General features: G+C 37.0%; 3 protein-coding genes and 3 pseudogenes across 16 annotated transcripts; 2 read left to right on the forward strand and 4 right to left on the reverse strand.

The window, feature by feature from the left end:
• Positions 1 to 4,432: 4,432 nt before the first annotated feature.
• ZDHHC2 (zDHHC palmitoyltransferase 2) lies at positions 4,433 to 67,957 on the reverse strand (the record flags this gene model as incomplete). 2 transcript variants are annotated; one of them, XM_080710065.1, is made up of 12 exons in its annotated part: positions 4,433 to 4,473; positions 6,360 to 6,472; positions 9,828 to 9,920; positions 11,142 to 11,268; positions 16,051 to 16,183; positions 18,722 to 18,842; positions 24,426 to 24,458; positions 26,006 to 26,075; positions 28,482 to 28,602; positions 34,490 to 34,584; positions 36,780 to 36,871; positions 67,827 to 67,957. In XM_080710065.1, the coding sequence occupies 11 exons, from the start codon at positions 36,799 to 36,801 to the stop codon at positions 4,433 to 4,435; spliced, it is 969 nt and encodes a 322-aa protein (XP_080566191.1). The 2 variants fall into 2 exon arrangements, with proteins under 2 accessions (XP_080566191.1, XP_080566190.1); XM_080710064.1 differs by having other exon boundaries at positions 36,780 to 36,806; positions 67,827 to 67,953.
• On the reverse strand, positions 45,328 to 46,094 carry LOC308272993 (large ribosomal subunit protein uL6-like; annotated as a pseudogene). Its single transcript has one exon. The product of its transcript is annotated as a large ribosomal subunit protein uL6-like (transcript).
• An 11,442-nt stretch (positions 67,958 to 79,399) lies between the features above and the next one.
• Positions 79,400 to 84,972, reverse strand: LOC308273141 (cytochrome P450 2C18-like; annotated as a pseudogene). The gene is made up of 3 exons: positions 84,934 to 84,972; positions 79,902 to 80,928; positions 79,400 to 79,810 (listed from the first exon to the last, which is right to left on the reverse strand). The product of its transcript is annotated as a cytochrome P450 2C18-like (transcript).
• Positions 84,973 to 113,252: 28,280 nt separating this feature from the next.
• Positions 113,253 to 223,083, reverse strand: MICU3 (mitochondrial calcium uptake family member 3; the record flags this gene model as incomplete). Of its 10 annotated transcripts, none has more annotated exons than XM_080710697.1 (14): positions 113,253 to 113,321; positions 115,748 to 115,905; positions 119,080 to 119,188; positions 129,108 to 129,279; positions 131,190 to 131,290; positions 137,544 to 137,639; positions 147,812 to 147,850; positions 152,431 to 152,502; positions 155,100 to 155,182; positions 159,068 to 159,097; positions 162,589 to 162,667; positions 171,394 to 171,425; positions 175,350 to 175,503; positions 222,715 to 223,083. In XM_080710697.1, 14 exons carry the CDS (start codon positions 223,081 to 223,083, stop codon positions 113,253 to 113,255), a joined length of 1,563 nt encoding a protein of 520 aa, XP_080566823.1. The 10 variants fall into 10 exon arrangements, with proteins under 10 accessions (XP_080566823.1, XP_080566821.1, XP_080566825.1 ...); XM_080710695.1 differs by having other exon boundaries at positions 159,068 to 159,115; XM_080710699.1 differs by lacking the exon at positions 159,068 to 159,097.
• Positions 180,824 to 184,564, forward strand: LOC308273642 (ras-related C3 botulinum toxin substrate 1-like; annotated as a pseudogene). The gene is made up of 2 exons: positions 180,824 to 180,866; positions 183,942 to 184,564. The product of its transcript is annotated as a ras-related C3 botulinum toxin substrate 1-like (transcript).
• Positions 223,084 to 243,684: 20,601 nt separating the features above from the next.
• FGF20 (fibroblast growth factor 20) lies at positions 243,685 to 253,037 on the forward strand (the record flags this gene model as incomplete). The annotated part of the gene is made up of 3 exons (XM_080709814.1): positions 243,685 to 243,970; positions 250,427 to 250,530; positions 252,792 to 253,037. The coding sequence occupies 3 exons, from the start codon at positions 243,685 to 243,687 to the stop codon at positions 253,035 to 253,037; spliced, it is 636 nt and encodes a 211-aa protein (XP_080565940.1).
• Positions 253,038 to 288,358: the final 35,321 nt, after the last annotated feature.

Raw genomic sequence — 288,358 nt, forward strand, 5'->3', positions numbered from 1 at the left:
ATGAGTTACAAAATGGACTTGGCTGACATTGGTTCTTCCATAAGTACATTTAATATAAAACTCTATATATTCACCAAAGACGAGTAATTGCAAGGATCTTTTATTCCAGTCTTCTGGTCTCCTGTTTATTTTGTGTTGAACTTTCGTTTACACTAATTACTTGGTTGCATTTAAAAGGTAATCTGCTTTATATTCACAAAATCAGTACCAAAGAGTATACAGCTTATTATTCTAATTGTTAACATTTACAAAACTTAATATTTCATTCAAATAGTTTTTTTTAAAAAATGAGATTTTTTTTTTTTAAGTAGTGCATACAAGGCACAAGAGCTTCTGGGTATATTTTCTGAAGCCAAACATTTTGGCATCAATAAACATCATTTTACTTTATCTTAAACTGAATTTCCAAACAGCATATATTTAGCTTATATTGAACTAAATTTCCAAAAGTATGACATTTTTGTTTATTTGCATAATTTAATCTTAATAGGCATTTGAGTAAAAATAGATCAACTATCAGTTTTGCAGAGAGGATACAGATTCGGAAATGACTGAAGGATTAATACATGGATCCATCAGGAATTCTTAACATACTCAATATTTTCACTATCTTCCAGAGAAGTAACCAAAAGACAGATTTTAGAGAAGCTAAACTGACAAGGTCATAAACTAATTTTCATAATGTTTTTGTAGATTTACTCCTTCCCCAGTTTAAGAATAGAAGGGATAAAAATATGTTTATGATGTAATAGAATGACTTTGTCAGATCACTGTATTAGTTCTGATAAGTTTTCTAGCCACTACTCTATCAATTAGTGAGATAAAAGTTCCAATGTCCATAATTACTTTCCAACAGGCAACAACTGCTAGAATTAAAGCTTGGCAAAAATGGAGGTGGTAATCTTCAACTTCAAGCTACTTCAACTTTGTAATGAATTCAGTTAGTATAGTTCACTCAGCCAGAGGCCAGATTCATATTAGACAAAAAAAGTAAAGAAGTCTGATTTCTTACCCCAAAGGTAACTAATAGGTTTCACAGATGAAGCTTATCAGTATAATGTGACTTGAAATTTTTAAGATCTTAAACAATATTATTTCCCTTTTCTGAATTAAAAAATCAGATTATTATTATTTATTTTATTTATTTGTTTATTTATTTTTTTGCAGGTCTGGGAATGGAACCCAGGGGCATTTGACCTCCAAGCTACACCCCCTGCCCTATTTTTTATTATTTATTTTGAAACCGGGTCTCACTGAGTTGCAGAGGGCCTCACTAAGTAGCTGAGGCTGTCTGCGAACTGCAATCCTCTGGTCTCAGCCTCCTGAATGCTGGGATTACAAGTGTGCGCCACCATACCCGGCAGAAATCAGATTATTAATTGGACTTTTATGTGATAAATAGTGCAAAACCAGATATTAGGTTGAAAACTGGCCCACAAAATTATTCTCAGTTTTTAGCAGAAGATACTTCCCCTTTAATTTATAAATTGTAATTATTTTTAATACTTTGCAGGAATTTGTGTTAATTGTAACTATTTGAATATTGAATGAAAAATGTCGATAATGGCTTAGAGGGAAATAATGAATTAATATACTGCACATTGAGGGCTTGGGCCATAGCTCAGTGGTAGAGGGCTTGCCTAGCATGTTCAAGGCCCTGAGTTTGATCCCAGCATCTCCCTGACAAGCACACAGGCACACACACGCACGCACATTCAAGCACACAACATGAATATATGCCTATGCATCTTGAGCCATAGGCATATAGGAACTACTGTCCAATGATTCTTTTCTGTGGGAAGTCTCTTCCATCCATGTACAGCAAGTACCTTGAAATGAAACAAAACACAAAAAACTATTGTTAACCATAAAAAAACTAGCCAACTTACTTATCATTTGTTGAAATAACGTATATCCTGATTTCTATACACAACTGTTTTCTATGCTAGAAGTCTTAGTAGATGTTTTCTAGATCAAGGTTTCTCAAACCTTAATGTGCGTATACAAGAGAGGATGGTGCTGAAATCTTTAAAATGCAGATTCTAACTCCAGGGTAAGACCCAAGCTTCTCCCTTTCTATAAAGATTCCAGTGACTGGGAGTGGTGGCACATGCTTATAATACCAGTACTTGGGAGGCCGAGACAGGAGGATCGCAGGTTTGCAGCCAGCCTCAGCAATTTAGTGTGACTCCATTAAAAAAAAAAAAAAAAAAAAAATAGCTAGGATATACCTTGGAGGTAGATGCCCCTGGGTTCAATCCCCAGTACTGCAAAATAAAAAATATAAATAAATAAAATAAATATAATTTCAGGGGATGCCAAGAATGCTAGTTTGAGGCCACAGTGTGAGTGGCAGGGTTCCATATTGATCTTTATTTGTCTGAGGCCAGCTGAATTTTAGGAGTGACAAATGAATTGAAAGGGAGATTTAAGAAATGTGAACTTCAGTCAGGCATGGTGTTGCACGCTTGTAATCCCTGCACTTGGGAGGCGGAAGAGACCCTGTTTCCAAAAATAAAAAAATATAAAATAGGTCTGGGAGTGTAGCCCGGAGGTAGAAGGGTTTCCAGGAACCCCAGTACCACCAAAAAAAGAAAAGAAATGTGAACTTCATACACACAAAAACTCAGCACATTTTTATTTGCATTTTATTACAAGGAAAACTGGGTAAGCTAAATTTAATCTACTTTTTAGCACTATGAGATAGGAATATTATAACTATTTGGAAACTATGCTGAACTAAGAAATTTTTTTATCATAAAGACCACAGATGGGATTATAAATTAGTTTAGCCACTATGGACATCAGTGTTGGAGATTCCTCAGAAAACTGGGGTGAATCCACCATATAATTCATCTGTGCCACTCCTGGGTATCTTTCCCAAAGGGCTGAAATCAGAGAACTGCAGTAATATATGCATATCCATGTTCATAGCAGCACAATTCACAGTAGCCAAATTATGGGACCAAAGTAGGTATCCATCAACAGATGAATGGATTAAAAAATTATGGGATATCCACACAATGGAATTCTATTTAGCAATAAAACAAAGTTATGTCATTTTCAGGAAAATGGAAGGATCTGGAGAACATTATGTTAAGTGGGATTATCCAGTCACATAAAGTGAAGGGTAGTATGTTTTCTCTCATATGCAGAAGCTAGGAAATAATTGGGAGGAGGGGCTCCAGATAATAGATGAGAAATCTCAGTGGAGCCAGGGAGGTGGTCTAGGGAAAGGGGAGGCAGAAGAATGAGGATCAATGAAGGAAATGTCCCAAGAGCTTTGTCTACATATGTGAAAATACCGACGTCAGTCTCAGTACCCTGTGTGGGGAAGCAGGGAATGGAGCGGGAGTGGGATGGGGCCTCCCATGTGCTATGTGTATGTATGTCACTATCACTCTGAGCTGCATTATGATGTGAGACTATAATGCACAATAAAGGTGTATTTAAAAAAAGGTCACAGATCATGCTGGGGATGTAGCTGTGGTAGAGCCCTTGCCTAGCATGCAGAAGCCCTGGGTTCAATCCTCAGCACTGCAGCCAAAACAAAAAAAAATCCACAAAACCACAGATCATTTACTAATGTAGTTAAAAAAAGATAAGAATATATTGGTCTTCCCAACATCAAAACACTAGTAAACTGGCAAATTATCAGATGTAGATTTTGTTGTTAATTGCATGGCTATTGACCAAAACGAAAACAAAGCAACAAAGCAAAAAACAAAACACCAGATACCCATGAATGACTTTGACACAAATGATAATCCCTTGCTTATTTTAGACTTACTGCCATTTTGCAAATAGTTGTCTCATCTTTAATGTTCAACTCCCTATATTATATTTATTACAACAGTAAATATAGTTGTTTTGTTTGTTCAGATATATTTGGCTCTATTTCAAAGGGGGCTTTTTTTTTTGTGTGTGTGTGTGTGTGTGTGGTACTGGGGTTCCTGGAAGCCCTTTTTACTTTTTTATGTGGAAACAGGGTCTCTTAAGCCAGAGAGGCTAGCTCCGAACCAGCGCGATCCTGTTTCTGCCTCCCAAGCGGGGATTACAAGTGTGCGCCATCCTGCCCGGCTCAAAGGGGGCTTCTTATAGTAGGATTTTATTTATTTCACTACAGGTTTAGACTAAGTTTTCATTTAATGTTTAGGGTCAATCCATGCCATTTAGTGCATTACAATAAATATAATTTTTTTTACCAACTTATTTCTATAATTTATCAAGTAACATGAACTAGCTAACACTGAAGCTGGGTCCATTAATGCCATCCCACAAGTCAAGTAAGATTGTATTCTAATGTAAGTCATGCGACCATAGTATTTATAGAAACTATTAACCCTAAGAAAACTAAGACATTGTTAATATATAAAACACAATAAAGGAAAAACTTACTTTTATAAAGTGTGCATTTATTTTGATTGAAGAGTTAAGTATCATTCTCCATGGTTAATGCTGGATTGCTCATACCTTAAAGAACATACATTGGCATTTTTTATCGTTTTTTAACAGAGATTTGCTTAGCTATCTATGAAAAATTAGAATACTTGCAAATGTGAATTTTATGTAGTATTTGAGTGTTTGTAAGATGATTTATAGAAACATACACATGTACACTTATACACACAGAAAATACTAACAATGGAGCTATACATCTGAGGAAGAAGTAGAACAAAATAATGAAAGATTTATTGAACCAGCTATTTCTCACACCTAATTTTCTAATTCTCCATCTACCTACCTACCTACCTCATTTTAATCAAATCAATCTTTAAGCTCTTTCTCATCTCATCCTCCTCGTGTATTTTGTTTCTCCTTGACATTATCCTTTAAACTTCAGTGTCTCAATTCACCCATTAAACCAAGAGAAAAATTAATTTAAGTGCTAAACAATACCAACATAAAAATTAAGAAAGGAAAGCACCTCTATGCTAATGTAGATTACAAATGAAATATTAGTCCATTCAGGAAGAAAGGGTGTTTTTCTGACACCCCCCAACTTCATCAAATAGGCATCATCTTTTTTTTTTTTTTTTTTTTTTTGCGGTACTGGGGATGGAACCCAGAGCATTCTACCTCCAAGCTATAGCCCCAGCTCTAATTTTTATTCTTTATTTTGAAACAGGGTCTCACTGAGTTGCAGAGGGCCTCACTAAGTAGCTGAGGCTGGCCACAAACTGTGCTCCTCCTGTCTCAGCCTCCCAAATGCTGGGATTACAAGCGTGCACCACCATGCCCAGTTTGGCATCATCAATTTTTGTCTAGACAATGCTTAGTCCTTCCCATAGACTGGAAAGTGAAACACAAGTCTGAAGGTGAAGGGAGGGCCTCAATCTTTGAGTATTCAGAATACTCAAATTCTGAGGATCTTCAGAGGGCATTTACAGTCTTCAAATATATGACTGTAATTTTAAAAATTTTTATTTTAGAAGGTTATAGCTGATTATATATTAAGTAATGACGAACATTTTTACTCAGAACTATGTTTCCTTCTCAATACCACTAAGTCCCAAAGAGTTTCAAGTAAATAAAAATGCAAAGAACAAAAGTCAGGCAGTATTTGAGTTTGAAATAAAGACTAGAAATGAAGAAAAGATCTGAAGAACTATTAAAATTAATTGGTTTGGAAATGTTCTCACTAATAGGACCTTAGTCATGGAGGTATGGTTTTATACTCAGTTGTTGCAACACCTGCATTATAATCACATTATTTAATCTTTATCCACCCTGAGAAATTGGTAGTATTTTAAAGATAAGGAAACTAAATCTAAAAGAAGTTGGGTAGCTTAATAAATGCCACACGCTAACAGGTACCTAGTTGGGAATTTCAAACAGGTTGGACTTCAAAGCCTTGCTTGTTCTTTGTTAATAACTGATATTGACAGAAATAATCAGAAATTAAAATCAGCAATAATAACAAGAATATATGTGAGGACTAAGGAAATCATAGGCAGCTAAAGTTATGGTAACTATGCAGACACTTAGACATCTTGGAATTGAATAGAAATCTTAGAGTAAAAAATGGGACTACATAACTTAAGACCTTTTTTAGTTGGTAATTTATAACCTCAGTTCACTATGTTTTTACACTTTCTACTTTGAATTTATTTCTATCATTTTTAACTTATAGATAAAGACATTGTTTTTTAAACTGGAGAAAAAACAATATAGAGTCATCTTTTATAAAATATTTTCTACTACTAACAGATATTTATCAAAGTAACACAAAGAGAAGTTCTTTGGTTATAGTTTTAAATTTATAATGAAAGCTTGACTCCCAAATTAAAAAAGAAAGTTCTACACTTCTATTTTTTAAGAATAAAACATATTAAAATAGCCAATAAACACATCCTTACCAGCTTTGCCTTTTCCCGAGTTTGTGCTGCTTTCTGTCCAAGACTGAGAATCAGTAAGAAGGTGGCTCTGGGACTCTCTCAGTGGCTTTGCAGGAAACTGATGGTTTTCAGGACTGATAAATAGGAATCATTACAAGTTAACTCTTGGTAGTACTGCTATTTCTCAAAATATGAAACTCAAACTGCTTGTAATTCAAGTGAAAAGGGATAACAGGGTCTTGTAAGCAATGGGAAGGACATTCAGTAGCTTTTTTTTTTCTTTTTAAGTACTATTGATTGAACTCAGGGACAATCTACCAACCTACCACTGAGCTACATTCATAGCCCTTTTTATTTTTAAGACAGGGTCTCTCTACGTTGTCCAAGCTGGCTTGAAGCTTGTAATAGTCCTGACTTGACTTCCTGAGTAGCTGAGATTATGCATGTGCACCACTGCACCCAGCTTGCCTTAGCTCTTAATTTGAGTAAAATGGGAAACCACTGGATTCTGAGCACAAGAGTAATTTGTATTCTTAAGGGAGAAAAGAGGAGAGTTGGGCAAAAAAATGGACTTGGAAAGATCAGATAGGAAAATTGAAATGATTTATGTAAGAAGTGATGGTCACTTTGACCAGAAGAGCAGCTGTGGAGACAGTAAGAAAGTATTTAGATTATGAATACACTGGAGAAGGCATCTAATAGGAATTACAAATAGAGTAAACTCAAAGTGACTGATAGGAAACTGGAATGACTCTACTGTTTTTGGCTGAAAGTTACTAATACTAATATGGGAGAATAGACAATTGGGCTTAAGGTTGGGTGTGGGTCTAAATGGCTGGGAATCTAATTCAAAGTTCTGCCTTGAACTACTTCAGTTGGAATTGACTTTCATATAGTCATTTGGGTATGTTTAGTAGATAGATATACAACTCTGGCACACAGAGGAGAGCAGGTCTAGCCATAGGAGGTTTGTATAGGTTAAACAAGGTAAAAGGTATAATTTTTTTTAGAAAATGGACTTTAGGAGCCAGGCATAGTACTGCTAAATACATACATACATACATACATACACACATACATACATACATACATACATACATACACACATAGGAGGGGAGGGGGACTTTAGCTGTCAAAATCCAATTTCAGCATTTAAAGAGAAGAGAAGGGAGATCTAGAGACGCTACTTCTTCAGAATCACCTAGCTGGCTAACAGTGCCAGAACTAAGATTTCTTCCAAACTATAGCACCCTTAGTACAAGAGGTGAGGTGCACCTCTCTCTCTTTCTTTCTCTTTCTCTCTCTCTCTCTCTCTCTCTCTCTCTCTCTCTCTCTCTCTCTCTCTCTCTCTTTCTCTCTTTCTCATTCACTCACTCGCTAGGAAATGAACCCTGGGACACTCTACCTCTGAGTTTCACACCAAGCCCTATTTTTATGTTTTTATCTGGAAACAGTGTCTTGCTAAGTTGCTAAGGATGGTTTTGAACCTGTAATCCTCCTGTTTCAGCTTTCCAGGTACTGCAATTACAGGTGTGCACCGCTCTGTCCAGCTTGAGCAACACGACCTTTAAAACTCACAAGTTCTTAAACTAAAAAAACTACTTAACAAGGATAAAAAAGATTACTGCAGGCTACTATTAAATCTTATGAAAGCCTGCAAACATATCCTAAATAATTTATTAAAACTAGGCTTCTCTTCATTGATGTATAAGAAAATCCACTAACATTTAGCTCTTTCGAGCCCAAACTCACAGAGCATGACTCAGTAAGAATGTCTTTGGGAAATGCATCAGGATGGCCTCTTTATTAACTGGTGGAGTCTGGTCTGCACATAGCTCACTCTAAAGATGGAGCAGCAAATGGTTTAAGATGGAGTAGCAAATGGTTTTCTCTCTTGACAACTTAAAATAATTTGGGAATGGCTGCCAGGAACATTGCCTTGAGAAGGGTTTTGGGTTTCCTCCAGGCTCTACAAGAAGAAGCACTATGATCAATAAATTATTTGCTGAAGAAGAGGAGTGTTGGAATAGGTCCTGTGTATGTGACATCTCTAAAATATCACAAAGAATATTAGGGCTAGGCTCTGTTATTGATGTTCCTTTAAAAATTAGTTATGTTCATGCTCAAATCTTTCATAAAGATATAAAATTACAGCAGGGCATGCTAGCACAGGCTTACAAGCCCCAGTACTTGTGAGGCTAAGACAGGAGGATCGCAGGTTCACAGCCAGCTCCAGCAGTTAGGGAGTTTCCCCAATATAAGGAGACCCTGTTTTGAAACTAAAAAAAAAAAAAAATAGGGCTGGAAGTGTAGCTCAGAGATAGAATACCCCTGTGTTCAATCCCTAGTAAAAAACACACACACACACACCACACGCGCGCGCGCACACACACACACACACACACACACACACACTAATTGAAAATTCATATATGGCATTTTAAATTTTTAAAGTCTAATTCTTGATAGATAAACTTAAAGCTGCCACAAAAAAATCCCCAAACAATGAATTTCTAAGACCCCTTTACTTCTCTCTTTACAAAAGTAGAAAAGAAAGAAAGAAGAAAGCAAGCAAGCAAGCAAAAAAGATTGACTCAGATAGTTATTGGCATCTATTTGATCTATAAAGGTCTGATCCAGGGCAACATCTCTGGTCTTTATAAAGTTATCAGAGAAGAAAGACATAGGAGGGTCAAAGAGATATTTTACCCTTTCTGATCATTGGATCAGTGGGAAACTAGTTTTGCTTTACATTTTTTTAAGTGATACATCTTAAAAATAATATATTTCACTCAACTAAAATGTACAGAGAATTAATACCTGTTTACCAGCCCCTAGACTATTAACAGATTTGTGAGTGAGTGTGTGTGTGGGGGGGGTACTGGAGATTGAAACCAGAGGCGTTCTACCTGAGTTATACCCCCAGCCTGATAGCCTGATTTTATTTTTTATGTTGAAACAGGGTCCTGCTAAGTTGCCAAGGCTAGTCTTGAACCTGCAATCCTCCTGTCTCAGTTTCCCAAGTACTGGGACTACAAGCATGTACCACCATTCCTGCTTCTATTAACAGAATTTTATTAATATAATTTAAGCTCCCTATGTATTCCTCCCTAACTATACTTCTCTCCCTCCCCATTCCAAGTGGAAACAATTGTAGTCAATTATCTTATGTCCTTAAAATTTCTTTTCAAAGGAATTTATAGCTGGGCATGGTGGCACACATTGTAATCCCAGTACTTGTGAGCCTGAGACAGGAGGATTACAAGTTCATGGCCAGCCTCATCTACTGACTGAGGCTCTCTGCAACTTAGCAAGACTGTTTCAAAAAATAAAGAATACAAAGTAGGGCTGGGAATGTACCTTGGAGGTAGAATGCCCCTGAGTTCAATCCCCAGGACAAAAAAAAAAGAAAGAAAGAAACATACAACCAAAGGACACAGAAGAATAAAATCACTATTGAAATAAAACAGAAAATTATTGTGGAATTACTTCTTAGCTGCTGAATTCAGTCCTGCAGGAGTAGGTGGTTGTTCAGGATCCTGGTTGACAAGGCAAGTTGGAAAGGAGCAGCCATCACCTAGACTACAGTAAAAATAAAAGTGTACAGGTAAAACATGAAAGGGACAACGGTTACTACTCCTTATTAAAATGCTGCATTTATTATTGTTTATGTTCTTGAAGACTGCTTTTCTAACCAGAGTTAGATGGATCTCAGTGTAATTTTGATTTGCATTTCCCTGATTACTAATGATGTTGACTATTTTTTCATATATTTATTAACCATTTATACTTCTTTTGAGAAGTAACTGTTCAGTTCAAATGGTCACTTTTCATTTGGTTATTTTTTAGTGTTAATTTTTTAAGGTTCTTTATATATCTACATATTAGTTCTCTAACAGAGGAGTAGAAAGAAAAGATTTCCTCTATAGGCTCTCTCTTGATGGTTTCCTTTATTTTAAGTATACTTTTATTGGTGCATTATAATTGCACATCATAATGAGGTTATATGTTGGAGAGTTGCCTATATGTTGGAGAGTTGGTCCTACAAATTAGTATAATCACTGTAGAGATAAGTATGAAGGGTTCTCAAAACACTAGGAATGGAATCACCATATAATCCAGCTACACCACTCCTAGGTACCTTTTTAAAATAACTTAGGCCAAAATACTATAGTGACATATGCATACACAGCACAATTCATAGCAGCCAAATTATGGAACTAATCTGGTGTCCATCAACAGATGAACAGGTAACAAAAGGTGATACATGCAAACAGTGGAATTTATTCAGCCATAAAGAAGAATAAACCTGTATCATTTTCAGGAAAGTGGAAGGAACTAGATAATATTATGCTAATTGAGATCAGCAAATCAAGGGTCAAATGTTTTCTCTCATATGTGGAAGCCAGAGAGAAAATAGGGAACAAAAGTGACTTTAGATAATTGAGGGGAGAGACCAGTAGAATGGTGGAAAGGTTTAGAAGGAGGGACACGGAGAGGGGAGAAAAGAACTGCTGAAGGAATGTCCACACATGACGGTATCACTACCAACCTCACCATAATAGATAGGGAGGGGTGAGTTGTGGGGTGAGATCTGAAGGGAAACACACCAAGACCCGTGTGTGTGTATGTTTATATCACTTTGAATGATGAATAATTACAATCCACCAGTAAAAGTATTTTCAAAAACCCAGAAGTTACTATGCAGAATAAGAGACCTATGAAACAAGAGACTTCCCGAAATTTTCTTTCATTAGTTAACTTTCATTAGTTTAAAACCTGAAAAACTTATCAACCAAGTACCTTGAAAAAATGGGTAGCAACCAGTACTTCTTTTCATCACCAAAAACTTGTCGCATGTTTTTACTGAAACCCAAGCTGAATCCATTCTTATCAGTTCCATGTCGAAACACTGGACTTCTGAATGCCTCTAAAAAGATGGTAAAGCAATCACATGAATAAACATATCTAATATAAGTTTATTAGCGATCCCTAATATTTAGAATTGAGGAAACTTTGAGAATCAATGGCTAATCTCCTGTAAATACATAAGTACTTATCAACAGTTCTGACATACATGTTGTCTATTCTGTTTCAAATATCATAAAATATAACCAGGTCAATTTTACTTTTTAAGAAATCCTTTTACTATTACAGAAGTATATACATATTGTAAAAAATTAGAAAACACAAATAAACAAATAGATTAAAACTGGATCTTTTGGTGGATAGATAAATGGATAGACAGAAGGACAGACAGTTAAAGATACATTCAAGTCTACTTAGGTTTTTAACCAAAATGAGAATATACTTTACATATATCCTGTAGCCTACCTTTCAAGGTCAATAAACTCCATTTTCATTAAAATTTTATCTCATATAATGATGTTTCTTCTAGCTGATCCAAAAAATGTACTTTATAGATAGATTGCCTAAGTTAGGATTCAATCCAGAATCATATATTGCATCTGGTTATGCCCACTTTATATATTGAAGGTAAGGTTCAAAAAGGCTCTGAGATGCCATGCGTGGTGGCGCACGCTTGTAATCCCAGCATTCGGGAGGCTGAGACCGGAGGATCACGGTGGACAGCCTCAGCTACTTACTGAGGCCCTCCGCAACTCAGTGAGACCCTGTCTCAAAAAAAAAGTGTTTTTCTTTCCAATTACAGAACCATATTATCCAGAGGAAGTCCTTTAGTAAATCTCAAAGTATCTAGACATTACAAGCTTCTAGAAAGAATTCATTTACTTTTGATGAATTATAATTTGTCCCTCAAAAATTGAAAATAAGATACCTTTCTTAGAAATTATTTTATATGCCAATATTTTTCTAATATTTTCTGTAATAAGATTTCACCTGAATATTAAAAATTAAGCCGGGCGTGGTGGCGCACGCTTGTAATCCCCTCGCTTGGGAGGCGGAGACAGGAGGATCGCGCACGTTCGAAGCCAGCCGCGCTGGCTTAAGAGACCCTGTTTCCAAAAATAAAAAAATAGGTCTGGGAGTGTAGCCCGGATATAGAAGGGCTTCCAGGAACCCCAGTACCACCAAAAAAAAATTAATCTTCATTTTTTATTAATCAACTATAATTAACCTCCATTGTCTAATATAAAAATAGAATCTCATGGCTTGACATGTTCTTTGTGATTATAGGAATTTATAAATTCTAATTGCTTCCCCAAACTTCTATTCTTAGCCTAGATACTCTATATAGCTCAGTTTTTGCTTACTTTTCAAATGTCATAGTACATTTCTCATTCTTTAGCATATTTGGATGGTTTCTCTCATACTTCTAGGTCTTTATATTTCTATAGGGATTTTTTAAATTGACAAAAAATTCACAGAACATAAAATTATCCTTTTCTTTAAGTGAACAACTCAATGTTACTCAACATATTCACAACTGTGTACAATAATCGCCTCTATTAAGTTCCACAATATTTTAACCATCCTAAAAGGAACTCCATTTTCTGGAGCTGCCAAGTCATGTGATAATTTTTTTGGCCAAGTCTTTGAGGAATATCCAAACTGCTTTTCACAGTGGTTGCACCATTTTATATCCCCACTAAGAGTGCAGGATTCTAATTTCTCTACATCTGCACCAATACTTGTTTCTATTTTTGATTATAACCTTCCTAGTAGCTGTGAAGTGCAACCCCATTAAGGTTTTGCTTTGCACTTTCCTCATGACTTATGATGTTTTTCTGTGCCTGTTGATTATCTGTGTTTTTTAAAGAAATATCTATTTAAATGTCCATTCAAATCCTTTGCCCATTTTTTAAATGGGTTGCTTGACTATTGTCAAATTGTAAGATTTCTTTGTATATCCTGGATATCAGTAATATGACTGTAAATATTATTGTCATTCTCTAGGTTATAATAAGATCCTTTGACTAGTATAAGTTTTAATTATGATAGAGTCTAAATTATCTATTTCTGTTGCTTATGCTTTGGATATTATATCAAAGAATACATTATCATTTTCAAGGCTCTAAAAATTTATCTTTATGTTTCCTTCTAAGTTTTATTATTTAAGCCCTACTGTTTAGGCCACTGAACTATTTTGGGTTTTTTTTTTTTTCCTATATGTGAGATAGGAGTCCAATTTCATTTGTGCCATGTAAATATCAAGTTGTTCCAGCAACTTGATGAAAGTATAATTCTCTTCCACTTGTACAATTTTGACACCCTAGTCAAAAATTAATTGCCACAACACATAAGGATTTATTTCTGGACTCTCATATGTCTTCAGGTCAGTACCATGCTCTTTTGATCACTATAGCTTTGTAGCAAGTTTTGAAATCAGGAATGTGAGTCTTTCAAATTTTATTTTTCTGGTGAATGTGTTTTGGTTATTTGGAGCCTCTTGTACTTTCATATGAATTGAGCTTTTGCATTGACGCAAAAAGACCATTAAAATTTCATTGAGTCTGTAAATAACTTTGGGTAGTACTGCAGTCTTAACAATATTTGCCCTTTTAATCCATGAGCAGGGGAATCACACCATTTATTTACATCCTCTTTATTTTCTCTTTCAGTACAAACTTCTTTCGTTTTTAGTATGCCAGTGTTGCACCTCCTTTGTTAAATTTGTTCCTAGGTCTTTTATTCTTTTAAATGCTTTTAAAAATGCAATAATGTTTCTTTAGAAAGGTTCATTACTGGTATATAAAAAACACAAATGATCTGGCTGGATATTGACTTCATGTAATATTCAGATTTTATTAGTGCCATTTTTATTGTGAACTATTTAGAATTTTCTGTACATTAAATCATGCCATCTGTGAATAGGGATAGTTTTATTTCTTTCTTTTGGGTTTTTTGTTTTTGTTTTTGTTTTGTTTTGTTTTGTTTTGTTTTTGGTGTACTGGAAACCCTTTTATCTCCGGCCTACACTCCCAGACCTATTTTTTTTTTTTTTTAAACAGGGTCTCTTAAGCCAGCGCGGCTGGCTTTGAACCTGTGCGATCCTCCTGTCTCTGCCTCCCAAGAGCAGGGATTACAAATGTGCGCCACCACTCCCGGCTAGCTGTATATTTTTCTTAATGCCCTTTATCAGTTTGAAGAGGTTCCCTTTTATTCTTAGTTTGTTGAGTGAACTTTTTCTTAATCATGAAAGGGTATTGGATTTCATCAAATATTTTTTCTGAGTTAATGGACATTATCATGTGTTTTGTTCTTTATTTTATTAATGTGTTATACTACCATTAATTGATTTTCATGTATTGAGCCAGCACTGTGTTCTAGGATAAGTCCTACTTGCTCATAGTGTATAATCCTTTTTATATGTTGCTGGATTTGATGTACTACTATTTTTGTTAACGATTGTTGCATCTATATTCATAAGGGATATTGGTCTGTATTTCTTCTTGGCTTTGGAGTCAAGGCAATATTGGTTTCAAAAAATGAGTAGAAATATTCCACTCTTTTATTTTTTTTTCAGAGTTTAAGAAGAGTTGATGTTAATTATTCTTGAAATGTCTGATAGAATTCAATAGTGAAGCCATTTTGTGTGGGCTTTTCTTTTTTGTGAGGTTTTTGATTATGGAATACATCTCTTTACCTGTTGTAGAACTGTTCCAATTTTCTATTCCTTCCTAAGTCAGTTTGGTGGCTTGTTTGTTTTTAATAATTTGTCCATTTCATTAGTTTAACTATCTTTTCAATGTAAAATAGTTGAAAGTACTCTTTTGCAATCCTTTCATGTTTGGAGTCTTATTATGAATCATCATTTCTTTTCCTTTTTCTTTCTTTCTTTGTTTTCTTTTCTTTTTTTTCTTCAGTACTGGAGATGGAACCCAGGGGCATTCTACCTCCAAGTTACATCCCAGTCCTATTTTTTATTCTTTATTTTGAAACAGGGTCTCATTGAGTTGCAAAGGGGCTCACTAAGTAGCTGAGAGTGTCTGCAAACGATGATCCTCCTGTCTCGGCCTTCCGAAAGCTGGGATTACAACCGTGCGCCACCACGCCCAGCATCATTTCTTTTTTCTTGCTAGCAAAACCTTGTCAAATTTGTTGACATCTTTATAGAACCAATCATTTGTTTAATTGATTTCCTATACTTTTTGTTCTTCATTTCCATAACCTCCCATATTTATTGTTTCCTTCCTTCAGCTGGCTTTAAGGCTTACTTTGCTTTTCTTTCCCTGATCTCTTAAGGTATAAAGGCATGGACTAAGATAACTTCTTTATTTTACTATGGATATTCGTGGCTATAGATTTCCTTTTAAGCCCTGCTTTTGCTGCATCCCATACCCACAGGGCTTTTGAAAACACTGTTTTCTCTGCCTGAGGAATGGTCAGCCTTTTCATAGCCAGCTTCTTAGGTTAAATATTTTTGTTACAAGAAGCCCTTCCCTGACACTTCATCCCCAATACTTTATTTATTCTTCAACATTCTCTTTGTTTTATTCAAAGAACTTTGTATTTCACAGTTACTTTTTTGTTCCATTTTTAATTTTTGTGCCCTTTTCAAATACCATTTTGTCCTTGGTCACCACTGAATAAGCATAATGTTTTGCACACACGGATAATCAGTAAATATATGAAACAAATGGATTTAGAGCATCTAAGGGACATTCCACAAAAGAAGTGTGGGAAATAAGAATGATTTTTCCACTTCAAAACAGGCTGACAATCATATGGCAACTTTTTCTATCTATGTGTGTATTTAAAGTTCTGTCAACTGCAATGATTGGATACTCACCTAATGTAGATTTATTTTTGCTGACTAGCCAACAATGATAGCCAAACAGAGAAGACAAGCTGACAGAAAACATAGCTGCAGCAAAGAATAAAAACATAATATGGAACTTGGCTTGAGTATCAGGTAGGCCATTCTATAAAGAAAGGAAGAAAATAGAATGTTTTGTCAAAGGGATAATTGTTCCCCTGCTTTTATAAGTAAATTAGTCAGATTTTTTTTATACTTAAAAATGTACTTAAATTTTGATGCAAAGATATATGGCTTCATGTTAAAATGTTAGGAGAAAAATTCTGCATTTCATCATATTAAGTGTTTAATGGGATATGTACATGTGGAAAGGTTAAAATTGCAATTTTTATTTTGCACAATCAAATCACAAAATAATATGATAGCATAGTTTAAACTATAGTAATAGGAAGCGAGATAAAAGAAACTATAAAACGCCTTAAATTTACTACCTAAACATGTTTTGTTAACATACTACAGATTCACAAATGCTTAAATAGTTTTAATATAATGCCAGCAAATTAAGGTTAACTGGCACAATTAGTTACCATTCTCACTGAGGTTTTATATTACTGCAAATAATAGCATTAACTAAAACAAACATCCAACAATACATCCACAACGATGCTTCAAGCTATTTTAAATATGTGCACCACAGAAAAGATTAACATTAGTGTGTAACATCTATCTAAAATAAACAAACTTTACAATACCCATGGGCTGAAAAAGGCCACCTTGAAGCAAAAACAGTTTGGCCCTCACTGTCTATATGTCCAAGGAGATTTGGACTGGCTGTAGAATGGAGTACGTGGGGGTGTGGCTGCCCAGTGCAGTACCAGAGCAGCCAGGGGTGGCCCCGTCCTATATAAGGGCATCCTATTTCAATTCACTGTGGTGCCTGTCTGACTGGCACAGGTCACAAGATCTCACTTGTTTTTGACAGCAGGGTTAATGCAATGAAAACTCTGCTTCTTCTTTTCAACTATATTTATGCTTTGGAATGCAGACCCTCCACAGTAATGCAGTGCACTGAATTAATATTTGCCCAGGTATTCATTAGGATCCTTCTTCAAGGTAGAAACTAGGAGTCTTGGAATGCTAGAAGCATTCACCTCTGAGTTCCTAGTGCTTAGCAATGTAACTGGCACTTGGTAAACATTCAGTAACTCTTTGGCATTACATATGGTTCAAACCTCTAATAAATGATCTAATGATTCATAAATTCTTACTACAATAAAGGATCATTTAGTTGCAATACTAAAGCAGTCCTGACAAGGGATAAACTGCTTTGTGCCATCATTTGATGTTCACAGGAATACCTTCAGGCATTTAAAATACTCTAATTTTGTTTTGTCTTCATTTAAAAAAATATAGTACAAGAAAAAATGAGTTACCTTAAGCCTATTTAATACAAATTCAGTATATTATAGATATAATAGTTTAATAATAATTTTACACATAGAGAAGACATTTCTATTTTTAAATATGGAAAAAATTGCTTATATAGTCAATTCTTGTTATTTGCAGTAGTTATGTTCTGTAAGGCTGCAATGAACACTGAATCTATGAATACTGAACCACTGCTCTTAGAAAAACACAGGGTTAGGTTTCTGCAAGCCAGCTGGTACATAATTTTCTTTTTTTGGTCCTGGGACTTGGACCTTGGGCATTCTATTTCTGAACTAAACTCCTACTCCTTTTTACTTTTTATTTTTAAAATGTTTTTTGTAGAACTGGGGATTGAACTCAGGGGCATTCTACCTCTGAATTATACCTTCGGCCCTATTTTTATTCTTTATTTTCAAACAGGGTCTCACTAAATTTCAAAAGGCCTCATTAAGTAGCTGAAGCTGGCCATGAACCTATGATCCTCCTGTCTCAGCCTCCCAAGTACTGGAATTATAAGCATGTGCCACTACTCCCAGTTTATTTTTTATTTTGAAACAAGGCTTCACTAGGTTGCTGAGAGTTTTGCTAAGCTGCTGAGGCTTACTTCTAACCTGCAATCCTTCTGTCTCAGTCTCCCATCTACTGGGATTACAGGTGTGTGCCGCCATGCCCAGCTTGGGCAGAACAGCTTCGTCAACTGATCAAAATGTGCTTTATGAGGGTTTTTGCTTAAAAATCCTTTATTTAATATAGGCTCATTGATTCATTTATATGGAACTTATGGCCAACAGCACCATAACTCATACCTGCATGAAGCTTATAAAATGTGTTTTCTCCATAAGACACAGCAATCTTGTGTAGAACATTAGACAGAACTTCACCATCATGTCTGAAGACCATTTTAAACAGTAAAACCAACAGAAAGCACAGAAATGCAAAAACAAAACAAACAAACAAAAAAAAAACATGGTGCCAAAAAGACAGTGAGGAGCACATGTGTTTACGTAGGAGGGTGGGAACAGGAAGGCAGGCACTGGCTCCTTTCACCTCAGTGAATGTGAGCTTTCCCATCGGCACCTGTCTGCAAGTGATCATGAAAGCTCTGTGAGGATGGATTTGGAGTGCAAATGAATAAACAGAGTGCGAGTAACAAGGGCTGGTGGTAAATAAATGAACTCTATTCTATAAGGTTGGTGTCTAAAATAATTCACTATCGCAAATCCATTTTATATATACTTTTGTGTACTAAAGAAAAGCCACTAAAGTGATAACTTACTGTCCAAAATTTGATAAAGTACTGTAAATCTGTAGCAGTGATAAAAAGGCAGTACAGCAGAGAATAAGCCAAGAAAAGGAGAAAGAATTTATAATTGGAAAATCCAACACAATTGTTGACCCTGCCAAGAAAACAAAAACAGTCTCGATGAGCTTTACATTTTTGGCATAAGTAAAAATGTGCTCTAACATAGAAGTGTTTGGTTTTCTCTCATTTTGAATTTGTTAGCATTTTTAAGTCATAAGATACCTTCACACATGCAAACATTTAAAAAACCAATTTTCTTAAAAAGGAATTTCTGTTTAAATTTTTCAATGTACAATTTAATATTGTTTTAATTAATCATGATTAATATGGCTACATTTCACATACAATTACAGAAATAATCACATGCCTCAAAGCACAGAGCTTGTGGGAGAAGTCAAATCAGGTAGGTCTGAGGGACTTATCAAATTCTTCCTCTAAGTCAACTTTGGGTTCAATTTCCAACTATTACTAAGTTAGTTAAAATCTTTTAAGTTTTCAAAAATTGAATAAACTATTTTCACTCTTCTTCACATACCATCACTGAAGCATATTAAATGAGAGGTTTAGGAAAAGAAACATCACCAGGGGCCAGAGAGAGAGTTGTAACGCACGTTTGAGACTTAGATAATTATATGGCTCTGACAGAGTAGAATGGTCCATTTGAGTTTCATTTTTCTTACCTGTAAAATATGCACTCCAAGATAGTTTCTGACATTCATGATTTCAAATATGGAAATTTATAAATTCCCATTTCTCACTCTAACATCATTATGTGGTGAGAGGAGTAGAATCCCAACCATCTTATGAATAAATAAATATATAAACTCATTTGATAGTCATTCTTTCTCTTAAAGTTTTTTTTTCTTTTCATAAAGATGGGGCATTACCAAATGATCTCTTATAAATGTGATACAAAATTCTGTGGATGGAAATAGCTGATACCATGACTGGATGAGTCAGTCATTATTAACTGGCATAGTGAACCTTCTGTACAGAACATACACATATTGCTTCCTCTCCTCAAATGCCCTTGCTCCCACTCTAATGTTAGCAAAAGGTCTCTCTGTTAACTGTTAATAAAATGAAACATTTTGCTTTCAAGATTTAAAAAAATGAAAAACTATGTTCACGTGAAAAGTATTCATATTTTCTACCTTAAAAATATAAAGTAAAAGAAACAGCATTAAATTTAAATTTAATTAGGTGTGTGTGTGTGTGTGTGTGTGTGTGTGTGTGTGTGTGTGATACTGGGGATTGAACCCAGAGGCATTCTAACTCCAAGCTACACCCATAGTGCTATTTTATTTTATTTTTTTTAAAAAAGGGCCTAAGTTGCTGAAGATGTCCTCAAACCTGCAATCCTCTCATCTCAGCCTTCCAAATACTGGGATTATAGGAGTGTGTCATTGCACCTGAATACATTTAGTAATATATATGAAAACTATTTATATGTGGGCCGGGCGTGGTGGTGCACACTTGTAATCCCAGCATTTGGGAGGCTGAGACAGGAGGATCACAAGTTCAAGGCCAGGCCTTTAGCAATTTAGTGAGAACCTGCTTCCAAAGAAAATATAAAACAAGGCTGAGTGAGGGTATAGCCTGGAAGTAGAATGTCCCTGGGTTAAATTCTCAATACCTCCCCAAAATTGGGGATGCACGTTGTATGAAAACAGTGGTATTTAAAGCTCTAGGGGTTCCTGTGGGAATGCAAGCCAATTGCTAATATTGCTTTTTATGACAACAGAACGAAATCATAGCAAGAAATTATATTGGGTACAGTTGTATACAACCTAGTCTAATTGTAATCTGTCTCAAAAGGAAACAGGATATCGCTTTTGCTTACTTGTATTAGTTTCAAGAGGAAAGGATGTTGTAGACAGGGTTGAGGGGCTGCAAAGATTTGGACAACCTGGGTGTAAACAGTGACTCGGGTGGACTGGGCGGTTGGGAGGGATAGGGCAGTTTGCTTCTCTTCCTACAAGAGTGTAAGAAGCAGATCTTACGTTAATGATGAAAAGCATTTCTGCAGAAAGAAAATGATTTTCATCATAGATATTTTATTACATCTAATTTAGCACACTTTAACTTCCACCTTTGAGCACGGGCTAATTTGCTAGGAAACACGGAAGAAAGTCAGTAAATAAAGGCCCAGCATTTTAGGGTTTGATGATATAAAGTTTTGTATCTATGTTGCTAGCAGGAAATAATCCCAATATCTAGTTTTGATAATACTTTACTCTCTTTGTAACAGATAGCTGCTTACTGTTATATGGACTCAATTTGAAAAGGAAGTGAACTTAGAGTCTGTCTTCCTCCATCTGGAAAAGGAATTATTTCATAGGAAGACACAAATGTGATCTAGTACATATCCCTCCTATGTTGTTTTAATTCATCGTCAAGAACAGCTGTTGGCTCTGTTTCACAGCAACTGTTTTCTGAGTTTAAGCTGGAAAAAAATAACATAATATACTGGACAGAATGTGGCCTTTCAAAATCCCATGTGGCTATGTGATTTTAAGCCCAGGCCTCAATTTATCTAAGCCTTATTTTCCTCCCCTTTAAAATGGGATAAATCATTTCTACCTTTTTCTGTCATTATTTTAAGAAAGAAGGACTACATGTAGGTGTCTAGAATATAGTAGGCATCAATGAACAAAAGCTGAAATTATTTACTTTCATTTGTGTTACCTAGTCTTTGGCAAGCATATGTCAGTATTATTAATAATTAATTATAATCCTATGCTAAAAATAAAACACATCTTTATCAGAAAGTCCAATAAAGAAAACACTGCAGAAACTGTCTTTTAGTTAAAACAACAAATATGAGACTGATTTCCTAAATTTTAATTTGTGATCCTAACTGGCCAAAGAAGTATGTTAAAATCACTGAAAAACTGAAAGGCACTGTTTAGTTGATATTTTAAATGCTCAAATTGACAGATACTAAAGCTCAAAACCATCTACAAGACATGTACAAAAAGGCTGCCTTACAGTTTGGGAATATCCTAAAAAAGGTTCCTTAATAAATTACATTCACATAATAATTTTAAATAACACATTATATTTAATGTATTGACATAAAAACATTTCCAGGAAATACTAAATGAAGGGGAAAAACATATTTAGTCTATAGTATAGCCATTTATGGTTTTCAAAAATGGGATACACACACCACACACACACACACACACACACACACACACACACACACTATTCTTCCACACTACCACTAACAGGTGCATGCAAGACAGTACCTAGGTCTGCACCAGGAGACTGTTTTTAATAACTAGAGTCTTATACCTATCTCCCTTCACTTTCTAATAGGATCTGTCAGAATTTGAACAACTGTCAAATTATCCTGTAAGTTTCTTATTCAACCAAATGAACTTCAAGTTTAGAAAGACTGGCATAATGGTGAATCATTATTTTCTATTTTTATAACTCTGCAATTGTAGTAAACGCAGAGCAGGCTTTATAGGCATGTACTGGCCTGGGTGCGTTCTGAATGTTTCTACCTTTCCATTCTTATCATCATGGCCCCTTCTTAAATTGAAATTAGAATCAGCTTTATGCCCCTCATTATTTTGCCACTGCTACATATATCTAGACTCCAAAGTAATGCAGAAAGAAGAATGCTTAGTATGAAATACCCCAAAAAGTCCTTAAAGTTTAGTTGAGACAAAGAAAGGCCGAGACTGGTGATGTCTTTCAATGGTAGAGCACTTCCCTAGCATGTGCAAGGCCGGAGGTTAGAGTCAAATCACCGCAGGAGAGAGACCAGCAAGGCTTGTGTGACTGGTGGGGCCCTCACTGCCTGAGGTAAGGGTGGTCCTAGAGGTATCAATGCCCTGGCATTTCTTTCTGTACTTCCCAGCTTGTGAGCTGAGCAAAACATACCCAAGTAGAAGAGATTCCTCAGAGAAGCAAATATGCACAAGTGTCTGGGCCAGGGAGCCGTCAGCACGCACAGGAAACGACAAGTACAGGTGTGGTGAACTCACAGGTGGGTCATGGGGATGTGGGGGCCCTAAAAGCATCTGCTATAAGGGAAAAGGAGACAGGGGGGTACAGGGAGGATTAAGGAAATTTATAATGGGAGGTATTGGTTGTGGGAAGACTTACTAAGAGACAAAGAAGAATGAGCAGCAAAAGAATGAATGCAAATCTAAATGATCACAAAGGGGTTATTTATAAAGATCTTTCTTTAAGAAGAACATTATTCTTATAAGAGTTGAACAGTCTTAACACTTTAAAAGAGGAATCAGGGAAAGACAAGGAAGAGGTACTTCTGGTGAGAAGTCCAGAATGCTGTGAACCCTACGTAGTGTTGTCTCTGAAAGAAGATAAGGTTTACAGAATAAGTCTAACTAATGTCTAAACAAGCTGGCTGCCAGGAGTAGTGGCGCACACTTGTAATCCCAGCGCTTGGGAGGTTGAGACAGGAGGATTGCACAGGTTCAAAGCCAACCTCAGCTACTTAGTGAGGCTCTCAGCAACTTAGTGAGACCCTGTTTCCAAATAAAATAGAAAATAGGTCGGAGGTGAAGCCCGGAGGTAGAGGTCCCTGGGTTCTATCCCCAGGACCACAAAATTAATTAATTAATAAAAAATAAATTCAACCTGGCTGGCAATCTTAGCATGGCTGTCAGAGGTATGTGTACCTTGAGATGAAAACTTATAGAAGGTAGGAAAACAACTCTTCTAATTAGATCTTTCAAACAGTCCTCTATTATTAAACTACTTAATTATATGACTCAGAAGTATTAGAAAACATTAACACATTCTAAGTGGAAAGTCTCTTTAAAACATGTTTGTATATTTGCCATTCTAGTCCTTAATACCAAGTTTTATTTAAAATAAAATGGTAGCCGGGTGTGGTGGCCGCTTGTAATCCCCATGCTTGGAAGGTGGAGACAGGAGGATTGCACAGGTTTGAAGCCAGCCTCGCTGGCTTAAGAGACCCTGTTTCCAAATAAAAGTATAAAATAGGTCTGGGAGTGTAGCCCGGAGGTAGAAGGGTTTCCAGGAACCCCAGTACCACTAAATAAATAAATAAATAAATAAATAAATAAATAAATAAAACTAAAGCTTTAGATTACTTGATTTTTTTTTCTTTTTGTGCTACTGGAGATTGAACCCAAGGGTATTCTACCTCTGAGCTACTCACCCAGGCCTATTTTATTGTGTTTTGAAATAGCGTCTTATTAAATTATCACATGGTGGCCTTGAGCCCATGATCCTCCTGCCTGAGCCCCCCAAGTACTGAGATTACAGGTGTGTGCCACCACACTCAAATGACTTCTTTATTAGAATTATTAGAAACTTCCACTGAAGTATTATTAGAATTATTTTATTTAACTAATGTTTTGTACATTTCTGGAAAATATCTTAGAATCTTTGGTTATGTGTATGCAAAGAAACTCCTCTTTTCTGAGAAAACATGTAAAATTAACTTTTATATTGTTAATTTACTGATTTTAAAATTATTTCATGAAAAATTTCCTTGGCTCTTTTGCTTTTGTTCTCTTGAGATAATTAAACAAATATTAGAAACTAAATCTGAAACTGTTTCCTAGGTCGACTGAAATAACATTTAATTTGTGAAAATATTTAAATAGAGAAATTTATAAAATCACATAAGGGATAGAAACTTGTTTAAGTAGAGAGGTACACTCACCAGGGACAATGATGATCCATCTTCAAAATACATCTACAAAACAAAACACAAAATTCCACAAAATTTTAATTACATTATTTTAAAAAACACTTCATTCAAGATAAAGTAAAATATTGCAAAGCCACTTATCCAAAAGCTACATAATGGCAAAAATTCTCATCTAAAATATCATTGTAGATGATTCTAGTTATAATGCAATAATAGAACTTAGTTTTTGTTAGTTGGTTAGTTGTTTTTGAAACAGGCTTTCACTAAATTGCCCAGATTGACAACAAATATGCAATTCTCCTGCCTCAGACCTCTGAAGAGCTGGGATTACAAGAATGCATTATCCCACTTAATAATAGTACTTTAAATTCAAAATATGCATGCTTTAATCACTTCTTGGCCTTTTGGCTAAGACCAAGTGTAAAATATGCATGCTTTAAGATGCAAATCAACTCATTTAAAAAACAACTCAGGAACCTGGCATGGTGGAGCCAGTTTGTAATCCCAGCATTTGGGAGGCCAAAACCTGAGGATCTTGGTTCAGGGACAGCCTCAGCTCCGTAGTGAGGCCCTTTGTAACTCAGTGAGACCCTGTTTCAAAATAAAGAGTAAAAAATAGGGCTGAGGGTGTAGCTCTGAGATAGAATGCCCCGGGTTCCATTCCCAGTACTGCCAAAAAAATAAATAAATAAAATAAAAATTAAAAAATTAAAAACAACGACCTAATGCTAAAGAAAGTACAAAATGTCAACAAATTTATAGGAAGTCCAGATAAAATTTTCCCTTTAATTACATTTAATTTACATTAATTTTATTTTCCCTTTAATTACATATTATTTATGTAGTATATTAAATATATACTGACTGTCTTGAAGTCAACTGAGTTACTTTTTTGGTGTGTGGTACTGGGGGTGGAACTCAGGGGCTTTTCTAAACTCTGGGCTATATTCCCAGACCTATTTTATACTTTATTTGGAAAGAAGGTCTCACTAAATTGCTGAGAGCCTCACTCAGCAGCTGAGGCTGGCTTAGAACCTGCCATCCTCCTGTCTCAGCCTCCCAAACGCTCAGATTACAAGTGTGCACCACGACACCTGGCTAACTGAGTTTACTTTATAAAGATGGAAGCCAGGCGTGGTGGCCCACACTTGTATGTAATCCCTGTGCTTGGGAGGCTGAGACAGGAGGATCATGCAGGTTCGAAGCCAGCCCCAGCTACTTAGTGAGGTTCTCAGCAACTTAGTGAGACCCTGTTTCCAAATAAAATATAAAATAGGTCTGGAAGTATAGTTCAAAGATAGAAAGTCTCTGGGTTCCATCCCCAGCACCACACACACACAAAAAGATAAAGATGGAAAAACTCACAAAAGTATTTGCTAAACAGAGCTAGCCAAGTCTGAACTGCTGAAAATCATATACTTTATGTCATCATGAACCTGGGGAGAGGGGCCAAGTGGTTGTGGCCCTCAGCCACCCTGGTAATAACACAAGTGATATGCCAATTATATATCATTGTAATAGTCTGATAATTTGGAAAAATAGAAAAGAAATATTAAGTAAAAAGATATTTTTGAAGTAAAATGTTTCCTTACTTATCACAGACGGAGCAGTGATGGCAGCGGTCTGGTTTTATAAGTTGGCATCTGTCACAGTATCGGATTGCTAGGAACAAAAAGCTCCACTAAGTCTTAGATTTAACGTAGAATTGCCTGTACAGTTAGATGGCTCTACCATCTCTACAACTTCAAATTCTAAATAGCATACTGAATTTGATTGGTAAAAAATATTCAACTCTTTAAATATAAACAGAGTGAGGGAGGGAGAATGGGGTGGAGAGATAGAGATAGAGATAGAGATAGAGATAGAGAGAGAGAGAGAGAGAGAGAGAGGAGATATACACATAGAGGTCTCTAGAGCATTTCCCAAGAACATAAGCCCTCTTTGGGAAATTTTTCTAAGAAATCCGGAATCGTCAGTACTTATAGCAAGGCTTACAAAGGGCACAGATATGCCCATTTCTATTAAAGTAGACAGAATAGATTCCTTAATTTAAAGGAATTTATTTCCTGTGCCTAACTGGGTAAGGATATAGCCGCAGAAACACAGTTTAGAAATTAATGAATAAACTCTGTTAGTTGCTTAATTGGGAAAGACCTCACATCTGCGTTAGGTGACATACTGGAGGAAATGCTTCTAATAGAGAATTTTAATTCTTGTGACTCAAGTTCTCACCTCTTATTATACAGCTATCAAAGACAATTATGAATGACTGATTTGGACGTCCTATGTCAATACACAATCATCTTACAGAATGCACTTGATCACGGAGGAACAGTGAAAACAAGCAATAACATTTTTAGTGTTTAGAATTTAAGTGTGTGGAACTTAAATTCAATAATGGTTCTAAAGTGAGTTAAAAACAAATATAAATAAGAATATTAATGAGACATTTTACATTTTTTGGTTCAATATCTTTTTTGTATCTCTGTGGTACTAGGGATTGAACCCAGAGGCATTTTACCTCCAATATACATCCCTGGCCCTATTTACTTATTTATTTATTTATTTATTTATTAAAAATTTTTTTGGAAACAAGGTCTTGCTAGGTTTCTAAGGCTGTCTTTGAAACCTGTAATCCTCTTGTCTCAGCCTCCCAAGTACTGGAAATTATAGGTATGTAGCACCACACCACACTTGTTCTCTATATTTGAAACCAATTAAAGCACATGGCTAAGGGCTAGTTTCTACCCTACAGTCACAAAGATTTCTGGCTAAGTTTTTTTTTTCTTTTTTTCCTTTTTTTTTTTTTTTTTTTTTTTTGCAGGTCTGGTGATGGAACCCAGGGGCATTCGACCTTTGAGCTATACCCCCTGCCCTAATTTTTATTCTTTATTTTGAAACAGGGCCTCACTAAGTAGCTGAGGCTGTCCACAAACTGCGATCTTCTGGTCTCAGCCTCCCGAATGCTGGGATTACAAGCGTGTGCCACCACGCCCGGCTTTTTGGCTAAGTCTTGATGGGCTAGAATCAATATTGTATGTGAATTGGTTTTAAAGACAGTTGCTTAATTAGATGTTAAATTGTCTTAAGAATATGCCCAAGAGATTTTATTTATTTATTTTTTGTGGTGGTAGTGGGGATTGAAGCTAGGACATTCTACCTCAGAACTATATCCCTAGCCCTGTTTTCATTTTTTCTTTTGAAACAGGATCTCACTAAGTTGCATAGGACCTTGCTAAATTGCTACGGCTGGCTTTGAACCTGTGGTCTTCCTGTGTCAGCCTCCCAATACTGGGATTAAAGGCATGTGCCTCCAAACCACCCTGAAAGAGATTTATTAATTTATTTATATATGTAAAAATTAGTTTAAATTTTAATGATGAACAAATGAATTATACCAATAACTAAATTATGCTTTATATAATTTATCATTTTAAAGTGATGAAAACTAGAACTTATTAATTTTATATTCATTATAGATATTGCTCCTTTAAATACAAATATAATAATCTATAATTAAAACTTTAAAATGAATACTACTGCAAAACAAGATTTCAGCAGAAGATCTAATGAAGAAAACAGTTCAAATAATTCTATGTACATATGCAAAATTACCAACAACAATCTCAATAACGGGTATGGGGAGGGGGAGGGGGCAGAGGGGGATACAGAGGGAAACATACGAGGGCTGTGTGCATGTCCGTTTCCATCACTCTGAACTCTATGATGTAGAATTACAATGTACCAATAGAAGTATATTTAATAAACATTTCAGTAGCTCTTACATCTTCACTGAATCACAACTAGTTAGGTAGCCATAACAGAACCAAAGTCAATTCTGATTTGGTTGAGATCTCCGTGCCACAGTCTTACTCCCCATATTACCACTGTGTTTACTGAATTCTACAGGAAAGATTTCATAACTATCCCAGAAATAACACAGTATTTCTAAATAAAACTGCCAGGTGTTTGACAGTTCGGGGCATATAAATGCCTTCTAACACTTATTGGAACACATCATGGGGAATGTGTACTGTGTGTTCCAAAGTACTCAACAGCAATGCTCACCTCCAGACATGGTCCTAGTGTAGATGGGAAGATCTTTGGCTGCTTGCCTCAGAACTTCCTGATGGGCTTCTCCTCTTGGCTCTCTCTCCAACAATTCTTTCTCTGCATAAGAGAGATGGAACTGTGGAATAAATTTACATATTAATCAGTGTTTTCAAAAGAATGATGGCATATTGGTCTACTCCATCATACTCAAAGGTTAATATTAATGGTATATGGTATAATCAGGGAAGTGATAGAGTTTGAAATCTGAACAAGACTGTTAACCTCATGGACCACTACCATGCATCTAAGAAAGGAGTAATAATAATATCTGATAATATATTTCTTCATTTAATAGCATAATAGTGTATAATAATAATTATACTTACTTCCTCAGGTGTTTGCAAAACTCAAAAATAGAATATGTAAAAGTGCTTATAAATGTGTTCTAAATATTAATTATATATTAGATAAAATGACCCAGTTAATAAATATAGCTTAATAGATGAATTTTATTTGGATACCATTAGGAACAAAAGTAAAAGCAAATAATCAAGCAAATTTTCTCACATAAATAATGTTAAACTTAGGGGCAATTATTACATAAATTTTCCTTCAGTACTAAAAAAAAAATCCCAATTATTCATTTTCATTTTTTGTACTGCCAATTTGGCCACACTAACTAAAAAAAAAAATGCTTATTTCAGAAAAATAAAAATTTGGGTCCTATTTGACTGACAGACACATGCACTTGCCCAACATATACATGGCTCTGTGTTACACACACACACACACACACACACACACACACACACACACGTTTTAAAAGTCTGTACTGTATTAACTTCCATAAATATGTTCCAAAAATATGTTCCAAGAGACATGTATAAGGATAATCAGATAATCACAGCATTAGTGGTTGAAATGTAAAAAAACTAAATATCACCCAATGTCCTCTGGAAAGGACAGTAGGTAAAGAAATTGTGATAGAAAATATCCAAATCTGCAATTAGCATTTAACGATTAATGAACTATAGCTGTGTAAAACAAAGGACTGGAATCTCAACCAATTGCTGAAAAGAGCAACAAAGTCATCTTACGGAACACACATGGGATGATTCCTCTCCTACAAAACTAAAAACAGCAAGATAAACAAACTCTGTATCATTACTTAAGGATACATGTATATGTGATAAAAATTAACAAAATGCAGACTAGCTGTTACTTACTGAGGAATATAGGGACATACAACTGGGAAGTATGCAGGAGATAGGGAAAATATAGTGTTTTATATATTGGCTGAGTGATTGGCAGGTGTTTTCATTTTCTTATTTTTTAAATTGTACATTGTATATACTTTCTTATATGTATGAAATATTTCAGAGTTTTTAAAAGGTGATCAAAATATATTAAGGAAAGAAAAATGATTTCATGAAAATTAGGTCATGATATTTGAACCTAAATCTTTACCCTGAGAAAAATAAATATAAAAATCTTTAATTAACCACTGACAATTCTACTGAGGTTATTTTAAAAAGAAAATAAAATCTCCAGCTTTCAAATGGAAATAATTTTTAAGCTACCATAAGATTCCTGTACATAAGACCATTTGTTTAATATTGTCATAAAATTTCAGGTCTAATTTTTTTAAGAAAAAAGTTTTCTCCAGTTATAAAATTTACCTATTATGAATTACTCTAAATAACTATTTCAAATTACACTTCAATCAGTCCTTTTTATTATTTATTTATTTATTTATTTATTTGCAGTACTGGGGGTGGAACCCAGGGACATTGTACCTCTGAGTTACAACCCCAGCCCTATTTTTTTAGTCTTTTTATTTTTGAAATGGTCTCACTGAGTTGCAAAGGGCCTCACTAAATAGTGGAAGCTGTCTGAGAACCTCTCCAGTCTCCGCCTCCCTAATATTGGGATTACAAGCATGCACCACCATACTCAGCAACCAGTCCTTTTTATTTTTATTTAATTTTACTTTTTTTGTATGGTTCTGGGGATGGAACACAGGGTCATTCGACCTCCGAGCTATAACCCCTGCCCTATTTTTTGTTCTTTATTTTGAAACAGGGTCTCACTAAGTTGCAGAGAGCCTCACTAAGTAGTTGAGGTTTCCAGTCTCCACCTCCTAAATGCTGGGATTACGAGTGTGCACCATCAGACAAGGCAACCAGTCCTTTTTAAATGAACACAAATAAATAAATGAAAATCATATTTAGGAAGGCTTAGTGTATCTTTTCTATCAATTACTCTTCATCAGTTTTTTTTGTTTACCCTAAATCTTCAGCTTAAAAAAAAAGGGTTTTTTTTGCACAGTATTCTAATTCCTAGAACATGTAAAGGAGGGTTTGTGTGGCTGTGAGCAGCATTGAGTGTGAAGGCTCAGAGGGGGCTGGACAGGAGAAGCAGCAGATCTAGATATCTTGGAATTCAAGGGAAGGTTGGGAACCACATTCCCAACAGGTGAGAAACTATCTCCCAATTGGATAAGGGTTCATTCCATTACTTTCAGCCACTCTGAAAGAGAACTTTGATGGGAATATGCTTGCTTCTTGGGAAACACAGGGAAAATGTCACATTTCAGATCTGAATAGAACTCAAGATCTGAGTAAGGAAAATTCAAGTTATTTATTGACCTATCATATGCAGTCATCTTGGTTTACCAGAGGATTTACCGGTAAGCTGCCTCAAATTTTATGTTGGGCATCATGTATCTATAGATGACATTAATTTAAAATAAAAACTAAGAGTACTTTTAATGTTTTGAAACAAACAAACACACTGGCAAATAAACATAGGTACTAATTTGTCTTAAAAGAACTGGGTATCAGCCGGGCATGGTGGCACATGCTTGTAATCCCCGCGCTTGGGAGGTTGAGACAGGAGGACCGCACAGGTTTGAAGCCAGTCGCACTGCCTTAAGAGACCCTGTTTCCAAATAATAATAATAATAATAATAATAATAATAATAATAATAAAGTATAAAATAGGTCTGGGAGTGTAGCCCGAAAGTCAAAGGGCTTCCAGGAACTGTGTTCCAAGAACTGTGTATCTTGTTTGAAGTCTTTGGTTTAGCAGGCAAGATGCAAATGATGCTTTGAGATGCCAATAGTCAATAAGGGCAGTATCTATCGACTGCACATGCTGATTCCTGCCTAGAATGCTGTTCCTCACACTCTTCCTGTGGATGGCTCACGTTAACGTCTCCTTCTCAGAGAACTTCTGCGACTCCTTTACTCAGTGAGCACCCGCCAACTCTCTCCCATTCCCTGAGGTCCATGTGTGCTTTCCTTATGTTACCACAACTGAAAATGATTTCATTTGCTCATTTGTGCTTTGCTTCTATCTCTCACAAACATTTAACTCCGCAAGGGCAGAGGGAGTCTCCGCACACAGTAAGCACTGCGTTAAAACTGTGGCTGAAAAGCCAGTCCTGGTAGGTCCAACCCAGATCACTACATGTGAAGGAAAAAGTTACCTTAAACCCTTAGCCCAACTTCCCTTATTGAGACTACCTTTCTCTGTTCCGGGATCCATCCAGGAAACCAAATACTTTTACTTGCCAAATCTCCTACGGTTCCTTTTAGCTGTGGCAGTTTCTCTGTTTTGAGTAGCACTCTTCAGGCATTTTGGAGGGTGCCCATCTATCGTAACGTGTCTTAGGTTTTTCTCATGATTAGACCAGGGTTCTGGGTTAGGGGAGGAGGGACACAGAGTAAAATGCCATTCCCATCACGTCCTACCAGGGCACACAGCACAACATGCCTCATCGCTGCTGATGTCACGCTTCAGCCTCTGGCTGAGGGAGTTTTTGTTAGGTTTCCCCATGGTGGAGTTCCTCATTATTTTCCCTGTCCCATCCCGTATTCCTGAGAGGGTTCACCACGTGCAGCTCACAGTTAAAGCATGGGGAATTTATTCCTCATGTACTTATATAAATTATTTGGAGTTCTGCTGTGTAAGATTTTCTTTCTTCTCCCATTTACTTTTTATTTATGCATTCATTTATTTACATCAGTAATTTGTTTTATACTTTGTGTTATAATCCAAAACTGTTGTTGCTCAAATTATTTCACCATTGGCATTAGAAGTTTCTTCAGCTGGCTCCTATGTTCCTTTGACATATTCTCATCAATTTTTCTTCTGAGTATTCCCTTATCTTCTATCACTATAACCTGCCCCAAGCTCATCTTGAATATTTCCCGCCATAGTCCTATAATTAGTGATTTTCCCAAGGGAGTTATCTTCCTTTTTCTGGTAAATTTTAGAAACCAAGTTCAGGGTTCATACATAGTTTTCAGATTAAAGAAGAGTATGAGTTTTAAAGTATATACAAATTTTAAAAAGAAAACTGAGATCTAATAAGAAAGAAAAATATTCACAGAACCATATTTCTTTGTTTGCTGTTTTTCACTTATGTAAAAATAAATATAACCTCACTAGTATCTAAAATGTACAAATTAAAACATAAAACATTTTTGCCTGTTAAATTTGCAACTAAGTTTTCTTAAAATTACATGTAATGCCAAGCACTATAAATGGTTACGATCCGTTTGGGAAATAATCTGGCAAGTAAGTTAAATTTCCTTGATCTAGGAACATTTCGGAGAATTTATATGAAGGAAATAATCCAAAATATGGGTAAAGCTTTATTACAAATATGTTAATAAAAGCATTATGTATAATATGCAATTTGGAATCAGCCTAAGAACCCAAGATGGGTTGTGACTAAGTAAAAAGCAGAGACTAGAGAAACAAAGGCAATATATAATGGATTCTAGTCTGGACATACCATTAGTTGTGTGCAAATATCTGTGGTTTGGCTTTACTATCCTTTTCCAGGTCAAATATAGTATCTATTGGCCTGTCTGACCACAGCTGAATTTCAAATTGATTACTGGAGGCAACTTACAAGTGATATCTTTTTTTAACATGGCTCATTGACACTAAACTGTTATTACTAATGGTGAAATTTATTTTGATTCAACAAACATGTACAAGACTAAGTAATTTCTTTAGAGTAACCAAGCTAATGTTTTCACTTTTTTCCCAAACATTTCAACAAATATGTACTGGACTGAGTGACAAGATTATAAACATGTGTAAGATACAGACCTTTGCTTCAAGAACATTTAGCCAGACAAAAGATGCAGAAACAGAATGACCTTTTAAAATACAAATGTAATTTAATCGCATCATTCTATTTAACGTCTTCTGGAGCACAAAATGCTGGCTGTCCCTCAGTAATTATTTTTCTCTTCCTCTGTTATGGTTAACATGAGCATCGAGAATAATGACTATACTCCCAGCTTTCCATGTGAGTAGATGTGACCATATAATTACATTTTAAAAGTAGTAGAAATGGCATTAATAAGTTCCAGAGAAAGTACTTAAAGGGGAAGACATTAATTTCTCCTTTTTCCATCTGCTGGCTGGAATACCAGCATGATTGCTGAAACTGGAGCTCCCCTCTGATGCCAAGAAGCGACTTTGTGAACAATGGCCACACATGGCAGAATAATAAGAAAAAGTGTAGGTATATGGAATCTATAGATTCACTATCAGTTTTTTTGAATGTAGATAAAATGAGTTAAGCCATTTGTTGTTATTGTTGTCTCTGGTAGATGACAGCCAATTAATACATCTTTAGTATAATAATTATAATAGTGTTCTACGTACCTTCTAGCTCTATCTACCTACCTACCTACCCATCCATTGTGACATTAAAGTAGACATGAAATGCAATATTCTTATGTCTGACTCTAAAGTGGAAATAGAATGAATCAGGATATATAGCAGATTAATACTGAAAATAAAATAGCCATCTGGTTCAAAGATAATATTTACCAAGTAAAAATTCAAGTATTTATTAATGGACATATTATTTTTTAAATCCAAGAAATTATTACACAGTAAGCTTGCAACATTAACAAAAAGTAGAAATTCATTCTTCAGATATTGCTATGACTGATTTTCATCTTAAGGATAAATTTACTAATATTTTAACTTACTTCTTTTGAAGGATTCATTGGTAATGTAAAGATAGTTTTCCAGTATGACCAGACAAACATTGCAAAAAGTAGATGATAAGCCATCAGGCACACAACTAAAATAAGAGAAACATAATTATCACTGTAATATGCAAATATGTCAAATGATGGTATTCAAAAGAGATCTGCTTGTTCTAAAACAGCCAACTTACCAATTATAATAAATTATAAAAGTTCATTTACATCATACTAGAATAGGCACGACTCACTGAATATAAATCTAAAGTCAAGAGATTTTTAAAAATCCCTAAATGCATTATGAGGTCTACACTCATAAAAAGAGCCTGTCATCTGTAGACAGGCCCATCTACTGGAACACTGGCAAATAGGGACCTTTCCTAAGTTGTAAAAATAAGTCAGTTATGCCTACAACTTTAAAGAGTAAACACAACATTAGACAAATCTTAGCACTGTCAGGCTTTCAGAACTTTGCTTTAGCCAGGTGTGGTGGTACATGGTTGTAATCCCAGCCTTTGGGAGGCTGAGACAGGAGGATCACCAGTTTGCAGCTAGATTCTGCTACTTAGTGAGGCCCTCTGCAACTTAGTGAGACTCTGTTTCAAAATAAAGAATAAAATACAGGGCTAAGGGTGTTGTTCAGAGTTAGAATGCCCCTGGATTCAATCCTCAGTACCACAAGAAAAGAAAAAAAAAAAAAGGAACTTTGCTTTACTGACAGAAACAGCAAAAACAGTCCTTTCTGAGAAGCTGTTTGTCTACTTAGCTCTAATCAATGCTGGTGGCCCTTGTAAGGACAGCATATTTTAAAAGGATAAAGGAACGGACATTTCTCTGTCCATTTGAACAAAGACAGATTTCCTCCAGAGGGAGTTCATGTGCTTTATCTATCACCTGGGACAATTGTTATGAAAAACATTTTGAATAGTTTTTTCAAGATAGTGTGTATAAACGTACTTTATGTGGTGTTTTAAAGTCTTGAAATAGCACATATATTTAAAAACATTAATTTTGTATGTAATAATAATAATAATCCATTCTGAACAATGTAATAATATGCAATTACGTAAGATATAGTTGAATAACATACACTCACAATATAGCATGTTTGGAATTTTTAAAAATTTAAAATAATTTTTAATTTTTCTAAAGAATGATGAGACTCATATTTAAAAAATCACTCAAAATTTAAGTTATCCTTTAAGGCACTTAAATGAGTGTGAGATGACCACAGCTAGTGGTAGTTTTCATGTAGGTGAATGTAGATGACTTGGTTATTAGCTAATATTCTGAGATGGGAGAAAACACTCTTGATATCCTTGTACCTTAGAGCCACAAGGATTCTTGGAACAATTACCGCCATTTCAGGGCACAGCTCTGCTCTGTTTCAGAGCTGAGTGCCCCCCAGGTGTTGCAAGCTTGTGTGTTGAAGGCCTGGTCCCAGGGTAGCCATGTTGAGAGGCGGAGCCTTTGGGAGGTGAGTGCATTGTGAGGGTGACTGGGAGGTGATTGATCTGACCTGATCAACTGGTTAATCCACTGATGAAATCATAGTTTAATGGGATACTGGAAGATGGTAGAAACATTAGGAGGTGAGGCCCAGTTGGAGGAAGCAAGTAACTGGGAGCCCTGAAAAGGTATATTTTTTGTTGTCTTCTCTCTCTCTCTCTCTCTCTCTCTCTCTCTCTCTCTCTCTCTCTCTCTCTCTCTCTCTCTCCTTTTGCTTCCTGGCCTCCATGTTGCTGCTCTTCCCCACACTCCCTCCATGTTTTCTGCCTCACCACAGGCCTGGCACATGGGAGCCAGCTTACCAGGGGCTGGAACCCCTAGAGCTATCAGCCTAAATAAACCTTTCCGCCTTTAAGTTGGTTTTCTCAGGTATTGCCAAGTGTCTGATAGAATTCAGTCTGGAAACTTAAGAGAAATGAAATGTGGAGCTGGGCGCAGTGGGGCACGCTTGTAATCCCAGTGCTTGGGAGGCTGGACAGGAGGAACCAGATTCATGGCCAGCCTCAGCTACTTAGTGAGGCTCTCTGCAACTTAATGAGACCCTGTTTCCAAATAAAGAATAAAAAATCGGGCTGGGGGTGTAGCTCAGAGGTAAAATGCACCTGGATTCAATCCCCAGCACCGCATGCACAAAAAAAATGAGAAATGCAATGTGATTAACTCCATCTTACTTCCATATTCTCAAAGAGTAATTTTTTAAAACCAGCCAAATCTAAATGGATACATTTTTTCCAAACTACATAAAAGATGTTTTATCTATAACAATAGCATAAATATATTTTACCTTGTTCGCCAATGTTTTCCATGGACACTATAGAAACAGAAGAAAAAAAAGATAGGTAATAGGTTATATGAAGCTTATGGCAAACATAAGGTTTGATAGAGACAGAAGGCATTTTCGTAGGTTAAGAACTTGGCTTCCCTTCAAACCGACATTCTTTAAATATTGGTTCAAATTTACTTCGAGGAGAGGAGGCATGCAGTGTTTAGGGGGAGGGTGGAGGAGGGAGACCGGTGCTGCAGTCGGCCACGCACACGCCCATGCTGCGCACCTCAGCCCTGCCTCCCACACAGCAAACAGCTCCTCAGTGTCCCCACTGTGGATCTAAGTCCCATATCCATTGGCTTATTAGTTTCTCTTCCACAACAGGGTTCAGACAAAAGCACTGTTCTTCAGATCATTACATTTCTGGAGCCATTCACTGCTCTTTATAAACTGGCAACAACTATCTGGTTAGCTCTCTAAACACAATAAAATGTTGTGTCCACAGCACGTACTCTTCAAACTCCAACAGTACAAAATCTCAGGTCAGTGGCTCTCACTGCTTGCTGTTGTTTGATGAGGGCTCAGACAGTGCATGGGAAGCCGCTATCTCTTAGGAACTGTTGCAAATATCCCAAGTAGCAGGAATATTAAACAGGGGCCACAGGTGCAAAACTGCATTTAGTAACTTAGACTGTTTTCTTACTTTGTGTATTGTCTATCTGTTCTGCTATCTATGTGGTAGTACTGTGGTTATAATTATGGCCTATCTCAATGGTACCAAGGCGGAGTTTTACTTAATGTGTTTTTCTTCCTGGTCAGCTTTCTAAAGGGATACAGGATTCTTGTCCTTGGGCCTGGGATGCAGTGTCACTGATTTAGCGAGGAATAGTGACACATGCCTGAAATCCCAGTACTTGGGAGGCTGAAACAGGAAGATTACAGGTTCAAGGCCAGCCTCACCAACTTAACAAGACTCTCAGCAACCTAGTGAGACCTTTCAAAAAAAATAAATGAAAAAAAGGCTGAGGGTATAGTTTGGAAGTAAATACCTCTGAGTTCAATCTCCACTACCAAAAGAAAAAAGAAAAAAAGAAAGATGCAAGAAAAAAAAAAAGTCACTGGCTAAGAAAGCACAAGAATCAGAGGATAATGTGAGACTTTTAAGATTACCTGATCCCACCAACCGCCCTCCTGAGCTAACTACTGAATGTCAATGTAGGCATTTCTAGGACCAGCAGGAGCCCACAGCTTTGGAAAGCATCTGTTCCATTGCTAGATTGCTCTAAGAATAAGAAAATTCATCTGTCTAGTGAGCTGCAATGTGTTTCTCTGTGGCTTCTAGCTGTGATATCTAGGCTCCCAATCTGTAGCAATAAAACAGAACCCAAATAATAGAGCTTCAAATATTTAAAGTTCCTGTGTTCCCTTAAACGCTCTCTTTAAGCCCCCAAATATATCATTTCTAGATCTTCTATGAAATTTGACACCAACCCTTTTAGCATGTCTCATCCCTTTGAAATGATTTTCCCTTCACCTGATTACTGCTTTGTATCATGAACCAACAACTAATGCCTCAATATTCTTGGGATGTGGTATAAATTGTTTGTTGGAGTTTGCTTTTGGCACCTTTTAAAGGTTTCCTAGGCGCCCAGCTCCTATGAACATTTCTGACCTCTACAATGGGCCAGGCTGCTGACTTAGCAACAGCTTGTCCTACAAGTCTGGTTGCAAATCAGAGGCTGCTCAGAGTTCACTTTCTCACAGACTCTCTGCAGTGGTTCTTCTGAGGCACCGGAACGCTGCAGGCAAGCTTGTTTTCTGTATCTGAGCCCCCCACCATGACGACGCGTGTTTCCCTAGGCACGGACTCCTGTCTCCATAAGGGCTCCACGCTCACCTGCATGCGTCCTGAGAGATGTGCTTCCGAGCCTTTGGAGCAGCTAATTCAAGGAAACTGAAAAGCGCTTTGACTTCATTTGTGCTTTTATGTATGAATGACCCTAATGACCATTCCCGAGGTTCTAGCACTTTAAGGAAATTATAATTGCCCCTCCATGACTCTAATGTCAGAAACGACATCAGTAGATCAAAATGGCATTCAAGGAAATAAGCAGAGTTAATAAGAGTTGATCATCTTTTTAACCTGGAACACCATTAGTTGAAAATGAATTCCATGGCAACTTTTTAAAGCTATTTTTGCCATTAATAGCTTGTTTTTACCAAAATGTACTTCAAAATCCACAGATGCTTTAATTGGGGGCTGGGGGAGACCTGAAGATTTAGCCTAGAGCGCTTCTAGCTCAGAGCCTCAACCCTATTTTATTTTTTATTTTGAAAGAGGGTTTGGCTAAGATGCTGAGAGTCTCACTAAATTACTTGAGGCTGGCCTTGAACTTGCAATCTTCCTGTTCCGATCTCTCAAGTACTGGGATTACAGGAGTGTACCAACACATCTGTCATTTATTTATTTATTTATTTATTTATTTATTTATTTATTTATTTATTGGCAGTACTGGGGATGGAACCCAGGGGCATTCTACCTCTGAGCTGCACCCCCAGCCCTACTTTTTTTATTCTTTATTTTGAAACAGGGTCTCACTGAGTTGCAAATGGCCTCAATAAGTAGCTGAGGCTGTGCACGAACCGCAATCTTCCTGTCTCTGCCTCCCAAGCGCTGGGATTACAAGCATGTGCCACCACACCTGGCTTATACTTATTATTTTTTATGGAGAATTTTTTATTTATTGGTGCATTATAGTCATACAACTTTTTTTTTTTTTTTTTTTTTTTTTTTGCAGTACTGGGGTATTCTACCGCCAAGCTACATGCCCATGCCTATTTTTTGTTCTTTTCACTTTGAAACAGCGTCTCACTAAGTTTTGGAGGGCCTTACTAAGTATCTGAGGCTGGCAGCAAACCTGCAATCCTGTCTCAGCCTCCCAAGTGTTGGGATTACAAGGGTGGGCCACTAGGCCCTGTCATACATCTTAATGGGGTACAATGCGGTAGAGGGATACAAGCACACAACACTCATTTAGCTTCCCAACTTTCTGCCCCAATCCCCCCACCCTCCCTCCTTCTCATTTTTGGCTAAATGTACATCACACACATTATAACTGCCCCGTCCCCCTCAGTCAGGTCACCTCACCTGCTCAACTGTGGTTTCTCCTTCATCTAGAGTTCCTCCTCTTACCCATTTTCTCCTTAGCTTCTTCATATCAGGAAAAGCATCCAATTTTTTACTTTTTGTGACTGACTAATCTCACTTAGCATAATGTCCTCCAGTTCCATCCATTTCCCTGTAAATGATATAATTGTGTTTTTCTTTACGGCTGAGTAAAATTCCATTATGTACGTATCCCATAGTTTTGTAATCCATTCATCTTTTGATGGATATCTTGGCTGGTTCCATAGTTTGGCAATTATGAATTGTGCAGCTATGAGCATAGATACACATACATTAGTTTAGTAGTTTGGTTTCCTTTCTTGTGGGTAGATACCCAGAAGTGGTATTGCTGGATCATATGGTTGGTTCATTCCCATTCTTCTGAGGATCCTCCATACCACTTTCCAGTGTGGCTACACTAATTTGCAAATCCACCAACAATGTTTTAGAGTTCCCATTTCTCTACATTCTTGACAGTATTTGTTGTTGTTTGTGTTTTGAATGATTGCCATTCTAGTTGGAGTTAGGTGAAATCTCAGGATAGTTTTGATTTGCATCTCTCTGCTAATTATGTCGAGCATTTTTTCATACATTTATTGACCATTTGAATTTCTTCTTTTGTGAAGTTGTCTATTTAGTTTCCTTGTCCTTTTTTTTTTTCTTTTCTTTTCTTTTTTTTTTTTTTGCAGTACTGGGGATGAAACCCAGGGGCATAGGGGCATTCTACCTCCAAACTACAACCCCAGCCCTTTATTTTATTCTTTATTTTGAAACAGTGTTTCTCTGAGTTGCAAAGAGCCTCACTAAGTAGCTGAGGCTGTCCGCGAACCGATATCCTCCTGTCTCAGCCTCCCAAATGCTGGTATTGCAAGTGTGGGCCACCACGCTTGGCCCTTGCCCATTTTTGATTGGGTTATTTGTTTTCTTAGCTATGAGTTTCTTGATTCCTCTGTATACTCTAGGTATTATTCCTCTATCAGAGGAGTAGTTGGCAAAAATTCTCTCCCATTCTGTCAGTTCTCTGTTGAGGTTCTTGATATTTTATTTTGCTGTACCGAAACTCCTCAGTTTAATGCACCCCACTTATTGTTCCTTCTTTTAGTTTTTTGTGCCTTTGGGGTCTTGTTGAGAAAGTTTTTACTTATGCCTATGTGTTGAAGTGTTGGACCTATACCCTCTTCAAGGAGCTGCAAGGTCTCTGGTCTGATTTCTAACTCTGTGATCCATCTTGAATTGACTCTTGTGCGGATTTGTTTCTGAGTCTTCTTTTCTACTTCATTGGCCTATGTGTCTGTTTTTGTGCCAGTGCCATACTGTTTTTATTACTATGGCTTTGTAGTATAGTTTAAAGTAAGTATTGTGAGGCCTCTGCACATTTTTTGTTGCTGAGAACTACTTTGTCTATTTTGGGTTTTTGTTGTTCCAAATGAAATTTAAGGACTGATTTTTCGATGTCTGTAAGTAATGTCCTCGGTAACTTAATGGGTATTGAATTGAATCTCTAGATCACTTTTGGAAGAATAGCCATTTTGATATATTTATACTGCCTGGTACAGGAGAGTTGAACCCAGAGATATTCCACCTCTGAGCTACACCCCCAGCTTCCCAAGTACTAGAATTATAGGCCTATGCCACATGCTTGCTTCTAGTTTTTTGTTTTGTTTTGTAGTACTGAGGATGGAACCCAGGGACATTCTACCTCTGAGCTACACCCCCTGCCCTATTTTTTTATTATTTTGAAACAGGGTCTCACTGAGTTGCAGAGGGCCTCACTAAGTAGCTGAGGCTGTTTCTGAACCAAGATCCTCCTGTCTCAGCCTCCCAAATGCTGGCATTACAAGCATGCGCCACCATGCCCGGCCTGCTTCTAGTTTTATTTAAGAGAAAATTGATCATTAGTCAGTTTTTAATAAAACATATGAGCTTCACTAAGTCAAAATGAATAGCACATAAATTTATTCTACCTTAGATATTATTTTGTTTTCAATTTTAAAATATGCATATGACAAAAATGTTATAACTTTGGACTCTGCTTGGTCATATTAAAATCAAGCCAACATCCGCCCTATTAATGCTTACTAAGAAAAAAATGATTTAAACAAGCAGATGAAACGTTATTAATTTGTATCACATAACGGGGCATATGCACACAGACATATGAGACTGATTAATTCTCAAGGAAGATTTCGCTTTTACTATGTGATCTTGCCACAGGGAAGAAACTCAACTAATAACGGACAAAATCCAAAGCCTTTCTGCATTCCTGGCTAGCATATCTCTCCCAAAGCGAATAAAAAGCCTCTCTAAAGGGGGAAGAAGACAAAATAGCTCACATTCCCTTTACAAGAGGAAAGGAAGGAGACACCAGATTCAACTGGGCTTCAACTTTGAAAACAAATGTTTCTAGCCGGGCATGGTGGCGCACGCTTGTAATCCCTGCGCTTGGGAGGCGGAGACAGGAGGATCGCGCAGGTTCAAAGCCAGCCCCGCTGGCTTAAGAGACCGTGTTTCCAAATAAGAAAATATAAAAACAGGTCTGGGAGTGTAGCTTGGAGGTAGAAGGGTTTCCAGGAACCGCAGTAACACCAAAACAAAACAAAAAACAAAAAAACCCCAGACATTTCTGTAAGTTTGCAGGGGTTCCTCTCCCAGGTTTGGGGTTCTCTTTAGTATTTTATTTTTTCATAGTTCAATTTGTCAAAATGAAAAAGAGGAGCTTCAAAGTACTAAGGAACAAATGCACAGAGAGAGATAGACAAAGTCAATCCCGTCTCTGTGATTTACTAGTTTATACAAATTATTATATTGATTCCATCCTTTAAAAAGTGCAATAATAATAATAGAAAAATTAAAAGAAGCAATAATGCATGAAAGGCATACATTATCTGATAGACATTAAGACCCACAAATACATAAGAAATTAATTGTATGTATAATATTTAATTTTACTAACAGTGATATTTAGAAAAGGAAATTTAAAGTGAAGAAAAATTACAAAGAGAAAAGTTAATATTTGCACAGGTGTTAGAAAGAAATAAAGACAAAATTCCAAACAAAAGACAGAGTTTATAAGTGAAAATACATGACACAGCAAAAAAATTAATTTAAATAGCTATAACCTATAAGCACAATGCCTTTGTGCGTGTGTTGGACGGGTACTGGGGAGCAAACTCAGTGGCATTCTACTTCTTAGCTGCACCCTCCAGGCAGGCCTATTTTATTTATTGGTTCATTGTATTCATTCATCTTAATGGGATAAAAAAAACTTGTATAGACATACATGCACACATCGCCCAGTTAGCCCCTACCCAATCCCTACCCCATTCCCTCCCCATCCCTCCTTCCCATGCTTGGCTTAGTGGTTGACTTCAATATGTTTGTTTAAGTACTCCCTTTCCCATCAGTTGGGTCTCCTTATTTGCTCCTCTATAGGATCTCTTTTCATCCAGAGTTCCTCCTTTGACCCATTTCTCCTTAGATTTCACATATTAGGGAAAACATCCAAATTCTTGGTTTTTGTGACAGACTAATCTCGTTTAGTATAATGTCCTCCAGTTCCATCCGTTTCCCTGAAAAATGATGTAATTAGGCCTATTTATTTTTTACTTTGAAAGAGGGTCTCACTAAATTGAGGGTCATGCTAAGTTGCTAAGGCTGTTCTTCAACTTGTGATCCTGTCTCAGCTTCCCACTTAGTGGAATTACAGGTATGGGTTACCACATCTGAGCTGCAAATTGCCTTTTAAAATCAGGTGTGAGCTGAGCAAGGTCGTGCAAACCTGTAATCTCAGTGCTTGGGAGGCTGAGGCAGGAGGATCTTCAGTTTGAGGGCAGAGATCCTCCTGTCCCAGCAACTTGTTGAGACCCTCAGCAACTTAGTGAGATTCTGTTTCAAATTTTTAAAAATTAAAAGAAGGGGGGAGGGGGAAAGGCATTTTACCTCTGAATTCAATCCCCAGGACCCAGACAAAAACAAAGCACAAACAATAACAAAAAACAGGTGTTGTCATTCTAGAGTCTGGTTTACTATAAACAAAAAAGGTGGTGCTCATCCTACACACAGTAATGAGGAAACAAAACCTCAGTCTTCAGGAGGCGACCAGGCCTAGTGAGCACATCTCCTGGAAGTGAGAAGATCTATTTTGGATGTGACACTAACTTAGTGAATAAAAACAATTTCTATAAAAAGGCCGCTGTAAGTTAGCAAAAAAAAAAAATTACACAACTATTTCTAGAATAATTTGGTTTTTATGTATTTTGGTGGCAAATGCAATTTCTGTGATTGCTTCCTTTTGCTTTATTTGTCTTTAAATTTAAACTATCTCTTTTGGAGGAATAATTTCCCTTTATTGTTTATATACATTAACTTTTTGTTAAACATAATCGGTTTCTATAGGAAAGTTAACGTGTCTGAGCACATTAACTTTTCTATATAAACCAATTATGCAATGTCCAGATTCATTCTGTCATAGACATATCTTAGCCAGATATAAGTACTCTGCTAATGAATGAATCTTAATAACTTTATAACCACACTCTTCTGTGCTGTTTATTTATTGAAACTTTTATTTATTTAACTTATTCATTGAAAACCATCCACTTAACTCTACTATGCCCACACTGTTGAGAATAAAACAGTCGATAAGACTGTATCTCAATGCTGAACATGCTCAGAGTTTATTAAATCACTGCAGTTATAATTTAAAACCAAAAACATGGATGCAATTATTAGAACATTTTTAATTAAGTAATCGAAGCAGTTCAGATTAAAACATTTAAGCAAAAATACAAGTAATAAAAAATATGCTTTATATCTTCTGCCCTCACAAAGCCTGGATCTTGACGTCCCGTCTCCAACTGCCCTTCCTTTTTCTGCTGTTTCACAAGAAAACGGATTTTAACTATCTTCCGGAGTCACTGTCTCTACCTGCGAACTTCCTGTTCCTTAAGCAACCATCATTGTCATTACTTTGTCATCCCCAGGGGCCACGCCGTCACTCCTCTTGAGGTTTCCAACGCCCTTCCCCTCCCTCCTGCTAATTCTTTACGCTCAAGTAAGGCCAACAGAATTAATTATGCTCTTCTGGGGATACTTTGTCAAACTGACACAAGTGGCCACCAGAAACCCCTTGAAGCAAAGCACTTGGTCCTTTCCTTTCCTTTATAAGAAGCTGTTTCATTTTAGTTTATTAGAGATAAAAATGACATTGCTGATATGCCATTTTAATGATAGACCTGAGAAAAATATGCTAATCATAGTAACATTTTCAAGTTTAATTACAACTGTATTTTTCTTCCTAAAAGAAAATTAAGTTTTTAAAACTTATTTTCTTTACAACCTATCTGCTTACATTTTCTTTTTAAAGATTTCTTTCTTTCATTCCTTCCTTCCTTCCTCCCTTCTTTCCTTTTCCTTTTTCTTTTCTTTTCTCTTTTTTCTACAGCCTTTCATTTATTTTTTATTTTTATTTTTTTTCCAATAGAAGTCTTTTATTGCATCATTAAAATATTACACATTGGTCTTACAATCCAGAGTCTTGTTTCTGTGGCTGGATAAATTTTAGATTTCATTCATCGGCCTGCTGAACTGTTCCTTTTTCAGAAACATAAATACCATCCAAAAATTTTCTGATATCCTTGTTTTTTTAATGTTGTGGCTTGCTGAATTAAAGCAGCTGAATTTGAAACAAGTTCAATATCATTTCCTTCAAGGATCAATTCATCTTTCTGTGCTTGAGATACTGAACAAGCAACGCCTGTCCTCATCCGAACCCTACGAATGTATTTTTCACCCAAGAAATTCCGGATTTTAACAAGAGACCCATTCTCCTGAATAACGACGTTGATGGGGAAGTGAGCATACACAGACCTCATCTTGTAACAGAAGCCCAGTGTAACGCCCTAGATCATGTTTTGCACATGACTACAGATAGTGCGGACAGTAGCCAGTTCCTTTCTATTTCCCCAACATTTGTCAACACGGAGCCTTTTCCTTTTCTTTCCAAGCAGACTGAGTTCTACATTGATGTGGTTGAAGTCCCTCCGCAGGGTTCCTCTAGGGCCCTTCACAATAACTGTGCGCCCCTTCAGAGTTATGTCGACATTTTCTGGAATGTCGACAGTCTGGTTGCTAAGAATGGTCTTCATTCTCGCAGTAGTTGCGGCAAAGAGGGCAGCCTTTCATTTATTATCCACTGTGTTCTTTCTTGTCCCTTAATATTGCTAACATCCTTCCCTCCCCAAAGCCCCCTCACTGGCATTTAACTCTAGTCCAATCCCCCCAACATGTGTGACCTTGGTCACAATTCTAAGCTGAGCAGTGCTTTATGAGTTTGCTTTACAAACAGAACTTTGCCTGTCATTATGAAGATTCTTCTGGCTATGAAATGACCTTAACTACCACTTTGATTTATTAACTGATATTGCTTTGATTTATTCTGGAAAAGAAATGACTAACTTAAAAGCCTAGGGCAGAAGTCATTCTAAAAATAAACATATCAGTAAACTCATAAAAAGTAGTTTGTGAAGGACAGTTAAGTAGCTTCAGAACAGAAATTTAAAAAAAAAAAAAAGGGTAAGGATATAGCTTCAATATGCAAAACTTGAACTCCAAACAGAGGGTTTTCCCTTTGGACTCCTGTCTATCATAAAAGCCAGTCCTAATCACACTCTGTCAGGCAGTCTACATTTTTCGTTGGATCCTGTTATAGTTTGGATCTGGAGGTCCCCCAAAAGCTCACGTGTTGAAGCCTGGTCCCCAGCACAACAAGGTTCAGAGGTGGGTCACTGGGGGTGACCTTGAAGACTAGATCTGCCCTGGCCCCTTCCTGTCCATCTGTCCATCATGAGCTGAGCAGCTTTTCTCCACCAAAACCTGCTGCCATGGTGTTTCTGCCTTGGAGCCTGCAAACTACAGGTGGACTGAGCCTCTCTCTGAAACTGAGCCATAATATACTTTCTCTAAGTTGTTCTTGTCAGGCATTTTGGTCATAGTAATGAAAAGCTGACTGATACAGATCCCCACCCAGTTCCTAAAAGAAGTTCATTTTGCAGTAAGAAAACCATAATCTCTCCTAAAATGTAAATTGATAATGATGTCTCCTCGCCGAAAACCTTTCCAGGACTTTGCAGTGCATAGACAATAAAGTCTAGTCTCCTTACCTCAGCCTCAGAGGTCAAGCATGATCTGGCACTCCCCTACCTCTCCTCTAAGATCACGTTTTCCTAGTCACCTTATTTGCCATGCTGAAGCCACACTGAGCTTCTGTTTCTAGAACAGCAAGCTTTGGCGTCTTTAACCCGTCTGGAAAGCTCAACCACGTCCACACCCGGTCACTCTTCAGTTGCAGTTTAAATGTCAGTTTCTCATAAAGGATCTCCTGTCTACTTTGTCCCTGCAATCACTATCCCACACACTCTTTATTTCTTAGCATTTTTCTGATCTAATTATTTATATTTGTTTCTTTTCCACGTTCCTCACTAAGGTTTGCATCCTGGCTGTACCACGTGTTTGATAGTTTTATCAACACCAAGTGTTTTAACCTAAGGTTTTTGTTCAGTGTTCATCTCACAGGGCTGTTTTGAGAATTAAAGTAGGAAAATAAAAGCACCAAGAATAGAATCTGGAACATGTTAGGGTCTGTTAGCTGAGCGTGGAGGATAAATACATCACCAAACAGTGCAAGTTGAAGTGTAGGAGTTCTCCAAACTTTAGTGCTAACAGTTTTATAAACATTCTCGAGAAAGGAATACACAGTGAATTTTTAGCTTGCAGAATTGCTAAAATTTTCTGGAGAGTGAAATGCCAAGTTGTTAGGAACAAATTGCTGGAAGACCCTGTAACGTGTAAATAAGCAGAAAAGTACAGAATTACAATGTGGGCAACTTGGCAGAGAAAAGAAAACCAAGTTCAGTGAATTTCTTTTTTCAGAGCTAGAGATCGAACACCAGGCCCCATGCACACTAGGCAGGTGCTCTACTGCTGAGCCACACCCCAGTCCAGACAGGCATGTTTTAAAACTATAAACCAGGTGTGATGGCACACACCTGTAATCCCAGAACTTGGGAGATTGAGACAGAAGGATTGCAGGTTTGAGGCTAGAAAAAGTAACTTAGCAAAACCATTAGTGAGACCCTGTTTCAAAATATAAAATTAAAGTAGGGCTGGAGGTGTAGATCAGAGGTAGAATGTCTCTGGGTTCAGCCTCCAGTAACAAAAATGAAAAAACAAAATTCCATGTCTTTATCTATCTCTCCCAGAGCTCCTTTCCTCTCAATCTCACCCCAACCTACAGGCCACCACACACGGTCCAGGTTCTGATAAGGGTTGACACAACAAGAATCTCAATATTGGGTGCAGAAAGAGGGCTTGCATAATTTGGGAAGAAGGAGGGCGTCCCTGTTGGTTTGATCCATGCCCCAGCCACTACCCCAGAATTTATATTTAACAAACTGCACTGATCTAAACTATGTGCTATAAATAATCAACCACAGAAACCGGCCCCAAAATTATTGAAGTCGTTTTCCTGAAGAACGACACAGCACAATGTCACAGCAAACACAAACAATAGGTAAACATAAACCAGGACACAGAAAGTCTGGTAAGAACAGTCCAAAAGGTGTGACTTCTGAGCAATTCAGCCTTTGGATCAGCCACAGAAATCTTCTGCATGAAGCTCTCGACACATAGCACCAACAACACAAAACACCTCGCTTCTCCTTACAGGAAGCCTAGGGGAAGCAAAACCCAAACATTACTTTTTTGCATGGGGGTTGCCCTCATTCTGCTGGGCTGGGAGAACAGGTGTCCATCCCACTCCACACCTTCCGTGATGAGACCTGTGCTGCTTTGCCAGGCTGCCATAACCAACTCTCACAGACTGGGTGCCTTAAACCTCAGAAACGTGTCCCAGCACATTTCGGGAGGCTGGAAGACCAAGCTGAGGGCATCGGCGGGTGCTGTGCTCTGCGGCCTTCTCCTGGGCCCGTGGTGGCCGCCTTCTCACTCCCTCTCACATCGCTCTCTCTCTGTACCTCTCAGCATCCACACTTCCTCTCCCCGTCAGGATAGCAGAGCTGAATATGTTAGAGTTTACTCTAATGGCCTCATTTCAATTTAGTTACCCCTTTAAAGACCCCATTTTCCAATACAATCGCATCTTGAGGCTCTACAGTTTAGGATTCTAACTTAAGAACTTAAGAGCACCGTGCGTGTCTGTCACTACTACTATGACGCAACTATAATGTACTGATAAAAGAATAAAAAGAAAATACAAGTGTCCTCTGAACAGGGAGCAGGCTGTGTGGGGTGAGAGGCCGTGTGAGCCAGTGAGGCTGAGCAGTCACCTTGGGAGTGCAACAGAAGGGAAGCCAGCATCTGCTCAGTGCTCACGATGTGCCAGGAACTGGAAGACAATCTTTCCTTTTTTTTTTTTTTCCTTTTCTTATTGTCTGTCCTTCCTTCCTTCCTTAGCTATACCCCCAGCCCTGTTTTTGTCTGTTTTTGAAATAGGGTCTCACTTACTTGTTGAGAACGTCACTAAGTTGCTAAGGTTGGCCTCAAACCTGTGATCCTTCTGTCACAGCCTCCCAAATACTGGGATTACAAGTATGCGCCACCACGCCCAGCTTGATTATACAATTTAAATAAATTATACATTTAAAGAATTTTTGCACTGGGCATGGTGGCACATCCCTCTAATCCCAGTACTTGGGAGGCTGAGATAGGAGGATCGCAGGTTCGAGGCCAGCCTTAGCAATTTAGTGAGGCTCTCAACAATTAAGTGAGACCTTCCTTATTTCAAAAAAGAAAAATAAAATGGGTCTGGAGGTGTAATTCTGAGGACAGTGCCCCTGGGTTCAATCCCCAGTACTTCAAAATAGATAGATAGATGATAGACAGATAGATAGATAGATAGATAGATAGTATAATAATCAGTGGGATAGGTATTATTATCATTTTAAAAGCAGAGAAGTCTCCCAGAAATAAAATAACTTTTCTCTCTCTTCTTCTTCCTCTCTCTCTCCCTCTCCCTCTGCTTCTCATACTGGGGATTGAACCCAGGGGTGTTCTGCCTCTGTGCTACACCACCAGCCCTATTTTATTCTTTATTTTGAAATAGGATCTCATTAAGTTGCTGAGGCTGGCCTTAAACCTGAGATCCTCCTGTCACAGCCTTCCAGTACTGGGATTATAAGTGTGTGCTACCACACCCTGCTGTAAAATAACTTCTAATGTAATGTAAGTCATAATTTATGGGTCTGGGATCTAAATATGGGCCTGTCTGACCCCAAAACTCCTTCAGGGATTCCATGTGGCCTTCCATGAGTTGTGCCACCTGGCATCTCCTGGGCTTCTTTGTCCTGGGCAGGCATTCCCTTCTTTGGCTGCTTCCAATTATTGGCCTGTCTGTGTTTGAGACTTATGCCACTTCCTATCACTTATGATGTGGGACGTTCTGGAAAGCAGGGCACAAAATATCCCTATTTGTCACCCTCCTTCTGCCAAACAATTCAAGACATCTGGAAACAGAAATTTTATAAATATCATATACAAATAAATTAAATATTTTGTCATATTTAAGGCATTTGACTTTCCCGAGCATCTCAAGAGCTGGGGAAGGTATAGGGCTATGTGTTCCTAGACAAGACTGAGATAGGGGCATTGGGAAGTTAGGAGCTAGAACAAGGGGTTCCTGACCTCCAGCCTCAGCACCAGAGAGAAAGAAAGATAATTGGGGGGGGGGATCTATACTGCTAGGTATATTCTGGGTATATATCTTTTGCTTCCAGAAGCTGATAATAAGAAAAGCAGAATATGGATCTATCCTAGATTTTTATCTTTCTTCCTTCCTTTCTTCCTTCCTTCCTTCCTTCCTTCTTTCTTTCTTTCTTTCCTTTTCTCTTTCTTTCTTTCAGCCCTATCTATCTATCTATCTAAACTAGAAATTGAACTCAGCAACATCTGACCTCTGAGCTACACCTTCAGCCCTATTTTATTTTTTATTTTGAAACACAGTGTCACTAAGTTGCCCAGGGTCTCACTAAGTTGCCAATGCTGGCTTCAAATCTGTGATCTTCCTGTCTCAGCTTCCCAAGTACTGGGATTACAAGTGTGAAACACCATACCCAGATTCCTTTTTAATTTTGAAACAGGATCTTGCTAAGTTGCTGACACTGGCCTCAAATCTGAAATCCTCCTGTCTCAGCCTCTTAAGTACTAGGATTACAGGTCTGTACACCATGCTCAGCTAGGATTTTGATTCTTAATTCTTACATTTATGAAAATCTTCCAAGTCTGAAGCATCTCTCCCCGGCCTCCAACATTTCATTTTTAAAACTTCTTTATTATGTTAAGAACACTTGAGATGGACCCTCTTTAGAAATGGACAAGTTCAGAAGACAGTAATGGTAACCATTGCAATGATGTACTGCAGCTCTCTGAGGGCCTTCATCCTACACACCTGAGAAACTTTATACCCGTTGAACATTTCCCCTTTTTCCAGGTCCTGGCCAGCCACCACACATCCCACTCTTTGTTTCTTGGAGTGACTATTTTAGATCCCTCAGAGAAGAGGAGAGATGTGGTATTTGTCTAGCATGACATCCTCCAGGTTCATCCATCCTGATGCATGTGAAAGTTCTAAAAACATCACTTCTTTAGCAATCTGATGGCCAAATTGCTGCTCTACATCCCCAAGTAGGGCTACTCTATGGAAACCGATGGTGTATAATCTAACCTAATTAACTGAAGGCTGAAACATAGCCACTGAATGTCTGTCTTGAAATCATTAGGAATGTATATGTCTTTTAGTTCTGAAAGAATGAAGACTTTGTCTCAGACTATGGCCCTGAAAAAAATCACTGCTACTTTTGCCTTGGTAAAGGGAAAGGCAATTCCTGAATCACTGATTGTATTAAATGGTACAGATAAATAAGAAAATCTCATCTCGGGGCTGGTTCCTCAATCTTAGTGTCCTCATTTTGAGGCTTACTCAGTGGAATCCTATAATCTCTCTGCCTCAAATTAAAATGTTGCGTAGATTTCAGCTCTGAGCCAAGTGTACTTGCTCTGTCTAGGGCCCTGCAGGGGTCTTGCCTTTTCTAAACATGACTGTAACTCAACTCCAAGTTCCTGTAACCACTGAATCTTCTCAGCTCCAGCTTCCCTTCCTTCCCAATTCCAGAGGCCCTTGCTCAGAGCAACCACAGAGGTGATGCCTGACTCCTTTGTTCCATGGACAGTCGACGGTGGACTCTACACCCTTGGCAAAGCTCTACCTGCTTCCCATGCAATGACTGCCTCCTGTCAAAGGAGTGTATATCCTGAAATATTCCCTTCATTACTCAGAACCAATATTTTAGAATTGGAAGGATCTGGACAATTATCTTTCCCAATGTAACTACCCATAATCTCCTTAATGTGTATGTGTATACATGTATTGGTGGTAAGCAAGGTCTTACTTGCATTTTAATTATTTCATCATTTTTAAAAATACATATGATCAGGGCCAGGTACAGTAGCACACACCTAAAATCCCAGGACTTGGAAAGCTGAGAAATGAGTATTGTAGGTTTGAGGCCAACCTTGGCAACTTAGCGAGACTCTTTCGAAATAAAAAATAAAAAATCCTAGGCTGGGGATGTAGATTGATTGATCAATCAAAGAATGTCCCTGGGTTCAATCCATATACATATATGATCAGGTAGAAACAATTTTTGTAGTTTATTTTTTAAATGTCATTAGATCCATTTCTCATTATCTGGTATATTCTGAATTATTACAGAGGACAATATTGAGTGCACATCATTTTTTGTTTTGTTTTTATGACCAAACATTAGCCTTTTGAGTTATTAAGTAGAAAAACCGATGCTACTTCTCTAATTTGAAACTGCCTCCCAGGGTTACGTGTGGAATACTGTATGACCAGAGAATGTGCACAAGAAGCACATTTAAAAATTAAGCCAATATTTCTAGGTACATAAAAATCACTTGGCACTTATATACTGCTTTCCAACTCTCCAGAGAAAGGAGCTATATAAGGCTGTTTTCCAACCTATCTGTTCATGATGCTCATGATGGAACAGAGTTTACAGTGGTGCACTTAGAGGTGAATTAAAAGATTAAAACAACACCATCACCAGCAATAATTACTACCATATGGCACCGAGTGACACTATCTGTTACAACTCGCAGGGGTATCAAGGCGTTTGCGAGCTGGTCCTTCAGTACCGGGTCACTGGGATGCACTACTTTCTTTTGCAACTTCACTATCATATACTCACAAAGTTCTCAATATACACAGTCGGTGGTCCCGGGTGCATTACGTGAAGTGTTTCTCCTTATTTGCAGCAAATTATACCCCCTCTATATACTGCACTTACCTACAGCACTTGCAAAACCTGACAGGAGCTGCTGTAGCAGTGCGTATACTCGGTTGCAGCAAAAGCACATTTCACATAATCCTAATGGCAGCCCACAGATGAAACATTTACATTACAACCTCTCTAAGACACAGTATAACAGTATTATATTGTACAACTACCACCAAATTAAATACTGGGTGTATTCATTAATGTAAGAAGTTATAAAGATTATGTAAGAAATTTAAGAATATAGTCATCGATAATATCTGCATTGAGTCTCTTCCTCTGCTCCATTGAGAACTGCATCTCATGTTTCCTGCTGAGATCTCTCTCCTGATTATAAAAATAGCTCTTTCTGTTTCTAAAACCACTTCACTTGCTCCAGACCTGCAGGTACTATAAAAACCTTGCAAGTCATTTATGAATCATGTCTGGTCCCTGGGCTGCAGATCAGGATCTGTTTTATAAGCAATGCCATGGGCTACCAATTAATCTATATAACTCTCCGCATCTCACCTCTCCAGATCTTCCTTACCCAGCGTGAGTACCATTTGCACTTGCTAACATTTTGTTCTTTAAAAGGAGCAAACTTCTATTGTGGCCTCTCATCTCTAGTTACTCCAAAACTTTCATTGAATTCTTGACTGTGGGCAGTAAGTCAACAGCTCTCAAGTTTTCTGGTCTGGGCATGGCCAGTGGCCACATTTTCTTGAGAGACATACTACCCAGTAATTAAGGCTGCCATCTAAGAAAATGTGTCTATACACAATCCCCTGCCTGCTAGGTGTGGTGGTGCAAGCCTGTAATCCCAGGTAAGGATCAAAGAGAACTGGTTCCAAGAGAACACAGTAACTTAAGGAGATCCTGTTTCAAAATTTAAAAACTAAAATAGAAATAAGTGCTGGGGGTGTGTCTCAGAGGCAGAATGTCCCTGGGTTCAATCCCCAGTACCACACTGCAGAGGTTTTGTTGTTTAATATTTTCAAGAAAGAACGCCCAGAAGTTATCAAGAGACAAAAGAAAAACTTTGTTATGATGTGGATGTCTGGCAAGGCATTTCCACTAGTGAAGTAACTCATTCATGAACCTCTCCATGTTCCCAGTGGCTAAGATCCTAAAGAATGTCTAGGCAAAATGAAAAATTCTTTTTCCTTGACCTTTTCCAGTCAACAGGAAATAGGTTAGACTATGGATGTAAAATCCTGAGACTCTGCAATCTTGAACATTAACTTGCTACATGTATCTGTTTCTGATGGACAGGTTTAAATCAGAGCTAAATGACACTCAGCATACTCTGTTTAAGAAGGCTGGGGCAAGGAAAGGTGGAATTGAAACATGAGCCCTTTATAAAATTCTAATATGGGTAATAATTTCACTATTTATTTATTATTTATTATTTATTTATGGTACTGGGAACTGAACCCAGGACCATTCTACCTCTGAGCTATCCTTCTAGCCCTTTTTAATTTTTTTGTTTTATTTTGTTTTGAGACAGGGTCTTAGTAGGTTGCTGAGAGTCTCATTATGTTGCTAAAGCTGTCCTCAACACTGCTATCCTTCTATCTCAGCCTCCCAAGTACCGGGATTACATGTGTGCACTACTACACCCAGCTGAATTTCAGCACTTAACTTCAGCAGTTTCAATTATTGGAAAACTACTAAAATGGATTGCAGTATATCTAGATAATACTAAGGTTGAGTGTTTCCAGCAAATGCACATCATTTAATTTTTAGTGACAATTTTTATAAGCATATGGGGGCAATGTTTTACACACGCTAGTTTGTTATTATTTGTTATTATAGGTAAATATTATAATTTAATATATTTGATTTTTCAATAATTCAATTTTATTATCTAAATTCCTTTTAAATATAATTTATTTCAAGGTCCAGAAAGACAAAAAGTATTTTGTTATCTTTGAAATCATAAAAATGTTGCAAAGTTGCTTATGAACATCTTGAGCAATCAAGTATGAAAAAGTTAAAACACATAATCCTCATGAAGGACTCTGTTCTTTGATCTTAAGATTTCTACTCTGCTCACAAGGTTCAGATAAAATGGTCCAACTGGCATCCCCTCACTCCCCACCTGAGGCAGCAAACACAACGGATGTCCCTATATGCTGCCTCTGTGTCAGGCACCAGGGCCAGGATGGTGCAGAAACCAGACATGGTTACCACCCACGAGAGAGAGAGACAGACAGACAGACAGACAGACTGACTGACTGATTCTATACATTATCTCTAGATAATAAGAACGTTAAGTTTGCCTAACAAACTCTTAATTCAGATATTATTAATTCAGATATTAATAATTAATTCAGATATACACTAGATGTTTAGGTATTGGTATATGTGATTCTACTTGGTAAACCTTTTACATTCAATGCAACATCATTAGAGTTCAGTCAATAATAAATCCAAAAGAAGAACTGAAATCTCCACATTGTTGAATTCTCAGTCCTCTTTTTACTTGATATGAGTACATTTATCAAACTTGATTTTTTTTGCCTTCTTGACACCATTTCCTCACTAAGCTCCTGGAAGTAATATTTTCTTAGTTTTCTTCTACTTCAGGGTGATCACTTCTCAGATTTTGCTAGTTCCTACTCAATCCCTACACTCTCAATGTTGGGCATCTTTGATCCATTGATCAATTTACATTCTGCCTTTTGAGAGAACAAATCTGCCTAATGTACAGTATTCTTTAGTGTGTGTGTGTGTGTGTGTGTGTGTGTGTGTGTGTGTAAAAGTATGTGGGGGGGCGGTACTGGGGACTGAGCCCCAGGGTTTTCTACCTTTGAGCTCTAGCCCCAGCCCTTTTTAGTTTTTTGTTTTCGAAACAGGGTTTCCCTAGATTGCTGAGTTCCCTACATTGCTGAGGCTGTTCTTGAACCCATGATCCTCCTGTCTCAGCCTCCTAAGTCCTGGGATTACAGCCATGCACCAACACGCCTGGCTTGATGTCCAGTCTTTAAATCCATTTATATTTGGAAGACTCCAAAATCTATTCCCCCATTCCAGAACTCTCTCCCATACGGCAGACTCATACATGCACATCCCTTCTCAGCATCTCTGTCTCTACAGAATATTCATTAAGCCCAAGGCAACGCCCCGGCCCACGGCTCTGCAGCCTCTGAGTCTGCACAGATCCACAGCCTGCCGGGTGTTCAGGCCAACATCTCTGGAGTCACTCTTAACTCTTTTCTTTCATAACTCATCTGTATCTGTCAGGAAAGTCTGTTTGTCACTACTACAAAAAAAAAAAAAATACAGAATCTGATCACCTGTCTCCGTTTCCAAAGCCCCAGCAACATGATGCTCCATCATTCTTACATGAATTAACACAGCAGCCCCAGGACCCACGGCAGCCAGAATGTTTTATTTTTCCAACCTAAGTCGTTGGCAGGTCACCTTTCTACTCAGTTCCCTGTCACAGGTCCTCATTTCACTGCAGGTGAAGCCAAATCTTCACAAGACCCAAGGGCCCCATCATCGAGGCTCTCCTCCCACCTCACTGATCTTGTCCTCCGTCCAGCCAAAATGGTCTCCTCGTTCCTTCTCAAACACTCAGCCTCAGGACTGTGTCCAAACCACGCCCTCTTCTGAGATGTGTTTCTCCTCCATACTGCATAGTAAATCCCTCTGTTCCTTCAGGTCTTCACTTAAAATGTCCGAGGCACCCTCCCACTCCCGATACCTCATGTAAAAGTGAACCCTACCGGGTGCAGTGGTGCAGACTTGTAATCCTGGTACATGAGGGGCTAAGACAAGAGTATCGCAGGTTCGAAGCCAGCCTCAGCAACTTAGCCAGACTCTCAGCAGCCTAGCAAGATCCTGTTTCAGAATAAAAAATTAAAAGTGCTGGGGGTTCAGCACCACAAAATAATAATAATAATAATAATAATAATAATAATAATAAAGTGCCTTCCTCTGGTATTCCCAAGCCCTCCTGCAAGCCCCTGTCTTTGCTCTTTTGCTTTTGTCATGACACAAATTATATAATCTACTTACTTGTTTCTTATTCTCTTTTCCATACCAACTAGAGTGTAAGCTCCAGGACAGGTATTTTTGAATTAATTAATTAAAAAATTATGTATGGTTGAAATGCATTCAATTCCTAGATTAAGTCATTATTTGTTAGAGGGCAAATTTATGAGTGTCTGCAATGAATTGCTAACATCTTTCCCCTCTAATAGAGTTCTCAGTTCCGTATATATTAGTTTTCAATACATACTAGTTCTGGAATAAGTTGTATTTTATTAAAAATATGCTATCAAAAGCTGGGCATGGAGCCAGGTGTAGTGGTGCACGCTTGTAATCCCCACACAGGTTCGAAGACAGACTTGCTGGCTTAAGAGACCATTTCCAAATAAAAATATAAAAAATTGGTGTCTGGGAGTGTAACCCAGAGGTAGAAGGGTTTCCAGAACCCCAGTACCACCAAAAAAAAAAAAAAAAAAAAAAAGCTGGGCATGATGGCACATGTCTATAATCCCAGTACTTGGGAGGCTGAGACAGGAGGATTGTAGGTTTGAGGACAGCCTCAGCAGTGCAGTGAAACTCTCAGCCATCTAGTGAGACCCTGTTTCAAAACAAAATATAAATAAATAAATAAATAAATAAATAAATAAATAAATAGATAGCTCGGGGTGTAGCTCAGAGATAGAATGCCCTCGGTTCAATCCCCAAGTAAAACACACCCACCCCCCCCCCCCACACACACACACTCAGCCTTAATTAAGAGAAATTGGTGTCTGCTTCATCTTTTCATAGTAGCTGACCTCCCTAGGGATGTCCTGTATATTCACTAGTCACAGTTAAGTATATAAATCCCTGGCTGCCTTTCTTCCTAATACATGTCACATGGAGTTGCCCACTTGATAGTAGACGTGATCACATATTAGCCCCTGCAGATGGAGCAGGCTTCTGCCTCGCAGTTTGAGACTTGCAGCTGAAACTGCTTTTCCTGTCTGTGTAAACGGCATCAGGTATCTCTGGTTACCAGTCAGGCTCAGAGGTTCTGGAACAGCTGCCTTTCCACCACTGCACCCCTGATGCGAATCACACATACATTACACACACTTAGGTCACACCTCCCCTCACACTTCTCACATCTGGTGGAAAGCTGCACTCCCGACCCGTGGGCCCCTCTGACATGATCCATGGCTCCCATGAGTGACCAAGGGCAAATCCTGTCTGGGGTTTTATTTTTGGTGCTGAGAATGGAACTCAGGGTGTCATGCAGGCTGCACATGCTCTATCAGAGCTACATCCCCAGCTCCTTACTCTGAGTTTTAAGTTACTTCATTCGGAACATACCCTTCAAATACAACAAAAATCCATTTTTTACATATAGCAATAAACACATAGAAAATTAACTCGATCTGTACACAAGAAAACAGACAACCACAAGAAACCATTTTGGTTTTCTAAACTTCATTTAATAATTTAAAAAAACTTTTTTTTTCTTTTGCGGTAATGGGGATGGAACCCAGGGGCATTCTACCTCTAAGCTACACCCTCAGCCCTATTTTTTATTCCTTATTTTATGTATCATTATTATTATTATTATTTTATTTTATTTTGGTGGTACAGGGGATGGAACCCAGGGGCCTTCTACCTCCAGGCTATACTCCCAGACCTATTTTATATTTTTAATTTGGAAACAGGGTCTCATAAGCCAGCTGAGGCTAGCTTTGAACCTGCGCAATTTTCCTGTCTCAGCCTCTCAAGCGTTTCGGATTACAACCGTGGACTACCACTCCCGGCTTATTCTTATTCTTTATTTTATTTATTTATTTGTGGTACTGGGGTTCCTGGAAACCCTTCTACTACCGGGCTACACTCCCAGATCTATTTTATACTTTTTTACCTGGAGACAGGGTCTCTTAAGCCAGCTGAGTCTGGCTTCGAAGCTGTGCGATCCTCCTGTCTCCGCCTCTCAAGTGCAGGAATTACAAACGTGCGCCACCACGTCCAGCGTTTATTCTTTATTTTTGAAACAAGGCCTCACTAAGCTGCAGAGAGCCTCACTAAGTAGCTGAAACTGGCCGAGAACCCATGATCATCCTCTCTCAGCCTCCAAAGTACCAGGGTTACAAGCGTGCACCACCACACCCAGCTCAAAAACACTTTCAAAGTTATTGTAACTGTATGATCATGGAGATAGTTGACAAACTCAAAACCATTTTCCTTCTTGAATATTCGGTTTTAAAAGACTTAGAGAACAGGGTTTTAGTCTTTTGTTCAGTGTGGCTTTGTTGGTAGACTCCTCTGGACCGCCCTGCCCCTCGGAGGTGGCGATGTTCAGTGAATGCACACAAAGAAGCCACGTTAACCTGTATGGGAGGAGTGCTTAATTGTCCACTTCATGTGGAGAGAAATTTTCAGGACACCGTGGAGAAATGCTGGCAGAGAAACGAAAGCCAGGCATCTGTAAAAGCACTTCAGCTGCATTTTAAATGTAATCAACAACATACCTACACCGAACAACCACTAAGTAAGCCTTTTAGAGTACAGAGAAGTGCTGAGGATAAATGTAGCGTGTACTTTTGCTCAGAAATGTCTCCCAAATAAAAATGGATTTTATAAATACTTCCGGTACTAACTGAATTTAAAAGTCATAGATGAAAAATCAAATTAGGATAGAGGCTACATAAATGTTACAAAAAATATGATGTTATGATTTTGAAAAGAAAATTCTTAAGAAATCAGAGCTGGCCTCTGTACTACTATGATACAGATGCTTCTTAAGAAATCAGGGCATCTATCTTCTCCCCACAGCCCCCCACCCCTACCTCCTGCCCTGATAATATCACTATTTCCACTCTTGGCATAACAGTCAATTGACTGGTGTAACAATAAAAATCTTACAATAAAATTCTCTTAAAAGAATGAGAGCAGCTGGGCTTGGTGACCCACGCTTATAATCCCAGCATTCAAGAGGCAGAGACCAGAGGATCGCGATTCCCGAACAGCCTCAGCTACTGGGGGAGGCCCTTTACTTAGTGAGACCCTGTTTCAAAAAAAAAGAAAAAAAAAGACTAAAAAATAGGGTTGGGGATGTAGCTCGGACGGACAATGCCCCTAGGTTCTATCCCCGGTACCACAAAAAAAAAAAAAAAAAAAAAAAAAAAAAAAACCCGAGAGCACATTTTAACATTTTTTTTTTTTTTTGTAATGGACTATTAAGAACTTCTTTCAATTATGTTAGGTTTTTTATTATTGATCCTTTGCAAGATTTCTAAATGGTAATATGTAATAATAGAATTTCACATAATATTAGGACTTGCCTTTCTAATGATCTTTGGAATACTGCTTTCCCAGCAGACAGTATTAAGAATCTAAGCTTATTCTAATCTGACATTTTCAAGTTGGACAAGAGAGTTATTTCCACAGTCATCACAAAGAGCGTGCGGGAGTCTCAAGGGATCCAGGAAACCACCAATTCCTGCAGAAAAGGAGGCTGGGAAATGTCATACAGCTGTCAAAGTACATGAAATCAGCAGGACAAATTATGAGATGCAAATCATACTGCTATTTTTCTGTGGAGAGAAAATCATAAATTTACCATAAAGATGAACCAAAACCCAACAAGGAGCATCTCACTGAAAACGCCTCATCTCATGTATACTTTGTTGTTTATTTGGCTTTGTCTTCCTGGTACCACTTCTCATCGTGGAAGCCAAAAAAGACTACATACTTTGCTCGCTGAACCCTACTGCCTGGGACGTGGACGCAAGCTGAGCTCAGCCAGCTGGAAGCGATGCTGCACCATCTCTACAGGGCTGTAGGCAGCGCAGGTTCCTCTGAGGGGCCTCTCCTTCCGGGTCAGCTCAGCTCAGCTCAGCTCCACCAAGTTTCTCTTGGCTTCTGACCACTTTCTAAACTGTGTTCTCCAGTCTTCCCACGGGTCCAACAAATTACATTTCTGAGGTTCCCTGTTCAGCTTCACCTATCAAGTCACAGTCTTTGAGCTGAGAGCAGAGTAAAAGTGGCCCAAGGAGCATCAGATCAGAAGTGAGGTAGCTCAGCAGTCCCAGCAGGGACAAAACTGCTGGCCATAGTCTTACTCTGAGATGTGTGTGACAAGATTCACAATATGATCTGAATTTATTACTACTTAACTAAGGGTTCTCCGTCAGTCATTTCACCTTCTTCTTCTTGTTGTGTTTTTTTTTTTTTTTTTGGTGGGGGGGGGTGAGTTACTGGAACCCAGAGGTATTCTACCTCCAAGCTAGATCTCCAATTCTATTTCATTTTATATTTTCAAAAAGGGTCTCACTAAGTTGCTGAGGACCTTGCTAAGATGCTGAGGCTGTCCTCAAACCTGAGATCCTCCTGCCTCCGCCTCTCAAGTACTGGGGTTACAGGCCTGCGCCAGTGAGCCCCGCATACTGCCTGGTGATCCTTTCACACTGGCCTCACACCAATGCACCCACTGCCGCCAGAGTGGCCTTTCATCTTCCCCTTGGGCTCTCCTACCACTTGCCCTTGGAAGCATCACCCTGAACAAGTCCTTCTCCTACTGCCCAAGCTAGCAGAGACTTTCATTTTTGTGTTCTTGCCCACAGACATTTCTTCTTGGCTAATAGGAAAAGATCTCTATTAAGTCCTCTTCTAAACCACCTCTGTGGAGGAAAACACTGGCATATAACAAGGTTCGACAAAGGCTTCTGAGTGAGCCCTCCTTGAGCTTCAGACCCCATTCTAACCTGTGGACACACCTTCTGGAGATAATTATCATGATTTGAGAAATCATCTTTCAGCTTCTCATCACTGGAAACACTCATGCAAGTATTTAATGGCATGCATGTCACTTTCAGGAAGCACTTGAAGGGAAACTTTTTTATGGCAAACCTTACCTTATTTTAAATTGGTCTAACAGCAGGATCCTACTCTCTGATTTATTTACATTATATAATTGGATATTATCAAATCAAAACAGGTGAAATAAGACTAAATAAAAAATATAGCAGGGCATGGTGTTACATGCTTGAAATCCCAGCATTTGGGAGGCTGAGACCAGAGGAGCTCATCCTCAGTACTGGAAAAAAAAATGTTATTTTAATGCTATTATTTTATTATTTTTTTGTGTGGTACTGGAGATGGAATCAGGGGCCTTCTACCTCCAGGTCACACCCCCTACCTATTTCATATTTTATTTGGAAACAGGGTTTCACTAAGTTGCTAAGAGCCTCACTAAGTTGCTGAGAGCCTCACTATGTAACTGAGGCTGGCTTCAAACCTGAGCGATCCTCCTGTCTCAGCCTCCCAAGTACTGAACTACTTAACTTTACTATAGTCAAAAATGTGATAGTATTTTCTACTGCTGGGATCTACAAAGTAATTGCAACAAACACCATATGAGTTGGAAAGTCAGGAATATTTACTCTCTGGCCCAAACTGTACAGCCCTCTAAAACTCTGAAATCATTGTGTAAAGGCTGCTGGTTTACTGTCAGAGCTCCATAGATATATTAAACAACAAGAAGCAGGTTAAAATTAAGATTTGCTAGTTGGGCGTGGTGGCACATGCTTGTAATCCCAGCGAAGACTAGAGGATCGCAGTCCCAGATAGCCTCAGCTACTTAGTGAGACCGTTTCAAAAATAACAACACTAAAAAAAACAAAAACAAAAAAACAGGGCTGGGGTGTAGCTTGGAGGTACAATGCCCCTGGGTTCCATCACAGGTACTGCAAAGAGATAGATAGATAGATAGATAGATAGATAGATAGATAGATAGATAGATAGATGGATGATAGATAGGAAGGGAAGGGAGAGGGAGAGAAAGAGGGGGGAGAGGGAGAGAGAGAGAAGAAGAAGAAGAAGAAGAAGAAGAAGAAGAAGAAGAAGAAGAAGAAGAAGAAGAAGAAGAAGAGGAGGAGGAGGAGGAGGAGGAGGAGGAGGAGGAGGAGGAGGAGGAAGAGGAGGGAGGAGGGAGGAGAAAGAAAAAAATATTATTTGCTAAACAATTGAACTGGGCTAGGAGATTTGGTGAGGGGTTTGGCGGGAAAGGGAGACACCATGACATTTTTGCCACAGTAGTGAGTTGCAGGCAAACCCTCCACTGGGTAACCTGGAGAATGGACGTAGAACTTGCAACAACTCTTGAACATTTGATTGCTTTGTCTATAGTGCAGGAAGGGGTTGGCCTAGATGGCCTCTAGGCTTTTCAATCTTCATGACTGAAATGATTTAAGATCCATAAGCTAACCTAGAACCATCTGATACAACATAATAACAAATGTCTGGTAGCACAGGCCCAAGGTGAGCAAGGAAAGAATATATTTCAGAAACATGGAAACCAAAAAATGGTTGAACAAGGGTGTGCAGAAGTAATTTAGAAATTATAAACTGGGTGTGGTGGCGCACGCTTGTAATCCCAGCATTTGGGAGGCTGAGACAGGAAGATGGGGGTTCGTGGCCAGCCTCAGCTACTTAGGCCCTTTGCAACTCAGTGAGACCCTGTTTCCAAATAAAGAATAAAAAATAGGTTTGGGGGTGTAACTCGGAGGTAGAATGCCCCAGGGTTCCATCCATAATACCGCAAAAAAAAAAAAGAAAAAGAAATTTCAACAAAATAATATGTATAAAATAGCAAAAAAAATTGAAATGTTAGCACTTAAAATTGAAAGCTTTAATTACTTCTTCAACAAGCAAAGTTAACACAAAAAGTGCCCTAGTGCATCTGTAAAACATATAATCCTGATCCGTGAGTCCACTGATTAAGCATGTCTGAGGCTGCGAAGCACCCTCACTCCTTTAATTCTGCATCCTAAAATACCACCTTACAAATTTGACCCTTTGAATTTACCTTATGGAAAATAAGCTAGCTGGTAATTAAAGAAATTAAAGACAGGTAAGACACAAAATAAGGCAACATAGAGAGGGGGGAGGAGGGAGAGGAGAGAGGAAGAACAAGAGGAAGGAAGGACTAAGGGGGAGATAACGTATGAGTAACAGAGCCTCACGCATCCTCAAGGTAGATAAACACCTTCTAAATGATTTCAAGCACCACAGTCCCGCTCCATGTTTCCTTTGACAGATTAGCAAGTGAGCTTACTTGGAATATTTGACTCTCACACACTATATTCTGTATATTTTATAGATACACATCTTCCAAACAGAGATGAGTTATTTTTATAAAATACAAACACTAAGCAAAAATTATGCTAACTGAAAAAGTGCCTAGAGAGCCACATACACACACGTTGTTAAATATAGACACTAACTATAATGAGAATCATTATCTCTAGTTTCCAAGGATACCAGGATAAGCACTACTCCTAAACTGCAGTTCAGCCAGAAAAGGGCATAGAATAATTTATATTCAGGGTCATCCCTGGCTGACAGCAGATGTGGAGCGAGGACCAGGGTAAATCACCCTCTCCCTTCAGTTCGGTCCCTTACCACGCAGCATCCCAGTCCCTGACCTGCAGCCTGGCCAACATTTTATAGGAGAAATGTAAAAAAATATGATTGTGACAAGAAACTTCCAAGAGGAGAAAAAAAGAAAAGAAATCCACAAAGGGCAGGGCAGAATGAGATGTGAGTAATGCTGGGAGTGGGGTGGGCTGGCATTCTCATTTTCTTTGTTTGTAAAAAAGCAGCAAAGGCTGGGTTTCTACATCTGTCACCCTGGTTGCCGTCTTTCCCAGCGCCTACAACAGAACATTCTATCTATGACTACATTCTATAACTGTCAACTTCCCACCCACCGAGGTAAGCAAGGCTGTCGGAGCTCACCCTTCCTCAAATGCTCCATTCTCTAGAGCCAGATTCAACTGTTCTGTCTTCCAGATTCTAGTTCCTTTCATAATGAGTACTTCCTTTTTGTTACCAGGGCAATAAAAATATAACGACTTTCTTACAACCTAACAGATATCGCCTCTGGATCATTGATTTGTTTATTCAAGACCATTATTGATTCTTTTACCGTGGCGGGCATTTCTGCCAGGCCAGGTGCACAGTGGCATGGAGTGATGGGAGACTTCACTTAGGATCCCCAGGAAAAGTGTCAGTAACAGGCCAGGTCACAGAGGCACTGTAAAAAGAAGCATCTCTCTTCCCTTCCCTTCCTCTCTCTCTCTCTCTCTCTCTCTCTCTCTCTCTCTCTCTCTCTAGTATAGGAGACTGAACCTAGGGGCATTCTACCTCTGAGCTATACCCTCAGTCTTTTTTGTTTTTAAAACAAGGTCTCACCAGGTTGCTGAGTCTTGTTACACTGCTGAGGCTGTCCTTGAACCTGCAATTCTCCTGTCTCAGCCTTCCAAAATACTTGGATTACAGGAATGTATCACTATGCCCAGCTGGTATTCTTCCTCTTAAGTAAAATTGTAGATTTCATAGATACTTTGTCTTAAACACACAAAAAGTACATATTAAAATATGGTTCAGCCGGGTGTAGTGACGCACGCTTGTAATCCTCGCACTTGGGAGGCGGAGACAGGAGGATAGTGCAGGTTTGAAGCCAGCCATGCTGGCTTAAGAGGCCCTGTTTCCAAATAAAATAAAATTTTAAAAATATAGTTCATTTAAGCCAGGCATGGTGGCGCACGCTTGTAATCCCCGCCCTTGGGAGGCTGAGACAGGAGGATCACACAGGTTCAAAGCCAGCCTCAGCTACTTAGTGAGGCTCTCAGCAACTTAGTGAGACCTTGTTTCCAAATAAAATATAAAATAGGTCTGGGATTCTACCCCCAGTACCACCACCACACACACACACAAAATATATATATATATATATATATATATATATATATATATATATATATAAATATATATATGGATATGGTTCAGTTATAATAGCAATATGTACATATTAGCAAGGTATATTTAGTTCCTTGCCCATCTCTCATCTAGCACCTGGTACTTGTTAGGGAAGAAAAGCTCTGTGTCTTCCAATGCTTCCTCCTGATGGACATGAGACACTGCCAGGCTAAGCTTCTTAGTTTAAGGTGATAATAGAGGAGACTAAGCTTCCTATTTTGATAATGAAGGCCTTCTAGGACTTTCTTTCTTTGTACCAGATACATTAATTGATACCAATCACTGTTTCTAGGAGGAGAAGAAATAAAATACAACAAAGGTTCTTAATAGTTACACAACATAGAGTGTACATCAATAAGGCAAACTATTTTAATATTAACTATTGATATGAAAATTGCGACTTGTTTCTAGTACACACTCTAAGCTTTCTTCCAATACATGATGCATGATTGAAATATCACATATCTAGATGCACTGTCATGGAGTCGTCGATACAGCCCAGTCTTTCCTTTAAAACAGCCTTTTTCTTTAACTGTAAGATTGTTTCTGGGTGAGAGCTGGGGGGGGGGGTCTCACGCAGTGCTGTGTGCCTCTATCACTGAACTTCATGATGTAAGATTACAATGCACAAATGAAAAAAAGACTGCTTCTAAATCCAGGAAACAAGGTTACGATATCAAATTTTACAACTATTAAAAACTATAGGAAATGGGAAGTTAGTCTCAATTCTCTTCAAAGTTAGAATGAGTAATTATTTTTATCTATTAGTGTGATACTATTTCTCACCATGGCAACAGTTTGAGTTAGGATGATTTCAGACAAAATTCTACGTCTCAATCTTGACACTTTAAATATGCTTACTTTCAAGAACTAAGTAGACCCCTATTTAATCTTTTCTCTGACCCCACCCAAGGTCAGTGCGTGGTAGGGCAAACGCACAGACACTGGTTAGGTAGAACTCCAAATACAAAGGCGTCCACAAGTCACTGGCAGAAGGGTCACCCTCTGTTTAAACTTTTATTTTTTTTCTTTCTGATAACACAGGTCAGCTTTCATAAAATCTCTGCGGGTAGAAGCCAGCTTACATTAAGTCACATAACTGCATTCCCCGCTGGTGCATAATCAACTTTTTAGAAACAATCTCCAGCATAGCATCGATAGCACCCTACCCACCAACTCAGGCGCTTGAACTTGGACTGAGGCCACTTGGGTCTCTTGATGTAAAAACTTGGGACGACTGCCTCCCCTTCCCCTATTATTCCAACTCCAAATCGTGGCTCTGTGTATTGCCTATGTCTTCGAAAATACTTTCTACCAGCTCACAGACACACATCCCCGTCTCTTTTTAACTAGAAAGTGTCCCGAGTAGCAAGCCTCAGAGCCTCAAGGCAGCTCGGCCGCCTCTGAGCGCTGTCACGGGTTTTTAAAAAGTGGATGTCTGCGGACCAGGAGGAGGTCCAGCTCTGCCCCCCGAGGCCGAGGCCAGCATCCGCGCGTGGCCGGGGCGCGGCTGGTCCTGGCCCGGCTCAGCCTCCGGCCTCCCCGTCCCGGGGACACCCCGGCCGCCCAGGGGGTGTGGCGCGGGGGGCCGAGGCCGCGGGGGCGGCGGGTGCCGGCTGCGAGGGGCGGAGGTGACGCCGAGACCGAGTTTGGGGCGAGGCGAGGGCGTGCGCGGGCCTGCGGGACGCGGCCGGGGGTCTGGGGCGAGCCGCGCTCCCGCCCCGGCTGCGCGGTCCTCCCCCGGCCGCGGCGCGCACTCACCGATGCACAGCTGGACGGCGTAGGCGTAGTAGGACCAGCCGAGCAGGAGGCTGATGAACAGCACCGGGACCCAGTACAGCGCCCGCCGGCACCGCCGCCCCGCGCCGCCCGGGCCCGAGGGCGCCATGTTCCAGCCGCAGGCACCTGCCCAGCCCTGCGGCCGCCGCCGCCCGCGGGCCTGGCTGCGGGGCGGGCTGGCGGCGCCCGGGGGCCCCGGCGGGACGGGCCCGGGGCCGGCGGGCTGCGCTGCGGCCACTGCGGCCGCCGTGGCGCTAAGTCCCCATCCCGCGGCCCGAGCGGGCGGCGCGGGCTCCCGGCTCCCAGCCCCGCGGAGGCCGGAGGAGGAGCGCGGGGAGGAGGGCGCGGGAGGAGGAGCGGGAGTAGAAGGTGGAGGAGCGGGAGGAGGAGGAGGAGGAGGAGCAGCGCGGGGAGGAGGAGCGCGGGGAGGAGGGCGCGGGTGGAGGACGCGGGAAGAGGAGCGGGAGGAGGAGCGGGAGTAGAAGGTAGAGGAGCGGGAGGAGGAGGAGGAGGAGGAGGAGGAGGAGGAGGAGGAGGAGGAGGAGCGCGGGGAGGAGGGCGCGGGTGGAGGACGCGGGAGGAGGAGCGGGAGGAGGCTGTGCCCCGCCCCGCCCCGTCCCGCCCGCGCAGTCCCGGCCCCGCCCGGCGGGAGCGCTCCCCGCGCCGCGGCTGGGGCCTCGCGGGGAGGCGGCCCCCCAGGCACCTGCCGCACCGGGCCGCCCACCCCGGAGAAAGCGCCACGGGAACGTCCCTCGGCGCCCCGGCTTCAGCCAGCGGGTGCTGCTGAACTAGAAAAGGGCAGCGAGGTTCGCCGGGTTTCTAGACCTGGGGAGACAATTGTGCTGGGCCACGAGGAAGTCTACTTTACTGTACCGACTTAGGAGGGAGGCAGACGTGGCCACTAAGGGGGAGGGGCTGCAAAGCCTTCTTTGGAGTGGAAGGGGACTGCAGAGGGAACAGAGATAGTTTGGGTCCTGAATCCGGAGATCCCTAGAATAACGCAACTTAATTTGCTCAGAATTTTAACTCTTTGGTTGAATTATTTAGTGATGGTAAGAGTAACCATCACCACTACCTCCTTCAAAGAGCTGGGTGGTTCCTTTGGAACAAAATTTCCCCCTTGCATTTGTCGCTACAATGTTTTAATTTTTCTATTTTGGCATGTTTTATTGGTGCGATTTATTTATACATAATAGTGGAATCCTTTGTTACATATTTTCACAGGCTCATAACATAGTGTTTTCTTTTGTTGTAGCAATTCCAAATTCATCACATAGCCACTGTTATTACTCTCATTATTGTTTGTGTGTGATAATGGGGGATTGAACCCCAGGACAGTCTACCTCTGAGCTACATCCCCAGCCCTATTTTATTTTTTTATTTTGAAACAGGGTCTCACTCAGTAGCTGAGGGCCTCACTAAGTTACTGAGGTTGGCCTCGAACCTCAGATCCTTCTGTCTTAGCCAGCCAAGTACAGGGATTACAGGCATGGCCCATCAAGCAAGGCCCTGCTTCTGTTTTCCAGTTCATCTGATTGTCCATGCACTTGGTTCTACAGGGAAACATTTAAATCATTGTAGTGTCTCTGAATTAGATATATCATTAGTAGATGTAATGGCACAGTTTTACTTAACACTAGTGATATGTATATTTACACCACACAGCAACTCTGTTGAATGAATTACTTCATATTCATGTGTAAAGTACCGATTTATAGGAATTTCGTCAAAGAAATTAAGTTCTCCTATCTCCAGTTATCTTTCTGTGACTGATTAAACAGCAAGCTAATCTCTGCTGAAATAGTCTCCCCCCCCCACACACAGTATCTCTTTTCATTTCCATTTAAAAAATGCATAGAAGATGCCAGTCAAGTTCCCATGTGACTTTGAATCACTGAAATGAGAAGAGTTCCGCCCTGTCCATTGCTTTATTTTGCCGTAGCACTATATATTCTTTTTGGGTATTCTGTATGGTAGATTACTATAAAAGCAGCCCCGGAGTCCTCAACTTTTCACGTGGAAGTCGACCTGGTCTTCCCAATCAGAATGGACTAATGGCTTGGGAGTGTAGCTCCACGGTAGCGCATATGCTTGACACAAAGGTGGTCATGGGTTCAATCCCCAGCACCAAATAAATAAGACTGGCTAGAATTAAAAGACCTTCGCAGGACTGAAATACCTTGACAAAGACAGGATAATCAGTTGATTGAAGGTCAGTGGAGACCAAGGAATACAAATTTAGGGGTCAGATTTCTCACACTGAGTGCCTTGGAGGAAGTGCATACTGTGCCTAGGTACTAGGTGCTACAGTGCCCAGTGCTGCCAGGAAGGAAGCGCATGCTACACAATTTTTGTGTCATTTGGCCTTTTGGAAGAGAACACAGATGTCACATCTTGGATGGAAGCCACATTATTATTATTCAACTAAATATTTAATTGTTCATATTTGTGGACAATTGCAACTTTATGCCACTTTAAGGATACTACGATTATTGAGTTCTCCAAGGGTATTTTTAAGAAATGTCTAGGTCAGGCCAGGCTCGAAGGTGCACTCCTATAATCCCCGAACTTAGGAGGCTGGGACAGGACCATCACAGATTTGAGACCAGTCTCAGCAACTTAGCAAGACTCAGCGACCTAGTGAGACCCTGTTTCAAAATAAAAAATAAAAAAGGGTTTGGGGTGTATCTCAGAGATAGAATACCTCTGGCTTCTATTCCTGGTGCCAAATAGTCTAGCTCAGGAAGAATCATCTGTAAATGCCACAGGATAACAGAACATAGTCTTTAATTAGACAGGAATAAGCATTCAGAGACTAGACTAATGTAAGCTCTTTGTTCAGTCGCAATCTTTAGATATCAGGATTTTATGAGAGTGGAAGGATAATTTTTATTTTTAAGAACAGGAAAACTTTAGCTGGGTGTGGCGGTGCACACTTGGAATCCCAATCTTTGAAAGACCAAGACAGGAGGATACACAGGTTCAGCATCAGCTTCAGCAACTTAATAAGACCCTGTTTCAAAATTAAACAAAAAAATCAGGCTGGGGTTATACCTTGGAGGTAGAGTGCCCCTGAGGTCTATCCCCAGTCACACAACAAAATAAAATAAAACACCCAAGAATTGGGATCTTTTGATCCCCCTGGCTTAAGACAACAGTAAAACAAACTGAAGGCCACAGACAATTATGAAGTCTCTTTACGATAGACTTACTCTTTAAGAGGTATGGAAGTTACAACTCCCAATCTTAACTTAGATATTCAAAATTAGAAGAAAGAGTAGTTTTCTTGTATAATTGTGACCTTGACTGAAAGAAGAATCAGCTGCAGCCGATAAAGGAGAGTGCAGGAGAGGGAAGAGGCATCCAGGCAATAAGGACGTGCCAGGAGGGGCTAGGAAGGGGAGAAAGAGCCCCCACGTGGCCCCCGGGCCCTAAGGACTGAAAGTCCATGCTGACTAGGCCTCTGCTGGATGCTCCATCCACTCAAGAGTTTACCAAAGTCTTTCAAAATTTCAAAACCCCTGTGATGAGATCCTGCTTCCATGAAAAAGAAGAAAACAAACAAGCAACCTTTCATCCTCCTCCTCTCCCTTCAGCCCAGTCTCCCAGATCTTTTAGTTCCTAGACCTCAAATCTACAAGTCTGATTTCCTGGTAAGTATTCTAAATTATCCTTCTACTTCCCAATCCAGATTAGAGCCCTCACTTCCTCCCTGGGAAGTCTGAGTCCAGAGAGTATGCAACCTAGCCCAGGGCACCAGGGCTTCCTCATCTCAGGGAGCACAGACCGCCATTAATACTGCCCCTGCCAACTTCCTCTCATCTCTTCAGCCACGCCCTCCACCTCTATTGACTTATTATGTCACATGCTTGATAATTACTCCTGTCTGTAAGTGGTTTCAGATGGAAACACTGCAGTAGGAACATATCTTTGAAGTTTGCGGTCAATTTTTTATTCTCAGATATATGAGAAATCATGTAGATGTTGCCAGTAGCATATGACACTTGAGATCACTGCCTTCTAGATCTTGCAGGTTGGCAGGAATGCAGACAAGGTGTGGATCTACTATACCCACATCCTTCTAGAGATGTCTGAAAAAATGCGGACAGATTCTTTTTTGATATTTTCTTAAAACTAAGCTTGTTACTCTTTTGGGGGAAAAAAAATCCTTTTAGAAGCTGGTGATCCGTATCATGGGTGACTCTAGTGTTGATTTTCACATTTACAAGTGATCAAGATATTTTCTGTGAGGAAGTATAGCCTGCCCAAAACCACATATGTCGCTGGACACATGTAAAATCAAAGCAATCTGAGAAAGGGGTCTTTATGTCGTGTGAAGATGAAATAATGCCAAGACATATTTTGGCGTCATAGATCAATATGTGAAGTTATCCTGGAATGGAATTGTATGCAAGGAAATATCATTCCAAGATCTAAGAATGTTTTACTGTGCAGCTGATGGGTACAACGTATTTGTAAAATGGTGCAAACTCAAACTGCTGAGCAAGGTCGGCCTTGGGAGCGCTCTAGGATTTCTATGAGCTACTAATGTATCTGCCACTAGATGGCAGTCGTATGCCAAGCACTGGCACAGTCCTGACCTTTTTTTTATTTCAGTTTAAATAACATCAACCATTAACTTAACCAAGGCAATTATAAATTATAACTTAATGATCAATTACATATAATTATAACTAGTTATAATTATGTTATAATTGTATGCTTTTATATTATAATTTAGTGGCTGATGACTAAGGAAAATATCAACCCTATTCAGAAAATTTAGACACACAAAAAATATTTCTGCATAGTTAAGTCACACTGATTCTGCTCCCACTTCTTTACAGTTGGCACTAAAATTAATATCTTTAAAAATAAGTTGTATTTTTATTTAAATAAATACTTTGGCCTACACTGGCATTGTCACTATCAAACATAGAAGGAGCAGAGTCCATGGACCCAACAAGTGAGTGAATACTCCCTCCTCTTGGACGGGGAGCCGCAGCATCGCTTTTTAAGGGGTGATGATGTGATGTGAGGGGTGGCACCAGCTCAACGGGAGGTTATTAACTATGGCCATGGCAGAGCTGAGAGTTCAGTGGCTGGCAGAGTGAGCAAGGCAACAGAGCCCTGCAGAGTGGTGGCGAGTGCCCTATGGTGACGAGGCTGGCAGGGGCATCCTAGCAGACTGTTCCTGGTTGCAGCGCCTTAGCTGTGCACCACCTCCCTTTGTTAGCTCCAGCCTGACTCTCCAGGCTGCCTTTTGATTCTGCAAGGTACCTCTAGAACTGCAAAAACAGTCTTCTATGTAAATCAACTGGACTTGACTTGTGTTTGAAGCTCTGACTGGCACAGAGTTTTGTGATGTTTTTTACCACTTTATTGAGGTTTAACATAAAAATATATAGTTAAGTGCATGCTTAATCAATCATTATCAAACTTGAGTCTGATGATTTTACACACATCCACACCACCTAGGTCAGATGGGGGCACTCCTAGCTGGGCATGGTGGTCAGCATACCTGCAATCCCATTACTTGGGAGGCTGAGACAGGAGGATCACAAGTTCAAGGCCTGCCTCAGCAATTTAGCAAACCCCTCAGCAACTTATCAAGATCCTATTTAAAAATAAAAAAAACAAATCAAAACAGGGCTGGGTGTAGTTGGACATAGATTGCCCCTGGGTTCAATCCCCAGTACAGAAGGGGAGGCACTCCACAGAAGGCTCCCCTGAGGCACAGAGCTTTAATTTCCTTCTACATCCATTTTTTAATTTTTAAAAAAATTTTTGTGACACTAGGGATTGAACCCAGAGGCATTCTACCTCCGAGCTAAACCCCCAGCCCAATTTTATTTCTTATTTGGAAATAGGGTCTCACTAAGTTGCAGAGGGCCTCACTAAGTTGTCAAGGCTGGCTTAAAACCTGCAAACCTCCTGTCTCAGCTTCCCAAGTAGTGGGATTACAAGCATATGCCGCCATGTCCGGGTCTACATCCCATTCTTTTTGTTTTTGCGGGTCTGGGGATGGAACCCAGGGGCATTCGACCTCCAAGCTATACCCTCTGCCCTATTTTTTATTCTTTATTTTGAAACAGGGTCTCACTAAGTTGTGGAGAGCCTCATTAAGTAGCTGAGGCTGTCCAGAAACCGCAATCCTCCAGTCTCAGCCTCCTGAATGCTGATATTACAAGTGTGTGCCACCAGGGCTGGCTCATCTCATTCTTTTAAAGGGTCAGTTTTAGCTCATGGAGACTGAGGCACCACAAAAAATAGAAAAACATGATTTTTGGGACAGAGGAACCTATTTGAGGCCCTTGAACTTATATTGTTTTAGACCTATCACTATCTTATAAGCAGCTACCAGCTATACACGGTGGCTATTAAAATTAAAATTAAAATGTATTAAAATTAAATAAAAGAAAAGATTCTAGGCCTTGTTGGAATAGGCACATTTTACATGGTCAAGAGCCACAGGTGGCTGGTGGTACCAGGTTGGACAGTGCAGGCCTAGCACATCTTCATTGTGGCAGGAAGTTGTGTTGGATAGAACCAACTTGACATTTTATGTGGTCTGAATATTCATAAGACAAGCTTTATACATGTACAGGTAAGAAACAAAAAAAAAATCCCCTATCTAATTATATGTCCAATGTTTTGTAGATTAAAAAATGAAAGGTAATAGAAAGTTAAAGGCAATTTTTGGGCTTATGGTACTAGGAACATTTTTTTTTTCTTTGAAGAGGAGTCAAAAGAGTAAGGAACCAGCTGGATCGTAATAGATAATACTATGGATTCTTGAACTTGAGGGTTGTGTACAAATGATTACCTTCAAATTATATTCAAGGAGAAACTCATCATAATACAGTAACATAGTCAAAATTCTCATACATAAAGCTAGATATTGGATTTGAATTGAAAACAAATATAGTTTGAGAAAGAGCCTTATTCTTAGGTGACTTTAGTCTTGAAGCACAGAATGGTCTCTACATCCAGTGCCATCAGGACCCTGTTTTTGTTTGAACACCTGATAAATACCTGGTTAAATTCAGCTCTATCTCTGTGAAGTTGCAGGCTAGATTCGTCATGCTCAGTTTTCTTTATGGCAGAGGTGGGTGGAAAAAGAATTAATCTGTCTTGCCCAGTGGTCTGTACAAAACCATGTTGGCTCTGGTTCAAGACATTTTTTCTGGGAAAGAAAGAGGAGGAGGAAGAGTAGGAGGAGGCGAAGGAGGAAAGGAGGAGGAGGAGGAGGACCCAAATGATCATTTAAAATGTTAAATTTTAATAGATATTTCCAAGAGTTCACAAAGGCTTAAATGTAACTTAGTGATCATGCTTACAATGCAATTGATAACTATAGAAAGAAAAAAAAAATCTAACCAGAGCTTTTTTTCCTATAGCCTTCAGAAAGAGCAGGCAAAATAAAGAATAAATATTTAATGATGACATTTAACAAAAAATAAAGCATGCTAATTTTGGATTTGTAGTAAAAAAAATTGGTAATTGGGGATTCTTTCATCTGCTAAATTTTATCCAGTGTAAATTATGTCCTATAGCGTAGAGTCCCTGAGTCTATAATTATTTTCAAGTGATACTTAGACACTCCAGAGTCTGATTTTCTTTGGGTTGTCCTGCTGGTTGATAAAGGCCTTCTCTGCTCATATTTCAGGCTTTGGCAACGCTATGAGATGCTAGGTTGGCAGTGGAATATCAATAACGTTTATACTTGGAATATGAGACACCATGGATTTTGGTTTTTCAGATATTCAGTATAGTTGTTCAGGGTTCAGAAAGGATTAGAGATTTCGGGTTTTATGCCTTATACAAAATAATAGGTTGGGTAATACATTTTCATTATTTTAGTCTTTTCCTTATATTCAATCAAATATTCAGGATAACATTTTTAACTTCCAGAAAGCAAAAAAGATTTGGCATAGTCACTTTGTGAATTATTTTAAAAATAGGTTGATTTAATTGTAATGTAGAAATTATACAGTTTGAAAAAAACAAGTTTATTTACATGTGATGTGATAATGAAACTTTTCCAGTGGTAACAGGAGTGACCAATTACTAATTATGAAAATTTATAATTATCCTTTAATAGCATCTTGAAATATAAATATATATACTTGAATGCAAATTTCAGTTCAATGACTGAAATGGAAGTGAAAAGATCAATATTCCACCATTTTGCTAAATATGTTAAGCACTTTAATAAACTCTCTAGCCTGGAAGAAATATCTAGTTTGGATAAACTATTATTATTTTATAAAAAGTTCACTTAAAACTATCATCACTAGACAACAGCTATAGTATTAATATGTTCGCAAAAATGTAAAATTGCTAACCTATTGGGGCTACTTAAATATGACAGGGAACTTTTCAAAAAGTGTCATAGTGTTTTATTTGACAAATAGTTGCTGGTTGGCTGCTGTGTGCTCAGGTACTAGAGATACTAAAATAAATAAATAAATAAATAAATAAATAAATAAATAAACATTTTAAAACATGATCTGTAGCCTTCAGACCAGATTTTAATTTTAATTTTATTTTGGACTAGTGAGGAGACCAGTGTGCAAAGACTTTCAATAATGAAATGAATGCACAGTGTAGTGATGTATCAAGTACCTTGACAGCAAAAGGGAAATGACTCACGGTGCCCAGAAGAGTCAGGGAAGCCTTCAAGAGAAAAGTGGAATTTTGTGCTAAATCTTAAGGGACAAGTAAGTGTGTGCATCATGGAGAAATGAAGAGATGGTTTTCTCGCACAGGAAATTCCTTCACTCCTTGAAGGAAAGTGGGTATATCAGTCAAGATCCAGCCAGGAAAAAAAAAAAAAAGACGTAGGCATTTAAGAGGGGGGAATTTAATAGGAAATTAAACGCAAGGACGTTGGAACAGTTGATAAAGCAGCCAAGATGAGCTGAAACAAACACAAGATTAACAACTGTAGGAAGTTACTACCACCTGTAGGCTGAATGAACATTACTGAGCTCAAGATGATCGAGAATCTGATAGATGCTGGAGGCCATGGAGTCCAGGGAGGTGACTTAGCCACTGCTGGAGAAATCAGATGCTTTCCCTAATATGTGAAAGCTAGGGAGAAATGGTTAACAGGAGGAACTCTAGATACAGAAGGAGAATCTATAGACGAACAAATAAGGCAACCTAACTGAGAGGATGTAAGGGGGGAAGAGGGAAATTCTGTAAAGCATATGATGTACTTAATCATATCAAAGTCAGTCGCTAAGCCAAATATGGGAAGGAGGGATGGGGAGGAAATGGGGTGGGGATTGGGTAAGGGCTAATTGGGTGATATGTACATATATGTCTCCACCATCTTTTATCCCATTAAGATGTATGACTACAATGCACCAACAAAAAATTAAAGAAAAATAAAATAAAATCTAACCAAGCATGGTGGCTCACTCCTGTAATCCCAGGACTTTCAAGGCCAAGGTAGGAAGGTCACAGGTTCTAGGGCAACCTCAGCAATTTTTATCAAGGCCCTCAGCAACTTAACAAAACCCTGTTTCAAAATAAAAAATGTGTGTGGTGTGGTGGCGCACGCTTGTAATCCCTGCGCTTGGGAGGCGGAGACAGGAGGATCACGCTGGTTCGGAGCCAGCCACACTGGCTTAAGGGACCCTGTTTCCAAATAAAAAATATAAAATAGGTCTGGGAGTGTAGCCCGGAGATAGAAGGGCTTCCAGGAACCCCGGTACCGCCAAAAAATAAAAAATTATAAAATAAAATAAAATAAAATAAAATAGGGCTGAGGATGTAGCTCACAGGTAGAACGTCCTTGGGTTCAATCCCCAGTACCAAAACAGAATATAAATAAGTAAATAAGATGCTGTGGCATTTTGAGCAAGACAGTTATTTATTGTGTGGGACCATTCTGAGCACTGAAGCTCATTCAGCATTTTTACACACTGAACCACAGGACCCTTTTTAGCATGTGACAAACAAAACCATCCGCTCACTGCACAGGGGTGGGGGCGAGAGGAGATTTGGGAAGACAGTATCTGCTTTGAGGCAACCACTGCTAGACAAGAATGGGACAGAAGTTCCGCCTTAAATAGACAGAAGTGGGTGGTATTATTTTTACCATAATGTTCCTTCATATAGGATGAAAGTACATGTATGTCAATTATATAAGGGAACATTCCCATTTAGGAAAACATTAAATCCATCTAATGTCAGAGACATTGAAGAGAAGATGAGGTTTTATAATAGTTGCATTACAAGATCATGTTTTATACTAGATACTTAGAATACAACCAAAATATCAGCATGACAGTTTGGTTTCCCATGGACAGTTGCAATGGAAAAACCTTGGTTTGAACAAGGGACTTGCATTGGTAGAGTTCATAGTTCAGCCAAAAAAAATGTCCACATTTACATCTCTTTTTTGGATGAGGATAACTTTATCAGGAGGTTCACTGGTGTGTGTATCATCAAAAATGTCCTGCTGGTTTGTATACTGTTTATACTTACATAAAACCTGATATAAGATATACATATACATATATATATATATATATATATATACACACACACATACATACACACATATATATATACATACATATATATACACACACAGATTCAGAATTTGAATTTACAATGACCTAAATCACAGGCACTCTGTTTGTATCTAAAAGTGAAATTGTCCACAAGTATGAAATCCAGACGTATTTTTATGAATGTTTTGATACCAATATATATTTCTTAAGCATTGCTGATGTCAATTTTTAGTATAAAGGTATAAATTATTTGCAATAGCTTTAGAATTGTCTCAAGAAGCAGCACATCTTCTAGCTATTTGATATAATTGCCACACTGGATATTTCTTCTTGCTCTTCTAGACTCAGTCTCTCCTTGTGTTACGGAGGCTCACCTTTGCCAGTAGATCTCAGAGGACTTCCTTGCACTTTGGATTCTGATTGGTTCAATCAGTGGGAGGCAGGCACAGAATGAGAAGGCCAGGCAGAGACGTAGGGCGTTTCTTCCATCTCCCCCAGCCTGACACTAAAGATCACCATTTCTTGAGGTGCTGCCATGGCCTCTCTTTACCCCTCAGACTTGGGTAGGGATGGGTGTGATCATCTAACTACCTAAGTATTCAACCACGTTTGTTGGTTTCCTTTACGTATTCCTTCTTGATTACCACTTTGTGTTATTTCTTCCCTGCCTTTTTTTTTTTGACACAGCGACTAACAATGTTTTTTATTCAGAACATTCAAAGCCATAAATAACTCTGAATTGTCATATACTGATCATTTTGCTGTTTTACAATGCTAACATATTAGTAACTCAGCATTAGATAAGAAGTGGTACTGTGGTGGCGGATATAAGTGTTATAAGGAATAGCAGATATGCTGGCGCAGTGATGATACTCTCCTTAACAAAGGATCATGAGAGAATGGGAAGACTTGAGAAGAGTTGAGAGAAGGGAGGCGTGCTGGGGGAAAGGTGGAAAATGCCCTGTGGAGAAGTGGCAGGTGAGCTCAGAGCCAGTCTGCTCTTCCACAGACAGAAACAATACAGAGCTAGTGCGATGGTGGCACAGGGCCAAACATAGTGGCCACTGGGGTGGCGTCAATGTCCTTTAGGGCAACCACAGGTTTCAAGTTAAAATTCTGTAAAATGCTGGTCAGGAACAAAAACAGCTCTGTGAGTGGCAGGCCCTCTCCTGCACATATTCACTTTTTTTTTTTTTTTTTACCAAGAAAGGCGTAAAGTAGTCATTTTTCTTAAAATTGCCACTCATACAAAAAATGGCCCGGGTCAAACGTCTCTCGGTTGAGGAATTCTTTGTCATCATGCAGCACAGAAGTCAAGGGTGGTATTATGGTTGTGCCCTTGATAATGAGGTAGTTCCTGAATTTGAGTTCATGGGTCCCTGAATGGGGCAGGTTGTTAGGGATAAGGTTTATGCATCTCTGAAGCCCTGCGGTGGGCTTCAGAACCGCAGCTCTGCAGAGGCCGTGGCCTCTTGCTTGGTTTCCTTTGCTCTTATAGTTGTTTCTCCAGGCCCATAGTTGTTAACACAGCATCTGTGTAGGGCATGCGGCTCCTGTCCTGCATGCAGGGGCTCCAGTGTCTGCCAACCACACGTTCAGTCTCTTCCTAGACTTTGGCTGTGGTCTCCATATGTTTCAGCAGGAGCAGAAGTCCCTATCTCAGTTCCTTCTTGTCTCTGTTCCTACCGCGAACATGTCAGACAAAGTGATTATCAAGTTTTCAATAGTAAAATCAGACTGTTTATTGTGCTTTTCCTGTTCCATTCTGATCAGGAAACAATCAAGTCCTGAGGATTGTTGATATCCAGAGATTCTTGGTCTTCTTTGAGCTTCTCCAAAACATAACTTTATACATAAGAAATATTTTTATTAATTATTATGGCTCCCTGAAAGATAATACATAAGAGCAGAGAAAGCATTGCAAACCCGAATCTATGTGGAGCTAATAAGTGTGAGGTTTTCATTAAACTTTTCCATCAAGTTAAGAAAATTCTGATCTTGATCATCAAAATGTTCCTGGAAAATAATGGAGCAGATTACATTTCAGGAAGCACAGCCCAGGATGAAGGATCACAGGGTGTGCCATTGGTTTTCCTCAGCTCCTCTACCAGGCAACAGGTTTCCTCTTGAACGCGGTCCCTAAGCTCCTCTTCCCCATCCTGGAATTCCGTTGGGTCATGAGGGAGGAGCGCCGGATCGCCTCCCATTTATCTCCATTGCTGAAGAGGATTCCAAGGCCCTTATTAATTTTTTCAGACCAAGGTAAAATGACTCAGAAAGTTCATCTCCTAGGTCAACCAGGGCTTCCTTCATGGAAGGAACCCTGATGGCTTCATGCCCAAATACAGAGTGAACACAGGGCCACAGACTTTTGAGAACTTGGTTGAGGACTTGCTGAGGTCCTTAGCATCAATCTGCAGGATATTCCCAAGAATTAGGAGAGGAATGGGGCCAGGAGGGAAATTCCCCTTCCCAGAGCTCTGTTTCCAGGGGGAAAGGAGAAGCAGACAGGAGAGACCAAGCACCAGGACCCTGAATGGATCTGTGAGCTTGCCCTACAAAGCGTTTATTAACACTCCCTGCTAATTCAATATATGCCTCTTCGATACAGTAGCCAATCAGCTATGTGCGATCTAATCTCTTCTGAGTTGACTTTTTCGGATGAGGGGGGGGGAAACCTGGGAGGGCAGGAGCCTTCCAGTGTCAAGCAGCAGCTGGGTTGAGGCTCTGGGATTCAAAGGAGCTCCTCCGACGCCCCCTGCGGTGGGCTTCAGAACCGCAGCTCCGCAGGAGCCGAGGCCTCTTGCTTGGTTTCCTTTGCTCTTATAGTTGTTTCCCCAGGCCCATAGTTGTTAAAATTGATGTTTCTGTTGGGGGACAAGGCGTGATTCGGGGAAGAGTCCTGTTCCACCATCGTGTTCCTTTCTCTGCCTTTTTTATTACTAACATCCCTAACTTATCTGTAAATATGAGGGTATTCTATTTTTTGCTACAAAGAAAAAAGACCATAATGCCTACTGAATTCTTATTTAGAAATCAGTCGTATCTTTAATTATCTCTTTTAAAGACCCATAACACAATTATATGTAGTAGAACAATACATAACAGCAATATATAAAAGAAAATTTGGAAACAGAGGAAGACGAAAACCTGTGATTTCAAGATTAGCACAACCATTGTTATTTTCTCTTGTTCCCACCTAGTCCTTTGTGTGCATTTTTCAGAGTTGAAATGATGGCGTAAATATAATTTGATGTTCTAATAAATATTTTCTCACATTTTTGATGTTATTTTATAGCATTCAGAGTAATTTTAAATATTTGAACACTACTGTGCTCTGTATCAGTCCTGCAATTCATTAAAATATTCCCCTATTAAGCTGGGCGTGGTGGCACACATTTGTAATCTCAGTACTTGCGAGGCTGAGACAGGAGGATCACAGCTTCACAGCTAGCCTCAGCTACTCAGTAGGCCCTGTTTCAAAATAAACAATAAGCCAGGCGTGGTGGTCTACGCTTGTAATACCCGCACTTGGGAGGCAGAGACAGGAGGATCGCTGCAGGTTCGAAACCAACCTCCCTGGCTTAAGAGACCCTGTTTCCAAATTAAAAAAAAAAAAAAAGTATAAAAATAGGTCTGAGAGTGTAGCCCGGAGGTAGAGGGTTTCCAGGAACTCCAGTACCACCAAAATAAATAAATAAATAAATAAATAAATAAATAATAAACAGTAAAAAATAGGGCTAGGGTGTAGATTGGAGGTAGAATGCTCTTGGGTTCAATTTCCAGTACTGCAAAAAAAAAAAAAAAAAAAGCTCCATGAGTAAGCACTCGTGGAAGTCAGTCCTCCTGCAGGTCATCCCTGGGGTGACAGCAGTCCTCGCGGGCTAGCTGACCGTGACCGCTCCAAGACTCACCCAGCTCAGCTGTCTCTCACTTGGAAATTGTGTGAGATCATAAGTGTTTGTTTTTTTCGGGTTGTTATGCAGCAATAGATAGTATAGTGGCAAAGGAACTATTGTTTTGTAGTATTTGTAACTAGGTTTAAATATGAGACATTTAGTGAAAATCCCAATTCCAATTAATCCAACAAATTGTTGCCACTTAAGGCACATGGAAAGAGCCAGTGAGAACCAGAGAGAGATAAAGAGAGATAAAGAGGGGAGGAAAACAAGGGGGAAATAAGGGAGGGAAAAAGGGAGCAGGGTTTGTTGGCAAGGGAGGTACACAGGGAGCCGGGTGTGGTGGCGCACTCGACTTAGCGAGACCTTGCTTCAAAACTGAAAAATACAAAAGGCTGGGGGCACAGCTCAGTGAGAGCATCCCTGGGTTCAATCCTCAGTACCAAGCAACAAAACAGAGCGACAGACGTGAGAAAGGTGACCACACCCTAGTTTGCTTTAGTTCTAGATTGTGGTGTTGATGTGATAAGAGGCACTTTCAAGAGTGACTTCATTTGGATGATAAATTAGAAGCTCTTAGATAGGCTGGTCCCTTGGCCTCCTCCCAGCCCAGTTGTCTGTCTTAATACTCTTTCCCCCAGGTCCCCTGCCCAGTCTGTTTCAACCCCGGAGCATTTGCTTAGAAACCTAAATTTCCCACCAAAACACAGCTTCTCACGTGCCCTCTTCCAGGACTTAGAAGGTACCCGTTTGCTTTGTAGCATTCTTGCCTCATAGTTCACAATTTATCACAAGAGGTTAAGAGCCTGGTTCAAGACTTAGACAAACCTGGGTCTGAATACTGGTCTTATACTTACCACGATGTAACTTTAGGTGAATTACGTAACTTTGTTAAGTCTCAAAGATAAGCTGGGGACTATAATATTGTCTAACTTACTCATGCAAAGGATTGTTGAAGATATTAATAACAGTATACACATAAAATGCTTAGCATAGTTTCTGGCATATACACACATATTGCATCAAACAGTTTATATATACAGACTTATATATGCACTTAACATTTTATATGCATAATATATACGATGAATATGTTAGTTACTCTCATTATTGTCAGGGGAAAAATTCATTTAAGACTGGAACACCATAGTTGTTCATAAAATGCCCTTTGGATATGTTTTATTAGGAAATTTTGAAATATATGAATAACTGCATTTATTAGCTTTGCAGACATAGTTCAGGAGCTGTGATAGGAGGTTTAAAGGCCAAGGAAAGACTGTATTTGCCTTTCAGGCTTGATTTGCCTTACTTTTCTCATTCATTCATTCATTCATTCATTCATTCATACTTTTATCTACTTATTCTTTCAACAGATATTTATTGGTTAAATGCCAAATGCTAGGTACTGTGTTAAGCCTAGGATTGAAAATGCTGTTCAAAAGAATCATGCTTTATTCCCACTTCTTTTTTTTTTTTTTTTTTTGAAAGGCAGACTGCCACGTGCAGCGCCTCATTTGGATGTGTCTGGAGTCTTGGAAGCTTGACTACCCTATGTTCTCCTACAAATGGACCTTGAGAGCTTGTTTGGAGGTCCTAGCAGGGGAGCGCAGCTACTCGTATACCCTGACCATAGACCGGTCCTCCTCTGTTCGGGGAAGGTCGTCCTCTTCGACAGAGCACGCAGCTTCGGGAGGGACGCACATGGAGCGGTGAGGGAGGAAGGGGACACCCACCTAGCAGCCAGATCAGCCGAATCAACCCTGGAGATCAATGGGGTGACAGATGTCGCAGCCAGATCGCCCTCACATCCTATTCCCACTTCTTAAAAGAAGAAAATCTTACATTTCAAAAAGGATATTGTGTGACAGTATTAAGCAACTGGAGGTCTGAAGTTGAGTTAAAAAATATATATACATATATATATGTATATATATACACATACATATAACACATGTTTCCAATGATCAAATTTTATTTTAAAATATAGCTTTGAGAAATGGAAGTAATTTTATTCTATAAAATGGGATGCATTTTAGTTTTTTGCTTCAGTTTTGTTTTAAAGTAAGTGTGGTAAAATGCAAATTATATGAATGTATAATTTGGAATCCTTGAGATGTCCACAGAAGGAGCTGACAGGAAGGAAGCTTTATCCTCCTCCTTCTTTTTGCCATAAGCATTCTTCATTTCTGTATTTAGAAACAAGGAAACAGAAATAGTCCCAGGCACATGAACTGCATATTTCACATGCACAGTATAAAATACTCAATAAACCTAAGTAGATCCCTGAAAGCCGGCAGACTTCAATAAAAGAAAGTGGTAACAATAATTAAAATATATTCTTCCCCCTCATGGAATAGTATGGCGGCTTACAGGGAGTATGTAATAGGATGGGTTTAAATCACTTGGCAGCATTTATTAAAAAACTGTTAAAAGCATTTACTGAAAAACTGTTAAAAACATTTTCTTTTCACTGTGTCTATTCTACTTCAGTAATGAGCACTACTTTAGATTTTCAATAGTTCATAAATTGTTGCCTTTGCTATAATTTTCAAAGTCAAGTTAACATTGGTTACAAATAAGTTGATTCTCTATGAACAGTATTATTATTTCAGGGGCAACAATAACATTAGGTGTTACTATATGCTAAGCTTACTGCTTTACAGGACTTGCCATTGATCTATCACAACCACCCGTGGACATAACCGCTAGCATTATCTTACACGTGAAAATGCTCGGATGTGTAATGTGAGAGCCTTGCTTAAGGACAGGGTGGGCAGCGAGAGAGACAAGAGTTGCACTTGTTAAGCCCATGCCTAACAACCAGGTTCTTTGCAATGGATGCACTAAATGTAGTTCACCAGGTTTTGCATGTTGTCTAATTTATTCTCTTTAAAATAAGTTATGACTTTGGATTATGCTTTTAGTCCTGCCCATTTATTCATTTGTATCCCAGGATTACTTAACTTTATAATTATAGAAGGCTACACTTGTCTGAATGACACACTCATTCATTAGTGGAAAGGTTGAAACAAAGTCAATTTAAAACAATACCACAGAAACCTAATTGAAAAATATTTCACAAATCACCTTCATGATAAATTGATACTGCGAAATCAAGTACAGAGGACCTCAGACAATTTGCTTTGGAAAAATGCTAATGAACTACATATTCATTTTGAACGAAAATGCCTCTCTGACAATACATTGTCTATGAAGGGCAGGACATGAGAACCATTTTAGTGACTTTGACAGCTGTTTCTCATTCTCCCATGTTTGAAGATGATGATGTATATATTTATTAATGAAAAGTGAGGTGACCAGTCTTCTTCCCAGCACTGGATGAATCAAGAACAAAATTCACATCATTACTGGATATTTTATGCATTTTTTCTTTTTTAATGAGAGAATATGACATTTATATTTGCATATTATATTATAAAGGGTTTTGTGCAACGCTTACACAATTATCAAATTCGGTGTAAGATTTTACAACTTAAACAAACATATTTTATAAAGACACAATTGCTGCAAAGCTCGATGCTTAGGTCCCTTTAAAAATGCAACCTTGAGCCGGGCATGGTGGTGCATGCTTGTAACTCCAGCATTCAGGAGGCTGAGACTGGAGGATCGTGGTTCACGGACAGCCTCAGCTACTTAGTGAGGCCCTCTGTAACACATTGAGACCCAGTTTCAAAATAAAGAATAAAATATAAGGCAGGGGGTGTAGCTCGGAGGTCGACTGCCCCTGGGTTCCATCCCCAGTACCAGGGGAAAAAAATGCAACCCTGTTTACTTGCTCAGATTTATCTCAACTGCTCTATTATTATTATTATTATTATTATTAATTATTTTGGTGGTACTGGGGTTCCTGGAAACCCTTCTACCTCCAGGTTACACTCCCAGACCTATTTTTATATTTTTTTATTTGGAAACAGGGTCTCTTAAGCCAGCACGGCTGGCTTTGAACCTGCGCGATCCTCCTGTCTCTGCCTCCCAAGCGTGGAGATTACAAGCATGCGCCACCATGCCCAGCTTAATTTATTCTTATTATTAATAATATTATTATTTTACTGGTGCATTGTAGTCATATGGATTTTTTTCTTAGCAGCTGTCTTTGGAGATTTTCTTCCTCACTTGTTTCAAGACTAGCAGATCTAGTATGGTTATGTACCCAGAGCCCAAAGTTCAGCCGTAATAATTGAAGGATATTCTCTGTGTGTGTGTTGGGGGTACTTGGGTTTGAACCTAGGTACATTCCACCTCAGAGCTACATCTCTAGTTCTTTTTATTTTTCATTTTGAAGTAGGGTCTTGCTAAGTTGCTGAGGCTAGCCTTGAACCTGTGATCCTCTTGTCTAAGCCTGTCAAGTACTGGAATTACAAGCTGATGCCATCACTCCCAGCTTCCTCTGTTCTTGAAATCACATTTTTAGCTGGGCATGGTGGCGCGGGCCTGTAATCCCAGTACTTGTGAGGCTGAGACAGGACGATCACAGGTTGAAGGACAGCCTAAGCAAGTATTGAGTCTCTCATCAGCCTACCAAGATCTTATTCAGACTAAAAATAAAATCGAGCTGGTGGTGTAGCTCAGAGGTAGAATGCCCTTGGGTTCCATCCCTGGTACCAAGGGAAAAAAAAGTGTTTAAACCTGCCTTTTTCTTAAATAGCTTCTGCCACATGCAAAACAAAGTTATAACATCTTGCTATTATTTATATGTTATAAATTTATATCCTGATGGAGTTTACTTTTGTGAAAATTCTTATTTATTTCCAAATAGTATAAAATATTACTTTTTTCTTCACCTGTTTCTGACCATTCTGTACTCTTCCAAGCTCAGATATACTTGCACACTGGCCCAGATTTCCATATCTCAGGAACAAACTCATTATATTAATTCCAGAGCCCAGTGCAAAATGAAAATACAGGGTCATTTGTTCAAAAAGGCAGGAAAAAGTATGGTATACAGTATTAAAATATGAAGCCTTCCTCATTCTTATGTGGTGTCTCTCAACTTGTCATAACGTTTTGTTTGCTATTTTGTTATTCTAAGTAAAAACTTATTTAAACTATTAGTATGACTTTTACTGTTTAGCATTATATTATGCAATTACAGTTTCAAAGGCAAAAGTATCAGAACATTTCATTCCTATATGGAATCAATGAAATTGCATAATTCCTATTTCCTGGCAGCCAGACTGAGGAAATCTGGGAGAAGGATTAGAATTCCCTTAGCATGGAACAAGCCAAGTGATAGTGCCAGGCACATACAGAGGCTCACAGGTGCCCGGGAACCCTGTCCCATGACACAGGATCACATGCATTTGCTCAGGCCTGACTGCTGTCAGGTGACCTCTCCTGCCAGCGGTCGGGCTGATGTACCAAGCTGGGGAATACCTTGAGGAGGTCAAGTCTGACATGTCTCTTTCCCACAGCCCCAGGCTAAAGGCAAGAATCCCCAAGGGTGTTGCAACCTTCAGCCTACAACGTTCTAAGTATTTGATTAGGGGCAAGGCAAAGGCTCTTCTCTACTGAGTTGTAGTCTCAGTTGGCTACCCACTGATGCTCTGGGACACTGCCAGCCTCAGGCAGGACTTCATGGTCCTCCCGTGACTGTGTGGGGAGTGGGTGCCCACTCTACTCCTTCCCATAGCCTCCTGCAACCACTACCATGGGTGTAGAGCAGCAGCAGTAGCTGGGCAAGGGTGGGTAGGTTGAGTCTAGGCAATGCAGAGGGTGGTTAAGACCTATCCCAAGGGTTGTGAAGTGAGTAAGAGAGAGCCCCTGTGAGCAGAGGATATAGGCCTCCCACAAGCTCCATTGTCCCACCAACTTCACATACAGAACACAATTTATTTTTTTTCTTTTTGTGGTACTGGGGTTGGAACCCAGAGGCTTTTCTACCTCTGGGCTATACTCTCAGACCTATTTTTATACTGTATTTGGAAACAGGGTCTCACTACGTTGCTGAGAGCCTCACTAAGTAGCTGAGGCTGGCTTCCAACCTGTGCGATCCTCCTGTCTCAGCCTCCCAAGCTCTGGGATTACAAGCGTGCGCCACCACACCCGGCTAAAACACAATTTCAAAGATAACATTACTAAGAATTTCTATTTAGGAGGCTGACACAGGAGAATTGCAGGTTTGAGGCCAGTGCAGTTACATGCGAGATACTATTTCAAAATGAAAAAGGTTAGGGGTGTAATTAGTGATAGGGCACTACTGGGTTCGATTCTCACTGGCCGGGGGGGGGGGGGGGCTGAGGCTGAGACAGGAGAATTTAAATTTGCAGGATATATGGTAGGTTCATTCCCATTCTTCTGAGGATCCTCCACAGTTTTCTAAAGTTCTTGCACTAATTTGCAATACCACTAACTCTGTATTAGAGTTCCCATTTCTCCATATACCCTCGCCAGCATTTGGTGGTTTGTGTTTTTTTGTGTGTGTGTGTGCGCGCGCGTGTGTGTTTGTGTGGTAACCAGAGACTTTCTACTTCCAGACTACACTCCTATACCTATTTTATATTTTATTTGGAAACAGGGTCTTACTAAGCTGCTGAGAGCTGAAGTAGCTGAGGCTGGCTTCAAACCTGCACGATCCTCCTGTCTCAGCCTCTGAAATACTGAGATTACAAGCATACATCACCACGCTTGGCTGTTGTGTTTTTCTTTTTTCTTTCTTTCTTTTTTTTTTTTGTGGTACTGGGGTTCCTGGAAGCCCTTCTACCTCCGGGCTACACTCCCAGACCTATTTTTACATTTTTATTTGGAAACAGGGTCTCCTAAGCCAGCGCGCACGGCTGGCTTCGAACCTGCGCGATCCTCCTGTCTCTGCCTCCCAAGCGCGGGGATTACAAGCGTGCGCCACCACGCCCGGTTTGGCTGTTGTGTTTTTACTGATTGCCATTCTAATTGGAGTTTGGTGAAAATCTCAGAATAGCTTTTATTTGCATCTTTCTGATTGTTAATGATGTTGAATATTTTTTCGTACATTTATTGGCCATTTGAATTTTTTTGTGAATTATCTATTAAATTCATTGCCCATTTTTTATTGTTATTATTTTTTTTTGGTGGTGAGTTTCCTGAGTTCTTTGTATATTCTAGATATTAGTTCTCTATCAAAAGAATAGCTATTGAAGATCTTCTCCTATTCTGTTGGCTCACTCTTGAGGTTCTTGATAGTTTCCTTTGCTATACAGAAGCATTAATCCCATGCTTTAATCTTTGTTTTAATTTCTTGAGCCTTTGGGGATGTTGTTGAGAAAGTTTTTACCTGTGCCTATATGTCTGTTTCTTTGGAGAACTCTAACTAAAACATGTATGAATTCTTTCCAAATGAATTTATAATTTTATAGTGACTTGAATAAAAACTGCATTTAGAGGAGTTACTATAAAACAATTCTAAAGTCCACCTGAAAAAAAGTAAGTAAATTAGTTAGACTTTTTTTTTTTTTAAGAAGAGGTGAGGTGTGCCTATTAAAGAGGAAGGTAGAAGTCTTATGGAATATAAAAACCTAAAGCTAGCCGGGTGTGGTGGCGCATGCTTGTAATCCCTGCGCTTGGGAGGCGGAGACAGGAGGATCACACAGGTTCGAAGCCAGCAGCGCTGGCTTAAGAGACCCTTTTTCCAATTAAAAGAATATATAAAATAGGTCTGGGAGTGTAGCCCGGAGGTAGAAGGGCTTCCAGGAACCCCAATACCACCAAAAACAAACAAACAAACAAAAAAAACCTAAAGCTAAATTAAGATGATTTGCTTCAAGAATAACAATACTATTCAAAGGAAGAGAACAGTTTATTTTTCCTGCTCCCCCCTTAGGATAAATAGAGGTTGAGTATCCTATATCTAATAGGCTGAGGACTAGAGTGTACTGGATTTCTGATGTTTTTTAGATCCTGGAATATTTGCATGTGCATGATGACATATCTTAGGATGGGACCCAAGTCTAAACACAAAGTTTATTAAAGCTTCGTATACACCATGTACACATAGCCTAAGGTTTACAGTATTTTTGGTGCACATGAGTTTTGATTGCAATTCGTCACATGAGGCCAGCTGTGGAGTTTTTCATTTGTAGTATCATGGTGGTGCTTCAAAAAGTTTCAGATTTCAGAGTTTTTGCTAGGGATGCTACACCTATTTCAAGAAACAGATTTAAGTATGTAAAAATATTTAAAATATAATTTGCATTATATTATGTGACAAATGGGAAGAATTATTCTGTAAATAGTGCTCGATATATTGGTTAGATAATGTACCAAGCATGATGGTACATGTCTATAATATCAATGACTCAGGAGCCTGAGACAGGAGGATCATAGCCTTAGCAACTTAGCAAGACCCTGTCTTAATATTAAAAAAATTTCCCCAGAGAGTTAGAGATGTAGTTTTGTAGCTGAGCGCCTCCCTGTGCCAAAAAAAAAAAAAAAATTTAAGAAAGGTTTTAGATTTGTGGGGAAAACTAGAGTTAGGTCCTCATTTTATCATGTAACAAAACTAATCCCAGGTGGATTATCTAAATGCAAATAAAACCCATAAAGACAGAATATTAAATTGGTAGAGGTATTTCTAAGCTTAAGAATGGAGAAAATGGCATATAAAATTTTATTCCGCCAGGCGTGCTGGCGCACGCTTGTAATCCCCACGCTTGGGAGGTGGAGACAGGAGGATCACACAGGTTCGAAGCCAGCCTTGCTGGCCTAAGAGACCCTGTTTCTAAATAAAAAAAAATGTAAAAATAGGTCTGGGAGTGTAGCCCAGAGGTAGACGGGTTCTAGCCTGGAGGTAGAAGGGTTTCATCCCCAGTATCACCCCCAAAAATTATAAAATTATATTCCAAATACACACACGTACGTGTGCACACACACAGAGAATAATGGACAGATTAAAAAGTAAATGTCTCAATATATGTGACAAATAACACCAACACACAATCCATAAACTACAAAAATCTAAATGGTAAGCAAACAAAATGTTAGTAGCAAAGAAATTTCTGACTTCTGGCAATGGTCGAACAATTTGATTAGACTAACACTTCTACAGAAAACAATTCTATGGTGCACTCTCTCTCCTTAGCTAGAATATAAAGATTGGGAAATCCAGGGCAGGAAGTGAGAATGGCTCCTCTACTACACCTGTCCTGGTCTGTTCCTGCTGCCATAACAGTACCTTAGAATGGGTAATTTATAAGGGACAGAAATTTACTTTTCACCATTACAGAAGCTGGAAAGTCTAAGATTTGGGAGCTAACAGATTGATCATCTGATGAGGATTTGCTCTCTGTTTCCAAAGTCTTGCCTTCTTGATGTGTCTACAACATGGCTGATGGGGTGTAGTTTCCTCACACTTTTATAAGGGCACTAATCCCATTCATGGCTCAAACATTTCCTAAAGGCCCTACTTTGTAATAGCATCACATTGGCAATTAAGTTCTGCAATACGAATTTGGGGGTTGGGCACAGGGCAATATTCAGTCACAGCAATATCTATAATATGACTCAGAGTATCTGCCCTTGTTGTGGCATGTTTGAGCGCTGCTAGTTTGGAGATCTTACGCCTCAATGGGAGCATGGTCCCATTAGATGACACAATGGTTCTACTGAATTGGAGAAATAGGAGATTCCCATCTGGTTATTTTGGGTTCCTTTTCTATTGAACCAAAATGTAGAAAGGTGGGCTGCTTTTCTAGGTAAAGATAGGCACTCCCTGACCAAGAGGAAACTGGCTTGCTGACATACATTACAGCTAAGGAGGGCTATGTCTGAACCCAGGAGGTTCTCTGGGGGGTGTTTCGTAGTATTCCGTACCCAACAAGGAAGGTTCATTGAAAACTACAAGATGATTGTGGGTTTGGCCCCTTCAGGAATGAAGATTTGAATTACTCTTCCAAGTAAAAAATCCTCAGCTGAGGTTCTGGCTGAAGGTGAAGGAAGAAAATGGGTAGTGAAGGAAATATGCCACAGATAACAAGTAGGATCTTGTGAAGTTACAGAAAAAAAGGACTGTAGTTGTGCTGCATGTTTCCTTTTCGCTTCCCATATGTGTGTGATATGTGCATGTGCTAACATTTTCCTCTTTTCTCAAAAAATTATGTGCGAATTGCTAGAGGGTAACTTTACAATCTTTTTTTTTTTTTGTCAAAAGACTAGTCAGTGGAACTGTGATGGATTCTGAGGGGCAATTAATACAGCTACAGTGATGTATACGATGATAATTGGGTTGTGCATCTGCTCATCTGAGAACACAGTGAGTGTCCTACTAGATAAAACAGGGCCAAGTGCTGTGTGTATACATGTCAATATCACTATGAATTAATTATGATGTGAGACTAAAATGTACCAATACAAGTATAAAAATAGGGCTATTGTTACATGGCATTCAAGGGTGTATAGGCGGTATAAACAGAAGCTTAGCAGTCAAAGGGATAGATCGTGCTATTTATTTATTTACTTCCTTTTAGCTTCAAATTTATCCTTTTGCCTGCTCTGTACTCATGAAGCTGGACTTTGTAAATGTTTCACTATTGCTAGCCAGTCTCTGGAGACACAAGGGAGAGGGATTTTCTTCCTGGTTCTGGTATGGCTCAATCTCTAGGCTCTTTTGGAGTGTACTCAACTCCCACTGTTCATTCCCTGTGTGGTTTCTCTAGTGCTAGATTCTTGCAGACTGAGCTTTCTCCGAGTTCCTCAGATAGCAAGGGCCTGTGCCTCAATCAAAGTCACTATTCCTCACACTTTCCCTTCAGTCTTACAACCCTAGAGCCACCCTTCAAGTCTGCCGGGCTCCTGCAGAGGGCTGCTTCTCCAGGGCCAGGTTCCAGCAGCACCCGGCTACCAGCAATCCCCCGGCACTTGGGAGTTCTGAGGCTGAGGACGCCGAGACTCCGCTTACCATGCGGATGAGTTGGCCCCAGGAGGTAGCTTCAGTGCTCATGGATCAGACTGATCCTGTTGAGGATTGATTTTAGGATGAGTCTAGAGGTATCCTTACTCTAGAGATAGACGATTTATTCTTACTTCTAAGGTAGGCCTTTCATTTAATTTCTGGATTACTCAGTGGAACCTTTACATTTTGGCTGATCTAAACTCCAGTGTGTCCTCCCAGTGCTATGACCTCTAGAAACTGATTTCTGCCATGTCCCTTGGAGTCTTGCCCTGTGTACCTGCAGGTTAGTATTCAAAGCCTTAGGAGTAGTCATCTGGGGGTGCTCTCAGATTTCTGGTGCTTCTTCTCGGTGCAGCTGCCCTTCTCTTGTATCCACTCCCATACATTTTAGCTACCAGAGTTGTCCTTCATGTTGGTTTCACTGCCATCCCATGGAACTTGTTTAGTTTGGGATCTATTTCCTTGTAATACAGTGTAGAATGTGCACCAGTTCAGAAAACCAGAATACATGAGGATATTATTACATGGTTTTCCTTCCCTCAAGCAAGAGTCAAGGTCATGAACTGTTTGTAGTTTATAGTGGAAGAGTAAGTCTAAAGCTAGTTACTCTATCATGATTATAATGAAACCTCTTCATGAGACTTTGATTTCAATAATTATTTTTAGACATCTCATCTAATAAATGTATCTTTTTAATCTCTATATTTTATATAGCCATTTTTGCAATTTTAAAATTTAATTCATATACAGCTCTTCTGTGTTATATATTTAGTTTCAACACCTGCATTCTTGGGGTCTAAATTTATTGTTGCTGTTGATTCTGATGCATATTGCTAGTCTTTTCTGGATTTGGCTGGCCAGCCTTCCTTCCTTCCTTCCTTTTTGTGGTACTGGGGATGGAACCCAGGTGCATTCTATCTCTGAGCTACACCCCCAGCCCAATTTCTTATTATTTCAAAACAGGGTCTCACTGAGTTACAAAGGGCCTCACTAAGTAGCTGAGGCTGTCTGTGAACCACGATTCTCCTGTCTCAGCTTTCCAAATGCTGGGATTACAAGCGTGCACCACCACGCCCAGATGGCAGTCTTTCTTTAAAAGGCTATGCTTAGCTGAGTGTTGTGTCACATACCTATAATCTCAGTACTTGGGAGGCTGAGACAGGAGGATCGTAGGTTTGAGACCAGCCTTAGAAAATTTAGCAAGGCTCTCAGCAACTTAGCAACCCCGTTTCAAAATGAAAAAAAAAAAAAAAAAAAAAAGGGCTGGGGGTAGAGCTCAGAGGTAGAATGACCTTGGACTCAATCCTCAGCACCATATACTCAATACATCAATAAATTAAAGTTATGCTTGATTATCATTTAGGAGTCTTAAGGAATGGTTTCTTATGCTTTGGTCAGTTGTGTGTGAGGGCCTCTGTGTGTATATTCTCATCTCAGCACCCTCCAGGACCCTTTAAAGATTTCAACTCTTCATAAGAAGTCTCATATTTAAGTCCTCTTCCTCAGTGCTGTTTCAAAGTTCAATATGCTGAATTACTGAGCACAGAATAACTGTTAGCATAGAACTCTTGTCTTCAGGACACACCAAACAAAACCTCCTTCAAGCTTGCAAGCTCCCTATTATTCTAGTTTTAACCACTAGTGAGCTCTGTCCCTCTGGTTGGGGATCCTCGCCTGGTGGCTGGTTCCTAGTTAGTTTCAGCAAGTCCAATTCAGGAACAAAGTTACCTGTTCCTACCCTGGCAACTTGGAGCTCAGCTCTTGAATTTTTGTAAATTTACTATTTTTTTTAATTTGGAGGAGGAAAATCATTATTAGAAATGCCTGAGTATGTTTTATTTAGGGGTCTAGCTATTGTGGTGCAGAAATTAGTCTGTACTTTTAAAACCTTATATATCTGGTAGCAAAAACATGTCTCAATTGTATAACTAGTTTAAAAAAAGGCAACAAATGTTTTTATCTGAATGACTAACACTCATACTTAGGTGCTAATATATCACTATGAGAAATTTATTTGTTAGTATAATCTAGTTAGCATTTTCCTGCTTAGTTTATTTCTCAGTCTAAATACTAGCTCAAGGATACTTTCTGTGGACTGAATCTTTGTAAATTTCAGAAAAACATATTTAAGTTGATAAATGAAGGCTGACATTTGGCTATGCTTTAATAGGCTCAACACTTAGCAAATCCTATTCCTTTATTTGTTCATTTTGCAATAAGTCTTGACATCACCTTCTCTTCTTTCTGAAATTTGCTTATTTAGCAGGGCACAATGCAGTTTTGATGTGCAATCTGATTTCAAAAGAATCTTTGAGACAGCTAATCTTCTGTACACTCATTGTAATTAAATAGTATAGCACAAATGGTACATAAGATACTCACTTTCTTGAGAACCTCTTAGCACCAAAAAGCAATGACATAAAAAAGTATAGATTTTCAGAGTGTTTTTTTTTTTTGTAGGATTTTCAGCTTGAACTTTTTAACTCTTGTAGCACCCAAAGCTTGGTAATGCACAGAGTATAGACGGAAACTATCACTCTTACTTTTCATTCTGTCTTAAACTCTCACTTAGTTTACTTTATTTTAGTCCTGGGGATTGAAACTCCGAGCTATACCTTCAGCCCTATTTTATTCCTTTATTTTGAAACAGGGTCTCACTAAATTGCAGAGGGTCTCACCAAGTATCTGAGGCTGGCTGTGAGCCTCCAATCCACCTGTCTCAGCCTCCCAAGTACACCCAAGATAACAAGTGTGTGCCACCATACCTGGCTTCAACTCGTGTTTGAAAATCTGCTTACATTTAAGCTATTAGCTTCATCTACTTGCTCACTTCAAGTGACTTTCTTGAAGATATGCATATAGAAATGCCATAATAAATTGGAATAATAATTGAATTTGGTTGTCTTTTATGGAGAATGTGACTAAAATGTGTTTTTCCAGAGTATGGCTGCCATGTTAGCATTTCTTAAATCTAGTAACTGATTTTCAACACATATTCCTTTTCCAATTTATTTCCCAGCCTTATCATCCAAACTTAAAATATAAGTTGTTCCATAAATTCATCACCAAAACTTACCATTATACTTTACTTTCACTGAAACTCTATCCAGTTATGCCTCAACAAAATACTGTAATTCTGAACTTGGTGACTAAGTCTACCCAACACATGACCTTTAGGTTTATTCCTATATTTATCAGACAGATATCTAAGTTTTTAAAATGTGTTGTTCTTGAGATTAAAGATGGCAGAATAGAGGGATACAGTGCTTTTGGATTGCTCTGAGACTCAGAAATCAACCAATGGGAAGATTGCTTCTTGGCAAGAGAAGAAAAGCGGTTAGAATTCAAGAGAAGACAGTTAAAATATGGTTGAATTGGAAGCAGCACAGAGGGCAGAAGACTGCAAGAGCCCCACGTGTCTCACCTGGTGAGTGGAGAGCCATCTTGATAAGCCCATGTGGGAGCTCGCAGCTGCCACAGAGATCAACCCCAGCAAAAAAAGAAGCTAAGTCTTGTGGAGCCAGTGACTGTAAAGAGCCAAAATGAAAAGCAATTGCACCCTTCTCTCCACTCTCAAATTCTCAAGACTACGACTTCCCAGACCGCCCAAATAAAAACACAGCAAACTCCTGGAGCAGGAGCTGAATCTGGACTGATGAACGACGGGACCTTCTTGCAGGGACCTCATTGGCTACAACCCGCCTCCTCAAGGCCTCTGTGAATCTACACACCAACCAGCCAAATTACCCAGTGAACTCCTGTGGCTGCAGCTGAACTTGTTCCTTCTTGTAGGGATCCAAGTGGTGCTCATCAAGACTGCAAGTTTACAAATCTTCCCAGAGGGGGGTCTGTGTAGCAATAGGGGGTTGTATAACAAAGATTAGCACCACAGGGTCTGTGAGACTACAAATCATCCCTGCAGAGGTGGGAGCAGGGGTTATGGTCAGGTGTAGCAGAAATGTGAATTAGCAAATAGTCTCTAGGTACGCTGAGGCAGGAGGGACTTACAGTCAGCAATTCACCACACACCTGTAGGGTCTCCAGAAATCACAAGACTACCTGCAGTGATGTCTATGAGGGGAAATAACTAAGCCCATTGTACTGCAGGCCTGGAAGGCCATAAACTCACACCTGGCAGTACTTGGGCACCATAAGCAACAAGGCTAGAGCAAACAAGGTCCCACATATTCATAGCTGCCTAGAGCAGCAGTGAGGCCCATAGGGCTGAATAACTGAGCCACCCAAGCCCCAGGCTCAAAACAGTATACTCTCTTTGTGCTAGAGATTGGGCTTTGAAAGCAGGGAGGCCAGGGTCCATCAGGGCTTCACATAATCACTGCTACAGTCTGGAAACACAACACTGTGTCTATACAACAGCAGAGTTTGTACCTGGCAATCATATATGCTAGTGACTAACAGCATTCCACATAATTACAACAGCAGGTCAGGAGGAATGTCTCTTGGCCAACAAAGCTCAGCCTGCTGGGCTACAAGCTTGGTATAGTAGTTTCTGGTCCTACTGAGCTTAGGCCCAGTGGCCACAAGTCTGGAGGTAAGTGTTCTGCAGGATTTCACAGGTTCACAACTAGTAGAGCAGTGGTGTTATCTGTGGGGCATTAAATCCTGACAAGCAGGCTGCAGGCTCTGAACAAAATATCATAGTCTCTGGTCCAGCTGAGTTTGGGCCTGGAGAGCATGGTGGTCTGTAGCCAATCAGAGACTCCTATTTGCCCATACTGACTAAAAACAAGATTTTGTTAAAAAGGTTCTGGGAGACCAGAAAACTATCTCAAAGTGTGATTATATGAGATAGATTTGTTGAGGCAAATATATACCCCCTGCATAGGCTTTGTTATAAAGGGATAACAAAGAGACATAGGACTCTTACACAAATAGAAAGATGATGCCAAGACAACATAAATACAAACATGAGAATTCTGAAAACATGAGAATGAAAACCAATGAGGAAACAATAAATTTCCAAAACTCAACAAGGGAGATCACCAATATAACCTATAGAAAATGTTAGAAGAATTCAGAATTTTGATTTTCAATATGATGAAATAAAATCAGAGAAAGTATACAGGAAACGAAAGAACATATGAATAGAGAAATTTAGGCCCTAAGTAAGAACTAAAGAGAGGGCTTTGAACAAAATGAAGGAGACAGTAAATGAATTAATGACCTCAATAGAAACCACCTCTGAAAGAGTAGACCACATGAAAAATAGAGACTCACTCTTGGAAGACAGCTCATTCAAAACTGCCCATATAGTCAACAATATAGAGAAGACAATACAACAATATGACAAGAATATCGAAGAAATACGGGCTAATAAGAACGACCTAACCTATGGCTAATAGGCAGTAAGGAAGGTCTGGAAACATAAACCAAAAGTATTAGAAATATTTTCAGATAAATAATATCAGGGAATTACCGAAACATAGAGAAAAAGGTTGGACAGTCATATATAGGAGATATTCAGAACACCACGATAAGATTAAAGAAGAATTTCTCCATGTCACTATAATAATACAAGTGGCTAGCATACAGGCCCAAGAAAGAATCTTAATAAATGCACTGAGAACAAAAGAAAAGGTAACTTTAAGGGGCAAAACAATAAGAATCACTCCACAATTCTCAAGCCAAGTCATGAAAGCCAGGAGAGATTGGTATGATGTACTCTCAACCCTAAAAGAAAACAACTTCCAACCAAGGCTGCTATATCCAGCAAAGATATCATTTAAAAACTGATCGAGAAATAAAAACCTTCCAAGATAAAAAGAAGCTAAAAAAAATCCATGATTATCAAGCTGGCACTAGAGAAAATACTCAAAGAAATAAACACAAAGAAGAAGAAAAAAACCCCTCAGAACTAAAGAGGGGTGAATTCTACCAGATGAGCAATTAAGTAAAGTAGAAATAATACTGTATCAAACAGAAATAAAACTCAAAATGACAGAAAACAAAAATCATGTCTCAATAACATTTAATGTCAAAGTTCTCAACTCCCCAATTAGAAGGCATAGACTAGCAATGTGGTTTAGTTTTATTGTTTGTTTGTTTGTTTTTGGTGGTACTGGGGTTCCTGGAAGCCCTTCTACCTCCAGGCTACACTCCCAGACCTATTTTTACATTTTTATTTGGAAACAGGGTCTCCTAAGCCAGCGCGCGCGGCTGGCTTCGAACCTGTGCGATCCTCATGTCTCTGCCTCCCAAGTGCGGGGATTACAAGCGTGCGCCACCACGCCCGGCTTAGTTTTTATTTTTTAATTTTTATTTATTTTTATTTTTTGTGGTACTGCGGATGGAACCCAGGAGCTTTCTACTTCCAGGCTATCTTCCCAGACCTATTTCATATTTCATTTGGAAACAGGGTCTCACTAAGTTGCTGAGAGCCTCACTAGGTAGCCAAGGCTGGCTTTGAACTTGTGCGATTCTTCTGTCTCAGCCTTCCAAGTACTGGGATCACAAGCATGCAATACCACACCCGGCTGGCAATGTGGTTTATTTATTTTTTATTTTTTTAATTTTTATTTTGGTGGTACTGGGGTTTCTGGATACCTCTGGGCTACACTCCCAGACCTATTTTATACTTTTTTTATTTTTGGAAACAGGGTCTCTTAAACCAGCGCGGCTGGCTTCGAACCTGCGTGATCCTCCTGTCTCTGCCTCCCAAGAGTGGGGATTACAGGTGTGCGCCACCATGCCCGGCGGTTTATTTATCTATTTTATTTTATTTTTGGTGGTACTGGTGGTGGAACCCAGAGGCTTTCTACCTCTGGGCTATACTCCCAGACCGTTTTTATATTTTATTTGGAAACAGGGTCTCACTAAGTTGCTGAAAGCCTCACTAAGTAGCTGAGGCTGGCTTCGAACCTGTGTGATCCTTCTGTCTCAGCCTCCCAAGCGTGGGGATTACAAGTGTGCGCCACCACGCCCAACTTGGCAATGTGGTTTAAAGCACATAATCCAACTATATAGTGCTTGCAAATATTGTATAGGCAAAGATATCCATAGGCTAAAAGTGAAAGGATAATAAAATATACACCATGGAACTGAAGACAGAAAACAAGCAGTGCTCATATCTGACAAAGCAGATTTTAAGCTAAAACTTACCAGAAGAGACAAAGTAGGTTACTTCTTACTAGTAAAAGGAACAAACCAACAAGAAGATGTAATGATAGTAAACATTTATGCTCCAAATGTAGGTATACCCACTTATAAAACAAACTTTTGGGAATGTTAGGTCTCAAATAGACCCAAATATAATAATATTGGGAGACTTCCACACACCTCTCACGACACTAGATCAATCTTTCAGGCAAAGATGACTAAAGACTATATTATACTAAGGAACACTATAAACCAAATTGACCTAACTGACATATACACAATATTACATATTATATATGTAATATTGTATGCAACTGACATATACACAATAGATAATATTCCAACCAATAACAGCTGAATACACATTCTTCTCAGTTGCTCATGAAACCTTCTCCAAAATATGCTACACTCTGGGCCACAAAGGGAGTATCAGTAAATTAAGAAACTGTATTATAATTCCCTGCATCTTTTCAGATCATAAATAGAATGAAAGTAAAAATCAAGAACAAAATAAATTACATAAATACATGGAGAGTGAATGATATATTCTTAAATGAGGAGTGAATCAGCAAAGAAATGAGGGGAGAAATAAATTCCTAGAATTACATACAAACAAGACATAACATACTAAAATCTATAGGACACTGATGAAAGTTTTAAGAGGTAAATTTATAGCACTGAGTACCGACATTAGAAAAAAACAGAAAGCCACCAAATAATCTAATGACATACCTCAAAGACCTTGAAAAACAGAAAGAGGCTAATCCCAAAGGCAGGAGATAATTAAAATCAGGACAGAAATCGATGAAATAAAAAATAAGAAACAATACAAAAGATCAACAAAGCAAAAAGCTAATTCTTTGAAAAGATTAGCAAGATATTGATAAACCCTTAGCCAGTCTAACCTAAAGAAAGAAAATCAACCCAAATTATTAAAATCAGAAATGAAAAGGGAGACATCACCACAGACAGTGGGGAAATCCAGAGGATCATCAGAAACAATTTTGAAAATGTATATTCCAATGAACTGGAAAACACAGAAGAAATTGACAGGTTTCTAGAATATACAGCCTACCTAAATTGAACCAAGAGGATATAGAAACCCTAAACTGACCAATAACAAGCAAAGAGATACACGTAAAAATAATAAGCTCTCTATCAAAGAAAAGCCAAGGTCCAGATGGATTCCGAGCTGAATAATATAAAACCTTTACAGAAGAACTAAACCCAATACTTCACAAGTTATTTCATTTCAAAAAAGATAGAATCCTTCCAAACTCCTTATATGAGGCAAATATCAACTAATACCAAAACCAAATAAAGACCCCCCTCAAGAAAAAAATAATTACAAAAATCCTTGATGAACATAGATGCAAAAATTCTAAACAAAATATCAGCTATATGTATTCAAAACCATATCAAGAAAATCATACACCATGGCCAAGTTGATTTCATTCTGGGGAGGCAAGGATGATCCATCATATTCAGATCAATACATGTCATTCACTACATGAGTAGAACTAAGGACAAAAATCACATGATCATCTCAATAGATGCTAAAGAAGCATTTGGGAAAATCTAACACCCATTTCTGTTAAAAAACACTGTAGAAAATTGGGATAGAAGGAACTTACCTCAACACCATTTAGGCAATTATAACAAACCTAAAACTAACATCATACTGAATGGGCAATAACCGTGGGAATTCCCTTTAAAACCAGGAACAAAATAAGAATGCCTAATATCACCACTCTTTTTCAATATGGTACTCAAAACTCTTGCCAGTGCGATAAGGCAAGAGAATAATATCAAAGGAATTCAAATAGGGAAAGAACTGAAATTATTTTTAGTTGCAGATGATGTAATCATATATTTAGAAACTCCCTCCCCCCCCCAAAAAAAAAAAACTCAACCCAAAGACTTTTAGAGATGATTAAAAGATTCAGCAAAGTAGTGGAATCCCTATTAAAATACCAATGTCATTCTTCACAAACCTAGAAAATTCAGTCTTAATTTTATATGGAGAAGCAAAGACCCAGAATAGCCAAAACAATTCTCAACAATAAGAAGCATGGAGGAGGTATCACAATTCTTGACTTCAAATTATACTATAGAGTTATAGTAATAAAAACAGCATATTGACACAAAAACACATAGATCAGCCATGCACGATGGCACATGCTTGTAATGTCAGCATTCGGGAGGCTAAGACAGGAGGATCGTGGATCACGGAAAGCCTCAGCTACTTAGTGAGGCCCTCTGCAGCTTAGTGAGACCCGGTTTCAAAATAAAGAATAAAAAATAGGACCAGGGGTGTAGCTCAGAGACAAAATGCCCCTGGATTCCATCCCCAGTACTGCAAAAACAAACAAACAAACAAACAAACAAACAAACAAACAAAAATGCACATAGGCCAATGGAAGAGATAGAAGACATAGAAAAACTCCACAAACTTATAGCCAATTGATTTTTGACAAAGGTGTAAAACATGTCGGAGAAAAGACAGCCTTTTCAACAAATGGTGTTGGGGAAACTGGTTATCCATTTGTAGAAAATAGAATTATATCCCTTTCTCTAACCCTGCACAAGTCAACTTGTGATGGATCAAAGACCTGGAAATTACACCAGAGACTTTGTAGTTACTTGAAGAGGGCATACGTCCAACATTGAGGCACAGGTAGAAACTTTCTCAATAAGACTCCCAAAGTTGAAGAAACTAAAAGAAGAATTAATAAATAGGATCACATTAAGCTAAAAAGTTTCTACTCATCAAAGGAAACCATCAAGAACCTAAAGAGAACCTGGGCATGGTGGCACATGCTTGTAATCCCAGTACTTGGGAGACTGAGAGAGGAGGATCACAGGTTCTCAGCCTCTCAGCCAGCCTCAACTACTTAGTGAGGCCCTCCACAACTTAGTGAGACAGTGTTTCCAAATAAAGAATAAAAAAATGGGCTGGGGATGTAGCTCAGAGGTAAAATGCTCCTGGTTTCAATCCCCAGTAAAACACACACACACACACACACACACACACACACACACACACAATCTAAAGAGAGAACCTACAGAGTAGGAGAAAATCTTTGCCAGCTTCCAGATTTTTCTCTGATAGATGACTAATATCTAGAATATACAAAATACTGATAACACTAAAAATCCAATAAAGAAGTGGACAATTGAACTAAATAGATACTTCACAAAAGAAGAAAGACACATGTCAAATAGTACATGAAAAAATGTTCAACACCATTAGCAATCAGGGAGATGCAAAGCAAAACTATGCTGAGATTCCAATTAACCCAATCAGAATGATGATCATTAAGAAGTCAAATAACAACAAATGCCGGCAAGGATATGGAGAAATAGGAACTCTTTTATACTGTTGGTGGAATATTGCAAATGGATCTATCATATGATGCAGCTCTACCACTCCTAGGTATCTTTCCAAAGGGACTGAAATCAGAATATTATAGTAATATATGCACATCCATGTTTAGAGCAGTACAATTCACAATAGCCAAATCATGGAAGCAATATAGGTGCCCATCAACAGATGAATGGATTATACAATTATGGGCTATACACACAATGGAATTCTACTCAGCAATAAAAAAGAACAAAATTATGTCATTTGCAGAAAAACTGGAAGAACCTGGAGAACATTAAGTGAGATTAGCCAGTCACAGAAAGTGTAAGGTCTTATGTTTTCTCGCATATGTAAAAACAAGGATATCGGAAGGATTTCATGTACTGGAAGGAACGTTCAGAGGAGTGAGGGAGGTGGCCTAGGAGGGAAAAGGGGGAGAGGGAGAATCAATAAAAGAATCACTTCCATTGGCATTATGTACATATGTGAGAATTCCAATGCCAATCACAGTATTCTGTATGAGGAAGGGGGAATGGGGTGGGAGCTGGGGGAAAACTCATCAAGTGCTGTGTGCGTGTATGCCACTCACTACCACTCTAAACTGCATTATGATGTGAGACTATAATCACCAATAAAAGTAGCAAAAATGTGTCCTTAAAAAAGTAAACATGCTCATGATAAAAAGCACTTAAACAGTTGAGTAACAGCTCATTAAATATGACTAAAACCCCCCACATTCAAAGGTAACATACTTAAGTTTCTTGTGTAACTTTCAAATATATCTAAATATAGAGTTTAAATACTGCATGCTATTTTGCATGCACATCCCCTCCCCTACACACTCCCTCTTGAAACCATACAAGGGCAAGAAAAGAATACAAGGGCAAAAAATTTTAAATCTCAGGAACAGGTGATAATTGACTTATAGACCAATGAGGATTTTTTTTTAAACATACTTTTATTGGTGCATTGTAGTTATACATCATAGCGAGGCTCCTTGTGATGCAGACGTGCACAGCATCTGGTGTGATTCCCTCCAGAACGCACCCCTCCCATGTCAGTGATTGGTGATGGTACCGTCATGTATGGATATAGCACTATCGCCCTCCCTACCTTGCTCCTCCAACTCCCTTTCACTATTACACAGCTCTCTCTCCTCATTTATCTGAAGTCCCTTTTGTTTTCTATTTTGCTCTAAAAGCCAGAATCTTACAGATGATCTCATAATGATTCTGTGTGACAAGCACTCCCTATTTTTCTTCATAAATCTATATTGAGATATAATTTTTATACACCAGTTGCACCCATTCTAAATCCAGTTTGATGTGTTTTGGCAAACCTATACACCTGTGAGACCGTCAACACAACCAAAGTGCAGAAGGTACTCACCCACCCACAAGTTCCCTCCTTCCCCCACCTCCGTCCAGGCATCCACTGACACGTTTCTGTTACTCTAAGTTATTTTCACCTTCTCCAGACCTCAGCCAATGAGGATTTAAATGCCTGTAATAGGAAGACGTCCTGTAAGAGGTAGCTTCCCACTACAGACTTCTTGAAAAGACTAAGAAGTGAAGGATCCAGCTAACTCTCAAAGTTGCACTGAAAACTGGATGGACTGCTTGAAATTCTGTTTAGGCAGAATTTAGGTATTTAGATTTTAGGCTCTGCCTCTCTCTTCTTTTCTCTTCCACACATACTAACAGCAAACTCTTCAAATGTTCAGAAAAGAGGTGTTTTGTGCACAAAGAAAAGAGTAGAGTGGAAGGAAGTGGAATTCTTGATCTCTTTCCCATACTCAGCTCAGAAAAAAATTGTAGCCAATCTTTGCACAACCAACCTGGCAAGAGAAATCTAGTCAGCCAGAGAATAGGCCTCTCAGTACTGAGGATCAAGGTTCCTCATTAGCCAGAACAGCAGAGAATGAAATGAATCAGTCAACAGCTCACTCCATACACACAGATTCCAATGTGTTTTAAAATATAAATGCACAGTAAAGGATTGACAAGTATTTGAGAATTTCTGAGTTATCTACAACACAAACAGAAAAGGTACCCGAGGAAAAGAAAAGAACTTCAAAGAAACAAACTCAATGATCAGAGAGAGAATAAAAGATACTGAAATACATGAATACAGGAGACAATAAAAAAAGAAAAATTGAGAAGAAAAAAACCTTAAATGTTGGCCGGGCGTGGTGGCGCACGCTTGTAATCCCCGCGCTTGGGAGGTAGAGACAGGAGGATCGCGCAGGTTCGAAGCCAGCCGCGCGCGCTGGCTTAGGAGACCCTGTTTCCAAATATGAAAATGTAAAAATAGGTCTGGGAGTGTAGCCCGGAGGTAGAAGGGCTTCCAGGAACCCCAGTACCACCAAAAAAAAAAAAAAAAAAAAACCTTAAATGTTGCAATAAAAAAACAAAGAGAATGGGTGAAAGACAAAGTGAAAACATCTTGAAGAGGTACAGTAATAAATGAAACAAGAGATGAATAGTGGGGAAATAAATAAAAATTACAGGTTGAATACAAGAGGTTGAATACTGAAATAAACAGAAATACCAGAAAAACTAGCCAAAAAAAAAAAACAGGGAAGTTCTCAGAAAATTACTTTATAAAAACATTAAATGTCATTAATTTTTAGATTGAAATGACTATTAAGGCTACAGCAAACAATGAATAAAAGACTTTTACATTGGCACATCAATTTGAAATTTTGGAACAGTACAGAAGAAGAAAATATTCTACTAATTTTCAAAGAAAAACAGATAAAGATTCAGAATGACATCTGATTTCTTGAGAACAACACTGAAAGCTGGTATTCAATAGGGCAATATTTTTAAAATTCTGAGGGAGAAGTTTCTGTCCCTGGACAAACTGTTACCCAAGTATGGAGGTGGAATAAAGGCATACAACTCAAAGAGTTACTATACTACCTTTCTCAGAGAATATAGAGCCGTGTGCTCCACTTCAAGCAGTAAAAAGATCAGAAAGAATGAGCTGGGAGGTGGAAAAGCGGGTCCTGGAGTGACAGCTCTGCACCTGGCCTGGAGGGCAATCAGTCCAGATGGGGCAGTAAGATAAAAAGCTGAAACAGAAATTTCTAAAAATAATATATATTTTTGCAGTATTGGGGATGGAACCCAGGGGGCATTGTACCTGTGAGCTACACCCCCAAGCCCCCCCCCCTTTTTTTGGTCTTTTTGTTTTTGAAACAGGGTCTCACTAAGTTGCAAAGGGCCTTGCTAAGTAGCTGAGGCTGTCCGTGAACCTGCTCCTGTCTCAGCCTCCTGAATGCTGGGATTACAAGTGTGTGCCATCATGTCCAGCTATAAAAAAATTTTGATATTATAGATGTGTTCAAATGTATTATTAATGTAGTTATGTAGGTAAGCCCATTATAAATCAATGACAGGTAAGTGAGGGATACATAATGAATAAGCCAACTGAAAAGGAGAAAATTATTAACTCTAGGGAAAGTAATAAATATAATAATATAGTTAAAGGTATAATAACGAATTTAAGTAAAATTATGCTCTCACTTTGCTGAAAGGAAGGGGAAGAGATACATTATGTCTTTGCTGGAGGGGTGATTGTATGAGAGAGCCAATTTTTTATCTTACATTGTAGGAGGTCAATAGTACTCTAAAATTAGATTAATAGAAAATATTGTCATAAGTATATTATCTTGAATATGAAGGTAGATATCCATAGAAATGGAAAGTTTTCAAATTGATTACCTCTAACAAAGAAGAAGAGGGCACATGGGAAAAGGGATTAAGAAAAAATAACTTTACTGCTTTCACCAAAGAGCTAGAGCTCTTTATTCTTTTAAAAATATACATAAAAAAGATATACATATATAGTGGAGCATGGTGGCACATGCTTGTAATTCCAGTATTTGGAAGCTGAGACAGGAGGATCATAGGTTCCTGGCTAGCCTCAGCTACTTAGTGGGAACCTCTGCAACTTAGTGAGACCCTATTTAAAAAAAAAAAAAAAGAGATAGGGGTGTAGCCCAGAGTTAGAATGCCCCTGGGTTCAATCCTCAGTATCACAAAAATAAAAATCAATTAACCAAACAAAAAATATACAGGTTGGGGATGTAGCTCAGTGGTAGAATGCTTGAGCAGGCCCTGAGTTCAATCTCTAGCACAGCAAAACAAAAAGACAAACCACAAAAAACTTATATAGCTTTAATGAAATTTAAGTACAGTTCTATGCATCAAAGTACGTTTTGAATACAAATACTAGCACAGCCATAGTGAAACTACTTTTTTGTAGTTACATACTATTACATTGAACTATTTGACATATAGACTTATAAATGTATTTGGATAGTATAGTCCCTAAATTTCAAAGTCAACATTTTGAGGTAATTCTATATTGTTCTCCAAAGATGTTGAATCCAAATTTATAGACTCCTTAGCAATTTTTAATAGTACTAAATTGCCTCACATACTCACAGCATATACTACAAAAAACTACTTTTGCAATTTGAAAGACATAACATACTGTCATTTTAATTTATCTTCCACTTGTATAAACCTATTTTTTCCCAAAGCTTTCTACTCAGTTCTCAATTTTAAAAAATCTATCCTCATTCAGGTCTCTTCATCACCTCTTATTTTTTTGTACTGTTTCTTACTAGCACTCGTCCCTCTCTTCCTTTACAATGTTAGAAAAAACTTATTCTTCACAGAAAAATTTTATAAAGATGTGTTTATGTTTTCTGAGCATTTTTATTTATATGAATATAATCACAAATATAAGTACATTTCTATTAAAATGCACACCAACAATCTTGACTGTAATAAAAATAATTAATTAATATTCTATGGTCAAATGTAAACTTTCTGTAAAGCTTTATAGTATTAATAACTATAGTTCTATGATATGGGAATTCTTCTGATATACTTCAAGAGGTTTTATGTCTCTATGATTTACTTACCTACAAAGATACGGATGAGATCAATTTGTTGGCATGTATTACCATAGGAGAGGGTATAAGGTTAATGTAGGTTTGGTAACCCAGATTTCCAAAATTTGGACATGATATTTTCATGAAAACATTAGTCTACAGAAATATAAAAAAGCAAACTACAATCTTAATTCAAGGGCAGGTATATTTATTTTAAGATAACATGATTGTAGGACAGGTTGCTTTTCAATTGTAATTTATAAGAACAATTAATTGAAATTTAAGTTAAATGAATTTATTATGACATGATTCTGAGCACATTAAACCATTTATCACATAGGCTTTCCATAAAAAGTATAATACTAAAATTTTATGTATAGCTCAATCTTTGCAAAGAAGAGCTTGTAGAAGGCAATATTGAAAATTAGAGCATACTTTAGTGTATTTTCAAAGCATTTAATATTTATATTGATGTAAACAACAGTGAGATATTTTTACCTCCCATTTTATAGATAATAAATTTCAAGAGTCATATAATGAAGGACATCACTATAATTTACTATCTCTATTTTAATGGATCAGAGTATTTTATTCTCATTTTAACATTATTTTGCAGCCTTATAAATGGATATTCACCTACTCACTTTGATAATCAAAAAGGACAATAGTTATGTATGCATTATAGAATTTTTCCTATTAAATATTTTAGGTGGTTGTGTGTGGTGGTGCATGCCTGTACTCCTAGTACGTGGCAGGCTGAGACAGGTGAATTGTCAAAGCCAGCCTCAGCAACTTAGCAAGACCCTGTTTCCAAATAAAAATAAAATTGGTCTGGGGGGTAGTTCAGAGGTAGAATGCCCCAGATTCAATCCCCAGCACCATACACACACACACACACACACATACACAAAAAATTTAGGTGGGCTAATTCCATTTTATAAGATTCTCCATGTATGCAATATAATATAGCTTATAGTCAAAGATTTAATTTGAATTATTTTAGACATCAAATGATACAGAGAACATTCCATGTAAAGTACAATAGATCTGGGGCATGATAAATGAGTAGGTAGTCATTTCAATGTAGTCAATCAACTGACTCAACCTTCATAACAAGTAAAATTACATGGTGTTCTTAAACTTATTAATCTATATTTATAATATTGGTGTAATAAATAATATCAGATAAAGAATGTAAAATGTCTAAAAAACACAAATCAATGCTAATGGTAACATTTTCTTGTAAATAACATTTATCTTATAAATAAGCTGATGTAGATCAATTTCACATTTAATAACTTAAACACCAAAGACAGTGTTTTCTATTTTCACATGCAAAAGCAAGATAATAGTTGGAGTGTGTATAACTTACATTAAATATATTTTAGGATATTAATGATCTTATCTTCCACATGCAGTAAGTAAATGTGTTAACTTAAATTCTTTTTTTTTGTTTTGTTCTAAACTTTTTTTTAACTTAAATTCATTGCACTATTTTAGTGTAAAATTTTTAAATAAAATAAATGCTTTAAACAGATTTCTAAGTACTTGTAAATATTTCTCTGTGATGTGAAAATCTAATTTTGTGATTTTCCAGTAGAAAGTTTATTTCCCCTTGAGATACACTGTTCTGAAATAATGAATTTTATTTAAATTATGCATTATCATTGGTATCAGTTTTACATGTGGTCCTTTTATAAGAAATATATTATATTCTATCTAAATATATACCAGTCTTCTAAATCATTTTAGGTTAGTTTTTTTTAATAACAGTTTGAAGCTACAAACATATATTAACAATTTGCAATAAGTTACAGAGCTATACGGTATTATTTTTACTAGTGTTAACATACACTCCCTGCACTCAGGAGCAACATCATTTAAAATAATGACAGTGACTATTAGTACAATGCTTGCCCTTACTTCCAACCATCACTATATAATCTTTATTTTTTTAAGAAAAAAAATCTATATTTAAAATTTCTTTACTGTATATATAAAAGGAATAACAGATATTCTGTTGGCTTTGGTAAATGAATAAGAAGAAACTTTACACAAGTCAAACAATATATGCTACTTAAGTACTTTTAGAGATTAAAAGTACAATGTAAACCATCATTATTATTTGTTTGATTTCTACTTGTTTTCTAAAATCATTACAATATAATTAAATACCTGATAAATAATACAGATTCATTAATAATTCTAAGGACCCTAAGACAAATCTGAAGCAATATTCACTTTCTGAAAATAAGTTCACAGTCCAAAACCAAAGAAAATTTGTGTCCTCCATTTTTAGGTGACCTACATTCTATGAGTCATAAATTATTATGAAATGAGGCAAATTTCTAATAAATAAATAAAAATGTTAAATATATTATTATATAGTTGCTGGAAGTATATATGTACTTCTGAAGGGAATGAAAAAGTGCAGAGTTCAGTAAATCAAGGTAAAAGATCAAACTGATTATACATAACATTTGTACTAAGATGCAATTTATCTGTTTGATGCTGAAGAATTCAGTTCAAAAATAACTTCATGGCATTTCACCATTTCCTTCATTTTCTATGTGTTCTCATATCAAACCTGCTTCTACTCTTAGAAATTTTTGCTTCTTGCATTTGTCACATAATCCATTAAACTTTGACTTAGGAGTATCTAATAAAAAAACACAGTAATACATAAACATTACTGATTTAGGATACAACTTAGAGGTGATGGCATTAATGAAAATTCTTATGAAAATAATATGAAATAGTAAGGTAACTCAATTAAAAAAATCCTATATGAAACAAAGACATAATAAAATTTTTTCTTTAATTTAGGAGTTAATGTTTTATTAAAAACTTCTCTAATCCTAGTCCTACAAAGACCTACAAAATCATTTTGGTTCTATGCACTAATATGAGAAAGTCCTACTTTTTAAGTTTGTGTTTTTTTCTCTCTCCCTTTGTGGTACTAAGGATTGAACTCAGGCTCACACATGTTAGGCAAGTGCTCTACCACTGAGCTACATCTCCAGCCCCAAGATCTAACATTTTAAAAAAAGGTTTTAAGTCTTCAAAGAGTAAAATTCATTAAATAGAGATTAGGAAGACATTGCGTCTTCTGTGAGTTCAACCACAAGTTACCACCTTATGTAAATAAAGGTAAATAAATAAGCCTACTTGCCTCTAAACATTTTAGATCAATTATTTCCCAAATTGGATTCCATAAAATACTAAGATCTCAAAGCTACTTTGCAAAATTATTGCTTTAGTTTTCTTTAAGCCAGAGAAAATGCATAGTAGCATATTAATACTCAGTAAATTCCATGAGGAAAGAATTTTTTTTTTTGGGGGGGGGTGGTAATGGGGATGGAACCCTCCTCCAGGCTACATTCCCAGACCTATTTTATATTTTTATTTGGAAACAGGGTCTCTTAAGCCAGCGAGGCTGGCTTTGAACCTGCCAATCCTCCTGTCTCCACCTCCCAAGTGTGGGGATTACAAGTGTGCGCCACCACACCTGGCAGAAGGAATTTATTTAACCACTTTTATTCTATTTCTCAAAATTTGACTAATTTCAACTTTTGTTCTTTTTAGAAAAATATGCATTAATATCTTGAAGAACTAGTTTAAGAAATATTGCTATAGACATATATAAATGCTTCCAGCTTGAAAACAGCAAGAAATACACATATGAATAGACCCACACTCATTTATTAACAATAAAACCTCCATCATAGATATCTAATCAGAACCCACAGCTGACCAGAATTCTCTACGGTACATTTTGTTGTAGAGTAAAAAGGACACCCAAGCTCTTCATTTTAGAGACTAGCAACAAGGCTGAGATATTTCTTTGGGTTAGTAGAAATGGAACAGATCTCCTGTATTTTCCTCACTTACTGCAATTGATGGTGATAGTGCAAATAATAAATATGAGCTAGGCATGCTGGTGCAGGCCTGTAATCCCAGTACTTGAGAGGCTACGACAGAAGGATCCCAAGTTCCAGGAGGCCATCCTCAGTAACTTAGCGAGACCCTGTTTGAAAATAAAATAGGGCTGGGATGTAGCCTAGAAACAGAATTCCTCTGGGTTCAATCCCTAGTACTTCAAATAATAATAGTAATAATAAAGATGTTTTTTTAAAAAAATGAAGCTCAAATCCTAGTTTGTTACTTATTACCAAGTTATCCTGGGCAGGTTACTTGCTAGCCCTGATTTTCTCTGATATTAAATAGGGTATCATTCTGTGAGTACTGAATAAGATACTACATGTGGAAGAACACTTAGTGTAGTGCCAGACACATAAAGTAATTCTAAAAAGTAGCTGTTATTTTATAGCAAAGATTCAGAATCATACCCTCCCCACAAGTAGCAATGAATATTCCTCAGGTGATAATGATCTTAGATTATAATGGTATTATCTGAATTCATTATTGTTGTATCTTCTCAGATATAAAACTATAAGTTTAACATAAAATTTAAAAAATAAGATATTTTAATGACCTAAATATAAATTATACATTACCACTGTATTCCTTTCAGCTATTTTCCTTTTTTTGTGGTTCTGGGGATCTAAGTTAGGATCCCACATATGTTGTACATGTGACCTACCACTGAGAGACATGGCTAGCCCTTTTCAAGTTATTTTCTAAATGTCCTAACAGCAAAATAATGATTTCTGTTATTGAACAAATTAGACAAACAGAAGTTAACATACTTATCTGCTATGAAGTTCTTTTTTCAGGCAGGATTTGAAAGTAGTATACTTCTGGACTGCTTTGTAACCCTGTGTAAGAAAGGATCAAAAGTGTTCAAATGCACAGAAAGACAAATACAGCATGACTGAACTTCTATGTAGAATCTAAAAATGTCTAACTCATACAAATAGAGTAGAATGGTGGTTGTCAGATGCTAGGACTGTTGGAGGGGGTAGGAAGAAGTTGCCTACAGAATATAAAGTTCCAGTTAAAGACAAGAGACATAACTTTTCAAGATCAACTGCACAAAAAGTTGACCATAGTTAATAATGAAATATGATATATTTCAAAAGTGCTTTAAAGACAGATTTAAAATGTTCTAACTACAAAAATATAGGTATGTGAGGTGATTGATATACTAACTTGAACGATTACTCTGTAATGTATACATATATCAAAACACCACATTGTATCCCATAAATATATACAATTAGTATTTTTCAATTAAAAATAAAAATTTTAAGCCATATGTGGTGGCATATGTCTGTAATCCCAATACTTGGCAGGCTAAGACAGGAGAATCACAGGTTAGAGGTCAGCCTCAGCAACTTAAAACCCTTGGAAACTTAGGAAGAACCTGTTTAAAAAGAGAAAAAAGCCGGGCATGGTGGCGCACACTTGTAATTCCCGTACTTGGGAGGTGGAGATAGGAGGATGGTGCTGGTTTGAAGCCAGCCTTGCTGGCTTAAGAGACCCTGTTTCCAAATAAAAATATAAAATGGGTCTGGGAGTGTAGCCTGGAGGTAGAAAGAGAAAAAAAATTACAAAGGCTGAATAGGGATAAAGCTTGGAGGAAAAATGACCCTGGGTTTAATCCCCAGTACCAAGAAATCAAAAATAATAATAAAAAATTAAAATTCAATATATACAGAAAATAAAACACATATAATGAAGAAATACAGTGACAGAGATTTATAGAATAGTTATATTCTGTTTGATCTTGCAATCCTAAAATTTTGCAGGAAAAGAAAATTTCGATGTTCTTTCAGTATTTGTGGCATCATTTAAAATGTTAACAACCACTAGGTGGCAGTTGAGTACACAGGATCTTTAACAAGAGAGCTTGGATTTAAAGTTATACAAATCTTTAAAACATAATCGTCTAGCAATCTCACTACTATGTATGAGGAGGGGTGGGTAGTGGGGTGGAACCCGAAGGGAAGCACACCAAAACTCGAAGAAGCACACCAAGACTTTGTATGACTCTGAACCTTACTATAATATAAATTACATATGTAAGAGTATATATGTAAAAAAAATTGTCTAAGATGAATCTTGGTTTTTTTCCTATCTATAGAGGGAAGAGTCAATATTTTAGCTGTTAATTTTAATAGAAACTTTTTTCTTGTCCTATTTGTGGCACATCCCATGTATATGTATAAACATGTATGATTTATGCTGTATTTCAAGCCCCAAAGCATGCTTCTTGGAAAAAAAATTGAATTTCTATTTAGTATGTTAACAAAAAATTCAAATGAAAAAAATCATTTTGAATTTATTTTCATATAAGTAATGAGTATGTAGCAATTTAAGAGTCTTAAATTGCCTAGAAGAAATGTTTCTATTAAAATGAGAAATGGTGGCATTTCCTTTTATACTAACAATTCTGAAAAGCCAATGTACAAACTGAATTAAAAAAGAATATTGGCAATACTCCCTCCCCCCAATTGGAATAAAGATATTAAACTAGCTAGGTGTGATGCCACACAACTGGAATCCAAGTACTAGGGAAGCTGAGACAGGAGGATCACAGATTTGGGGCCAGCCTTAGCAAATAGTGAGACTCTTAGCAACTTAGTGAGGCTCTGTTTCAAAACAAAAAATAAAAAAGGGCTGTGGTTGTAGCTTGGAAGTAAAATGCCCTGGGTTCAATCCCAGTACTACATGCACACAAAAGACATTAAACTAATGAAATATGGAGAAGAAAAAAACTAATGGAATAACCTAATGACACACCTCAAAGCCCTTGAAAAACAGTAACAGTAACTCCAAAGCCAGTAGAAGACAGAAAATGATTAAAATCAGAGCAGAAATCAATGAAGTAGAGAATAAAAAAGATACATTTTTATCCCAATATGATGTATGAATATAACGCACCAATAAAAAATTTTAAAAAAATACAGAAAATCAACAAAACCAAAAACTGGTTTCTTGAAAAAATTAAGATAGATAAACCACTAGCTAATCTAGCCAAAAGAAAGAGAGAACCAATCAAAATTACTAAAAGAGATGGAATATGAAATAAATTACTAAAAGTCAAAGTAATTTTATATTTTTCAAAAAGCATAATCTTTTAACATTCAAACTGTTTTTGAAAGTAGGTAGTACCTATTATTTTTCCAAATAAAGCATTTAATATTTATATTCCTAAAAATTTAAGTTGTTTCTGAACTTTAATTTTTTTCCCCTCACATTTTAAAAAGTCTAACAACAGGCTTGAAATTTTTAGGTTTACCCGAAATCCTCTATGGAGCCTGTCTTTCATAATTCCAATAAATTCTTTATAACTTAATTGATCATCTTTGTCAACATCAAAAATCTTGAAGACAGTATTCACTAAATGTGGTGAAAGCTTGAGTCCGGTAGCTACGTAGACAGCACGTTTAAATTCATCTAGAGAAATTTCACATAAAAAAGAAAAAGAGTAGATCATTAAAAGATTATTTTTAGTATGTATTAATTACTAGAAAATAAGTAAAATAAGTTATTTTATAAAAATTGGTTATGATCTTGTATATATAACATATGACTTTTCATTAATTGTATTGTCTTTTAGGGAAAAAGAAGATGTTTTGTGGTTTTAATGAAAAGAGCAAGAAGCAATGTCTTTTAGGTTAACAAAGTAGTCATAATTAATAAATATTTAATGAGCATCTACAATAAGTGATGGATACTAAGAAAAACAAGTCACTTATAATTCCAGCATTTGGGAGGCTGAGAGAGGAAGATCGTACAGGTTCAAAGCCAGCCTCAGCTACTTAGTGAGGCTCTCAGCAACTTAGTGAGACCCTGTTTCCAAATAAAATATAAAATATTTTATTTGGGAGTATAGCCCAAAGGTAAAATGCCCCTGAAGTCCATCCCCAGTAACACACACACACACACACACACACACACACACACACACACACGATAAACAAGTTATCAGGAAATAGTACAGACAGGAGATAAGAAACTTTCCCAAGGTCCCTTATCCATCACACAGGACCATACAAAAAGTATCAACAAGGTGCTCTGAGAAATTGGAGCTGACTGATTACTTCTGTTTGCACTGTGGCATAGAGAGAAGGTCAGTAATCTGGAAAGTCTGTGATTTTTGTATTTGAACTTAAAGAAGGATAATTTCAGCTTGTGGAGATGAGAGATGTGGCAGAAGAGATGACATAAATGAAAAAAAGCATGGGGGAGGAGAGAGAGGAGAGCTTACAACACACTCAGAAAACAGTGAGTAGTCTAGTGTGCATTGAGAATAGGGGACAGAACCGATCTGGAGAAGCTCTGCAGGGATTTTGAGGTGAAGAACCTGGATGTTCATCAGTTGGCAATTTGTAAACTTATTTATAAGAGTTTTCCATAGCAGGTATATAATGCAAAGGTTAACTTATGTTTTAGAAAGAAGCTTTGTTGAACTGGTCTAGGAAACAACAAAAAGGAAAGTAGCTACTGGCAGAAATGGCACTTAGGTGACTCATATAAAAAAAATCCCTTTTTTTTTTTTTGGTGGTACTGGGGATGGACACAGAGGCCATCTACCTTTGGGCTATACTCCCAGACCTATTTTATATTTTATTTGGAAACAGGTTCTCACCAAGTTGCTGAGAGCCTCACTAAGTAGCTGAGGCTGGCTTTGAATCTGTACGATCTTCCTGTCTCAGTCTCCCAGGTACTGGGATTACAAACATGTGCCACCGCACCCCCAGCAGGAATCCTTTTAAAAAGTAAAAATCCCAATTAAAAGGTAGTAGTAGCAAAAGAAAAAAAAAGTGGATATAGTCTTACCATTTGCAAGAGTGATACAAATAATTTTTATTCTAAACCAATTATACTGATATTGGGGTGTGTGTGTGTGTGTGTGTGTGTGTGTGTGTATGTGTGTGTGTGGTATTTGGGGATTAAACACCCCAGGCATTCTACAACTGAGCTACACCCCCAGAACTTTTTTATTTTTATTTTTATTTTGAAACAAGGTCTCCCTAAATTACCACATGCTGGCCTTGAACTTTTGGTCCTCCTGTCTTACCTTTCAAGAATTGAGATTATAGGGATGACACCATGCCCAGCTCGATACTGAGATACTGACTTTTTAAAAAGGCTTATCATGGTAGTAAAGGTTGATATATGAAAGCATGAATTCCCAAAGTTTTTGTTTTAAAACACTAAAAAGGCCGGGTATGGTGGCGCATGCTTGTAATCCCAGCATTTAGGAGGCTGAGACCGGAGGATCGAGGTTCCCGGACAGCCTCAGCTACTTAAGTGAGCCCCTCCGCAACTTAGTGAGACCCTGTTTCAAAATAAAGAATAAAAAATAGGGCTGGGGGTGTAACTCGGAGGTCAAATGCCCCTGGGTTCCATCCCCAGACCTGCAAAATAAATAATAAATTAGTAAATAAATAAAATTAGACACTAAAATGTTGTGAAAATGACATATTTGAATATCTAGAGAAAGGATGTAATATACAACTTTTCCATGCTTCTCTTATTCAATGAATCAATGAATAAGGCTATATAATGGACTAAATATCCATGGAACCAGTACACAGTAAGTCACGTAATGAGACTCTGTTTCAAAATCAAAAATAAAATTGGGCTGTAGGTAAAGCTCAGAGGCAGAATGTCCCTAGTTTCAATCTCCAGTAACCATTTCCCCCATCCCTGAATAAAGTCTATGGATGCTTGATTTTTTGGTTTGGTGCTGCGGGGCTGAAGTCAAGGCCTCACTGATTCATATCCCTTTCTCCTCTATGTTTTTGAGAGAGAGAAAGAGAATTATCATCAGTACTTATGGGCTGTAGTTTGGATTCTTCCTGGAATTTAGTAGTAAAAATAAACAAACAAAGACTATCATCTGAGATTTAATCTTGAGAATTAACACACATTAGATTATGGGAAAGTCACCTTAGAGAAATAAATAGAAAATCTCTATATGGCAAGAATTTCACAAAATAATATGGCTATGAGGAGAGGGAAGGTGATGATCGGTTAAAGAACCCTAAAAAAACGACTCGGTTTGTTAGTCAACCTACAATGTTGGAACAACTGGGCTGGTCCTGGGAATGGTAACATTTTGAATTCTATTTTACTTGTATTTCTTTGTAAATTAAATTAAATCGATATTCAATTTTATAAATCATTCTCAAATGTCAGTTAATGTAAGTTCATGGCTAAGTTGGTTCTGCTGACAAAATTCAAGTTTTTAAGCCAGCAAGAATTAATTCAGTAAAATAAATACCACCCTATGATAATGTCTAAGATATGACCACCTCTTCTATAGGTCTCTAAAAGATATCAAGTAGCCATAAGGTTTCTTATTTTAAAAATTTTTTATAAACATCCTTTGTTTTTCCTATTATAAAATTAAGAGCAAAAACAAATTTAAATAAAAATTTATCTTATTTACCTTAAACTTTGCTTAAATTTAAGTTGTCAGAACCTTAATTTCCCACTGGAAATACAAATCAGACTTTCAGACAAGCTGATGGGTGATACCACATATCTAATTAACTGGTTGCCAAAGTCTCTAGAAATAATGTAGGATTTTTTTTAAATTTTAGAGAGATGATTGCTTACCTTGTCCTATAGAACGACTTGCAAAGTTATACATATTAAGAGCTATTGCAAAGTCTTCTAGGTTGTTCAGAAATTGAAAAAATGACCTAAATTCATCAAAGGTGATGCCCTAATTTGGGAAAATAAAAATAAACAGAATTAGTATTGCCAAATTTATTAAAATAAGTATCTACATTTAATATAAGAAAACAGATTAATCATTTGCAATATATTTTGCAAATAAACATTTCCGGGACACATTCTGAAATCTTTTTTCTCTAAATGGAATCTAAGGTTCACTCAGACTTATTTCCACTGGGTAGTATTGCTACCATTACAATAACAGGTGAACATTATGCTACAATAAAATGCATTACAAAGTTTCAATTTTGAAAGCTCTCTATTTAAGGCCCATTATAATGTTTTTATAATGAGAATGCAAAGTCAAAATGCTGACCAAGCACCACCAGTAGTCTATTTGACTACTTGCTGTGATAATGCTGCCAAGACAGGAGGAGAAAGTACAATGACTGAATAGATACAGCAATGGGAGGCGCAGCTCAGATGATGGTATAGGATCATGTAAAGGACGAGTGGTCAGAATGGCCTCCTCCTTGAATGTTATGTGTATAACCGCCATTACTAACACTGACATTACTTCAATTAAATAGGAAAGTTATTTGAAGTAAGTATCATGTATCTGAGAGTAAAAAATGTGGACATGAGGAGCTGAATTTTAGTCAATATCTTCTCCTGAATAAAATTAACACAGTTGAAAAAGCCAGCAAAGAGCAGAGGGGCAAGAGCTGAGGCTTAACAAACTCTAACTTTTATATAGGGCTAAAAGAAGGAACACTAATAAGAGTGCTGGGAAGCTAGGGAATGAGCCAGTGAAGTATCTTTTCTTATAAGCTAACCACTGATATATTGTCTTTCCACATTTTTCTATTCTCTTTCCCTTACAAATAATTTACGGCTATTCTAATTCTGAATCCTACTTTGTTTTTTGCAGGTTTGGGGATGGAACCCAGAAGCATTTGACTTCCGAGCTACACCCCCTGCTCCATATTTATTCTTTATTTTGAAACAGGGTCCCACAAAATTGCAAAGGGCCTCACTAAGTAGCTGAGGCTGTCTTGGAACCTCGATCCTCCGGTCTCAGCTTCCACAATGCTGGGATTACAAGCGTGTGCCACCACGCCCGGCTCTGAATCCTACTTTGTGACCTGATCCCACCTGCCATTTTTTGGAGAGGGCAGTGAGAATTAGTTGGGAAGACTGCAACCAGAACGACTTCTTGATGGGGAGAGCTTGTTGCCAGGGAAACTGACGGCTGATCTGTTCTGTACCAGTTTGTACTAAGTCAGCTGCCACAGTGACAGTTTCTCCCTCAGGATGACAAGTTACTATTGGTTCAAGTAAAAAAAAACAAACCAGAAAAATGGGATATTTTTAAGTAAAAGGTGAACAAAAATACCAATACTTTTAGAAGAATGAATTTAAAAAACAAATCAAAGAATGACACACTATGATGTTCAACATCTAAACCTCTTGATTTTTTTTTTTTTTTTGTGGTACTGGGAGTGGAACCCAGGGGCCTTCTACCTCCGGGCTACACTCCCAGACCTATTTTATATTTTATTTGGAAACAGGGTCTCTTAAACCAGCTGAGGCTGGCTTCGAGCCTGTGCAATCCTCCTGTCTCAGCCTCCCAAGCATGGGGATTACAAGCGTGTGCCACCACGCCCGGTTTAAACCTCTTGATTTTTAAAAAATATGGTTCTCAATGTTTGGACAGACAGGTCAAATCCAAACACAGATGATAATCCTTTTCTATAGATTAAATACTTCATGTTTAAAAATAAAAAACACTGCAAAAATAAGCAGAGGAACATTTATTTTAAAGGAGATAAGTTGAAGCAATCATCTTTAACAGTATTAAGGGACACACAGTCTTGAGGAGGAGTAGAAAAAAGGGTGTGGCCATTCCTTCTCCTTGTCCTCAGATTACTACTGTAATGAACCATTGGGGCTTAAGTGGGATGTATCCACTGAATGCATCTATGGACTGAGATAAGATTAAAAGAAGTAGTTTGCATGCTAACAAAAATAAAATGACGATGATAACAACTGAAAAACTTAAAAGTACTAACACTAAAAGTGCAGAAATAAACCCAAATATCCACAGTCACTTGGCAACAAGGGTATCCATACTATTTATTGGGGAAAGTTCTGTCTCTTCAGCAAATAGGACTGGGACAACCAGCTATTCATATGTAAAAGGAAGAAATCAAACTCTTCACACCACTTAAAATATTAACCTAATATTGGTCAAATACTTAATTTATAATAACTGAAATTATAGAACTTATAAAACCCCTCCCTCAAGCAAAACTCATGACCTATGAATTGGCAATGACTTTTTAAATATGATACTAAAACACAAAAAGAAAAATAGATAAACTGGATTTTCTCAAAATTAAAAGTTTTGAGAATCAAAATATATTATGAAGAAAGTGAAGACAACCTACCACAGAATGTGAGAAAAGCTTTCAAATAATATATCTGTTAAGGGTCTTAAAATGTAGGCATATAAAGAACTCTCACGCCGGGCATGGTGGCGCACGCTTGTAGTCCCTGTGCTTGGGAGGCTGAGACAGGAGGATTGCACAGGTTCGAGGCCAGCCTCAGCTACTTAGTGAGGCTCTCAGCAACTTAGTGAGACCCTGTTTCCAAAAAATATATAAAATAGGTCTGGGAGCATAGCCCAGAGGTAGAAAGCCTCTGGGTTCCATCCCCAGTACCACCAAAAAAAAAAAAAAAAAAAAAAAGAACTCTCAAATCAATAACAAACAAGCAACCCAACTAAAAACTAGGCAATCGAGTTTAACAGACATTTCTCCAAAGACAAAAAACCTCATGATAAAATGTTAAGCATAATTCTTGGAGAAATGCAAACTAAAGCTACAGTGACAAACCACTCCCCACCTATTAGAATGACTAAATAAAAAAGGGAAACAATAATAGGTGCTGATTAGGATATAGAGAAATTTGGAACCTCATACATTGCTAATAAAGTTGCAAAAATGATATAGCTACTTTTGGAAAACAGTTTGGTAGTTCCTCAAAATGTTAAACACAGGATTGCTGTGTAACCCACCTATTTACTCCAAAGTACATACTCAATTCTCTTAGAAATTAAAAACATATGTTTACATAAAGTTCACAGCAGCCAAAATTAAAGTCTATACAAATGTCAAGCAATTGATATTCATTACTGTATAGATGAACTTTGAAAAAGTTTTATACTAAGTTAAAAAAGGCAAAAACAAAAGGACACAGTGTATGCTTCCACTTAAATGGAAGATCTGCATTAGACAAATCCATAAAAACAGAAAGCAGATTGGTGGTTGTTAAAGGTCTAGGGAGGAGAAACAGGCAATGATGGCTCAATGCGTAGTGTTTGTTTCTGTTTGGGATGATAAAAAGGTTCTAGAACTAGACAATGATGATAGATGTATAATACCATGAATGTGTTTAATGCCTCTAAATTTTATTCTTTAAAGTGATTAAAATGGAAATTTATGTGTATTTTATAATAAAATTACATATATTCATTGAAATATACTATTCAAGATATAAATATGCTCTTATCAGTACATTTGGCTTTAGAAGCAATGTCATAAGTGAAAAAAACTGAGATAGTTATTAAGATATAATTCAATAAAGACAAACTAAAAAAGTTGTGGCTATCACATAGCTAATTTAATTACACTGGTTGTTCAGACTGATAATCCAATTGGTTTGTAGTCATGAACATAACTGCCAAACAAATGGATATGACTCTCCAATGTGTGTACTTATTTTCTCTAACATGGTTGAAGTCCTTCATAAAAATAACCATAAGTTGGGGAAGACTGACAAAAACAATCTAATTCAGAATTGACAGCAATCAGGGGACTGGTTAATGAAGAAAACAGGTGGCTGAAATTCACCAATATATAACTGTGGTGTTTTAACTACCACCCATTCTTTTTGGGTGTTGTGGCAATGGCTTTGGAGAAGGTCACTGGCATTCCTGGTATGGCTTGCTGGTGTCGAGGCTGACATGGACTTTGTTCTTTAAATACTGTGGGGTGTGATTTGGCCTGTCTGGTGGTTCCCTGAGGGACCAGCACAAAGGCCGACTTTTCTTTTGCTCCCTCTTCCTTGGACTGAAGCAGCTTTCCTGGTGACAGCAGTACCTGTTCAAAGATTTAAAGACACACATACTCCAAACATGCCTGAAACAAGGGACGACAGATTTGACAAGTGGCAGGCAGAATTCAAAAGCCTGGTAAGGAGGAGGCTGAAGAATGGTCACTAGGGCACCAAGAGCTCAACGGGCCAACGTATATTTCCGGGACATTGAAATACAATGTACATGCCCAAGACTGGATGTATGCTTGGGCATCAGAAGAGACAGAAGAAGACTCTAGGCTTTGACCTCTGGTAGTTTTGTATGGATGGGACAAGCAAAAGGTGAAGGCTAAAGAAGAGTTTCAGGTAGTCCGACTTAGTGTCCAAGGAGCACTCCAGCTCACAGCCAGGCGGCAAAGACTAGGAGAATGCTATTGTTTTTCTTTGGGGCTCTAAGCATTTAAGAAAATCTGTCAGTTTACTGCCAGACCACTAAGACTTTAGTGACTACATAACACAAGGAATATATCCTTTAAAAATTGTTTGGAAAAAATCACTAAAGAAATGGATGGCTATATGGGGAGAATCTCATTTTCATAGTTACTATATGATAATACTCAAAATGTCTAACTTTTAGCAAGAAATTACAAGGCATGCAAAGAAATGGGGAAGTATGGCACATTCACAGAAAAAATAAATCTACAGAAATTATTCTTGATGATTCCAAGACAAAATTATTTAACTACTTTATACTCAAAAGAGATGAAAGAAACCACAAACAACTCTTAAAAAATCAGAAAAATTATGCATAAACAAAATGAGAATATCAATAAAGAGACAGAAATTATACAAAGAGACAATCTGGAGATGAAAAGCTAATGGATGGAAAGAAAAATTCACTAGAGAGGATCAAAATGTGAGTAGTCAAAAGCAAGGATCAGTTTAATTTAGAAATGACAATTGAAATTATCCAATCTGAGTAGAAGGAAGGGAAAAATAAAAACAGGTGGGGCATCATTAATAGTAACATGCATTTTATCAAACTTAAAGAAGAAAGAGAAAGATATATGAGCAAAAGAATATTTGAAGAATATATTGGTAGAAAACCTTTCAATCTTGAATAACAGGAGTCTAACATCCAAGAAGTTGAATGAAATCCAAGTAGGGTAAATTCAGAGGCCCATAGGAAGACACATCATTATAAAGCTACTGAAAGCCAATGATAGAGGTTTTCTTACAAGAAGCAGGAGAGAAATGATTCCTGATGCAGAAGCAAGCCTAAATAAAATTAATAGCTGATTTATCATCTAAACTAAGGAGACCAGAAGTGAATGGGATGACACATTTCAAATGCTGGAATAAGAGAAAAAAAAAATCTATCAATCAGGAATTCTTAGCCGGGCATCCAGATGGCTCACACTTGTAATCCCAGCATTTGAGAGGCTGAGACAGGAGGATGGCAGTTTGCGGACAGCCTCAACTACTTAGTGAGGCCCTCCGCAACTTAGTGAACTGAGTGAGACCCTGTTTCAGAATAAAGAATAAAAAATAGGGCAGGCGGTATAGCTTAGAGGTTGAATGCCCCTGGGTTCCACCCCCAGACCCACACACACACAAAAAAAAAATTGTCTGGCAAAAAAAATAACCTTCCAAAATGAAAAAAAAAAAAAAATCAAGACATTTCTAGATAAGCAAAAGCCAAGGAAATTTCTTACCAGCAGACCTGCCTTATAAAAAAAAAATAAAAAAATCCCAGAGCAAGTCTTTAGGCTAAAAAGAAAACTAGAAAGTAACTCAGAGTCTTATGGAAAAATATTTTGGTTAAGGTAAAAGTAAGTGGGCACCACTTCTCATCTCTTAGGATATAACAACAACAACAACAACAACAACAACAACAACACACACAGAAAATAACATATCACCTGACAACTCCACATATAGGTATATAAACAAACTGAAAAGTGAGAGTCAAGCAAATACTTGTACACATGTATTCTTAGCACCATTTTCACAGCCAAAAGGCATAAATAGCCACAATGTCTATGGAGGGAAGAATGAATAAACAAAGTGGGGCATATACATACAGTGAGTTATTATTAGCCAAAGTGAGGAATGAAGTACTGAGACATGCTAAAATGTAGACAAACTTCAAAACATTACATGGCACATATATTTATAAAAAATACCTAGAATAGTAAATTCGCAGAGATACAAAGTAGAGTGATGGTTATCAGAAGTTAGGGGGAAAAAGGTAGAAAGAAGAACTGCTAATAGTTACATGGTTTACTTTGGTATATTGTAATTAAAATGTTTTTGAATTAGATTAGGAAGAATAGAGTTTACATGAACTGAAACATGGAAGATGTTATGTAGGACAAATTTTATAATCATTATCCTGACAGATCTATTGGATTCCCAAGTAGATAGCACGATATAAAAGGCCAAGATTTAGGAGAGAAGTTTAAGGTGGAGATACAATCTTGAAGTCTATACACTAATGACTACTAATCAGTAGTCTTGACTGTACCTCTGAATGTGAGACTCACATATCCAGTTGCCTGCTTATTGTCCTCACCTGGATATCTAGCAGGGATGTAAAACTTGACTTACACTTAATAACACTCTTCCTTTTCTGCTAATTCCAAATCTATAGTCTGGTTTAGCTTAGAAAAGGGCACCACTGTCTCTCTTTGTAGGTCAGGTAAAAAACTTAGGAGTTCTTCCTGACTCCTTTTTCCTCACATTGAGATATAATCTATGAACACATTCTACCATCTCTTTTTTAAAATGGTCCAATATCTGACACTTTTCCCCTACTTTTGTCCTGGTCTAAGTCATGTTTATCTCTTATTTGGACTCTTATAACAGCATCTAATTTGTTTCCTTCAAAGCTGAGCCACGTAAAGTTTATTCTGTTATGTAGCAGCCAAAATAACCTTTGAAACGTCAATCAGATCATGTGCTATATGATTCAGATCACATCTGAATATTAGACAGCCAATATTCATTGAACAAATATCTGAATGAACAAACATCATAAATGTACTCTAAAGCAAGGGTGGCAAATGTTTTCTGTAAAGGGCTAAAAAGTAAGTATTTCCATTTTCTGCTGGCTATAGGCTCTGTTGCAACCACTCATCTTTCCCAGATAGTGCAGAAATAGCCATAGGCAATACACTAAATGAATGGAAGCCAGCTGTAGTGGTGCACACGAGAGGTGAGTGGAGTACTTGAGAGGCTGAGACAAGAGAATTGCAGGTTTGAGGCCAGCCTCAGCAAATTAGTGGGGCCTTGTTTCAAAATAAAAACAAAAATAGGGGTAGAGGGTGGCTCAGAGGTAGAATGCCCTTGGGTTCAATCTCCAGTACCATTTAAAAAAAAAGAATGCACATGGCTATGTTCCAATAAGACTTTATTAACAAAAATAGGAGCTGAGGTAGTTTGATGGTCCCTGCTTTAAAATTTAAACACTATTAATAGCTTTCTATCACTTTTAGTATCACTATTAGAATATAACCAAAATTCCTTGTTTTGGTCTATCTTAGAAGACCTGACTTATGTCTACCTTCCCTCCCTATCACCCTTACTCTTCTGTTTACTTAGGTAGTCCTTTTGGCATTTTCTCAAGTAAATTAAGATTTTTTTTCTTCCTTAGGCCATTGGTATTTGCTGTATCTCTGAGAGAAATGCATTTCATGCAGACCTTTGCGTAGCTCATTTCTTTTTCTTTTCTTTTCTTTTCTTTTTTTTTGGTGGGTCTGGGGATGGAACCCAGGAGCTTTTGACCTCCAAGCTACACCCCCAGCCCTATTTTTTTAATATTTATTTTGAAACAGGGTCTCACTAAGTTGCGGAGGGCCTCACTATGTAGCTGAGGCTGTCCGCGAACTGCTATCCTCTGGTCTCGGCCTCCCCAATGCTGGGATTACAAGCGTGCGCCACCACACCCGGCGCATAGCTCATTTCTTACAGGCGCTCCTCAAACACTACCTCTTCAGAAGAGCTCTTCCTGACAGTCCACCTTCTTGTCCGGTCACTGTGATTCTTGGTCTCCTTCAGAATGTTTATTATTCTCTGAAATTGTAACATTAATTTTGCTGTCTCTCCACTAAGCTGCATTTCTATAATAGAAATTTTTACTCATCACTTTATCCTTAGTGGCTAGAAGAAATTCTTGTAAGTAGTAGATGCTGAACATCTGCTAGATAAATGAATGAAAATAAAAGTGTTTTATAAATATTAAGTGCTATTCAAGAGGTAGAAGTTTGTTTTTCTTCATTGGAGAGAAACAAACAAACAAAACACCCAAAAAACAGACACAGAAATAAAGGAAAGACCTATGTAGAGTGTGATGGAAATATCACTGGCTTAGAAAGGATCCAAGTAAAACGCTCAGCTCCCCCAGCTCCCCTTTTTCCAAAAGAAAGATGACAGTGCCCAGAAGGTTGTTCTGAGAATGAGGGAATCCAGAAAAAAAAATCACTGAGAATCAATATTGATACAGAATTTTACATTTCTATTGTAATGATTTGTAGTGCTTAAGGAACTCCTAAATTAACAGAAGTACCAATTGGAAGGTTTTAAAAAGCCGGGCGTGGTGGTACATGCTTGTAATCCCAGCATTCAGGAGGCAGAGACTGGACGATTGCGGTTCATGAACAGTCTCAGCTACTTAGTGAGGCCCTTCACAACTCAGTGAGACCCTGTTTCAAAAATAAAAAGACTAAAAAATAGGGCTGGGGGTGTAGGTCGGAGGTAGAATGCCCCTGCGTTCCATCTCACGTACCCCCCCCCCCACAAACACATGATGGTTTTAGAAGCTGAGTGTATCTTAAAATGCTTATTTTGAAATAATTTCAGATATAAAAAATAACTGTAAAAATAATATAAATTTACTGTAAGCTCTTCATTCCTGAAATTTGGCTTTCTGAGTTACAGATTTTAATGATTCTGCTTAATAAAAGAAGAAAAAGATAAAAGATATGAAGAGTCAAGGCCATAAACAATACTATACTGTTTGAATATTGCAGTTAGATAAATTCAGCTTAACTGGTGAAACAGATAAAAGTTTCCCATTAAGAGATAATGTACACTAATGTCCAAATGCATCAACTTCTTTTTTTTCTCATTCTTTAGGGGACCTAGAAAATTGTTAACATTGTTACAGTGTATCCATTCCAAACAAAGTCAAACTATTTGCAAGTTTTTCTTAGACAGATTAACCTGATCTTTATATAAACACAAATAGAAGGCCAATATATCCAAAACATCCCATGCTTAAAGGGGTACTTGTGACACCAGTTCTATTTGGTTGCAGCGATGCATTCAAATACCACTAGATAATGCAACTGCTCAGTAGTGCTGACAACACATTTGTTACTAAACAAATAGACAACCAGTTGTCCCAGGTTCTTAGCCATTCATGCCACCTAAACTCTTTAAAAAGCCTCACTTCAACTGCTGATAAGATCACTCACTCATCAATGGCGGTCTTCAAATGACCTTTTATTAAGGTGTTAGAGATGTGAATAGAGAGTGACAGAAATGATGTCAATATAAACATTTTATACGAAGTTATGTTAATGTACCAGCCAAAACAAAATTCTCTTAAAAATAATATTTTTAATTTTAATAAAACAATTACTAGCAGCTTTAAATATTTTTAGCGTACCTAAGAAAAATATAGACACCTAGAACTTAAATTTAATTTAAGAAAACTTAGAGCACTCAAGACACAGAGGAAAAAGACTACATCCAAAACACTTTAATTTACAGATAAGCAAGAGAACTAATAAAAAGAGCAAGGTATTTTAGAGACCTATAAAGTTACAAGATTATATATAACAAAATAAATATAGGGGATTAGATACCTTTTCTTCAGGTATATTGTAACGCATGTTTTCCAAAAATACTGATGTATTTTCCACATTTGTGTATCGTAAAAGAATATGAGCAAAATCTTCTTCACTGATAGTACTCATTCCATTAGAGTAGGAAAGGAATTCTATTTCTAGAACTTCTGTTTGGAGATTATCCATGAACCTAAAATGAAAACACAATAAAAATTAATATGACCAGTGACCAAGTTTTCACTGTCCTAGAAAAGTATATGTGTAAATAATTTAATTATATGATGACACAAAAACTTCATGGAATTCTTCTTGTAAATGGAAAAGAAAAGAGCACAAGTTAACGAGAGGCTTTAGCACTCAATGACTGCGGCACATGAGGCAAACAACAGCCTCTCAGGGCTTGAGTTTCTCCACTTATAAAGAAGGGATAATACAAACTAGTTTAGCTGCTAGGGAGATCAGTGTGGAGATTCCTTAGAAAACTGGAATAGATCCACCATATGATCCGGCTATACCACTCCTGGGTATTTGTCCAAAAGGGGTGAAATCAGAGAACTGCCGTAACATATGCATAGCCATGTTCAGAGGAGCACAATTCATAATAGCCAAAATATGGAAGCAACCTAGGCCTCCATCAACAGATGAATGGATTGCAAAATTATGGGAAATACACACAATGGGATTCTACTCAGCTATAAAGAAGAAAATCATGTCATTCTCAAGAAGATGGAAAGACCTAGAGAACATTATGTTAAGTGAGATCAGCTAGGCACAGAAAGAGAAGTGACATATGTTTTCTCTAATATGCACAAACTAGGGAGTATTAGGAATACGAGAGGGACTCCAGATAATGGAGGGGAAACCTCAGCAAAGGCAGAATGGAGGGATAGGAGAGGAAGGCTGAGGTTGATTAATGGAGGAGCTACATCTGAATATGTGTATTTATGATTAACCTGGACACTCAGTTTTGGAAGGAGGGAAAGAAGCGGGAGTAGGGGAGAGGACACCAAGCACAGTCTGAATGTGTACAATTTTCAATATGATCCACGTAAAAATAAAAAAATAAATTAAAAAAATTGAAGCCGGGCTTGGTGGTACACACTTGTAATCCCAGCATTTGAGAGGCTGAGACTGGAAGACCGCGGTTTCTGGACAGCCTCAGCTACTTAATGAGGCTTTCTGCAATTTAGTGAGACCCTGTTTCAAAATAAAGAATATAAAAAATAGAGCAGGGCATCTAGCTTGGAGGTCAAATGCCCCTGTGTTCCATCCCCAGACCTGCAAAAAGAAAAAAATTGAAAAATAAAAAGAAGGGATAATACTGGGTGTGGTGACACACGCTTATAATCCCAGCATTTGGGAGGCTGAGACAGGAGGACTGAGGTTTGCAGATAGCCTCAGCTACTTAGTGAGGCCCTTTGCAACCAAGTGAGACCCTGTTTCAAAAAAAAAAAAAAAATAGGGGTGGGGTGTAGCTTGGAGGTGGAATAGCCATGGGTTTCATCTCCAGTACCGCAAAAAAAAAAAAAAAAAGAAGGAATAAAAGTACTTTGCAGAGTGTTGATGGTACTTAAATTGCTTGTTATTGCCGGGCGTAGTGGCGCACGCTTGTAATCCCTGCGCTTGGGAGGCTGAGACAGGAGGATCGCACGGGTTCGAAGCCAGCCTCAGCTACTTAGTGAGGCACTCAGCAACTTAGTGAGACGCTGTTTCCAAATAAAATATAAAATGGGTCTGGGAGTATAGCCTGGAGGTAGAAAGCCTCTGGGCCCCACCCCCAGTACCACCAAATAAATAAATAAATAAATAAAATATAAATAAATAAATTGCTTGTTATTATTACTGTGGTTATTCAGTCTTCAGAACATATAGAAATTAATAATCAATGCAGATATGCAGATTTTTTTATCTTTCAGTAACTTCCTCTTACAATTATCAATATAATCCCTTGTATACTGATTCTGAGGGAAGTGGACATTTATTATATAGAGTATCTTCAGTTAAGATGAAAGTAACAAAGTGCTATCATCACAGTACATGATTTCTAAATACACTTCTGACTTTAGCATTCTAACAATTTTCAGTAAAAATTAAGCTTACCTATAAAAATCTTCAAAGTTGAGCTCAGCTCTTCCTTTCTTCCCAAAAAAGTGTACAAGAAGTGTAGTATCTGCTACTAAACTTGTGATATCATCAGCACGCTTAAAAAAAAAAATCACAATTTAAAAGTTGGCTACAATAAAAGAACAACAGAATTTCTCAAAGAATCTTATCTGCATATAACTGTCAAGAATGCAAAGGTATTAAAATAAAAATGAAAAGCAAGAGCTATATTAATAAATACAATCACAGCTAAAATGAAGCTCAAATTTAGAAAACAGAAATTTAAACAAAACTGACCTTCATCCCCCCAAATTTTAAAGACATGCTTATATTTTAAGTTCTCAACTCAAATTATGCATAGAGAATACCTATAAATTACTTAATGTAGTTTAAATTCTTCAGTAATCATCTTTTTTTTTTTTTTGTGGTACTAGGGGTGGAACCCAGAGGCTTTCTACCTCCAGGCTATTCTCCCAGACCCATTTTTATATTTTTTATTTGGAAACAGGGTCTCACTAAGTTGCTGAGAACCTCACTAAGTAGCTGAGGCTGGCTTCGAACCTGCGCGATCCTCCTGTCTCAGCCTCCCAAGTGCGTGCGCCACCACGCCCGGCTTCAGTAATCATCTTAATGTGTGACTTTTATTTAAGTAATTTGGTTTGGATTTTTCCTGATGAGGAAAAATTAGGTTGATTAATTGGTTGACTGATTAACCAATCAATTGGTTGGCTGATTTTTCAGGTTTACTAACCTGAAAAATTTATTCCTTTAAAATGGTCAAAAGAAGTAAATTCAGCCAGGCGTGATGGTACATGCTTGTAATTCCAGTACTTGAGAGGCTGAGACAGGAGGATCATAGGTTCACAGCAAGCCTCAGATATTTAGTGAGGGTCTCCGCAACTTAGGCCCTGTTTCAAAATAAAGAATGAAAAATAGGGCTGTGGGTGTAGCTCAGAGGTAGAATGTCCCTGGTTTCAATCCCCAGTACTGCATAAAAAATAAATATTAAAAGTAGTTACTAGTTAGTATACTAGATGTATACTAAAGGTACAGTTGAAATGTATTTACTTCTTGGTCAGAATCCTGACAGTACTCCATAATAAGACATAAAAACCAAATACTTCTCTACAGGGGAACTTTTCCATATTCCCTAACAGAAAGTGTCATTCTACCCATTTCCCATACAATAAAATTTGATATTCTATCGATTCCTAATAGTCCTCCTTCTAGTCTATTATGAAAATAACTATTTTAACTTCCAACATTGGTCAGGCCTTCATTTCCTTTTTCCTTGAATCAAATATTCTTTTTTTCTAATGGTTAGTATAGAATAAGGAGTTTACATCTTCAGATTTTCTAACATGCCTCTTTTAATCTATTAAACCGTATTTTCTAAAGTGATCTGTTACTTTGATTACTCATATCTCTCAAAGACCCCAGCATGTGGGTTATCTATGCTTTAAATTACCTAAAATTGTTTAATTTTTTAGTAATTACTTAAATAGTCTATTTATATTTAAGTAGCACAGTTTTGGTTTGCCTAGCCACCGTTCAGCATATATCCTCCTTACAGTTAGCTTGGATGATTTCTACTACTAATTCTCAGTTTAGTTTACTGAGAAGTCCTAAGTGTTATCCATAGTTGGAATACCTGAGAAGTTTCCTAATGTTACCAGTTTCTTAGAAGGTCTGATAGTGTTTTGATCTGATCGCTAGAGGAAAAATAATATAACTGGATAGCAAAATATATCTTTCTGAGAAAGCTTATTATGAATACTGAGCCTTTCGGTGTTCCACATGTCAGAAAAGATAATGCAATGAGTTACTTTGGAAAGGGACTATTTTACCCATATCTTTGAGAAGGCAGTCTCTTTTAAGAAAAAGAGGCCAGGATTTTAACAATAATCCTGGTTGCTCCCCTGCTTGTGTATCTGTAAAATAGGAATAATTTTGTCTGTAACAATTTCAAGAAATAAGTTAAAACATCAGTATTAATAAAGCATACAAATGTTCTTATTGATAGTCACAGAAAATTAATGCCATTGTGAGAAAAACGATACCTAATGTTAATTTAGTATATCTAGTTTAATAATTGTATCACCCTTGGAACAACTTAAATTCAGAAGGGGAAGAACTTCTTAAAAGACACCCCTAAGTAAAGCATAAGAGTTGAGGCTCTGTTTAGACATTAACGGAATGGGACAGGAAGAATGGTGGTTTTTAAAAAGTTGCTTACTTCACAAATAAGCAATAGTGTGTGAGCAAATCAGACCATGAGTTTAAGAGTCAGATGGCTGGAACTGAGTATTGAAACTTCTTGTTATTTGAGTGACGTTGGGGGCATTAATCTCTCTTAGGGTATTATGGTCTTCAGGAATAATAATAGTACATATACTAAGAAGTTGTTATAAGGATTAGATAACTTATACATGTTTTTATTTTTATTTTTTAGCATTGTGAAGAGTATATTGCAAATGTTCAATAAATGTTAGCTATTCATGTTTAATTTGGTAAATTAACATATTTCAAGAAGCAAAAACAGGACTACATATGACAAAGATAATACTGAAATACAATTTTTTTTTTTTTTTTTTGGGCAGAACTGGAGATTGAACTCAGGGGCATTCTACCTTCGAGCTACACCCTCAATCCTATTTTTTATTCTTTATGTTGAAACAAGGTCTAAGTTGTGGAGGACCTCATAAGTTGCTAAGGCTGTCTGTGAACCTCTATCCTTCTGTCTCAGATTCCCAAGTACTGAGATTATAAACGTGTGCCACCATGCCTGGCATGAAATAAAATCTTAAAAAAATATTTTTACATGGTACATGCTTTTGTAATTAAAAATACATGCTATGTAGATCTGAAAAAATGCCTTAAAAATAAGAGGCTCCAGCAACACAAGTTAATGAATTCAGATAATACGATTAAGAAATGTTTTCCTCCTGTGTTGTGATGTCCTTTTCCTGAAAACACAGTATACTAAAATGAGAATGTTTTGCATTATACAGCTTTTAAATAATGATCTCATTTGGCTAGTTCTTCTCATGCCCACTGAGCAGAGAATATCTTTACTTACAGTCTTTCAACATTAAAATCTTATTAGATTCAGGTTGCACTTATCCAGATAATCTGACCCACAGAGGCATAAGTAACAGTTTTGACACTAGAGAAAAAAATAAGAAAATGGAAATAGAGACACTTCTCCTCCCCTACTTAGTGAAATACAGCACTGCTTGGAGTCACTGAAAACTATACTAGTGTCCTTGGTATCCTAACAGTGTTATATAACTTAAATTACAAGAGAGTTGAGACATAAATAGAGACTTTATCCCTTTGATTCTTCTGTTCATTGTTTAAGTAAAATGAATTCAGGTATTTTTATAACAAAGCCAGAAAAAGCCACAAAAACCCCTCATGGGCCACTTACATAAAATCCCATTATCTAATTTTGTGTTGATTAAAAATTATTTAGGCTGGGGTTTGTAGAGTGATTGCTTGACATGCATGAGGCCCTGGGTTCAATTCCCAGCAACAAATATAAATAAATAATCTTGAATGATTTCATAAAAAATGAAATAAATTTGTACAGCATACAAATTCATGAGCTATTAAGAAATTTTAAGATTGTCTTAAGCATATTTTCATTGATTACATTGTGATATAATCTTTTAAATATTTTTTATGCTTTTATTGGTACATTACAGTCTCACATCATAATGCAGTTCACAATGAGGTTGACATTCATGCACACAACGCCTGGTGGGCTTCTCCCTGCTCCCCCATCCATTCTCCCCCTTTCCCAGATAAGATATTAACAACAGTATTCTCACATATGTACAAAGTGTCAGGTGAAGAGCTTCCTCCATTAATTCTCCCTCTCTTCACCCTGCCCATAGACCACTTCCCTGGCTCCACTGAGGTTTCTCCTCCATTATCTGGAGTCCCTCTTGTATCCCAATTACTCCCTAGCTTCTGCCTATTGAGAGAAAACACATGACTCTTCACTTTCTGTGACTGGCTAATCTCATAATTTAAACTTTACCCATGGGATGGAAAAAATATCCAAACTCTTGATTTAATTTAGTTTTTGAATAATCTATTGAAATTTATTAAGGCTAAATAGAGTTTAAAGTAAGTAGGAAAAATTCAAATTTCATAAGACTCAAAGTAATGTTTATAATTCTGGTGTTGACAGACATACTTAACATATTTACTCTTCACAATTTATTATATTGTATTCTGAATTTATTATATGTACTTTTATAATAATAAAAATATGATTTTATGATAATTATTACTGGAATAACAATGAGAGGTTAATATAAAATTTACCTATAATATTTCAAGAGAACTGTTTTATCTAGAAAATTATATATTAAGTAAATAACAAAGAAATGCAAGTATAAATACATTTCCAAGCTTTCTTTCTGAACCAATCTGAATCCTGAGATATCAATACTATGAGCAATTCTTTGTTTCACCGATATGTGTAGTAACCTATAAAGGAATTACGTTTTGTTGTAACTTAATTTAATTAATTCTCATTATTATTTTCTAGTAGTAACAGAGATAATTCTCAAATAATTATTTTACTTTGAAATACAATTTAAATTTTTTCTTTTTCTTTTCTTCTTTTTCTTCATAAATATACTTCATGGTGTATGAGTTACTTAACTATTAATTTAGAAGTTATGATTATAGTGTCTACAATGATGTGCTAGTAAACTGGATGTCACAGAACGTTGAGCTGAAAAGAGATGTGCAGAATGAACTCTAGGAAGCTCTAAAAGTCACCTCGACCATACCTCTGAAAGAATCAGTCTTCCAAAGATCTTTCACAAACACTACAATCTTTGGAGTATATAAGACCTGACCAGTCTTCTGATATTTAGCCTCTCAATATTTAAATTCAAAATCGAATTATCTGAGTTTTTTCAGAACCTATAGCAGAGTTAGATAGGATTAAATAAAGGCTGGAGGCTGAGGGGTGGACACTCTAGTATGGGAAAGTAACAAAGACATGATTGTTAATTTGAAATTGGGAAGTAGGCCCTAGTAGGCTGGTAAGGACTTGCAGGAACAGTATTACCAGCTGCTCTTATTTTTAAGTATAGACTACTATGTGCTACCTACATGATTACAAAATGAAGTACCTCCTAAGATATCTCTGAATGGAACATCTGCCACTTCATATCAAAAAACAGGTCAAATTAAAGATAATTAAAGTTAATACCTGATGATAATTAGGTCATATTTATATCTCACAGATAGATTAAACACAGGGCAAAATGTTGTATTTATTTCTTTTGGGACTTTAAAATTGATCGAGTTTCTAATGGTTTCCTCTAGTCTAGAGACGCCCATTGAGTAACAATGTAAATATTAATAACAGAGGATAACAGAAATCACAACTCAACTGAGTGCAGTGGTGCTCCAAGGTAGCCCCAGCTGCTCAGAAGGCTGAGGCAGGAGGATCCTTTGAGCCTAGGAGTTAGAGGCCAGCCTAGTAAGATCCCATTCAAAAGAAAAAAAGGAGTCACAACTGATTAGTTTTTACTTCTCTAAATACTGTGGAAGTAGTTTTTAAAAATCAAACTTAAAGTTTAAAAATTTAGTTTCAATTACAAAAATTCTTAATAGGACTACAAATAGTATTTATGGTACAAGACACAGCCCATCCTTTAGAATTAAAATCCCTATTGAAAGTGTCAATAAAAGTGGTACCAGTAGAAGCAGTTTACCTAAGTATAATAGGAAGGTATATATCAGTATCAAATTAAAAAATAATAATAAAACTAAAAGAGCAGTCAGCTTTTTATTTTCCTCCTTGCACTGGCAATCTTAAATACTGGCAGAGTAAAATATTCCTCCCTTCTTCGATTGACTGTTCCTATGATACCTCTCTACCTCCCCTACTTCCTGCCTAGGAAATTTAATTGTTTAAATCTAACATGAGACTCGGCTATCTTTTACTAAGTGAAACATTTCAGCATTTTATGTAACATAAATTTTAAGATTAAAAGGTTTTATGAATACATAGAACTTTATTATTACTTTCAAATGTCTAAAAGTTACCCTTAATTAATAATAACATTTCTTTTTAATTAAGTCAGCAACTTTTATTTCATACAATAAGAAAATTCATTCAACACAATAAGAGTGGTCTTGTGACCCTTGTTAGCACTGCTGACATATTCAAATACATACTTTATATATATAGTAATTATTACTTTACTTTAGAATATATAGTACATTTTTGGTTTTATCTTTGTAATACCAAAATGAAATGAGAACTAGATTTATCAAAATGGCAAAAAGTACAAGAATTTTGTTGAGGTTTAATTATACCTCTGTGAGGTCTGAAAAGAGTGCTTGGCTTGTGTTACGTCTCAGTGTATCCCAATAGCTTCTGGAGACAATTTCCTCAGCATCTGTTTTAAGTACCTGTAGAAGTTTTAAGAAGCACAACTGAAATCTAAAGAATAGTCACAAAGAATGACAATTATACACTTTAAATCTCTTTTAACCAACCTTAAAAGAAAAGAAAACACATTAGCTTACCTCTTTTGTTTTCTGCTGCACACAACAGTATTATGTTACGCTGCTGGTAAACTCATGGTGCTTTCAAAGGTCAAATGGTATATAATCACTATTCCTAAGTACAATGTGACTTTGTCAAAGAGAATCAAATTCTCCAGTCCCTCCTTCTGCCCTCTACTGAGACATGCATAACTTCTAAGAAAATGTGAAAGAAAAATTTTATTCACCCTGTAATCCCAACTACTTGAGAGGTTGAGGCATGACTATCAAAAATGCAAGTCTGTAACTAGCCTCGGCAATTTAGTGAGAACTTGTCTGGAAATACAAAAGGGGCTGGGGATGTAGCTCAGTGATGGAGCAACCCTGGGTCTAATCCTCCCTCCCCCCAAAATTATTAATACCTTGTGTGAAGTAAATACATATGTAAAAGATTTTGGTACTTTTGTACAATCTATTAAAAATCACACTTAATATAAAATTATTTTTGGATATCATACTTCTTTTTAATCTATCAAAAAAATAACTTTATCCATAGTTTAGAGAAACAAAGTTTAAATCAAGTCAAAACTTGTAAAAAAGAAATACACCTACCTAAGTTAAATGACTTGAAGCAACTGAGGGAATTAGTCAGTGTGTCTGTTGTAAATACATAGGTGCTTTCTAATCTTTATTATAAGGAATTAATGCTAGGGTTTAATTCAGTACTGGCTAGTGTAAATAATTTATGAAGATTAAGAAGCATTTTAATCTTCCAATGAAAATGTTGAACTGTAAATGTTGAATCTCTAAACAAAAATAAAATCAGTTTTTATCAGGATGTACCAGGGAAGACTCTAGGCTTCTCAGGTGAGGTGATCTTTTGGTTACGGAGAGAAGAAAATGCAGTATGATGTGCTCAGGGTAGCCCGACATGGAAACCTTCCTATCTTTTTTGTTTTTCTGTCTTGTTTTTTTAAGTCTGGTATCAGCAGGGCATGGTGGCTTGTGTCCCTAGTCTCGGCTACTCTGGAGGCAAATGCAAGAAGATCACTTGAGCCAAGAAGTTCAAAAACTGCCTGGACAAATAGTGAGACTGTGTCAAATAAATAAAATAAATAAATAAATGTCTGTGCCATTAATAAAGTTATAATACACATATATAGAACAAAATAACCTCAAAAATGGATGGTACAGACAAAATAACGTCCTGTACCCTGTAAGTGTAATCATTGTTTTTGCCTAAGTTCAGAGGCTGTTATTGGTAGAATTCTCTTAAGTTTCAGTTTTGGTTAAGATTTTCCTATGTGTTTTTTGTCTGAGCCAAAGAAGGATCCTATTCAAGGCATTCAATGATATCTGTGATAGGAAGGAAAAAAGAAAGAACATAAAGGGAAGAAGAAAGGGAGGAAAGAAGGAGTAAAATAAGTTTGAAAGTAACTGATTTAGATGGTAATATATCACTCTGATAAGCAGAAAAATGGCTCCCCAAAGTTGTTTATCTCCAGAGAGGTAAATACTTTACATAAAATTAGGGTCTGAAAAGGTTATACTCAGAGATTAAGTCATCTCAGGGGAAAAAAGAAATATCCCATCAAAGCAAACAGGAAACAGTTTTTACTATAGTGGAATTTAAATATACACAAATAAAAGTATATTTTGTACCTACCCCGACAATGGTGAACTTAAGAAAGCAACCTGAGAATTGTAATTTAGAGTCATGTAGGCTAACTTCCCCCAGGTATATCATGGGGTGAAAACAAAAGAAAATCAATCAAACACGATTCTCCTTGAAGAAGACACCTATAGTGTAGTTTTAAAAGACTTCTCACAAAGACAGTCCAAAAAACAGACACTCACATCACAGAATTACTAAACACAAAAGAACATATGCTAACAAAAATGAAAGCCAACAAAGCAACAATGTAACCAGACTTCAAATACTGAGATATTATAGAAAGCAAATTAAGTTTAAAGAAGATGAAGCTGGATTTAAAAAGATCATTTATGAAAAATTGGCTATAAAAATTATTACACTGATAAAAACAAATGTATCTTCTAGAAATAAAATTTAAATACTGAAATTTAGAATCAGATTCTATACGGTTAGAATTAATGACCTGAAAAAAGATCACATAGAATGTAGCATAAAAAGATTAAAAAATGGTAAACCGAAGAGACATAGAAGAAAAAAAATGAGTATTTATGAAAGGTCCAGAAATTAATAATAGAGAAAATAGAAAACTGAATTTTCAAGAATCAGTAGAATACACTCCTTATATTTTAGAAGCTCACTATATCTCATAATAGATAAAAGCAAAACAGAGATACACTATAGTAAAACTGTAAATATAAAATTAAAGAAAATTTAAAAGCACCCAGAAAGAAATCAGATCACCTACAAATAAAAAATTAGATCCAGAGTTGACTTTTTGCGATTTCAAAGAGAAGTCAGAAAATAGTTAAACAATATCATCATTTACGTAGAATAAACCAACCTAGAATGAAATCTTATTGAAATTATCTTCCCAAAAAAGGCCAAAATAAAGTCATTTTATTTTATTTTTTGTGGTAATGGGATTGAATTCAGGGGAATTCTACCTTTTTATTTTTTATTTTGAAAAAGGGTCCACTAAATTGCATAAAGCCACACTAAATTGCTGAGGCTGGCCATGAACCTGCTATACTCCTGTCTCAGCCTGTCAAGTGCTGGGATTACAAGCGTGCATCCGCACACCTTTTTTTTTTTTTTTTTTTTTGGGTGGTTCTGGGGTTCCTGGAAACCCTTCTACCTCCGGGCTACACTCCTAGACCTAATATATATATATACTTTTTTTTTTTTTAATTTGTAAACAGGGTCATTTAGCCAGCCAATGAGGCTGGCTTCGAACCTGTGCGATCCTCCTGTCTCTGCCTCCCAAGCAGAGATTACAAGCCTACACCACCACGCTGTCCACTACACCTATCTTAAAGACATTTTCAAGGACAGTTTAAAAAAAATTTTTTTGGTCGGGTACTATGGATCCAACAAGCTAAGTATGGACTGAGCTTATACCCCTCGGTTGTGCTTTTGTTTTTTAAATTCACCAAAAGACTCTCACTCGAGGATATATTTTATGGGTATAAAATTGTGAGATTAAAGAAAGAATTAGTAAAGTGAAGAACGGAAAATATACAGGCAATCTAAAAATCATTTATGGCATATATTTTGTGGTATTAGAAAAGACTGAGGTGGCCAGGGCGTGGTGGTGCACGCTTATAAACCCTGTGCTTGGGAGACGGAGACAGGAGGATTGCGCTGGCTTATGAGACCCTGTTTCCAAATAAAAATATAAAAATAGGTCTGGGAGTGTAGCCTGGAGGTAGAAGGGCTTCCAGGAACCCCAGTACCACCACCACACACACACAAAAAAAAACCCAAACAAAAAGACTGAGGTTAATATTGTATAACAATTTCAAGTTCCCATGCAACATCTTTCAAGAGAAAGATATTAAAGCAATTAAGTCTGTGTTTTTGAGAAAGAGAATAAGATATTACCTTGCATAAGATTTTATCATTTTAAGTATGCCTATTAAAATTTTAAGAACAACACAAAAAATAGAAATGCAATAAATTTTTTTCTAAATTTGGAGAAAACATAAACTTCAGTTAATTAAAAAGCAGGGAAAGGAAAACTAATATTGGATAGAATAAAATTACTAAAATCCAAGTTAGTAAATAATCACAATGATGTAAATCAACTAAATTTTCCAATTAAAAACTACAGATTGTGGCCAGGTGTGATGGCACATGCCTGTTATCCCAATACTTTGGAGGCTGAAACAGAAGAATCACAGGTTCAAAACTAGCCTCAGCTACTTAGCAGGATTTTCAGTAATGAAAGGAGACCCTGTTTGAAAATAAAATACACAGGGCCAGGCGTGGTGGCGTATGCTTGTAATCTCCACACTTGGGAGGCTGAGACAGGAGGATAGCACAGGTTCGAAGCCAGCCTCAGCTACTTGGTGAGGCTCTCAGCAACTTAGTGAGACCCTGTTTCCAAATAAAATATAAAAATTAGGTCTGGGAGTATAACCCGGAGGTAGAAAGCTCCTGGGTTCCATCTCCAGTACCACCAAAAAATAAATAAACAAACAAATAAATAAAATAAATAAATAAAAATAAAACACACAAAAGGGCTGGGGGCATTGCTGGGAGGTACTATGTTCCTGGATTCAATGACTAGTACTAAATATGTAAATAAATGAATGACTAAATAAATAAATAAAACAAAAAGCAAAGATTATCAATCAGTATAAAAAGAAACCAGAACAATTCATAATATACTCTTAAGAAGAACCCATCTAATAAAAAGGAGAGCTTGAAGAGGTCTAACAGGCTTCTAGTAATGACAGGCTAGTAATCAGCATCAACTTTCTCACTGATAATAACTGGAAAGGCTGAGCTGGGTGGCACACGCTTGTAATCCCAGTACTCAGGAGGCTGAAACAGGAGGATCATAGGTTTGCTGCTAGTCTCAGTTACTTAAATGAGGCTCTCTGCAACTTACTGAGACTCTGTTTCAAAATAAAGAATTAAAAATAGGAGTGGGGGTGTAGAAGGCCCCTGAGTTCAATTCCCAGTGACACATACACACACACAAAAAAAAGAAAAGAAAAGAAAAGAAAAAACAAGAGGAAAAAAAGGCTAAACAAAATATAAAATAGAAATATCTTCTTTAAGCATCTTTTAAAAAATATTTTAATACTCGTATTTGTACATTGCATTTATACATCACAGTAAGATTCAGATACATTTATACATGCATCTCAAAGACATAATTTGCTTTTGGCACTGTGTTGATGTTTGTATTGATAACTTAAAAGTAATGGTAAATGTGAATAAAAGACCAAAGTCATTGCATTCTTTAGTGCCACACATTCAGTTAAAAATAAAAATACAGCTGGGCGTGGTGGCGCACGCTTGTAATCCCCATGCTTGGTACGTGGAGACAGGAGGATTGTGCAGGTTCAAAGCCAGCCTCGCTGACTTAAGAGACCCTGTTTCCAAACAAAAATATAAAATAGGTCTGGGAGTGTAGCCCGGAGGTAGAAGGGTTTCCAGAATCCCAGTATCACCAAAATAAATACATAAATGAATACATAAATGAATAAATAAATAAAATACCAAGAAAAAAGGAGAAAACAAGAAATGCCGCTTAACAATGTACTTGCTGAAACTTTATTTAGTATTTGATGTGACAAAATAAGAATGCATAAAATTCTCCTGCTGCATACTAAAGTATTCCACTTAACTTTAGAAAGAACATCTGTATCACCAACTGAACTAGCCATTTTTTTCAGCAATCATCATTCTTACTTGAAAGAAGAACTAATAGACAAATTATTATTATTCAGACTTCAGTATCTGGCACATCTTTTTAAAAAATGAATCAAATGAGCTAGGCACTTCAAAGTAAACTAAGAGTATTTGTTGCCAAAATAACACTGCAACAGATACAAAGAAAAAAGGCTATGAAAAATTAGTTGTCGCCGGGCGTGGTGGCGCACGCTTGTAATCCCCGCGCTTGGGAGGCGGAGACAGGAGGATCGCGCACAGCCGCGCTGGCGTAAGAGACCCTGTTTCAAAAATATAAAATAGGTCTGGGAGTGTAGCCCGGAGGTAGAAGGGCTTCCAGGAACCCCAGTACCACCAAAAAAAAAAAAAAAAAAAAAAAAAATTAGTTGTCTTCTATTAAGGCAAACATTAAAGAGATTTGCAAAGAATGTAAAACAATACCACTCTCCTCACTACATTTTGAGAAGTTATTTTTCATAAAAATGCTTATGCTAACATCTGTTGAATTTTTACTGTTTTAAAATGGACACTTGTAATTCCAATACTTGGGAGGCTGAGACGGAAGGATCACAGGTTCACATCCCGTCTCAGACACTTAATGAGGCTCCTGTTTCAAAACAAAGAATAAAAACGGCTGGGGTGTAGCTTGGAGGTAGAATGCCCATAGATTCAATCCAAAGTGCAACATAAATAAATAAATAAAATAAAATGGATTAAGAAATATTTTAATCCTCAATTTTAATTTCTAACATAGTAAATATAGACAGATAAAAACACAAACAAAATCTCCTTTTGATATTCAATAATTTTTAATGGAAAGTGATTATAAAGCCAAAATGTTTGAGAACCATTGCTGACAACAATGAAAGAGAATAAATAACCTGGGAGTACACACACTGAGGCACATAAAATTGGCAAGACAATCATAATATTGAGCCAAAGAAGTAAGACAAAAATATCCATACGGTTATATTTACTATGAAGCATAAAATGGAGTAACAGTAAACTATATTGTTTAAGATGTAAAAGTAACAAAACAAAGATTTATATAAAATAATCACTGGTTATCTTCTGTAGGACAATGAATGATTATGATTGGGGGCACTTATGGAGGTGTTTCTTGGAATACTGAAATACTGTATTTTTTTAAATATATTTTTATTGGTGCATAATAGTCTAACATCATAATATAGTTCAGAGTGATAGAAACACACAGATACACAGCACTTAACTTCCCCCTGGTTCCCTACCCACTAATATTTTATTTCTTGATCTACATGATGGTTACAATTTCATAATTATTCATTTTATTTTGTTTATATTTTATCAGCAGTAAATTTCTGAACTAAAAACATATTTTAAGAATCAAGAAAAGCTTCATCATTTTTACAAGAAAAAACAAAAATAAACAAAACAGAAAATACAAAATATTAATCAAAATAAAAGCAGTACATTGATTCTAATAACCAAAGTAAACTTTTAAGGCAAAAAGTACTTCTAAGAATCTAGTATACTACATAACAAAAGATTAAATTCATTAATATAAATAATCTATATTCTTATAGAGACAGGCTTCAAAATATATAAAAAAATTGAGAATCATGAGTAGAAATTTATAAATATATCATTGTAATATATAATTTCAAATACTAAATGACAAATCAAGCATAAGAAAATATCATAACAGATTTAAAACATAATAAACATGCATAATATACATATATACATATATGTATATGTATACATATATAAATATATGTATGTATAAAACAACACTGTACTCTAAACTGGAGAATATACATTCTTTTAAAATAAAGATTACTTATATATATTAAGAGTATTTTAGTCCATAAAACAATCTCAATACATATAAAACTGGTATGCTTTTTGGTGGCAATGGGATTAGGGTAATTAAGGATAATTTTTATTTTTTATTTTATTTTTTTGTGATACTAGGTATGGAAACCAGAGGCTTTATACCTCCGGACTACACTCCCAGACCTATTTTATATTTTATTTGGAAACAGGGTCTCACTAAGTTGCTGAGAGCCTCACTATTTAGCTGAGGCTGGCTTCGAACCTGTGTGATCCTCCTATTTCAGCCTCCCAATTGCTGGGATTACAAGCGTGTACCACCACGCCCAGCTCTAAGGATAATATTTTAAAAATCATAATATAGGACATGCCAAGTCAACATACTTGACATTTACATTATTCTTTTGAAATTGTATACTTCTTTTCATTGATGTCGGAGGATAATCAGCAGCTAACTATCTGAGAAATATAAAAAGAATCAGGGCTATTTGGAACAAAAAAGGCTACATAAGGTAATACATATCTTCATGGATAAGTAAAGATGGTCAGATGTTCGCTATAGTAGAGAATAACTTGATGTCAGTACAAGTAGAATCAACTGTAAATGTATTAAATTTTGGAAGAATCAAGCTACTACAGGGGCCAAAGAATCTTTATCTATAGGCCAAGATGACTACTGTCTTTCCTGAAGAAACTTTTTTATACAGGTAGAAACTGGTTATTATAAATATCTTAAGTTATATTTAGCTGCATGATCTATACTCAAATTTGATACATAATAACTTATAAGTCTAAAAACTAGGGAGATAACTGTCAGTTAATTTATATTATATCACTGAAATATATCAGTGATAATTTATACATAAGGCTATTAGGAATTTTTTAATATTTTAAGAGAATTTTACTTGTTTTCTATACTTTTTTAAAAATAATCATTTTTTGAGCAAACATTTTCCTATTATAGAAAAATATGTTGAAACTAACTAAACTCCTAAGGGGTTGAAAAATCATGTAATCTACATAAGATTCTGAATAAAAATGACATCAAGTTGTATGTTTATAAAATCCACATTTTACATGAGAGGAAAAAGCTGTCTTCCATAAAATAATAAAAAAATCCAATAAAATGTAATATCATAAACATAATTTCCAATTAAATGAGCAAGCATAACAAATGAAATATGCAACTTAAGTCGGCTTCTCAATGTTGTTCCCTTAATGTCTGAATGATTGCAATTTGTATATGTAGCTGAAGCTAGAGTAACATTAAGATCAATTTTCTTTTAACAATGTTTCTACTCTGAGATGTATTTTTGTTTATTTGTGTGTGTGTGTGTGTGTGTGTGTGTGTGTGTGTGTGTGTGTGTTACTGGGAATTGAACCCAGGGACATTCTACTTCTGAGCTATACCTCCAGCCCTATTTTTTATTCTTTATTCTGAAACAGGGTCTCACTAAGTTGCTGAGGCTGGCCATGAACCTATGATTCTACTGTCTCAGTCTCCCAAGTACTAAAATTACAGCTCTGAGATGTATTTTTAAATAATCAATGATCCAATATCAAAATTATTTATGATACCTAAGGAAAAAATAAACTCTTACAGAAAAATGCTTCATACAGTGGTGATAGATTAGAGACATAAATTATAAAAATCATAAGTGCTATCATTTATTAAATTTCATAGGGCATATGGCATTATGGTCTAGGTGATTTTCATTGTATATATTCCTATAAATTTTTGAAATGACTAACCGAGAAATCCTTTAAAACTTTTAAGATGGCTAGACTTTATTTAATGGAAGACAGCAGTGAACTTTGTAGGAAATTTGCAGTTTCTGACAAGAATTGAAACTGTCAGTTAGTTATATAGGTTTCCTAGACTTAGCTTGTTTCTCAATCATGCTAGGTCTATTCCCTGTGACTAAGAAACACATCTAGGGTTTATGTTATGATGACTTTGCATCAGGTATGTGTTAAAATCTAAAACAAGAGGCAATTGTTACAGTTTGAAACTAACTATATAGCACTCAAGAGGCAATGTATCTACTTTTAGAATAGTACATTACAGCTACACTCTTCTCAGCAGGATAATACTTAAGTCACTCTGCATTCAAGGGTTTCTCCAGTGAAAATTTCTATAGTTTGAGGAATATTTTTAAATGACTAAATGATCTTTGGGAAAATTAAATTAACTACTGTGTATGTTTACATGAAAAAAGGGTCATATATTCTTAGTAGGTTAGTTAACTTACTAGCTGGACTAACCAATAAGCTCTGACTTTCTCAAGAGAAAAGAAACTCAGAAATTCCAGGATAAGAAAAGTATATTTAGAAGTTGATTTGTAGGATTTCCCAACTTTTTTGTAAAGTAATTTGAAAATCATAATCTTATTTGAGAAGTAAAATAATATACTAATAAATTAAATTAATCAAGTAACATATTAGATTTTTCGCTAAATAGACCAGAAAAGAAGGCAAATAATAAGAGTTTTAGAAAAAAAATGAGAAATATTGAAAACTAAAAGTTTATCCATTAACATATTTCTTTATTAAAAATGGTAAAACACCAAAGATTGTGTGAGATGGATCAATCAAGTTCTTAAAACATCTGTGCTGAGCACCCTAACATCTATTTGTAAATACCTCTTAAAACTGTTGAAAGATATAAAATTTCAATTGTTCTACTAGAATTTTTGGTGGTTGTTATTTACTCATCTTTATTTTAATCTAAAAATAAATAACAATAAAGACCATTTGCTTTCTATATTTTAGTTTTCTTATATATCTAGAAAGAATATATGAAATTTGGGCTTGATTCCACCTTACTGTATTCAATATATTATAAAACATTCTAATTAGTAGATATAATTTTAAATAAAGAAATAACATTTCAAGTATAACAGGTGAGGGCTATATACATAAAGAACATTTAAATTATTGTACATACACTATTAGTAGGAGAATGGTATCCATAAAGTTGAAGACGCTGACATAGAGCACAAAGGGCCAAATGAAGTGTCACATTTCAGAATGAACCCAAGTACAGCAAAAGAAAAAAGAAAAAGACGACAAAATAATCAATTAGGAAGGGCAAATCATTATGCTATATTCTATATAGAGCACACACACACAAGTGGGTTAAGTTAAAGATGAGTAGCAAAGTTTTTATAATCTCATACAATTAAATAAATTTGTACTCATTCAACCATTTTCATCATAACCTCATAGCACTATCGCTTGAGGTTTCCTGAGTAAAACGTGTTGTTTTAAGTATGGAGCCTTATATAGACAGGTTTCAGCAATTTTATATGAGATGGGGAAATTTTAGATATAGCAGCATGAAAGTGGAAATGGTATGAGATCTGTACTAGAATTCTGCTCTCCTGTTATCAATGATATGACATCAGATATGTTAATTCACCTCTCTAAGACTGTTTTCTCATTCACAAAACATGTACAATACTTACCTGGGAAAACTGTAATGAGAAAAAAGTGGAAGTAACATTTATTATGGACACGGTACAGGGCTTAGTATATAAGTGTCCGAAGAAATGTTATGTGTATTTTGCTTCTTCTAAAGCATAGTTAATTTTGTTTTGATATGAAAATATATTTAGTTTGGATTTAATTTTGATTTGGGTATGTTAATATTCAGCTTAAAGAAGCTATGTATTTATTAAGTTTTACTATTAGCTAACATTTTTTGAGTATTTATTATATTTCACATACTGTTAAATGGTTACTTCAGCTCACTTAATTGCCACAAAATCATGTGTGATCACTACTCCTCATATTCTAATTGTACAAATGAAAAAATGAAACAGAGGTTAAGAACCTTATTCAAGATCACACAGATAGTGTCAGAGGTAATAGTCAAATCCCAAAAATCTGCCACCTAAGATTGTACCATGGTGTTTTTAATGCAAACAACATATTTTCCCAATAAGCAAAACTTTAGTTGCTTCAAAACTTATGAAAATGTCTAAGAATGTGTAGAATCATATTGTTATTTCTTTTTTTTTTTTTTTTTTTTTTGCAGTTCAGGGGTTTGAACCCAGGAACATTCTGCCTCCGAGATATACCCCCAGCCCTATTTTATATTCCTTAATAAAATAAAATTTTAAACAGGGTCTCACTAAGTTGCGACGGCCCCACTAAGTTTCTGAGGCTGGTCACAGACCTGTGATCCTCCTGTCTCAGCCTCCCAAGTACTGGGACGACAAGCATGTGCCACCACGCTCGTCTCATACTGTCATTTCTATCAATGGTGATGATACCATTTTACATTCTACATGATCCTCTATAACTAAAAGGGTATAAAATAATCTTAGTTCAGATTTGTATTATTTATGTGTGTGTGTGTAGGTGGGTACTGGGGTTCCTGGAAACCCTTCTACCTCTGGGCTACACTCCCAGACCTATTTTATACTTTTAAAAAAAAAATTGGAAACAGGGTCTCTTAAGCCAGTGTGGCTGGCTCAGAATGCCTGCGAGATCCTCCTGTCTTCACCTTCCAAGCGCGGGGATTACAAGCGTGCGCCACCACACCCAGCTTCAGATTTGTATTATAAAATGTGACTACTAACAAGTTAAAATGAATAACTATTATTAAATATATTAAATATAGGTAAGGATATTTGTAGAGATCTGTATTGCTGAAGAATGCTATCAGAGGCTGAAGATTATTTCTGAATTAAGAAATAGCTTTGATAGTTAAAAATTATGTAAATTTGATTCCAGTAGCACTATTTAAATTTGATAAGAGAAAAACCTCTGAGATAAATGTAGAGAACCATGTCTTTATTAAGAACTCCCCTACATATATACAAGAGAGATGTTACTTGAAAGTTATTTTACTTGAGAGTTATTTTAAGTCTTTTCCCATATATTTATTAGGGAATGTGTCATTGACATACATACAAATAAAACAACACAATTTAGGATATGCTGGTACAATTTAGATTTTATAATTCAGATAGACTTCCTCTAATTAAACCAAGTTAATGAGATTTTGCTGTATCACTATTTGAAATATCTGCATTAAGTCAATATTAAATTTCCTTTTTCCTTGGCTGCAGTGGAACTCAGAGACAGGTGTTCTGCTGATACTGTAGATTTGCACAGTGTATGTCTATTACTTTTCCCTTTCCTCCTTATGTTTCTTGATGAATTTATTTATTTATTTATTGATTTATTGTAGCACTAGATTGAACCCAGGGGAATTCTACCTCTGAGCTACATCCCCAGCCCTATTTTTTTATTCTTTATTTTGAAACAGGGTCTCACTAAGTTACAGAGGGCCTCACTAAGTAGCTGAAGCTGTCTGTAAACCTGTGATCCTCCACTCTCAGCCTCCCAAGTACTGGGATTACAAGTGAGCACCACCACACCCATTTTACTAGATGTATTTTAATAAATGTTAATTATTAGACTAATAATATAATTTTACTGAAAGATCTATAAATCTTCTTTGGAAGTAGTATAAATAAGCAGTTTTATAAAGCAATTAATTTTCTGTCCATTGAAATATTTACTTTGTTACTAAGATATGTTGATAAATTCATTAATGTAATTCAACCTTTTAAATAATATTTTATGAACATGACTATTCAGTGAATAGTTCAAGATGATCTACCAAAGTTAGAATAACTGCTTACTCTTTCATTATATTATGTTTATTAATTTAAATTTAAGATGATATTCAATTCTCTAGTCTGCTCAGATTCTAAACAATTCCATTTGTACAGCTATTAATGTAGATTTTATTAATTATAATTTGAAAACTATAAGACCTGAATTAAATATACAATTACTAAAACCCTTTTAATACTTTGCTAATACTACAAATCAGATCTTTTTGTTTTTTCTTTCTTTTCTATGTTGTTTTGGTTTTGTTTCCTTTTTGTCTTTAATTTTTTAAGACCATCTTCTATAACCTTTGCAATAATTCATTGGGAGAGATCCATCAATTACTGATCATTATATGGTAGAGCAGAGGGACTCCAGATAATGGCGAGGAAACCTCAGCAAAGCTAGAATGGAAGGGTAGGAGAGGAAGAAAGCTGAGGTTGATTAATGGAGGAGCTACACTCGAATATGTGTAAAAGTATGAATGTAGCATGGTCAACCTGGACACTCACTGTTGAGGGGGAGGAGAGATAGGGAGGGGGAGAGGGAGAGGGCACCAAGCATAGTCTGAAAGTATGTCATTTTCAATATGATCCACATAAAAATTTTTAAAATGTAATAAAAATAAATTAATAAATGTGAAAAAACCCAAAAAACAAATATCCTCTGAAGCAATATATATTTCATATTCCTGATTGTCTGCTTCTATTAAACTAGAGGTAAATCAGTATTTCACAAATACATTGGGATTGAGTACGGTACCCCTCTGCTATAGACAATCCATGTTTTAAAGACCTAGAACAAGCCAGGCGTAGTGGCGCGTGCCTGTAATCCCAGCATTTGGGAAGCTGAGACGGGGGGACAAGCTGAGGCAGCACTTCAAGGACAGCCTCAGCCTCTTAGTGAGGCCCTTTCAACTCAGTGAGACCCTGTTTCAAAAGAAAGGAAAAAGAGGGCTGGGAGTATAGCTCAGAGGTACAATGCCCCTGGGCTCCATTCCCAGCACCACAAATAAGTAAATAAATAAATAAATGATAAATAAAAACTGAATATATATAACTATGAAAAGAATAAAATGAAAATTATTTCAATTGTATGTAGAACAACTAAATACTACACAAGGTAACTAATTTGCAAATGAAATAATTATCATTTCTATGCCAACGAAGTTCACCATATTCTGGTACCTAAGTAGAAAGTGAAGAAATATGGTATAGTAGATAAAAGTGTTAGTTTGGAGCTAGCCAGAAAGGGGCTCAAATCTTGGCTTAGCCAGTATTTAGCTATATTATTTTTGGATAGAATACTTAACTTTTCCAATTATGAGTTTCCTCATACACTATTATAGACAATTGGAAACTTTTTGGGTACACTGAAAGATAAAGTGCATGCGAATCATGTCATATAGTGTCTGACAATATTCTGATGTAAACTAAAAAGAAAATTATGGAAAAAAACTGTTGCTTAATTTTAACTTGAAAATAAAGCAAAAATTTTAGCATCCAGAAGAAGTATCTGTAATATTTATTTCTAAGAATGTAAAATAAAATATTTTCTTTTGTTTCCTCATTCATTATCATTATATTAAGTTCATTCACATTATAATTAAATCTTTGCAATTCACCTTTAAATTTTCACATGCATAATGATCTCTATTAATCTATTATATGACATACCCTTCAGATCTCACAGATAACAACAATATGAATGAAAATGATTTAATGAATGTGACTGGGTACACATGTTGAATATCAATATTAACATAAATATTGATACTGATGCATATAAATACTGAAAAAATTTTCTATGTAAGAATTTTAGAAAGCTTTTAAGAAAACAACAGCTCCAAGGTTCTAAACTTTACTGTTTCTCAACATAAATAAAGTAATTCTCACCTGGAAAACCCACCTTCTGAAACTACTATAAATTATTTCTTACCAGCATTGCACGCTTTTCTTCATCCCCTTTAGTTTCTCTCTTTTCGTTTTTTTTCCTGAATATCTCTTGCAGCTGATAAAAAAGCAATCAAGAATCAAATATCTAACAAGAATTTCAAGGCAACTATCTACCACACTGTGCTCGATATATCCCAAAAACAAAGAATATAGTTTCACCAACCAAGAACATTTAAACTACTACTTCTTCAATATTTTTCCCAAGAAAAAGAAAATACATCCTTTGGCACTGGCAATCCAGTTAAGTTAAATGTTTTTACTGTTACAGTTTTACTTCATTACTAAGGTACAAATATATGGAGTTTAAGGCACACTCTGAGAAAAAGATGAAGCTTTTTGGATATAAAAAAAACATTTGAATAGTCTTCAAGAACTCTGGGGGTTTGAGTCCAACTTCTTTCACATATTAGTTTTATTTTAACAGTAGACAAGAGACTCAACACTTACTGGGCTCCAATTTGCATATGTATGACATGAGAATGGACTAGACAACCTTTAAAGTCTTTCTCAGGTTCACTGAGCACAGTGGTGGAAAAAGAGACTCCGCAGGCACAATTCCTTAGACAAGTTACTTAATTATCTAACACTTGTTTTCCATTTCTGGAACACTGGAATAATTTCTTACCTTATAGAATGCTGCATGGAATAAACATTACAACCAATTACTTTGCACCTTGCCTATTACATAAAAAATTCACAATAATGTTAGCCAAATAAAATGTAGCCTCCTGAGATTTTAGATTTCTACAAATAACTGAGTCCAACTCCTCCTGCTTTTAGGAGTTCTTTTCAAACACACAAGCAAATAACACATGAGGCAGCAGTACAGGAACTGAAAAGACCAGACCATAGAGAGCTTTAAAACAATAGCAGCTTTTTTAAGTGTGTAGAGCAGAAACACATAGGTCAATGTGAATATTTTTGCCCATCACTTCTACAGACAGACAACATTCCAAAAGCCACCTACATAAGTGACTTTCAAAAAACTGAGCTCTCCAAAGGAAATCTTCAGGTCAGTGGGGTAAAATTTAGCAGTATTGATATAGAATGCTTATTCAAAATTATTTAGATAAATATGCTCATTCTGAAAGCTCCGAAAATATACTTGTGCACTATTATAACAGAAGTACACTAAACTTGGCTGTTGCTTTTTTTTCCTGTTTTTAGTTTGTTTGTTTATTTATTTATTATCTTTTTTTATTGGTGTACTGTATTCATACATCATAATGGTATAAAGATAATAAAGACATACATGCACATACAGTTAGCCCCTACCCGATCCCCACCCCGTTCCCTCTCCATCCCTCCTTCCCATGCTTGGCTTAGTGGTTGACATCTAGTATTACAGCAATTTATCCAATATTAACAATGATAATCTCACATAACAGTTTCATTTGTCTGATACCAGGCTGTTGTAAGATAAAGAAGGATCACAGATTTGAGGCTAGCCTGAGCAACTTTAGTGAGATACCCTGACACTGTATCAACTTAGTGAGATCCTGTTTCAAACTTTAAAAATAAATAAAAATTAGGTCTAGGGTATAACCCAAAGGGAGAAGTCCCTGGATTCTATCCCTAGTACCCAGTACCAAAAAAAAAAAAAAGTTAAACATACCTCTGTCAATTGCAATGAGATGGAAATCTCCCACCTCCCCACATCCCTTTAAAGTACTAGAATGACTAGAATGAAGGTTCCCTTACAAATGGCTCCGGCTCAGGGACTGAGCAAGAGTCTTGGGCAAGGACTACTTGAATGATACCTTAAGCTCTTTGATGAAGCCCAGTAATTAGTATGCTTGTTTCCCTCTAAATGGCTACTAAGTAGCTTTTGATGAGGAAATTAATCTCTTCTTTTTCCTACCAGAGAAAAGAGTAATTTCATTTTGGTTCTAATCTCTAAGGTAAATTTGAACCACTTAAGAGCCTGCCTGCCTGCCTGCCTTCCTTTCTTCTTTTTTTTTTTTTTTCGGTACTGGGATAAAACCTAGGGGCATCCTACCTCTGAGCTACACCCCCAGCCCTATTTTTTTATTCTTTATTTTGAAACAGGGTCTATGCCGGGTGTGGTGGTGCACGCTTATGATCCCCTCGTTTGGGAGGCAGAGACAGGAGGATCGCGCAGGTTCGAAGCCAGCCTCGCGGGCTTAAGAGACCCTGTTTTCAAATAAAAAAAATATAAAATAGGTCTGGCAGTGAGCCCAGAGGTAGAAGGGTTCCATCTCCAGTACTACAGCAAAGAAAGAAAGAAAGAAAGAAAGAAAGAAAGAAAGAAAGAAAGAAAGAAAGAAAGAAAGAAAAGAAAGAAAGAAAGAAAGAAAGAGAGAGAAAGGAAGGAAGGAAGGAAGAAAGAAAGGCAAACAAACAGTATCTCACTGAGTTGCAAAGGGCCTTATTAAGTAGCTAAGGTTGTTTGCGAACCGCAATCTTCTTATCTCAGCATCCTAAATGCTGGGATTTACAAGCATGCCACCATGCCTAGCTAATATATATTTTTATAAGGTATTATTCAAAGTACATGAGTATCTCTTTAATTCTCTTTATTAAAGTAAAATTATAAATGTTCACTCTTTGCAGTAGTATTCCTAATATCCAAAACATAAAAATATAAGAAACATTTAATTATTGATAAAATATATTATATAATATACATACCACCAAAAATTCCTTTTTATCCACCATCTCATTGCCATCAGTGTCAAACATGTTGAAAGCTATTCTGAAGCCTGCATGTGGTTCTGCCATAGAAAATAGAAAATGTATTCATGAAATTGATACTACACACACACACACACACACACACACACACACACACACACATTTACTATCTTTGGTGGTACCAGGGATAGGACCCAGGGCATTCTACCTAGGGCTACATTCCCAGCCCTATTTTTTAACCTTTATTTTGAAAAAAGGTCTCACTAAGTAGCTGAAGCTGGCCATAAACCTTTAATCATCTTGTCTCAGCCTCCCAAGTACTGGCTCAGCTTAGAAGAATATATTTTCAATTACAAAATGTCTTAGTTGTAAACAGTTACTCATATAATGTACAGAAATACTTTCTGCAGACAAGAAATTAAAGGCAACATATTACTACTTGTTAAATATAATAAAAACTATGAGGAAACATACATATTTTTGCTTAATATAAGCAGACTGAATAAAAGAATTGATAATATATTTATTTTGTGGTACTGGGGATTGAACCCAGAGGCATTCTACCTGGTGCTATACCCCCAGACCAATTTTATTCCTTATTTGGAAACAGGATTTGCTAAGCTGATGAGAGTCCTATAACTTGTAGCTGTCCTCAAACCTGTGATCCTTCAGTCTCAGCCTCCCAAGTACTGGGATTACAGGTGTGTGCCACCACGCCCAGCTAATATACTTTTTATGTGTATGTATGTGGTACTGAAGATGGAACCCAGGGTCATTCTACCTCTGAGCTGCATCCCCAGCCTATTTTTATATTTACTTTGAAACAAGGTCTCACTAAATTGCAAAGGGTCTCACTAAATAGTTTAGGCTCTCCACGAACCTTAATCTTCCTGTCTCAGCCTCCCAAATGCTGGGATTGCTTAGCATGTGCCACCACACCTAGCTGATAATATACTTTTAAAGGACTTGTGTGATACTGCATAGCACTAAAGGAAAAATCTGACACTTTCATTCTATCCAAACTAATATCCAAAGACTATCAGTTTGTTAAAAAGGAAACATCAGCTTATTATATTTAAAATATTTCCAATGTTTAACTATGTAGAGTGGCAGAAAAAATAAAAATACGACACAGTGAAATATTCTCAATTCTTCAGAAATCATAGCTGAAATGATCTATGTAAAAAATGTCAAGCATATGAGATTAAAATTCTAGGTTTAAACTTATAGAGGCTTCTAAAACAGAAATATAAATTAAGAGGGCTTTGAGTTTGTAATTTCCAATTTCCCCAAAATACAAGGAACAGTTGCTTTTCTAAGGGATTTTCACATGCTATGAACTGTTTTGACTTTATGAAATTTATAACAAAATTCACCTTGAGAAAACCTAGACAGAAACTTGAAAGCATCATTCAAAGAGCACAGTAAATAACACCCTTCTCAAGTATTTGGCTGGTGCTCCCCAGGCCCCTTCCCTCCTCCTTCCTCCTCTCTCCCCTCCCCTGCCTGGCCCTCCCTCCTCTTCTGTCCTCTTCTCTCTTTTCTTTTGAACCCAGGAACATTCTAACTCCAAACTATACCCTCGCTGTTTTTATTTATTTATTTTGAAATAGAGTCTTGCTAAGTTTCTGAGGCTATTTCTGTCTCAGCTTCTCAAGTACTGAGATTACAGACCTGTGCCACTGTGCCTAGTTTATTTGTCCTTTTCTTTGGAAAGGACTAGAAAAGTATTTTAAAAGGGCACCCCCCCAAAAAAATACAATTGCTATTATCTGTTGTAAAACCTTGAACCTGGTAAAAGAGAAGCAGAGAGGCCTGCTTTCTTAGCTGGTATTAGCTATCTCTGAAAAGAACAGAAACAGAAGGTAGTTGACAGTCTTTTTCTTAACAATGTATTTTAGGAATTTACATTTACTTTCAATTGTCATTCACTTGTGAAAGAAATAAAAGTTTTAAAAGATATTGAAAATACATATAGAAGGAAAGTCCTCGCAAGCATTGTTTGGAAGAGAAAATAAAGTTAAAATAATAAAAACGAAAGCGGAAACTGCAGATTATGTTGCCTACTTCCTGCCAGCCCTCTTTTCACATTTTTCTTATTTCTATTCTAAACAACACTGTGTAATTGTTCTTTTCAAACTCCTTAGAAACTTCTAGAGATGTGTCCTCAAGTCCAAAGCTAGTTTCACAGCACCCAACATTTCTATTTTAAGCAAAAAACACTGTACTTTTTTTCCTTCCTTTATACTTAAACCATACCCTGTCCCATCTCAACAAGCGCTTTCCTAACCAGTCTGGTTACCATTTTTGCAGGTCACTCTACTTGGTAAAGTACTTAAGACTTCTAATTTTGCACCCCAAGTTGTTCTGATGAACAAGACAACTTTTCAATACATTCCTGAGCCCCTCTTTGGTAGCATTCATCATCTTTTTGACTTGCATCATCACTATTTCCAGGCTGGGTTAGCGTCAAATATCCCTCTTACCAGCTACAGTTTGTGTCCTTCAATACTAATTTTATTTTCACTTTGAGGCCAGAGGAAAAAACAAAGATAAAATAAAAGATAGTTTTTGAACTATGCATATGTGCAAATATACAAATTTCCCTCCCCCCCTGCAAAACTTCCCATAACAAAGCTCACTGTAGCATTATTCTTTAAGTTAAGAATAGCTAAATGGTAAGAATTTTCTCATCATAGAAATACAAGGTATTTTAAAACTTGTTTTTCCTGACAAAGCTAAATCGATGTTTGCATCTATAACATCTCCACAAATTCCCACAACTAGAAATTCCCTTTCATTGATTCCTTTCTTCATTAACCAACTATTTTTTCAAAGGGTATTATGTTTAAGACTTTATTCTAGACACAGAGGGACAAAAAGGACTCCATTTGCCATTATGGACCTTGCACTCTATTGTGGATAAACAGCTAAAAACATGTAATAAATAAAACTTTCAAATAAGTGCTATAAAGAAAAGAAAATACGCTAAAAAAAAAAAAAAAAAAGCTGGGCATAGTGGCATATATTTATAGTCACAGCTACTTGAGAGGTTAAAGCTGGGATTGCTTGAACCCAAGAGTTGAAAGACAGGCTGGGCAATACTGCCAGACAAGGGAAAGGAGAGGAAAGGAGAGGAGAGGAGGGGAGGGGAGGGGAGGGGAGGACAGAGGGCAGAGGAAGGGAGGTGTGAGGAGAGGAGAGGAAAGGACTTAAACAACGCCCCCCCCAAAAAAAAAAGTAAAGATATTAAAAAGATGGAAAATGAAGCTATTTTATTTATTTGTTGTTTTTTGCAGTACTGGGAATAGAACCCAGGGGCATTCTACCTCTGAGCTACACCCCCAGCCGAATTTTTTATTCTTTATTTTGAAAGAAGGTGTCAATGAGTTGCAAAGGGCCTTGCTAAGTAGTTGAGGCTGTTGTGAACCGGGATCCTCATGGCTCAGCCTCTCAAATGCTGAGATTACAAGTGTGTGCCACCACGCCGCCTGGCTTAAAGGAAGCTATTTTAAAGAGGATGGTTAAGTAAGGATTACTTTTGTTGTTGTTGTTGTAGTACTTGGGATTAAACCCAGGGGCATTCTACCTCTGAGTTGGTATAAACTCCCAACTGCTTAGTGTGTGGATGATGGGGATTCTCATATACTCTGCAACTGCGACTCAAGACTCATTTTCTCACATTAGATTCACAGAAAATCTACTTCAAATAAAAAGAGTAAAAACTTTGTTATTATATACCTTGATCTTTGGGTCTCATGTAGATTTATACAAAAAGAATGATCTATAATATTAAATTTATAATTTATGAGCATTTTATTCCTAAACCACAAACCAAAATATTTGACTTTTGATAGTGCTGAACTTATAATTTTCTATAGCATTTAGACATTAATTTTGCAGAACACCAAAGATATACCTAAAATTATTTTGCATCTAGAAATAGGTTTAAAGAGTATACTTACTTGTTAAAATGCATAAAAGAAAAAGATATTCTGTGTAAGAAATCACACCTAGAAAAAAATAGTATCAATTATGCTAAATAAAATATTATCTTTATATATGTAACAAAGTAAAATATTCTACTAGCTAAACCATTATGAATAGTTGATAATTTTGAAGCAGATGCATCACATTGTTTTAAATAAAACTAAATTATTACTGTAAAATCACTGTAAAAGCAGCAAAATTATTTTAATTGTTCTACATAGCATTATAGAAATCCATACATAATTCCTGCTAATGCTTTCAAATAAATTGACAAAAAAGGAAAGATAATTTTGCTTATAGTTGTAACTTTAAACTTGTTGTTACTTTTTAATTAATGACTCTAACAAAATAAAAAGGGCAGAAATAGTTAATACTCTAAAAAAGCTTAATTAATTTTTAGTGACACTTCATCAAAACATCTAGACATTTTGGCTTAGAAATTTGATTTTCATATTACATTAAAAATAAAACTCTATAGTCACCAGTTTTCTATTGTCAAATTATTTCTTTTTGACAAATGTTTCTTCTATTAAAAGTACTGTAAAAACTTTTATTTAAATTGAATGGCTTATACTTCATGTACCCTGCATCCTGAGTTTTCTATAATACCATAATTAAAAACTTTAAAACAAATTTGTTTGAAGTAAACAAAACTATATATTCTATTACTTGAATTTTTGCTTTTGGACTATAATATCCCAAGATAGAATTAATGGCTTAAATGACCAGCCAAATAAGATACTGAGAAAGTTATAATCAGAAATAAGGCTAAACATTTATCCAGATAGCAAATAGTTTTGATGTTTCATAAAAGAGTATTTTAAAAAATCCTTAATCAGACTGTGAGCTTCTAAACTCTCCATTTTATCTTATGTTCTTTGGGGCTACCCTCTTTGCTGCAGAACAAAGAGAAGAGAAGTCACTGTCAGATTTGTCAGACTTAAAAAGGAACTATCTAGGAGGCTCTGAAAGCATTCTCTTCTTGTGTTTATACTAGAATATTGTGACCTATAGAAAGATAGTTCTGGTTGATGTCCATGAATGTTATGGGAGAAAGATTCTGAAATGGTCAAGGTATATAAAGATATAATACTTAGATTCCAAAGTGATCCCTCAAAAGAAAAAAAAAAAAAGAAAAAGAAAAAAAGGGAAATGACTACTATCTCCACAATCCCATCTTATTGTTATTCTAATTTATCTGGTAGAATACACAGAAGTTGCTGGTTGGTATAAACAACTTTAATAACTGCTAATACAACTCTTATTTGATAGTTAATTCAAGATTTCCCTCAAGTGAAGATTATTTCACATGAGTTTTGACCATGGTAGGCACTTGTCTGTAGAGCTACGTGGTTACTCACGTGGCTTACTCCACAAGGAAGAACAAAATGAAACTCATTATGTAATTTAAAAACAACTGGTCAGAAAAAATAAAATAATGCTAAAAGTGGACTATATAATTTTTTTTTTTTGTAATACTGGGAGGGATGGAACCCAGAGGCATTCTAAGTTACACTCCCAGCCCTATTTTTTATTCTTTATATTTTGAAAGCAGGTCTCACTGAGTTGGAAAGGACCTCACTAAGTAACTGAGGCTGTCTTTGAATGAGCCGTGATCCTCTTGTTTTAAATATTCCTGATCATATCATCTCACTCTAAAATCTAAACAATAATCGTTGAAAGACAATTGCCAGAAAAAATTTCTGAACATTTTAAGGTACTCTGACACAGACTAAAAACCTTAGTCATACAAGTTCTAAAGTTAAAAATTAGGTATTTCTTTCAGATTACATGTAATCCAGTTGGAAGCAATTAGAATTTATAATTCTTTGTTGTTGTACTGAGGATTGAACTCAGGAGCCTTCTACCCATGAGCTATATCCCCAGCCTATTTTATTTTTTATTTTATAGGATCTCCTTAAATTATCACCTGCTGGCCTTGACCCTGCAATCTTCCTGTCTCAACCTCCCAAGAACTGGGATTACAAGGTGTACCACTGCGCCTGGCTTGAATTTTAAATTTTGGATAATAAAGTATATAAATTATAACTGATCCTTTAAAGTATTTGTCTTTAAAGTATATGCTACCAAAGTTTAATACTTTAAAATCAGTACTGATTAGCACTGAAAAGCAAACAAAAATAAAACAAAAAATTTAAAAAACAAAGGAAAGTAAATGCTTACTTTAATTTTTGCATATGCTTATATTTGAGAAAATAAAGATATCAATTCCTTAAGATTAAAGGTATTTTATTAATCAATTGTTCTGTAAATATGTACAAAGAATACACTGTAAAAAAGTTGCAGTATTTTATTAGTCAGTTGTTCTACAAATATGTACAAAGAGTACACTATGAAAGAATATTGCAATAATAACTTGCTTGAAAACCAATATATAGATTAACAGATTAAGTTAGATACATGGATACTGATAACAGAGTTCAAACTGGTGGATTGGCAGTTAGCATTTCTTTTACCTTTTTCTTTTTTTTTGGTGGTACTGGGGTTCCTGGAAACCCTTCTACCTCCGGACTACACTCCCAGACCTATTTTATATTTTTATTTGGAAACAGGGTCTCTTAAACCAGGGAGGCTGGCTTCGAACCAGCGCGATCCTCCTGTCTCTGCCTCCCAAGCGAGGGGATTGCAAGTGTGGGCCACCATGCCCAGCTGCTGTGAGCATTTCTATAAAACATGTTCAAATTTTTTTTTTCCAAAGACATATCTAAAAGTTTTATATATTTAAATTTAGAAATACCTATAATTTTCTTGAATCCAAATGGAAGAAAGAAAAAGAGATGAAGATCTAATATTCTTATCTTTTTTTAATTTAATTTTGTGTGCTAGAGTGAATTTAAGGCCTCACATACACTAAGCCAGCACTCTGCCACTGAACTATATCCCAAGCCTAAGACCTAGAATTTTTGAAAAACCCTCTCTATGGGGAAAATATAATCTACGGTTTTCTTTTCTTTTTTTGTTTTTTGGTTCTCACTTGTTTAATATGTAGAAAGATAATAAAAATGGTAGTCAGAGTTACAGTTTGTTAAAGGTAGAGCTGGGCGTGGTGGTGCACGCTTGTAATCCCAGCATTTGGGAGTATGAGACAGGAGGATCTAGGTTCATGGACAGCCTCAGCTACTCAGGCCCTTTGCAATTCAGTGAGACCCTGTTTCAAAATAAAGAATAAAAACTAGGGCTGGGGTGTAGCTCCGGGGTAGAATACTCCTGGGTTCCATCCCCAGAACTGCAAAAAAAAAAAAAAAAAGCTAAAGATATGAATAATACATATACAAATATTAACATAAAAACCATAATCATACCACCTCGAAATAACATTACTACCCATTTTAGTGGGTTTTTTTTGTCAAGATTTCTCTTTATGCATATAAGCATACATAATTTTAAAAATTACTCTGGATATGGTGAAAAAATGCATATGTGAATAGTATAACAGTGTCAATATTAAAATGCATAAATACTAAAAATAACTTACCTCTTTCTTTAAGATTTCGAAATAGCTTTGATGATCCCTTCCAAACTGGTGGTGTTTCTGAGAGCATTTGATTTAATTCCTATAACAGAAGGTGTTATAATACTGATTAACAGGTAAACCACTTTCTTATAAATTAGATAAAAAATTAAATGACTATATAAATAAGCTCTCCATTTAAAAGACCTAAAATGTAGCATTATTTATCCTATTCTATGCCTGTAGCTCATTTAACCACAAAACCCAAATATAAATGACAAAGGCACTTTACAAAATTGAATTTGATCTAGTCAATTTTTAAAATTTATTTATTTATTTATTTTGCGGTACTGGAGATGGAACCCAGGGGCATTCTACCTCTGAGAGACACTTTCAGCCCTATTTTTTATTCTTTATTTTGAAACAGGGTCTCACTGAATTACAAAGGGCCTCACTAAGTAGCTGAGGCTGTCTTCAAACTGCGATCCTCCTGTCTCAGCCTCCCAAATGCTGGGATTACAAGCGTGCACCACCATACCCAGTTACTCAAATTTTAAAATAAATATATTAACTGGAGGCATACATAGATAAGACAACAATGTTAAGATAAAACAACAAGTTTAAGTTCTGGAGCCAGTTAGAAGTTTTATGAAAGCCACATACATTTTTCTTATTTAAGTCAGAGACAATCACCTGGCCTCACAATTCTTTGTAGCAGGCTTGGATCGGAGTAGCTTTGAGTAGAGGAAATAAATGAACAATGGAATATGCTAGGAAGGCATGAAGGGTATTTTGATGGTAACTCAAGGAATAATGACATCTGGTGAAGTGGGAGGATAAGGGTACTGAACTGTGACCAGCTCCATTTTTTTTCTAACTTTACCTTAAATATTAAAAAAAGAACACAAACTTCAACTGTGTCTAGTCAGCATTTGTAAAAATCATACTACCAATGCTGGTGGTAAACTACTGAAGAATTTAAACATGTGAATCATTGCTCGTATACCAAAACAATTTTGAATTTATTGTTATAGTTTGTAAAAAATAGCTAATAATAACTAAAGTAACTAAAATTTGATTGTGAGGAAAACTATTTAAAGGATTTGGTAAGGTAGCTTAATTTGAAAATTTAAAATTATTTTGTTTAGTAACACATTTAAAAACAACATAGAGACCATATCTATTTCTAGATCTGATCTCTGTTACTCAAATTATGGCTCTCCAACAATCACCTGGGAACTTTTTTGAAATGAATCTTGTCTCCCACTGCAGACCTACTGAACCAGAATTTGTGTTTTTCCCAAGATTTTTGTGCACATTCAAGTTTTTGAAACACTTCAAACAAACACTTACTGATTCATTAGCAACTAAAAATAAATGTTTTGTATTTATAAACAATCTTATGTGATTAGCAATGGACTCATATAATATTTCTTTTTATTTTTTTTTTGGTGGTATTGGGGGTGGAACCCAGAGGCTTTCTACATGTGGGCTATACTCCTAGACCTTTTTTATATTTTATTTGGAAATAGGGTCTCACTAAGTTGCTGGAAGCTTCACTGAGTAGCTGAGGCTGGCTTCGAACCCGTGCGATCCTCCTGTCTCCGCCTCACAAGCGCGAGGACTACAAGCGTGCACTACCACGCCCGGCTCATATAATATTTCAATTAATTTTTTTAAACAATGTATATTTTACTGAAATTTAAAATGGATAAGTAACTCACCCAAGGTCACAGCTAGTAATTAGCAACAATAGCTCCTTAGAGACTTCAAGCAATTTATTTGAATAATAGTCTAATTATTAAATGACAGTTATCTCTTTTGTTTTCTGCTAATTTTAAGGAAATAAAAATGTATTAAAGTCTTTACATTTTCATTTATGCTGAGTCTCTCTCTCCTTTTTCTCAGTGCATATCTTGGACTTTTATATGTAGTAGTGTTGAATAAAAAGGAATTTGAACTTTGTCCCTGGCTCCTGGGAAAGGGAAATTCTAAATCCTTGGGTCATATTTGAGTTTATATTAAGGAGATGATCAGAATATTGGCTAGTGACCAGAAAAAAACAATTACAATTAAAAGGTTAGAGTGTTAATCCAGCTCAACCTCTTGGGAGAGATGGCACAAAAACCGAGTCCATTCATGTAGCCACTGACTCAACTAATCATGTCTAGCTAATAAGACCCCAAGAAAATTCTGGACACCAACCTCAGTGGAGCTTTGAAGTTGAAGAACATACTGGTATGGGAGGGTGATACACCTTAATTCCAGGTAAAGAGGGCACAAAGGCTATTTGTCAGCCAGGAGTGGTGGCGTACACTTGTAATCCCAGCATTTCTCGAGAGGCTGAGACAGGAGAATCTCGGAATGCAGCCAGCCTCAATTACTTAGTGAGGCCCTTTACAACTCAGTGAGACCCTGTTTCAAAATAAAGAATAAAAAATAGGGGCAAGGGATAGAGCTTGGAGATGGAATGCCCCTGGGTTCCATCCCCAGTACTGCAAAAAAAAAAAAAAAAAAAAAAGTCTGTCAGGACATTCTCAGTTTTAACCCTTTAGCTCTTCATTTCACTGGTCTTAATTTGTACCCTTTATAATAAAGCTGTAATCATATGACTTACATTTTCCTGAGTACTGTGTCATTCTAGCAAATTATTAAACCCGGGTGGGGGAGGGGGTTGTGGTAAACTCCTAGATTTGCAGCCAGTAAGATCAGACTTGTAGTGGCCTGGAGACCCTAAACCTGTGGTAAGCACCTGAAGTGAGAGCTGTCTTATGGGGCACTATGCCCTTAAAATAACTAGTAGAGTTTGACATATAATAGCTCTAGGAAGTCAGTGTCAGAGTGGTACTGCAGTATTGCAAGTAGATACCAAATAAATATTGGCTGAATTAATCCAGTTTTCTAAACACAGATGCTTTTTTTTGGTACTGAGGATGGAACCTAGGGGCCTTCTACCTCCAAGCTACATTCACAACTTCTTCTGTTTTTGAAATAAGAGTCTCCCCAAGCTGCTGAAGCTAGCGTTGAATCTGCAACCCTGCTCTCTCAGCCTCTCAAGTAGTGGGATTACAGACATGTGCCACCATGCCATGCAGAATATAGATGCTTTTTAAAGGATTTACATAATTTTCTTAAATGAATACAATTTTAAAAACATTACATAGTTAATACATATATATTATAGAACAATTAGTAAGCAGAGAAGAAAAACTATGATCCAAACAAACTAATATTAAGCTTTATTTAATATATTTTTTGTGGTATTAGGGATGGAACCCAGGGGCATTCTACCTCCGAGCTACACCGCCAGCCCTATTTTGTATTCTTTATTTTGACACAGGGTCTCACTGAATTGCAGAGGGCCTCCCTAAGTAGCTGAGGCTGTCCACAAACTGCAATCCTCCTGTCTCAGACTCCCAAATTCTGGGATTACAAGCATGCGCCACCATGCCCAGCACTTTATTTAATATTATTTTAATCTGATTCTCTAGCTAGGCATCTTCATACAGCATTTTGTTGTTGCAAATAACAGTCATCTGTATACTGTTTTGTAACCTTATATTTATAGTTCATATATTATGGGCATATTTTCCTGTCAAATATTCACCATTTTCATATTACTGGATACACAGCTGTTGTCTATAATAGAAGTTCTGAAATTAAAGTCAACATTCTTAAAAGCACTATAGACCTCGAAAAGACATTTTAATATGAGTTATATCTGTCAATATTTAAATTTTCGAAAGTAAAAATAAAAATATTAATTAATTAATTAATTAATTCATTCATTCATTCATTCACCATGATACTAGGATTGAATTGCAGGCACTCTATCACTAAACTACACGCCCAACACTGTGTGTTGTGTGTGTGTGCACGTGTGTGCGTGTGCGTAATACTTCTGTCTCAGCCTCTCAAGTACTGACATTAAAAGCATGGGCCACCATGCTCAGAATACATATGTACATATTCGTTAGATGTGAGAGCAATGATGTCATCACTCATCATGAAAGCTCTAGAAAACTCTACAATCATGAGAGGATGAGAGTAAATAAAACAAGTAAATATCTACTTAGTATTATGATGAAATGGATTTGACTTCATAAATCCTTGAAAAATTCATTGCATTTTAAAGAACTGCTGGTTAATATTATTCTGCAAGTTGCCATTTTACTGTGTTCAGTCTTTTGTCTTCTAGTTCTGTTCAACATTGACACACATATTTATTCATTTTTAACTCCATGTTACTACATTTATCCTTGAAATGTCTATTCCACAATTCTTCTATACATTTTCTCCAAAATTTACATTTATATTATTTATTTCTCAGTTTTTGCTATTACAGTCAATGCTGCAGGAAACATTCCCAGTGCAAACATTTCTCTAAGACACCTATATTGAAGGAGTATTTCTGATATGTGTTTTTAATTTTACAAGATACTGTCAAATTTCTCTCAAACATGAATATACCAATGTTGTCTCCTGGTTCTTTCTTGTCTTTGCTAATTATTGACATTGTTAGATTTCTGGAACTTAATCTGGTAGGAGTGAAATAGTGTAGTATCACTGGTTTAATTTGCATGTTCTTGGTTACTAGTGAAGGTGAGCTTCTTTACAAGTATTCATAGGTTATTCTATGTGTGTTCATTTTTCTTGAGTTGATTATCTTTTATATTGACTTATAGGAGTTCTATATTACTACAGACTTATTCTTTTTTTAATAAGCTATGTTTCAATAAGTTGCAAACATTCATCAAACAACTACTAACATTCTTGATACTATTTCCTGGTGCCAAAGTATTATAATATTTAATTTAATTTGGTATATTTGCCAATAATTTCCTTTGAGTTTTATCTAAAATCCTCATTTACGCTTTAAATTTATTATAAATATGAATTGAGTCCATCTGAAAATAGCTTTTATATACAGTGCTGATATTGAGATTTAATGTTATTTGTCCCTATATGGAAAGTTTATTATTCTAACACCTATGATTGAGAGGTCAATCTTAGTAATATATAGATTGTCCCACAAATGCCTAGATTCATTTCTGGATTATATGTCTTATTATCTTTTTTTTTTTTTTTTTTGGTGGTACTGGGGCTCCTGGAAGCCCTTCTACCTCTGGTCTACACTCTCAAACCTATTTTATACTTTTTATTTGGAAACAGGGTCTCTTCAGTGCAGCTGGCTTCGAGCCTGCGTGATCCTCCTCTGTCTCCACCTTCTAAGCGCGGGGATTACAAGTGTGCACCACCACGCCCAGCTATGTTTTATTAACTTGATCTGGTTTTTAACTAGTTCTTACAATGACACAATACTATTTTAATTATAAGTTTATTACTAATCTTTTTCATTTTTTGGGCAGTGGTAGGGATTGAACCCAGTACTTCATGCATGCTAGGCAAGTGATCTATATGTCCTCTATTATGAGGCTTGATATATGCAGTCACAGATACATTTGTTCTCATCTCATTTTTCTTTTTCCTTTTCAGAAATGTTCTTAATACTTTGGACTCTGTACTAATCGAAAATAATTTACAAGGTTAAATCAAAAGCAATTATACTGGCCGGGCATGGTGGCGCACGCTTGTAATCCCCGCGCTTGGGAGGCAGAGACAGGAGGATCGCGCAGGTTCGAAGCCAGCTGCGCGTGCTGGTTTAGGAGACTCTGTTTCCAAATAGGTCTGGGAGTGTAGCCCAGAGGTAGAAGGGCTTCCAGGAACCCCAGTACCACCAAAAAAAAAAAAAAAGCAATTATACTGGACATTTTATTAGAGTTATACTAGTTTTACAGATACATACATTTGGAGAAAATCAGCATCATTAGTATCATCCATAAACACAATGCTCCACTTATTCACATCTTTTTAAAAATGTAATTTAATGATGTACTCCATACCTTTTGTTAGGTGCACTCTAAGTGCCTAGTAGTTCTTGTTGCTATTGTGAAATGTATCTTATGTGATACTAGTTTCTAATTGCTACTGCTGGTGTAGGAATACAATATCAGTGTATTATTAACTTTGGTTCTCTGATCTTACATCCAGCAGTAACTTTGTTAAATTTGTATTGAATTTGAATAAGTTTTAAATCTATGTATTTTTAAATTTTTCTCTCACTTATTGTTTGCGCACTATTCCAATTCTTAAAGCTGCCCTCCCCTCCACTCCCTTCTTTTTTTTCGTCATACTGTACATTATGGCCTGAATTTTGTCCTCCTTTCCCTCAAATTAAAAATCTTAAGCCCCTGTACCTTATAATCTGACTATTTTGGAGAGGAGTCCTTTAAAGAGGTCATTATATGAGGTCATTAAGATGGGCCCTAAATCAATAAGATCAGTGTCCTTACAAGGAGAGATCAGGACACAGACATGCACAGAGGAAAGACTATGTAAAGACTGAGGGAAAAGACAGCTATTATAAAACTAAAGGAGAGGCCTCAGAAGAAACTACTGATTCCCTGATCTTTGACTTCTAAAGAAAATAAATGTCTGTTGTTTAAGCCACTCAATCCAATCTGTGCTACTTCATCACGGCCAACTACAAATCTAAAGCTAACAAAATATATTACTTGCTAGATCTCTAGAGTAAAATGTACTGGAATAGTTGTGAGAGCAGGTCTATTTGTACTATATCTAACTTTAAATATATATATACATATATACTTATATATTTATTTATTTTTGTGATGCTGGGTGGAACCCAGGGGCTTTCTAACTCTGGCCTACATTCTCAAGACCTGTTTTATACTTTACTTGGAAACAGGGTCTTACTAAGTTGCTGAGAGCCTCACTAAGTAGCTGAGGCTGGCTTCGAACCTGTGCAATCCTCCTGTCTCAGCCTCCCAAGCGCTGGGATTACAAGTGTGTGCTACCACACCTGGCTTATATCTAACTTTAAAAGAATGTCTTGCTGGATGTGGTAGTGCACACTTCTAATCCCAGAGGCTGAGACAGAAGGATCACAGGTTCGAAGTCAGCCTCCACAATTTAGTGAGACCTGGTTTAAAAAAAAAAAAAAAAAAAAAAAAGAACATCTGAAATGTTTCACAAATAAACATTACATTTGCTATAAACTTCCTAGAATTTCCTTTGACTAGTTAAGTTAGAAATAGGCAGGTTAGCAGGGTTTAGTGGTGCACTTTGTAATCCCATAATTCATGAGGCGGAGCCCAGAGGATCATAGTTTGCAGACAGTCTCAGCTACTTAGCCAGGCTTTTCGCAACTCAGTGAGACCCTGTTTCAAAAAATAAAAAGAATTTAAAAAAAAAAATAGGACCGGGGGTATAGCTTGGAGGTAGAATGCCACTGGGTACCATCTCCAGTAATGAAAGAAAGAAAGAAAGAAAGAAAGAAAGAAAGAAAGAGAGAGAGAGAGAGAGAGAGAGAGAGAGGAAGGAAGGAAGGAAGGAAGGAAGGAAGGAAGGAAGGAAGGAAGGAAGGAAGGAAGGAAAGAAGGAAGAAAGAAAAGGTGGTTTTAGGAATCCATGGAAGGAGCTAGGCGTGGTGGCGCATGCTTGAAATCCCAGCATTCGGTAGGCTGAGACCAAAGGATCGCAGTTCACTGACAGCTTCAGCTACTTAGTGAGGTCCTTTGCAACTTAATGAGACCCTGTTTCAAAATAAAGAATAAAAAATAGGGCAGGGGGTGTAGCTCGGAGGTCGAATGCCCCTGGGTTCCAGACAAAGAAAGAAAGAAAGAAAGAAAGAAAGAAAGAAAGAAAGAAAGAAAGAAAGAAAGAAAGAAAGAAAGGGGCAAGTTAAAAAAGTAGAAAACTATCAGTATATTAGAAATCTCATTGATATTCTGTTGATGATTTTATACTCCATCTCTATTTGAGGTGAATGTTATCTCACATTTTATGTTAGTCATTCCTTATCTTTTTTTTAAATTTATGAATGTATCCCTAACTATATGGTTTTATTTCCCAGTGTGGGACTTTATATCAACAGAATTATATCTTTTGTGTGAATTGCTCATTTTGTTTGCTACTATAATTCATGGAGTTGAAGCATCGTTATAATATATTTGTTTTCACTGTTCTATAGTATAAGTATATAAAAATTTATTATGTCTACTATTGATGTGTTACAGGTTTTTCTGAGGATTATAAATATCTACAAAAATCCTTGTGAGCCTCACCTGGATATAAATAATGGTTTCTCAAGTTATATAAACTGATATGAAATTACTTGGTCATAGGGTATATTTAAGTTTAACTTATATTATGTACATGTGCATGCATCATTGTAGAATTAAACCAGACATGGAATTTCTGAATATGGGCTATGCATATCTTCAATTTTAGCAGATAATGCCAACTTGTTTTCTAAAGGGAGTATAGGAATTTATATTTGCAAATGAGATTTGCCAATGATCTATATCTTCACCAGCCCTTGAAATTGTACACCTTTTTATTTTATTTATCTATTTTTTTTTATTTTACTTTTTTTGTGGTACTGAGGGTAGAACCCAGGGGCCTTCTAACTCTGGGTTACACTCCCAGACCTATTTTATTTTTTATTTGGAATCAGGGTCTCACTAAGTTGCTGAGAGCCTCACTAAGTAGCTGAGGCTGGCTTCGAACCTGTGCAATCCTCCTGTCTCAGCCTCCCAAGTGCTGGGATTACAAGCATGCACCACCATGCCCAGCTTCCACGTTTTTATTTTCTGACAATCTGGAGGGTAAAAAATGGTACCATATGATTTTATATTGTGATATTTTACATATATATGTATATTATATGGTGTATGTATGTGTTTATCAATTTGTATGTGTGTATATGTATATGCATGTATATGTATACCAAGAGCTTTAACTTACCTGTTTGGAAAGCGACTTCCATGTTTTAGCAACTAAAATAAATATAAAATAATTAGATAACAATATTTCATGAAATGTATATACTCAGTAATCATCTTCAACCACACCTTGAAAATCAAGCCTTTATGTCCAAAATGCAGGGTTTTTTTTTTACCTCAAGAGTTTAATATAAAATATAACTTCATCTATTTCATATACTATAAATAGTTTATGATAAATAATTTCATGTAATAGGAAACACCTTTCCATAACCATATTATCTTAATTTGGGGCTTTCTGTATTTATAAAGTAAGTTAACTTATTCTCTGTTAAACATCTTATGGGATTAAAAGCAGGAATATTGATATACATTATTTATATTGGAATAGGACATATCAGTATTATTCCTAGGTGAGGCCTCTCTACGATGAAGAAGGACGTGGTGTATAGAGAAGACGACAGTGACAGCAGGCAAAGTGAGCGAGAAACTCTCATCCTGTTTTTCATTCTTCCTTACAACTGTTCAAGAAGCATTTTGGAACAATAGTGCTGTCATTATTTTCCTGATTCCTCTTTACATCCCTAAATCTCAGGCACACAATGTTGGAAAAAGTATTTAGTCAATATTGCTGCTTCATTTGCTCAGATTTGATCATTGCAATATCTAATGCCTGCCTAAGAATGATCTCTAGGTCGATGTATGATTAACATAGCTTCATTAGGAATATTAGTAAATTATTATCTCAGTTATGTTATAGTAATGACAATCAGTCATTTTTTGACTAGAGTAATTTCTATATACTCAAAATTACAAAAAAAGGCATTTTTTTGCTATGCAAGTCTTGAAGGCAATAATTCATTTTAAGATCAAAGAAAGGAAAATAAGTTTCTAAACTTTGAAAAAGTGATTTTCAGAGATTTCTCCATCATAACAACACCCTTTTTTTTTTTTACCAAGATAGTATATAAAAACATGTAATCAAGTGATTGAAAACATAGGTCTATAGAATATGTAACTTTATTATTTTTTCCCACAGCTCACAGCTTGAAGAATATGTAACTGTAAATATGAAACTATAAACATTCATTTTGCAAAACCACCTTCCTTTTAACAATGAACAGAACAATGTAAATGGTATTTTATTCTGTTGCTCTTCAAATATATCAGTAAAAAGAGAAGAAAAGTGGTACAAAAGTACATGCACATGTTATTATGCAATGCTCAGAAGCTATTAATCAAAAAAGGAAGTTAGACACACTCTTGAGTTTTGTAGAGATTATGAGATTGCCATGGTAAATTGTTCACAAAAGGCTTATTCATTCTGCCGGAAATGTACCATGTTCAATATTATCAGCTTTTTAAAAAATAAGGGCTAAAGAGCTATTAAGATCATTCTTCAAAGGATTTTCTGACTTTATTTCATATGAAGTTAAGTTACTACATATATATAAATATAACTTAAGTGGAAAGAAAGATTTTAATTCTATTTGAAATATTTTATTTAAGCTATAGGTTTATTCTCCTTACATTTTAATACTTTCTTATATGTCGAAAATATTTTAAAAAAATATATATATATATATTTGTGTGTGTGTGTGTGTGTGTGTGTGTGTGTGTGTGTGTGTGTGTGACTCAGGATTGAACTTGAACTCAGGGGCATTCTACCTCTAAGATACACCCCCCCAAACCTACTTTTATTTGGAAACAGGATCTTACTAGGTTGATGAGAGTCTCACTACTTGCTGAGGCTAGCCTCAAACCTGTGATCCTCCTGTCTCAGCCTACCAAGTACTGGGATTACAGAAGTGTATCACCACTCCTGGTTTAAAAACGATATATTTTTAAAAATTAAATTTAAATATTCCTTACTATTTTTAGTTCTAGACAGGAAATTCTATTTGAAGAGATAAATAAAATTTTATAATTTTCAAAAAATTATAATAATTAAATATATTCTCAATAAATATATGAGCTATAATTATTAAATATTTATATGCTCTATCATTTTTTCCTGTGGAAATGTCATCATAACATCATAGCAAAGGTATTTTTAAAGTCTGAGTATGAATTTACTGATAATGAAGACTATGATGATAGATAACAACATTCATTAAATGCTGAGTCAGGCATTATACTAAGCACAAATTATTATTTTAATTCTCAAAAAGTCTTCATGGGATTATTATTTTTTAAACTAATAAAAGTATAGATTACTTTAATGATAAATAGTCTTAAATCTACAATGTACCAAATAAATTAGAGGATGTAATTCTTAGAGCCTTCAAATTACTTAGAAAATAGCCTTAATTTCGAGCCTTTTCTATCATTACAGCCCTATATACCCCAAAAGAGGTTGCTATGACTTTACTATTATTCTCTTAATTTTGTATTTTTAACCATATAACATTTAAACTTACTTATCTGTGAAAATCATGAGCAAGCCTCTACCTCAAATTCCACTCCAGATAAATTTTCTTTCTCTTTTACAAATATCTCCAGAGTGCTTTACATTATCTTCATATATTCATCTGCTATTCAGGTCCTGCAATCTGATCTTTGCCCTAATAAAACATCATCTTTAAAAATTGTCAATAACTTTCACATTCCTACACCTCATGGGCATTTTTCTATCCTCATGTAACTCCACTTCTCAGTAGCATTCCACTCAGTTAACAATTCTAACCACTTCCCTTGGTTTCTAGGACTATTCTTCTGATTGTTTTCTGTCTCTGGACACACTCTTTTCTCAACCTTCCTTTCCCAACCTTCAAGTGTTCATATTTAAAGTATAGAAGTTCCTCAAAGACTGGTCCGTAGTCACTTATATTCTCATACTATACTGTTTCCCTAGGCAATTTCATCCATACATATTATACTAATTTCCAATAATGTAGAGACGAACCCCACATATCTGTGTCCTATCCAAACTTCTTCCTTGTTTATCAATGGAAATAATCCAAAGCATGAGAAATTAATTAAAAGCTGGTCTGCAAAGGAGCCAACTTGCCAAATTATGGAGAGTTTAATGTAAAGTTTGTTTCTGTCATATCCCTGCTTCTGAAGAAAAAAATGGCTACAACATAACCTAGAAGTATCTATGTGACAGTTTCAAACAAATCTGTCAAGTAACTGAATATTTGGTACTGACTTTTGTAAGTTATCTTTTAGTGAACTGAAATTAATTGAGACAGATCCAACTGTCTTTTCTTTCATATCCTGAATGCTTCTCAAATGAATCATGTCCAAAATTGAAATGACTTTTCCTCTTAAACATCATCAATGTCATCAATCCAGTTAAGCCATCTAGAAGACATTAGTACTCATTACTCTTTCACCACCATCTTTAGAAGCTTTGGAAGCCTGAACTACAACTACTCAAGTTGTGTAAAGACTAAAAGAGTTAGTTATCAGAAAAGGTTATTAAAATAGTCTTCCCTTTTCCTACCACCTGTATCTATGAGGTGGTTGTTCTTCATATGCTTCATGAAAACAATATAACAAAGTGAATATAAAAGCACATATGAGACTAGTTATCTTTTTATTATGTTAAGAGGTTTGAAAAAGTATGCATAATGCCAAAAAGTAAAAAAAAAAAAACCTAATATTTACAAAGTAGGTGCTATGAAAAATGTAAAAAAGATGTGAAAAAAAATTTCTTGACCAGGGCTAACTGCAAAACAATCTGTTCAGATTGGTTATAAGAATGAATAGATAGAATATGAATCTCTTGTCAAGATTATTAAAAGTAAGATAGTATTGAAGCGTGTTATGTGAGAAAGAAGAAGCAATGGACAATTTCTGAAAAAAGAAGACAGAAGAGTGTTTATAAAAATTAGTAGTATGGTAACATTGTACAGCATAATGTCTTCTGAAATACCATATTACTTTGTTATTCTAAAAGTATACTTCTGCATACTTCTACAAAGCAAAGAATAAAACCTAAAATTATTAAAATGATTTTTAGGATTTACTTACATTTGGGTTCATCGGTTGTAACAGCCAAAATAAAATCATATGGCGTCATGAATAACTGTCCTTCACATTCTATAGAAGCAAATAAACGAAATCGCCTCTCTCGAGATGTAGCATAGAGGTCTAGGTCTTCAATATCTGTTCTGCCAACAGCAACCTAAAGTGAAGAAAACAAGTAAATTTATACTGTGTGAAACAACACTTCTTTGTAGAAGATAAATGTGTTAATTATGCTTAAAGTGAATAAAATAATGCTGGGCGTGGAGGTGCACGCTTGTAATCCCCACACTTGGGAGGCTGAAGCAGGAGGATTGCACAGGTTCGAAGCCAGCCTCAGCTAGTGAGGCTCTCAGCAACTTAGTGAGACCTGTTTCCAAATAAAATATAAAATAAGTCTGGGAATATGGCCCGGAAGTAGGAAGCCTCTGGGTTCCACCTCCAGTACCACCAAAAAAAAAAAAAAAAAAAAAAAAAAAAAATGAATACAACAAGTAAATGAAAAAGAAATATTTTGTCTTCTTGAGAACCTTAACCATTTTACAAATTATTCACATGAATAAAATGAATCAAAAGATCCTACCAGGACTTCTGGGAAGATGGCGATCAAGAAATTCAGCATTTATGAGTCCTGCTAAAACTTGATCTCTATTGCCACACATCAGCGCTTTTCATAGCCAGAAAACACCATCAGCAGAGAAATAAAAAGTGTAAACACAAGGGACAGAGAAAAAAAAGACTAGAAGAACAACCAGAGACCAGAAATCAAGCCCGCAATGTGGCAGTGGAGCTGGGCCTGCGCCATCTTCCCTCATAGCACCAGGATCCAGAGAGGAAAGGTAAACAAGGAGCTGAAGTGAGCAGCTGCGGATCGTTCGGGTGTATTTCAGCAGTTCTTTCAATGCAATGATTGTCTAAAACTCCCGGTGGCCAAGCTCATCACACCTTCCAGGGACTCAGAACAGAGCTCAAAACCAGAAAAGAAATACCCCAGCCTCACGGCCGATGGTGTGGCAGCGCCGCCATATTGCCAGCAGCGCCAGACTCACAGCCGAGGGCGTGACAGCAGCGCCATATTGCCAGCAGCAACAGCGAGTTCACCACGCCCCACCACAGCTCCAGATCTGTGTGCACAATAACCGTGAGTGAAACTGCCCCAACACAGCTCCAGATCTGTGTGCACAATAACCGTGAGTGAAACTGTGGCCCCTAAAGGAGAAATCCCTGTACTACACTCCCAGGGACTTGCGTAGCTTTGATAATCTCCTTGGGTCGGATATTTTGCAGTCCAAACCAGTGAAGGAGTAGCAGTGGCAGAGATACCACACCCTAGTCGCAGCTCGCCGTGGGAAAATGCCCAGCCCGGCACCCCCACGGTCGCACGGAGCCTCGATTAACTTCCTGGGTATGAGACTTTGCGATACAACCCAGTAAAGGAGTAGGGGCAGCTGAGATTACCACAGACCCGAGATACAGAGCACCCTAAGTGAAGTCATAGTGACCCAGGTAAGGTACAAAATTCTGAAATCATGGGAAAGAGGAATAACAATAGAGCAATGAATGCCCACAACCCCATATTATCAGAACCTGATAACACAGAAATTCAGAGATCTTCAGAAGATCAAATCAGGAATATAACTGTAGAAATAACATAGGACTTTCGAAAAGAATTTAGAGAGAGTCTAAAAGAAATAAAGGAAGCAATCATTGAGGTAAAGGCCTCAATTCAAAGTATAAACAACTGATTAGACCACATGGAGAATAGAATCTCGCTCCTAGAAGAGGATCACTCAAAAAACGAACACATAATTTATAACCTAGGAAAAAAAAATCAGACAGCAAAAATCTGACATTGAAGAAATATGGGCCCATTTTAAGACAGCTAACCTAAGAATAATCAGAATAGAGGAGGGAAAAGAAGGTGAAACCAAAGAGATCAATAATATCTTCAAAGAAATAATAGAAACATAGAGCAAGAGGTCGATACACAGATCCAAGAAACTTACAGAACTCCCTTTAGACAGGATCGGAGAAGAGGATCCACATGCCACATAATTATCAAAATGACCAATGTGGAAGCCAAGCAGAGAATCTTAAAGGCAACAAAAACATATAAGGCCAAGTGACATTCAGAGGAAAACCAATTAGAATCACTCCAGACTTCCCAAACCAAGTCATGAAAGCCAGAAGGGCTTGGAATAACGTATTCCAAACTCTGAAAGAAAACAACTTCCAGCCAAAAATTTCCTACCCAGCAAAACTATCTATCAAATTAGATGGGGAAATAAGAAGCTTCCATGACAAACAAAAACTCAAGGAATTTATGTCTTCAAAACCAGCATTAGAGAGAATACTCAAAGAGATTAACTACAAAGAAGAAATAGGTAATACACACCAGAACTAGAGAAACAAGATTTTCCATCCAGCAGACAACTAAGCAAAGAAAAATATATTCATGTGTTTATAGGTTAAAATCCTTGGAGATTCATTATTTATTTCAGTCTTTTACCTATTTCTAAATTGTAGTGTTTGCTTTATTTTTGCTAATTTTTAGGATTTCTGTTTGGAATATTAATATACCTTCAGATATAGCATTTGGAAACATTTTACCCCATTCTATCAGTAACTTTTAACTCTGTTTACATTGTCTTTGGATGTAAAATATTTTTTATTTTTTAGGAAGTTTATTTATTTATTTTTTTGCCTGTGCCTTTGAAATCATATCCAAGAAATCACTGCCAATTTCAATGTTGTGAAGTGTTATGACCCAGGTTTTCTTCTAAAAGTTTAAAGTCTTAAGATTTATATTTAGGTCTTTTATCTATTTTGAGTTAATATTTGTATATGATGTTAGGTAAGGGTCCAATTTTATTCTTTTTCATGTAATTATTATTTTTCAACAATATTTAGTAAAAAGATTATTATTTCCTTCACCAAATGTTCTTGGAAACCTTGTCAAAAATAACTTGACCATATATGGAAGAATTTATTCCATATATTCTAGGCTTTTTATTTTACTCCACTGGTTTATATATCTGCCTTTATAGCAGTACTACACTGTTTCAATTATTGTAGCTGTATAAGGCTTGAAATCAGAAAATGTACATCTTCTAGCTTTGTTCTTTTTCGAGATTGTTTCGGATATTTATAGTTCATATTTCATGTTAGGATATATTTTTTTCTGAAAAAAAATTGTGCGATAGTTTTATCTTACAAAAAAAGAAAAAATATCCTCTGGTAAGAAAGAAAGCAAAAAGAAATACTGAAATGTTATCTCTAAGTGATCAAAAGTTTAATATCAGACAAATGAATCTGTTATATGAGATTATCATTGTTAATTCTGGATAAATTGCTATAATATTAGATGTCAACCACTAAGCCAAGCATGGGAAGGAGTGATGGGGAGGGAATGGGGTAGGGATTGGGTAGGGGCTAACTGGGCGATGTGTGCATGTATGTCTACACAAGTTTTTATCCCATTTTGATGTATGAATACAGTGCACCAATAAAAATTTTTTTAAAAATAATAAAATAAAATAGTAAAAAAAGAATAAATAGGAACATTATGTAATAATAAAGAGGTCAATTTTCGAAGAAAAAAAAAGATCCTACCATAACATAATTTGATGCTTCAAAAAAATTGTGATTTTAAAGAATGGTTTGTCTTTTATGTTTTAGTAGTTAGAGAACATTAAATTAGTTGTACCTTTAGATGAAACACCAACATTTACTGAATGCTTACTTACTATACATGTTCTGTGATGTTCATTCACAAATATAACAAGGCCAAACATGAGGAGGGAGTGGGAAGGGAATAGGGTAGTAATGGGGGAAGAGCTAAATGAGTGATGTGTGCATGTACACCTCTATCATCTTGTACCCCATTAAGATGTATGACTACGATGCACCAATAAAATAAAAAAGAAAAAGAAATCTATTCACTAAATCCATTAATTTTCTAAATGGAGAAACTAAAACTCTGTTAGGCTACTTATAACTACCACTAAGGAAATTATATAGTAGTCATGTTTAGATTAGAGAAGAAATTACTAACTCCAGGTCATTACAATATAGTTAGCCACTAATGGCCATTCTGAATTTTGCCTAGAATCAAGATTAGTAGTATTAGAAGGTATGTGTGTATGTGGCAGGGTTGGTCCTCTATTTTCAAGACCTTTCCTGTAAACAGTTTTCCACTGTCACTTATTTTATCTCTGCACTAAATATATATTTTTTTCGTGGTACTAGGGGGTGGAACCCAGGGGCTTTTCTACCTCTGGGCTACACCCCAGCCCTATTTTATAATTTATTTGGAAACAGGGTCTAAGTTGCCGAGAGCCTCACTAAGTAGCTGAAGCTGGCTTCAAACCTGTGCGATCCTCCTGTCTCGGTCTTCTAAGTGCTGGGATTACAAGCATGTGCCACCACACCCGGAAATACAGCAATTTTTTATAAAATAATTTTTCTAATTTTAAAATGAATACATAACTACTGTATACAATTTATAAGAAATTAAATGTTTATAGATATAATTTTATACTGTTTTGGCAAAAGAAATGGAATTAAACCAAATGTTCTGTCAAATAATCTGATCTATTGCATTTAATATATCAGAATCATTTTCTTGTGTCACTAAATAGTCTAGTAGTTACTATATGCAATTGGAAGATAGAACTTAACAATTAGTAGATATAATTGCTTTGCTTTCTTTTTGGCTAAAACAGGATAATGCTATATATAATAGTAATCTTTTTTTCTTCTTACAATTTTTAAGAATTTTATTGGTACAATATGATTATATATCTGGGTGAGATTCAAAGTGGTATACTCATATATATACACACATGTCTTGATGTGGTTTCCTAGCCCCATCCCACTTTTCCCCTCCTTCTTCCCTATACGTGCTAGTAATGTTGAGATACTGTCACATATGGACATAATATTATTTAGTCTTTTTTTCCCATTAAACCTCCTTTTCTATCTTCCATCCTCCTTCCTTTGTCCCCTTCAACTATTCTAGTCTCACTCCTTATCATGAAGTTCCTTCTCTTTCCTATTTTTCTTTATATCAGGGCCATTTCCTATGTCATCATTCTAGTAAAATACCACTTTGAGAAACTATATACCACAGTAAAATTTTATGATATAATAAACAATTCCATTATGGTTAGAAATTGAGGTGTTTTTTATCCTTTAACTATGATTTAAAAAAATGGTTCAAATAACCAGGCTTAAAAATATTTTAGAAATATCTACAAATAGTTGCTTGGAATTAATTCCTAGGAGTAGAACTATCATATTTCATAAAAACTGTATTAGAAAAATTCTTATTTAGTATGACAAACTTATTAACTTTACTGTTTCTATGATGGTTTACTAAGTCATAGTACAGATTGTGTACAAACTATTAAAATTATTTAAGTACCTAATATCTTGAGAAGTCATAAAAATTATTCAAAAGAATTTTCAAAAAGGACACTATGTATTTTATTTTAAGTTGTGCTTTATTAAATGAAAATCCAGGTAAAACAGTTTCTCTCCCCAGTTATTAATTATATTTTGCAGTGCTAGAGATAAAATCCAGAGACTTGTGTGTGGGACTTGACAAAGGTTCTATCACTGAGCTATATTTTCCACTCCATTTTCTACTTTCTGTGTGTGTGTGTGTGTGTGTGTGTGTGTGTGTGTGTGTGTGTGTGTATTATAGATATTGAACCCAGAGGCATTCAACCTCTGAGCTACAACCTCAGCCCTATTTTACTATTCTATTTTTGAAACAGGGCCTCACTAAGTTGGTGAGGCTGGCTCCTGTCTCAGCCTCCCAAGTCCTAAAATTACAAGTGTGTGCCACTATGCCCCACTCCATTTCTCTTTCTAAAATTGGTGCATCCCTAGGATGAACTGTACTGGTCACGGTATATAATTTTGATATGGTTTTGAATGTGTGTTGCTAGTGTTTTGTTTAGCAGTTTTGCATCCAAGTTCATCAACAATATAAGCCTGTAATTTTCTTTCCTTGAGCTGTCTTTATTTGGTTTTGGTATTAAAGTGATGTTTGCCTCATATAATGTATTTGGGTGAGTTCTGTTTCTTTTTATTTCACAAAATAGATTGAGAAATATTCAGATTAGCTCTTCTATGAAGGTTTTATAAAATTCGCTTGAGAAACCATCTGGTGCTGGGCTTTTATTTGGTGGTAGGCTTTTTATCACTGCTTCAATCTCTTTGATATTGGTTGGTTCAAATTGTCTATATCTTTTTGACTCAGTTTAGGAAGGTTGTATTTATCCAGAAAGTTGGTGGAATTTCAAATTAGTGCAACCACTTTGGAACAGTATGGAGGACCCTCAGAAGAATGGGAATTAGCTTACCATATGATCCAGCAATACCATTTCTGGGTAACTATCCAAAAGAATGGAAACCAAACTACCAAACTAATGCATGGATATCTATCAAACTAATGCTGAACAATTCACAACTGCCAAACTATGGAACCAGACAGGATGTCCATCAACAGATAAATGGATTATAAAACTATGGGATATATACACAATAAAATTTTACTCAGCCATAAAGAAGAACAAAATTACATTACGTACAGGAAAATGGATGGAACTGGAGAACATGCTAAGTGATTAGTCAGTCACAAAAAAATAAGAAATCAAATGCTCTTCCTAATATGTGGAAGCTGAGAAGAAAATGGGTCACAGAAGGAAGAAAGAGAAACTATAGATAAGCAAATAAGGCGACCTGAGGGGGATGGGAGGGGGAAGAGGGACATTCCCTAATGTACATGATATACATTAACACACAAATCAAAGTCAATCACTAAGCCAAATATGAGAAGGAGGGATGGGGAGGAAATAAGGAGGGAATTGGGTAAGAGCTAATTGGGTGATGTGTGCATGTATGCCTCTACCATCTGTAATCCATCAAAATGTATGACTACAATGCACCAATAAAAAAAAATTTAAATAAAAATGGTACATACATAAAATGAAATGTATTGCCCATGTGTTTAAGGAATATACAATCTATGTTGAAGAATACTATACTCTTTAGGTTAGAAAAAAAAAAGGAAAGAGGGCAAAAATAGAGAGGAAGGAAATGAGTCAAGTCAAAATAAATACAAGAAAAGTACTATAGGTTGAGCTTAATAAGAAATCTTCCTTAAAAACAAAATAAAGTAGCGTTTGGTGACACATGCTTGTAATCCCAGTCAGTACTTGGAAGGCTGAGACAAGAGGATATCAGGTTCGAAGCCAGCCTCAGCTTCTTAGTGAGGCCCTCTGCAACTTAGTGAGATCCTGTTTCAAATTAAAGAATAAAAAAATAGGGCTGGGATTGTAACTTGGAGACAGAACGCCCTTAGGTTCAATCCCCAGTACCAACCAAAAAAAAAAAAAAAAAAAAGTTAAAGTCAGGAAGAGGCATAAACTCTCCAGGTTTGTATAACATATTTGAAAGATGGTAACAGTCTTCCTGAAGTAGAGGATTTACATTCATAAAAAAACAAAGAGAGGATATGGTCATTTATAATAATTTCTGAGTACCAGATTAAACACTAGATTTTATCTGACAAAAGTTTTGAAGATTTTTAAGTGGAGTAATGATAAAAAATGGTACTTTGAAAAGATAAAGCAACCTGGTACCAAAGACATGCCAGCTCAGGAGTATATTAAGAACAACTACTCATGCGATCTATAGGTATTGGGAAATTGGTTTGGCTGTGACATGTGAGCAAATAATTAATAGCAGCTAAGACATAACTCAATGACCAGTATGGGCAATAATTTCCTAAAATTACCAGACTATTTTATTAATTTCCTTATACACATATATCCCAGACACCAGGAGTTTTTCTTTCTCTAACAAAAGGGAAACCACTCTTGTCTGTGACTACAGACAGAAAAGAAAACCTTTTCTGCTTTTTTCTTACTAGGCCATTATGCTGGGCCTATTGACAACCATAACTTATCTCCAGTGAATTTCATGGGTGATCACTCAGGCTGGAGCTCTGCTGTTTTTGCACCACAACCTGGAGTCATGCCTCAGTCTAACATCTTAAACCACAATTTTTTCCTTATAAAATCTGTAATTGCTATGACCTAAAACTTAACCTGTAACTCCTGTCTCTACCTGGTGTTGCCATTACTATGCACGCCTGAAGTGCCTGTGTTTTCTCATCAAACTTTCTTTCATTAATCACAGTCTATCAATTGCCCCAGCATGCGGAACCTGCTTGACCACTGCAGTTGGGAATCTGATCCACCTTTTCTGAATTAATGCTCACAATGCTTCCTTTCTCCTTTGCCTCTGCTTAACAAAGCCTATAGTTCCCCCTCTAATTTCACATATCCACCCACTGCCACTACCTTTGTTCAAGCTCACATTATTACTTCCCTATAGTTGTGCACTAATAGACTAACTGTGATTTTTCCACTAATTCATTCTATACCGAAGTGAGATAAAACAAGCAGAACTGTAGAAAAAATTGCATTCTTTAACCACCAGAGTAAAGTACAGAATATAGGTGGATTTTCTAAGTAGATGATTATAAACTGCAAAATGGTGAGATCTGCTTGGTCTCAGTTCTAGGAGGGCTAGGCAGTGGTGTGGTCAGTCGCCTTGGCGCCCTGAGCTTCCCACCTCAGCAGCAGGCCATCAAATATGTGGTGGGTTCTGTAGGTAAAACTTGCCTACTGATCAGTTACACAACCAATGCATTTCCTGGAGAGTATATCCCCACTGTCTTTGACAACTATTCTGCTAATGTCATAGTAGATAGAAAACCAGTGAACCTGGGGTTGTGGGATACAGCTGGACAAGATGATGATGACAGATTACTCCCACTCTCCTGTCCACAAATAGATGTATTCTTACTTTGATTTTCCCTTGAGTTCTGCATCATTTGAAAATGTCCATGAAAAGTGGTATCCAGAAGTGTGACACCATTGTCCCAACACTCCCATCATCCTAGTGGGAACAAAATTCAATCTTAGGAATGATAGAGATACGAGTGAGAAGCTGAAGGAGAAGAAGCTGACTCCCATTACCCATTCACAGGGGCTGGCCATGGCTAAGGAGACTGGTGCTGTAAAGTAGCTGGAGTGCTGAGCACTCACACAGCAAGGCCTCAAGATAGGGTTGATGAAGCTATCTGAGTAGTTCTCTGCCCACCTCCTATCAAGAAGAGGAAGAGAAAATGCCTGCTGTTGTAAATATCCAAGTGCCTCGTTCTTGGTCTTGTCCCTTGGAACCTTTCTATGCTTTGCTCAAAAAGAGTGGAGCTTTCGCACTCAATGCCAAGTATTTGTTACAGATGAATTTTTCAAAAAAAGCCATTTTGAACCAATCAATAATTTTAAGGTTTTTTTCTAAGTATACGAGTTCTAATGCACATTCTATTAAAAGAGAGCCCTAAAATGACAAGCCTTCTTAAAGCCTTATTTTTCAAAAGCCCCTATTCTTGCTCAGAGTGAGTTGTCAAAATACCTTCTGAACTAAGTTGCATTGTTGTGCTGAGAACACTATTCACCAAACTATTGAGAGACTTTTGTCTAAGACTGCGCTTCTGAAGTCAGGAGGTGCAGATACTTTCAAGTAGTCTGACTGTGTGAAGCACAATAGCCTTTTTAACAAAATGTTCTTTAACCCATCAGTAATTTACTACCCATTTTCGTTATTTAACTTTGTACTGTATGTCATGATGGAATGAGTATAACTCAGGTCTCTGGGTCAGTCTTTTTGATTTCATAGTGGGTTTTCAAAAACACTTGACTAGCCTTTGCACAGACTTTGAAGAGAACTCATTCACGTTTCCTCTAATGAAGTAGTCTGTTCCTCTTTGCAGGTGTTCTGAGTAGAGAGTGTGAAAACATTAATGTGATCAAAGGATGAAGCCAGTATTTTGACAAAATATGGAGTGGAGATTAATTTACACTACATTGTACACGGGATAATTCAACTGAATGTAATGTCACAGGTAACGTTTTTAAAGGTTAATTTCTGTCAAATGCAAATGATGAGGAAAGGTTGGCATTATCAGTGTCTTTTAAGCTTTTCCTTTTTCCTACATTTGCCATCCCTTCCCAAAATTGGGCATTTATTTCACCTTTGAACTGGCCATTCCCATAGCTGCTAACTTAGTAAGTGCTTTTCTGGTAGAAACCCTTCTTAATGAGCAATATGCTTCCTACCTACACTAAAAAATCTCTCTGATAACATATTGATTTTTTTTTTGTAGATTAATAAAAGTACATTCCTGTTTTCATGTTACTTTATTCAAAGCTAATAAATGCTTTCCTTAGTTTTCCAGTAACTAAATGTAAAAATAATGTGTTGCAATTTTAGAGTTTTTTTAAAAAAATTTTATTGGTGCATTGTAGTTATACATCTTAATAGGATAAAAAACTTGTGTAGAAATACATGCACACATCACCCAATTAGCCCTTACCCAATCCCCACCCCATTCCCTTCCCCTCCCTCCTTCCCATGCTTGGCTTAGTGATTGACTTTGATATGTTTGTTTAAGTACATCATATTTAGGTAACTATGAACCTTCTTAACATCACTGTCTTGCCAGATTACCCACACTGTCACGTGACTAACACTGACCCTCTTTACCTCACCCATAAAGATATACACTTCATGCCGTGGCTTTGCCTGATACTCCTGTGGGCCTGTGAGGTTCTGTAAGCTGTGTTAGTGCTAACAATGTTCTGTACAACCTAACTCACCGGCAAGAACACAATGTTGGACCTTTCAGCCACTAGAACAGAATTTTTTTAAATTTACAGTTGAAAAATTGTGAAGTTTTACATTGATCTTTTGCTAATGCAATTAGCAGTATGTTTTACATATATGACTTAATAAATCCATGAATCATAAGCCTGGTTAAAGAAAAATGGTGACAGTTGTAGCTTTCCCTTCCAATATTTATTCCTCAATTTCAATTCCTTATGTAAAAACGATGTTGGGTGGTATCAGTAATATTAAATATTCTTGTCTATTCTTGTCTATTCTATGTTTTGAGGAGAATATTTCAATAAACATTATCTTTTTCCTTTTTTTGAGACAGAGTCTCCTTATGTTGCACAGGCTGGCCTAGGACTTGCCATCCTCCTAGCTTAGCCTACTAAAGAGCTGGGAATATAGATTATACGTGTGCATCACCAACCTGGCTGAGGTGAATGCTTGTAATAAATCACCAATAAAAGCAATGTTTAATATTGGTTTTGATACTTTCAATTTATACCAAGAATGGATGTTTACCTTAAATGATTTTAGAGTTAAAATGGTCCTTAGAGATCTCCTGTTCCTCTTGTTTTTTCAACTTTTTACCAGAATAGAAATGTACATCAGTTCCCCAGACAAAAATTTTTAAATTTATCAGAAAGTAGAAGCATAAATAGAAATTCAAAACAAAACCTCAAAACATACTGTACAAAACTCTATTATATTTAGTCACATACAGTTTCCAAGATGAATTTAACACTGACTAATGAGCTGATATACATGTCATTCATTCTTTTAACAGATACTTGGTATGAGTCTATGATATGTAAATAAATTATAAAAAATTTTTCAACTTGAAGATTATCTGAAACTGTTTTATGGACAAAATGCAAAAAAATAACCTTGGTTTGATCATGTTTTGCTTACACATGCCTACCTACTTTTAAACTTTTTAAGTATACATGCTTATTTCTCTGGAGATTTTCTTAGTGAACGATCTAATGATATAAAGAAATTTAATAATATTTTTTTCTATGTGCTAGCTAGGTTAAACTTTACATTGTATCAAAAGGTGATATAAAGTAATTCATGAAGTTTTGCTGAACATATCTAACCTAATGGAATCTCTGAGGAAAAAATGAGCTGTAGGTTAGCAGTTACCAAAGTGTCAGAACGAACTCAGATCTTTAAGAGATTTTATCTTTGCTTCTGAACTCTTAAAGTTTAAAAACCTAAAGCCTCTTAATTTTTAACATCTCTATTATAAACACTTAAAAACAACCATGAATAAATACAGGTAAAAAACAATATCGAACCAGTTTACAAATCCTTTTGTGTCAGTCTTCCTTGGCTATAACTGACAATAATCTCCTATCAATGTTAATGTTTTGAGCTGGGTTTTGAGTTGGGTTTTTTTTTTTTTTTTTTGGTACTTAGGATTAAATCCAGGGGTGTTCTCTTGGTACTAAGGAAGGAACTGAGCTTCATCCTCAGCCATAGTTTATTCTTTTTATTTTTGAAGCAGGGTCTCACTAAGATGCTGAGGCTGGTGTAAATTTGCCATCCTCTTGTCTTAACCTTTCAAGTACTAGGTTTACAAACATGAACCACCATGCCTGCCCTTTTACTTTGAAATGAGGTTTCACTGAAGGTTTCCTCCTTAAGTTGCTGAGAGCCTCCCTAAGATAGTGAGGCTGGCCTTGAACCTGCGATCTTCCTGTCTCAACCTCCCAAGTATTGGGATTACCGGTATGTACCACCATACCCAGCTACGTTCTGGGCTTTCTTAAGAAAACAAATACAGCCCCTGTAGTAATGTAATATGTCATTAGGGGTATAATCCTTATATTGCAAGGAACAGGTTAATAAAAATACACATGTATTTCTAGCTGATCTACTTTATTTATCAAACTTATCTTTTAAAATTAACTTCTAAAGCCAAAATTAACCTATACAATCTTCCATTTATGTTTGACACTTTTTGTATCAAATTTGCCAATATAGTAAAAATCCATCAATAAGTATAATGCATGAAAGGCAATATGAAATCTCATCTGAAAGTTAAAAAGCCTAAATTATATTTAGTTGTTAAAACATTAATTGCTAAAATAAAAAATCACTATTATCAGTTCAATATTATATACCTAAGAAAATGAATCTTTCAAAGCAATAACATGACATGACTTATTTATGAACCATAAAGATGAAGAGACAAAGAGGGGTTATAGAAGTCACAGTAGCTTGAGGGAAAAATTTTTAGTTTCTATAGATTGACAGTCAAAATAAAAAAACACATACTTGAGAGGTTTAGGAAGTGACAGACTTTAAAATGTTAAGAAATATTACAGAGAATACCCTTAATCTTGCATTGGCTACCAAGAAAAATACAGCTGGAGAAACTGGAGGTTAAGAGAAATACAGGTGAAACTGAGCTAGCTTCGCGTCAAAGAAATAATTTCTCTAAAGTAAATATAACACAATGTTTCTACATTTCATCTTTCCTGGAGATGCCTCTTGGAAATGGCTATTATAAGGTCATATACCTTCTCTGCATATATATTCCTGGCTTTGTTTGTATGTTTTGGTATTATCCACAAACTTAACTAATGAAGCTCATAAATACAGAAAGACTGAAACACAAGTTTTTTTTTTTTAATAACAACACATTACATCATGGAGGTTAACTACAGTTTCTTACTTGTCAATTTAAGTTTTTTGTTGTAGTTAAAAATTTTTAAGAGGCCAGGCATGGTGGCGCACACTTGTAATCCCTGCGCTTGGGAGGCTGAGACAGGAGGATCACATGGGTTCGAAGCCAGCCTCAGCTACTTAGTGAGGCTCTCAGCAACTTAGTGAGACCCTGTTTCCAAATAAAGTATAAAACAGGTCTGGGAGTATAGCCCAGAGGTAGAAAGCCTCTGGGTTCTACCCCAGTACCACCAAAAAAAAAAAAAAAAGAAAGAAAATTTTTAAGAGATTGAATATAATAATTCATACCTTAAATTCATGTTTTCCTACTAGCTTCTGCCACAAATCCTATCCCAAATTGAAGGTAACCAAATCCTCTAAGACTCTAAGGCCAGGGATTTAGGTATTGCTTGTCCTATTCTGAGAATAGGAACTGAGCTCCTGATTTGCCAATTTCATCGCTGAGATCCCTATTTCCTACTTTGAGAATCTGGACTGATTCCTCCCTGTCAACCTCACCCAAGACTTTTCTTGCTATTTCAGGAGTCTCCCCTAGAAATGTAGTGCATGCTTCCCCATTCACCCTGGTACTTGATGTTGTTATTTAACGGATCTCCTTTAGTGCCATTTAATTTATTGAATTTATATAAATTTACTTCTGCTATAAATCTCTGCTAATTATCAACATGTCCAGTGGGTTTCTTTTTGCTGCAAGAACTTCATGAAACTAAGCTAAAATCAATCAGAATCTAAATTTAATCTGTTGATTAAAAAAAGAAATGTGTTCAATTAACTTGTGCCTGGGATGAGCTCTGGAAGCTGTAATGGTCTATGGCCAGCCCAGTAATATTGTAGATCTACTTCAGTTCCTGCTTAACTGTGCATTTCTCTGGAGGTGTGCCCTGATACTCTCCAGTTATTGCCAAAGAGTCTTTGCTCCATAACAAATGAAATAGGTGATTCTTTTACTCAGACTCAGGAAGGCCACTTGCTGGAAAACCTGCTGCCATGTCCTCTCTACTGTATAATCTGCTCCAAATACACCCTTATCAATTACCTTTCTTGTAATAACATACCTTTAACTGTGACAACACAGCTTACCTGAGAGTCAACACTGTACCTTGGAAAAACATTGGTTATTTCCTCTACATATTCCTATCATATTATTTGTACCCTTTCTCCCACTCACACTGGGTTGGTTGTAAATATGTTGACTACCTCTGACATTCAATCATGAGTTCCTTGAGTTCATCCTTTTAGTGCCAGTGATTAACTCAGTGCCTGACATGTATAACATGCTAGTAAATATTTACTGCATGAATAAATGAACACTTGTGGATGAAAAAATAATTGGCTACTAAGTAATAAGCACCCAAAAGGATTTTGAGTCAAACTGATAGCCAGAAGGTTTAGGTTATTAAGGACAAACAGAAGAAAGGTTTCTGATCCAAACTAAGCATTCAGAGTGAATTAACAAAAGAATATACAAAAATAATTAAGAAAGATAATACACTGTAACTTACAGGTATCTATCTTTTTAAGATATACTTTTATTTATAACTGACACAGTAATTGTCCAGATGTAGAATGTAACACATGAATACACATGCATACAATGTGTTATGATCAAATCGGGGTAACTGGTATATTTTATCACCTCAGCCATTTATCACTTATTTGTGCTGAAAATATTAAATATTCTATTAGCTATTTTGGAATATTCAATTAATTATTGTAAATGATAGTTATCTCACTGTGTTAAAAAATACATTATTCCTCTAATCCAGCTGCACACCTATTAGTCATAGTAGCTGTACTAATTTATATCCTTACCAACCATATGAGTTTCTGTTTCACTGCATCCATACCAGCATTTGTTGTTTCCATTTTATCTTTTTTTTTTTTACCATAGTTGTTCTAAGCAGGGTGAGACATTAATTCCTTGTGGTTTTAATATACATTTTCCTGATGATTAGTGATATTATCATTTCTATACCTGTTGGCTATTTGCATGTCCTCTTCTGAGAAATATCTATTTAGGCCTATTACCATGTATGTGCATTCATGCACATTACTAGAGACTGAACCCAGGGGTGCTCTCCCTCTTCTGAGATGTACCCCTAGTCCTACTTTATTTTGAAACAGGGTCTAAGTTGCTGAGGGCCTTGCTGAATTGCTGAGGCTGGCCTAGAACCTGTGATCCTCCTGTCTCAACCTCCCCAAGTACTGGGATAACAGGCATGTGTCACTATCTCCAGAACTGCCCATTTCTTAAATGGGTTATCTGGTTGCTATTGAGTTTTTGGAGTTCCCTGTGTATTACTGAATACTAGACTCTTGTCAGATGTATAGCTTACAGGTATTTTCTACCACTCTGTAGGCTGTCTCTTCACTCTGGTGGCTATTTCCTTTATCGTGCAGAAACTTTTCAGTGTGATATAATCCCATCTGTCTATTTCTGCTTTTCCTTCCCATGCTTTTAGGGTCTTATCCAAAAATTCTGTCTATTGCAGTGTCCTCAAGCCTGTTCCTTTTTCTTTCTTCTAATACAGTTCCATGTCTGGTTTTTTTTTTTTTTTTTTTGTGGTACTGGGGTTCCTGGAAGCCCTTCTTCCTCCGGGCTACACTCCCAGACCTATTTTATATTTTTGAAACAGGGACTCTTACGCCAGCACGGCTGGCTTCGAATCTGCGCGATCCTCCTGTCTCCGCCTCCCAAGCACGGGGATTACAAGCGTGCACCACCACGCCCGGCTTAATACAGTTCCATGTCTTATATTTATGTTTTGAATCCACTTTGAGATGACTTTAGTAACTGACAATAGATGAATCTAGTTTTATTCTTCTACAGGTAGATACCAAATTTTCCCAGGACCATTAATTGAAAAAAGTCTGTCTCTTCTCCCATAGCAGTTCTTGGCACCTTTTTTGTAAATCAATTAGTTATAAATGCATGGGTTGAATTCTAGTTGCTCTATTATCTTCCATTGATCTATGTGTGTCTATTTTTAGGACAATACCAGGCTATTTTGATTATTATAACTTTGTGCAATGTCTCATCCAGCATTCTTTTTGCTTAAGATTGCTTTGAGTTATTTGGGAGCTTTTGTGATTCCATACAAATTTTAGGATTGTTTTTTCTAGTTCTGTAAAGAATAGAATGAATATTTTGATAGAAATTGTATGGATCTGTAGAATGTTTTGAATAGTGTAGACATTTTACTGGTATTGATTCTCCCAATTCATGAACTAGGGTGCAATTCATGTGTGCAGTCATGTGCACTTCAATTTCTTCCATGTTTTACAGTTTTTGTTGTAGAGCTCTTTTGGCTCTTTGGTAAAATTTATTTTTAGAGGTTGTTTTTGCAGTTATTATAAATGGGATCTATTTTTTAATTCTATTTTATATAATACACTGTGGCATATCACAACACTATTGATTTAATGTATGTTGACTTTATATTTGCAACTTTACTATATTTGTCAGTTCTAATAGTTTTAGTGGCACTTTGAGGGTTTTCTATAAATAAGATAATATCATTTGCAAATAGTAATAATTTGACTTCATTTTTGCCTATTTGGATGCCCTTTATATCTTTTGCCTGATGATGGCAAGCATTTCTTTTAGAGTCAGTCTGGTGAATTCTCCGTTTTCACTTCCTTCAGAAATACATTTCCTTCAGAAGGACATCTTTTCTGAGCATAGTATTCTTGATTGGTAGTCTTCTGCCCCATCTCCTAGGACTGTGAATATATAATCCCATCTTCTCCAGATGTGTAAGATTTTTGCTCAGGCCTCTGCATTTAGTCTATGGGGATTCCTTTATATGTGATTTGATGTTTTTCTCTTGTTATTTTTAAAATTTTCTCTGGGCTTGTGCTTTTGACTGTTTAAAGATGCCTTAGAAGCCGGGCACGGTGGCTCACGCTTGTAATCCCAGCATTTGGGAGAGTGAGACAGAGGATTGCGGTTCGCGGACAGCCTCAGCAACTACTTAGTGAGGCCCTTTGCAACTCAGTGAGACCCTGTTTCAAAATAAAGAGTAAAAAATAGGGCTGGCGGGGGGGTAGCTCGGAGGTAGAATGCCGCTGGGTTCCATGCCCAGTATCGCAATAAATAAATAAATATGCCTTAGAGAAGATCTTTTTTTGTTTGGATCTATTTAGAATCCTTTGAGCTTTCTGGATTTCGATATATCAGTCCCAAGATTTGAAAATTTTGCCAAAATTATTTTGTTGAATAGATTTTCTATTCCTTTTCCCCACTCTTCTCCTTCTGGAACACCCATAATGTGAAAGTTTGTATGCCCATGTCGCAAAGGCTTACTTTATAATTTAATTTTTTCCTTTGGTCTAACTAGGTTATTTCAAGAGAACTGACTTCAAGCAGAGAAATTCTTTCTCTGTCTAATCTATTTATTCTGCAATTGAGGTTCTCGACTCTATTTTTAATTTTGCTTACTGATATATTTTGCTCTAAGTGTTGTTTGGTTCTTTAATTATGATCTCTTTTTTTTAGTATGTTTTTCATTCATATACTAAATTGTTTTCCTAATTTTGTTGTTCACTAATTCCCTTTCCTTTGTGATCTGTTGCTAGAGAATTATTGTGTTCTTTTAGAAACATGTTACGTGGGGGGGGGTACTGGGGGTGGAACCCAGGGGCATTCTACCTCTGAGCTACTCCCCCAGCCCTATTTTTTTATTATTTATTTTGAAACTGGGTCTCACTGAATTGCAGAGGGTCTCACTAAGTAGCTGAGGCTGGCTGGAAACCTGTCATCCTCCTGTCTCCGCCTCCCAAGTACTGGAATTATAAGCTTGTATCACCATGCCAGGCTTACCTTGTTTTTTTTTTTATGCTTCTTGTGTTTCTACATTGATATCTGTTTATTTGGTAGATCAGTTGCCTCTACTAATTCATAGTAAAATACTTTCTCCTGGTGATATGTCCTCAAGTGTGGATTAATTAGATAGGCTGCACTGGCTTTGGTTTCAAGTGGGAGCTTTAGTATAGTATGTAGCTTCTTTCAGCTATAATCAACATTGGCAATGTGCACAAGTATTTTAGTGTGTGGGCTGCAGGGGTTGTAGGACTGAACCACCAAGTGGGTTGCAACTCACTAAAGTGAGGTAAATATTCTGGCAGATCTGGATGCTGTGTTTACAGCTACAGGTAAGGGGCATCCATCAGTTTCCAGGCAAGTATGATGCAGCATGCCTGGTAGAGGAGTGGGATGCCTGTTAGTGTTAAGGGTCACAGCACTGGGCCACACTAGTGGGCCCACACAGGGTCCCTGTCAGTGTCCAAAGGGTATGCCAAAGGGTATGCAGGTGACTTTGCATGACCTCTGGGGACCAATCTTCTCAGAGCAGGCTGCCCAGATGGCTTCTGGGGCCAAGGGAAAGTTGACAAATCCACTTTCTGTTTACCATGGCCTCTCTGTACCAAGCTTCTGAGAATTTAATGTTCAACAACTTTTCAGAGTTGTAAGAGGACAGACAGGGCTTTCCAGTCACTTATTAGGAGCCTCAGTGGGCCAACCTATTCTGGATATCCACCTTTTAAAAGTTGTTTGAACATGCCATCTTAAAAACTAGAGTTGTTGCCGGGCGTGGTGGCGCACGCTTGTAATCCCCGCGCTTGGGAGGCGGAGACAGGAGGATCGCGCAGGTTCGAAGCCAGCCGTGCGCTGGCTTAGGAGACCCTGTTTCCAAAATGAAAATGTAAAAATAGGTCTGGGAGTGTAGCCCCGAGGTAGAAGGGCTTCCAGGAACCCCAGTACCACCAAAAAAACAAAAACAAAACAAAACAAAACAAACAAACAAACAAACAACTAGAGTTGATTATTGTATAAGTTTAGCTTATTTTTAAAAAGTAAAAACTTGCCAGACGTGGTGGTGCAGGCTTGTAAACCCTGCGCTTGGGAGGCGGAGACAGCCTTGCTGGCTTAAGAGACCCTGTTTTCAAATAAAAATATAAAAAAATAGGTTTCTGGGAGTGTAGCCTGGATGTAGAAGGGTTTCCAGGAACCCTAGTATCACCAAAAAAATAAAAATAAAAAATTAGTAAAGTAAAAATTTTGTTACAAATATCTTACACAGGGGTGCAGGTAAAACAACATTGGCTTACGCCTTGAAATTTGAAAAACTCAATTCTTAGGCACCTCTCCTAAGTGCCTAAGGAGTGCCTTAGGCACCTCTCCTGTGTGCCTGCACACAAAAAAACTGCATGTCTAGATTTTAAAAAAGGTTTCCATGTACCAAAACTTTTAAAGTACCTGCAATGTTACTAGCTATATAATACTTCAGGTGGTTTCTCTCAGTTATACATTATTAATTCTTTTCTCTAGCAAAGAGTAATCTTTGCTTCCATATTATCTTTCCAAATAAGGCTAATGGATTTCACAAATTCTTCTAAGTTTTAACTAAGTGAAAAAAACAGATGAATGTCATATCTGGCAAGAATGTTTATCAGATATGCATTAAGGAAGTATAAAGGAGAATATAGTTTTTCAAATTTGAATAAATACTGGGCGTTCTAACAAAAGAAAAAGCAAATCATTGGTAGGCAAAAAAAAAAAAAAGAAGAATATAACTTGGAAAATGCTCAAATTTTGTAGGATTGCACAGGAGGCACTTCATGAAAGATTATGGTACAGTGAAGGGCGTGAAATGCTAGAAAAAGGAAGTAAGGAAGATATAGCATATGATTTACTTGGCATATTCCGGAACAGAATACAAGATCCAGACTCTGGGTCTCAGCCAGGAATACAGGTAATACTCAGCGGTTCAAAAAGCATGCAAATTGTCTGAAGCCCACCATGCAAAGAAGAGCTGAGTAGATCATGTCAAGAGGAATCTGAATTCAGAAGGAAGAAATTTAGTCCCTGGAAAACTTGCATAAGGTCACTAGGGTATAAGGTAGGAATTCAAATACAGCGGATTAGAGCTAAATCACAGGGATCAGTTACATTAACAATGCCCACATGGCCATTAGCCATTAACCTGAAGCTTCTTATATTCTCCTGTTGGTCTTAGTGTTTATGGTTAGGTTCAACCTCCAAGTGAGCAGTTAGGTGAACTTTCATACAAGGAAAATGAAGGAGACTAGACTAGCTGACAAATTTAATTCACTTTACCAAAAACGAGTCATCCATTTGGGTGTGGTGCCACATACCTGTAATCCCAGTGCTTGGGAAGGTGAGAAAGAAGGATCACAGGTTCGAGACAACTTCAGCAACTTAGTGAGATTCTCAGCAACCTTTTAAGACCTTGTTTCAAAATAAAAAGGGATAGGGATGTTGCTCAGAGGTAGAATATTCCTTAGTTCAATCCCAAATACTACAAAACAAGCTAAAAAACCGGTCATTTCCCTTCCCAATGATGAAGGCCTTCTGCAAAGCAAATAATCTCTCTAGTGTTCAATTTAGGTAGTTAAATTCCTTATATGTAATGGCCCAAACATAAGTGAGAAGTAAGTTCCATTTGGAGACCCAAAAATGATTCTGACTCTGTCATCACCAATCAAGGGAAGGGAGAAAGTCATGAAAGAAGTTCAACATGAGAATTATTTATAGGCCAGGACCAGAAGTGGTAGAAATCACTTCTGCCCACAGTCCAATGGAAAGAGCTTAGTTACTTGGCCGTACCTAAGTTTAAGGGGTGCTAGACAAATAAAGATCTGAGCATCCATATCCTAACAATTATGAAGAGAATAAATCATGGCTAACAGTTTGCAGTCTCTGTTACCCCAACTTTGGGTGACAACATCAAGGACTCACAGAATAAATGGTAAGAGAGAAAATCATTAGGGGTATATGTATATGTGCACATGTGCATAAGAATGACTTCAACTGACATCTAAAACAATCAACAACTGTAGGATTAAAAGTCTTATGGAAACTAGGCATGGTGGCACATGCTCGTAATCCCAGTATTTGGGAAGCTGAGACAGGAGAATCGTAAGTTCTTGTCCAACTGTAGCTACTTAGTAAGGCCCTCCACGACTTAGTGAGAACCTGTTTCAGAAAAAAAAAATAAAAAATAGGCTGGGGGTGTAACTTGGAAGTAGAATGTCCCTGGGTTCCAACCCAAGTCTCACACACACACACACACACACACACACACACACACACACACAGCCTTGTAAACTATGATTCACTTTGGCTAACAGTTCCATACATTTTATCCCCTGCAGACTGTTTCTCTCTTCCAAAATTTTAAGTAGACCACAATTAGCTTAAAATCTAATGCTGTTTTGTACTTGTACTATCTCTAATTTTGTTTTTCCAAATTGACAAAATGCTTCTTTTCACAAAACATTGCAGTAAAACTAAGAAAACATTTGGGTCTGTCTGGTCCTCCACCCTTAAATGCTGGGAGATATCAAGTATAAACACATATTTCCTGCTTCTCTTTCACAGAACAATCTACATTATCTAGGGTAGGTAGAGCAATAATTATCAATACTGTCCTATAATTTATGAAAACCAAATTTAATCAACTGTAGGTAACAAGATCATAATCTTCAAATGTTTGCTCCATAATTATAAAACAAAGATATTACTAAGCTAAGTTTGGTAACACATTGCTATACTCAAAATATCTAACAAAATCAGGTGTGGTAGCACATGCCTATAATGCCAGTACTTGAGAGGCCGACACAGGAGGAGCGCAGGTTTGAGGACAGCCTCAGTTAGGGAGACTCTCATCAACCTAGCAAGACCTTGTTTCAAAATAAAAATAAAATAGGGCTGGGGATGTCGCTCAAGGTAGAATGCCCCTGGGTTCAATCTCTAGTCACACACACACACACACACACACACACACACACACACACCAAAAATAATTTAAATACTAAATTAAAATATAAGTAACAAAAATAAAATATAAAATTCCTTGAAAATACATACCCGCATACAGATTTAAATATCAAATTTCAAAACAATGAAACTACCACATTGATTTTGACAAATGTTACTTGGTAAATGTAGTATAGTTATAACTGATTGGCTTCACATGGGCATATTATAACTAGGCAAATATAATAAAATAAAAATTTTATAGTTCTACTTTTTATAGAATAGGAAGATACAGACAACCTAAGTTTAAAGTAAGATACTGCAAACAGTATTTTTAGATGTAGCAAGTTTTGTTAAAGTATTATTTTTTTTCCATATAAAAAAGATATTGCAAAGCTCCTGTTGAAACCTACCAAAGCACAAACCTACAAACCTGTACGCGTGAGGTACATAAAAATCTAGAGCTGGCCGGCGTGGTGGCGCACGCTTGTAATCCCTGCGCTTGGCAGGCAGAGACAGGAGGATTGCGCGGATTCGAAGCCAGCCGCACACGCTGGCTTAGGAGACCTTGTTTCCAAATAAAAAATATAAAAATAGGCCTGGGAGTGTAGCCTGGAGGTAGAAGGGCTTCCAGGAACCCCAGTACCACCAAAAAAAAAAAAAAAAAAATTGAGCTGAAAAAAACTTAATTTGCTTGTTCATTCTTATCTTTCTAGGAAATTAAATCTTATTTATACCTTCTAGAAAAATATTTTATGTTAACTACTTGACATTCTTTCCATATTTGTTAAAATGTTTAGAAAATCTTTTTCTCTAGAAAGCTCTTTTTTGCATATTGAAAAATCATGAGCTATATTCTAGGTCTTTAAATCTCAGCTTTTCTATTTATAAAAATGGAGAAATTTATGTGAAAATAAAAATTTCAAAAACTCCTTTAAAGTAACATACATAACGTATTCATAAAATCAGTAATTACTTTTAGGCAATGTATATCCTTAAGTCATACTGACAGGCTAAGATGAGAAGCTCACAAAGTGGCAGAAATGATAAGAGTTGCATTTTTAAAATTATCTTTCCAAAAGAAATGAAAATATGTGTTAATGCAATTATCTTCCTGGAATTTCCAAACTCAGACCTTTGCAAATAGTACTTAGATGTTACTTCTGAAGGTAGGGAAACTAGGGCCTTCAGGCAATAGAGTACATCATTATCCTTCCTAGGAGTAACAGAAAGAAAAGGTTCACTGCCAAGACATAGTCTCATGTTACTTCAGGTCAACAATTAGAAAATTAACTTTGTGGTAAGGTCTGGTTTTCACAGGGAGGCAAGATTAAATGCCAGATAGGGGATGCTCCACTAGACAATCAGAGAAACTAATGCCTATAAGCTGATAATACTACACAGAGGCAATGTGAAACAGTTACCTAAACATTGTACTACGTGTAGCCTTTTAGCAACCAAGAAACAGAAATGAGAATGTAGAAGAAAAATAAAAATCACTGCTTTAACCAAAATTATTGAGATTGTTTATTCTTATTAGTTTCATTAAGACATTTGTTTTATATTAAATCTATTAAATATTAAAAATAAAGATTTAAAAATGTATGCAATTTCACATAAGAAGTCAAGTGTTTTCTCCTTATGTTGGCAACTGTATCAACAATTTTACAAAACAGGTAAGTGCAAATAACTTTTTAAATTTACATTTAAGCATCTTATGGGAAGAATCTTATAGGATACATATGAGAATTTATTCCAGTAGCTAACAAGTTGTTCACAGGAACATTACACTTGACGATCTTATATGGCTTCAGGCTTAAAGAAGTCTAAGAAGATAAAAGAAGTAACACTTTTTTTTTTTTTTTTTTTTAGCTTGCTGGGTGGTCGAAAGGTTAAACATCAAATTCCCAGTGTGGGAAAATCCCAAAGTTCTTTAGCTGAAATGTTTTTGATGCTTAGTAAATGTTTCTATGTGTACACACAGCTGAAGACAAGACAATAGTGTATTTCTGGCTTAAATAAATTTTTTACAAAGCTGCTAGACAAAGCAACTGACCATTTGTGGGTTTTTTACATTTATAATATTCTTCACAAATTTATCAAGTACTTCTGAATATATCATCTCAGTATTTGATAAGAAGATGCTATAAGTGAAAGTATTTTTTAAGGAGGCAGTGTAGGAGTGATTTATCATTTAGAGTTCATCTTCTCCTCTTTATTCAAGGATTTTGCCCCTTGACTGGCAACCTCACTATTTTGTTCCCTCTGTTGAGTACTTATCTTCAAGCAGACATGCCTTATTATTTCTCCCATATTGGAAAGCTCCCTATATTAATTCTCCATTTATTTATCCTTCCCCTTCTTCCTATTTTTTCCTCCCCTTTACAGCAAGTCTCCCAAAGAGAGCTGTTTACATTTCCTGTCTCCTATTTCTTCTCACGCTCTTATGAACTAATTTCAGCAGGGTTTATCCTCTATTGTCATTAAAACTCCCTGTCAAGGTCTTCAATGACCTCCTTGTTGATTAACTCAAAGGTCAATTCTCAGTTTTCATCTTACAGCACTTGATACTGTTGGTAACTCTCTTTCCCTTGAAATATTTTTTCTAGACCTCACTCTCCTGATTTTCTTCCTACCACTCTAGCAGTTCTTTTTTGGAACTTTTGCTGGTACTTTTCATGCACACAGGCCCCTTCCTTTTTTTTTTTTTAAAGCTACAATTACCTTTGATGATCTCATCTGGACTTTATATATTGTAAATATACTGGACTTCCGGGAAGATGGCGACCGAGAAAAGCGGGGCTTAAGAGCCCTGCTAACAACCAATCTCCATGACCACAAAATCAGCGCCTTTCATAGGCAGAAAACACCATCACCAGAGAAACAAAAAAATCACCAGGCTCCAGAGAGAAAGCGGACTGAGAACAGAGCTCAGAGCCACAGAGGGGATACACCGGCCTCACACCCGAGGATGCAGCAACAGCGCCATACTGCCGGCGGCAGCAGCAATTTCACCGGACGGCTACAGCAAGCCGAGGTGAGCCGCTGCAAAACAGCCAGGTGGGATTTCTCCGTGAAGGAACATCTAAAGCTCCCAGTGGCTGAGCTCAGCACACGCTGCAGGGATTCAGAGTGGAAATCAAAACCAAGAAGAAATACGCCAGCCTCACGGCCTAGGGCGTGGCAGCGGTGCCATATTGCCACCGGCGGCAGCAGCAGCGAATTCACCAAGTCCAGTACGGCTACATCTGCGTACTCAGGAACAGTGAGTCAAATTGCGGGCCACAGAGGAGAAATCCCAGTACTGTACTCCCTGGGACTTGACCCAGTGGGGGAGTGGCGGTGGCAGAGATATCACACCATAGGAGAACGTGCAACCTGGCACCCCCCACAGTCTAAAGCAGCCTCTATTGACTCCCTGGGTCGGAGACTCTGTGATACAACCCAGTAAAGGAGTAGTGGGGTCTGAGATACTACTGACTCGAGATTCAGAATACCTTAAGTGAAGTCATAGTGACCCAAGGGAAGAACCCAGAGAAGGCACAAACTTCCAAAATCATGGGAAAGAGGAATAACACTGGAGCAATGAATGCCCACAATCCCACAATATCAGAACCCGATAAAACTGAAAATCAGAGATTTCTAGAAGATCAAATCAGGAAAATAACTGTAGAAATAATAGAGGTGCTTTGAAAAGAACTCAGTGAGAGCCAAAAAGAGATAAAGGATGCAATTAATGAAGTAAAGGCCTCAATACAAACACAAACAACCTATTAGACCACATAGAGAACAGAATCTCGCTCTTAGAAGATGATCATTCCAAAAATGAACGCATAGTTTCTAATCTAGGAAAAAATATCCGACAGCAGGAATCTGATATTGAAGAAATATGGGCCCATTTTAAGAGAGCTAACCTAAGAATAATTGGAATAGAGGAGGGAAAAGAAATTGAAACCAAAGGGATCAACAATCTCTTCAAGGAAGTAATAGCAGAAAAATTTCCAAACATAGAGCAAGAGGTTGATACACAGGTCCAGGAAACTTATAGAACTCCCTTTAGACAGGATCAGAGAAGAGGATCCCCATGCCACATAATTGTCAAAAAGGCTAATGTGGAAGCCAAGCAGAGAATCTTAAAGGCAACAAAAACAAAGGGCCAAGTGACATTCAGAGGCAAACCAATTAGAATCACTCCAGACTTCCCAAACCAAGTCATGAGAGCCAGAAGGGCTTGGAGTAACATATTCCAAACTCTGAAAGAAAACAACTTCCAGCCAAAAATTTCCTACCCAGTAAAACTTTCTATCAAATTAGATGGAGAAATAAGAAGCTTCCATGACAAACAGAAACTGAAGGAATTTATGTCTTCAAAACCAGCACTAGAGAAAATACTCAAAGAGATTAACTACAAAGAAGAAATAGGTAACACACACCAGAACCAGAGAAATAAGATTTTCCATCCAACAGACAACTAAGATTGGTTATCTGTGGAGATTCATTATTTATGTTAGTCTTTTACCTATCTCTAAATTGTATTGTTTGCCTTTATTGTTAATTTTTAGGATTTCTAGTTGGAATATTAATATACCTTCAGATATAGCATTTGGAAATATTTTATCCCATTCTATTAGTAACTGTTAACTCTGTTTACATTGTCTTTGGATATACAATATTTTTTTTTTTTTAGGGACTTTGTATACTCTTCTGTTGCCTGTGCCATTGAAATCATATCCAAGAAATCACTGCCAATTTCTATGTTGTGAGGTTTTATGACCCAGATTTTCTCCTAAAAGTTTATAGTCTTAAGACTTATATTTAGGTCTTTTATCTATTTTGAGTTAATATTTGTATATGGGATTAGGTAAGGGTTCAGTTTTATTCTTTTCCATGTAATTATTATTTTTCAACAATATTTAGTTAAAAGATTATTATTTGCACCACCAAATGTTCGTGGAAACCTTGTCAAAAATAACTTGACAATATAGGGAAGAGTTTAGCTCTAGGCTTGTATTTAACTCCAATGGTTTATATATCTGCCTTTAGAACAGTACTACACTGTTTCAATTATTGTAGCTTTATATGGTTTGAAATCAGAAAATATATATCTTCTAGCTTTGTTCTTTTTCAAGATCGCTGTGGGTATCTAGAGTCCATAGTCCATATTAGGATAGATTTTTTTTTCTGAAAAATAAATATATAAATATATGATAGTTTCAGCAAAAAAAAAAAAAAAGAAAAAAATATATTCTCTGGTAAGAAAGAAAGTAAAAAGAAATATTGAAATGTTATCTTTAAGTCATCAAAAGCTTGGTATCAGACAAATGAAACTGTTATGTGAGATTATCATTTTTAAGTTTGGATAAATTGCTATAATACTAGATGTTAACCACTAAGCCAAGCATGGGAGGGAGGGATGGGGAGAGAATGGGGTGGGGATCGGGTGGGGGCTGACTGAGCGATGTGTGCATGTATGTCTACAAAAGTTTGTATCCCACTATGATGTATGAATACAGTGCACCAATAAAAAATTAAAAAAAAATATATACTGAAAAATCCAAATCTGTATTCCTAACCTTCCATGAAAATATGAATTCCATGAAGGCTGTACTAATTTGCAGTTCCACCAACAGTTTGTAAAAGTTCCTATTTCCCTACATCTTCATTAGCAGTTATTGTTGGTTCATATTCTTGATGACTTCCATTTTAACAGGGGTTAGATGGAATCTCAGTATTGTTTTAATTTGCTATTCCTTGACTGCTAATGATGTTGAACAGTTTTTCATATATCTATTGGCCATATGTATTTCTTCTTTTGAGAAGAGTATATTAGATCCATTACCCATTTTGTTTGGGGTTGTTTCTTTAGTATTGAGTTTTTTTTTGTTTTGTTTTGTTTTGTTTTTTTGGTGGTTCTGGGGTTCCTGGAAGCCCTTCTACCTCTGGGCTACACTCCCAGACCTATTTTTACATTTTTTATTTGGAAACAGGGTCTCCTAAGCCAGCGCGCGCGGCTGGCGTCCAACCTGCGTGATCCTCCTGTCTCTGCCTCCCAAGCGTGGGGATTACAAGCGTGCGCCACCACACCCGGCAAGTATTGAGTTTTTTAAAGTTCTTTATATATTCTAGGTATTAATCCTCTCTCAGGAGTAGCTGGCAAAGATTTTCTCCCATTCTGTAGGCTCTCTTTTAAGGTTCTTCAGAGTTTCCTTTGCTGCACAGAAGCTTTTTTACCTTGTGCAATCCCATTTATTTATTTTTGTTTTTATTTCCTGGGCTCTGGGGATCTTGCCTATGTGTTGAAGAATTGTTCCTATGCCCTCTTCTAGTAGTTGCACAGTGTCTGATATAATTTCTAAATCTTTTATCAATCTTTAGTAGACTCTTGGGCAGGGTGAGAGGTTGGGATTCAGTTCCATTTTTCTACATATGATTAACCAGTCTTCCTAGTACTGTTTTTTGAAAAAGCTATCTTTTCTCCAGTATCTCCTTTTGGCCCCTTTGTCAAAGATCAAGTTGCTACAGTGTGAGGATTTGTTCCTGTATCTTCTATTCTATTCCACTGACCTATGTGTTTGTTTTCAAGCATCTTTTCATAAGAGCCTGAGTTTATTAGTGACTTTCAACATTGGAAGAAATACATACTATGTACTATAAGTAAACCAAATAAATGTTTTTAAATGTATTTTTTGGTTTGTTGTAATTATATATCATAATGAGACTCAGAGTGACAGAAACATACATAGACATAGCATCTGGTGTATATGAAACATATTCTTGAACTTCTGGGAAGATGGTGACAGAGAAAAGCGGTGTTTACGAGTCCCGCTAAAAATTTATCTCTATTACCACAAAATCAGCGCCTTTCATAGCCAGAAAACACCATCGGCAGAGAAATAAAAACTGTAAATACAAGGGACAGAGAAAAAGAGGGCTGGAAGAACAACCAGACACTAGAAAGAAACCAGTCCACAGTGCCACGGCTGGAGCAGCGGTGCGGAGCCACACTGGAGCCATCTTCCTTTGCAACTCCAGGCTCCAGAGAGGAGGGGATCTCAGAACAGAGCTCAAAACCAGACAGGAGCTACACAGCCCTCACATTCGAGGACACGGCAGCAGCGCCATACTGCCAGCGGCAGCAGCAGCAGCGAGTTCACCGGACAGCTCCAGGTCAGCACACTCAACAACCCACCAAGCTCCAGAGAGGAGGGGAGGATAGTGAGCTGAGGTGAGCAGCTGCGGAACAGCCAGGTGTAATTCAGCAGTTTTTTCAGCACAAGAAGTGTCTAAAGCTGCCAGGGGCCAGGATCAGCACGCCCTGCAGGGACTCAGAGCAGAACTCAAAACCAAAGAAGAAATACCCCAGCCTCACAACCGAGGGCATGGCAGCGGCGGCATATTGCCAGTGGCAGCAGCAGCGAGTTCACCGAGTCCGCAACAGCTAAACATCAGCGCACTCAACAACCGTGAGTCAAATTGCGGGCCAAAGAGGAGAAATCCCAGTACTGCTCCCGCAGGGACGTGCACAGCTTTGATAGTCTCCCAAGGTCAGAGATTTTTGCAGTCCAACCCAGTGGGGGAGTGGCGGTGGCAGAGATATAACACCATAGTCACAGTTTTCTGTAGTAGAACGCCCAGCCAGGCCCCTTCCATGGTCTCAAGCAGCCTCGATTGACTCCCTTTGGTCTGACACTTTGCGATATAACCCAGTAAAGGAGTAGTACTGATTGAGATACCACAGACTTGAGATCCAGAGCACCTTAAGTGAAGACATAGTGACCCAGGGAAGAACCCAGACAGGGCACAAACTTCCAAAATCATGGGAAAGAGGAATAACACTGGAGCAATGAATGCCCACAATCCCACAAAGTCAGAACCTGATAAAACAGAAATTCAGAGATTTCTAGAAGATCAAATCAGGAAAATAACTGTAGAAATAATAGAGGACCTTCGAAAAGAATTCAGAGAGAGTCAAAAAGAGATAAAGGATGCAATTATTGAAATAAAGGCCTCAATTCAAAGTATAAACAACCGATTAGAACACATGGAGAATAGAATCTCGCTCCTAGAAGATGATCACTCCAAAACTGAAAGCATAGTTTCTAATTTAGAAAAAAAAAATCCAATAACAGGAATCTGACACTGAAGAAATATGGGCCCATTTTAAGAGAGCTAACCTAAGAATAATTGGAATAGAGGAGGGAAAAGAAAGTGAAACCAAAGGAATCAACAATCTCTTCAAGGAAGTAGCAGAAAAATTTCCAAACATAGAGCAAGAGGTTGATACACAGGTCCAGGAAACTTATAGAACTCCCTTTAGACAGGATCAGAGAAGATGATCCCCATGCCACATAATTGTCAAAAAGGCTAATGTGGAAGCCAAGCAGAGAATCTTAAAGGCAACAAAAACAAAGGGCCAAGTGACATTCAGAGGCAAACCAATTAGAATCACTCCAGACTTCCCAAACCAAGTCATGAAAGCCAGAAGAGTGTGGAGTAACATATTCCAAACTCTGAAAGAAAACAACTTCCAGCCAAAAATTACCTACCCAGCACAACTATCTATCAAATTAGATGGGGAAATAAGAAGCTTCCATGACAAACAGAAACTGAAGGAATTTATGTCTTCACAATCAGCACTAGAGAAAATACTCAAAGAGATTAACTTCAAAGAAGAAAGACATAATACACGACAGAACCAAACAAACAAGATTTCCCATCCAGCAGACAACTAAGCAAGAAGAATAAACAGTATCTCAAACAGAAATAAAATCTTAACATGTTAGGAATTTAAAATTATCTATAATCACACTGAATGTAAACAGCCTCAACTCCCCAATAAAAAGACATAAGGTGGCAAAATGGATTAAAAACCAGAATCCATCCATCTGCTGCTTACAAGAAACACCTTACAAGTAAAGATAAGAACAAACTCAAGGCAAAGGGCTGGAGCAAGGTAATCCATGCTAATGGAACTCGAAGATAAGCAGGAGTAGCAACTATGATATCAGACAAGTTTGACTTCAAATCCAAACTTATTAGAAGAGACAAAGAAGGTCATATGTTACTGGTAAAAGGAATAATCCAGCAAGAGGAAATAACAATAATCAACATCTATGCCCCAAACATAGGTACAGCTACTTTCATAAATCAAACTTTTTCTGGCAGGAAGTCACACATAAATCCCAATACAATAATACTGGGAAACTTCAACACACTTCTCACAACACTAGACCGATCTTCCAGACAAGATTCCTCAAAACTAAAGAACAACATTAACCAAATGGATCTGTTGGAGATATATAGAATATTTCACCCAACTACAGCAGAGTTTACATTTTTCTCAGCTGCTCACGGAACCTTCTCCAAAATAGATCACATCTTGGGACACAAAATGAGCACTAGCAAATTTTAAAAATGTTACATACTTCCCTCTGTCATTTTAGATCATAATGGAATGAAACTAGAAACTAACTATAAGACCTAGAGAAACATCATAAACATGTGGAGACTGAACACCACATTTCTGAATGAAGAATGGGTCATAGAAGATGTAAGATGTGAAATCAAGAAATTTCTAGAAACAAATGAAAATAAAGATACAACATATCAAAACCTCTGGGGCACTTTGAAGGCAGCATTAAGAGGAAAATTTATAGCACTGAGTGCTCACATAAGAAAAACAGAAAATCTTCAAATAAATAACCTAATGACACACCTCAAAGTCCTTGAAAAGCAGGAATAATTGAACCCCAAAGCCAGCAGAAGACAGGAAATTATTAAAATTAGAGCAGAAATTAACGAAATAGAGGATAAAAAAACAATACAGAAAATCAACAAAACCAAAAGCTGGTTTCTTGAAAAAATTAACAAGATTGATAAACCACTAGCCAACCTAACTAAAAAAAAAAGAGAGAATCAACCCAAATTATGAAAATAAGAGATGAAAAAGAAGAAATTACTACTGACAGTGTTGATATCCAGAGGATTATCAGAAACTACTTTGAAAAACTATACTCCAACAAAATGGAAATTTTGGAGGAAATCGACAACTTCCTAGATAAATACAACCTTCCTAAACTGAGTCAAGAAGATATAGAACACTTAAACCAACCAATAACAATCAAAGAGATTGAAACAGCAATAAAGAGCTTACCATCAAAGAAAAGCCCAGGACCAGATGGTTTCCCAAGTGAATTCTATAAAACCTTTATAGAAGAGCTAACCCCAATACTACTCAAACTATTTCACAAAATAGAAAAAACCGGGACTCTCCCAAATACATTCTATGAAGCCAACATCACACTAATATTCAAATCGAATAAAGACAGTTCAAGGAAGGAAAACTACAGGCCTATATCTCTGATAAACTTGGATACAAAACTATTAAATAAAATACTAGCAACATGCATTCAAAACTACATCAAGAAAATCATACACCGTGACCAGGGAGGGTTCATCCCAGAGTTGCAAGGCTGGTTCAACATACGAAAATCAATCCATGTAATTCACCATATAAACAGAATCAAAGACAAAAATCACATGATCATTTCAACAGATGCTGAAAAAGCATTTGACAAAATTCAACATCCATTTATGGTAAAAAAAAAAAAAAAACATTTCAGAGAATTGGAATAGAAGGAACATATCTCAACATTATTAAGGCAATCTACAATAAGCCCACCGCCAACATCATATTAAATGGGGAAAAACTTCAAGAATTCCCCCTAAAAACAGGAACGAGACAAGGATGTCCATTATCACCACTTCTCTTCAATATAGTACTAGAGACTCTAGCCAGAGCAATACGGCAAGAAAAGGAAATCAAAGAAGTACAAATAGAAAAAGAACGCAAACTTTCACTATTTGCAGATGACATGATACTATATTTAGAAAACCCAACAAACTCAACCAAAAGGCTTATAGAACTGATCAACAAATTCAGCAAAGTATCTGGATACAAAATCAATCTTAAAGCCGGGCGTGGTGGCGCACGCTTGTAATCCCCGCGCTTGGGAGGCAGAGACAGGAGGATCGCGCAGGTTCGAAGCCAGACGCGCGCTCTGGCTTAGGAGACCCTGTTTCCAAATAAAAATGTAAAAATAGGTCTGGGAGTGTAGCCCGGAGGTAGAAGGGCTTCCAGGAACCCCAGTACCACCAAAAAAAAAAAAAACAAAAAACAAAATCAATCTTAAAAAAATCAGAAGCTTTCCTGTACACCAACCATAAATCCACTGAAAAAGAAATTCAGAAAACACTTCCACTCAGGATTTCCCACAAAAAAATAAAACACTTAGGAATAAACTTGACCAAGGAGGTAAAAGATCTCTACAAAGAAAATTATAAAACACTGAAAATAGAAATCGAAGATCTTAGAAGATGGAAGAATCTTCCATGTTCATGGACTGGCAGAATGAATAAATATCATTAAAATGGCCATACTCCCAAAAGTGATGTACAGATTTAACACAATGCCCATTAAACTACCAAGATCATTTCTCACAGACATAGAAAAATCAGTCCTTAAATTTATCTGGAATAATAAAAAATCCAGAATAGCCAACGTAGTTCTCAGCAACAAAAACCATGTAGGAAGAATCACAATACCTGACTTTAAACTATACTACAAAGCCACTGTAATAAAATCAGCATGGTACTGGCAAAAAAAAGCAGATACATAGACCAATGGAGCAGAATAGAAGACCCAGAAACAAGTCCACACACTTTCAGCCAATTGATTTTTGACAAAGGGACCAAAAACATACACTGGAGAAAAGATAGCCTGTTCAACAAATGGTGTTGGCAAAACTGGTTAACCATATGCAGAAAATTGGAAATTAATCCCACTTTCTCACTGTACAAAAGTCAATTCAAGATGGATCAAAGACTTGGAAACCAGATACCTTGAAGCTCCTTGAAGAGGGCATAGATCCAATACTGCAACACATAGGCACAGATAAACACTTTCTCAACAAGACCCAAAAGGCACAACAAATTAAAAGGAGAATCAATACGTGGGATTACATGAAACAGAAGAGCTTCTGTTCAGCAAAGGAAACTGTCAAGAACCTCAATCAAGACCCAACAGAATGGGAGAAGATTTTTGCCAACTACACCTCCAATAGAGGACTAATATCTAGAATATAAAGAGAACTCAAGAAACTCAACACTAAGAAAACAAAGCATCCAATAACAAAATGGGCAAGCAAACTGAATAGACACTTCACAAAAGAAGAAATTCAAATGGCCAATAAATGAATGAAAAAATGCTTAACATCACTGGCAATCAGAGAGATGCAAATCAAAACTTCCCTGAGATTTCACCTAACTCCAACTAGAATGGCAATCATTCAAAACACAAACAACAACAGATGCTGGTGAGGATGTGGAGAAGTGGGAAGTCTAAAACATTGTTGGTGAGATTGCAAATTAGTGCAACCACTTTGGAAAACAGTATGGAGAATCCTCAGAAGAATGGGAACAAATCTACCATTTGATCCAGCAATACCACTTCCAAACTACCAAACTAATGCATGTGTTTCTATGTTCATAGCTGCACAATTCACCATAACCAAACTATGGAACCAGCCAAGATGTCCATCAACAGATGAATGGATTACAAAACTGTGGGATATGTACACAATGGAATTTTCCTCAGCCATTAAAAAAAACTCACTTACATCAGTTTCAGGGAAATGGATGGAACTGGAGGACATTATGCTAAGTGAGATTAGTCAATCACAAAAAATAAGAAAGCAGATGCTTTCCCTAACATGTGAGAGTTAGGGAGAAATGGGTCATAGGAGGAACTCTAGATGAAAAAGGAAATCCTATAGAGGAGCAAACAAGTCAACCTAAAGGAGGAGAAAGGAGGGGGGAAGAGGAAAATCTCTAAAACACACAATGTACATAAACATATTGAAGTCAACCACTAAGCCAAGCAAAGCAATGATCAGAATAATTACAGTCCCTTTACAGATAATCTGTCTTATTTATCTCATTTTATAATTTCACTACAGTGTGACTAAACAGAGATCTTTTCATTTACTCTGCTTGGAACTTCCTGATCCTGAGGCTTAATATCTTTGTTCCCTTCTGGGAGCTTTAGTCATTATTCTTTAGAATACTGTCTCCAAAACTCTATTCCTCCAGTCCCTCATTAGGATCCCCTAACAGATGAATTTTAGACTCTCGATTTTTCATATCTCTGAAGTTGTTGTAATATTTGCCATTTCTTTGTGTTTTACATTCTGTGTAGTTTCCTCAAATATCTTTCAGATTACTAATTGTCTCCTCATGTCTTGTGCTGTCTAACCTTACCTGCCTCCAATTGCAATCTTCTAGCTCTACTGATTCTTTATTATAACCTGTCCTTTTCATACCATTTTTACTGTGTTTTTAATCATTTTGAGCATGTTCAATTTACAGACTCAATGCTAATCATTCAGATTACAGACTCTTATTCATAGAGCGTCATGTGTTTTAAACTTTGGGATTACAAACTCATCTTCCTCCAGACTTTATCTGTAATAGTGCTAGTGCTCAAGGCATTTCCCTCTAAAGTAGTTGTTTTTTTTTTTTTTTTTTTTTTTTCCTGCCAGCCATTTCTGCTGTTTCTTTGATTAGGTAATGTAAATTTGAATTCAAACTGAACATGAGGTGATATAGAAACATGTTTCTACATTCTTAGGAGAGTTGTCTCTTCAACTCATGAACCCTGGCAGATTATCTTCAAGTTTTCTCGTCATCAATTTTAACTGGAGGGAAGGGGGTAGAATTTTTTTCTAATTTCATTTCCATAAGAATGCTGGCTTTAGCTCAGCTTCCTTAGACAAAGTCTTGTCTCCTGTCACAATAAGGGAATTAAGATCCCTGTCCCTAGGATTCCATGAATACCTACTGCTCTGTTTAAGTAATCCACAGTTCACACATTTAGTTATTAGTTCCCTCTTTATTTCTGCCCCTGACAATTTCTCTCAATTTCTTGTGAGTACAGTATGAGATTTAAAACTGTGTTTAAAAGTTTTCTATGACAAGACGATATACTATGCTATACTTCTAGAACCTGAAGTCACTTATTTCACTAAATGGGTATTGTATAACTTATTTTTAAGCATTTCATTAAAAGATGTCTTTTTCCAAACACAATATACTTTACCTAACAAATATTGAGAGATGTTTATGATTTACTTTCCAATTTTTTTTTTTAAAAAGAGAGCCCTAATTTTTTAGCTAAGTACAAAAGCATACAAAATAGTTACAATTTCTCAGGCTTTACTGTAGTAAGATTGGGTCAAATGAATTAAATTTTTTGCCAGCAAAATGTAAATAAAATAGTTTTTGAGACTTACTGGAAGGTCAATTAAAAGGTGTTGACTTAACTCTACAGGATATAGGTAAATAGAGAAAACAAACTCATTCTGGAGCCTCTCTGTTCTCCTATAAGTAAGAAAACACTGCTCTAGAAGATACTTGAATTATACAGTACCATCCAAGAATGTCACTTTCTCTGTAGTTCTAAGAAATTCCTTCCTGAATAAAATCCATGACCAAAATATAGAAAAGATGTGTTTTAAGAACTTCTCTATCAGACTATAATCAAACAAAACACTTGTACTATCCCATTACTTCTGCTTTTATGTATCTGACAATTCAGAAAATTCTTCTCTGGTTCACTCTTCCATATTCTTCAAACTTTCATCACTACTGAAGATGTTCAACCCAATTTATGGCTCTAACCAGATTTTAAATTCTGGTGGTTGAGGAGTATTGGTATAAAACCAAAGATATAAAGTACTGCTCTTTTAAAATGTATTAATTTGTTCTTTTCAAGGACCTTCAGAAGTCCTTGCCTAAGACTTTATATAAATTTAAGAATGACTACTGTCATTTAAGAATAAGTTCTAGACTGTAATTATTTGGTGATATATGAGTCAATTTTTATTATTAATTTAATTTACAATAGCACCCAATATTTATAACTTTGACATAAAATTTTGAATATTGGGTCAAAATATGAAGTAGAGATTTTTTTACTTTCTCTCCAAATAAATCTTGACTCTCACTTGTTAAATCTACATGATAACAACTTCAATCAAAATTCGTACTCAACTTTCATGGTATTCACCAGGATTGGCAGATCAGAGGAAACATGGCAGACAGGTGTAAAAGCATCTGCACAGTACAGGACCAAGAGGTTATTAAGAGTTTGTTCTTTACTATGAGGACATAAAATTCTCATGTGGCCCATTTCTTTGGATAGGAAGCAGTATGGAGAAAGCCATGCTGCAAAGATGGAATACAGAAAGGGGATTAAAGTTCATATCACCTTGTTCTCCATTTACCATAAATCTACTCCAAAAGTTGCCTATTATTGTCCTTATAATAATGTCATTAAGTTGATGACAGTAATATTTCAAAACCTTTCTAATTTCCTGGGAACAACATATGTATGACTGCAATGCACCAACTTAAATAACTATTTTATGAACACAGTAGTACTACAAAATATTACTAATGCTAGCCAACTAACGATATAGAACTAAAGTTCCACATTTTATTTAGCTTAAATAATATACCAATACATCAGAGAAAAAAGAGGTAAAGGCTTCTCACAGAAGAATAAAATAATAAATCTAAAAAATCCTGCCAAAAATAACTAGGCATTTCATTAATGTTAGATAATGACTTTAATAGAACTTGTTGGAATGAATGATTGATTGTATTGTGGTACTAGGGATTGAACACAAGCACATTCTACCTCTGAGCTACACCCCCAGCCCTATTTTATTTTTATTTTGAAACAAGGTCTCACTAAGTTGCTAAGGTCCTCAATAAATAGCTGAGTCTGGCTGTAAACCTGTGATCCTTCCTGTCTCTCCTGCCCAAGTACTGAGATTATAGGTGTACATCACCACACCAAGCTATTTTATTTATTGTTAATATTTTTTTCTTTTTTGCAGTGCTGAGGATTAAACTTAAGTCCTTGCACATGCGAGGCAAATATTGTACCACTGAGCTACACTTCTACCTGTATGATATTTGTAAACACATTTTACTCTAACACAAGAGTGTTTACACTACAGGAAATAAAATTCACAGTGTTTGGCACAACAGTTACAGGAGATCAGTGAGATCTAATATTCAATAGTTAAAACTTGACTATCAAGTTTAAACAAAAAGAACAAAATTTGCATTGTATTATAAATTTGGTTCATTTCCTATGTAAGTTAAATATATCATCATGGGTAAAAAAAAAAAAAAAAAAAAAGTTACTAGTTAGATCAGATATCAGATTACTAAAATTTACACAACTCCAAAAAAGAGATTCCAGCTGGATCCTAGGCAAATAAATTATCCTCTAGTTCCTTTAAGTTTAATCTTTCTTCCAGTGTTTAAACACCACTGAGGGTGTTCCACCTTAAAAGATCAATTTTATATCCTTCAAGGTAACACCCTCTTTCTTCCCTTCAGAACCAAATTCTTAAAAGTACTGTCAACACCATTTTACCTTTTCTTTGCCTTCACTCTCAGCTTATCCAACTATTATAATCTGATTTTCACCTCCAAGTTCTTACCAGAATCATACATGACCCCTGCTTGCTAAATCCAATGCGCATTTTCTATCCTCATCTGAGTTGACCTCCATGGGTAGTATTCACTACAACTGACTGACCCTCCTGGGCTTTAGCTTTTGCAGAGTTCCCTTTCTCCTTCAGTCCTTTGAGTCACTGATGCTTACCAGAACACTCTCTTCTCTTCCCATTTTGACATTTCCTGAACTGTCATCCATTCTTCTGACTTTGAATACTTGGTGATTCTCAAATCTATTCCTACAGTACAGATTTCTCTCCCGAGTTTCTGACCCTAAGTTTCCAACTGGAAAATTTCCTTCAGTTCACTCTTCTGTCTCTTTCTTTACCTAATAATTCCTTCTCACCCTTCAAGTTCTACCTTAGATGTTACTTCCTCCATAAAGCCACTTTTAAGGAAGGTTACATGACATTTCTGTGTGCTCCCATAATATACTTTATTTTTCCCATGATCTTTTTATGGTCTTTTTACCATAAAATATTATTCTGTATCCTCACAAGATTGTAAACTGCACAAGCATATAAATCTTATTTCATTCACCACGAAATTCCCAGTACCTACTTATACTTCAATAGATATTCTTTGAATAAAGTATATGAATGGATAAAAGGGTGGGCGGGCAAATAAATGGAAACACCTACTATGTTTCCAAATGTGTCCTGAAATAAAAAATATTATTATGGCTGTGAAATTAAAATAAACTGCTTGACACTGAAGTCTTTTTTAAAACATTAATCATTTAGGACTGGGGAATGTAGTGTTAAATATGTGTTTACCATATGGGGGACCCTGTGCAATCCTCAGCACCAAGAAAAAAAAATATTTAGATAGAATCATACCTTCTAACATAAATAATCTTCCATAATGCTTTTCTACATCTAAAAAGTGTAGTCTGCTTCAGCATATCAAGGACAATTAACCTAATATGCATTATTTAAAAGAGAGAAAAGTAAGCCAGGCACACATGCTTGTAATCCCAGCATTGAGGAGGCTGAGACAGAAAGATGGTGGTTTGCAGGCAGCCTCAGCTACTTAGGCCTTCTGCAACTTAGTGAGACCCTGTTTCAAAATAAAGAATAAAAAATAGGGCAGGGGGTGTAGCTCAGAGGTCGAATGGCCCTGGGTTCCATCCCCAGATCCACAAAAATAAATACATAAATAAATAAATAAGAGGAAAAGTGAAGTGAGGGGATTAAAAGGGTCATTTGATGACAGAACTTATAAGTTGATATCTACTAAAAACTCTGGAACACAAGTATGAGAATCAAGTGTTCAACAATTTAGATATATAATTTTACATAAGCAAACATCTGAAAATAAGAAAAACATTAGAGCATTTGACTAGCCACAAATGTTTAAAGACTAAAAGTGTCTCCAAAGAAAATCTTTTCTCTTATTATCTGCTTACAGTAAGGAAAGGAATTATGTACTTTGTACCTGGTATTTCATAAAATTGTAATAGGAATTTATTTCACATCCACTAATGCTATCAAAACTAAGCTCTAATCCTCAGTCCTCACAGATAACACAATGAGGTTACAGACATCTATTATGCTGCTTTCTATTAAGATATCAGATCATTTCCAAATGTCTTTAAAAGTCAAATAGCCCTCTTTCATGGACCCTTTCCGCCTATATGGGGGTCATTTTTGTCTTCTCTTTCCTTGTCTTAAAATAAGCTTTCATATTTTTTTTAAAAAGTCAAATGTAAATTTGCATAGAGATGATTTTGTATAAGCAGTATTCGTAAGCCAGGCATGGTGGCAAATACTTGTAATCCCAATCCCAATACTTGCCAATCCCAATACTTGGGAGGCTGAGACAAGAGGACAGCAACAGAGCAACTTAAAAAATAGAAGATTGGGTTGGGGGTGGGGCTCAGAGGTAGAATGCCCCTGGATTCAATCCCCAATAAAACACACACAATGGATGCACACACACACACACACACACACACACACACACACACACACATCTTATAATTCTTTATAAATACTGCTATGTGTGTGTGTGTGTGTGTGTGTGTGTGTGTGTGTGTGTGTGTTACTGGGGACTGAACTCAGGTATTCTACCTTCAAGCTACACCCCCAGACCGATTTTATTTCTTATTTGAAAACAAGGTCTCACTAAATTGATAAGAGATTCACTACTTGTTAAGGCTGTCCTCAAACCTGCAATCCTACTGTCTCAGCCTCCCAAGTACTAGGATTATAGGCATGTGCCCCCATGCCTGGCTTATGAGATTTTTATAAATTTATAATTTCTGGATCTTACATTTATTTATTAAATATTAATTTATAAAAATGTTATGAAATATATGGTTTATGTGATATAATGTGGGTAATGAATGAAATCTCCCTCAAAGAAACTTAAAATTTTTAAAGTTAAAATAATAAGTATGTACGGTGATGCATAAAATTGATTTAACTTAATAATTCTATAATATAGACATATATTAAAGCATTATGTTACATCCATAAACATACAATAAAATTTAGGATTAATATAATTGCTTTAATTATCCCAAGTGCTTCTTTAATCTGTAAGCAGAAAAATAGCATTCATTTTTCAAAATTATTAGAGACAAATCGGTTTCCAAAATGGCAGCTACATTATACTTAGTGTACCAGTATTGGAATGGCCTAGGAAGATTTGGGAAAGCTCTGATTATTAATATATTTCAAAAGAAAATAATTGGTATATTTCAAAATAGTTGTGTCAAAATGGAGGCAGACATGGGTAAAGAAAGGACTTGATTTCTGCCTAAAACAGGCAGCTATTCCAATGTAAATTAACCTAGCTCAAAGTAATTAACTAGTCAATAGGAAAGGAGAACTAGGCCTGTCTCTATCTAAAGACAGATCTTAAGAGAGGAGAACTAGGCCTTTCTCTAAAGACAGATCTACATGATTGGATAAGCTAAGATGGTAGGAGGGGTTGACCTTCATGAAAGGAGACACCTCACCACACCTTGCTAGGGGAGGTACCTTACAGGGATGTTCACTTCCTCAGAGTCACAACAAGTTGGAGGTCATTGGTATAAAAGTCCGGTCAGCGTGCCAGCCCTTTGGTGTATTCATTTCGAGTCACCCCCTCATGCCATTTTGGCATGGGGCTATATTTCTATTTTTTGTATTTCTATATTTTAATAAACTTCTTTAAATCTTCAGCAACTGTCCAAGCTATGCATATTTATTCTTAGCTTAGGACAAGAATCCACAGTTTTTCTTCTGTTTGGGGTTGTTTTGGGTTTTGTTATAGGTTGGGGGAAATTGTGTCCGGGACCCTAACAGGAGTCCCCGGGACCAGTTTCACCACAACCATATTCTCCCAATCCGTAACAGTAGTCATAAACAGTCAAACCCAAAATTACAAACGCAGAATTACATGTGAGAACCAATTAGAAAGTCACATTAAACACAAATATATTGAATTTCAACTCAAAATACACTTCAGTATTTATGTGTTTTTTAATGCTTTAAGTTTAAAACTTTAAAGTTCTAAGAAGAAGCTTGTCAGCATCTCTCTTTTTTTTTTTCTTTCCATTTTTTTTTTTTTTTTGTGGTACTCGGGTTCCTGGAAGCCATTCTACCTCTGGGTTACACTCCCAGACCTATTTTATACTTTTTATTTGGAAACAGGGTCTCTTAAGCCAGAGCGGTTGGCTTCAAACCTGCAAGATCCTCCTGTCTCCACCTTCCAAGTACAGGGATTACAAGTGTGCGCCACCACGCCCGGCTCAGCATCTCTTTATAATATTAATACAGTTCAAGGCCATGGTTTGTTGAAAATTTTTGGCAAGCTATAACTTACACAATTAAAATAAATACAATGTCACATGATTTGGTTTCCCAAAGCCTGGAATTTTGACCTTAACTGAAGTCTCCCCAGTTGTAATGCTATAAATACTTTAGTTGAACAAAATATTAAACTATTAATTCTTGTGGAATGTGGTTGTGCCTTTTAATGTGTATGTCAATACAAATATTATAAGTTGACATATTTAATTAAAGAAATATTTATTGTGTCTACCAGAGTTAAGTCTTGGCCTGAGGCAATGGAGATATAAAGGTGAACAAGACCAACACAGTGCTACTCCTTGAAGGACGAACACAAAGAAAAATAATAAGAAAATTCACTAATCCAAAATTATAGGACAAGCATGGATATTTAAAACCTATAAAGTCACTGAAGACTCTGTGATATAAATTTTGAGTTACCATCTTTAAAACGAAACTCCTCGAGGCTATGGCAATAGAATTGCATTCTAATGCCCAGTGTGGTGGCACACACTTGTAATCCCAGTACTTGGGAGGCTGAAACAGGAGGATCTCGGTTCACAGACAGCCTCAGCTACTACTTAGTGAGGCCCTTTGCAACTCAGTGAGACCCTGTTTCAAAATAAAGAATAAAAAATAGGGCTGGGGGTATAGCTTGGAGGTAGAATGCCCCAGGTTCCATCCCCAGTACTGAAAAAAAAAAAAAAGAAATTGCGTTTCTATAGGTTATTGCTGTTCATTCTATTAATTAAGTTATCTATAACAAATGCAGCCTAATTTTTATGCCCAGCATAAAATAGGAGCTTTATAAGTCAAAAGTTCTTAGCTACAGCTTTAAACATTGAAAGGAATAATTTCGGCCCAGCGTGGTGGCACACCCCTGTAATCCCAGTACTTGGGAGGCTGAGACAGGAGAATCAAAGGTTCAAGGACAGTATCAGTTAGTAGTGAGACTCTCAGCAACCTAGAGAGGCCCAGTTTCAAAAGTAAAAAAAGGGCTGGGGACGTAGCTCAGAGAAAGAATGTCACTAGGCTCAATCAATCCCCAGTACCAAAAAAAAAAAAGAAAAGAAAAGAAAAGAAAAAGAAAAAGAAAAAGAAAACAAGAAAAAGGAATCAGTTTTACAAACACAGGAAAATCAAATAAACAATTTGAAGTAGCAGCATAGGTTTAGAATAATATTTCTGAAAAGGGCAGACTGACCCCCCCCCCCCGAGTTTCTTTCAACCACTGTACTCAAATTGCACTAAAATCACAGTAAAGAAATTTATTAAAAAGTAAAAATACACAAGGACTATGAAAAGAAAAAAGAAGAGGAGATTAAAACCATCAAGAGAACTCACCAAATTTTGGTAAACTTGAAGAGATGGTGGGGTGATATGTAACTTAGCAGAGTAAAGGCACTAAATGGGCACTGAAGAGATTAAATGGAAGTAAGCTATTTCCTGTATAAAACCCCAGAAATGGTAAGGCCTTGGGAACACAAGAATCTATGGAGACAGTGTAAGTGGTAGAACAGAAGATTCAAAAATAATATATAATATATAATATATAAGGATATCATTCAATACTTTCCCAATACACATGTTCTTACACATATGTGTACATGTGCCTATATCCAAAAGATTACTGCCCCTCTGACCTCTTTTCTTTGGAGAGGCTCAGTGATACCAAACAAGTGCAACAAAATATAGGTGGTGCTCTAATGAAAAGCCTTGTTCATGTATAAAATGAGTGGTTCTCAAATAATAGATAAGCAACAACCACAGACATGTAAGGACAACCTCCAAAATGAAAGTTACAACTTCTAAAATCCAGGAGTAAGAAAGAATCTAGAAGGAACAAAATAGAGTAGAAAACAAAACTATAATTTATATCCTTATGGCAAAGGAGAAAATATAGGCCATGGAACAAAACAGAATGCCTGTAACACATGAACATGAGAGAACACAAATAGTTCTTTGAGAAAACTAGAAAACTAGGATAATTAAAATTTAAAATTCATTAGAAAGGATGGAGGATAAAGTCATGAAAATCTTCCATAAATACCAGCCAACAAGATTATAAAAACTGAGATATAAGAAAGATTAGCATTAAAATTAAATTAAATTCAGACCACAGTTACAAGATATAAGAAGAGAAATAAAAAGGGGGAAATATAAAAGAAACAGTACAAGAAATTTTTACACAAAATTTACATATTTTGGGGCATATTGAATGGGCAATCAATGAAAATGTCCACATCAAAGTGTATCATTGTGAAAATTTCAAACATCAAGGATAAAAGGATTATAAAAGTTTCCAGAGAGGAAAAAAAAAGGCCAAATACAAAAGGCACTACAATCAAAATGTAGGATTGGGGACTTGGGAAAGGTAAGACACAGAACTTTAGTATTATTTAACAATATATAGAAAATAATGTACAGAAATTTTCATACACACTAAGCAATACTAATATAAGTAAAAACATAAATAAGTAAAAAAAGGGATAAAAATAAATTTATTGAATGCTTACTATGTAACAGGTCACTGTTTTAAATACATAAACCTACATAACACCTTATGAGATTTTTTAACCTCTTTTAGAAAAGAGGAAATAGACATTGAGAGGTTAAGCAATTTGCTCATAATGATGCAATTAGTAAGTGGTGGAGCTTGAGTTTTAGCTTTCTAAGTGTGGTCTTTTAAAAACACCATAATACTGTCTCCTAACTTTAAATGTAAAATTAATCTTAGAAAAGAAGAAAATATTATGTGCATATTTCTTATTTTGTTAGTCTATTCCCAGATCAACTATGGTTGATTAAAAGTTCTACCATAGCCGGGCATGGTGGGACACACTTGTAATACCAGTACTCGGGAGGCTGAGATGGGAGGATGGCAGGTTCAGGGTCAGCCTCAGCTACTTAGTGAGATCTTGTTTCAAAATAAAGAATAAAGCCAGGCGTGGTGGCACACACTTGTAATCCTCGCGCTTGGGAGGCAGAGACAGGAGGATTGCGCTGGCTTAAGAGACCCTGTTTCCAAAAATAAAATAGGTCTGGGAGTGTAGCCCGGAGATAGAAGGGTTTCCAGGAACCCCAGTACCACCAAAAAATAAAAAATAAAAAAATAAAGAATAAAAAATTAGGCTGGAGGTGTAGCTCTGAGGTAAAATGCCCCTGGGCTCAATCCCCATTACCACAAACAAAAACTCATGTGTTGGGTATGATGGCTTATGCTTATAATCACGGTGCTTGGGAGGCTGAAACAGGAGGATCAAAAGTTTGCGACTGGCCTCAACAACTTAGTGATATTCCCAGGAACTTAGCAAGACCCTGCTTCCAAATAAAAAACAAAATGTGTTTGGGGTTGTAGCTCAGAGGTAGAATGCCTTTGGGTTCAATCTCAAGTACCATTTAAAAAAAAAAAAAGTTTTGACTTGTTCAGTAAGGACACAAGTTAATGCTAGTCTCCTTCCTAAGCCAAAAAAGTTTAGTGTGGGATGGGAAGGAGGGCACTGACAGTCAAGAATACTTACTAGTATTCTAAGTATTCACTGTATAAAAGTACTTTATGTTATGTGCCTGTGATTTACTGCTTGAAGAAGGCCCATAAAATAGTTCCCTAAACTAAATGTTATCAACAACCTGCACCAAAATAACTGATAAAACTTAAATCACCACTGTGTATTTATGCAAAGGTATATATGCCATACAATTTCACTGGAGTTGAAAACAGCATAGCTGACTCTTTTCTAAATTATTTTTATCTAACTCGTTCAGTGTTCTAGTCATGTAAGGAGAATTTCCCTAGACAATTTTCCTAGTCACTCATATGACTATACTATAGTGATGTGACAAAAAGCCATGTCTCATTCCTGCCTTACACTCATCTTGGCCTGTTACCAACTACATAATGAATCTTGGACATTTTCACGTGATGAAACGCCTTCATACGAATTTGCTTCATTCAGTTTCCTATCTTTGCTGTCTTATCCATCATCTGAATTATTGTATCTACTTAAAGGATTCTGGTTTTTGTTTGTTTGTTTTGCTTTTGCAGTACTGGATATTGAACCCAGGTCCTCATGCATGACAATCAGGCACTCTACCACTGAGCTACATCCCCAGTCAAGAAATCTTGGTTTTAAGTGTATGTGTGTGTGTGTGTGTGGGGGGGGGGGTTATACTCTTTGAATAGATTTTTCTTTCCTTCTGGGGTGTGTGTGTGTGTGTGTGTGTGTGTGTGTGTGTTGTGGTACTGAAGATTAAACCGAGGTGCATGCCAAGGAAGCACTCCACCACTAAGCTACATCCGGGGCCCACAGCTTTCCTTTTGATTTATAAGGCAGCCACACCGGTCTGTCTAATCGTTCTTCCTTTGGGGCTTCCATGCATTAATGTAACGGTTTTTGAGACCTCAGTACTCGTATCTCCTTGATCATACAGCCTTGCCCTGCTCCTTCTGGATGTCCTTTCTCTCACACATGCAGCCCTCCACTTTCTGCCAGCCGTGCCCTTGTTTCAGAGTCGGGTTTATTTATGGGGAGAAGGGGTGGGAGGTGGTAGCTGTAGCCACCCTTTAGGTTCCCAAGCATCAATGACAGCAATGGCCTCCCACCACCTAGGTGGACGGATCCAGGGCTGCCTGGCCTAGATCTCGGCCTCGGTCGCGGGAGCTCGTCGCCGGCGGGCACGCGGCACGGCGGCGACCCCGACTCCGAGGCCCCCCGCGCGCAGGTGGGACACCTGGCGGCCGGCGGGCTGCGCGCGCACGCGCCCTCGCACCTACCGTCTCCTTGGCAGCGGCGACGGGGATGGGCAGCAGCCCCCGGCCGCGGGGCGGGTCCCCGGGCTCGGCGGCCGCGCTCCGGGGAGCGCGCGCGGAGTCGGCCCGGGGGTCCCCGTACAGCTGGTAGCACACGAAGCCGACGAGCCCCCCGCCGGCCGCCGCCGCGATGCTCAGCTCCCCCCAGCGCCGCCGCCGCCGCCACGCCGCCTCCGCCACGGCGCCCTCCTCATCCTCGGGGCCGGAGAAGGGCCGGCCGGGAAGGCCCGGGGTCCCCGCAGGCCGCCCCCACGGCCCGAGGAGGGGCTGGTGCGGCGACAGCGTCGGCGGCAGCCGCGGCGGCGGCCACAGGAGCCTCCGCAGCGCGGCCATAGCGGAGCCGCGGCGCGGGCGGGCGGAGCGGGAGGGGGGGCGCCGAAACCTCGCGAGAAGTCGCGCCGAGCGGCTGGCGAGAGCGACCGGGCGGCTGCGGGCCCGCGACCCTCCGCGGCCCCGGCGGGCGGCCCAGCGCGGGCGGCCGGCGAGGCGGCGGGTCCTGGCCGCTCTGCGCGCGTCCAGCCCGGCCCCGCGGCCATAAATAACCTTGCGGGCACCTGGCCGCGCGAGCGGACGCCAGCGCCGCGGGGACGCTGGCTCAGCGGGTCGCGGAGACCCCGCGCGGGCGCGGCCCGGGCTGCCTGCCCTCCGGCCTGGTGGGCGCCGCTCCCAGAGCCCGCGCCCGGCGGTGCCCAGACCCGACCCCTGGGCCTGGACTATTTGCAGTTGTGTCATCACTAGGTGCAGATAAGTGTACAGATTTGGTTCAAGTCATCAAGATCGTAGATTTTGATCCCAATACTTGGGAGCCTGAGACAGGAGGATCGCAGGTTCGAGACCAACCTCAGCAAATGAGTGAGGCCCTCAGCAACTTAGACCCGGTTTCAAAGATAACAAAATGGAGGTAGGGGTATAGTTTAGACATAGAATGCCCCTGGGATCACTCCCCAGTAACACACACCCGCACATACACACTGCAAATTTTAAGTCAAAGCATATGTTGGCTACACAGTGGTAGAATGTTTGATAAGGAAAGACTAATGCTGATTGATTTTTTTTTTTTTTTGGTTACTCTTAATTTTTTGGAAACTAGCATACCTGTTATCACTCAATTCAAACAAACTGCTTTAAAATATGAAATGAAGATTTAAAAAATTCTGATGACGAAATTTCTAAATATACTCTCACTTTCTGGGGGACGCTGATGGATAAAATAAGAATCGATAAGCATATTGCATCCTTTATTTTTGTTTTTATTAGTATTTTTGCTTGCTATATTGTCAGTTTTATGAGAAAGTTTGCATGACATTCTTATGAGTGTCCCACCCCTATTCCCTGTTTTGGTAACTGAGTTATGCTGGCTTTGGTTTCTGTACAATGGAGTGGTGCCAGAAGTTACTAAGATATTTTAGGTCTAGGAGTGTAGATGACTGAATCCAGTAGTTTCCGTTGGACTGCAATGACGAAGAAATAAGATCAATTAATTATAGAAATTCATAGAAAACTAAAGGCTTTCAGAAGTACCAAAATGAGGTTTTCTGGCCCAAGTCCTGCTATTCTTATTACTCCCTAACCCTTTATCTGTTTTAATATAGGTTAATGGGATTCTACTTCCTTAAAGGTACCACAAGTAGCAAAAAGAAATGTCTCCAATGACATGTAAGCAATCTATATTTTAAGATACCATCTCTGCTTTTTAACTAAAGCCTGTGAGTTTTATGTAGTAAAAGCCATAAAGAAGACTCCGTGGTTGCTTCTTGCTTTATCACCAAGTTTTTCCTCAATATCTTTCTTCTCAGAATTCTGAAAATTATGATTTTCCTAAAGCATATTTATTAATATATACATATGTGTATATATATATTATATATATAAAGAGAGACACATATATTTAGCACCATTATTCTGAAATTGTTTACTTTAAACTCAACATAATTTCCTGGAGTTTTCAAAATGCTTTAATGCAAGAATTCTTGGTCAGACTAATGGAGTCTTGTTTTAGTTGAATGTTAAAAGCCAAGTATCTTGAAAGAGAATTAGGGAGATAATACAGTAACATAATACACATGAGGAAAATGACAGAAATTCTCCAAGATGACTCTAAATATGTACATACATATCTATCTCTTGTTAGTTTGCTATCTTGTATTAATTTTCCATTGCTGTAACAAAATACCTCACAAAATAAATAGAAAAGAGGAAAGGTTTATGTTGACTCATAGTTTCAGTTCATGGCTAGCTGGTTCCATTGCTTTTAGGCATGGGCAAGGCAGAAACAGCATGGCAGAAGGGTAGAGCAGAAGAAAGCTGCCCTCCTCACAACAGCTAGGAAGCAGAGAAACTGAGAGAGGAGGGATGAGATATACCTTTCCACCATATAACCCCAGTGACCTACTTTCTCCAACAAGGCCCACCTACAGTTTCTACCACCTCCCAATATCCATTTAATTGTAAAACTATCAATGGGTTAATCCATAGATGGGATCCTTTATGATTCAATCCCTTCCCAAGACATAACTCCTGCATGTAATTTTTTTTTTTTTTTTTTTTTTTTTTTTGGTGGTACTGAGGATAGAACCCAAGGGCTTTTCTACCTCCAGGCTTACTCCCAGACCTATTTTATACTTTATTTGGAAACTGAGTCTCACTAAGTTGCTGAGAGCCTCACTAAGTAGCTGGGGTTGGCTTTGAACTTGTGTAATCCTCCTGTCTCAGCCTCCCAAGCACTGGGATTACAAACATGTGCCACCATACCTGGCGCCTGCATGTAATTTCTTTAGGCAGAAGCTCAATCTGGCTGGGTTTAGGTTTGTTTGGCACTCAAGTTTGGAAACAAGTTATAGTTGTTCCAACTATAACTTTTCATGGTACCTTTTCTCTAAAAGCCAAATTGTCTTAAGAGTTATTGTTATATTCCCAGGTTTGATGCTCTATAGCTATACAAAAGTAACCAAATTCCTTTGTTAAGTGGACATTTTTCTGAATTTAAGTCCTAGAAGGAAAAGTATAAGAAAGCATGGTGTTAGTTACTTAAAACCTTTTGGGGGGGATTTAGATCCTATTGTTGGATTAATATAGATTCAGCCCAATTTTCCTCAACTGAGAATAATGTCCAAAATAATACCTCTACTCCATAGTGAAGCCCACACTTTCAAAAAAAATACTCATATTTACAGTGGTCTAAGTAAAAACAAATGTTTTGAAGCATTTTAAAATGTTAAACATCTGCCGGGCGTTGCGGCACATGCTTGTAATCCCTGCGCTTGGGAGGCAGAGACGGGAGGATCACGCAGATGTGAAGCCAGACGTGCTGGCTTAAGAGACCCTGTTTCCAAAAATAAAAAAGTATAAAATAGGTCTGGGAGTGTAGCCCTGGGGTAGAAGGGCTTCCAGGAACCCCAGTACCACCAAAAAAAAAAAAAAAAGTTAAACATAGTTTTATTCTTCTTTATGGCTAAGTAAATCTCCATTGTGTGTACATACTACATTTTCTTTATTCATTTGTCTATGAATGGACACATACATGGGTTCCAGTAGACTAGTAGAAGAGGACTGGGGAGGAAGAAAGAGAGGGTGAAAGGAGGCTGGAGGAAGGAAACAGATCAGAGAATAATAAACTTCTGTATGAATACATCATTATCAATCTCATTAGCATGTACTAGAAGGGAGGGAGTTGGGAAGGGGTGCAGGGTGAGCAGGGAAACATAGCAAGTGAGTTTTGTGAATATAACACTTCAAATCTCACTACAGCATATAATTATAATACATCAATACATTTTTAAATATTAAGAAGCCAGGATTAATCTAAAAAGGGTTTGTTTGTTTTTTTAACTAAGAGTACCTTAATAAATGTCTTTCAGTATCTGAAAATTTCTAAAAAAGATGTTCAAGCTGGGCATGGTGGCACATGCTTGTAATCCCAGCACTTGGGAGGCTGAGACAGGAGGATCACACAGATTTGAAGCCAGCCTCAGCCACTTAGTGAGGCTCTCAGCAACTCAGTGAGACCCTGTTTCCAAATAAAATATAAAATAGATCTGGGAGTATATCCCAGAGGTAGAAAAGCCCATGGGTTCCACCTCCATTACCACACACACACACACACACACACACACACACACACACGATGTTCATTAGCTTTTTTTTTCTATTTACTAAGGTAAGACCAAAAAGACTTAGTGTTTTAAGCAAATATGAATCTTCTCTGTCTTGTATCACTTTCTCTTGCAAAATGTCTATTTGGATAGATCCAGTAGGTATCTGGTTTAAGGCTTAGTGCAGCCTTACATACTCTTGCCTCTGGCTCTAACCTCAGTATGTCAGATGCTAGATGAGAAATTGTTTTAAGGGCAGACAACCAAACGAAAGGGCAGCCTTCAGAACAGATGGAAAGCTCAGCACCAAGAGGGATCCATTGCAGACATCAAGAATAGCATAAGGTAAGTCAGTGTACATGCATGGAAAAACTTAGCGGGATGGCAAACCAGTTCCATCTCTTGCCAACTCCACTTGGTTGGTATTAGTTATCCAGAATCCTGGTGTAAGCAAAATTTTGAGTCCAGGCACAGAATTCATAGGAAAGAGTGAATGAGAATGTCTACTAATGGCAAACCCCCAGATTGAGACTTAAATTGAATCATAGGAAAATGGTTTCTTTGAAACTCTCCAGTAAGAGAAGATGATGCAAATAACGGCAGGAACAGAAAAATAAAAAATGTGTATTAATTTCTATAATATATACATGAATATTTTGCATTCACCTTGTAAAGTTATAAAAGACAGAAAAAAATTAGAGATGGCTTAATCCACAATTTTTTTAACCTTTTAAGGTTTTCTGAGGAGATGGTGTAGGGAGTGTTTAATGGAAATTGTAAAAAAAAAATAAAAACTTATATGTTGACCTCAAGTGCAAATTAGACAATAGCAGAATGTTTCTAGCTTAAAAGGGAAGGGATATAGCCCCTATCCAACTTAAAGCCCTTTTTCAATTTCACTGTGTGACCTTAATTACCTCTGTAGAAACTTGAGGACTAAAGACCACTAAATTATATACTCTTTTAACTTTCACTGATGAGGAAACCGAAAGGCTGTTAGGTTAAGGACTTTTTTCCGAGTTACACATTCTTGTGCATAGATATACATTTGGCTTACATTTAGACAGATCCTATATTGGAATAATTGGAAACCAAGAAAATGTAAGATAGCTTTTCTTAAGGCACATTAATTTGTGAAGAAAAGACTAGTGGTCACATTAGGTCAAATAAAAGACATACTTTGAGGATAAAATCATATGGAATCCAGAGAAAAGTGGTACAATGAGGTCAGGAAATGTGGTAACCAGCTTAGCTCAACAGACATACCTAATATGAGTTCAAGAACATTTATTCTAACCACTGTTGTGAGCATGATTTGGCTATTCATTCATCAGACTTTGTGAATCTTTGTTCAAAATTATGTCACTTGCAGGAAAATGGATGGAGCTAGAGAATATTATTCTAAGTGAGAGCAGCCAGTCTAAGAAAGTCAAAGGTCACATGTTATCTCTCATATGTGGAATTAGAAAATAGGAAAAAAAAGTGGGGAATTTCAGATAAACAAGGAGAGAGACCAGGCGAATAGTGGAAGGAAATTCAGAGGGGAAGAAAAAAAAAGGCTTGAGGGAGGGAACAATTCAAATAATGTTTAACCATATAGAAAATATCACTTCCAATCTCACTAACATATATGGAAAGGGAGGAAGGAGGGAAAGGGACGTAGAGAGATATACAGCAAGTAATATGTGCTTGTGTGAATGTATCATGTTGAATCTCACTATGATGTATAATTACAATTCACCAATGAAAATACATAAAAATTAAATAGTATTAATTTGTTATATATCTGGGAATGTTTTCTCTAGTTAGTTTTTCACTCTTGTACTAGTCGGTTATGTCTGAGTCAAAAGGTGTGATTCATATAGAGATGCAGTTTCTAGGAAACAGAAAATGGCCTTCCTTAGAAAGCCTATGTATGTCTACACAAGTTTTTTTTTTATCCCATTATGATGTATTAATACAATGTACCAATAAAAAAAATTTAAAAAAGAAGGCCTAGTGGCCATTTGCAGCTCTTCATAGTGAAAGTACTTCCACCATGGGGATTTCAACCTACCAATATGACATAAGAAATGGGGAAGAAATGGGTGGTAGCAGACCATTATACAGAATTTCTACTAGCCACATTTAAAGATAAATATGAGATTAATAGCAAAATAATTGTAAAATCATGAGTTTTTAGTACTTATGAACTTTTATATTTATATTTACCTAGCATATGTAAGTTATAGGAATTTTAATATAATTTATATAATGGTAAATCTATATAATTTAAAATTTTTTAGGTCCCAAATTTATTTATTTATTTATTTATTTTTAATTTTTATTTTTTATAAGTGGAACATATTGAGAGTGGTGTACATTTACATTGTGCTTCATGCCCTCTCCCCCCTCCATTTCCCTTCCCCCTTCCCAACAGTGTCCAGGTTAATCATGTTGTATTTATACTGTTACACATATTCGTATGTAGCTCCTCCATTGAACAACCTCAGCTTTCTTCCTCTCCTATCCTTCTATTCAAGCTTTGCTGAGATTTCTCCTCCATCATCTGGAGTCCCTCTGGTATTACCACTACTCCCTCGCTTGGGCATATTAGAGAAAACATATGTCCCTTCTCTTTCTGTGCTTGGCTGATCTCACTTAACATAATGTTCTCTAGTTCCTTTCATCTTCTTGCAAATGCTATTATTATATTTTTCTTTATAGCTGAATAGAATTCCATTGTGTGTATTTCCCATAATTTTGCAATCCATTCTATAATTTAACTTTTAATGATAATGCCAGTTCAACAACTGGCTTGAAAATTTTCTGAAATTTTTTTTTTCTTTTTTGCAGTACTAGGGTAGAATCCAGGGGCATACTCCCAGCCCTATTTTTTATTTTTATTTTTTGAAACAAGATCTTACTAAGTTGCAGAATGTCTAACTCAGTAGTTGAGGTTGTCCGTGAGCCGTGATCCTCCTTTCTCAGCCTCCCAAGTACTGGGATTATAAACGTGTGCCACCACACCCAGCTTTTTCTGAAATTTAATAATTGATACAAAAAGGGAATAGGATGAATACATGAACCTAAATAATAATAATAATAGATCTGGATTAAGAATTTGCCTTACCAGGTGCAGTGATGCAGATTTATAATCCCATATTTAGGAGGCTGAGATAGGAGGTTGATCCTATATTTAATATTAAATATAATCCCATATTAAATATAATCCTATATTTAGGAGGATTGTAGGTTTGAGGCCAGCCTCAACAACTTAGTGAAATACTCAGCAATTTAGCATGACCCTGTTTAAGAAAATATTAAAAGGGCTGGGGGATGTAGCTTAGAGGTAGAATGTCCCTGGGTTCTATCCTCAGTACAAAAAAGGAAAGGAGAGGAGGAAGGGGGTAGAGGAGGAGGAGGAGGAGGAGGAGGAGGAGGAGGAGGAGGAGGAGGAGGAGGAGGAGGAATAGTAATTATCTTACGCCAAAGGTAATTAGGAGCAAAATGATCTACTGTCCTTTAATCAATAGGAAGATAACAATTATCTTCACTTTCCCAAAGTTACTAATTGGTTTCAATTAACCTATAAACTATGGAATTATTTTTTTCTGGCTAATTATATGTGTTGTTCCAAAGACTTAGAATTAAAGAATCTCCTCTGGTCTGTAGACACTAGATGGGTACAAATGATTACCCAGGCCAGGTAGAGACTACATTTGAGCAGAGTCTACAAGGACACAATTAAAAAGCAATGTATCTGCTTGCTACACTAAGAATTGAGGTTCTGCCGGGTGTGGTGGTGCACGCTTTTAATCCCCGTGCTTGGGAGGTGGAGACAGGAGGATAGTGCAGGTTGGAAGCCAGCCTCGCTTGTTTAAGAGACCCTGTTTCCAAATAAAAATATAAAAAAATAGGTCTGGGAGTGTAGCCCAGAGGTAGAAGGGTTTCCAAGAACCCCAGTACCACCAAAAAAAAAAAAAAAACAATTTTTTGAGGTATTATGACAATGCTAATTTTTAGGTTCGATAAAAATGTTTCAAATTTATACTTCAATGATATAGTACACCTAACCAATACTTAAATTTATTATGCCTAAAATTTATGTAGTGTCCACATGAAGGTATTCATTCCAAAACTAAAGTAATAATAGATTGACTTAAATCACTTGGCAAAAGCTGGGCATGGTGGCGCACGCTTATAATCCCCGCGCTTGGGAGGCAGAGACAGGAGGATCGCGCAGGTTGGTAGCCAGCCTCGCTGGCTTAGGAGACCCTGTTTCCAAATAAAAATATAAAAAAATAGGTCTGGGAGTGTAGCCTGGAGATAGAAGGGTTTCCAGGAACCCCAGTACCACCAAAATAATAATAATAATTAATAATAATAATAATTAATAATAATAATAATAAACTTGGCAATATCTTTTTCTGTTAAAATTAATTAGTTACCAACACTAGACATTGATATAAGAACAATGTTTGAAAACATGGGTGTTCATAAATTCCTTGGCTACTGAAGCATATCAAAACGCTTGTACTTAAAAAATGATTGCCATTTTTTTTCAGGATAGTCTCAAGTCTTATGTTCAGTAACCTGTAAACCTCAGGTTATCACATCAAGAAAAATAGAGTGAACCTTTCACTTGATGATGAGACCTTACAGAAAACCACTAAATGAGCTACACTAACATCATCATGCGGGTGTACAGGGTCCTTGAAAAAAATTATTTCATAGCAAGGAGGTCTTGTCCTCCATCCTTCCAGTGATATACAAGAAACTAGGCTTGATTAGGATTTTGTCTCATGTAGTATTTGTTTTAGAGCATACAGTGTAATCGAAATTATATAATGAAGGCTTATGCTCTATGATATGTAGAAATATTCACTGATAGCTTGGCTATAGCCAAATATAATCTTTACACTGACATTTATTAAACGACTGTGAAGAGTTTACCCCTATTGTGGATTTTAAATATAGAAGAAGCCAGGCATGGTAGCACACACCTGTAATCCCAGTACAGGAGGATCACAGGCTCTTTGCCAGCCTCAACTTAGTGAGATTCCATTTCAGAAATAAAGAATAAAAAATAGGGCTGGAGGTTTATCTTGGAGGTAGAATGCTCCTGGTTTTAATACCCAGTACTGCAAGAAAAAAAAAGTATATATGTATACACTAACAAAGATGGAATTGATATGCAAAATTCAAGGTTATTATCCAAATCAGGTGTCTTTCAAACTGAAGATGAACCAAATGTAAAAGGAGAACTGAAAGTTGTATTACATAATGTCATTAATTTGAATCTTATAAAAGTGGAAACAGATAAACTGCAGAATGTGGTATGAATGCTCCCTTTTTCTTATTTCCAATCTGTAAATTAAAATTAAAATATCATCTAGTCAGGCACGGCGGTAAAAACCTGTAATCCCAGTACTTGGGAGACTGAAACAGGAAGATTGCAGGTTTGAGGACAGCCTTAGCAATGTAACTAGACTCACCACCTGGTAAGACCCTATTTCAAAACAAAAAATAAAAAAGGCTGTTGTAGTTCGGAATAGAAGGCTTCTAGGTTCAATCCCCAATGCCACAAAACATTAAAACTTCATTTAGTCTTCCTCTAATAATTATGCAAGACTGACATGATATTCAACTAGAAGAGGCCACTAGGCAGTTAAACGTGAAGCTAGAGCTTTGGGAGAGGCTCCTGAAAGTGGTAACTGACTACTATTTAGCTTTGCACTGAAATTTTCCTGAGTTTTCCAACTGCTATTTGTAAAAAATATTATCTTTTGTAAGTTTACATATGCTATCAATGGATTATGTTAGAGCCAGAGCTTACAAATTATATATCATTAATATAACAAGTGGGAAATTGTAGTTATATCTATAGAAATATTGTGGATGTTTAGAAATCCAGCATTTTGGAAGCCTGTGTATATATAAAATATTTTAGCTTTATATTTATTATTTTGGTAAAATATCAATATTTGAGTCCTATAATTAGAACTTTTCTTATTTTATTTAAAGCTCTTATTTTTCATAGAAGGAGAATTTAAATAATTTTAACAGATAGATTTGTATAAATTAGTCAATAAAGCCACATTACTGATGTTTAAGGACTCTGCTTTTTAAAAATATTTTTGGGCAGTAATGGGGATTGAACCCAAGGCTTTGTGCACACTAGGCAAGCACTACACTACTGGGCCACATTCCTAGCCCTAGAGCAATGGTTTAGAGTGGAGAAAAACGAGATGAATCATGCTTCTCAGGAGAAATGTCCCGATCTGGCTGTTGATTTCATTTCTTCCTCTCCTTTCTCTGGCCCTCCCTACAGGACTTCAGTTAAACATAACTTCTTCCAAAATGCCTCCCCTTCCCCAAGGCTGGTTTAGTGCTCCCCGCTACCCACTTTCAATGAAGCATCTTGAAACTGCCCATGATGGCACAGCCACCAATAACATGTGTTTTTTCATCTGCCTGTATCTGCCACCTGGACTAGTGGCTCTAGGACAGTAAAGATTAATTTTGCTTTTTACCAACAGAACATTACCTGTCATGTAGTCAGTCAGAACTTAGATAAATTTTTTAATGAATGATAATTTTTATTATATAACTGAGAATTCATGCAATATGAATAGTTCTCCAGGAAAATAAAGATATGAATTGAATTATTGTTTAAACTTCAGAAACCCAAGTCAGTAATCTACTAGATTAAAAGATTGCCTTGCCGGGTGTGGTGGTGCACGCTTGTAATCCGGGCGCTTGGGAGGCGAAGACAGAAGGATCGCGCAGGTTGGAAGCCAGCCTTGCTGGCTTAAGAGACCCTGTTTCCAAATAAAACTATTTAAAAAAAAATAGGTCTAGGAGTGTAGCCCAGAGGTAGAAGGGTTCCACCCCCAGTACCACAAAAATAAATAAATAAATAAATAAATAAATAAATAAAATAAGATTGCTTTGCAAAGTAAATTTCTGTTATAAGAACTCATTATACTTATATGTATAGCTTTGAAGAGATCTGAGTTTAATGAACTCAGCCAGAAAAGGTTGCTATCAGAACTTTTTGGTCTCTTATTTTTAAAAAATCTCAAGTTTATTTCTGTTGTGTCATTTTGTAGTAGAGTCCAGTAAACACAGTTTTATGGTTGCTACAATTCTCAAAGGAGACTTTCTTTTTATTTGTTTCATGTGACAGAAAGCTACCACTCCAAATCTAGTTCCTTGCCATTTCTTTTATTTGACTCAGCTTCTGTCCTTGAACTCATTTCACAGTTTCATTGCCAGCTAGAACCTTATATCCTTGTTCTCAGGAAGAACTCGAGTCAAATATTTCCAGCGTCAACACTTTCACAGTGTCCTGACAGCTGCATGGTATCTGCTGAACTGCATGTTATTTCTCGTCATGAATGACATTTTTGCTATTTTTCTGTGATATTTTAATCGTTGCCAGTGACTTTACTGATAAAAATTGTGCTGTAGTTTTTTCCATTTTTGGAAGTGAGCATTTAAAAGGAATTTGCCAACAGTATGACTAGAAGCTGGAGAAGTGAAACTTGGCAGCATTCATTGCTGTCCATCAAGGTCTCTCTTTGCCTTTTCAAGGGTCTGGCAGCATATGTGACCACACCGTCCTCTAGTGGCTGAACCAGGAGAGACTGGCAGCCTTCTGGCAAAGACTGTCTTTTAGTATCTGGACTTAGGGCAAGTGGAAAATAAAGAATATTTTTCTTAATCTGTATCTACTTTCTTATAATCAAATTAAATTTTGTATCTTTGAAAACACATTGTATGCCTTAGAACCATCCTTGGATAGGAGTACTATTAGAATAAATTTAAGAAATCAAACCAAATACTTTAGATTTCTGACAAAGTCTTAGGGTGTATGTCAACCAATCAACAGATATTTATCAGGTATGTAAGGTATGCCAAGCATTGTTGCTCTGTATATGTTTATGAACAAAACAACGATTCCTACTTGCAAGAAGCTTACATTCTATTATGAGGATTATGAATGTGTGTTTCTCCTTGGGAAAATATTCAAACCAGATTCTGTGTGTGCATGCGCATGTGCATGAATGTGTGTGTGTGTGTGTGTGTGTGTGTGTGTGTGCATGTGTGTGTGTTACTGTGGATTGAAACCAGGGACATTCTACCTCCAAGCTATACCCCAGCCCTATTTTGTTTTTATTTTGAAACAAAGTCTTGCTAGGTTTATGAGAGTCTACTTTCTGAGGTTGCCCTTGAACCTGCAATCTTACTGACTCAGCCTCTCAAGTACTGGGATTACAGGTGCATGCCACCATATCTGACTCAGACAAGACTATTTGGAATATGATGCATTTTAATAACCATATTATCATGAGCTGTGTTCTTGCCTTCAGTAGTGTAATTGATGTCTTAAATTCTTTAACCTTCCTGCAGGGTAGGTAGGAGGTGACTGGCAAGTTGTCTTGCATGTAGGTGGTACTAGCCCTAGTCAGACCTCCCCACCAGGTGTTTATGGAGCTTTCCTGTGCACCTGCTTCTCACTCCACAGTGCCCATTAGAGGTTTGTTGATGCCTTCTTCAATCTTATGCCAAAATGTAAGAAATGCCCTTCTAGTTCTTTCTCCACTCCTTTCCTCCCTGTTCTCCTACCTGTCAGGATGAAGGCTCATCACTTCTAGCTCTAATTTAGCTAAACACCTTCTGAGTAGTTTTTGCCTGAGACTAGGCTCTAGTTCTGCATAAAAAGGACTCGTTATCTCAGGTCTCTAATGGGAAGAGAGAAGTGAGTAAACAAGGCTTTAGTTAACTTATCACTTTGCTTCCAATATATGAAATCTCTAGGTGACTTAATAAGTCACTATTCCATTTTCTGCCTTTTAAAAAGCAATGTAATTCATCCATATTACTGTTATCATAGATGATATATTTGTATCTCCATTTCTGTAGTAATCTTTATTTCTAGATAAAGAGAGACAACAAATCTATTGTTTAAAAATCTACTGACTTCCTAAGTTTATGAATAAATTCTTTATTTGAAAGAATAAGGAGTCAGAATTTTTATTTTATTTTATTTTATTTTATTTTTTGGTACTGGGGATTGAACTCAGGATCATTGTACCTCTGAGCTAGATCCCAAACCCTATTTTATTTTTTTATTTTGAAACAGGGTTTCTCTAAGTTGCTGAGGGCCTCGATAAGTTGCTGAGGCTGCCCACAAACTGCAATTCTCCTGCCGGGCCTGGTGGCGCACGCTTGTAATCCCCGCGGTTGGGAGGGAGGCAGAGACAGGAGGATCGCGCAGGTTCGAAGCCTGCCGCGCGCTCTGGCTTAGGATACCCTGTTTCCAAATAAAAATGTAAAAATAGATCTGGGAGTGTAGCCCAGAGGTAGAAGGGCTTCCAGGAACCCAAGTACCACCCCCCCCAAAAAAAAATTGCAATTCTCCTATCTCAGCCTTCCAGGTACTAGGATTACAAGTGTACACTGCTTAGCCTGGCAGAATTTTTAAATAACCAGATTTTGATGGCAGTTCTTAATCCATTGTTCAGTTGCTAATTATGAAACTAATCAAATAAAGTAACATATATGAGTAATGCTGTTAATTTAAACCACAGTTTTGTTTTTAGGTATTCTTCAATTGATCCAAGTAAATCAACGTTTATTATCTTGTAAGCATGATTTTGTTGGAACAGTACTGGAATTAGATGTGAAATATTTAATACAAATATTTTTTTTCATTAAATAAGTTGGATTAATCTGAAAACCACCTTCTTCATCTATAAAGCAGAGCTGTTTGGTTGAAGTACTTTGGCAAGTTCCTTCCATGAATGAAAACTATAATTTTATGGTATATTCAAAGGATCACAGAAAAACATTTGAAACATTAATGAATGATGTGTATTTAGCCAGATGTTATGAAATAGGCTACTTCCTAAAGTACTTATTCTTTCAGACCCATCTCAAAACCTAGCTACTAGAGAGGCTGAGGCAGGAGAATCAGGAAATCAAGGACAGACTGGGGAACATAGCAAAACCCTGTCTCAGAAGAAAAAAAAAAAAAAAAAGAAAGAAAAAAGAAAGAAAAGAAAGATTTTATAAAGTCAAATTCTCACTGAAGAAAACATAAAATTGTTTCTTCTGTGTTTTAAATAGGGAGCATTATTAGTTTTGATAATCCTTTAATTTCAGAAACCATCTTTATCTTTCAATTTAGAGCAGAACATGAATTTTTTTTTTTTTTTTTTTTTTTTTTTGGTGGTACTAGGGGTGGAACCCAGAGGCTTTCTACCTCCGGGCTATACTCCCAGACCTTTTTTATATTTTATTTGGAAACAGGGTCTCGCTAAGTTGCTGAAAGCCTCACTAAGTAGCTGAGGCTGGCTTTGAACCTGTGCGATCCTCCTGTCTCAGCCTCCCAAGCGTGGGGATTTCAAGTGTGCGCCACCACACCCGGCTTTACTTAGATTTTAAATTGCTAACATTTCACCCTATCTGCTTTATCATCTGTTATCTCTGTATATAGGTTTATACATTTTCCCCCCAAACCATTGAGAATAATTTTGCAGACATCATACTTCCTTATACAGTTTAATTTTGCATTTACTGAGGCTCTTCCTTATGTAACCACAGCTCAATTGCCAAAATTAGGAAACTCAGCAAAGATACAATATTATCTGATTTATAGCCATATTCAAGTTTTACCAATTGTGTCAATAATAGTCCTATGGTTTTATTTTTCTCTGATTCAGGCTGTAAACCAGGTTTATACATAACATTTAATTTCCATGTCTCTTTAGTTTTCTTTCATCTGGAACAGTTTCTCATTCTTTTTTCGCCCTCTTTGATTTTGACTTTTTTTTTTTTTTTTGGTGGTACTGGGGTTCCTGGAAGCCCTTCTACCTTGGGGCTACACTCCCAGACCTATTTTATATTTTTATTTGGAAACAGGGTCTCTTAAACCAGCGCGGCTGGCTTTGAACATGCGCAATCCTCCTGTCTCCGCCTCCCAAGTGCGGGATTACAAGCGTGCGCCACCACACCTGGCTGATTTTGACATTTTGAAAAAACACAGACCAGCTGGGTGCAGTGGTGCTTACTTGTAATCTCAGTACTTGGGAGGTTGAGACAAGAGGATTGCAGGTTTGAGGCTAGCCTCAGCAACATAGGGAGATCCTATTTCAAAATAAAATTAAGAAGGGCTGGGAGTATATGTCGAAGGTAGAATGACTCTGGATTCAACCCCACTGTGGAGGAGGAGGAGAGGAGGAGGAGGAGGAGAAAGAAAAGAGGAGGAGGAGGAGAAAATGCACAGGCACATTTGGTAGAATGTTCCTCAGTTGGGGTTTATATGATAAATACGTTCTCATGATTATATATATATATATATATATATATATATATATATATATAGTACTTGGGGTGGAACCCAGGGGCTTTTCTACTTCCGGGCTATATTCCCAAACCTATTTTATATACTTTATTTTGAAACAGGGTCTCACTAAGTTGTTGAGAACCTCACTAAGTAGCTGAAGCTGACTTCAAAACTGTGCGATCCTCCTGTCTCAGCCTCCCAAGCACGAGGATTACAAGCGTGCGCCACCGCGCCTGGCTGTTGTTATGTATTTTTTAAAGGAACAATACTTGAGTAATATTGCATTGCTTCTAGAATATCAAAGGCACATGGTGTTGGTCACATTGTTGTTTATTTTACTATACTAGCAAAATAATATTTACTAAATCAGTCCACTGTAAAGTTAAATTTTGTTTTTATACTTGGGACTTCATCGAACTCTTTTATTTATTTTTTATCTTTATTGCTGTTGATTTCATCAAACTTTTACTCACTAGTTTTAGCATTTGTTGGTAATTTTGTCTGGATCAGCAATGATCCTACGATGGATGCAAAATGGTCCTTTTCCAAATCCACCATTCTATCGATATTGATGACCTGATATTCTACCACAAGAAAATGTTTATTCTTTCTCATATGTATTTAGTTGTTTACTTATTTAAAGAGTTGCATTTAAAAATTCTTGTTTTCCCCATAAATATCTTGTTCCTATCATTTATTTTGATGCTCAGAGTGTCCCAATTTGGCTTATGTCTCTTATGTCTTCATAATTATTTTGATTACTTTTTTGCATTTTGGCATAAAACGATGCACCAATCATGGGACGAGCAGTTTCTCTAAATTTCTGAGTCATCCTGGTTGGAGATTGAGAAAACAAGGTCTAGACAGTAGGTGTGCTCATTCCCCTGGTGTGTTTGCTGTTAGGCTCTTTTAGTGAACAGAGCTGAGACATGTACACAACATATACCTGTGCATATGTGCACACACACAGGCACCATGTACTAATAATGATAATAGCAATTTCAGTACAACACTATAGGCCTCCTTTAATTCTTTTCTCTATATAATTAAACTCCATTCTCTAGCAACAAACCCACCAACTTTTATTATCTTTACTGTATTTAGCTATTTTCTCAGTCCTTCAATACCATATTTTAACCTCTAGCACTGAGAAAAACATTCGCTGAAGTTCAATGTTTTGTTTGTTTTGATTTTCATACCTTACTTATATGAAGAATTATATTAGAAAGTTTCTTATTTTTAAAAATATTATTGTTCCCTCTGTGTGCTTATGTTATTCACTTGATATAGCCAGGTTCATCCGTTCGTGGTTTTATTCCTCCCCCCATTCTAGTTTATTTCATTTTATTGAATGGTAAAGCACGAAAAGTTCTTCAAAAATCAAAACTCTATAAAAAGTTATCTGAAAAGTTTCATTTCTCTGTCTCTTCTACTTCATTCACTGGGTAACAAATTTTGTCACTTTTTGGTTTATTCATCCTGTGTTATTAAAATAAGCATATGCATATAGACATTTCTTATTTTTTTCTTAGTCACAGAAAAGGCAGCACACTGTATATACTTTTTGTATTTTGCTTTTTTCACTTAACAATATGTCCTAGAAATACTCCATATAACCAACTTTCTCAGTCACTGCATCTATTGTAATTTACTCAATCAGCTTCTTATGTATAGAAGTTTATGTTGTTGCCAATGTTTTGTACTTTCAAATAATCAATAAAGTTGTGCAAACATATACTTATTTTATTGGAGGTGTAAATCATGACTTTTAAATGAGATCGTTTTACTCAAGTTAAACACATGTAGAGGCATAAAAAGGTATATCCTCTCTCGTAAGTATAAACAAAGATTCATGACACTATGCTGATGGAAGAGTTATATAAGATTATATGGTCTGGAAAACTGCAGCTACATTTTGTGGAAGTTGAAATTGTACCACATATTTGTATAACAGTGAGGCAAGTGTGGTCTCTAGGAAGTATAGGTAAAGTTGATTAGATTGTAGTGTATACTTAAAAGTTGAATAATGTACTCTTGTAAAACACTCTTCAAAATTATTTAACTTCCCATGATATCATCACAGCATGTACAAAAAAATCTTTAGTGTTATCTTTTCCTGTCACATGACTAGAGCAAACAAAAGAAATCCTTATCTTTCTTTTTCTATTCTGGTCCTTTATAAAATGGCACTAAGCACCATTCAAAACTTACACATTAAAGGTTTGGCTTAGGGAAAAAGGGTTTATTTTGCATTTCAAACCATTTTCACTTGATAAATTTTAAAGTAAAAATATTTCTCAACAAATGAAGTTGTGTAGCTCATTATACATATGTAACACTTCATGGTTTTAAGACCTCTGGCCTATGTTATTTTTTATAGGTAAATCTCATAACAACCCTAGGCATAATGAAATAGGCAAAAGTTATATTGTTATTTTGCAAACAGAGAAATAGAGGCCTTTAGAGAGTTTAAAGAATTTGTCCTGGGACATTGCTCTCTGGACTAAACAAACCAAACAAAATTCAGAACAATTTTTTTTCTCAATAAAGTGGATGTGCCTATCTTATAAGTTATTGTGGTGATCAAAATAAGGGAATGCACATAAAAATGCTAAAACATACAAAGAGAAGGTAGTTATACTATTAAAGGATATGAACTTTGTTGACTATGAGTGAAAGTTTTCCCATATTTTAATGTGTATGTGTGTGTGTGTGTGTGTGTGTGTGTATGTGTGTGTGTGTGTATGTTACAAGACATTTAAACAATCTTAGAGCTATGAATTACACAATTACAAAGAGGACTTAAAGTGTTCATGTGAGAAAATATTTTATAGATTGAACTAGGAACTCCAAGACAGGTGACAATAACACATATTTATTATGGAATAATTAACAGCATTATCGGTTGCATAGAACTTAGACCTTAAAACAAACCTCATTAAAAGGCACTTGTTTTAAGTTTAAAACCTTTAAGTATCTCCTCTTTAAAAGTGATCAATGTATGTTCTGGCTACTTCAGTTATCCTGCTATGAGATTCACACAACTTTGATCTAACTTTCTTTGATTTAACACTGCAATTAAGAAGATTTGCTTCAAAGTAAAAGCTCATTGGTTGATGTTTTACACTGATGTGATAATGTTTACACAGATGTGCTTTGAAATCTTGATTATGGTGGATTTGGGGGTCCTACCACAAGACAGACTGCTGTTATTTGAAAGGTGAAATGATATGACATTTACCTGGTACAACTTTTAAAATAGATTGAGCAATATATGTTTCTAAAGTGATTTAACTGTTTATTGTTTTTAGCCAGTGTTGTCATTGTATTTCATATCTATCAACAGTAAATCACGTACTTTAAGGACTCTTTTATAACTTGGTTGCACAAGGGTCAGGACTTAGGCCTGTAGTGATGAAAAGGTGTAACTTTATCTACTTTAAAGCACCTGCCAATTAATTAGAAAAAAAAAACCCTCAGAGAAAATAAACCAGTGAAATCCAGTTGAGCTCCCAGCTTTAGGCTTTTGCTGACCAAACCATGGACCAAACTTGGAAAATGAATCTTGAATGATTCTCTAGTAGTTTTTGCTCAGGGGAAGCATACATCTGCCAAATGATTCTCAACTCTTCTACCACTAAAAAACTTTAATTGAAGGATCTTGAATTTGATAAGTGCTACAAACCCAAAGTTTTAATGTTAAAATGGAAATGTAAGCCAGGTGTGGTGGTGCATGCTTGTAATCCCAGCATTTGGGAGGCTGAGACACGAGGATCTCAGTTCGAGGACAGCTTCAGCTACTACTTAGTGAGGCCCTATGTAACTCAGTGAGACCCTGTTTTAAAATAAAGAATTAAAAACTAGAGCGGGGGGGGGGGTGACACCTGGAGGTAGAATGCCCCTGGGTTCCATCCCCAGTATTCCACACACTTAAGAAAAAAATATAAAATGGAAATGTATTTAACTTTTTCACTCCAGTGGCTTTCTGTTTTACAAATATTCACAGGCACTTGAGTTTTACTGGTAACTTTTTTATGCTTTTATTGCTGAATAATGTAGTTCAGAGTGATGATGACACACACACACACACACACACACAGCACTTTAAAAGTTTCAAAACACAACAAAAAATCAATACTTTCCATTTAGTTGTTTTTGGATTTTACAATTGAAATGTGGACCTTTCTTGCTTCAAAAACAAAAACCAAAAAACAAAAAATAGCTTTTAGGAAAATGCAAAAAAAAAATAATAAGAAAGTGCCCAGATTTGATAAGAGCCCCAGAGGCTACTCATCATTTGTGATACTATTTCAAATGCTCATTTATTATTCATGGCTAAATATAAGACCACTTCTTTTCATTCTATTTGAATTTAGGCTTAATCCCTTGGTTCATAATTATATTATTCTACTATACTATGCTAATTAAAAGACCAGGACCTTAGCATACAATTATAAACCTCTATGTAGGCATAGGCAGTCTTGGTTATATCATATGCTATTGAGTGAAGATAAACATTAAAGAGAGCTCTGGAAGGGAGGGAGGGTGTTCTTAACCTAACCTTGATTATGTAAAGAAAATCCCCATCTAAATGATAAAAGAAAAGAGTCATGCTTGTACATTTTATTAGTGTTTTAAAATTAGTGAGTTAAACTGTCAAAGCTTTGATTTTCCTTTCATGTGTGTCTGGGCAGGCCTAAGCCTCAGGTAACGCCCTTTTTCCTTCTCCCTCTCTTACCTTTCTTTGCACCTGTCCACTGAAAGCTCCCAGCAGCTCCCAAGGAGTCCAATTCTCCTCTTCTCTACTTTTCCTCCTCCCACCAGTCCCCTCCCCCCCCCCGCCCCTTCTATATACTGCCAAGCTGGGCTCCATCTATCACAGCAAAGGCGTTCACATCAAAGGCGGTTGCGCGGCCAGAGCCAAACAGCATCACTTGTCCCAAAGACAACCCCAGAGAGGACCTGCCCCGGGCCTCCCTGAACTTGCAGGCGACTTTGGCCAGCGCAGGAATGACTTTTGAGAGTGCGCGGCCAGAGATCGGTCAAGGGCCCCTTTGGGTCACTTCCGAAGAGCAAAAACGTGTTGGGAGGAGGCCGGTTTAAGATTTCAAACAGAACCAACCTCCCTAGCTCGCTTGAAAGGACTCAATTAGCATATGTCAAGAAGACCCGCATAAATACTGGGTGTGTATGTACACAGGACTCTGATCTGATCAGTTTGCGGAGTGGGCGCCCCAGCCCCCAGCCCCAGCCCCAGCCTGAGCCCAGTATTGACCAGGGCTGTAGATGTTTCTGCAAAGCCAGCAGCCGGCTTTCATCCACCCAAGGAGAGAAGATCTCTTGGAGCCAGTGCAAGCCTTCCTGCCTTCGCGGCGCACAGCCCCTTCGGCGACCTCGCGGGAGCCAAGGCCTTAACTTTCTGAGCGGGTTCTGCCGTCACTTCTCATCATCACCTCGCCGCTCCCTCTTTCGTTGTCCGGGGCGTCCGCCTCTCCCTCTGGCCCCTCCATGGCTCCGGTAGCCGAAGTCGGGGGCTTCCTGGGCGGCCTGGAGGGCTTGGGCCAGCACGTGGGATCCCACTTCCTGCTGCCCCCTGCGGGGGAGCGGCCGCCCCTGCTGGGCGAGCGGCGGGGCGCGGCGGACCGGGGGGCCCGCGGCGGGCCGGGGGCTGCGGAGCTGGCGCACCTGCACGGCATCCTGCGCCGCAGGCAGCTCTACTGCCGCACGGGGTTCCACCTGCAGATCTTGCCGGATGGTAGCGTGCAAGGCACTCGGCAAGACCACAGCCTTTTCGGTAGGTACCCGCATCCCGCCTCTGGCCCCCAAACTCGGCTTCTATTCCCTTCGACACGCATCTCTCTGCAGACCGGCCAAGGGTGTCAGGAGGCCGGAGCCCACCTGGACCCATCCGGTGCGAGCAGTGGGCTGGGGCTGCACGCAGGGCTGGCCAGCCCCGGGGCGGGGAGGCAGCTCCTGCCCCCTGCGGCTGCGGCCTCCAGCCGGCTGGCAGCTCCTGATGCTCGGGCTACAGGAGGAGGGGTGTGCGACCGAGCCTCCCTTCTACCCCGCCCTTCCTACTGCCCGGGACACCGTGACCTCGACTCCGAATCATGATTTTTTCTTTCACTCCTGATTTCGTAGACAGTTTTATTATTATCTTTAACTCCCTATATGATTTTCTCCTACTCCCATTCACACTTTCCCCTCTACCCGCCACTTTCAAAAATTAATGACAGGAAACATTCCGCTCCTTTAAACATGCCCCACAGTCACACAGTTGATTATCCATCCGTGGCTACCTCTCAGGCGGGTGCCCTTGCACAGGATGGGAGCATTTACCTGCCTACTTAGAGAACTATAAATGTTCACCGGAAAAGTAACACATTAACTTTCCCCCTGCACCGTCCTTACTGCCCAGCTCACCTGGCCGCAGTTCTATTTGAGTGAGGTCACAGAAAGAAAGAAAAAGCTACTGAGCATGCCCAGTGCTTCCGCCCAGCTCCTCTTTAGAAATTGCGAAACTGGAAAGCGAGTGTTCTTGGATTTGACCTTAGGTAAGAGGAAATGGGGAAGCGAAAGAAGATATGGGTGGGAACATAGACGTTCCAAAATCCCTCTTCTGGCTGCGTCTGTGAAGAGAGGGGTTAAAAGAAAGAAACACGCAAATGAGCAAGACAGCCTTTTATAGACACCAGATCAGGAAACCAGAAGATCTCTACTGCTAATTACTCCCTAACTAGGTGTGCCACTAGCAAGCGCCCGCCTCAGTAGGAATCTTAATTGTTTTCGTCTGCACAGTGAGGTAAATGAGTGCTTCCTGGTTCTAACATCCCAGGATCTTCTCATCACGGCTGAAGTTTTCATTCTATTACAGTTAACCTGGTAGTACTCTCAAAGGATTTTGAATAACTAACTTGTGCTCTCATTGGAGAGATTCATGACATTGTAAAAAGTTAGCATTTACTGATTCGCAGCAATGTGCAAGTGTACCACAGCTTTCTTGTCCCTCCTTTGCACTATGGAGTTCTTTGAGAATCTCGTTTCTAAATGACCGTCTTTTATCTGGTTAAGGTATGGTTAACTCATCCCCTTTTTCTTATTACTCTCATTTGGGTTTGACTTCTAGTGTTCATTCAGTGTAAATCTCTATCAAAGGGGAATTTGTAACTTTAGATGTAGAAATAGGCATGTGGTGGTCATTTTGTAGCACTTAAAGGATTAGAAAATGAACTTTAAAAACCCATCTGTTTGCAGCTTCCACTGATCTCTTCCAAATTCCCATTGACCATGAGTCAAGAGTGCCACGACCTAGTGGCCAACCTGGGGTCACTTTTGTAAAGTTTTAAATTGAGGAGGCTAAGATTTTGATTCTGAAAAACTTGGCTGACACCAGGTGGCTCAGTTCTTTTGCCTTTAAGAAGACTGCACTCTACTCATTCACAAAAAGTTCCTAGTTTCTAGAAAGGTGTAGAAGTGAGTAGACACATATGTGATGATGTTTGTAAGTAGGATAGGTAGAAGTTAAGCTTAGGTAATATTCAGACTTTCCCCCTGTGATACACAGGCATTCTTCCTTTAAGACACTCATAATTCATTGGTAATCTCTTCAATGGCAAGAGTTGCCTCTGTGACTTTGTGTCTTTATATTACTGACAGGATGCAAGGGGATACTAGTGCTTGGGAGGCTGAGAGAAGAGGGTCACAGGTTCAAGGCCAGCTTCAGCCACTTAGTGAGACCCTGTTTCAAAATAAAAAGGGTTGAGATGTAGCTTGAAGGTAGACTGTCTTTGGGTTCAAAGATAGAGAGAAAGAGAGAGAGAGAGAGAGAGAGAGAGAGAGAGAGAGAGAGAGAGAGAAAGAGAGAGAGAGAGAGAGAGAGAGAGAGAGAGAAGATGGAGAGAGATTGTAAACATCTGTAGACTTGATAACATTCATTTGATTGGTATTTAAATCAATTTCTTTATGAATGAATGTTCCATATTGGAATTACCATATTGTTAGCACATTTTAATTTAAAAATTTTGTATATTATTTGGCAGTTGGAGAAATATATGGCTTAAAGTGACTTTGTGCTGGTTTTAGTCTTGCTATGGTGGGATACTATATATAGGAACAACATATTCACTATTATATAAAAGGGAGATGAACCAGATTACTCTGGCAGCCTTTAAAAGTGAACAATCTCTTAATGATATGTTACACTGCATCCTAGTGGCCTTCAGTAGCTTAGACATAATAATTTTCTACTAGGGATTATAGATGACAAAAAAAGTTCTTTTTTTTTTTTGCAGGTCTGGGGATGGAACCCAGGGGCATTCGACCTCCAAGCTACGGCCCCTGCCCTATTTTTTATTCTTTATTTAGAAACCGGGTCTCACTGAGTTGCAGAGGGCCTCACTTAGTAGCTGAGGCTGTCCGTGAACCTCAATCCTCCGGTCTCAGCCTCCCAAATGCTGTGATAACAAGTGTATGCCATCACCCCTGGCTTCATATTTAATGTTTAAAACTTCTCTCTGTGTTTTCGTTTGCTAGTGCCTTAGTTACTTATTATTAATTTATCTTGCTGTTTTTCTTCCATACTTATCGCTGCACGATGTCATCAAAGTAAGAATTTTTTTTTTTTTTTTTTTTTTTTGTGGTACTGACAACAGAACCCAGGGGCATTCTACCTCTGAGCTACATCCCCAAGCTCTATTTTTTATTCTTTATTTTGAAACAGTGTCTCACTGAGTTGCAGAGGGCCTCACTAAGTAGTGGCTGAGGCTGTCCCTGGACCACCATCCTCCTGTCTCAGCCTCCCAAATGCTGGGATTACAAGCATGTGCCACCACACCTGGCTCAAAGTAAGAACTTTGAAAAAACTCAAGAACAGCTATTTGAGATATTGAATACCATTTCCTTATTTTATACTAATTGGCCATCATCAAATGAAAACCCATAATTCTATGTTTTAAAATTTTAAAACCACATCAATAAACCATAAACAGAAAGGTCTCAGTGAGGTTAAAATAATGTCCCATCTGAGTTAGCTCTATATTTATAGTAGAGTTTTCTGCACAGTAGTACAGTAGGAAGACTTTACCTAATATGTAAACATGGAATCATTTCTTTAAAAAAAGTTTAGCCTGAGATCAAACATATTCCTTTAAAGCCTTTTCCTTTATTCTCCCCTATTCTCCATAGATTTGTCTGATGTGGTTGCACTGTGGGTTGACTCACCTGTTTATTATGATTTAAGAAAAGGCAGGCTTTGAAAATGATACCAGAAAGACAAAGTACCTCTGAGTCTTTTTATGGGACACTGGGCATTAGAAAATCTATCTCAAATCTGTGATTACCTCTTAAGGAAGGTTTTTTCATGTCTACCTTTTGTAAAGGAATTAGCTTAGTTGCCACCTCATATTATAAATAAGAAAGACTTGTCAAATCTCATTTAAGAATCAAATGATTACAAATTACTATGTGGTATACTATTTCCTTGAGGAGAAAAAAAATCAGAATTATAAAGTGTGGCTAAAATCTTTAAGAAGCACACAAAAACACGTAACCTTTTTTCCCATCAGTTCTATGAACCATTGCAAAATTATTTACATCTGGTTATATAAAATGTTAAACAACAGTTTAACAAAGTTGACACTATTGAATTAATTATTCTAAGAACAGATGCCATTATTTTTCCAAGTTATAGTTAGAATTTTGGCAAGGTGACAGTATTATCTTAAGATGAGAATTAAAATGTATGTGTCTTACCATTTAGTTTTCCAGAAAAAGTGAAGAGTCTAATATCTATTATATAATTAGCTTATGTGGAAATTAAACTTATATTCTGTTGTCCTTGAAAACTGGTTCTATTTTGTGTTCTAATTAGTTAATCAGTTCCAGTTCTATGAAAGACAAGAGTATCTGAATGTAAATCAGATACTTAAGGAGAATTAAGTTGCATGCACGTCAGCCATAGTATACTTTTAATTAATGAATGTCCAATATAATTTAAAGTAATTATATACTTGTAATTATATCCTGGATGAAATTCCACTGATATTATTTTATACAAGTTATATTCTGGGCCTATATTTTTGCTCCTAACAGGAATCTTTCAGTGATAGGTTTGGCAGTGAGCCAGATTTTCCTTTATTCCCCACTCTAGAGTTGTCATTATGCAGTCAGAGGTCTTTCTGCTACATCTTATCTTTATTCTGCCTTAGGCTTTCAATTAGGGTACACTGGCTCTTTCAAGCTACTTATGGACTATTTAGTAGAGTATTGTTGCCATAAGATCCTTGATAGCTCTAGTGTTCTACGTGATCTCCCACTAGTTTGAAAGAGCTCATTTGTCTTGCTGAGAATCTGTGTTTCTGCCAGAGTGAATTAAGCTTTGGATAGAATAGAGCCCTCCATATCACAGATAGTCAGATCCTGTACTTTCCCTTGGCCTTGGGAGTATCACGTGTCCAAACAGGAACTTGTACAATAAATCAAGAAATGACTTAAGAGCAAGAGTCAGGCTAAATGGTACACATTTGTACTGTTTGTAGAGCTTAAGTTGGGGTGAAGGGGTGAAGGTACAAAGTTATTGAAGAAGGCAGATCTAAGCATAGAAAGTATGGTGATAACTTTTTCAGCAGTCCAAGGGGAATAGCTAGACAAAGGAATTAGTCCAAAGGTTAGTGTGTGCATAAAAAAAGGGTAATACAGAGGGAAGCATTAGATTGTGTTTTTAAAAACTGTGGTGTATCAAGTGGGAAGTTTTCAAAACTAATTTATCTACTGATTAATTAAAATGATGCTAGAAAATTATTGGCAACAAAATCTACAAGCAGGCTAAGTGCTTAATATTTAGCTATCACATGTGATGAATTATAAAGTTCTTTTAATTCTCAGAACTATATACTTTATTTAAAAAATGAGCTAGGCATGATGGACCATGCTTGTAAGGCCAGTACTTGGGAGGCTGAAACAGGAGGATCACAGGTTTTCAGCCAGCCTCAGCTACTTAGGCCATCTGCAACTTAGTGAGACTCTTTCAAAAATAGAAAAAATAAAATAGGGCTGGAGCTATTGCTTGGAGATCCAATGACCCTGGTTCCATCCTCAGTAACACACACACACACACACACACACACACACACACACACACATCTTATGATAGAAAACAGCATATTTTTAATCCATAACATCTTGAATCTTTTGTATTGTCCTCAAGAAATAGTGGTCTGGAATAGAAACATTGGATTAGCATCCAGATATAAATTAAAATAATAACTCTATCAGTTGCGAACATCATGTGCCTTAGGAAAGTCAATAAGCCTTTCCGAACCTCAGTTTCTTTATATATAAAATGGGAGCAATGAAGTCTTCCCTAACAGCCTTAAAGGAATTGGTTTTAAGACCAGATTAAAAAATATAATTAATTCTTTATAAATTATAAAACAGTTTTGTACCATATAAAATATGCTTTTAGGAAAAGACTGATGATTTATTGTAAACAAATATAAAACAACTAAATATAAAATGGTTGTAATTAACCAATGAAACCACGGAGGACCAAGAATACTTCTATATATACTATTTTATGATGATAATTACTTCCATTTGTTGTATGCTTAAGTGTATCAATCCTTACTACTCTCCCTTGGGGAAGCATTTTACCCATGTCACATATGAGGAAGTTGGAGTTCAAAGAAGACAAATGACTCACCACTAGCTAGCAAATTACAGACCTGGAATTCAAACCCTGATCAATCTGGTTTAAGGTTTGGTATCTTTAACATTATAATATGATGAATATTTTTTTCCTTTTTAGTCTTTTTTATCTGAAAAGTGGGAGTTTCATAAGAGCAACTAGAGTGCTTTTCAGTGTATTAAGGACTTCCATATATATATAATGTGTGTGTGTGTGTGTGTGTGTGTGTGTGTGTGTGTGCGCGCGCTAATGGGGATAGAACCCAGGGGCCTTCTACCTCCATGATACACCTCAAACCCATTTTATATTTTATTTGGAAACAGGGTCTTACTAAGTTGCTGAGAGCCTCACTAAGCTGCTGAGGCTGGCTTCAAACCTGCAATCCTCCTGTCTCAGTCTCTCCCAAGTACTGGGATTATAAGTGTGTGTCACCACGGCCAGCTCCACATACCCAGTTATATTTAACAGTGTTGGTTTACTACTATTGTTACTATTATGATTTGAAAGATTTTTACTAGTTGCATATTCAGTAATAAATATAAGTCATTATTTTGTTTATAAATTCAGGTATCCTGGAATTCATCAGTGTGGCAGTGGGACTGGTCAGTATTAGAGGAGTGGACAGTGGTCTTTACCTCGGAATGAATGACAAAGGAGAACTTTATGGATCAGTATGTATTATTATTATTATTATATTTATTATTATTATTGAAATAATAACTACCTATTTTTAATTAAAATGTCTACCAATAATGTCTAAGAAGCATATGAGAAATACTTATGTAAAAGTTAGACATCTATATCCTATTATATCCTATCCAATTTTCATATGTCTAGGCAATATTATAGTAATTAAGTTTTATTTCTTAAATTCTCCACCATTATTGAGTTCACTAGTTATTCCTATCCTTTATTATGAGTCTTTCTAGTTTCCTTAGTATTTTGATCATTCTTATCAGAGACAGAAAAATGGGTGTGGTTTTTCCTTGCTATATTAGATTCTTTTTTCTTTGCATTTGTTAATGTATTTTTTCACCCACTGTCATCTCCCATAGCTAAATATATACTTACTTTTTGATCTTTGTGTGTAGGAAATAGATGAATGAAACCTTAAGACACTGTGAGCTACAGCAGAAAATAACCACCACACCAGTTCTGTCATATGTGTAATCTTGATAATTGCAATAGTTATGGGCTCACTCAAAGATGCATAAGGCAGTTTTTAACACTCCATTAAAGATAAGTACCCATCTGTGGATCTACTACAAATGTTAAAATATCAAATTTAAATATACTTTTATGATTGTATTTCATAAATATGGTTTTTTTAAAATAAAACAACAGCAGCAAAAGAATTAAAGTAACATGACAACGTAAAATTCACTCTGTAGAACAATTTTCTTCTTTATTGTTAATATTTTTTATTTGTTCAGAGTTGCTTATATAATTTGAAAGAAATTGGTATGGTATAAATGGGTGCCACTTTCCCATCCTTCTCATATGAAATCCCCTCCCTTAAATTCAAAGTTTGTGTGATGAATTTACTTTTTTTTTTTTTTTTTTTTTGGTGGTACTCGGGATGGAACCCAGGGGCCTTCTACCTCCAGGCTACACTCCCAGACCTATTTTATATTTTCTTTGGAAACAGGGTCTCTTAAGTCAGCTGAGGCTGGCTTCAAACTTTCTCAATCCTCCTGTATCAGCCTCCCAAGCACGGAGATTACAAGGGTGTGCCACCACGCCTGGCGAGAATTTACTTTTATGATAGAAAATGGCACTGTTTGTTATTTGTTTTCTTAAAATATCGTGAACCCAATATTCAGCTAGAATCTTAACATACACATTAGCGGTGTGTGTGTGTGTGTGTGTGTGTGTGTGTGTGTGTGTGTGGCATATGCTTGTAATCCCAGCTTTCGCGGGTGGCTGAGACTGTAGGATCGCGGTTTGCCGACAGCCTCAGCTACTTGGTGAAGCCCTCTGCAACTCAATGAGACTGTTTCAAAATAAAGAATAAAAAATAGGGCAGGGTGTGTGTGTAGCTCTGAGGTCGAATGCCCCTGGGTTCCATCCCCTGCAAAAAATAAAAAATAAAAATAAAAATGAAAAATTAACATACACTGAGAAAATTTGGTTTCAGCATTTCAGTAAGTAGACTAATATCTGTTTTGTGTATGGATAAAACTTTTCCCCTCCAGGTTTTCTGTTAGCTCTGGACAAGGAATAATTAATGCATTGTGCAGTGATCACAAGATTAGAATTATAATAGAGTTAATAGAATTATAATAAAGAATACACGTACACTTAATCTTCATGTGGGTTTTAGATTAAATAAGCAACTTTGGTCTATTCTTAAGGACAATATAAAGTCAATCTTAAAAAGATAAGACACAATTGGGCTTTTACATATCTAGATAGACATTAAAAATGGTGAATATTTCATCAAACAATTAAAAATTTGTAATAAGATACATGATTTGGAGTGATTATTTTAAATTAATAATTTGGAATTTAGCAAGAACTTGAATATTCCAAGGTGATGGTAGAAGATTTAATGTGTGTAACTTTAGCCTCTAAAGGTGGAACAAGACAAACCACAGGCTCCCTTGGTGGAGATGGTGGTAGGAAGGTGATAATATAAAGCACAGGGAAAATCAGAATATTTATTAAGAATTTGAAAATAAAGTTGGGAATTAACATTTGACTTAACGTTTTGTGAACTAAACTGCTGCATGAAGTTACCTGGGAGGAAGAATTCCAGATTATATTTAAGTAAAGCCAGAATAAGACAAAAATAATTTAACTTTTTTCTTTTTTTAATTGGCATATGGTTATAGACAAAGAAATAAAAATAAAGGATTGAAACTTTTGTAAGAAAATTACTTTAAAGATTATTTTTAAATGGTATTTTTCTTTTTCTTTTTTTTTTTTTTAGGAGAAACTGACTTCTGAATGCATCTTTAGGGAGCAATTTGAAGAAAACTGGTATAACACCTACTCATCCAACATATATAAACATGGAGACACTGGTCGCAGGTATTTTGTAGCACTTAACAAAGATGGAACTCCAAGAGATGGCGCCAGGTCTAAAAGGCATCAGAAATTTACACATTTCTTACCTAGACCAGTGGACCCAGAAAGAGTTCCAGAATTGTACAAAGACCTACTGATGTACACTTGAAATGTAATAGTGTCTTTATTGAAGAATGAAACCACAACCATTCCTTTTTGTCATAGTGAAGGTACTGAGAATATTACAGAGTCCATTTTCCACTGGGAGACTAAATTTGGAAAGAAGACTGAGAAAAAAATTGACCTGAGCTAGATCAAGATCACTCTTTACAAGTGGATTAAATTTCCTTAGATTCATTGATTCACTCCTTACCAGTCCATTGGAGCTGAAAATCAGTTAAACTGTGGACAATGGGAACCCCACCTAGTTTGCTGCTTCTGCCCCACCTCTCTGGATTATGTTTACTTTGAAAGTTACATTAAAAATACTTCATGTTGAAGAAATGGATTGACACTGTTGGCCACGATTATCGCCTCACAAATTCTGAGGACCTCCAGAACTTTGCAGGTTATTGCATTATATGTGAAAACAAAACCCAAAACCTTGGGTGATTGTGGGCTATAAAACATGCCGCACGAAGATGGAACTGTTTTTTTTAAAGAATGGACCTATTTATACATTTCAATTTGCAAATATTTATTATATATATTTATTTATTAAAGAGTTTATTTTTTACTGGTATATGAAGATGATACAAAGAGTAAAAACCACAAAACTTCCTCTATTGTGCCATTACTTTGTTGTGGTATCTTGGGTTGTAAAGAAGACATCATTATGACAACATATAACATAGAATAAGATATTAAATTTGTTTTTAAAATAAATATAGTGTAGATTATATTTTTATGCAGTCAGTTTTCTTCAAAATGTAACATTGGTTCCTTTTGGCATAGCAAAATGCTTTATTGATTTGTATTGAACATGCATTCAAAAGGGAATTAAACATTTTTATTTTATGTTTTGTTATCATTGGTTTTCAGGAGAAAGTTAAATTTTTATATGGCATAATTTGAAAATGGCAAAAGTCTAAATATGCTAGAGAAAAACTGGTATTAAAGAGCTTCTAATGTTAAAATTATCAAATATTATAGCAAATTCATGTTTACTTATTTTCTTGAGTCATCGTGGCCAAGACCATTTCTTAAAACCTGTGTGGTCACAGAAGAATAAGTTATTGTGCCACTTCCAGTAGTATAGGGAGACCCCATCTTCCTGAGTCTAGTATCCTTTCCATTCGTTCAGCAAATATTCATTGAATGTTACTGTACTCCAGACATGTGTTAGGCACTAATCAACCCATTAATCAAGACAAGAGTGGGCCATGCTTGATGGAGCTTAATGTCTGGTAGGAGAAATGAAAAGTAATCAAGTAAATGAACAAATATATTTGTTACTTGCAATGTGGTTTATCAGGAAAACAAGTTTTAGACACAGAAAGAGAGAACAAACTTAAGATGGTTCTGAAAAGACTTCTCTAAGGGCTGTGAAAGATAAGGAGATAACCAGGCAAAAAGGTATCTATTACTGTATACAATGAATGTTCCTGCTTCCTTCAAAAAACCTAAACTTTTGTACATTTTGAGAATATCCTATTGATGTTTTCAAAGATACTGATAGGCAATTATTGATTATATTTTTCTATAAATCTTTTAACCCCAGAGCTGTTCAGGCCTATGTGAAATATGTAACACATTTGCTCTCAAAGATAGTTCAAGTAACTTTCTATGAAAGAGGCAACTAGTTTTTATTACTATAGCACCAGAGCCTTGACTGAAATATCATGGTGAGATACATCCAACCAGACACCAAGAACTTATGACCCAAAAGCAAACAAACAAGCAATCATAGAGAATAATTAAATTAAGACTCGCAGGAGTAGCATTTTCATTTTTATTCAAATATACACAACCAAATGACAGACTTCTGATAGTAGCTTACCCTTTAACAGGGTAGCTGAAGAAATGGTCTCTGATCTGGCCATGACCCTTATGTTTCCATTCTCTGCCTCTGCTGGTCTTTAATATTGTACCACTGCATCCTATGATATACTGTAGTGTCATGTCGTTTTCTAATCTTGAGTCCTAGTTGCAAATATCCTATTTTGGTATCCATGAATGTTTAAAGCTCAGTGTGGCCAGGTGTGGTATACACTTATAATTCCAGTACTTGAGAGGCTGAAACAGGAGGATTTCAGTTTTATGGCCAGCTTCAGCAACTTATTGAAGTCCTCTGCAACTTAGTGAGACTGTTTCAAAACAAAAAATAAAATAGGGCAGGGAGTGTAGCTCAGAGGTAGAATGCTCCTGAGTTCCATCCCCAATAAATAAATAAATAAATAAATAAATAAATAAATAAATAATGTATTTCACTGTAAATACTTCCTAGGGGAGGGCATTTATTTTAAACTAATTTCTTCCACTGAGTATCTTTCTCTAATGGTGATGCCATGTAGAGCTCCATCTTTGTTCTTTCTCTTGGACTGGAAAACAAGGTGGGATTATGTGTACACATTGCAGATGTATGAAGATCAAATGAGAATACTAATCACTGAGAAGTGGAGAAGTTGTACTGGATGAGCTGAAGCAGAAATTAGCATATTATATATAAATAGAATTTTGGTTGCTTGGAGCCAAATCTGAAAATCTCTCCATCATAATACAGTCCTATGACATTTTCTATGCTATATCAGGAATATAAAATATGTCCTTTTAGTTTTACAGGCCCATAGATTCAGAGAAATTGTACTTTAGGAGTTATAGTTACCTAAGTACATTCTAGGAGTCACATCCATATCTACAACAGATTTAGATAACGGAGTTTTGGATTTTCAAATGTTGCTGATGAATTGGTACTCTTGGGAAGATGGGAGAGAGAGCAGTCTACTGTAGTGGACAGAGTCTAAGATGGTCCTTCTGACCCCTGCCTCCTGGTCCTCATGTTTTCATGCAGTACTCTATGGGTCACATGTGACTTCCTTCTAGAAATAGAATATATCAAAGTAGGAGACGTCATGATGTGATTATTTTACATAAAACTTTTTTTGGGGGTACTGGGGATTGAAGCAGGAACTGAGTTATACTCAAGCCCATTTTATTTTTTATTTTGAAACAAGCCTTCACTAAGTTTCTGAGGGTCTCACTAAGTTGCTGAGACTGAGAACCTGTAATCTTCCTGTCTCGTCCTCTCAAGTATTGGGTTACTGGCATGCACCAACATGATAGGCTTTGTAAGACTCCATTTTGCTATCTCATTTGCTTTAGAGACTCTTATTGCTGAATGGAAGTAAGTTGTTCTTCTGGGAAATTCTCAGTGGCAAAAATAGCCTCTAGCTGGGGCTCTCAGTCCTGCAACTGCAAAAAGTTAATTCCTGCTACAATCGAGTGAGCTTAGAAGTAGACCTTCACTGGTCAAGCTTCAAGATAAGAATGCAGCCTACTGATTGCAGTTCTGTTAAATCATGAGCCAAGGGCCAAAATAAACCCTGCCCAAACTTTTGACCAACAGGAAGAGTAAGATAAATCCATATTGTTTTTGGTAATTTTATAGCAATTTATTATATTCATAATGTATTAAACTTCTATATAACACATTATGAACTCAAGGGAACATTTATTATTAACCAGTCATGACCTGAGCGTTCTTCTTGTGTTCATTTTGTAAACCTCTGTAAACCGTTAGCAATAGAAGCAATATCCCTTCATCTCTGACCCTAGCCCTGGAATGGTTAAGTGTAAGGTATCTCTGGACATGGCCCATAGTTGTGGCCTGGATGCTTCTACACTTGCTTGAAGTGATCTGCCTCCTCCCTTTATAACGGAAATGACTGATAGCGATGACCTTAAACTAAATTTGTTGTCTTTTTCATCTGAGGCACTGAGATGTGAGATTCCTTTGTTCTTTAATATAAACATTACAAAAGAGCAAGCATGATAACTTTTCATGACAGAGAAATCTCCTGTGTTTAATTCCATCCAAATTATACTGTTTACCTAATTTGAGCTATCTACAGTCCAGGCTGTATTGACACTGGTCTCCTGGAACACTGGTCCATGTTTTTCTAGATGGAGATGGGTTTTTCGCATTGGAAACAGCCAAGAAGCCCTCCAAACTGCAAGAAAAGGATGTGCCCAGGGCTCCCTAGCATATATAATTCTCTGTTTTTCTATTAACCGGGGCCAAATGGTTACAATACTCTTTAAGTCGTGATGGAGAGAATTTGTGTCTTTCTAATTTAACAATAGTCCAAGGCAAGTGAAATAATAGTACACGGCCCATTGGTAATAAGGACGCAAAGCTCTCAAGGATGGATACTTCTATTGAAGCAGCTAGAGGACCATTCTTTATAAGTTGTAAATGGTTTCTTTATTTGGCAATATATTGTTATTATTGTTCAGTTTATTTGAATTCTAATGCTTTTTCTCCTAACATTCACTTTTAATGAAATGAACTGAAATAGGGCTTAAAGCTCAGCCTGTTGATTGGAATTAGTAGGGACAATACTTTGGTCCTCAAGATTTATGATCTGCGAAGCTGAGTTGCTTTCCAGTTGATAATATTGTACTATGAATTATGCAACCTTGGTGAATATTATATTGTTTCTTGGTATACTTAATATGTAAAATTCTTTTGCCCAATGTTAGAATTGTGCAGCCTTTTTCTATGGACAGACAAGGGATCCACTATGAAACCTTACATTATTTGGAACAGGCTTATGTATTTTTATAGAATTTATAATTAATAACATTTTAAGATTTCCATCTGAGCCTATTAACCACATCTACATGGATAAGTAATGTATTCAAGGTTAAGGTGGAAGGAATTAAGTAAAGAAAGATACATATTTAATTCAATTGTTTACTATTTATTGAACAGAATAGTTTTGCAAGCCACATCTATGAGGTCCCTTAACAGTTTTCTTTATTTTATATGGTTGGGAAAATATAAATAATACCATACTATGGAAGTGGATGAACAAGCAGTTTGAACTGGTAGTGTTTCTACCTAGTACCAATTTCTCTTCAAGTATGAACTTACAAAAAATGCTACATAATTTATTATTTCTCTTGTGATACTGGGAATTGAACCCTGAGGAATTCTATCTCTGAGTTACACCCCCAATCTTATTTCACTTTTAATTTTGAAACAGGGTCGTACTAAGTTATTACATGCTGGCCTCCAACCTGTGAGGTCTCAGCCTCTCAAGTTCTGGGATATGGGCATGTGCTGCAGCACAATTTATTTGAAACATTGCTTTTATTTTTTTTCCTTTTTCTAGAGCATGCTGGAGGAAGTTTCATTGTTATTATAACTATTTTCTGCCCAAGATAATTTTAGTTTAGAAGCACAGTCTGCCTTATTAGAGTGGCCAAATGTTGAGTGGCTAACTTTTCCCAACTGGGATTCTGAAAGGGAATTAAACTCTGTAAGAAATTACATGAGTGATTGTATTCTTAATCTTCCACCCTACATATCTGGGATGATTTTAGATATACAGAAGATAAGATAATTTACCTAGAACGAGTCCTTTAGGACTGAATACTCAAGGAATCCTGTTGGTAGGCTGTGGGCATTGTCTGAGTACTCCCAACTCTCAGACAGAACTGACTATTTTCCACAGGAATCAGGCATATTAGTAGAATTCTATTCTAGCTTAACCAAAATTCTACTTGTCATAGACTTTTAATGTTTTGATAGGATCAGGGTAGTCTAGCATGACTCTCAAACCAGTTAAGACCTAATGAGCCTCAAAATGGTCCATCCTATTATATGTTCTTCAGACTGCTACCTGAAAGACGTCATCAGGCTATGATGTCATGTCTGGGCTACATGGAGCATGTGTATTGCCTTGAACTTGGAGAAACACATTTACCTATTGAATATTATACTCAGTAAATAGAAACATTGAATTTGTATTAATGTATTACTGAAAGTGAACTAGGGTTCTCTTAGATCAAGTTTACATATTAAGAATCCAGAGATGGTCTAGATTGTGTTCAATTTTCACTAGCATCAATTAGCTTCTTTGGTGGCAGAACATGAACAGTTTGATCTCTTTTCTGGTTGAGCATTTCCTCCCATCCCAGCCTTGACTGTGATGCTGTTCACTCTATGATACTTTGGGACCATGGCTCTTTTCCGTATGATTCTTTGGCATGGGAGGGTGACACATATCAGTGAGGCTGATTAAAGGTTTCCATTCTGGGAGTAGCTTTGCTTCTCATCAAGCTTCTCATCAAGACACCTTACATTCAGGCTCCCAACATGCAGTTGGTGGTGTCAAGTTGGGTATATTGAAGTTGTATCCTGGTCTTGTAGAGTATGCTCAAAAAGAGAAAGATAACCAAAGACCTTTTAGTTTAAAAAGATTTCCAGGTTTTTCTTTAACTTAAAATGTGCAGCTTATCCTTGTTCCTTGTCCTATAAAGCTCCCTTTATGGTTTGGCTTCTGAGTGGTTTGCATGAGACTCCCCACCCATCTGGTCAAAGAGTGGTAGATAGGCCAAATATGTCTTAGGTTCTAGTATATTTATTGGTCAGACTGTAACTCTCTCATTTGCAATAGGCATGAGTTATGGGAGAAAATTGCTCCCGTGAAAGGAGCAATTGCTAAAAAGATAACTAGTTTTCTGAATTAGACTGTACCTCCAATCATTTCATTTGTCCTGAAAATGAGATTCTGATGGCAACCACACCTTGTTCTGCTTGGAAGTAACAGCATTGGAGACATTAGTAAAAGTGCTGCTGTCATGAACAGAGTTTCTTAGAAGAAGCAGTGTACTTTGGAGATTAGTAAGGGCGCCCTTGCCAAGGAGTAGGTTTACTAGTGCAAGGCAATTCTTTGCAGCCTTAGCACTTTGGAGATGGGCATTACTCTGTTGGTGATACTATTTCCTTTTAACGCTGGAGATCTCATTTGCCCATTCCTCCTTGGAAGTAATCACGTGTCAGATATAACCAAAGTCATGTTGGTAGTAAAACGACTTGGTGTTTTTTCTATGAATTCTGTTTAACTCTGGCACAACAAGAAGCTGGCAACTGACTTTCAAAATGAGCATACCATTGGCAAACTTGACAGTTTTAATATCTGTTTAGGAACAGGCCAATTGACCTATGTCAAGGGTAGACCATGAGGAGTTATTAACTATATATGCAGACCAGAAAATTGTCTGTGTAAACTCTAAAACACCACATTGTTCAGAATGCTATATAATCTAATGATGATATTGTAACAATATACAAATGTATCACTATCCATATATGACACTTAATTTATTTGCCTCCTGATTAGTGAATGTGTATTTAAAGGACAATTTAAAAATCTCATCAATGTGTAAACTATTTGTTCCAAATAGTACTCCCAGAAAATTATTATTATTATTATTATTATTATTATTATTATTATTATTATATTTGGTACCGGAGATTGCACTCAGGGGCATACTACACCTGAGCCGTACCTCCAGTACCCTCATTTTTTGAAACCATGATCTTGCTAGGCTGCTGAGGGGCTCTTTAAGTTGTTGAGGCTGACCTTGAACCTGCGATCTTCCTGTCTTGGCCTCTCAAATACCGAGATTGCAGACATGTACCACCTTTCCTAATCTAGAAAAGTTATTCTTTGGTGATTTCCTCCAGTTGTCCTATAATTTTAAGTCACTAAACTAATATGGGAAGACAGAACCTTGGACACAATTATTTCTGACTGTAAATTGATACAGCATTGATGAAATAAATAAATTTTCAATTTGAATGAGGTCAAGAAGCTCTGTTTAAAGTTCACTTTACTAGATTAATACACAGTGCTAAAGAATTTAGCTCTGTAGTTTGAGAAAAATAGGCACAATTATAGACAAATAAAGGCAACCTACACTGGCGACCAAAACTAACTGCATTTACTACGTTAGTAACCACAGATTAAGAAAAGGGAGATGTAATGTCCGTTTCTATTCTGGACTAGTGGAACCAGTTAAAGGAATAAGTAGTGTCTGAGGTTATTATTGGTTTCTTCAACACACCTATTATGTGATTTTTATGTACTTCTACCACAACTTGGCATTATTTAATATTTGCAATAGTGGTGATTCAAGGTTGTTCTAGAGTTGCCCTTTTACCATGTCTAAATATTTGATTCCTATTCTTAATTTCTCTAGAATGCAGTAAGTTCCTTGTACTCGCACACTCATGAAAAGAGATACTACTCCAGGAAAACTTCTCTGGCTTTCTGTATCTAGCAATTACATGTGTCTAGCAATTTTCACACCAGCAACTTCAACTACTTTCCCCTCCATATCCTTCAATAGTCTAAATGCTTTCTGTTTTTTATATTCAAGTTTCTCATAATCAATGTTATCATTGATACATATCTAAGAAATCCTGAGATTCTTGAGCATTGTCCTTTGTTCAAAACAGGTCACAGGATTTGGGGTCTCTCCAGGCAAAGCTGATGTTCAATGCACCTGCATGCTAAGGACATTGGGACAATTTGTCCTTCCCTTTGAGAGACTGGATCTGATCCCCAGACTTTAGGTCCAGGCCTTTTAAATTTATAGAGATTAGAAGATATCAGAGAAAAAGCTTTAGAAGTTGTGCTTTGTTTTTCACGCGTGCCTATCCTTAAGATTTATGAAGTCCTTGTCTCTGCTTTCCCTCTCTTGGCTCTGCTCCGGGGGATTCTGAAGTGGCTTATTACTCTCTGCTCGAAGGCCTTGCCAAGGCTGTTGCCATGGCTGCGGTGCCTGCAGGTTCAGCTGGTGCCTGAATCCTATTGATTTCCTCTGAATCTTAGCAATTTGCCAGGGTTCTTATGAATTTGGGTTCATGTTAGCCCAAATTTAAATACCTTTTTGTCTGAGCCCACAGGGAAATTATTGTGCAGGTCGTATATACAACCCAGAGATGTTTGTTAGCCAATTTTCAGGAATTTCTCATGAAATTCACCCTTCCATTAAAAGCTTTTCAGGGGGGTGAAAACACAACCCTTTGAAAGAAGATTTTATACATCAGTTTCTAGAGACAAACATCTAGGTCCTTGTATTCACCTATCCTGTTGATCAGAGCAGTAACTATTTGAAGTTTATCCTTTTTAACATCCTTGATCCTCTGCTTATCAGTTTTCATGGCCAAGGTTGTTCCAGTATTCATTCCCTGCAAATCAGCTTATCATGGTCTCTACATTTTTATATTTTCCTCACCTGTAAAACAGCATTAATTTCAATGAGGTAGCACCTTCCTCCTCACATATTTATATTCACTACCATTCCTTTTTTTAATTATGGTAACATATACATAAAATTTACCATTCTAACCACTTGTGGGTGTACAGCTCTGTGGCATTTAATCCACTCACGTTGCTGTGCAGCCATTGCCACCCTCCATGTCCAGAACTTATCGTCTTCCCCTGAATTCTGATAATGACCAGTCTATAAATTCACTACTTTGGGAACCTCATATAAATAGAATCATAAAGTATTTGTCCTTTTTGTGACTAGTTTTATTTTACTTAGCATAATGCTGTCAAGGTTTATCCATGTAAGAGCATGTGTTAGAATTCCTTTCCTTTTAAAGGCTGAATAATATTCCTAACTTTTTTTTTAAGGGGTTCTTTTTTTGTGTGTGTCTTTTTTTGGAACTGGGGATTGAACCCAGAGCGCCACACCTGAAAAGCAGGCACTTTGCCACTGAGCCACCTCCCGGCCCCTGAATAATATTCCATTGTATAAATATGCCACATTTCTCTTATCTGCTCATCCACTGATGGACTTGTGGGCCTTTGACACATTTGGGTTATTGTGCAAAGCTTTTGTGAACATGGGTATTGTCTTAATCACCCTTATTCATGCTATAATCGAAAAGACTAAGCACATAACTTAGAAGAAATATTTATTTGCTCATAGCTATCTTTGGAAGTTTTTGGGTTCAGTTTATAGATAGCTGGAGACCTCGGGTCTCAGGACATGGTGTTGGGAAGTGGAGAGAGAGAGAAAGCACAAGGCTTCGCTCTCATATGGAGGCTGGAAGCCAGAGAGAGCAGCAAGTAAGGGAAGTCAGAGACATACACAGTCCCAGGCCTTGCCCCACGGACCCACTCTCTCCAGTCACACCCTACCTGTCCTGGTCATCACTCAGATCAATCCATTACATGTCAACCCTGAGCTTAATACATGAGCTCCTTAGAGGGAACCCTATATCTAACCATGACAGGTGTACTAATATATATTTGAGTTCCAGTCTGGAAACAGGAACTGTTTTATTTGGTCAAAAGAAAGATTCTTTAAAAAAAATCTTTACTGCCGGGCATGGTGGTACATGCTTGTAATCCCCGCACTTGGGAGGTGGAGACTGGAGGATCGCGCTGATTCGAAGCCAGCCGCGCTGGCTTAAGAGACCCTGTTTCCAAAAGTAAAAACAGTATAAAATAGGCCTGAGAGTGTAGTCCGGAGGTAGAAGGGCTTCCAGGGACCCCAGTACCACCAATAAATAAATAATAAATAAATAAAACTCAAAATGTGATTTTTACTGAATGCATGTTATTTTTACACCATCATAAAGTTGAGAACTTGTAAGATGAATCATGTATGTATCAAGAATCATTTACTATGAACTCTTAATGTTTTAATGTTTTTAATGTTTTCAGGATTCAACTATAGTGTTGCATGTATTAGAGGCACATTCTTTATTGCTGAATAGTGTTTCATTGTAAAAATAAGACCCATTTTGTTCATCTGTTCAACAGTTGATGGAAATTTGGTTGTTTCCACTTTAGGGCTACTGTGAGTAAAGCTTTTATGAACATGTTCTTTAAATTCTCCTAGATAAGTGTCTAGGAGTGAAACTGCTGAGATATATTAATAACAAGCTGCCAATCAGTTTTCTAAAGTGAGGTCATTGTATAAGAATTCTAGTTGCCCCATATCCTTGTCTATATTTGGTATGGAAATTATTTTTAAGTTTTGGAAATTCTAGTGATTTAGTGGTACTTCATTTAGTGTTTTGTGTGTGGGGTGGTACTGGGGGTTGAACCTAAGGGTTTTTATTTTTTTGGTGGTATTGGGGTTAAACCCAGAGGCATTCTACCTCTAAGCTACACCCTTAGCCCTATTTTCTTTTCTTTTCTTTCTTTTTTTCTTTTTCTTTTTCTTTTTTTTTTTTTTTTGGTGGTACTGGGGTTCCTGGAAACCCTTCTACCTCCGGGCTACACTCCAAGACCTATTTTTACACATTTTTATTTGGAAACAGGGTCTCTTAAGTCAGCGTGGCTGGCTTCGAACCTGAGCGATCCTCCTGTCTCTGCTTCCCAAGCGTAGGGATTACAGGCATGTGCCACCACACCCGGCTCTTTTCATTTTTAAACAGGTTTTAACTATGTTGCTAAGGGCCTTGCTAAGTTGTTGAGGCTGGTCTTAAACCTGTGATCTTCCTGTCTTAACCTCACAAATACTGGTAATACAGGTATGCACCATTATGGCTGTTTCATATAGGTTTAATTTTTATTTAATTTTCATTTAAATGCATTTATTTCACAAATTTATTTTTTTTGTGTGTGGTACTGGAGCTGGAACCCAGGGACATTCTACCTCCAAGCTACACCCCCAGCCCTATTTTTTATTTTTTATTTTTTATTTTTTATTTTGAAACAGGGTCTCACTGAGTTGCAAAGGGCCTCACTAAGTAGCTGAGGCTGTTCGCGAACCACAATCTTCCTGTCTCAGCCTCCTGAATGCTGGGAATACAAGTGTGCACCACCATGCCCACTACATTTCTTAATTACTAATACTATTGAACATATTTCCACGAGCATATTGCCATCTGTACACCTTCAGAAAACATCAGTTCAGATACTTTGTCCATATTTATTGGATTGTCTTAATTGAGTTGTGTTTTACTCAGCTTTCTAATTACTGAGATCATAATACCGGATAAGAACAACTTGGAGGAAAAGTTTATTTGGCTTACAGTTTCAGAGGTTCAGTATGTGGCTGGCTCGCTCCATGACAGAGATATCATGGTGTCAGGGTGTGATGGAGGTGATGGAGGAAAGCTAGCCAGGAAACAGAGAGAGGGAGAAGACGGAGAGGGACAGGGAGAAGGGGGGGAGAGAGAGAAAGAGAGAAAGAGAAAGAGAGAGAGAGAGAGAGAGAGAGAGAGAGAGAGAGAGAGAGAGAGAGAGAGAACTAGAAAAAAAAGGGGCCAGGGAGAGATCTAGTCCTGACGACCAGCTCCTAGTGACCCACCTTTTTCACCCTGCCCCACCTCTGAATCCTGCTGCATTGGGAACCATGCATTCAACACGAGCTTTAAGAGGGACATTTCAGATTCAAACTATAACAAGTTTTAAGAGTTCTTTATATATTATAGGTATAAATCTTTTTGAATATATATTTTGTAAATATTTTCTTCCGTAGTGGCTTTTTAAATTAATAGTGCCCTTTTATGAGCAAATGTTTAAATTTTAATGGAGCTCAATTTAAGAAATCTTCCATTCTTTTTTCTATACTGTCTTCTTAATATTTTCATAATTTTAAATCTTACTTTTATTTCAGTGATCCATTTTAAGATTTTTTTTTGCCTGTGAAAGTTTTAGAATTATAAAATGTACATGATGTGCACTTTCTATACACCTCAGCTATACACCTGATCCTTCCATTATCTTATTGTTAATAGTACAAAACCAAGAGGAATTTTAAGATACACACTTAGAAATGGATTGTATAGAGTTGTGAAAATATACTTTGAGGCCCTCTCATAGCTTATTCTTTGCTTTGGGTCTTATTATCAAAAAGCAATCCATTGGGTGTTGGACTGAGACTATATAATAAGGCCAATTACCTCAGCCCAGATGACAGCTCCTTTTTTTAATTGCTGGTTCCTGGGCACAGTAGAATGAAGTGACACTGGAGCCATAGTTTACAGTTTAGTGGGACTTTTGCTGTGTCCCCAAGAAATATTCCTCTTTGAAGATTGGGATCTTTAAAACTGCAGAACCAAGAGTTTTGGGGATGGGTCATACAAATTTTCCAAGCAATATCAAAAGTGAAGGAGGCAGGGCTATTCATATTTCTCAATTCTTTCTTTCTGGGGACACAACACAACACATTTTTTTTTTGTCGCTGTTGTTTTTTTGTATTAGAGCTTGACCCCAAAGGTATTCTATTTCTGAGCTACACCTCCAGCCCTATTTTTTTTGGAAATAGTTTTTTTTTTTTTTCAGTACTGGGGATGGAATCCAGGGCATTGTACCTCTGAGCTACATCCTCAGTCCTATTTTTTAGTCTTTTTATTGTTTGAAACAGGGTCTCACCAAGTTGCGAAGGGCCTCACTAAGTAGCTGATTCTCTAGTCTCCGTCTCCCGAATGCTGGGATTACAAAGGTGTACCACCATGCCTGGCCTGAAACAGGTTCTTGATAAGTTGCTAAGGTTGGACTCTGTGATCCTCCTATCTCAGTTTCCCAAGTATTGGGATTACAAGCATGTGCTACCACACTGACTCAATTCAGAAATTTGAGCCAAGAAATATGTTGCATTCTGGAGGATATGGCCCCATCTCTGTAAAGCATCACCTGTAAACTGGCTTTGTTAATGTTCTCATGAGTCTATTGCAATGTTTGATCAGGGTGGTAGCTTAATAATGGTGCAGAACACATTACGACTGCATCTTTTTGTCATGGGCCTAGTCTCATACCCACTCTTCTATATGTGGCATCTTGGGCAGGTAGAACAAACTTTTGGCTAGTGAGTGATATTGACTGAGACTTTGTGGGAAGGAAGGTAAATCCATACTCCGATAAGAAGATCTGTTCCTATCAGAATCAATCATGCTTCTTCTGGATAGAAATGGCCCAAGTGGCCAGATGGTCTTCTTAAGGAATGGCTCCATACCGCAGGTTGGACAATCAGAGACAGCAGTAGCTAGTTTGATCAGGAAAAGTGGTAGTCCATGCTACTGGGCTAATGACTAACCCCTGTCTCTGTTACCATGATCACCTCTTCATGTGTCCATTGTTTCAACACTGATATCAACAACTGATAACAACACTGATATCAATTGGCTGAGTCATTTTATGTCCTTGGTTGCTTAGTGCATGTCCCATGGTGGGAATTCTTGGATTGGTGTTAACTCTATTTTTTTGTTTGTTTTAAAACAGGATCTCACTAGGTTGTTGAGAGTCTCACATTTGCTGAGATTGTCCTCAAACCTGTGATCCTCCTGTCTCAATCTCTCAAGTACTGAGACTATAGGCATGCATCAAAACACCCGGCTTGGTGTTGACTTTTAAAACCAGTATTTTCATACTTTATATTCAATTCAGTTCACCCATATGTCTTCCTTTCTGCCAGACTTCTTTGTCACTGATCTTCCAAACTCTTTCTTCTGAAACTTTGATCAGCTAGTCAGATTGTCATCACCCTTGCATTCTTATATATCCTAATGTTGGTCCACTTTATCATACAAAGTCAACAAACTGACATATTGTAAGAGATGGAACGGGAGGGAGAAAGAAAGTAGATAAGCAGATGTATTATCAAAAACTCTGCTAACTTGCATCCACATAATGAGCTGAGCCATCTGTAAACTAAGGGGCACTTGCATGCCCCATAAGCCAGTCCTCTGGGATCCTCCTTCTGGGCCATGGGAGGAAGTTTAGGAAGAGGTGTTGCTACAACAGTGATGATACTGGGTCTCAGCTATCTGAATTCATGGCTATGACAGGATTTAGGATCAAGATGGGAAATTTTAGGCACATGGTCATTTGGCGTCTTAATGTCTGGCTGTCGATTTTTTCCATAACTCAGTAACATGCCAAGGGTTGCATTTCATTTTGTTATTTATTTATTTATTTATTTATTTATTTATTTATTTATTTATTTATTTATTTATGTGGTACTGGAGATTGAACCCAGAGTCATTCTACCTCTGAGCTACACCCCAGCTGGCTTTCTTTTCTTCCCTTTCTTTCTTTCTTTCTTTCTTTCTTTCTTTCTTTCTCTCTCTCTCTCTCTCTCTCTCTCTCTCTCTCTCTCTCTCTCTCTCTCTTTCTTTCTTTCCTCCTCCTACCCTCCCCCCTCCAAACAGGGTCTCACTAAATTAGGGAAGTCCTCACTAAACTGCTGAGGCTGGCCACAGACTTGCAATCCTCTTGTCTCAGTTTTCCAAGTACTGGGATTACAGGGGTATGCCACCAATACCCTCCTCAAAGGGTTGCGTTTCAAAGGCTTATATTCTCTATTACAAAATACAAGCAACTTTGTGTGGCTTTGTTTACGTACCCCAGTGTCTGTGTTATGATTTTCTCACTGGGGCTTCCTGTAAGTTTTTCATGATATCTTTTCCTGCCACTGATACCTATAATATAAGAGGACCTGAGAGTGCAAATGCAGGCTACAACTTGGACCTAACCATAGACAATTCTAGGATCTTCTGCTTACTTAGACTCCTTAACTTAATTTTAACTTTGTTACTTTATATTTATTTATTTACTTTTTGGTGGTACTGGGGATGGAACCCAGGGGCCTTCTACCTCCAGGCTACACTCCCAGACCTATTTTATATTTTCTTTGGAAACAGGGTCTCTTAAGCCAGCTGAGGCTGGCTTCGAGGCTGTGCGATCCTCCTGTCTCAGTCTCCCAAGCGCTGAGATTAGAAGCATGCGCCACCATGCCTGGCATAATTCTTGTTACTTTTTTAAACATGGTGGGTTTTTTTCAGCACCATGTTTAAGGGTTGTGAATAAGGATCTGAGCAATGTGACTTACAGGGCATTAAGCTTTAGCTGAGCTATCAGTGGAGACACTTGAAATGGATTCTAGGAAGGGTTGTGTTTATTCCATGATTCCTGGAGGATGAACTTTGTTACCCTCAATAAAGTAGAAATGATTGTAATCATAATGAACAGCTTCATTATGTGGTGGTGATAGTGGTGGGGTGTCTATTTGTTTAATAAATTTGAGTGGAGAGACAAATATAGAAAGAGAATAGAGGGGTGGCAGAATGTCCTTTAAATTGACATGTTGTTTATGTTTAAATTATGCTAGTTGTATTTTCACTTTTCAGAGACAAAAATTATCCTACATCTCTACCATACCAGTTCAATATTTAAAAAATATTAAGTAAAATATAGTTAGGTTGAAACATATAAGATTATTTTTCCTTATGAGAAGAGGAAAACGTACTATTTATTTTAAAAAATCATTAGAATTTTTAGAGCTTGAGGATATCCTCACTATCATTTAGTTCAATCTGTTCTTTTTTTTTTTTTTTTACAAATAAGGAAAACCTTTTATCTTATTGACTCTTTTCAATAAAGCCATGAAACATTTTGTTGTTTATAAGTTAGTAAATGTATCCATATGCCTTTATAATGCTCTTTTTATGACTTTGGCCAGCAATGATGAAATTAGTATGTTTTGATCTTTGTGTAAGTTGTTCAGAAAGAACTTAAAAGAAGTATTTAGGAAAATCCAAGTGCTGAAACATTTAAGATATGCTTTGTGGTCTCAATTCTGTGTGATTGTCAGCCAGGAAGTTTTCTGATTAAGATGGCTTGCCAATTTCCTGCCAAATACATTATTTATTACACTAATGGGGATTTCCTATTTGAAAAGTTAAAGACAAAATGTTACTAATATCATTTCCCTTAACATAGTTGACACAGATCAATTGATGCATTCTAATACATTAAAATCGAGGATAAGACACAGAAAAACAAAAAGGACACTATAGTTAAATGCACAAACTTTTAGAATTTCATAAGTATGTATGCTTTCTTATAGATATATCTCTAAGGGGAGATGGTTTCTAAATATTTAGTAAATAATATATGTATGTAGGTAATTAAGTTAAATTCTCTATATTAAACCTAGTTTTAGCCATATAGCAAAAACATAAAATATATTTTAATAATTACATATTTGTAATTTGTAAAATTAAAATAATTTCTACAGCCAGGCAAGGTGGTACATGCCTGTAATTCCAGTACTTGAGAGGCTGAGACAAGAGGATTGCAGGTTCTCTGGGATAGCCTTGCCAACATAGTGAGACTCTCAGTAACCTCATGAGAACCTGTCTCACATCAAACCAAAACAGGTCTGCAGGCACAGCTCAGAGGTAGAATGCTCCCAAATTCAATCCCCAGTACCACAAAATGAATTCATAAATAAGTAAATAAATATATTTTACAATTAAAGATTGTGACAAGTATTATAAAGGAAAAGAAGGTGCAATAAATAAGAAAGACTACAGAAGCTTTAGTTGAGATGATCAAGAGGCCTTTTGAAACATGAATAGGAGTTAGAAGAAGAGTCAGAACAGTTCATGTGGGAAGCCAGGATGTAGACAGACAGGAATTCAGGGACTGGCATAAAAAGATTTTGCAGTTGGGAAACAGTGTGATATAAAGAAACTTTTAAAAAGGCCACAATACCTCAAGTAGCTAGTGAGGGCAAATGCATAGGTTGACTTGGATGGGTCACATCCTGCAGGCCCATACGGATTGCATTTTTTTTTTTTTAAATATTTTGGTGGTACTGGGGTTCCTGGAAACCCTTCTACCTCCGGGCTACACTCCCAGACCTATTTTTATGCTTTTTATTTGGAAACAGGGTCTCTTAAACCACCGCTGTTGGTTTCGAAGCTGCGCGATCCTCCTGTCTCTGCCTCCCAAGCGCGGGGATTACAAACGTGCGCCACCACGCCTGGCTTTATTCTTTATTTTGAAACAGGGTCTCACTGAGTTCCAGAGGACCTCACTAAGTAGCTGTGGCTGGCCAAGAACCTGTAATCCTCCTGTGAGATTACAAGCATGTGCCACTGCACATGACTTACATTGAATTGCTTGAGCACTTTATTTTTCTAATGCAATGGAAGTTTACAGAATTTTAAGCAGGATAGTGACATGATTTCATCTGTACTTTGAAAGACAAAGTTGGCTGCAATATAGTCATGGGTTTGGGTTGAGCTAAGAGTAAAAGAAACTTATTAAGACCATTGTGTTAGTTTTGGTGGAAGAATTGCAATAGGTTGCATTGGGATGTTGGCATGAAAATGGAGAATAATAATATTAGAGGTGGTAATGGGGGGCGGGGGGGGAGAGATGTAATCTTGTGTCCAGATTTTTGGCTTAAGTATATGTGTGTGTGTTGAAGGGTAGGGGGTATGATAACATCATTTAATGAAATAATTTGAGACTAGAAGAAAAATTTTTGAAAGAAAATGAAGAGTTCTGTTTGGAAATGTTAATTTAGTGAGGCCAGTGAGATAATTAAGTGAACAGGTCAGGTAAGAAATTAAACCTAGCCGGGCGTGGTGGCGCACGCTTGTAATCCCCGCGCTTGGGAGGCAGAGACAGGAGGATCGCGCAGGTTCGAAGCCAGCCGCGCGCGCTGGCTTAGGAGACCCTGTTTCCAAATAAAAATGTAAAAATAGGTCTGGGAGTGTATCCGGAGGTAGAAGGGCTTCCAGGAACCCCAGTACCACCACCAAAAAAAAAAAAAAAAAAAAGAAATTAAACCTATAGGTCTGGAAATGTGGGTATGAGATAGAATTCTGGTGTTTGCATATAAATGGGAGGGAAAAATGAAGGTTCTGAGTCATACTAGGTCAGATGGAAGAGGAAAAATCATATAGAGAAAGGAGAGATATATTAGTTAAGGATAAAAATCAGTAAAATTCTTTAGTACGTAGTCGAAGAAAAGAGTATTTCTAAATGACGTTGAGCAAATGACTGGGCTGAGTTTAATGAATGGTCAAGTAAAATGAGTACTAAAAACATTTTGATTAAAATTGGCAATATGGGACTAACTGGTGACTTCAAGAACAAAGGGTAAAGATGTAAGATTAGAATGAGTTGAATAATAAAAAAAGAGATGAGAAAATGTAGAAAAGCTGTAGAGAAAATCATTGGTTATTTCTACACCAATTGGTGGGCTATTGGTTGGCCATCCAACAGCTATTTCCCCAATGCTGACCAAATCTCTGTTCTTTCAATATTCAAATAGTTAAGACCCTTAAGAAAGTGCTTCTTTCAAATTTTTGAGAGTAAACTGATATTGTCTAAATCCGTCTTTCTTCATTTAGCCATGTGATTTGTTTTGCCATGAACATTTTTTGTGATCTTGCCAATATCTTCCTTCCAGTCTTATTTTAGAACAAGGCTAACATTCTAATATCAAAGTTGATAAAATAGCTTCAGTTAAGGGGTATTATTTCAACACTTCAGTACTGATTATAAGCAATTGCTCTATTCTGAATTTTTTTTACTATATAACATAACAATGATTGTAATTATTACTATTTATTGTTCTCTTGCTAAGTATCAGATATCACACAATACGATCTCTCTAATATTTCAGCTAAACCCCCAATAACCTTTTGAGGCATAATTACTCGTATTTTTCAGACAAGTTAATTGAGACTTAGAGAAAGTAAGTGAAATGCCATGGTATAATCAGGTAAATAAGTGAAGCAATCAATAAATTTCCTCAATCTACTAGACGAGTTCATTCTTTACAAAATAGAATATGCTGCATATTGCATCAACTAAAGGGGTGTTTTTCTCTTGTTCTCGTCTCCACTTGCCTGTTTTCTTCCTTGCTCTGACTTGCCCTTTTGATTCCATTGGCATCCAGCCAACTCTTACACATGAAGATTAACTATGTTGATTTTACCAGGCCGACCCTATGAGAATGATAAGTTTTCTGTGAAGATACTAGAAGAGAAGATTGGGTTATTTAAGGGTTGATAACAATAAAAAGTATTATCAATTTTATTACCATACCACCTTATATTAGACTAAAGAAATTCATTGTATATTTATAAGATTGAATTAAAGTAATATTACATAGAATTATATAGCACTGGCAGGCCTGGTTTTGATAAAATATTTAAATATTTCTTTTGGAAAATATGCACATATATAATGTTTTGAAAGTGGAGCATAACTAGGGTGACATGTACTTTTCTAAGAATCAGATAAACACACTTATAGGTAAGACTGTAGTGCTAGAGACTTTCATAGGGTTCATAACTTTTTAAAAATCTGTTTTCTTATCTGTAAAATGGTGAGAAAGGTTTTGTGTTTTCAAGATTGAAACTGCGGGAAGATGGCGACTGAGAAAAGCGGGGCTTAAGAGCCCCGCTAACAACCAATCTCCAGTACCACAAAATCAGCGCCTTTCATAGCCAGAAAACACCATCACCAGAGAAACAAAAAAATCACCAGGCTCCAGAGAGAAAGTGGACTGAGAACAGAGCTCAGAGCCACAGAGGGGATACACCGGCCTCACACCCGAGGATGCAGCAGCAGCGCCATACTGCCGGTGGCAGTGGCGAATTCACCGGACGGCTACAGCAAGCCGAGGTGTGCTGCTGTGGAACAGCCAGGCAGGATTTTTCAGCGCAGGGAACATCTAAAGCTCCCAGTGGCTGAGCTCAGCACACGCTGCAGGGATTCAGAGTGGAAATCAAAACCAAGAAGAAATAAGCCAGCCTCACGGACGAGGGCGTAGCAGCAGCGCCATATTACCACCAGCGGCAGCAGCAGCGAATTCAACGAGTCCAGTACAGCTACATCTGCGAACTCAAGAACAGTGAGTCAAATTGCGGGCCCCAGAGGAGAAATACCAGTACTGTACTCCCTGGGATTTGACCCAGTGGGGGAGTGGTGGTGGCAGAGATATCACACCATAGGAGAATGTGCAACCTGGCACCCCCCCATAGTCTAAAGCAGCCTCTATCGACTCTCTGTGTCGGAGACTCTGTGATACAACCCAGTAAAGGAGTAGTGGGGTCTGAGATACTACAGACTCGAGATCCAGAGCACCTTAAGTGAAGTCATAGTGACCCAAGGGAAGAACCCAGAGAAGGCACAAACTTCCGAAATCATGGGAAAGAGGAATAACACTGGTGCAATGAATGCCCACAACCCCACAACATCAGAACCCGATAAAACAGAAAATCAGAGATTTCTAGAAGATCAAATCAGGAAAATAACTGTAGAAATAATAGAGGTGCTTTGAAAAGAACTCAGAGAGAGCCAAAAAGAGATAAAGGATGCAATTAATGAAGTAAAGGCCTCAATTCAAAGCACAAACAACCGATTAGACCACATGGAGAACAGAATCTCGCTCTTAGAAGATGATCATTACAAAAATGAACACATAGTTTCTAATCTAGAAAAAAATATCCAACAGCAGGAATCTGACATTGAAGAAATATGGGCCCATTTTAAGAGAGCTAACCTAAGAATAATTGGAATAGAGGAGGGAAAAGAAAGTGAAACCAAAGGGATCAACAATCTCTTCAAGGAAGTAATAGCAGAAAATTTTCCAAACATAGAGCAAGAGGTTGATACACAGGTCCAGGAAACTTATAGAACTCCCTTTAGACAGGATCGGAGAAGAGGATCCCCACGCCATATAATTGTCAAAATGACCAATGTGGAAGCCAAGCAGAGAATCTTAAAGACAACAAAAAGAAAGGGCCAAGTGACATTCAGAGGCAATCCAATTAGAATCACTTCAGACTTCCCAAACCAAGTCATGAGAGCCAGAAGGGCTTGGAGTAACATATTCCAAACTCTGAAAGAAAACAACTTCCAGCCAAAAATTTCCTACCCAGCAAAACTTTCTATCAAATTAGATGGAGAAATAAGAAGCTTCCATGACAAACAGAAACTGAAGGAATTTATGTCTTCACAATCAGCACTAGAGAAAATACTCAAAGAGATTAACTACAAAGAAGAAATAGGTAACACACACCAGAACCAGAGAAACAAGATTTTCCATCCAACAGACAACTAAGATTGGTTATCTGTGGAGATTCATTATTTATGTTAGTCTTTTACCTATCTCTAAATTGTGTTGTTTGCCTTTATTGTTGTTAATTTTTAGGATGTCTAGTTGGAATATTAATATACCTTCAGATATAGCATTTGGAAATATTTTATCCCATTCTATTAGTAACTTTTAACTCTGTTTACATTGTCTTTGGATATACAATATTTTTTTTTTATTTTTTAGAGAGTTTGTATACTCTTCTGTTGCCTGTGCCATTGAAATCATATCCAAGAAATCACTGCCAATTTCAATGTTGTGAGGTTTTATGACCCAGATTTTCTTCTAAAAGTTTATAGTCTTAAGATTTATATTTAGGTCTTTTATCTATTTTGAGTTAATATTTGTATATGGGATTAGGTAAGGGTCCAATTTTATTCTTTTCCATGTAATTATTATTTTTCAACAATATTTAGTTAAAAGATTATTTCTACCACCAAATGTTCGTGGAAACCTTGTCAAAAATAGCTTGATAATATAGGGAAGAATTTATCTCTAGGCTTGTATTTAACTCCAGTGGTTTATAAATCTGCCTTTATAACAGTACTGCACTGTTTCAATTATTGTAGCTTTATATGGTTTGAAATCAGAAAATATATATCTTCTAGCTTTGTTCTTTTTCAAGATCATTTTGTGTATCTAGAATCCATATTCCATATTAGGATAGATTTTTTTCTGAAAAATAAATATATAAATATATGATAGTTTCACCTAAAAAATAGAAAAAAATATTCTCTGGTAAGAAAGAAAGTAAAAAGAAATATTGAAATGTTATCTTTAAGTCATCAAAAGCTTGGTATCAGACAAATGAAACTGTTATGTGAGACTATCATTTTTAATTTTGGATAAATTGCTATAACACTAGATGTCAACCACTAAGCCAAGCATGGGAAGGAGGGATGGGGAGAGAATGGGGTGGGGACCGGGTGGGGGCTGACTGGGCGGTGTGTGCATGTATGTCTACAAAAGTTTGTATCCCACTATGATGTATGAATACAGTGCACCAATAAAAAAATTAAAAAGAATAAAATAAAAAAAGTTTGAAACTCTATTTGATGTAAAATTAAGTGTTCTAGTCATCATAAACTACTTATATAAGACAGTAATTTAATGTCTTTATAGTATTTTAGGTACTGTGGTCACCAATAGTTTATTATAGGTGATAGAATAAATACATAAATAAATATCATAGGAACAGAAGATAAGTTATAATAAAAATGTGTCATAAGCCTAAAAAACTACAGGATGGTACATGTGCTGAGAAGAGATTGTGTTATTCACAGTAATGGGCTTATTGAAAGTTTCTAAATGTGGGAATGACATAATTATTTGTAAACGTGATCAAGATTATAGTTTTAAGATGAATTGGAAGAGAAAACATAAAAGTTACAGAGCTATCTTGCTATTTTTTAAAATCTAGAAGAGGCTTGATGAGCCTCAGGACAGCTAACAAAGACAGGAAGGGATAATGTTTCCATTACTATTATTTTTTGATAAACCACTTCAACACAAGTGGCGGCAGCAAGGAATGATTTCTTATTTTTCACCAGTCTGTGAGTTGGCTGGCTGGATCTGTGGCTGGCCTTGCTTGAGATCATTCCTGTGACTGCAGTCACATTATGACTAGAAAATCTGCCAGCCGTATTCCAACAGATTTCCTCAGAGGTCTGGCCATTGGTGCTAACTATGGGCTCAGGCCTTTCATCTCTATTCCATGTGATCTCTCATCCTCAAGGCTAGAACAGTGTCCTAACATCATGGTGGTATTGTGGCATAGTTTCAAGAGAACAAGTCCAAGATACATGTGATTAGCAAGGCTCTAGCTGGGTCACACTTATTGATATCATTGGCCAAATCAAATTATAGGTCTGCAGTCCAATTAAGAGGAAAGTTAAGCTACCTTTCATTGTAAGAGGAATGGAGAACAACTTGTGACGATTTTATCACAGTGGTTTGAAAAATTTTATAGAAAAATTTGATATTTGAGGGAAAATGGGATGTGGGTAATAACAGGAAAAATTAGGGATGAGTCAAGTGAGGAATACATAGTAATAAAGTGATGAACACAATAGGAATATTTGTTGATAACTACCAAGAGATTGTATTTGAGTATTTTAGAAATATTCTGAAATTGATGCTCATGAAATTTATAAGAGAAGATCACAGTAAGATTATGGAAAGAGACTGGAACTTTCTTAAAGGAGGATAGAGATTTGGGAATCATTGGCTTATAGGTCTGTAACACTATAAGGGAAGATTAGATCTTCTAGGGATGGAAGGAAAAACAAAATAAAAAAAGTGGACCTATGATGAAATTCAGAGTACTAACTAATACTTAAGAGATAAGTAGCAGGCACAGATAACAAAGGAAACCGAGAAACTAAGGCCAGAGAAGAAAGATAAACAGTGGCACAGAATCAATGACAAAATAAAACATATGAAAAAATAAGTTAGATTATTTTTAAAATAACCGAACGACCTATGTGACACAACGAATAACACTTATGATGAAGATTTCAAGTTACGATGAAATTTGTCCCTAAAATTTCCTTTGCATAAAGGGTCTGTACTAGCCTGAAAGATTTTTTAAATTCAAGGCTACGTTATAAATAAGAAGTAAATTTTATGGTATAAATTAAAAGCATTTTATACGGAAACGGAAAGAACTAGGAAGAAATAGGAACTGTCATTTGGAAACTAACAGTGAACACCCCGAGAAGGTAGAGTATACGGATCGTAGTCGCTCTCTGAACTGCATTCAGCATGGCATGAAACTGATCCTGAATTTGATTGATCAGTGTTAATGTAAAATTCAAAGAAACAGTTAATGCCACTGAGTAACTGTGGAGTGGGAGGTTGTAAACTGCTTTAATTTTTAAAAATGCAGTTGTTTAAAATGTATAGCATTTAAATCCTTGATCTTTAAGATTTGCCCTTTAAAAAAGTACGAATACAAGGCGGGCATGGTGGCCCATGCTTGTAATCCCCGCGCTTGGGAGGCCGAGACAGGAGGATCGCACGGGTTCGAAGCCAGCCTCAGCTACTTAGTGAGGCTCTCAGTAACTTAGTGAGACCCTGTTTCCAAATAAAATATAAAAAAGGTCTGGGAGTTTAGCCCGGAGGTAGAAAGCCTCTGGGTTCCACACCCAGTACCACCAAAAAAAAAAAAAAAAAAGTACGAATACAGCTTCAGCAAGTAGTGAGACTCTCATCATCCTAGCAAGAGCTTGTTTCAAAATAAAAAATAAAGTAGGGCTGGGAATGTAGGAGGTAGAATGCCCTTGGATTCAATTCCCAGTACTGCATTTAAAAAAAAGGTATGATGTGGCCGGGCGTGGTGGCGCACGCTTGTAATCCCCGCACTTGGGAGGCGGAGACAGGAGGATCGCGCAGGTTCGAAGCCAGCCGCGCGCGCTGGCTTAGGAGACCCTGTTTCCAAAAATGAAAATGTAAAAATAGGTCTGGGAGTGTAGCCCGGAGGTAGAAGGGCTTCCAGGAACCCCAGTACCACCAAAAAAAAAAAAAAAAAAAAAAAATGGGGCTGGGGGTGTAGCTCGGAGGTAGAATGCTCCTGGGTTCCATCCCCAGTACTGGGGAAAAAAAAAAAAAAAGTATGATGTGAATGAGATGATGCAACCCACGGGTGCACTGTGGAGTTAAGCACGGACTCAACTTCGGCACAAAGTCGTAGGAAGCCGAGTCAGAACTGACTTCAGATATTTAGCTTCTTGAGTCATATTATGGAAGAGATGGCGAGGCTGAAAGATTTAAATTTCTAACTCTTATTTTCTAATTGTTTATTTCTCCTGTCGATTTTGCCCTTTTCCCTTCCTGTGTTTTTTATACTTTTATCGGTGTATTTTAATTATACATCATGGCAAGATTTAAAGTGACTCAAGAATACATGCGCAAAGCCCTTGGCAATACAAACATACATGCACAAAGAACTTGGTGTGTTTCCCCCTGGATCCCATCCCACCTCTCCCATGTTAGTGCCATTGGTAGTGATACCTTCGTACATGGACATAATATTATTTGAATTATTCCCTTCCTCAGTTCTCCTTTTTCCCTTAACCATCTTCCTTCCTCAGACCCTTCCACTATTCTACTGGTCTCTCTCCTAATTTTTCTAAAGTCCCGTTTGTTTTCTATTTTTCTCTTTCCGTGTTTATAGCAGGACAATTCAAAGTATCCATTATGAAACCAACCTAGGTATCTATGAACAGATGAATAAAATGTGGCATGTAAATGCAATAAAATTTTGCTCATTCATAAAGAACAAAATCATGTCATTTGCAGACAAATGGATGGAACTAGAGAATAGTATTCTAAGTGAGTTCAGTCTCAGAAAGCCAAGGGCCATAATTTTTCTCTCATGTGTAGAAGCTTCATGTGTTTTGAGGCTCTGTCATTACATGCATTTATGTTTATGTCTTCTTGATTGTTTGATCCATTCATCACTGTATGTTCTTTTGGTCTCCAAAAACAGTTGCTATCTTGATATCTATTTTGTTAGATATTAATATATCCATTACAACTCTTCTCCTTTAGTTATTATTTTCAAGGTATATCTTTTCCCATCCTTTCACTTTTAATTCATTTATGTCTTTAATCTAAAATGTGTCTATGTCAACACATGTGATTGGATCATTCTTTTATTTATTTTTATTTTTTTATTTTTTGGTGGTACTGGGGGTGGAACCCAGGGGCTTTTTTCTACCTCCGGGCTATACTCCCAGACCTATTTTATATTTTATTTGGAAACAGGGTCTCACTAAGTTGCTGAGAGCCTCACTTAGGTAGCTGAGGCTGGCTTCGAACCTGTGCAATCCTCCTGTCTCAGCCTCCCAAACGCTGGGATTACAAGCATGCGCCACCACTCCCGGCTCTAGGATCATTCTTTTAAAAAAATCATTCTGCCAGCCGGGCGTAATCCCTGCATGCTTGTAATCCCCGAACTTGGGAGGCTGAGACAGGAGGATTACACAGGTTCGAAGCCAGCCTCCGCTACTTAGTGAGGCCCTGTTTCCAAATAAAATAGAAAATAGGCCTGGGAGTATAGCCCGGAGATAGGAAGCCTCTGGGTTCCACCCCCAGTACCCCCTCCTTCCACACACACACAAATCATTCTGCCAATGTACACCTTTTGATTGGTATATTTTATTAATTTAAGCTTAATAAAATTATTGATAAGGCAATATATGTCTGCCATTTTATTATTTCTTTTATCTTATGTTCTTTTTCCTCTATGTCCTCATTCTTGTTTCTTTTCCAAAAGATTTTTCTAATGTATCAAGTTAATTTTTATTGCTACTTTTACTGCATTTTCTGAATTATATTACTTAAAACTAACTTTTAAGAAGCTTAACCACTTACTGTAATCACCCAAATTGTTTGGTATAAATGAAGAATTTTGTGGCTCATTCTAGTTTTTCTTTATCAAAATCCTTGGGGGTTTTGTCTTGAAATTTGACTTTTTCACAAACTAAAAATGATTCTCATGGACCTTAATTTCAGACTAAATATGTACAGGAAACTTTTTTCTTTGGTCTCAAATAATAGGAGAGGAGAAAAAAAACCAAGGTTAAGCGAAATTACAATGTACCAGTCTCTGTGCTGAACATTTAGAAAGGATCATTTAATTTACTCCCCACTATAAACCCTCTGGTTATTATATACATATTACCATCCCCATCTCCATTTAATTAACTTCCTGAGGGGATATGGATAATAAGTAGCTGAGTCTAAATTTAATTTCAAGGTTTTTAGTGAACAAAGAAGAAAAAATAATCCTACACAATGTAGAACTTATAGGAAAAAATTGTTAGAAGGATATTAAAGGAAAGGGAATACATATGCTTTGTTTTCTATTCCTGGTAAGAGATTGTTGTATTATGCAAAAATGTTTAGGTGAGTAGTTTTGAATTCTGGCACTAATTCACATGAGAAAAATCAGAAAGCCTAAGATTTAAAAATCGTCTATGCTCTATAAGATTTTAAATATCTGCAGTTTCATGTGTACTTTTTAAACGTGTTTGGAATCATTTTGAAGGAGGTCTTATCTTTTTAACCACTCATTTAATCATCAACCATTTAAGAACATACTGTGGTTAACATATGTGATAGCATGTGAGTGCTCACTGAATGACCAACATTGAGAATTACCTGCATTTGATGATACATACTAATGCTCTCAGGAGTGTGTCCATTTTGCAGTGAGAAAACTGACACTCTGATTTTAAGTAATAGCATCGATGCTGAATTCAAACCCTATATTCTTAGGTACTAAATGCATATACTTTGGAAATGTAAATTAGCATAGTCATTATGGAAAAAAGCATGGAAGTTCCTCAAAAAACTAAAGGTAGAACTACCGTATGACCCAGCTGACAAAGACCTGCACGTCCATGTATATTGCAACATTATTTACAATAACCAATATTTGGGACCAGCGTAGGTGTCCACTGACAGATAAAGATAATGTGGTACATATACACGGTGGAGTACGACTCAATCATAAAAATTATGTCATTTTCAGCAACATGAATAGAATTGGAGTAGACATTATGTTAAGTGAAAGAAACCAAGCACAGAGAGACAATACTCCCAGAGTTTTCAACTCTTAGACTTGTCCACAGAAAGTCTCCAGCAATCAATCCATTAATTGTGATTCAGGTTTCCCTACCATGTTACTGGCTCCTATAGAAGTTTCTGCTCTGGTAAGTTGTAAATTCTCTGTATCTGTCTGTCTCTTCAATTTTAGGGGCAGAATTTGTCCTGTGACCTCACTTCTCTGAGAGTTCTAAGCACAGGTGGTTGTATTTAAATTAATTTAGCCTCAACTAGTTTTTAGGATGCAGTGGCCACTTCTAAGCACCTTACATGTTGGTCTGGAAACAAGAAGACACTCATTTAAAACGATACCTGAAATTCTGATTCTTTTCTTATGCACTTGCCCTATGAAAGCAAATCGACAAAATATGTGATGTGATTACTCATGACAACCAGTTACATATGGATTTAAGAGAGATAAACAGTTCTACAGATAAGGCAATTGATTTATATGATGAATGAAAAGTCAAGGTCTGATGGTCTCATTATAGGAAGAAAGGTTGTGTTTCACGTAGGAGTGAGGCTGTTGTAATGCTGTGGCATTCCAGCCTTCTTCTTAATGAAGGCTTTGTGTCCTTTCTTACCTTGGCAACAAGGAATGGTCATGATTATAGTAGGAATAAATCTAAAGTAATGGCCTTTATTTTGTAACAAGTGCATATTCTGTGCCAGTTACATGTCAATTTTCATATTTTATCATCTGTTGTCCCCATAATCCTGAAAAAGTAGCAATTAATTCTCTTCTTACTGAAAATTAAGCCTGGCACTTGTTAAGATATTTAAGTAAATTATTCAAGCCGAAATAGCTAAAAATGATTGGCTTCTGTCCTTTCCTTCAGTTTATCACAATCTAGAGCCTGAAATGTTAGTCTTTATCTTAGAGCAAAAGACTGAAAATAAAAGCTAATTAAGAACCATTTTAAAAAATGGTTATAAATGTATCTAGATGCATAAACTTCAAAGTTTTTGGTGAAGTTGAAAAAATAATAGAAAGTTTTAATAATTTTATCTCTATTAAGAATTGTTTTATCTGGTCCATCAAAGTGATGTATCAATTAAAAGCAATAATCCAGTATACCAACTTTAAAACTTTGCTGTTTAAATATGGAATAAAAGCCGGGCGTGGTGGCACACGCTTGTAATCCCTGCACTTGCGAGGCAGATACAGGATGATCGCTCAGGTTCGAAGCCAGTCGCACTGGCTTAAGAGACCCTGTTTCCAAATAAAAAGTATAAAATAGGTCTGGATGTGTAGCCCAGAGGTAGAAGGGCTTCCAGTAACCCCAGTACCACCAAAAATAAATAAATAAATAAATATGGAAAAAAGCAAATATCAACCATGATAAGCCCCCCCCCCCAATCTATGTTGTGGCATTTCATTAAAATTAAAGGTAAAGAAAAAGAGAAAAATTTAAAAGCAATTAAAGCACCCCTTAAGAATACAGGTAAAGCCAGGTGTGGTGGTACACGCTTGTAATCCCCGCGCTTGGGAGGCAGAGACAGGAGGATCTCGCAGGTTCAAAGACAGCCTTGCTGACTTAAGAGACCCTGTTTCCAAATAAAAAAGTATAAAATGGGTCTGGGAGTGTAGCCTGGAAGTAGAAGGGTTTCCAGGAACCCCAGTACCACCAAAAAAAAAAAAGAATACAGGTAAAATAAAAACATTCTTATATAAAAATGAGCATATCTACTTGAAAAGAATTGTTAAAGAAGTTCTTCACAAAGAAAAAAATTAATAACAGAAGAAAGTTTGGAACACAAGGAAGAAAAAGATGAAAATAGTAAGCATCTGGGTGTATAGACTATTATATGCTTAAATTCTTTAAAATAGTTTTTTGGTTGAAAACAAAATTATAACATTAATAAGATTTTTTTTTTTAATGGTGCATTGTAGTTGTACAGCTTAATGGGGTCAAGACGTTAGAGGCATACATGCACACATCACTCATTTAGCCCTTCCCCAATTCCCTCCCCATTCCTTCCCATCTTCCCTCCTTCTCATGTTTGGCTTAGTGATTGACTTTGATATGTTTGTGAATATATTGATGTGTAACTATAATGGAAAAGACAAATGAAAATGTAGTGAGGCTAAAGGAACCTAATCATAGTTACATTCTACTTTATATTGTAAAATATTGATTCTAGGTAGGCTGTGAAAAGTCAGGAGAGTATACCTATAATCCCCAAGAGCAACCATTGACAAATCAATACAAATTTATATTGTCAAAATATGATGAATTGCAATAGCATACTAAAATGTTTGCATATCCTATCGAAGGCAGGAAAAGGAAATACAAGGAACAACTAAACAGGAAAATAAAACAAGTAAAATCAGATCTATATAAAAATATAACTAATAAAATCACATGCAACTAGTATGAATATACCAAATAAAAGAGAAAGTCTGTTAGAAGAATGAAAAAACTATGAACCAAGTATATGCTGTCTTTAATAAACTTACTACAAATGTAATAACAAGTGAAGTGTGGTAGTACATGTTGGTAATCCTACTACTTGGGAGGCTGAGACAGGAGGATTGGGGATTTACACAGTAACTTAGTGAAATCCTGTTTCAAGACATAAAATAGAGCTGAGGTGTAGCTCAGAGGTAGACTGCCCCTGGGTTCAATTCCTAGTAACACACACACACACACACACACACACACACACACACACACTATATATATATATATATATATGTATATACATATACAATATATAATAATGTATAAATTAATACATATGATACTTAATAAAGTCTACCTTTAGTGATATTAATTTGTGATTAATATAACTAATTAACATTAACTAGTGTGATTAATTAATGTGATTAATGTGTGTGTAGGTTAAAAGTAAAGGGGAAGTATATACTCCATAAACTAATCAAATAAGATAGGGTGCTTAGATTAATATCACAAAAAATAGACTTCCATAATTTATTGTAAAAATTATGGGTACACTGTAATTGTACACGGCAGTGAGATTAATAGTGATACATTCATATATGCATGTAACATTGTTTTGTATGTTTTCTTCCCCATATTTATACCCTTACTCTTCTTCTCACTCCTCTGGGCCCTTCCCATTATACTTTTTTATTTTTTTTTGTGGTACTGAGGTCTGAATTCAGGAGTGTTCTTCCTCTGAAGTATATCCCCAGCCCTTTCTATTTTTGTTTGAAACAGAATCTCACTAAATTTCTGAGGCTAGCAATGAACCTGTGGTTCTACTGTCTCAGCTTCACTAGGTTGCTGAGAGTCCTGATAATTTGCTAAGAATGGCCTTCAGCCTGTGCTTCTCTTGTTTCATGTGAACCACCATGCCCAGACTTTAGAGCAAGCAAAATTACCAGGGATAAAGAGAAACATCACATAATGATAAAAGGTAAACTCATCAAGAAGACAGAAGAATCTCAAATCATTTTTAAAGTTATGCACAAATGTAGTGATATTCATTATAATGATGAAACTGGATAGATAGATAGATAGATAGATTAAACAAATACAAAAATAACCAACACATAGTAACAGAGTTTAGAAGAAAGTGCACCAAAACATTTTTTTAAAGTAGTATTTGTGAGTTAGAACTAATCAATGATATTGTTCTATTATTTTTGTTTTATTTTATTCTATATTTTATTTTTACTTTGTATTCCATATTTTATTAAGCAATATTATTACTATAATGACATAAGTCTTAAATCACAAAAGAAAAAATGAAGCAGGGCTTCAGGGCTTAAAACCATCTCATAAGAGCTGTTGGACTATTGTTTTAGTTATATTTTGGTATATATATCTGAATTGATACTACTATTACACACACTGTTCTATTCCCAAAAGCATAAATAATATTTTACATGCATTCTGGTTCTTGATTCCCAGATTAGTTTGTCCTGGCATAAAAAATCTCAATGGTTTTTAAGTTACAAAAGTGGTTAAAATGTCATTTTATATTTAAGATTCTGACTTTACATATCATTAATAAAAACATGAAATAAATCAATTCATTTGGAAAAATCTTGAAACTTGAAAAAAGAGCATTTTATGTGCATTCCACCAGATCCCACAAGCTGTTTTACTTTTTTAGATACCCATTTGAAGAAAAAAATCACCTGAGTACCATTTTCAAGTTGTGGTTTTGGGCCATGATGAAGTCAGGTGATTGGTTATATAGGTTGAACCTATAATTCCTGGTAAATTAGGGAGCTATTCAAGTCCAGGATTGTATTGACTATGTTCTTCCATCACAAAATTCTAACAGAACTTTAAGACTAACGAATACTTAGGTTGTGCACCTTCTCTGTGTTCAAACACATACGTCTCACAGGGAATAGTTGGTGCAGGGAGGCCAAAGGAGCACAAAGAGAAAACATGACTGAAAGATGAGAAAGCAAAAATAGAGTAGGAGAAGCTAATAAAAAGGGGAGGAATGGTAACCTTCCAAAGAAACCCTATTGTTCTAACCCCAGAGGACCATAAATTCAGACTCAGCATGTCCTAGACCCACAAGGTCAAGGAAATACAAGTCTTCTTTGGGATACCAGATCCTATGGTACAACCTAAAAATACCAAGTAACGCATAAGTAGCTGAAAAATTGGGCTGGCCATCCTTCAACATTAATAGGTTACTTATGTCTCCTGTTGCAACAGCACAATTCACAGTGATGGCTCACTGCCTGGCAGTAACATGAAGATGCTGAGGAGGAGGAATCCTTGGGTGCCAACAGCTTCATTCCCACTAGAGGCAAATCACATTCGCATGTGTGTTCCAAGTAATTCATGGCACAATCAATATTATACAAAACAGGTATGAAAACGGTTTAACAATACAATTGTTTAATTCACACCCATGGGATTATTTACTTTTAAAAAGTCTTTGGCTGGGCGTCGTGGCACACATTTGTAATCCCAGTACTTGGGAGGCTGAGACAGGAGAACCAAGGTTTGAAGCCAGACTCAACATCTTAGTGAGGTCCTCTGTAACTTAGTGAGACCCTGTTTCAAATAATAAATTAAAAAATAGCTGGAGGTATAGCTTAGCGCTAAAATGCCCAGGGCTCTATCTCTCTTAACACACACACACACACACACACACACACACACACACACACACACACACACACACATCTTCAAAGAAATTATATAGTATTAGTTACCTTGTGCTATTTACCAGGCAGAATTAAGTAAAACATTCTGAGAATTCTAAAGACTAATGTAGTGCCAAAAAAGAAAGAAAAAGAAAAGAAAAGAAAGAAAGGAAGAAAAATCCTCCATTGTGAGTATAAATTTCTTTTTTTAGGGGGAATACTAGGAGTTGAATCTAGGGGCATTCTATCTCTGAACTACACTTCCAGCCCTTTTTTATTTTTGAAACAGAGCATCACTACGTTCTTAAGTGTCTCTCTAAATATCTTAGACTGTATCAAATCTGTATCGGCTTCCCAAGTACTAGGATTACAGATGTAGGCCACCATGCCTGGCTTATTGGACCTAAACTTCAACAAAAATGTTGCGAATCACCCAGTTTATAGATAAGACACGTGTAAAATAACAAATTTTATATGGTGTGGTTAGAACTCTAGATGGGAAAAACTTTGTTAAAAATTAAGTAAGCCTTTAATTAGTAGAGATATAATTTTGGTCTATAGGAGATGCTGTATTTATCATTACATAAGTTTGCAGATATTATAATAATATAAATGTAATAGGTTATTATTTAAGATTGTCACTAATGATAATGATAAAGCATGTAAACATAAGCAAAGTGCTATTTTGATTATTTCCTCTTTTAATGCACAGATTTTTAAAAATACAATATCAAGGTTCTTAGCTGTCTGATTATTAATGAAAACTTTGCTTGACTTCAAACATTAGCACATCCTATCAGTCATGGATATGAATGTTCTTGTATACTAAAGAGAGTATTACTTTTGACTTCTTGACTTGGAGTTTGTAGATCACTCTATAAGAGAATATTTAGGGGATTCATGTGCAGGAAGTGGGGACAGCAGTAGTCGCTGAAGTTTGTGTGCTGGAATTATGCCCCTCAGACATCCCTTCTCCTGCTCTTGTCTTGGCAGTCTCAGTTCTTTGGGGTTACCTTTGCACATTCAGAAAATGAGGCAATTGGCAGGATAACTGAAGACAGGATGAAGGGTTAGTTTTCTGTGTAGACAGATGCTGAGGCTGCTTTAGGATTGAAGTGAACCTTGAGTCTAGCTTCCCTCTAGATGGCCGTTGCATTTTGCCTCAGGTACAATGGCTGGAACAGCACTGAGTACAATAATAGCACATACAATGCTAATATTCGGCAGGCACAAAGCGATGAACACTTTACATGGGTTATCTCATTTAACCTGTCTGACAGCCCTGTGAGGTGAGAGTATTATATGATCTCATTTTTCAGACCAGAGGGCTGAGACTCAGGAAGGATATACCATCTAACTAAAATCACATAAGTAGTAATCAGTGCACATGGGGTTCAAACACAGGTAGTCTGACTTCAGTTGCCTGGTTTACTCACTACACTGTCCTGTCTGCAGTAATAAACACTTGAGCACTTTGCTCTCACCATCCTTCTCTTTTAGCTCCATCAATTAAGTCACTGCCTGGCTACAAGCTAGAACCAGAAAATAGTACAATAAACATACATTTGAATTATGTTTTCCTCCTTTTAAAAGCCTCCTATTTTCTTTATTTTTAATGTTTTTTGGTGCATTATAATCTCACATCGTAATATAAATCATGTTGACAAAGATGATACATACACACAGTCTTGTCCCCTCAACCTTCCATTTTCTCTCCCTCTCAATACAGAGTACCCACATTGACAATGGTATATTCACTTGTATACACATAATCCATGGTAGTATTTCCATTAATGAACCTCAGTCTAATATACCTGAGATTCTAGGTACGTATGAATTGATTCTGGCTCCCTGGAAAAACATTTTCTTTTAAAAATTCTTAGTGTCTATATGTGTGCATGTGT

This window comes from Muscardinus avellanarius (genome assembly GCF_963383645.1).
Source record: "Muscardinus avellanarius genome assembly, chromosome: 14".
Lineage (NCBI taxonomy): Eukaryota > Metazoa > Chordata > Mammalia > Rodentia > Gliridae > Muscardinus > Muscardinus avellanarius.